We start from the raw sequence: 235,605 nt of genomic DNA on the forward strand, positions 1-235,605 counted from the left end.
CGAAAACGAAAAGATTTTGGCTCACCCCCCTGGTCTGATTTTCAATGAAACCGGCCACTATCATCGAAACCGGTGAGGGAGTATATTCGTGTCAGGAAATTTGACAAAAAGAAGACATATACAGCCGAACGTATTACCTCCTTCTGTTTGGAAGTCGGTCAAAAAAACAATTTCATGAGCGGCTTCCTTAAGTCTTAATTAAGTCTTTAGGAATTCTTCTTTGAAGTAAGCGATTACTAATAGGAAATGACTGGAACTAACGCTAATCATCTTGTTGGTTCAAGCACAAATGAGATCTGCAAACAGCAAAGAGACGTGATCATTGCATTCAAACAATCATAAGCGTTTCGATGAAAAATATGACTTATGTTCTAAATTAATCTGTTTACTGTTTTTTTCTGAGAACGCGGTAACGTATGTTTTATAACAATAATAACAAATCCATGGTCAATATGTGCCATTGGTGGTGTTTATATTTTTTATTAACATGTGACCTGACTAACACGAATGATGCGTGTGCATCCATTTCGGGATTTTTCTGTTAGCACATTCAATTATGCGACATTTGGAACTGGTATAAAACCTTTGCGTCCATAAAGGGATTATTACTGTATCGACGTTTGCCGAAACAACACATCATAAAAAAGTTAAAGTTCGAAATTCAAAAAATGGCGGTTTTCTACGTTCTTCTTTTGGCGTTTGCTGTCGTCAACTCTGCGCCGATCGCATCGGAAGAAAATACAACAGAAACTGTTATTATCGAAGAATTGGTTGTGGATTTGGTCCCAGCTGTTATAGCTTTGGACTTAGAAGGCACGACTACGGCAGAACCCGGTCATAAGATAGAGAAGCGATCGATATTGAGAGAAGATTTCGTCGGTGGCGACATTATTGCTGATTTTGAAGGGAGTAAACTCGAAAATCAACTTACTGGCCTGGATAGAAGAATAAAGACACTACCATCATGGGTTGGTTAAACAAAACCTTACTTATTAATATGTATATCGTACTTAATAATTTTAAGCCAAAGTTAAGAATAAGTTAAGCAACAAATCATGTAGGTTTATGTTTAAATTATTTAGTGTTCGTACACTTAGTTTAATTTATTTTTGTGGCTATTATGGTCTTATATTTTAATTGTGTATACGACCCATTAAAAGTGTTTTGTTTCTGAAATTGCTTGTTAAATGAAATAATTAATACTTATCATAGTAGGTTTGATAGTCACATTAATTGGAATTATTTTTCTCAACAATAAGTATGTATTATATTTTTCAAGTACTTACCTTAAAATTATTATTCCAGAGGTACTACCTCTGGAATAATAATTATATGGTATGGTATGGTATGGTATGGTATGGCATACTATGCTGCTTTTCACTTTCTTTAATGATTATTTGATTATTATTATTTGTCAGTAAGTCATCATTTAGTCTTTTCGCTTTGTTCTTCGTTCAAAAATTATTAATTATTCTATAGTGATTTAAGTACTACGATTAGGTACTGATTATAGATACTACTTCTTTATTAATTATGAAACTTATTTTATTTAGAGTTTAGACGTTTTCAAAACTCAAAACAAAATTTTTGTTAATATAAAATATTATTCAGTAATTTATGAATGTAATGTAAATATAATTTATGTTTTATAAGAATGAATTTTACTAATTTTAGTACCTTATCTTCGCCCATTAAATAATAGTGTATTATGAGATTTAAATTCAGGATAGGAATTTGTATTTAATGAAAGTTATTTCCCTTAAAAATAAAAGAGATATGTTACGGCTTTCGTAAATTGCATTTAATTTTAAAATAACAACTGATATGCATAAAACACTCCATACATACAATAAAAATACAATAAATGAACAATAATATTATATTTCATATTATACTAGCTGCATTTATAGATACAACAACAAGAAAACTGTATTTTTGTAATAAAATCCGTGAAATTAATAATGTCAGACAAATATATCTATCTCCTTGTATAAGTTTTATATTTAACGAAGTTTAGAAATTAAAAATAAAAAGAACCATGGAACATATCGAATGGTTTGTATTTAAAATGCCAATCCAATGGGAACATTTTTTAGCTCAAAACTAAGCCTATAAGACTCTTAGCCCGGGCGCGCACTAGAGCTCCAAAATGTATGAAGTAAGAATGTCTTCTTTGTAAAAATACTTATAGTAGGCAATAGTGAGCATCGATATTTGCTATTAAAATCTAAAAGGCAAGAGAATAATCTTTAAAATTATTCTACTTAAGAAGCTAAGAACAATACAACACAGCCTAGCCTTCGGAACCCTTACTTTACTAACGTACAAAATACTATAGGTTTTTACACCATATTGTCTTCATTGTATGTCTTAATTATTAGAAGAGAGTCACTTTAGTTTGAATTATCCACAAACGCATTTTTAGGAAATGTACGCGAAGTATGTACGCATTTTGCAGAAGTGTACGCAAAGTAGCGTACGCACTTTGCGTACTATACCACAAACTATGCGCAATTGCGTGCATAATAATAACAATAGATTCTCTACCAGTCTCATTAGCTATCTAAATAGCACAAAGTACGAGCGTTACTTAATGATTAATACTCCATTTTTCATATTACATACTTTATAGTCATTACGAAATGTCTTTAGGCCGTTACTCATTCTCTCTCAATATTTATTCTAACGCTATTCAATTAGCTCCTCTGCTCCCTTATTATTTACATTAAAAGCTAGTTTGGACAGTTTCTTCTAGAATGGTCGTGTGAAATTCGTTCTAAAAAACCGATTCCAGTCATAATTTTATGTCGTTTACGACTAATGTAATATGTAAGACTTATAACTTATAAGTTCCAGCAGAAAACTCTATATTATACAATTTTGTCCAGCACATACGCGGTATTCTACCAGCCACCAATATTTACTAGACTTTAACCACATTAAGGGCCTGTTTCACCACTTTCTGATAAAGTGTTAGTGCTAAAATAGGCTATTCACAATTTTTTTGACAGACTTTTTCTCCATACTTGATCTGTCAATTTAATTGGTGGATAGCCTTATCAGGAAGTGGTGAAACAGGCCCTAACTCTTTTAAAACCGAATACCCTGATAGCACTTATGCAACCAAACCCTAAAATTAAACCTATATCATCTATATGTCATGAGGCACACGATAAAGAGCAGCCAGCATAAAAGCCTATGCTATTTCTGCTTCCCAAACTTAAAGCTATTCTGAGACGTCAAAGGGCTAGTGTCAGATACTGCATTCGTCTGTTTATTGTCTGTATACCATCCACACATTCTCTTAGCGGCGTCCTTCCATCGTTCGAATGTGACCTCGTACGCTTTTTTCACTTGCGGCCGCGGATGAAAAACTGCTCCTACCTTTCTAAGCGACTTCAGTTGTTCTTTCGATTTGAAAATACCTGAAAATTAAAATATCAAATTAAATATTAAAATTAGTGACGTAAGTTCTTATCTGTAGAAAAAGGTACAGAAAGATTTAAATAAAATTGGCCAAGCGCGAGTTGGACTCACGCATGAAGGGTTCCGTACCATTATAGAGCAAAAATAGACCAAAAATTGTGTTTTTGTATGGAAGCCCCCCTTAAATATTATATTTGTTGTTATAGCGGCAACAGATATACACAATCTGTGAAAATTTCATAAGTCTAGCTAAAGCGGTTCTTGAGATACAGCCTGGAGACAGACAGACAGACAGACGGACGGACGGACGGACGTACAGACGGACAGACGGACAGACATCGAAGTCTCAGTAATAGGGTCCCGTTTTTACCCTTTGGGTACGGAACCCTAAAAATGACTAAGGGGGGTATTACGCTAAGACTAATAGGAACTAAGAAATAGAGGAAAATGTGGAAAAAAACGTGGGAAATTAAATGAAAGAGCTTATTTGAACGCGCTAATCTCAACAACTACTGGTCCGATTTAAAAATTCTTTCAGTGTTAGATAGCTCATTTGTCGAGAAAGGCTATTAGCTATATTTTATCACGCTACGACTAATAAAAGCGAAGAAATAGATGAAAATGTGGAAAAAAACGGGGGAAATTATATGGAATTGCTTATTATCTTATGAACTACTGGAGCTATTTTTATGTTATTTGGCAAACATGAAGAATAGACCACGTGAAGGGACATAAACTATTTTTTGCTGCAAAATGTACGGTTGCTTGAAATTCCTAAATTACGCAAGCGAAGCCGTGCGGAACATCTATCTATATATAATAAAATCGTAGGAAAGTCAATTCTGTATATTGAATATTTTTGTACAATAAATAATACTTGGGATGTGATCTACTATACTAACGCGTACGAAGTCGCGGGCAACAGCTAGTCCAATATAATTGACTCAATGATCTCGGATCCAATATATATGATAATCTAATATCCCCTTATACATCAAAGCACAGGCCAAACCATTCGCTAAATATCGCTCTAATAATGGCATATATATATTTATTATTTAGGCATCAGCTAAAAATGAAGTTTTCAAAATTCCACCCCTAAAAAAGGAATTAGGTAAAAATAGTATGAAAATTTGTATGTCCACGGGGAGGGCGGGAGAATCCTCATGGATTCCTTATTGGCCGGCCCATAAGGATATGTCCAACTTTACTGTGCTGTTACCCAGTAACCTACGGACTAAACTCCCTCCTGGTTACAACCTGCTGCTGTCAAATTATCCTACTAATATTATAAAGGCAAAAGTTTGGTAGGATGTATAGATGTATGGATGTATGGATGTGTGGATGTATGGATGTTTGTTACTCTTTCACGCAAAAACTACTGAACGGATCTTAATGAAACTTTACAATAATATAGCTTATACATCAGAATAACTCATAGGCTACAATTTTAACCGACTTTCAAAATGGGGGAGGTGTTATGTTCGTTTTCTTATGTTCAACGATTACTCCGCCGTTTGTTAACCGATTTTCAAAATTTTTCGTTTGGTATGTAGGGTATCATCCCAATTTGGTATTATATTCACAAAAGTGGTGATCTGATGAAGGATCCATAAGTAATCGAAGGAACTCCTCAAAATTTATGGGGAAACATGTGGTGACTTCGGTTTCGTGAGAAGTATTCTAAGCATATGCTACAAACAAGTAAGATTTTGTACCGAGGTACACCTGGTATACCGTGGTTCGGAAGGTGCTGAGAGATCTCCTGATTCTTCATAGATACAAGTTTGGGAGTTTCGGCGTTGTTTTAAGAACGGAAAGCATATGCTACTATGCAAATTACATTCATCATCATCATCACTACCATAATATTATACCATGCATCGTGTACGCGGGCGAAGCCGCGCGGGACATCTAGTTATTAAATACATTAAAAATGTGTATGTCAGAGAGGAGTAAAGTTGGCATACTAAAGCTAAAGGTAAGCTATACCTTGTTGAAGTCCCACCACATGCGCGCAGCCTAGCGACGACATCTCGACATGTACAGGCCTCTCCACACGTAGCCCAGTCAGATCGGCGATAAGCTGCGACACAAAGTCGTTGTTGGCGACACCGCCGTCTATACTGTAATTAAATGTATTTTGATCTTTAATAAAATGCTATTATAAGCACATTAGGAGAAAAAAATTGTATCTACGCTCTATAACAGGGGTTCCCAAACTGTGCGCCGCGGCGCCCTGGTGCGCCGTGGAAAGGCAAGAGGGGCACCGCCGCGAGTCGATCTTCCATCATTATCCATAACCACAAATATTATAAAATAAAATTATAAGTACTTAATATTATGAATAATACAAAGCAGGCAGCTGATCATCTAAATATTTGTTTATTATTAATATTATTTACTTGCTTAACCTAACTATAATCACAGGTGTTTATTTATGTATCTTTTTGTAATAGGTAGGTAGAGAAGGGCGCCGTGCACAGTGGCGCCGTGACAAAATATTTACTTGTAAGTGTGCCGCAGGCTGAAAAATATTGGGAACCCCTGCTCTATAACATTCAAAGTTACATTTATCGTTCATGGTTACTGCATGCATGACCAAAATACTTACTTAACTTAGCATACTGGCCTAACCGCCCGACTTAATTTCGATTCGGTACTGTATCTGCTGATTCTCGACGCATAGTATACTTTTTACTCAAATTTAAGTCATAATATTAAAAGATGTCAAAGGATGGATGTTGCTTTCTATGAGAGAGAGAAAGACAGAGAAACTCGCGCACGCTGTGCGACTTACAACTATAGCAAAAAGTGTAGACTTTGACCAAAAGTTTTTTGGTCTTAATTTTTTCCGTCTAGCCCCCTTTCGCAACGCACGATAAGGAACTTCGTTCCAACAATTTTACAATTACTAAAAAGGCAAAATGGCACAGCTTGATTTTTACTGTTTACATTTACTTAGATCAAAAGGAATTAGCCCGTATTTACCGTATACCGTACTACCATACCGTATAATACGGTATACCGTGATACGCCGAATACCGACGAACCCCGACGCCGCCCCGCTGACGTAGTAGTATAGTATATATAGCTGTAGTATTGTAGTACATACCGTATAGTATCAAACTCGTAGTCGGTCTCGGCTCTGGCGCACGCACACAGCTGCGCGGTGCGGAAGGCCAGCGACTCGAACACGGCGCGGACGAGGTGCGCCCGACGTGTGGACGGCCGAATACCGACGAACCCCGACGCCGCCCCGCTGTCGTTGTAAGGGGGCTGGAAATTTATATTTATTTATTTAGATATTAACTTGCTACATAACTATAAGTAAGGATTAAAAAACCACATAATATGGCAGTGTGATTCCACTAGTAAAAATCCTTGTCTGATACATCAAAAAACTGCTCGAAAGACATTAAAAGCTTATTAATTGTTTATCTTTTTTAAGTAAGAGGGGCCATGTGTACTTTGATTTAGTATATCGCCCAGGTTCTACGCTTAAATCGCTTAACAAATTTTGTTGTAATTTGGTGTTACACTTCAAGACTCTGGGAAAGGCCTTAAGATAGTTTATTTCCCAAAAAGGTTCGGTTCTCACGTGATAAGCTAAGTTCGACGCAACGAAAGTAGGTAGGTACCATCTAAAAAATTATTTCATAGGCAGTTGACGGACCTTAGGGAAGATGCAATATTTTTATTTTTGTGTTTATTTTTAAGAACTCCATGTAAAATAGACCACAAGTATATTAAAAAAAATTAAAACACTGGAATTTACTGCAAAAAATGCGTTTGTTTATTTTTATTATTAAATAAGGGGGCAAACGAGCAAACGGGTCACCTGATGGTAAGCAACTACCGTCGCCCATGGACACTCGCAACATCCGAAAAGCTGCAGGTGCGTTGCCGGCCTTTTAAGAGGGAACACGCTCTTTTCTTGAGGTCGTATAGGTCCGGAAATACTGCAGGTGACAGTTCGTTCCAGAGTTTTACAGTGCGCGGCAGAAAGTTGCGCGAAAAACGCACGGTGGAAGACTGCCACTCATCAAGGTGATGAGGATGGTATGTTTTTCGCGTGGGACGAATTCCTCAGAGCACTCCCCGTGACACAACCGATAGAGGATGCAGAGTGAAGATACATCTCGGCGTAATTCCAAGGGGTCCAAGCTGTTTGAAACACTATGGCAGTCAACAATTCGAGCGGCCCTTCGTTGGATACGATCCAGAGGGAGCAGTTGGTATTTTGGCGCCCCTGCCCAGAGGTGAGAACAATATTCCATAAGAGGCCGAACCTCCGCCTTGTAGAGTTGTAAGCGTTGGTCCGGACTGAAGTACTGTCTCGCTCTGTTAAGAACACCAAGCTTCTTCGAGGCTAATTTGGCCTTACCCTCTAGATGATATCGGAACTGGACTTCGCTCGATATGTTGACGCCGAGTATCTCAATGCTAGGGGAGATGGTTAAAGATGTGCCCTCAAAACGAGGATATACGACCATTGGTGACTTTTTAGTGGTGAACGCGCAGACTTGTGTCTTGGCGGGGTTGAATCGGACCAAGTTACGTCTACCCCATTCAGAGACTTTTCCAATGAATTCTCCACCTTATACACAAGTTCGTTTCGACTCTCAGTGACATTTTGCCGAGATGTATTGGGGGAGCCGGTATATACAGAATCCCCTGTACTATCATCCGCATAGCAATTAATGCCGTTGGTCTGTAACATGTCATTGATATGCAGTATGAATAGAGTAGGCGATAGCACACAGCCCTGAGGGACACCAGCATGTTAATGCTGGTGTCCCTCAGGGCTGTGTCCCTCAGGACTGAGTTTCCGAGCATTCGCCGTCAACTACGACCTTTATGCTTCTGTCTGCTAAGAAACTAGTGACCCACTTACATAATTTCTCGGGCAGCCTGTATGATGGAAGCTTTGATAGCAGCGCTTTATGCCAAACCCGATCAAAGGCCTTCGCAATGTCCAAACTAACAGCCAATGCCTCTCCCTTCGACTCAGCTGCCTGAGCCCAACGATGAGTCAGGTACGCCAAGAGATCACCAGCCATCAATAGCCAGCGACCCTTACGGAATCCGTATTGTTTGTCGCTTAGTAATCCCTGGCCGTCCAAGTATCGAAGAAGCTGGCTATTGATAATGGATTACATTATCTTCGAGAAGAGAGAAGTTATAGCGATATAGGTTTAAAATTGTCAATTTAAATTATGGCGCCAAACGGATCTATAGTCTGAATGACGTCACTACTGTTTGAAAATTATCGACAATGGCCCCACCTGATCATATCTCTCGAAAAGTTGTCATGCCCCGCGTTCCATTTAGCGTTAAAAACGCTGATTGGTTTTTTGAAATCCGTTCCGTTTCAAGTTACTTTCAATTCGTAATTTTTGTAAAAAAACAATATTTTATAAAATATTAACTTTGCAGTTGCCCTTCTTTCATATTTTTTTAACGTTTTAATAGCAAATTTTTCATAAACACCTATTATAATATTATGTTAGCTGTTATCTGTCGAGTGCCGGCTGGGTTCGACACAACGCGACCAAATTACGTAGGTCCGCCATCTGTTTAGAAATCAATTTCATCGATGGTACAAAATTTTAAGACATCTTACCCCTAGGCCACTGAAAGCAGGTATGAAGAAGACTCCATCAGAATCGGGCACTGACGTCGCTATGTCTGCCGTATCTTCTGGGCTATCGAACAGTCCTGAAAATTAACGTTATCAGAACTTGAATTAGGTATTAACATTCTTTATTAGAAAACAGTATTAAGGCGCTGTTTCACCACTTACTAACAAGTGCCGGAAGGGCTATCCATAACTTATTTGACAGATAAATATGGCGTATCTGTCAGATAAGTTGTGGATAGCCTATCCGGCACTTTAATTATTTTAAAACCTTGTAATTTTTTTGTTAATTAAGAATTTGTGTTTGTATTGGCTACTATAGTTACTGCACTCACCCAAACTCTGCGCCCACTTAATAATACTGGCCGTATCATTATTCGCTCCCTCCGCCGAATACACCACTTCTTCCCCAATCCGCCAGCCCACGATGGGGTAGAAACCCGACACGCTCGCGTGGGGTTTGACTCCGGTGTTGATGTTGAAGAATGTACCGGTACCCATGGTGAGTTTCACGTCACCCACGTCGAAGCAGCACGAACCCCACATGGACGCGGTTTGGTCCGCTATCTGACGAAAACGCGGTTGTTAACATAGCCCAAACTATCCACGAAATGAAAACATAAATAAATAAATATTTTATCAATTAAGTACACATAATTATTATATACCATCGAAAAAATTTATTCATAGGTAGTTGACGGACCTACGTCAATTGGTCGGGTTATGTCAATTCAATGATAACTGTGTCTGTGTCATCTGTCGGATGGGTAATGGGTTTGACAAAACGCGACCAAATTACACAAGTTCGCAATCTGTCCATGAATTAAATTCTCTAATAGTACATAACTTAAGAATTGAGACAAAGGAATAGGAAGACCTATTAAATGCAAGAAGCCTCAAGAAGATGTCAGGTAGGTACAGCTACTCTTATATATGGATGCTGTTAAGCATTGGTGTGTCATCCCACATCGGACTAGTTTTGAGTAATCGGCGTTTTAAGTTTTTTTTTGATAATCTTTATTGTATGCTTATTTTAAGCAAAAAAATGTTATTGTGCGGTATCATTTTTTTTGTTGAAATGCGTAGATTATGATTATGAAAAAATATATTTATTATACATTCGGTTTTAAGAGAAAAAGTATAAAAATGGTTAACGCTATATTGCTATAGGGCTTTTTACATATAACATTAATGTCCTGTTGTATAAAATTACCTCGTCACGCCCACACCGCTGAACCGATTTTTCCGAAATTTGCTATGGAGATGACAGAAAAATCGGGAAAGGACAGAGAGTTCCCGCTTCTTCTTCCCTTCCCGCACTTCCCGCAGAGTACTCTTGTATATTGCGCACACACATGGGCACTATACAATTACTCCTTCTTAACTGGCCAGTTTTCATTGAAACCAGAGTGCTCTTGTGTATTGCGCACACACTTGAGCACTATAAAATTACTCCTTCTTAACTGGCCTGTTTTCATTTAAACCAGAGTGCTCTTGTGTATTGTGCACACACTTGGGCACTATAAAATTACTCCTGCGTAGCTGGCCTGGTTTCATTGAACCCAGAGTGCTCTTATGTATTGCGCACACACTTGGGCACTATGATATTACTCCTGCGTAACTGGCCTGGTTTATTGAAACCGGCCACCGGCACCGAAACCGGTGTGGGAGTTTTTTTTATTTATTATAATTACCAGCATTGGACATTGGGCATAATTATTGAAATACTCGTTAGTCTAATTAAATTATTAATCTAATTGCAAACTAAAATTAGAATACATTTTATACATATTATTAATTAATCAACTTACGGGTAATTTCAGATGCACAATAATTACTTCATCAATCTAATTATTTTGTAATCTGATTAAAATTACTAATTACTTTTTGCCCAACTCTGCACGTGATAAACTAATTATTTCTTTCAGACAGACAGACAGACAGACAGACAGACAGACAGACAGACAGACAGACAGACAGACAGACAGACAGACAGACAGACAGACAGACAGACAGACAGACAGACAGACAGACAGACAGACAGACAGACAGACAGACAGACAGACAGACAGACAGACAGACAGACAGACAGACAGACAGACAGACAGACAGACAGACAGACAGACAGACAGACAGACAGACAGACAGACAGACAGACAGACAGACAGACAGACAGACAGACAGACAGACAGACAGACAGACAGACAGACAGACAGACAGACAGACAGACAGACAGACAGACAGACAGACAGACAGACAGACAGACAGACAGACAGACAGACAGACAGACAGACAGACAGACAGACAGACAGACAGACAGACAGACAGACAGACAGACAGACAGACAGACAGACAGACAGACAGACAGACAGACAGACAGACAGACAGACAGACAGACAGACAGACAGACAGACAGACAGACAGACAGACAGACAGACAGACAGACAGACAGACAGACAGACAGACAGACAGACAGACAGACAGACAGACAGACAGACAGACAGACAGACAGACAGACAGACAGACAGACAGACAGACAGACAGACAGACAGACAGACAGACAGACAGACAGACAGACAGACAGACAGACAGACAGACAGACAGACAGACAGACAGACAGACAGACAGACAGACAGACAGACAGACAGACAGACAGACAGACAGACAGACAGACAGACAGACAGACAGACAGACAGACAGACAGACAGACAGACAGACAGACAGACAGACAGACAGACAGACAGACAGACAGACAGACAGACAGACAGACAGACAGACAGACAGACAGACAGACAGACAGACAGACAGACAGACAGACAGACAGACAGACAGACAGACAGACAGACAGACAGACAGACAGACAGACAGACAGACAGACAGACAGACAGACAGACAGACAGACAGACAGACAGACAGACAGACAGACAGACAGACAGACAGACAGACAGACAGACAGACAGACAGACAGACAGACAGACAGACAGACAGACAGACAGACAGACAGACAGACAGACAGACAGACAGACAGACAGACAGACAGACAGACAGACAGACAGACAGACAGACAGACAGACAGACAGACAGACAGACAGACAGACAGACAGACAGACAGACAGACAGACAGACAGACAGACAGACAGACAGACAGACAGACAGACAGACAGACAGACAGACAGACAGACAGACAGACAGACAGACAGACAGACAGACAGACAGACAGACAGACAGACAGACAGACAGACAGACAGACAGACAGACAGACAGACAGACAGACAGACAGACAGACAGACAGACAGACAGACAGACAGACAGACAGACAGACAGACAGACAGACAGACAGACAGACAGACAGACAGACAGACAGACAGACAGACAGACAGACAGACAGACAGACAGACAGACAGACAGACAGACAGACAGACAGACAGACAGACAGACAGACAGACAGACAGACAGACAGACAGACAGACAGACAGACAGACAGACAGACAGACAGACAGACAGACAGACAGACAGACAGACAGACAGACAGACAGACAGACAGACAGACAGACAGACAGACAGACAGACAGACAGACAGACAGACAGACAGACAGACAGACAGACAGACAGACAGACAGACAGACAGACAGACAGACAGACAGACAGACAGACAGACAGACAGACAGACAGACAGACAGACAGACAGACTTTCGCATTTATAATATTAGCATTTATGGGATATCCTTCTCCAAAACCTTACGTAATATCTACATGTACTCAATATCGATATTATAAGCCAAATTCATTTTTGTTGACTGCGCGGGAACCGTACATTTTCCGGGACAAAAAGTATCTTATGCCATTTTAATTGATTCAAAGTATCTGCATACAAAATTTTATCAAATCGGTTCAGCGGTTTAAGCGCAAATCATTTTAGAAACATCCATACTAATATTATAAATGCGAAAGTGTGTCTGTCTGTCTGTCTGTCTGTCTGTCTGTCTGTCTGTTACCTCTTCACGCCCAAACCGCTGAACCGATTTCGCTGAAATTTGGTATGGAGATCCTTTGAGTCCTGAGAAAGGACATATGATACTTTTTGTCCCGGAAAAATGTACGATTTCCGCACAATAAACTTTTATGATTTGCGCGTAAACTATTCAATCGATTTTAATGAAATTTGGTATGAAGATACTTTGAGTACGGAGAAAGGACATAGGATACTTTTCATCCCAAAAAAATGTACGGTTTCCGCTCAATAAACTTGTATGATTAGCGCCCAAACCGCTAAACCGATTTTGCTGAAATTTGGTATGGAGATACTTTGAGTACGGTACCGAGAAAGGACGTAGGATACTTTTGTCCCGAAAAAATGTACGGTTTCCGCACAATAAACTTTTATGATTTGCGCGTCAACTATTCAATCGATTTGATGGGTTTGTAGATACTTTGAGTCCCGAGAAAGGACATAAAATACTTTTTGTCCCAAAAAAATGTACGGTTTCCGCACAATAAACTTTTATGATTTTCGCGTAAACTATTCAATCGATTTTGATGAAATTTGGTATGGAGATACTATGGACATGAAAAAGGTCAAGTGATACTTTTTGCCCCGGAAAAATGATACGGTTTTTAGGATCAAGGTCTTAATCAAAACTCAATTTATTCCAACCTTGACTAAACATACAGTTATCGAGTGTCATTTCATTAATATGCGGGGGAATTTGGCCTCAGTCCGTACTTGGGGGGGCGCAGATCCGATTTTATGTGGGATGAAACACTAATGCTTAACAGCATTATATATTGGACATCAAACAAACAAAAAATAAAGAAAATTATCCACATGATTTAATGAAAACATAATCCTACTTTGGGAAATCGGGTGTAGAGGTTAGTGGATTTTGTAAGTTTCCAAAATTGGTAAATATTCAACCAGTATAAAGTATACAGGGTGCAATTAAACCTTCCTGCCAAATTTGTCAACTAGGAGAGTCTATTTAATAAAAAAAAATTGGGTGTTTTTTTTTCAATGACATATTTTGTCCTATTTAAAATCGTTGCAGAACGGTCACTCGCGGCGCGGGGGAATGAGGGGGTAACGCGGGGGGAGGCGCGCGCGGGCGACGCGTCGTGTCCATTAACTGTAGTGTTTTTAGGATAACTTTCGGAAGCTATTTCTCAACATTTTAGTACTGAGTGATTATAAACAAAGATCAATATATGAAAATTTGGCAGGAAGGTTTAGTTGCACCCTGTATTATAAGAAACCCAATGTTAAACATCATTACGAGTTTTAAATACTTGTAAATGTATGCGAATGTATGCAAATGAGTGACTATGAAAATAATTATCGTAATTAGGATTTTTGCAGCAGAGAAATACATTGTAGGTAGCATACACAGTAAACACTTTGATATTTCAAGATTTATTTTCCATCGAGTATTAATATACTTGAGGAAAATCTTTTAATTCTTGTTTGTATTTTTTTACATAGGATTTCATGTCTTCGTATCCGGATTTTGTGTCTTACACAGTACACTATATTCTTACAAACACGTATAAGTTATACGTATGAAATGTTTAACTAAAGAACAGTCTATCTATCCCCGTCCGACTATAACAATTACACAGTTCGGTATAGATATGGTGAGGCCAATCCGTAAGTCCCAACGAGGCCTGAAGAGGTTTATCGTCCATCTCTTTCAGACAATATCTCTTTTACACTAGCGCACGCTCCGTATGGAGTGTCCCCATAGAGTGGGATCTGTGCTGGTGAAATGTTTGCCCGCTGTATCAACCACTTGGGGTAAAACAGCCATGAGAAAACCCATGAGATTTATCATCCATCTCTTTCACACACGATTTCTGTCTCTTTCACACTTACACAGCTCCGTATCGGTTTATCGTGTCCCCACAGACTGGGGTCAGTACTGGTGAAATGTTCCCCCACTGTATCCACCACTCGGGGTAAAACAAACATGAGCAAAACCCAAGATATTCATCAGCTTTCTTTTGCACACGATTTCTCACTCTTTGACAGTTACACAGCTCCGTATCGGTATATCCTGTCCCCACAGACTAAGATCTGTGCTTCCCCCCTCTGTATCAACCACTTGGGGTAAAACAGCCATGAGCAACCCATGAGATTCATTATCCATCTCTTTCACACACGACTTCTCCCTTTTTTACACTTACACAGCTCCTTATCGGTATGGCGTGTCCCCACAGACTGGGATCGGTGCTGGTGAAATGTTCCCCCGCTGTATCCACCACTTGGGGTAAGGCAGCCACTGGTAGACCAAAGAGATTCATAGCCCAGCCTGCCCATTGCATCGTGAACGGGTCGTAAAAGCCCGTAGCCGAAGCCGAAGATACGTCTGTCATGTGGACTTTACCACCTGGAAATAAGGACTAATATTAAATGTACTATCAGAGAAGTTGATTCCTAGGCAGATGGCGGACCTAAGTATAATTTGGTCGCGTAAAGTCAAACCCATACGACCGATCACAGCTAACATTGAATTGACATAAGCCGACCACATGACGTAGGTCCGTCAACTGCCTAGGAATAAATTTCCTCGATGGTATACATGACAATATAGTAATTTGAATCTAATTGACGGTTTTTAGATAAACACGACTTCGCACGGTGTCGTTACTATTATGATAGCTAGGATTCGTCATTCGAATAGCTTTGTCCACACTGGGCCTTTTTCTGTTCGTCAAGGGCATGCGTTACAGTCAACAGCGAACGTGAGGCATGCCCGCGGCGCATGCCCTCTGAACGTATCCAAAACTTACAAAATGTCAATATTTGCGTTGCGTTCCTTGACGCATTCAATTATTGAATGCGCCAATATGAAAGTTGATGACGAAAATTGAAGATGAAAGTGCACAGTGTGGACATAGCTAATAGGGTGTAAAGTGCACAGTGTGGAACTGTGGACATAGCTATTAGGGTGTATCGCTGCAATGTTTTCAATTTTCATATAGCTGTCATAATAATATGTCTGTTTCTTTGCAAGGGTTGAAAATAGCGCTTAATCCTTCCACAGACACATTTCTTTGACGGATGTTCAATACAGCTGATTAATCGCTGTACCTTTATAGTATAGTCTTTGAGCTGTAAGATATACCGAAATTATAATTTTTAACAAAAAATTAAAACCGACTTCCAAGGTAAAAACAATAATAACATCCTTATAATATGAACTAAAAAGTATTAAATAATTTTTCCTATCTAATAGTGCCTTTTTCCGAATTCGGCTAAAACTCTACTATTTCTGTACTCAATCGTCATCATTTTGAAGTCGGTACCAGATAGCTGAATCTTCAGTCTGCCAGAATATTTGAAACTTTTGGAACTTTGGGGGCAAACGAGCAAACGGGTCACCTGATGGAAAGCAACTTCCGTCGCCCATGGACACTCGCAACATCATAAATAATAAAATAAATAAAAAATGTTTTATTTCTGAGTAGATTTTAAGAAAATACTTTCAGAATGTTAATATTAGCTACGGTGCCTACCACCGGTTCGGGAACTATCCCGGCGAGAAGAACCGGCGTAAGAAACTCGCATCAGAAGAGCTGCAAGTGCGTTGCCGGCCTTTTAAGACGGAACAGGGTAATAGGGGAGGGTAAGGATGGGTAGGGAAGGGAATAGGGTAGTTGATTGGGCCTCCGGTAAACTCACTCACTCGGCGAAACACAGCGCAAGCGCTGTTTCACGCCGGTTTTCTGTGAGAACGTGGTATTTCTCCGGTCGAGCCGGCCCATTCATGCCGAAGCATGGCTCTCCCAGGTATATCCCTCGGAGACATGCATGTACTTACTTGTATTATCGAAGCAGCTTACTTCTCAAAGTAATGTCAAATGTGTGCCTTACGCTCTGGAGTTAAGGCGGAATTTGTTATGTTTAATTTTGGTGACATTGGTGACCCTGACGTGGTAATGATGATGATGATGATGAATTTAATTTGCATAGTAGCATATGCTTTCAGTTCTTAAAACAGCGCCTAAACCCGCGAACTTGTATTTATAAGGTATCCGGAGTTCTCTTAGTATCTTCGGAACCATAGTATTCCTCGGTGCAAAATCTTGCGTTTTGGTAGCATATACTTAGGATGCTTCTTATAAAACCAAAATCACCATATGTTTCCATATAAATTTAGAGGAGTTCCCTCGATTACTCATGGATCCCATCATCAGGTCACCACTTTTGTGAACATGGTACCAAATTGGAGGGAAACCTAATACAACAAAACAAAAATTTCGAAAATCGGTTCACAAACGGCGGAGTAATCGTTGAACATACACAAATGAAAAATTTTTTTTTTTTTATAAATCCACAGCCGAACATATAACCTCCTCCTTTTTGGAAGTCGGTTAAACAAAAAGAGATATTATTTACGAATTACGAACCTGTCATCTTATATAGCAGCCAAGTGTCCAATGTCCCGAACATGGCGTCATTGGTGTCCACTGCTGCCTTCAGTTCCGGTATATTCTGCAGCGCCCAGTATAATCTAAGCGTTGTCTGAAAAAAATGTCAGGTTGTCATAATATTGTAATTTGTAACTCGTTGACTTATAAAAATATTTACACATTGGATCATAGACATAATATATACTTATGTCTATGCATTGGATACGCTATACAATTTCTTATCCTTGTCTAAGGCTTCTTGAAGACGAACGGCACTTGCCGACGGCTGCCGTCGACAAGTGCCGTTCGTCTGTAAGAAGCTTTATAAGTTTAAAAAGCTTGAAAGACGGACAAAACATTACATTGCATCATTATGTAACATTTTATTAGTAAGGAAGTTAAAATGTTACATAACTATTTTAGTTATACTCAATTGCAATTTACGATTCTCTTCATTATGATCCGTATGTTAAAATTAATTTGAACAGAGTATTCTATGGAATATCTACGTTCTAGATGCATGTCTGCATTTAACAATAAAAGTGACCTTACATAAAAACTGTAATTTAAACATAAGATTTTTGAGAATGATATTTATGCTACCTTATCATAAGGTTGAAAATCTTCGTCACAGAGTGACGCCTTTAAGCGTGCTATAATGTCTGATTGAAATTGATCCTATAGGTCTTAAAATAGCCTAACAACGCTCGTTATTTCAATTATGCCACTTGGCGAACGTTATTGCTCAGTCAATTTGTATGTAACAGTACAATGTATATCCATGCTAATATTATAAATGCGATCAAATGTTTGTCTGTCATCTGTTCTTTTACGCTTAAAGGTCACAGCACACATATCAACTCGGAAATAGATCTGTCACCGTATCGCCTTTCGCCTCGCCGTCAACCAGGCGTCAACCTAACGTATGCACGTAACCAAAGCGTATCAGTAGCGCCTGCACGTCAACTCGGCTACGGCTAGGCGACGCCTCGCTTACGGCTCGCGAAAGGGGAAACTGGAAAGGGGCAAGGGTGGACGAAGAAACGTAAGCTTGAGTACGGAGAGACGTAAGCACGGGGACGACGAGCCGTAAGCGAGGGGACTGCTAGTTGACCACGCGTCGCATCCCAGGTCGGAGCCCGTTCCGAGGCGAGGCGATTACGTTACGGTTCCGATTAGTGTGCGTTGCAGTAGGGAATTCCGAATTTCATACAAACAATATTAAACGGCTCGAGGCGATACGGTGCCGATCCCTTTCCGAGTTGATATGTGTGCTGTGACCTTAAACCGTTTTGGATTTTTAACCTACTTCCAAAAGGAAAAGGTTATTTGTTCGACTGTATTTTTTTGTTATAGATATTTTGTTTCCCCGGAAAAATAAACGGATATCTGAACGTTGTTAGGAAACAAAGATAACGCGACCTATCCGCTGTCTAGTTTATGTATACAAACTATGGCTTTCCAGGTACAGCATAAAGCCCGTTGCAGACGATGCGCAGTAGCTTGCGCAAGTACTAATACTAAGCATATATTTTCATCGTGTGAACGCATTTTGCTTAGTGAAAGTGCGAGTGCAAGTTGCTTAGTAGCACTCGCTTTGGTCCTCGCGCAAGTGCGACTCATTTGCCCCCGCTCCGTCTACTTCACCCCCGCGCTACTTCACTAGTCATCGTTTGAACATGCGTTGACCAGTACTAGCGCCAGTACTAGCGCCAGTTCAGTCTGTTTGTTCAGTCGATTCTATTCAATAAAAAATTGAAATTTTCTATTGTCAAACGCATAATTTTCTGGTATTCTTTTGCATCCTCCAAAGCTAGTTCTCGCATTAATAAATTTGACCCCCCAAGTAATTTCCTTCTTGCAATCCATTTTCTCACCCACAATCGTTTTCCTTTTTCTAAATTCTGTATTTCCTGCATCAGTTCCTCTGCTATCACTCCATTTAGCTCTTGAATTAGGCACTTAAAAAGTTTATTCAAAACCATACGCTTGTCCATGGTTGCCTACTATGCACTGGCACTATACAAAGCTACTTCGCGTGATCTTTTTACGTTTGAACGCTGGCGCAAGTACCTGCGCAAGTACTCGCGCAAGCTACTGTGCATCGTCTGCAACGGGCATAATACAGCATATTATGTATTCTGTGACAGCATTTTGGTATGATTTCCCTTGAGGAAACCCCCACGGAAGATCTTCCGACCGAGCATGGTGCTATGTTTAAGCCTTAAGGTCATCGCACATTAGCAAGCACAGACGTGCGCGTCGCAATTTAGAATTCGTTGTATGACATGATGTGAAGCCTCGCACATCCGTACGCACCGTACGCGCCGCATTTCGTGTACTATGCGGTGCGTTCGGCGCGTACGGCGCTGACTGATGTGCGATCAGCTTTAAGGCCTTAAAGACCCCTCCCCCCCCCTACCCCCCCAAATCTAAGGGCAACTTGAACAATCTCAAAATCTTGTATAAAATAATAAAAGGCTAGCTATCCCCTAACCACCACTGCGTCCGACCTTAGACAGCTGTCAATCCAGATGCGTCCGAGGGCGCAGATAAAAAAAATAGTGTAGTGACTATTTAGTGACTTAAATTTAAAGGAGCGCTTAAGTAATAAGTCATTAAAATATTATAAACTGTTTTGTTGCTGTTGGCGATTGAAAAACCTTAATTGACGTCAAATAACCAGTTCGACGGCTTTTTGACTTAAATATGAGGAACAAATACTGTCAATTATGTTAATTATACCTATGAACTTTATGCCAACAACATAGGGATCATTCTCGCATATCGGATGTAGATTATTATAAAGGAAGGCCGCACCTGATTGTTTGAGAATTTCAACACACTTCCCGCGCGGAACCTTGAACTTCGAGAAACGACGTATAGAACATACGCGCCGACTTTGATCATCTGAAATATAAAATAGTTATTATATCTAAGGAAATACAATACTTCTCCTTTAAAAAAGTATCCCAAAGCAAAACCTATTTGAGGCGGCGTAGGGCATGGGCGATGTGGGCTACCGCCAGCGTTGCCAGACGTCCCGATTTTGGCGGGACGTCCCGATTTTTTCATCAAAATTAAATGTCTCGCGCGGGACAGGCTCAGTCCCGCTTTTCGGGGAAAGTCCGAACGTACGTGCAGCGTGCTGAGAAAGAAAGTTGCGTAATGAAGATAACAGTGTGGGATGTAGAGGGGTGGATTTTCTTTGGCAACTTTAGCTACCTATTGTCACGTAAACGTTATTTTAACGCAAATAAAAAGAGAAACATTAAAAGACTTTTGATTTTATACCTTTTTTTACTTTGTCCCGCTTTTGACTGAAGAATCTCACTTTTTCACTCAAAATGTTCCAAAGTCCCGACTTGGCACAAAAAAAAACTGGCAACGCTGGCTACCGCCTACGGCCCTTAGAATTTACGAGTTTTGATATTCAAATTTTTATTTAAAAAAATATATACATATATAGGCAAAGGGCCTCCAGGGCTTTTCACCTTTTTTATAAAATCTGTCCATCTTTAAAATTGTCGTTCCTCCTTCCTTTTTGCAATCCCTTGTGTCAAATCTCTTCCCCATTTTTAATTTCCAACTTTCCTGACAAAATTATCAAATGGAAAGTGCTTCAATGAACTTACCTTCCAAATAAACGAATCATTCCAAAGTTTAACCAGCTTATCAGCCCTTAGGTCCTTCCAAGTTATGAACTTGTGAAAGGGTTTCCCGGTGTTTTTGGACCATGTTATGAAGGTGCTTCTCTGTGTCGATATTCCCATTGCGGTGATATGACCGGCAGATAACTTCGCATCTACAAATAAACGGGATGCTGTTAGCTACAAAACTGGTCTTGATACAATTTTAATAAGCTACAAAATGGTATAATTATAAAATAGTGAAACTCCAAAATCTTTCACATGATGTTTTTAGGGTTCCGTACCCAAAGGGTAAAAACGGAACTCTATTACTGAGACTTCAATGTCTGTCAGTCTGTCCATCTGTCTCCAGGCTCTAACTCGAAAACGGTAATAGCTAGAGAGTTGAAATTTTCACAGATGATGTATTTCTGTTGCCACTATAACAACAAATACTAAAAACAAAATAATTTTAATATTTAAGGGGTGCTAAACAAACAAACAAACAAACTCTTCCCAATTATAATATTAGTATAGATGACAACAGGTAGCCACCTGAAAAGTTCACAAATTACTCAGTTTTATTTGTACTTTAATTCACAATAAAATTTTACAATAAAATTAACCATCCTCTCCTTCCAACCATCACTCCCATACAAAAATACTCATATTTTTCTTATTTTTTCTGTATAATGGTACGGAACCGTTCGTGTGCGAGTTCAACTCGCATTTATTTATCTTTCATGAAATTGCTATTCATTTATTTTGTACTTTTGGACTGGATCAACGATTTATTAGTGGATTATGGCAGCAGAATTATGGTACCGGTGTCCTTATGGATATGATGATACAAACCTTGAAGAGATTCCTTCACAACATTTAGAATCGACTCCCATATTTCATCAGGATCAATTTCAACATGTCCAGGAAATGGATAGTGAAGAATTACCTGTAAAACATTAAGGATTAGCTAAATATGCTTAGGTTTAATTAAACGGAAAACTTAAATTAAAACATTTCATGTAAACTTAAGAAATCATTATAGGAAAACTAAGGAAGTAATTTAAAAAGTAATAACAATCTCAATGAAGAAATATTTTATATAAAAATATGTAAGGTTAGTAATTATAAGATTAGTAAATTTCCTTACATACCTTATGTAAGGAAATTTACTAATTGTAAGACAAATTACTAGGTTTTAGTAATAATTTTTGTTTGTAAGACACACTCTTTTTATTGTAATTCAGTATAAGAATTCCCCCATATTACAGGCTGTGCCTAATTTGGGGACTACCACTTTTTAAAAAACATTGTATAAATAATTTATGACAATAAAGATTTTGTATTTGTATTTATAATTTAGTATGTAATAAAACAGTTAAAGCACAATAACTTGTTTCAAAATATTATTTATTACTAGATGGCTACTGGAAATTGGTTCATGTAGAAACTAGTTGGTAAGGTAACTATTAACCTACCAATATACAAAAAATCTGCTGGTTAGGGTTCAGTTTTAGGGGTCTGTAATCAACAAAACTTGGTTGACTATGGTACCCTAAAACAGAACCCTAACCAGCTGATTTTTTGTATATTGGTAGGTTAATAGTAATATAATTTAGGAGTAAAATTGTCATACAAATATAACAATCCATATTTTAGGACCATCAAATCAAAGTATGAAATCCTTTCTATCTCTGTTAGCTACCACTTTCAAGATTTTTCGCAGATAAAAAAGTTGTTTGTCTGACTATGTCTAAACCGAATTCCATAAAAATCTGTTCAGCAATTTAAGTTTGAAAAGGTAAGAGACAGACTGACACACTTTTTATTTAGAACATTAAGTAAGAACGAATATTTACGAAGTGAGTTAAGAAATGAATGCAATAATATCATTTCAAATTGTACACACCTGACCAATTGATTTGCCGACGATATCAGTTTTGGAATTATAAATGTACGACCGAATCGTTGTCGTTCCTATATCCAATGATAAAATGTGTTTTTCCTCCATGATAAACACTTAAAATAGTTGAACTATAACTGAATGTTCATTCCACACTGATTTCAACTTTCATGTAGGTAACCAAGTTATGTATTCAGTGAAAGTAATTGATATAATTGAATTATAGTAGATTAGTTTTGCCGCAATCCGCAACGTCCATTCAAGTTTGAGCTATATATAATAATATGTAACTAGCAACTAGCACTGAATAAATTTACTTTTATTTTCAAAAACAACAAAGATCAGAAAAGTTGACATATCACTTGACACAAAACATCTGACTTTGACATATTATATTATTTTTTTAATGAAACGGAACCACTTTGACATTGGCAACTCACTACGGGGCCATTTTTTAATAAGAAGAAGAAGAAAGTATAGTGAACACTGAACACAGAGTACTTTTTATATACACTGAACTAAAACTAAAACGTCGTAGTGTTATGTCCCTTTCAAATCAATCTAAGAAAAAAGGGATGACACTAGGATGTTGCCACTTTTTATTTTTTCACTTTCTTGAGGGACTATATTTTACATTCTCAAATTACCGTACGGTACTGTGTTCATCAAGCAGGTAGATAATTAAATATATTTTGTTTAATAATAAATACATAGTTACCAGCATAATGTAACTATAATCATCAAAGGTTTTTATATTAAACTATATTAAGTACCTATGTTTTTCTAATAGCAACTACCAACTAGCAAGGTAAAATACCTAGGGCGCGCGCCGTGACAAAATATTGTAACATGCAACTGCGCCGCAGGCTGAAAAAGATTGGAAACCCCTGATCTAGACTCTAGATTCTAGACTCTAGCATTTTGATAATAAAATACCTTTATCCTATAAAAATAACAATGATGATAAAAATGATAAAAATAATATTATTTTATTGGTGCTTCAATCTTCATGCAGCATGCTGCAGACTATGTAGTCTTTGCTTAATAAAAAAAACGTCTGACAGATAGGGCGTCAGAGTTAAAATTCATTGAAACAAAATATCGATACTCGACAAAGTAAGTCGGTATTAAAATCGATTTATTCTGTAATAATATGTTACGCTCAAAGAACGAAAACGCTCAGTGAACTACATACTACTAAATCACTGCATAACGTGTTTATCATTATCCTAATATATATCTATAAACGAGCAATTCTTGTATATTATATTTAATTGGAATCTTGGAATCGGCTCCAACGATTTTCATTAAATTTAGTATATAGGGGGAAACCCCCTATATACTAATTAAATATACTAATATGAAATTTAGTATTATGCAATATAATTAAATATACTAATATGAAATTTAGTTTAGTTTTCCCCCTATTTACTAAATTTCATGAAAATCGGCGATAAATCGATTCGATCTAGCTAGGAATCATTTTTAGAAAATGTCATTTTATTCGTGTTATATCGAATACTGAGCAAAGCTCGGTCAAATGGCTAGTTAATTATAAAATATCCATAGTTCCACAATATCCGTACTAATAATATAACTGTCTGTCTGCGCAACGTAGTTGCGGGCGTCAACTAGTAATATTTTATTTAAATTATATAAATTAAAATTAAACTATGTTTTTGAATGAATGAATGAGTAGGTATGCTTTATTGTGCTCAAAATATTTTACAAAATATAAAATAAAGGGTATTCACAAGAACACGGCATGAGCACAAAGGCGGATTTATCGCTGTGAAGCGATTTCTTCCAAGCAACCTCTGGTGCATGGAGACAAATTACAACACAGTGCAGCATGAGTCGGAATAAAATAGAACTAGAAATTAAATTAGGCTTATCATACATCTTAATTACCTAGGAACAATCTTACACTAAATCCTATACTAAAAATATGTTACGATAAAATACTATTTAAAAATATACTAATACACAAATACTAGATATAAACAAAGTAATATATATTTTAATAAAATAATATGATACACAAAGGTAAATAAATACAATATTATAGTATATTATATTACAGTTTACAGTTCCTTCTCATGAAATCTCTACTAGATACCATAGTAATGATTCTTGAGCATTTTTTTGAAACTTTCTTTGAATAATTTTTTTGAATTTTTTTTTGCAATTTTTAAAAAATTATTTATTAAAAAACTAAAGGTGACCTAACAAAAATTATTGTGGATCTATACAGACCTATCGATGAAGAATGCAAAAATATAAAAATTAATCAGTTTTGGTTTAGATAAGAGTTGAGACGCTAAGATGTATTTTTTTGTTGCAAAATTAAAAAAAAATATTTATTAATTAAAAAACTATAGGCGACCTAACAAAAATTATTGTGGACCTATACAGACCTAGCGTATCTAGACCTATCGATTAAGGTCTTGATTTCAAAAATCCTTCGATGGGGTGCTAAATTTGTGCAGGTGTCACAATGCGTTGTGGCCTTTTTTAGAGCCACAACGCATTGTGAGCTATTTTTTCGCTCATTGAGCGTTTTCGGTCTTTGAGCGTAACAGATACATTTAAAAGTTAAAATAATTATATTAGATTAAATTATTACAATATTTTGTCATAATTTAAAGTTTATTTTAGTTTTCTTAATTGTTTATACTTACGTAATACCGGTAGTGACTAGTGAGTAATGAGTAATAACTTATGTTAGAGAAAGCTGTTTAAAATAATCGATAACAAAAATAAACATTGCTTGGTACTACTAAAATAATATATTCTGTGACATTGCGCAGATTTGTACTCGATGTCAGATATAATGCATGGAAACATCGATTTTTGATATCATCGATATCGATATGTCCCAAGCCTAGACAGGCGCGTTTTGGTTCTATGAGCGCAGAAAATTGTGATGTAAAAAAGAGAAGAATAAATGTTTGTTGATCATCATGGCGAATCCTAGGAAATTTAGTGAAAAAATTGCACTGCATAATCAAAAGCAGGCCGAGGAAACGGCCGCCTTTGAAAAGATTATGCGAGAAGTTTCCGACGCAACCAACAAGGTATGTCGCGACTCGCCTATTTACCCAGCCAAAAGCTTCCTGGCCGTCAAACGTGCTCGCCGACGTAAACAATAATGAATTTGATGTGCCTATTGCGACTAAATTAATATAAATAATACGCAAGTGTCGACAAAACTATGTTTTTGTGTTGCACTCTACACAATAGCCGTCAGCTGGCTATAGTATCTCCAACATTATCAACATAATATCTGCTTGCTATATTATTTCTGTTTATTTGTTCTATTATCAAATAAATGTTTCAATAAATAACAGAAACTATTTATCGTGTTCTACCAAAGTGCTACATACAGTTTTAAGTTGAAAACAATGTTGTTTCTGTCATGTTAGTGCCTCTCAATTTAAAATCTGGTCTAAATAAATATTGATCCTAATAAGAATAGTGTGTGATAGTTTCAAATAACATTTTAAAGTGAGTTTCTGTTATTTTATGAATATGTTTTTGTATTTTATTAATATTTACAACGCACTAAAGTAAACATTATCAACTTAAACATTTCCACTTATAAACATAACCCTCAAATCTAAGTAGTCGTGTTAATGAGAGCGAGCATTTTACCAGACAGCCTTTACAGGTAAATTCAAATACGAGACGTGCTAAAGTAAAAGTATTGCCAGAGTCGGAGGTAGAGAGTATAGTAATTCAGCAGGCTCTCGGCACGTTCCGGAGTGGTTCACTACCAAACGTCGCAGCACCACCGCCTCCTGCCTCCCAACCAGAGATTACGAAGGTTCCTAACTTTGGAATCTGCTTGTATTCTATTATTTGCAACTTACATCTAGCGTAGTCCATCTTCAGTAGTTATCTTGTACTTGTAGGTTTTAATTTATGACTTGCAGGTTTAAATTTTATTTTCAGTTTCCCTGTCTCGCTTAGATTTTTTTTAGAACTTTATGAATGGAATCATCTAAGAGTGGCTCTCTACGAGAGTGACATGGTCAACTCTCTATAAAAAAAATCTAAGAGTGAAAGTCTACCTTCATTTCTTGGTTATAAAAATATTTAATTAGCCAAAAAAACTAAATATTGTTAACATAATATTACTTTGTTAAGTTTTTAAGAATAGACATTCATGGAAAATTATTAAAAAAACCTTTCATTTATTCATTCATTCATTCATTTATTTATTTGCTCTAAAAGTGTAATACAGTAGGTGGTAATGATGTTCTTATAGTCTAACACTTTTAGCTATATTATAAAATAGCATGCAAATATACATAATTATTGTAAAAATTTAAAGTAACTCTTATTTGTCCAAAATTAACATTAATCATTAAATATTATTGGAAGTCAACATTCGTCCAAGTAATAATTAAAATAACAAATTGGTAGTGTGATAAATCGTAGATGACATGTCAGTACAAACATTGTTTAAAATTATTAATTATTACAAATTACAATAGGAAAGAAAAACAGAGAAGACATCAAGTTTATACGAAATAATTAGAATAAATGTATGTCATAGTAATTATTAAATTATAGTAATATGGTCAATTATATACGAAAATTAATTAAATTATGGTCACAATGATTAAAATAAAAGAAGAATTATATTATATAGAATTAAGTCAATATAATTACAAATGTATTTCATTTTTTGAGTTGAGTAATTCATTTATAGAGTAGAAGTTTTTAATTTTTTTAATATTAATTAAAATTAAAAAACTAATTAAAAAACTAATCAATTTAGCACATAAGGAAAGCCTAATATAAAGCTTTAAATAATCATGTAAAATACCAACAAAAACTACCGTAAAAATGATTGGGTGGTATATACCAAGCTCAGAGAACAGTAGGCCTACTATGAACCGTTGAGAATGCAGCGTCCTGCTCTAACAACGTCATTACACCATTGTTAGAGTAGGACGCAACATTCTCGTACGATTGAGTCTCAAAATAGTTTCGTGGTACGGCCCCAGATTTCAATCAACACTTATTCTAGGTCCACCTACTTCCTATGAATCCCAGAATATTCTACTAAATAATGTGACATTTATAAGTTTGCTCTCTTTTAATCATCTTAAACAATTTATCATTAAGATCTTAAAATAATTTAACTTGTTTATAGCAAAAAACAGGTATGGTGACAATCATGAAACTATTTTTGTTTATTTTATTAATTAACTAGTTTGCCTTGTATTTAAGGGCAGGGCTGTGTCAAATGTTGCTTTTTGTCAGCTTGTATACAGTCTTTATAAATGTAGTAGTAAATGTGTAGCTGTTTGAAATGCATTATAATTTGTATGTAGTAGTTCCATGTTAGGGTGCGTTCAGACTGTGACACTATTCCTTATCCCTAATATCTGTTAAGTGACTTTTTAAATAAAGTCATACAAATTATTGTACGTCCAAAAATTCATATTTGTCATATGTGTTACATAGTTTGATCGTACCAAAACAGTATTTAGCAAGTAGCAAGTAGCAGTCTTGTAACATTAGTTATAGCATATAATGTGCCTATAAGTGTAAGTGAGAAAAAAAAAACAAGATTCATTTAATTTCATTTTAACTTATTGACTGACCTGTAGGAAGAGTAAATAATTTTTATACATCTTTATTTTTATATGTCTTTATAAAGATTATGTCAGAAGTATGATAACTTTAAAAGGATTTGAGATACAATTATGACTATTTATTGTGTCCATGTCGCAGCCAACTGGTTTAAATAGCCGTTCAATCAAACATCTAGCCCTTTGACTAAACAACGCCATTCAATCACACATCTAGCTTTTTAATAGAATATTTTAGTCGCCCAAACGTTCAGCACTACAACTGATTCAAAAGCCGCCGTTTGATTGAATTAGTTCAGCGCTCCCTGCCGCGGCGCTAGGTGCGTTTTGTTTACAATATGGCGTCAACTAACCTGTGTTTTGAGGTTGTATTAAGATATTTTTCGTAAATATACGTTACAAGTATTATTAAAGAGTCAGAAATTATGGAGGCACATACAAGTGAATCAAAAATTAAACTAATATTCGTGGAGAAATTACGGGATTATGAAATGCATCACTAAGGTATTTATTGCAATAATTGTGTTCAAAATGAGCTAGAATATAATTAATCTGCTTGTTATCATTACGCTTGTGTAATAATATTAGCACTAAACTAATGGTCGCCATAGTTAATTTACCATTTAATCAGTTGGCTAAGCGTCATCTAGCTGAAGTGTTGAACGTTACAGTCAACAGGTCGGCTAAACGACGTATAGCCATGTGATTGAATGGCGTTGTTCAGTCAAAGGGCTAGCTGTTTGATTTAATGGCTTTTTTAACCAGTCGACTGCGACATCCACATATTGAATGTTGTGGCAAAAGTTACTGTAGATATATCATAAAAAATACATGTAAATATTTTTTTTTCTTAAAATTGTCCGAAAATCGAAATTATAATGTCTCTTCTAATAAAAATGCTAGTCCCCTACTAAAATTGTAATTTGTTTACTAGTTATGGTATGGTATTTCATAATTAATCACAAAATATTCAAATTTTCATAACTAAGTACCTAAAATTAAGGCATGTTAAATATTTATGAACATCTGTAAAATAAGATTTTAACATTAAGATTTAATTCAAAACTTTATATATAGCTAATTAAATCATAGGAAAACAAAAAGATACATCAAAGATTAATGAATTAAAGTGTCATCACTTATTCTATCTGATAGACAGATAGCATTCACACTCATATACTTAGTAGATAAATGATTGGTCTCGCGCGCGCGCTCGACCAATCATTCATCTAAGCTCATATAAGTATTTTATATACTAAATATTTTTAATAAACAAAGATTATCTAAATATAGTATAATCTTTTATTTCATTAATAGATTATTCATCAATATAATTACACAGATGTTTTTGTAATATCATTTCAACAATGGTTAGTAACCCATTGTTTCCTAAATTTTGTCACCTAAGAGAAGACTACAGACTACAGAGATAATTTTTATTCAAAATCTTTTCAAGCTTATCACAGGGCAATAACGTTCCAAAGTGATCAGGTCTGTCTTCAACTGTACACGCACAGCCATGCCAAAAGTGATTTTATAAAAAAATTTAAATGACATTATATATTTTTTTGTTACCAGCCTGAAGATGCGATAGCCACACAGTACCTCGGCGGTCGGAGTGGGGGGACCTCTCCCGCCCCGCGCTCGCCTGTCCAGAGGGGCCGTGCCTCCTCCTCAGTTGGGCCCATGAGAAGGCCCGCAGACAGAAAACATGACACTAGTCCATACGGAAGCTCGGCTTACTTAAGGTACTAATATAATAACGTTAAATAAAAAAAAAAAAAACAACCCCAGATAAAAAAAAATAAGTAGAACAAACTCAATTTTGCACTCCGTTCAGTTCAAACAGAATACTTTTGCTTTGTTTAATGATGTTTAGCCGATGCGCTTTTTTAGAAGTTCGTACTTCCAAAGGCTTAGTATGACCACAATGGAATACTTGATCATATTAGCTTCGAAACAAAAAAAATACCAATATGAGCCCACCCATTTCACAGAAACACACACAGACGGACAGACAGCTGACAGACAGACAAACATCAAGCATCAAATAACACCCCTCTTTTGTCGGAGATTAAAAATGCATCGCCTCGTCACGTAATATGAACTGACATTTATCCTCGTAACACAATTGAAGACATAAGTGGAAGAAGTGGGTAACTAAAAATTGTAGATATGATGAAGAATGAATGAAGAATGAATGAAGTAACAATTTTATACTTGTATTTTTTGCATACATTGAGGCTTGGGGCTCGCCGCAGCCAGCCGCCTAGGTATGCCTATTTGCCTAGCCGCATAATTTACTTAGTGTCCATGATTCGCGGGTGCAGTAAAATTAAAACGAAGAAACTATTGCCGTCACGCTTCACCCTGCGCCGGCACGTGTATTGTGATAGAGACAGATAATCAAGGTAACCTAGTCCTCTGATTCCTGCTTCAAAATAGAGCCAATCTAATTTCTTAATTTTTTAAAATATCTTCAGGAAGAGTGAGCCTCTAGGTTTTTAGTTAATCTTAAAGATCTTTCAAATTTGTTTCATGGTCGGTGGATTGACGGGGTACGGTCTACGGAGCATTTTTTGCGATTTTAAAGGGTCATATTTTTTAATTTATTAGTAAATTAATAAAAAACCGAACGTAGATGCCTAGCTTTAACAGATCCCAATATTGTATTAAAAATCACTTGTCTAGACGCATTGTCCAGGGAGTAACTTGGGGAATACGTTTGTATGGAAAAACAGTGTTAGCGTTCCCTCTTAAGTACCTATTTTTATTACATATTTGTAATGAAAATCGAGTAGGTACCGAGTTATACTCTCCTTAAGTATTGACCATGTCGCACCAGTCAGACTATATAAGCTAGAATGTAGAAGATGCAGTAGTTAAGTTACAAGGTTAAGGGAGAAAATGAGTAATTGCTCCAATGTTGTAAAATATTAGTTACCCACTTCATCCACGTCTATAATTGTGTCGGCACTTAATTTGTCTCTATTGTGTGACAACGTTGGATATCTCATTCATATTAAACATTAACACAATGACTGACCAATTTGAATTGAAATAAGGATCTCCTGTTCAGATCGAATTGGCGTGCAAATTCATTTCATTATTTTAATTCGACTACACGTATTACGTGAGATATGTATGTAAATTAGTGAATAAGTAATTGTTTTTAAACTTCTTGACCCTAAAAATAACGATTATATTATGGTATAGAGTATACGGTATGGTTTATAATATTTTTGACGGTCTTATTTTTTTTTTAAATGTTGTCACCCGCATGCGGACAAAATCCGCGCGCGGGCGATAACACGCATGACAGGGAAAGCGCTCAAACCACTATAATACTTTATCTATGGCTCTAACGCGTCGTTTATATTCTTCCCTGTTGGGCACACAGCGAACTCTATACGGGGTGTAACAAAAATAAGTGATAATACTTTAGGGTGTGTACGTGTTCCTTGTAGAGAGTTCACTGTGAAAGTAGCAGCTCTTAAAGACGATTTTTTTTCACTTGTATGGGCAAGGGTCCGATCGTCACGAGTTTCCCCATACAAAAGTGAAAAAAATGTTGTCTTTCAGAGCTGCTACTTTCACAGTGAACTCTCTACAAGGAACACGTACACACCCTAAAGTATTATCACTTATTTTTGTTACACACTGTATAGGGGACCCATAAACACCCTAAAGTATTATCGCTTAGTTTTGAATACTCCTTGTATTCAGCCACTGCCGCTGCTCCTCGCGCTGCCGGCAATATCGCCCTGAATACTGCGGCAGTAACGACGCGAGTGAGTGTTTACACTCAGCCCTCTACTTGCCGCGTGGGGCAGCGGCAGCCACCTTGTATAATACGACATTTACACTCAGCCCTGTGGGCAGCGTGAATATGTAAACGTTCATTAATACTTGACGCCTCCCTGGTCCAGTGGTTTAGAGCGTGGCTCTTGACTCGGAGGTCGTGGGTTCGTGTCCCGCGTTGGGAACATACGTTATGTATATCCAAGTTTGGTTAGGACAATGCAGGCTGATCACCTGATTGTCTGACAAGTAAGATGATCCATACGTCGGATGTGCATGTAAAAAGTCGGCCCTGCGCCTAACCTCTCGTCAGTCGTGTCGGTATTCCGTCCCACTGGGTAATGAGAGTAAAGGAATAGAGAGTGCTCTTGTGTACTGCGCACACACTTGGGCACTATAAAATTACTCCTGCGTAACTGGCGCGGTTTCAATACTTACAACCTGCCACCGTCACCGAAATCGGTGTGGGAGTATTATAATATAATATTTGACCCTTCGTTCCAGTCCACCTGACAGCAACTGGCGGCGGACGAACTCGGATTCGGCGCTGCATCAGTCGTGCGGGGAGCAGCAGCAGCCGAGCCAGTTGTCGCCGCACCACCCGCTCCACTCCCACGCCCACCCCCACGCGCCGCACCAGAACCACCGCCGCGGTGAGTATCACTACCACCACCGCGGTGAGTACCAACACCATGGTGAGTACTATCACGCGAAAAATATACCACCCTCATCAGCTTGATGAGTAGCAGTCTTCCACCGTGCGTTTTTGCGTAACTTTCTGCCGTATTTCTGGGCCACAAACCTTCAAGAAGAGAGCGTATTCCCTCTTAAAAGGCTGGCAACGTACCTGCAGCTTCAAATGTTTCGAGTGTCCATGGGCGACCGTGCCACTACCACCACCGCCGCGGTGAGCACCAACACCATAGTGAGTACCACCACCACGTGGGTGCCACCATAATCTTCATGAGTACCACCGTGTTTTTAAAGACTACCCACGAGTCGGATGGGTATGTAAAAAGTCGGTCCTGCGCCTGATATCTCGCTAGTCGTGTCGGTCTTCCGTCTCACTGGGTTATGCGAGAAAAGGAATAGAGAGTGCTCTTGTGTACTGCGCACACACTTGAACACTATAAAATTACTCTTGCGTAACTGGCCTGGTTTAAAGACTAGAGTCCCAGGCCCGTTAATGAACCTCTCACCACTAAGATTATGCTCATTCTAGGGATGACGATAACATCGTCTAAACTCAATAATAAAATCATACGTCAAATTTTTGACATTACAACTTTTTAAATTCTGTCCTCGTAAAAATTAAACGCCAGAATGATAAAGTTAATATTCATAAACATAATCTCTGATTTTATATTCATACAAAAAAAGTTATCTCTTCACTAATAAACTTATGAATTATGATTTATGAATTAGTATTACGTGGTTAGGTGTTAACAAAACTATATCAAACTCAAGAAATTTAACCACACGATTAACAATAATATGATAATAGACTCATATAAACTGTATAATGATTGTTTGTTTACACAAGTCAGGCGATCACGGCCGTGGTCGAGGCTGCGTACGAACCTTAAAGTTATTATCATAAGAAACAACATAATTAAGCTATGAACTTTAGGCCCATGCCTCGAACATCGCGATTCGCGGCAACGCGGTACGCGGCAGCGGTGGCGAAATGACTATAAAATAAATTATATTGTGTAAAAGACTACAGTGCGTTGTGTAAAGATTAGGTTTTCTATGAAAGAACAGACAAAATTACGTTTAGATAAATGTATGCAAATTCTTACTTGTTCATACAATCTGCTAATATAGATGTAGACTATTCTTGGAAGATGATAATAATATTTTATACAAAAATAATACTTAAATTTAAGTAAAATTAGTTAAAATTTATTAGTCGTGTGGACAAGACACATTTCTACGGCGGTCATGTAAAGCCAAACTTCCCTCCAGTCTGGAGTACCTACTGCCGCTACCGCAGTCGCGTCGCTTATCGCTTGTAGCGGCGTTCGAGGGGTGAAAGTTATTAACATAAGAAACGACATAAGGTATGAAAACGAAATGCAAATCATTTCTAAAATAGAATCCTTGGTGTAATTTGTAAAATGAGTTTATTTCTCTCATATAATTACGTGTATATTTTTTAATTAAACGACGTAGTTAGGGCAATGACCATCTACGCATCGAAGTCTTTCATAAATATATGGCTTTACAAAATATGTATCGATGGTCTAAACTATGAAACCAGATACAAATCTATTCTTCCTACTTTACGTCACAATTTGTATAGCTATAAAACTTGCCTTGGTTTAGACCATCACTACTTAAAACTAATCTTATATCTTTAAACGAGCAATTTTCCGAGATAAAAAGTATCCTATGTCCTTTCCCAGACTCATATATATCTACGTGCCAAATTTCAGCAAAATCGGTTCAGCGGCTTGGGCGTGAAGAGGTAACAAACAGACAGACAGGCACACTTTCGCATATTTAATAATATTAGTAGGTATTGATGGAATTGTATGTTTTTACCTGCGTGATCGAACCTTCATTTTTAATTGCCCACTAACAATCGTATAAATTGTTTTATTTCTGATTTATGTATAGATGTAAGAAAAGAACTAGGTATTGTTGTTTATTATACGGAAGTTATCGAAAACCAATGATTACAAAAATTATTTTAATCCCGCCTGCTAAGATAATGCCAAACGAGCAAACTGTTCACCTGATGAAAAGCAACTACCGTCGCCCGTGGACACTTGCAACATCGGAAGATGAGGTGCGTTTCCGGCCTTTTGGAATACGCTCTCTTCTTGGAAGTTAAAGTTCAAACTGGATTAATTAATATGTTTTCGTTATTATTCATTAGGAGGTTGTTAACATGTTTCGTCCCTATTACATATTATTATGTTACATGTTTAATCTACTTCATCGCCTGACTAATGTATCTGCTACACACATGCACATTTTTTATTTCAAATCATTTTTTTTGGCCCTAAAGCCTCCATTTATGTAAAAAAATTGGCCAAGTGCGAGTCAGACTCGCGCACGAAGGGTTCCGTACCGTTATAGAGGAAAAATAGGCGAAAAATTGTGTTTTTTATTTGCCCCCCTTAATTTTTTATTTTATTCTAATATTATTCTTAAATATTAAAGTAGGCATATAATTAAGGCCTTTGTGTAAATATCAAGTGCCTACCTGTTGCCATTATTGATATCGAGCAAAAAGGCCAAAAAAATCATGTTTGTTGTATGGGAGCCCCTTTAAATATTGATTTTATTTTTAGTACTTATTTGTTGTTATAGCGGCAACAGATATACACAATCTGTGAAAATTTCAGAACTATATATAACTATAGCGGTTCTTGAGATACAGCCTGGAGACAGACAGACGGACAGACAGACATCGAAGTCTCATGAATAGGGTCCCGTTTTCACCCTTTGGGTAAGGAACCCTAAAAAACGGCATTTTTTACTGTTAGTAACGTCCACTCACGTCTTCAATTCACAATGTGTCCATGTTTAGTGACTTGCGTATATTAAAATAGTCGTAAAGTTGCAAATAAGTTTGCAAGAATAGACTGGAAGTAAAAGCACGCTCTATATGATAAATAAGTTTCTTCCACGCTCAATAAATTACAGACTGTTTTGGTCTACTTACACTGTTGACTGTACACACTTTACTTTGCATTTTTTTTAACGCCTCCGTGGTCTAGTGGTTAAGAGCGTGGCTCTCGACTTGGAGGTCGTGGGTTCGATTCCCGCGTTGTAAACATGTTATTTCCAAGTTTGGTTATGACAATGCAGGCTGATCACCTGATTGTCTGACAAGTAATTAGATGGTACATGCGTCGGATGGGCATGTTAGGCATGTAAAAAGTCGGTCCTGCGCCTGATCTCTCGCCAGTCGTGTCGGTCGTCCGTCCCACTGGGTTATGTTTATGAGAGTGAATTAATAGAAAGTGCTCTTGTGAACTGCGCACACACTTGAGCACTATAAAATTACTCCTGCGTACCTGGCCTGGTTTCAATGAAACTGGCCACCGTCACCGAAATCGGTGTGCGGAGTATTATTAGTATTATTATTACTTTGCATTTTGTTCGCGTTGGGAGTTTTTCATGTTTCCTTTGCTTCGAGCGAAGCGTCATCTGGTGGTTTTGTGTGAGTAGGGATCGTTATGATAATCGGACAAGTGCGAGTCAGACTCGCGCACGAAGGGTTCCGTACCATCATAGTCCATAGAGCAAAATTAGGCCAAAATTGTGTTTTTTGTATGGGAGCCCCCCTAATTTTTTATTCAAATTAAATATTATAGTACACAATATATAATTAAGAACTTTGAGAAAAAATCAAGTAAGTACCTACCTGTTGCCATTATTGATATATAGCAAAAAAGGCCCAAAAAATCAAAGCAACCAAAAAATGGATTAAGAATTCCCGACATGCCACTACGAGCATCTATTCTCATTGCTTTGATCGCGCTGATTTAGCCGATGTTTATGTCAGCTACTCACACAACTACAACTCACTACATTCACAATAAAATCTGAATAGCACACGCACGCTTGAATCTAGTAAGCCTCTAATTGGTTACGAACTCTACTTAGCCGTGTGGTTACATCGTATGCGACCTGAAACTTTTATACACACGCCACCAGATGCCACTATGTAGCGTATCGTGTCAAATCGCTGTCATATAGCTGTCATAGTATGTCTATTTGATACGAAAGACCTTACGGCTACATAGCTCCATCCGGTGGCAAATGAATAACCGAACACCCTTATTGCGTAGGATTTGGTGACGCGTGCCCAGGCGCGGTCCGAAGAAGGGGGGGTCACAGGGGACATGACCCCCCCCCCCAAATCTAAGGTCAAATTGAAAAATCTCAAAATCTTGCCAAATAATAAAAGGAAATTTCTAGTTATCCTACAGCGATAAATTTTTAGTGTAGTGACTAGTGAGTGACCCCCTCCAAAACTTCAGGCTGCAACCGCGCCTGCGCGTGCCACGCCCCCATCCTACTAATATTATATTATAAAGGCGAAAGTTTGTTTGGATGTATGGATGTTTGTTACTCTTTCACGCAAAAACTACTGAACGGATTTTAATGAAACTTTACAATAATATAGCTTATACGGTAAGCATATGCTACTTTGCAAATTACATTCATCATCATCATCATCATCATCACTACCATATTATACCATTTCATAGTCTTTTGATCGAGTCTCGAGTTTTTCAAGCGATAATTTAAAAAATACCTAATATTATAAACCTGAAAAGTATGTTTGCTTGAACGCGTCAATCTCAGGAACTACAGGTCCGATTTAAAAACTTATCTCAGTGTTAGATAGATCATTTATCGAGTAAGACTATATTAATATATTATCACGTTAAGGCTAATGCGACCGAAGAAACTCAGGAAAATGCGGGAAAAGCGCGGGAAATATTAGAAATTACGAACTACTGGAGCAATTTTATGGCAATATTTGGCACAGATATAGAGTAGACCAAGTGAAAGGACTAGGGACATAAGCTATTTTTTATGGGACAATGTACGGTTTCTGTAAAATTCCTAATTTACGCGGGCGAAGCCGCGCGGGACATCTAGTATCTTTTATTTCTAAAACATGTGTAACACTTGAGAGAGAGACGGCATGTGTTCACACGATTGAGACAGGCTGCTCTCGAAGCGACATTCGAATCATGAGAATATGGCCTTCAGGCAGAGCTCTGTATCAATATTAACAATTGTTGTACTTATCCAATTTCTGTCAGATGTCGTGAAAGAGAAAAACCTCATCGTATAACGTCACACAATAATAAAAATAAGCCAAGTGCGAGTCGGACTCGCGCACGTAGGATTCCGTACCATTATAGAGCAAAATAGACCAAAAATTATGTTTTTTGAATCCTTAAATATTTATTTTATTATTAATTAACATCTATGGGCGAATAAAAATAATATTTTGTGAGCAACTAATTGCTTTAACGACACAACGACAGCTAAAGCTATTCCAGCAGATGGCGTTGTTAAGTAACACGAAGTCAATGAGTGTTTGCTATACCGAGCAAAGCTCGGTCATCCAGGTACTTAATTATTAAAGTACACATATAATTTAGGACTTTATGAAAATTTCAAGTGCCTACCTGTTGTCATTACTGATATCGAGCAAAAAATTACAAAAAAATCACGTTTGTTGTATGGGGGCCCCCCTTAAATATCAATTTTATTTTGTTTTTAGTATTTGTTGTTATAGCGGCAACAGAAATACACAATCTGTAAAAATTTCAGATGTCTAGCTATAGCGGTTCATGAGATACAGCCTGGAGACAGACAGACGGACGGACGGACGGACAAACGGATGGACAGACGGACAGACAGAGTCTTAGTAATAGGGTTCCGTTTTTACTCTTTGGGTACACAACCCTAAAAACTGCAAAATGTCGCAGTCATAAAAAGTATTATGTTTTATGAAACAAAAATATGTAGCAGCGTGGTAGCAGCATACGATCGGTTACGCGGCATACAAAAAAGAAAAACAAAATTTTACAGTTCATTTTAGTACATACTTGCGTATGGAATGACGTTATATTAATTAGTTTCCTGTATTATGTTTCGGAGTACTCACATCATTGACAATTTTGAGAAAACTATCGGTACAAAAAAGTGTTAGTCTAAACTCTAAAATGTCTACGCCGTTTTTATAAGTAGTGTCTGAACACACTAGGCCGAAGTTACGCGGCGTAAATTCCGCATGATTACGCCCGCAATATATTTTAAATTACCGACGACACACTATTCCGTCGCGTTCCGTCCGTATTTTGTATGCGAAAATGCGTTTGACATTGCGGACGTAATTATGCGGAATTTACGCCGCGTAACTTCGGCCTAGTGTGTTTAAGAGTTTAGACACTTAGTGTGTTTAGGTAAGATTGAACGGAAAGTGGTTTTTCAATGCAAAATCGGCTGACATCAACACTTAGTGTTAAAAGCCTCAAAAAAGAATGCGAAATCAGATTTCTTGCAAAGGACTCTATAGTCAGGGCGCCCTAGAACATTTTTTTTTATTACTATCAAGCTAATTTTTTGTGAGTAGCTTCATTTTGAGAAGACAAACAACATTTTTTTCTGCGAAAAATCTTGAAAGTGGTAGCTAACAGTGATAGAAAGGAATTCATATTATTTGTTGTTTGTCTTATCAAAATGAAGCTACTCACAAAAATTAGCTTGTTAGTATCAAAAAAAAAATGTTCTGGGACTCCCGACTACTATATTATTTTGATAAAAGAAAAAAAAGTTTCTTCCTTTTTTAGGGTTCCGTAGCCAAATGCCAAAAACGGAACCCTTATAGATTCGTCATGTCTGTCTGTCTGTCCGTTCGTATGTCACAGTCACTTTTCTCCGAAACTATAAGAGCTATAAATTATAGTCTATTCTCTTTTGAAACTTGATTTTGATATAATAAAAACCGGCCAAGTGCGTGTCGGGCCACGCGCAATATAGGGTTCCGTAGTACCTCTAGTTTTTGATAATTTTTGTATGGTTGCAATGAATGTACATTTATAACGTCTTTTACACTACTAACAACATCATCTCAGTTACGTTCAAAGGAATTTGAACGAAAAGTTCCTTTATACTTCGCCGAATACATTTTTTTAGTTGATCGACTATAACTCAAAAACTTTTATAAGTTTTTGAGTTATAGTCGATCAACTTAAAAAATGACAGCTAAGAAAACTTTATAGTTTTCTTAGCTGTGATAGTTTTCCTTTAAAATTCAGCATATTTCCTACCCTCGTGAATTTTTTCACATTTACAGAAGCTGGTCGAAGGGGGGAATACTGGACTCTAACGATTTTTCCACTTTAAAACTTAACATTTCACAAACGGATCCTTAAATCGGAAAATTATCTATGAATACTCATAACATTTTTAAAAAACCTATCCAACGACACCCCACACGATGGGGTGACGCGAAAAAAAAATTCATCCCCGCTTGATGTGTAGGGAAAGTACCATAAAAAATATATTTTTTTTAAGATTTCATGTACCATTTCGTCGGCATCATTAATATGTGCAGCCCGAAACTATAAGGGTTCCTTGTTGACTGGTACCCTAAAAATAGAAAAATTTACCTATGCGTGTAGGGTATCTATAGGATAGGTCTTCAAATATCATATTTAATTTAAGTTTCTAATATCATTTTTTTCTAACTTGAATAGTTTGCGAGAGAGACTCTTCCAAAGTGGTAAAATGTGTGTGTCTCCCCCCCTCTAACTTCTAAAGTAAGTACATGATAATTGATAAGTCTAGAAAATATAGAATGTACATTACTATAAAAACTACCAACGAAAATTGGTTTGAACGAGATCTATCAAGTAGTTTTTTTTTATATGTCATAAATGGTAAACCTTAATTTAACTTTTATTAAATCAACTGAAATATAAAAATAGATCATAAACCTTTTAATTTCATAAAAATAAACCTTATTGCTGCTGCGGAACCCTTTATGGGCGAGTCCAACTCGCGCTTGACCGATTTTTTAAACAACAATTACAAATTCTAAAATACATTCAAACAGTCATCTATAAAAATGTTAACTTTGTTTCGGATAGTAGACGTGAAATAAATTTTTACATTCATAATGGTGCTAAAACAGCTCCTATGACGTCAAACGGCTTAATAATGAACTTATTTGCTATTCAACGCAAAAACTGAACGAAAAAATTGTAAGACCGTTAGTTGAATATTTTATTGTGAATTCTAAACCTTTATGGCCTTAATAATGAACGAAGTACAAGATTAAAACATATTATGACTTTGTCTTATGCATTGGAAAAGCCATTTGACAGACGATGACATGGATAAGTTTGTCCTGTTTGTTCTTCATCTATTCCTTAGGCATTAACGGCCGTACTCAGCGAGATATAATTATTACTTAACTTTAAGTTGTTTACTGCCGCACTCAGAGACGAAAATAAATACTTTGACATTAGCCCCATACACGTTTATACGTGGGAGAGCCATGCTTCGGCACGAATGGGCCGGCTCGACCGGAGAAATACCACGTTCTCACAGAAAACCGGCGTGAAACAGCGCTTGCGCTGTGTTTCGCTGAGTGAGTGAGTTTACCGGAGGCCCAATTCCCTTTCCTATCCTCCCCTATTCCTTTCCCTTTCCATCCCTACCCTCCCCTATTACCCTATTCCCTCTTAAAAGGCCGGCAACGCACCTGCAGCTCTTCTGATGCTGCGAGTGTCCATGGGCGACGGAAGTTGCTTTCCATCAGGTGACCCGTTTGCTCGTTTGCCCCCTTCTTTCATAAAAAAAAATACACTATCTGTCAAACTCTTCATTAAATTGAAATTTAATCATCATTAAACTCGACCTGGATCCCAGAAGGATAAGACATAAGGGAGCGTCCACAAATTACGTGAGGTGTTTTTTTTAAATTTAATGACCCCCCCTCCCCCCGGGTGACATTTCGTGACATTTTATTCAAACCCCCCAATCTCATGTGAAATTTTTCAAAGTGTGGGTTTCTTACGTAAACGTTTGGTTTGACAGTCAGTAGATTTTCCGTTTGAAATCGGTGGTTTGAAGCTTGTGAATCGCTGGTTTTATCGTTAAGCGTTTCGGCAGCGCCGCGCGTTTGAAGCCGCACGTTTGAAGATGTATGGGGGTAGTAGTTGCGTTTTATAGTCGAGCGCGCTGCTCAAGCGCTGAACAGCGCGCTCTACCATGAAACTCTACTACTACCCCCATACATCCTCGAACGCGCGCGCTCCAACGGCGCTGCCGAAACGCTTAACGATAAAACCAGCCAATGATCTTATTCGTATCACGATTACGCTTACGATTAAAACTTAAGCATACGTACAATCTGGATGAAATGGACCAAAATAGTATTATTTTGTTGAGAAAAAAATTACGTGAGATTTGCCGAGCCCCCCCCCCCCCGCCCCTCTCTCCAACGTGAGATTAGATGAGATTTGACTCGACCCCCCCTTCTCCCCCTGCCTCCCCCCCCCCTAAACACCTCGCGTAATTTGTGGACGCTCCCTAACTTACTCTCTGATGGATGAAACCATAGGTTCTTAGTAGTGCCTCGTGTACTTAGAATACGCAGTATTCTAAGTTTGTGGAGCTCTACGTGTGACATCCGAGGGCCTAGACAAGCAGCAAGCGATTATCGTAAACGCTAACGCCACAAAATGTATGGGATTTGACATTAGTATATTTTGCTAGCGAAGTTTAATCTTACCAAGTTAGTTTTGCCTTGAGTTAAGACTTTAACTTGAATCAATTATCTTTTATGTCCTAGATGAACATAGTTAAAACATGATTATATGTTTCTATTTCTTATAGCTTTATTTATAGTTATAAATAACATAAAACTTACGTACAAAATAGCTTAAAACCTGTTTATTGTACGAGTATCTATCTTTAGAATTTGCTGTTATAATGGCAACAGAAAAAATTTGAAATACGTCATCTGTGAAATTAATAACTGTAGCTATCATGTATTATGACAGTCGGACAGACGGATAGCAAATTTCAGTGTAATAGACCGTAAATTTTGGAATTTTTTACCCTTTGGGTACGGTAGATACCTATGGTTTTACTTAACAGTTTACCATAAAAAGTAGAAATGAAAAATTAACCAAAATATCTAAAAGATCTACAGATTGTTGCCATATTATGGCACCCTCTTTTTGTCAACTGTTCTATCTCTGTGGCTATCACGGTTTCTTAACCGTGCAGCTTGGACATAATGGGAGACTCGTAAAAGTCGGATAGACGGACGGATAGTGAAATATACGTACTAGCCTACCTATTTCAGTATGGAACCCAAGAAATCAATCATTGTCACATTTTGTAGTGTAATATCCTACTGTGTAGTTTTTTTTTTAATCTTTTTATCATATTTTTTCAGCTGGAAACATTCACTTAGACGTGCTGGCAACACTGGGCATGAACCCGACGAATCGTCCGCGGTCGTCGTGCGAAATTCCTCGAATACCCAACAACAACAAGTGAGTGTTTATTATCTTATGACGTCACAGGCAGAGCCGGATCTACTGTATGGCTTTAATTGGGCTAGAGCTCAGACCCACGTGATGTCAAGGTACCGTCAGCTAAGTCAAGCCAAAGTAAAAAACCGGCCAAGTGCAAGTTGGACTCGCCCTTGAAGGGTTCCGCAGCAGCAATAAGGTTTATTTTTATGAAATTAAGAGGATAAACCAGGGGCGAGAGAAATTGAAAATAGGTATTTGAAAATGTATTCTCTCACCGCAGAGCGCGATAGAGACAATACGACAAAAGTTCTAATAAAAGAACAGAAAATCTTCGATTCGTTGTCCGCTGATTCCTGCTCCAAACCTTAACTGATTTTAGTACTTTTTTCATTAAGAATTAAAGCAAGGCTTGAGCTGTGTTCCTATGTTTTTTTTTTTTTTTTTGTATATTTTAGCCAGTTTTATTTTATGGGGTTTAAACACAGAGGAAAATCAATTTCGCCATTTTTTTGGGTTTTTGGACGTTCTTATCTTTTTTAATAATAAAATTATGAAAAAAAAGAAAACATAGGGACATGCTAATAGTGGCCATAGATATTCAGGAAAAAAATCATAACTCTACCGGCATTATCCAGGGAGGAAACAGGGGACAGCGTTTGTATGGAAAAACGGCGGTGTGGAATCCTCTTAAGGCAGGGATTAATCTCAATCAAAAACGATAACCTTGCACACAACCAAAGACCAAGCGTATACGCATCGCAATAAGATTCATTTTAGCTTAGCATAAAACTATAGGTTCTCGGGCGAATCTTCTCTATTTTTCATGTTTTTTTTAAATATCTTTGGAAATAAATATTAAGAAACAAGATTGTTCGGTTAAAGAATTTTTAATATAGATTTACTAACAATTTATTCAAATAAAATGTACAATTATCCTAGTTAATACTTATATTTCGATGAAATAGAGTTTTTTCCGAGGTAAGTTTATAAATTAATTACAGCCAAAGTATTACGTTTTATTAAAATGTTTATGGTTTAAGGTATTTTGAATATTGTGCTTTATATCTCATATTTTTTAACACTTCGTTATTATATTGGAACTAGGTAAACCGGGAGTCACGGAATAACAAATTGGGGTTTATCCTCGCCTTAAGAGGTTTTTGATTTATTTCCATATTTCAGTTGATTTAATGAAAGTTAAATTAAGGTTTACCATTTATGACGTATAAAAAAAAACTACTGGCTAGATCTCGTTCGAACAAATTTTCGTTGGTAGTTTTTGTAGTAATGTACATCACATATTTTTTTAGACTTATCATGCCCCTACTTTAGAAGTTAGAGGGGGGGGGGGGGGACACACATTTTACCACTTTGGAAGAGTGTCTCTCGCAAACTATTCAGGTTGAAAAAAATTATATTAGAAACCTCAATATGATTTTTGAAGACCTATCCATAGATACCCCACACGCATAGATTAGATGAAAAAATTTTTTTTTGTTTCAGTTGTATCTATGGGGACCCCTAAAATTTTTTATTATTTTTCCATTTTTGTATCAAAATCTTAAAGCGGTTCACAGACTACATCTACTTACCAAGTTTCAATAGTATAGCTCTTATGGTTTCGGAGAAAAGTGGCTGTGACATACGGACGGACAGACAGACAGACATGACGAATCTATAAGGGTTCCGTTTTTGCCATTTGGCTATGGAACCCTAAAAATTGACGATAGTGCGAAAGAATTAAGGTACAATTCCGTGCATCGCGACAGTCGTAAGCCGCGCGCGACTTACGACTGTCGTCGGCCGCTCGCGACAATAGTCATTGTATGAAAATGTATGGCACCGTTTCTTACTTTGACAGACTTACGACTGTCGCGATGCACGGACCTTTATTTATATGTAATTTTATGAAATTAAACGTATGGTTTGCTGTTTGCAGCCTACATTCAATCAAACCCATTTAATTCAAGTCTACAATTAGGTTTTGGTACTTCTAACTGACAGTTAATTCATCAAGCCCCATACGGTCACCGGTGACCGAGACATGTCTCGTTTTTCCACGACGGACGGGTCAAAGATTATAAACCTTTAGTAGTATTAGCCCAGAACTCAGTAAACTTACAGTCCGGCCCTGGTCACTAGGATCTAGGCCGCATGCTAACTGAATAAGGACCAAATATACAGTCATTCAAAAATATGACTCATTAAATATCAATGACCTAATTTCAGATTGAATGACTAATGAATGGATTATTATTAGCTTTTTCCTATATTATTTAAATAAAGTTATAATAGCGTGTATTAATAATTCTTACTTAGTTTTATTTACTTAATTCTTAATACCTCCAAACTAGTGATTATATTGAGATTCAAGTAAACTATATCTAAGTAAGTATACATATTATTATAAAATAAAATTCTCGTTTCACAATTTTCGTTCCCGTACTCCTCCGAAACGGCTTGACCGATTCTCATGAAATTTTGTGAGCATATTGAATAGGTCTGAGAATCGGCCAACATCTATTTTTCGTACCCCTAAGTAATAAGGGTTGTTCACATTATTAAAATTATTTATATGGCAAAACAACGTTTGCCGGGTCAGCTAGTATTATTATAAAACAAAGTCGCTTTTTTCCCTCATGTCCCTTTAATCATTAAAACTATGCAACGGATTTTGATGCGGTTTTTTTTAATAGATAGAGTGATTCAAGAGGAAGGTTATAGGTATAATAACATTAATTAAATAGTGGGGAAATACTGTTATTGTTGGGGTTTCTAATGTGATGTCGTAAATAATTACATTTTTTCCGCTTACATTGCAAACGCAGGCTGAACCCTACGAGATTTATCAAAATAATGTAACCAAGTATTGTACACATTGAAAAGGTCTACAGAAAACTCCGCGATGGCATATGTCTATCTCTTATGGGATATCCTACAATAACATTTTTTTGTCATTTTCTTTTTACGACAAATAATGGCTAATTTTAATAAAGAAAGCATTAATCCTTATCCAATTAAATAACTTAAATACATTGTTGATTTAATGTAGATCTATATGTCCCTTTACAGCATAATATGATTTAAATGAATATTTTCGAAGATATTACCGACCAATGCGGGCCACGGGTAGTAATAATGAATACAAGTCAAAACTGCTGAATCGATTTTAATCATGTTTTCAGTGGCTATATTATATTTTATACCCGATGCGAAGCCGGGGCGGGTCGCTAGTGTATTATAAATTCGAACGTATGTCTGTTCATATTACCTGTTTACATATTACCTGTCACTTTGATTACCGATTTTGATTAAATATGGCATGGTAAAAGTATAAATGCCCAGTGCGATAATAATTTACTTTAAAATTATTACTGCGTGAACGTAGTTGCGGACAAAACCTAACTTTTTTAGGTCATTAATTAGTTACATACTTACTGTTTTTTTTAATATCTTCTATTTCTCTTCTAATATTTTAATCAATAAAAATTGGTGTTACACTCGTATTGTAACCATATGTTCACCAAATAAAGCGTGATTGAGTGGCTCTTAATGTTATTAAACAAGCTTTATCCTTATTCCAGTGTATACGAGAGCGGGGGGGACGGCGGGGGCGGCGGCGGCACGGGGCTCAGCTGCGACCTGCAGGTGCCCGGTGGCTCCCTGCCCGACCTCACCGCGCTGCACTTCCCCTCGCCCTACATGCGCGCCAGCCCGCCGTACCAGCCCAGATATGTAAGACTTGACACACACACGTAGATGCACGATCGTACGTAAATAGTAGCGTACACGCACGCAAACACGTACGTACTGATTGACATTACTGCGCTGCACTTCCCCTCGCCCTACATGCGCGCCAGCCCGCCGTATCAGCCCCGATATGTAAGACTTAATGTACACATGCACACGCGTACGTAAGTACGTACGTTGTACAGGATACATGCCCGTACACAAACTTACGTGTACGTACGCACTGATCAGTCTAGATAAGGCACACACGTATCGGTTACGCTCGTACGCAAGCGCTGACTATCCCAGATATTTACTCTCAATAAGTAGGTACGCAAACATGTACTTAGGCCCTCGACTTTTAGGCCGGTATAAATAGTCAGTACTCAAGATGCATCTCGGTCTCAAGACACGGTTCAGGCTCTGTGATTGGTTGGCTGTCGAAATTTGGACCAATCACAGAGCCGAACCGCGTCTTGAGACCGGTTCGCATCTTAACTACTGCATCACTACTTACGCGCATTAGTCGCATTTGCAACGCCATACAGCTAGCGACTGCATCGCGACTGTATCGATGCTAATATGCGACAGTATCGCGACTGCATCACTACAAAAAGTCGCAATGGGCGCGCGGCCTAAATAGCGGTTCGCTAAACGCTTGTAGGTCGTACACCGTCACGTGCGTGTACGCAAACTTGCGTAGCTACGCTATGTCGCCAAGTTTGCCAAGTTCTCCTTGCTTGTCCATTTTATAAATGAGGCGTTTTTTTTTTTATTTATAAACAACGAAACCCTCCATCTTCCAGCAAAGTCCGACGTCGCCGGGTGGCGTGTCCCCGGGGGGCGTGTCCCCCGGTGGCGGCAGCGTGTCCCCTGCGACGGGGGGCCTGTCCCCCGGCTCCGGCTCGCCCGTCGGCGCCACCGTCCCACTCGGCCTCCACCACGACCACACACTCTATGACACACAGGTTAGTAAAGTGTTTAGATATGGACATAACATTGAAGGCGTTTTAGATACGGAGAGATTATACAGGCTGTAACAAAAGTGATATTACTTTAGGGTGTGTATGTGTTCCTTGTAAAAAGTTCACTGTGAATGTAGCAGCGCTGAAAGAGCAAATTTTCTTGTGATTTGTTTGGGCAGGCGCCTGAGGGTCAGGATTTCCTATACAAAGATAAAATAATCGGCCAAGTGCGAGTCGGACTCGCGCACGTAGTGTTCCGTACCATTATAGAGCAAAATTAGGCCAAAAATTGTATTTTTGTATGGGATAATTAATATTTATTTTATTTTAATACTTAATTTTAATACGTAATTTAATACTATTATTAAATATTAAAGTTTACATATAATTAGGGACTTTGAAGAAAAATTCATACCTGTTTCCATTGTTGATATAGAGCAAAAAAGGCTAAAAAAATCACGTTTGTTGTATGGGAGCCTTAAATATTGATTTTATTTGTTTTTTAGGAGTTTTTGTTATAGCGGCAACAGATATTCACAATCTGAAAATTTCAGAATTCTAGCTATAGCGGTTCTTGAGTTACAGCCTGGAGACAGACGGAGAGATGGACAGACATCGAAGTCTCAGTAATAGGGTCCCGTTTTACCCTTTGGGTACGGAACCCTAAAAAAGTTACTCTTTCAGTGCTGCTTCTTTTACATTGAACTCATACACATCCTAAACTCTAAAGTATTATTAGTTTTGTTACACCTTGTATAGGTACCACAAAAAGCGCAATAAATGTTATGGGGACAAGAATAATATTACAAAATTTAATTCACTATAATATAATGCCGACATTCGATGATATATTTTGGCATCCGATATAATTAAAATCTGTTATTAGATTTTGATTAAAATCACTTCACGATTTTAAAAAATATATATTATGTCGAAGAAATGACAAATTGAAAATTAAATTGTTAATAATAATAAGTTTAGTTTGTTACTAAAATATGTTTAGTAGTTTAGGTGTGTGAATGTAAAAGACCCGTATAGACATGTATCAAAATTTCCGAACTTATTATCTTATATCTTTAAACGAGCAATTCTAGTATATATGTCGCAGCCGACTGGTTTAAATAGCCGTTCAATCAAACAGCTAGCCCTTTGACTGAACAACGCTATTCAATCACACGTCTAGCTTTTATATTGAATATTTTAGTCGCTCAAAACGTTCAACACTACAGCTGATTCAAAAGCCGCCGCCTAATTGAAGTAGTTCAGCGCGCACCGCTGCGGCGCTAGGTACGTTTTATTTACAATATGGCGTCACTAGCAGGTGTTTGTTGGTGTTTGTGGTTGTTTTTCGGAAAGAAAGTAGTTAATAAAAGTTACAAGTGTTATTAAAGAGACAAAAATTGTGGAGGCACATACGAGTGAATTAAAATTTCAACAAATATTCGAGGAAAAATTACGGGATTATGAAATGGATGTACGCAGCCTCCCCCGAAAGGGGTGTTCGGGAGGCACAGCCCCCCCGTCAAAACAAAAACAAACCAGTTGGCTAAGCGTCGTCTAGCTGTAGTGTTGAACGTTGTAGTCAACAAGTCGGCTAAACGACGTATAGCCGTGTGATTGAATGGCGTTGTTCAGTCAAAGGGCTAGCTGTTTGATTGAATGGCTATTTAAACCAGTCGGTTGCGACATATATATAATTGTAATCTCGGAATCGGCTCCAACGATTTTCATGAAATTTAGTATATATGGTGATTCGCGGGCGATAAATCGATCTAGCTAAGAATCATTTTTAGAAAATGTCATTTTATTCGTGTTTTATCGAATACCGAGCTAAGCTTGGTCAAATAGCTAGTAATATAATATTACGAACTTATTATATTATTATATTTTGATATACTTACACAAATTATTAGAATAAAAAACTTAATATCGTTATACTAAAGTAAACAGAGCTAAGAAGTGCCTCTTTGTGAGAAGGCAGCGTTAGTTGAGGTTTTGAAAAACATTGTAGTATGTTGTGAATTAAAGCTGATCCCACATTTGTTAGCACCATACGCGTCGCACGGACCGCATAGTAGGTACACGAAATGCGGCGCGTACAGTGCGTTCGGATGTGCGGATGTTCACATCATATCATACAACGTATTCTAAAATGCGGCGCGTACGGCACGTCCGTGCTGATAAATGTGCGATAATTTTTAATCAAATCCACATCACTCGCGATATGTTCTTACGGGTCTTTTACTATTCGATTTAGTTCCAATTTCACCAAAGCCTGGCAGCGTTGTGTCATCTCGCTCGTTCTTCGTGTCAATGAAAGAGATGGCATGACATTTAGAACCGGTTGCGTGAAACTTTGGTGAAATGTAAACTTAGCAGCATAAAAGTGAGCTTCAAGTAGTGACGTCAGAATGTGACTAAATGTTTTAACAGTTCAGTTTTTGTTCTAGTTTTGTTGTTGTTTATTTGCTTCCAACACGAATTCATTTTTTTGTTTATTTCAGAATCACTTATCTGTACCAAACACAAATAATTACCCACATCATAAGGTTCGTCTTAACGATTTAATATTTTCAGATTGCTTAAAGCTTTCGATAATGAAAATGTAAATATTTTAACGCTTTATGATCAGAGATTTTTTCGATTTAACTGCATGATTCGGCTTTTGAACCTCTAACATTTTATTGCATATTGCATTGAAAACGATTGGTATTATATTAATTGTTATCAATTTCTTTCTTCACATAAATCTAATTTGTTGGAATCTTCGATGGAAGCTAAGTGACCTTTTTATTATATAATAGGTGCTCAATTTATGTATATTATTAAAATGATCTTACCCTCGTTTTGTAAACAAAAATAATAATTTTCACAAAAGTTATTACAAATCCGCTTGTTATTGCCTAATAAATAATTATTGGTACGACAACTTACTATAAATATTTTCAGCTTTTTATTAAACTATGTTTAAAAATCAGAAAAAATATTTCAGAAGAAAAACGGTTTATAGCTGCATTGAAAGCATTTTTTTACTTTTTTAAATATTTTTAATCACATACTATGTTTCGCATATTATAATGTTTTTATTACTTACTATATTTTCACTGCACATAATAACCAAATGCTTTGATACTAACATATTCGATGCTTTCAAAATCTAACAGCATGAAATGGTTTCAAATCTATTATAATGATTTTCTATATTATGTGTCTTGTTTTAATTTCAAAAGCGTTAGATTGTTTCCTTAGTTCTTAAATATTTGAGAAAAAAAACGCTGGTTATTAAAACGAGACACATCGATTGTGATGTCAGATGTCGATATTTATCTTTATGTCAGATGTCGATATTTATCTATGTAAGTCTGGTCGACGAGTACATAGAAATTCATCCATTGACAAAACTTTTTCTTTCACATACTTATACATGAAAAAGAGATGAACTATAGAGCACACATGCGCGAGTGAAAGAGATAAGTGACGTGTCTTTGTGCGAATTTTTACTTGTTCCGCGACCGTACTTTAAACGAGGATCCATGAAGGACAATTACAAGCAAACAATCACTCGTATACGATAATTGCGTTTGCTGTATATTGCGCAATCGCTTAAGGTAAGGCAATAGGCGACACTACGCTGTGTTGTCACGTCCAATTATTCATTGTATGATATCTTATGAGACACGTGGCATGAAACGTCAATACTATGGAATGTAAAGTGCCGCGTGGCTCCACTGCGCTGTCGCCTAAAGACTGGAAAAGCGCTTTAATGCAGTCTCGCCTTTACCCTGTTTTTCCATCATGGGCCCTGAAGGCCTACTACGAAACTGTTTTGAGACTGAAGCAATCGGACGAGAATGCCGCGTCCTGCTCTAATAACGTCATTTCACGTTTGTTAGAGAAGGACGCAACATTCTCGTACAATTGTTTAGAGTCTCAAAACAGTTTCGTGGTACGGGCCCTGATTCACAATTCGACTCGGATTCGGAAACTTCATCGCGCAACATCCAATAAACGCTCGCCGCACTCGGCAATGACCAATGACCGCTCGGTAAAGTTTCCGAATCCGTGTCGAACGGGAATCGTGAATCGCTCTGTAGGTCTTACTAATGTTTTGTGTTGTCCTTGTCTAGCACTTACAACGAGACAAGGACAAACATAGCAAGTATTAAAACTAGCAATACGAATTTCAGAACATGTCCCCGCTGGACCACACGTGGATGTCGTCGTACCAGCCGTGCAGTCCGCCCTCACAATACTCATCCACGTCCAACATCAACATACCTTCGCCCACGGTAAGTTTACATATATTATTGATTATTATTAGACGGTGAACTTCGTATCCTTTAAAGGTGTAATAAACTTGGAAAGGGATCGGCATATTGGGGGCCCCGATTCACTTTACATCTAAAATTGTATACCACTTCAATATTTAAAAAACTTAGGACTCCTCCCACCTCCTTATCACACCATGTCATACTTCGTCAAACCCATTCCTTTATATTCTTTAAGTGTAACATACTTTATGGATGAACCCTACTTCGTACCCTAGCCGTAAGCGCTGGAACAGCTGTATACGCGTCACAAATGACTCAAAATTATGAAAATCGTGTGACGTATTATAGATGGTCCCTTGGATGGTAACCTAACAAACTGATCGTATTTAAACAGATGGTGCACAGTCCGGGCAGTCCGGTGGAGTCGCCGCAGGACTACAACAACCTGCACCAGGCGCTGCTGCAGCCCTTCGAGCAGATCACCATGGTAACTATACACTTAGCCTGTTAAACGGCCTGTTTGCGCACTATATAGCCTGTCTCACAGGCTGTTTGCACGCCATGCAGGCTGTGTGCACGTCATGCAGGCTGTGTGCACGCCATACAGGCTGTTATACAGGCTGTTTGTGCACCATATAGGCTAACAATACAGGCTGTTTGGTTTGGTGTGCTAATAGCCTGTATAACGTTTTTAGATATACAGGCTGCGTGCACGCCATAAAGGCTGTTTAACAGGCTGTGTACAGTGTGTGCACCAAACCCTTTTACTAATAAAAAAAATTAAGGCAGCTTGTAACTTTTCATGGTTCGCTGTCTAATGATAAGAAGCGAGATGGAATAGTGCGTGAGTTGCATTGCATCTCGGATCTTCGCTGGTGTCGGTGTACTAACAGCCTGTAATATTGAAAGTTGCAAAAAGCGTTATTGATTAAAGTGCCAAAACTTCAAAAAGAGAATCTAAATAGATATAGAACTTTTATAAGGCAATACTTGGTTTGTTTTTTCTTTTGTTCGTTTTTATGTTTGCTACTGGTTTGGATTTTTGTGTGTGCTTTGGTTTGACTAACATTTAGTTTTGTATGTTATCGTGTTTAGGTTTTGGTTTAGTTTTATTATAATATTATGTAATATATTTTTTTTTGTATATTTATTACTTTACGATTGTCATGAAGCCAAGAAGCCGGGAAGCCTGTACCTATTTTGTTGATGTAAAAATAAGTTTTTACCCATTTATTGTTAAACGTGTTAAATTTTTTTTAAATATGATGATGACTTTTACGACGGTCATGAAAGAAAAGTTGTGTCTTGTGACATTTTGTATGTGATTTTACATAATTTTAACTTTTAATGCTTCATGGAATAGCAAGGAGTTGTGAGTAAACCTTAGTTTTGAGTTATGTGGCTTCTCGATATAGAATAGATGAAAAATTGAGCACATGCAAACGAAAAAGCAATAGTTGCACTATGCACATCAATATTTAACGAAAAATATCAGGGAAGGGCCCTGACAATGTGTGATTCGACTCGGATTCGGAAACTTACGACAGCCAATAAACCCACGTCGCGCTAATGTTCGGGCCACACTAACGTCAAACGCCGTTAATTATCGCGTTGTTGGACGTTAGCCGTAGGTGTAGCCACAATTTAACGCGATAATTTTCAACGGCGTTTACAATGCCGTTTGCCGTTTGGCGATAGCTCTAGTGGCGGTACATCAAAGAGAGTAACGCGAGAATTAATGCGATGAAGCGGCCACACTACGTATCGTCACTTTGCGTTGAGAGCCCGACGGGATCACACGTGTTGGCTTCGACTTGTTTGCATTTAAATCGCACGTTTTTTTTAAATTTAAATACGTACTTTGGTAATGGAGTCTTCACTTCACTTTAGTTACTCCTAATTAGAAAGTAATTGCTTTTTTTTGAGATTTTGCAAACCGAACCATGTTTGTGGGATCTGAAACTTAAAAGTTACAAGAATCGTGGAATGCAAAGTGATGCTTGACGACGAATAATAGAATTATTTTTGAAGAAATGAATTAACATTATAAAAAGATAAAAGCGACTTAAAAATTGTACGTAATTTAGAATCAAATCTCCCTACCTCCAAAACTACTGAACCAATTTTGATGCAACTTGCACTATTCCCTAAGTTATATCTAGTATATATCTACTACAACAAAAAAAGATTTACTGAAATCGCAATGGTAGTTCCAGAGATATGCGAACATAAACATAAAAACATACATACATACATACATACATACCTACTTACATACATAAATACCTACACTTTTGAAATATTTTGGCACATTTGTTCAGACGCTGATATACGAAAATTAGGCAGTTCTGGAATGTTACATACATACGCGTCGAATTGATAACCTCCTTTTTTTGAAGTCAGTTAAGTAATATCAACGCCGTTTTCAACGCCGTTGGGCATTAAACGTTGACCGTTCAAGTGTAGCCACCCACTTTAACGCGTTAAAATTATCGCAATAATTGTCGCGTTGTTGGGCATTACACACGTTAAACGTTAGTGTGGCCCGAACATAAGCGTTGACCAATGACCGCGCGTCTTCGTTTCCGAATCCGAGTCGAACGGGAATTGTGAATAACTTTAACAAGTAAATGATTCAAAATTAGATCTTCATAATAAAACTTTCAATATGTTTGTTTTGAAATGAGATTATTTTTAATAATGAAAAGAACAACATTAGGATATAAAAGACTTAAAATATGCCTTTGAACAAGTTACTTTTGCGTAATACAAGATCAAGAAAAAAATGTACGCATGTAACGTTTTGAACAATAATAATCACAGAACATTTGGCACATGTGCAAAGTGTATTGTCTGTGTAGAAATTTTCGATTTTACAAAACGTATGTGGATGTATAAAACCAGCGATCAAAGAATTCAAAGCGAAGAAAGATTCAAGTAGATAATTGTCAACGCTTAGTTATGGTGTAAGGGGCCGTCCACATTACGTCACGCCTTCTTTAGAATCTTTTAACCTTAGATGTATTTTTTTTTTTGTTTTTGTCAACTTTAAGAGTCATGGCCTTAAATTAAAGATTTAAAATACGTGTGGCCCTCAGGGATTGTCGCGGTAAAGCTATTGCATAGCTTTTTTATAAACTTAAGCAACTATAATTTTTCAATACGTCTAGTCGCACGCACACAAATACCGTGCCGTGTCTGGCAACGCCGCACCGACCGGCACAGAGGCGTGGCGTTGCTGCACCGCTGTGCCGGTTGGAGTGAGGGGTGTTAGGTTTTTCCGTTACGGAATTTCTTGATTTGGTCGTCGCGCTCAAAGCTCGCGATAATAGCTATGCCATAGCTTAAAATATCAATCGGTTTCATCGATTTTTGATAAGTAAACGTAAAACTGATCCTCCCCCCCCTCGTGTGACGTAACGCGTGGACGGCCCCTAACGGCAGTGTGGTGTTGTAAGGACTGGGCGCAGCTGGTGCAGGGGCTGGTGGAGTCGGGGTGGACCGCGCACGTCCAGATCGCGGACAACGTACGGCACTATACATATTACGAGGACCGCTCACGATAAACGTTCGGTTTCCCGGACGCACGGAAATTTTGAGAGATATATTTGTCAGGGCGGGCGAAGCGAGCCCTACTATATCCCACAATCTGAGCACTTTTGTGGTACACTTTACGGAGAAACTATCACGCCTATTGATTTGTGCTTTAACATTTTTTTTTTTTTTATAAGTATGTAGATGTGTTATCATCGGTTAGTCAAGATTTGGTTACTATTGAAATATAAAAAGAACTGCCTTAAAGATTATTACTACACAGAAAAACGACGCGAGCCCTCACAAAGCTCGGCTTTTAGCTAGTATTTTTGTTTTTACAAAAAATTTGGAATTCACACAGTGTCGGAGACAAATGTGGCGATCTTGTGTTCGATTTTTATTCGCATTATATTTTATTTTCTACTAGCTTTTGCCCGCGGCTTCGTTCACGTTAAAAAGTATTATTTTATACAATCTTTCATGCCCTATTTTATCCCCTTAGGTGTGGAGTTTATCAAAATCCTTTCTTAGCGGATGCCTACGTCATAACATCTACCTGCATGCCAAAATTTCAGCCCGATCTGTCCAGTGGTTTGGGCTGTGCGTTGATACGTCACTATGTCAGTCAGTCAGTCTTTGAGTTATATATTATATTTAGATTTTCAGCTTTATTTCCCACCAGAGAGATTTTGAAGATATATTGTTTGATGTCATATCTAACAACTTTTTCGCGTTTTTTGTATAATTTACAAAGCATAGTTCTCAACATAACTAGTGAAGTTGAATCATAAAATGTTTGTCGTGGGCGGTCAACACATACAAACAATAGTTAACTTCGCACGTTTGTAGTTACATTCAAATACTTTTTTAATAAATATTTTGATTCGTACTCTGCATACATTTTATAGCAAAAACTATGTTCTTTATGCGATTTTAATATAGTTAAATACGGAATTATACTTATTTGGTCCAGTGAAAAATTCTTAAAAATATTATTTGACATTCATTTTCTATCTGTTAATAAAGTGCTAGAAGAAATTTTTAAAAGTGCTTCTGGATCAAATAAAGTTTTCTATCTTTCTGTTACACAACTTTTATTATTCTTTTAAATTGTTTTGTCATTTAATATAGGAATTTAAAAGATCGATTATTCTGACTATTGTTGTATTGTTGTTATTTTTTACCTCTTTGTGTAGACTTTTCAGAAAAAGTGCCACTGCTCTTAAAATATTGGCTTATTGTTTAAATATTCGCTTTTACAACTAAAAACAAAAAAATGCTATATTATTTAATATCTATTTTTCATAATACTAATGCTTGAAAGCATGGCTTAGATTGGAAGTATATTGTTCGGAATTTCCTCCGACTAGAAATTTAAATGCACTGAATTATTTACGATCGGAAAAATTCCGAATAGTACGTTCCCATCCTTGTAATCGCATGCATAAGAATATTTTAAGTACGATCGGTCGCGTTATATAATTAATTTAAATATTATATTTGTAATCAAATGCATGTAATAAATGTAATAATTTTATTATCCAAGAATGGGGGTATTTAGGAATGAGAAAATCAAAATTAGTTTTTCTTCTCTTGCCGACAACGCACCTGCCGCTCTTCTAATGTTGCGAGTGTCCATGGGCGACGGTAGTTGCTTACCATCATGTGACCCGTTTGCCCCCTTATTTTGTAAAAAGAAAAAGGCGTTTTAATATTTTCTTTTATAGTATATCTTTTATCATAATAATATGTTCTCTCTAAGTTACAATTCAACAAATAAATACTGTGTTACATGTTTTAAATAATATTTTTGCATGCAACTATTTTTGTACTTTGATCTAAATGTGACTTTTTCTCTATTCTTATCTAAAATAAATTCTTCTTATTTCTTAATAATGATGAATTTTATAAAATTAAAATACAAGCATGTCGTAAAAATATTTTACGGTTTCTTACACTCTTTTAATGATTACTTAAGTGGGTTATTTAAATAAATAACTACTTAAGGAATCATTGTACATATATTATTTCTCAAGTACGACCGTTAATGTATTGACTAATATATTTATTATGTAATATTTAATACTGTTTCAGCTGTTATTTTTCATCTCTGTCGTCTATAATATAGACCTACACTGAGACTCGACATGAGTCTGCGTTTTAAAGATATCTATTCTGCCTTTATATTTAAATTTGTTTCAGGCGAGATTAATTTAAAATTTTAAAGTGAATGTACTGTATTTTATATTAAAATTCTTCTAATGAATATTACAAGTTATGTAATAATAAATAAAGTTTATTATTGATACACTATCTTTAAATTGCAGCGTCGCGTTTCAATGTGAGCTGACCCCACTGACCTCCATTATAAAAGTACGCTGGACTTATGATACCCTTTGAAATGACAGCTATTTTATGTGCCTATTTGAACCGGAATCAGCGTGGAGGCGCTTGCGGGGGAAGATAACTAAATCTGATGTGAATAGCAAATGGCCGCTTAATCGTTATTGGTTGTCATCACTAGTATTAGTTCCAAGTACTCTCACTACTGCTACCAGCGCCAATATGTCGACTTTCAAACGTAATTTTTACGTCAAATCTAGTTCTCTTCCCCCGCATTGGGGGCGTTGATTCCGCTTCAAATAGGCACAAAAAGCAGATGGGTATCATAGGTCCTGCAGCGTACTTGTATAATGGAGGTCAGTGGCTGACCCTAATTAGAGATTATTAAATCGAATAACGATTCTTTCTAATTTGCTTGCTGATTCTAGCATGTTGGAAGGCATTACGATCTTAGCAGCACGTTCTTTTGTTTTGTGGGCGTGGCTAGCCTCGCCCTCCGGACGTACCTACTTTATTTCTAAATTAAACTGTTTCGACCACTAATCCCTTTGTAACTATGTAATTACAGAATAAAGTATGACGAAACCGTGCATTTAAATCGCAGTCTGAAGCGAGCATAAGATCGGAATGCCACTTTTTATTTTTATAGGTCGCACACAACTTTAAAATCGTTGGGTACAAATGGAAAGGGAAGGTGCAGCTTACTAGCCCTTTTTTGATGGGATAAGAAATGAGCGGGGCACGTGTGCACGAAGATTCGGTAGATAGATCAGACGGGTTGTTATTGGTAAATCGCATGCAGTAACCCGTTATTGGTTATAACTTATAAGCGTATTGACGCTTATAACCAATAACGTGGGCCGATTTTGCCCAACGATCTTAAATTTCTGCGCGACCTCTTGCCGGATTAATGTGCTTATTTTAGTCTAGTAGATGTGAACTTAACATATAGTATTCTCTTTCTGATGTTGTATTGTGTGTAGCTGGACCAGCCGTCGTCGAACTACAACACCAACTACCACAACCACAGTTCCCCCCACTCGCCGCAAACGAGCTCACCGCACACATATTCACAGGTAATTGTTTTATTATTTTTGCGCCAAAATGCGTTTATCGCGCGGGAATCGTACATTTTTCCGGGATCACTAGTATCTTATTTAAATATTTGTGAGAATAAAATAAGGCAATATTTTGAAATTGCTCGTAAGTATTTGCCGCGTTTACCGTACTAACTTTTGTTTAGATCTTATTTGGACATTCTATTTGCAATAATTTTTCCCCCTTTGTTTCAGCTACATTCACATATTATACAAAGAAAACTGACCTTGAATACGTTGCGAAGATATCTTTATAAGTAAGAGCCAGTCCACACGGCGCGTTGCGTTGCGTTGCGTCGTCGCAACGCAAATATTTTGACGCATAACTGGCCACACGGGCGCTGCGCCATCGCAGCGTTATTACGAGGCAGTGTTAACGTCACTGTCCGCCATGTGTGCGTTGCGACGACGCAGCGCGCCATGTGAACAGTGAACACCTTGGTTATTTGTATGTAAAACAACGCAACGGCAGCGCTGAGTCGACGCAACGCTGACGCAACGTGCCGTGTGGACTGGCTCTAAGAGCTTCATACAATTTATTTACATAAACTAACCTGCATTTTATTCCAGGCGCACGTGTCACACTCGTCGCACGTGTCGCACGTGGCGCACGAGGCGCGGATCTCGCACGCACGCGCGCCGAGCGAGCGGCCGCGCGACCCCGTGCCCGCGTACACGGCGCTCCGCCCGCTGTCGCCGCCCCACCCGCCCACGCCCAACACGCCCGCCTCTATACCGGACATCATCCTCACAGGTATACGTCATAGTTGTCAGCCGCACTATCACACGTGGCTCACAAGGTGCGCATCGTGGTGGCCACGTGACCCCGCGCCCGCTAACACAGCGCTCTGCCCGCTGTCAACGCCAAGTGTTAAATATTTTATCAGAAGATCTTAGCGAATGCTACTAAAACACGATGAAAATAACGTTTCAGATTACTCCGGCGACCTGGACGCGGGCATATTCGGCGGGGAGGAGGCGCAGCTGCGGGCCGGCCTCGACCTCGACGAGCTGACACTGTTAGAGGAGCCGAGCGCCTTGCTGCCGGACTCCGCCGTCGAGCACGAGTTCCGCCTCGACCGCCTCGACGGCTTGTAGCGCGGTAACACGCCCCGCCCACCCCGCCCGAGCGAGCGGGACAGCATGCCCGAAGAAAACACGCGCGAGCGAGACAGCATGCGCAGAGAAAGCACGTGCGAGCGGGACAGCATGCGCGAAGAACGCACGTGCGAGCGAGACGCTCTCCGCTCCGCCGGCATTTGATCCCCGCCCCGCTCGGGCGCGAGGCGACTCCCTATACTTCATGACAATTTCTATCGTTTCAAGTCTGAGTTAGTGATTATAGTGTAGCCGTCGTTTAGTTTGTAAGCAGGCGTGGGGACGACGGCGATACGTCACATTCCCGGCGTGCGCGTTGCGGGCGCGCCCGCTAGCGTTGCGTGCGTAGGTGCGGGTGCGCCCGCTCGGGCGGTGCGTGCGCGACTGCGTACACGCCCGCTCCGGCGTCGCACGATCACGATCTGAGCTGACAGGCTGTAACTTTGACAGTGCAAGTGTTCATTGTGGTTTTAAATGTTTTACTCATATTTTCGATTCGAAGGGATAGGTATGTTTTAGATTTAAATTTTTTTAATGATCGTCGATGGAAATCGCCGATCGATTCGTGTACAGAATTAAGTGATTATTTTTTATTAAGTATTGTGAATATGTACTCGAATATCATCGGAGAATTTGATTTCGGAATTCTCGCCGTTCTCACCTTCGCCCCGCGACGGTGTCTTTGTAAATAATACTTGAAAGTGTTCACTTCGAAAGTTGCATTTAAATCGCTAATCTTGCATGCTAAATTTTAAAGAATTTTTTATCTTTAAATGGAGCGTGGAAATATTTTTCATATTTAATACGAATTTTTCTTAAGATATTCAAATTTCTACTCGCAGTCGGCGATCGCTCGGGCATGGCTAATTTCGTAATAAAACTCTCGTATAATAGAATAAGACTGCGGCTTGAGAGTAGCGGAGCGGATGTCGTCTTCCGCTCCGCTATGCTCAACCCTCCGTCTTTTTATCAAAAAAAATCACATATTTCTACATCGCTTGTACGGTATGAGCAGACACGAGTCCCAAAGGCGGCGGTCGATTTCAAGGCCTTATATTTTAAGTATGTTACATACCAATTCTCTTTTGTATGTTTTTAACTGTATATTATTTAAGATGTAAATAAAAGTTATTATTGAGAAATTTAATAAGCTTTTGTCGCAAACATATCTACGTATGGTCGCGTGATACGAGGCTGGTGTCGTGTTTTCTATCAACTTTGTTATATGTGACTATATATTTTTTAATTCTCTTTGCATATTGAGAACGAATATTTGCATTTTGTATGTAGTTGGACTACATACGTCTAGGTTGAACTTTAAATAGTCTTTAGATCTTCGGCTGACGACTGTAGTAGATGGGATGAGCGGGGCGGATTCTATCTAAAATCTATTATATTTAGAGAAAATGAATTTCAAAGAGTTTATGTATTATATCACAATTAATATAAAATATTTTAATCATTTTATTAATATGTTAAACATGTTACTTCAAGATTTTATTATGAATTTTAACTGTAAATATCGCTCGTCCAAAAATAAATATATATCGCCACGCTGTACGCCCAGCTACTCTCTGTCGCGGCTCAATCTCATTGCGCTCGCAACATATAGCACTGTTATGTTTATCATAAAAGTATATTCTATAAAATCAAATCTATAAGGCTGTCAGGGTAAATTCGGAGACACGGTAAAAAGTCAGAGTCAAATAATACAAATTAAGTAAAATCAATGAGTGTTTTCACTTTCGTTCTAGTGCTATGAAGCTCTGTGGCGGCAAAGCAAAATTGCCTATCGAACCGCATACTATGGTGTCAGACGAACATACTGATTTAAAAAAAAAAGAACGACTTCAAACAGTATTTTCTTAAAATGGAAACACCTTTTAAAATGTCTTCTTTCTAACAGTAACGCCTCTAGTCCACCGACGCTGTGAACTGCGAAACAGCGGCGATCCACAAAAAAGGTTATCGCTCAAATCCTTCCAACTAAAGACCAATCGCTATTACCTCTCTCTTCTCGAAGATAATGGAATCCATTATCAACAGCCAGCTCCTTCGATACTTGGAGGCCAGGGATTACTAAGCGACAAACAGCACGGGTTCCGTAAGGGTCGCTCGGCTGGTGATCTCTTGGCGTACCTCATCGTTGGGCTCAGGCAATTGAGTCGAAGGGAGAGGCATTGGCTGTTAGTTTGGACATTGCGAAGGCCTTTGATTGGGTTTGGCAAAAAGCGCTGCTATCGAAGCTTCCATCATACGGGCTGCCCGAGAAATTATGTAAGTGGGTCACAAGATTCTTAGCAGACAGAAGCATAAAGGTCGTAGTTGACGGCGATTGCTCGGAAACTCTGTTTGTTGATGCTGGTGTCCCTCAGGGCTGTGTGCTATCGCCTACCTTATCCATACTGCATATCAATGACAAACCAACGGCATTCATTGCTATGCCGTATGCGGATGATAGTATAGGTGATGCTGTATAACCGGCTCCCCAATATTTCTTGGCAAAATGTCACTGAGAGTCGAAACGAACTTGTGTCTAAAATAGAGATTCATTCACACCGATTCACTGTCTAACCCGCCACACGACAATGGCTGTTTCACAGATTTTTCGCGTTCGGTTCGCCGCTGTTTCGCAGTTATTCGAAGTTATTCGCAAACAAACAAAAGACATCATTATGTACGCAGTACGGAATTGAGAAACCTCATTCTTTTTTTATGTCGGTTAAAAACATTATTTTTAAAATCGCTTCGCAAAAAAAACAAAGATAAAAACATGTCGCTAATTTAGGGATAGCTTGAATGATCTGAAATTATCCTGTAACCGACTTCACCCTGATTGTCAATCAATATATTTTTTGTTGCGAAGAATTTATTAAATGTGCGGGTGCAATGACCCGTGGGCGTGTATATGTTATGTTAATGCTCATTTTTATGTTTTAAGAGTCTAGTCATCGAGTTATATGTTCAAATGGTCATGTACTGTTGTGATGTCTGACATACATATATTACATAGAAAATAGTTGACGAAATATCTAAAATATGAGTCGTGTTTCCCTTTGTTATCGCGCAAATCTTTGCGCATGTCAAAATCATGTCATGTCATGTCAACAACTTGACGTGCAGAAACTTGTTTGTGGCGTTGACATGACATGATTTTGACGTGCACAATAAAAAATTTGCGCGATAAAAATGAGAACACAACTAATAACTATGGTATATTGCGCACATAATCTGACGTCTTAAATTTTTCTGATGTTTAGCAGTGAGTCCAAACTATGGTTGCTTCATATAGAAAAAGCCTATCATTGACGATTGATTATTCGTAGCTACAGCTCGCGTACATTTTTAAGATCGCTCGGTGAAGCTGGAGGGGCAATCGGTGCATGTACAAGGTGTAACAAAACTAAGTGATAATACTTGAGTATGTGTCCTTTATGTAGAGTTCACTGTGAAAGTTCACAGTTTGAAAGAGTAATTTTTTTTTGTGATTTGTCAAACGACCCCTCGTCATGAATTTTTCCATACAAAGGTGATAATAAAAGTTACTCTTGTTATAACCTGTATATCCACCAATAGCGACCTCTCTGATCACTGATCTCATGTCCCCGCGCGCCCCGCTCACCGTTACCAAAGACCTTACCTAAAAATCAAACACTGCGCATTCCCCTCCCATTTTTACCCAGCGATCTTAAACTTGTGTGCGACCTTTAGCATAAAGAACTGTCAAGAAATTGGTGTAATACCCTATCCAATTTTAATTGATCCTTCATCAGCAACAATTTGTATACAATCCAAGATCAACTTTTACTGTAAATGCCCCGATTCCAATACAGTCGCTGACAAGTGTGTCCGACCTTATCACCTTCCAGTAAGGTTCAATATTGCACACGACTGTACATAGCGTATAATTATGTGATACGGAACAGCACAACAAATCATTGAAGCCTAAAATATGATAAGTTTTTTCTTATATTTCATACATTTTTATATGTGCATCACTTGTATATAGTTTCGCATTTGTATAGCGTGAGTGGTGATTGAGATGACAACTGGCTGAAAGTATATAAAATAAAAAGTTATTTCCCTCATCCTAAAGAAAAGTTGCGTTATCGTAACGTTTACGCGCCGCAGATGTAGCAAGATTTTATTCGTGTTTTATCGAATTCCGAGCAAGGCTCGGTCAAATAGCTAGTCATTCATAAAAATTAAAAAGTAAGAGTCGCGCACGAAGGGTTCCACTACAATTAAAGAGCAAAATTAGGCCAAAACTTGTGTTTTTTTTGTATGGGAGCCCCCCTTAGTTTTTATTTTATTTCAATATTATTATTAAATATTTAAATACACGTATAACTAAGGATTTTGTGAAAAATCCAAGTACCCGCCTGTTACCATTATTGATATAGAGCAAAAAGGCCCAAAAAAATTAAGTTTGTTGAATGGGGCTCCCGCTTAAATATTAATTTTGTTTTGTTTGTAGTATTTACTGTTATAGCGGCAACAGATATACACAATCCATGAAAATTTCAACTCTCTAGCTATTACCGTTCTTAAGTTACAGCCTGGAGACATACAGACGGACGGACAACGAAGTCGTAGTAAGAGGGTTCCGTTTTGACCCTTTGGGTACAGAACCCTAAAAAGTAAGACAAAATTAAAGCTGTTTCCAATTTTTTTCCGAGCCGATCCTTGTTTAATCGAGTGTATCCGGTGCGTTTTTGTTGCATTTATGTTATTTCATTAACTTTTATTATTATTGCTCGTACAGTAAACATTTTTCATTTTCTGGCTAGGCCTGCCCAGGGTTTTTAGTTGGGGAGGGGAAGAGGGGATTTTGGGACTAGCTTGAGCGTGTCAGATTAAGCTTGTATAGGCCACGACACGTGTCTAGTTATCATGGTATAGAAATCAGATTTCTCACGTGGTGGGTTAATTTTTTTAAAAATATAATATAGAAATGTCATCGGATCTGACAGATTAAGATAGGGGATGTTTAGTATACCCCAAAGAAACTTCCATATGAAGCACCGACGATTCAAAGGTTAGGATAAGCCTAATTTTAAAATATAAAAAATAAAGCTTCATATTTTCCTAACTAAGCTTCGCAGATATTTTATTTTACACTAAACTAAATGATTTAGTCCTTGTTGTCTAAAATATTTATAATTTACCTAAATAAGCAATTTTCTGAATTTGTTTTCTTTTTCAAAACTTTATGGCTGCAGTTTCTGAACCCACCGCTAAAATAAAAAACGCTCTTATTATTTTTTTATCAGTTTATCCTAATGTAAAAAACCTACCATGACGCTCGAGTGACTACACAAATAGCACCTTCCCCTCCCCTAGTATTACTGTAATGAAAAGATTTCTGAGGCATGCACTATTTTGGCTGTTTACACATTGACGCCGCGAAAAAGCGATAAGCGACATTTTTTTCGGTGTAACTGCCTAATAGTCGTACTGTACTAAGTACTAGAACATTCCATATACAATAGAAGCCAGTTGTCATCTCAGTGTGGATGAGTCTACCTATGTCTCTGCCCCCATAATATAGGCACTCAACTTTAAGATTACTCGGCAAAAAAGGAGGAGTGACGTACAATAACCAATGACTTGTCATTTCTAACCAATAAAGAGCCGTCAGATCACTGATCTACCAGTAGCGTGTCTCCTCGCCCGACCAAAGAGATTTAAAAATAGAACATAACCTTCCATTTTTGCACATTGATCATAAAGTTGTGCGCTGCCTTTGCCTATTTATACGCGCGAACTCCGAGGAAGCGGGTGGCAGTAGATTTTGTATCTTGCGACAGAAACACAACAGGCGTTTGACAGCAGACGTACAATTTTCTTGTTGCATTGCTGTCGCAAGATACGTTATCCTGCGAGGCTAGCTCGCGTAAAAAAAGTAGCCCATTACAAATAAAAATATTTACACAGTGAATAATACAAGGAACGCTTGTCTTTCACACATTGGTATAGTCACAAGGGCGTCGCCAAGATCTAAAGATCAAATGTAGTAAAGATTTATACATTGATATTGATATTAGAATTCTTCTTATTACAATCGTCATCAAGGCAAAGACTTCGAAAGTGTAACGTTTCATGCTCTCGAGTCTCGACTGTACCAGGCGTCCATATTTTTTATCCTCCATAATATTGCCCCATTACTACTAGGGCCAGGCCACAACAATGCGTTGCGGCGTCACATCGTAAAAATCTGCGACGTCGCAGCGCAGCACGCATCGTGGAAATTTGCGATGCGTCAGCGACATTTCCGATGAAATTTTTGCGTTGCGATGCGACGCCGCAACGCAAAAAGTGGCCTGGCCCTTAGTCATAAGCTGGCGATGCCCTTGGTCACATACAAGGATGTCTGATCTCGATATAGGGGCCGTGCAGGAACTGTAGGTGGCAGAACTTGTCTAGTAAACAATAATTCATTCGATATTTAAGATTTGTGGCTGATAAGGCGTCCCCTACATGAGGCGTCGCGTTCCTCGGGCGTGTGAGTGAGAGAACGCCGCGTGCCGCGAGTGCGACGCTTATTATTTATTAGGCGGGTCCACATCAAGCGAGCCGCCTCGGGTGAGGCCCGTCGCGCGTGGCAAGCGAGCAGCCGCGGGCGAGGCATGCTCGCCGAGGGCGAGGCGGACAAGCGTACACAGCAAGGTTGCCCCGCTCGAACAGCCCGAGCCATTGCTCACAAAGACACGATGGCACCGCACGTACGCACAGCCGTGGCAGCTTATGCTTTTATTTTGCTATGCACAACTATAAAAAATAGAAGAATCTCGTCTGTATGATCCTAACAAAGACTCCATTTTTTTAGATCCTTAACAGGAATATTCATTTTGCGGCTGATTTTTCTCCAAGAATCTTCCCTCATCCCTCTGTTAGTGTAATTAGGATCCCTGGCATCCCAAAGCCATACATTTGCGGCGTATAAACTTATTAGTTGTTGACTCTGATCGTTCATTTTTGACCGCGGCACAAACCGAAACATATTGTGACGTCCACACTGCGCGAGGCAAACGACCGAGACACCTTTGAGCATTTCAAAAAACCGACACCGCTCGGCCGCGCGCGCGCTCGCCCGAGCGTGAGCATGCGCCCGCCTCGGGCGAGCAACGTCCACACCAAGCGAGCGTACGGCGCGGCGCTCGCATCGCTCATACGTCCGAGAAACGCGCACACCTAATGTGGTCAGCCTACCACCAGTTCCCAGCATTATTGTTACGCACGTTCCCTATACGCTGCGTAAATATTCTTATTAGTAAGAAACGTCGGTACCTCTATTTTTCTTTGAAAGAACGTCTCCCGACCAAAGTCCCATGACCTATGTATAATTTAATTCCAAAACAAAAAACATGCGCGACGCGACTAAAATGTCATCAATTCAAAAACTCTTTTTAAATAGGAACACTGTTTCTATACAGATATTGCGAATGTTGTGTTTTGTCCTTGTCTATCAAGTGATTCGTCCTACTTAACAGACAGGAACAAAACAATGCTACAACAATTACAACTCATAGTAAAAATTACAGTGTAAACTTATAAAGAAAAACCTCCTTTATTGGCACTTTGGGAATTCATACTACAGAAATTTCTATTGTTGGTATTCTTAGTATTTTGAAACAAAAATCTAAGGTGTCATTAATAGGATGGGGTAGTTTGCCCTACATTTTAAAACAGATATTATTGTCCATTTCGGAGTTCGTCGTAGGAATTGTACTTAGATACACTTTAAATTTTATAATATGTTATTATCCATAAATGTTAACATGGTTACCTTCTTCAAAATCTTTTGCAATATCTTATAAAGAAATATATTTTTTGTTATTAAAAACGTACACCTTTGTAAATTGTTAACTGCTGCCTACACAAAAAAATATTTTGCCAAATTGTTGTATATTATATTGCAAACGTATAGCCTAAAATTATATCTTTAATGGTTTTTAGGAAACAAACTTATGTTTAAATTAATTATAAATTATAACACAAAAGTATACTAAATGTAGTTTTAATTTCTTTTAAATTAAATAGTGACGAAAATAAATTAAAACTGCATTTTAGATATTTTTAAGTACAAAATTGATTATTTATTAAGATTAGAATATTATACATTTTAATGTTAATTTTATATGATTTTTTATAAAAAAAAATTTTATAAGGAGACCAATCAAATTGTTTATGAAATATGAAATCTATTTTTAGTTGGTGTAGGCAGCATCATGATTCATGTATCATAATAAAAATGTGCAATGTCTTAAGTAAGTTGAGTTTGACAAATCAAACAGGTTTTATTTTGTGTGACGATAAAACGTATTTATTTTGCATTTTTTGTTACAATAATCATGTAGACTTATGTAGAATTTATAGACGTTACACATAATAATGAAATCTTAAATCTGCTGTCACAGAATAAAAGGCGTTTAACGCCATCTATTGATGACAAAAATGTAATAAATACAACACCATCTGTTGGCGAACATCATCCAATTAAAAGTTAAGTCTACTGTATTTTTTAACGACTTTCTTACAGTATAGACTGTGTTACGTCTATGCTTTCATTCTCGGTCATTCTTGGTAGTGTTTCACTTTATTTTTCTGATGCAATAGGAGATACTTTGTTTAACTGCCATATTGGCGCAATGCCTCAATGGAGTACCGCCAACTTAAAATTAAACAAGGTACTTGGGGATTCGGAGACGCAGGTAGCTTTCTCAAAAGACGGTCGAGACACCAAAATGTGTGGATGGTACGCACGACTTTAAGATTCCTCGGCAAAACTGGAGGGGACAATAAGCATTTGTTCAATATTATCCTAATAACGTTTGATAACCAATGACGTGTCACCGTCTGATCGCGATCTACCAATAACGACACGTCTGAACATTTGTCGACCAATATCGTGTCCCCGCACGCCCCGCTAACTCCTCACCCTACCAAAGAGACCCAAAATCAAACTCCAGTTTAACCGAGCAATCTTTAAGTTGCGTGCGAATTATAAATATGTACGATTTTATGACATTAATGTAAGACATGAATGTTTTTTCTCAAATATGCACAAACTTGAAGATTTTTGCAGTTACTGTGTCGATGGTTTGTTTTATTTAAACCAAATGTACATAATAAGTGTGATAGAGATGAAACGGTCTCATTTAAAATAAAAATTGTTGTAAGTACTTGTGTTTTATTATTGCGCTTTGGGTCAAAGTTGTACCTTTGTATATGTCGTAGGATGATTTGATAAATCCGTGTTTTCGCGAAATCCCTAGAATTTTCGCGAAAATTCGATTTATCAAATCATCCTACGATGTCGTAGGATGATTTGATAAATCGAATTTTCGCGAAAATTCTAGGGATTTCGCGAAAACACGGATTTATCAAATCATCCTACGACATATACATCAGGTTCAATTCATATGTCCATTTTACAATGGTGACTTTCAATTAATAAAATAATATTATAATTCGATATCCCTAGAGCGAGGTCTGAATTATTGTTAAATATAGATTACAAAATATAATTTATAATCCCACCTCTATAAATGTTAAGTATGTACTTTGTTGCCAAAATAATAAGCATGTTCTTGAAAGATGAGCATAAAACGTAGTGATTGTATTCTCTTTGGATGAGCACAAGTTCTATCCAAAGAGGATTGATATTTTTGAAATATTTTTATCACCTGACAGAATTGTCAAAAGAAGACTCAAAGGAGAGAAAATACGTTTTTGCGAAATATGCGTTTTCTTACAAAATTGCTTTTATTTGGTTTGTGTGTAGCGCTTTCAACATCCAGACCATCTCAGACTGATGATGATGATGGGTGAGTAGGCAAGCATAATATTATACTAAATTATTTTATATTGTATTTTTAAAATTCATAGGACAGGCTATAGGCCCGGCCTAGTGCTGGCTTCAAAGGAACCCCAAATTTTACATGAAATTTGCACATAATATTAATTATTATATATGTACCTATACTTAATTGATAAATCACGTGTTAAACTGGTTAAGTTATACTTATGTATGATGTTAGATGTATGTATATTTGCTCTATTAAACAGTTTTGATAATTGCTCTATTAAACAGTTCATGTAAGATTAAAAAAGCTTTAATAAATTATTTTCACTTAGGTACATATTAATGCTATACAATGTGTAGCTCTGTATGAGATCGAATTAGACCTACCTATGTATGGGCCGACTACCGTTTCTATTTCTTATGAATATTGTAAATGTTTTCACAGGAAAATGGATGAAACTGAATACGAAGAAGATGACGAACGCGCTGACGAGAATATTCGAGAAGAAACCAAGTCTTTGAAGAGCGACGTAAGTATTTTCTTGCATATATTTCTCCTAGTTCTAGGTCAAAAGTATTTTCCATGTAGGTATCTTCTTTAGCTAATATTGGACACGATGAAATGGACCAAGATACATTTATGTTGATGATGTATGTCAGTAATGTATGTGTAATGTGTATTCTGTAATAATAAAAAGGATAAACTGTTTTTAGAATAAACGAAGTTTTGACGATCAGGCTAAAGAAATTGATGATGATGATGACTATACGGAACCAGATTCTGAAGATCCAGCCGTTAAAAGCAACGATAAACAGGTATGTACAATATAACAAAGTGTACAACCAAAGTCTAAATTGTTTCTTCGATTTTGAGCCATTAACATGATATGAAAATTAATAAAATTACATTTTAGCTTCAAGGTGATCAGAAAATAAGTTGCAAAGATGTTTTGAAAGACTATCAAAATGCAGAAACTGCGAAAGAAGAAAGTACTGCACATAAAATGAAATCAAATGTATACAAAAGAACCTCTAAAGAAGAAAGTGAACCAACGCCAGACATGACATTAAAAGAGAAAATATATAGTTACCGAGATCAAAACAGAAATGAATTTGGTGTAAAAGAAGAGACAATACCAAAGAATAGAGAATCGCATGAGTATGCAGGAAAAGTGTCTGATAAGAAATTGGAAAACAACCGTGACACAGATCTCTCTAGTGGACCAGAAAACGTCGGTAAAATTCATCCTAAAAGAGATACAATTGAACCTTCTGACACTAGTGATTCAGGTGATAAAAAGGAGCACAAAGAGTTTTCTAGAAAAGACCTCGAAAATTTGCTTAGTTCTCTATCTAAGTTCTCTATAGAAAAACTTAACATTCTAAAGACGCTCATTAATGATGAAAACGTTGCTAAAAGAGATATAGAAAAGAAATCTAACGCTGCTAAAGCCAAGGTATCTGACGATGGCATTATTGACGTTAGGGATCACCAAGAGAAGTGTCATTCATCTTTACCGAACGACTCAGAAATGCCGCACAGCATACATTCGTTGAACACGGGCTCAACATCGGGTTGTGAAATAAAAATTCCAAATGATATGTGCAATTTAACAAAACTACAAGCTGAGCTATCCGATACAGATACGAACCAGGACAAGACCCAATCAAAGGAAGTTAAATTCATGGACGACACTCTTACTGACATTATGGATATGAATAATGAGAATAACAAAGAAAAGGGTGTGAGTGACTTAGAAAATATAGCCAATTTGGAATCTTTTTATGACTTTTCAGAACACCGCAATAATTATAAAGACAACGAAAATGAAAACATTAACGATTACGCCGAATCCGAAAAAATTGATAGCAAATTACTTAAACGAGATACATCTATGTCTGATGCTTCAATGAAACAACAACAACTTGAAGATTCATTTCCCAAAGCAAATGAAAATAGCGATTTAGATTTGGAACCACTAGTAAGAGTGAAGCGGACAGAAGGACAAAAATATGTGGAAAAAGATTCAAAACAAACTAGCCCAAATAATCAAAATGCTGAAGTTGAAAATAATATTAGTTCAGACTACGATAAAATTTTAAGGGACAATGATAAACTGGCCCTTATTGATAAAGAAATAAGTTCACAGGATGCTGAAGTAGATAGTTTAGAAAACTTAACTGAACTTAAAGATGTCAACAGATACAAAAGAATTCGTCAGGCAGATGAATAGTAATATGATTGACAAAATTCAACTATTTTACATTTATTAAAAGAAATGATTAGACGAAATGTAATTTCAAGTTTGGTGTAGTATATAATAATTGACATTACTTATTGGTTATTAATTAATTATTATTATTTATTGACTATGTTTTAATTTTATATTAATTGAGTAAATAAAGTATTTCACACAATAAAATTTTTGTTTCTTGTCTAGTATATTTTATATTACTGACGTGAATTTACATTATGTTAATTACTTAGGATCATAGAGAAAAATAAACATAGTACATCGTCTACTTAGGATTCATTAACATAATGTAAATTCATGTTGTTTTAGGCCTAATTGGCTTGTTCTACAAATGTTGTTTTAGCCAATAATAATAAGAAGTAACCTCTGTTTAGAACCTTGAGGGCTTGAACAGACGGTTATAAGTTATAACTTATAACTAACTACTAAGTATTATTATTATTATTGTAAGCAAGGAGAATATAAATTACGTAGGTACCTAAGTACTCGGGGAATCAAGTCTGTAGCTGTCATTGACTCCCTGTCAAAAACTTGAATCGCAATTGACAATGAAGTTTCAGATGTGTCCCGTCCTGCGCCTGCGGCCGCACATGCGTCTATCGTCACCATACGAAGTTTCGTGCTATGAGACGATATCATTGGACGATACACGCAGATCGTCCAATGGTATCATCTCAAGCTCGTAGCACTACGCATGTGCGGCCGCAGCATGATAGGGCGATATCGTATTTTGCATACGGTTTACGCTACCACAGAATAGATAATAGTAAGAACAAGACGGCACTTGATGTGAACTGAATATGAAGCATATAACTTCGAACTCATAAAAAGTTGGAGATTATCATTCTAAGCGTTACCAAGAGATTTTCTGATGTATCTGTAATAATCTGTGTCTTTATAAGAGGTCAATTTTATTCTTAAATATTCTAAATACAGTGCGAGCATTTTTCATTTAGCGCCTAGACTAAAAAGATCAATGACCGCTACCGTCTCGTTTCGCCGAGTACAGTATTAAAATTTTGGATGATTGATGGGAAATAATAAAACACGATTTAAATGATAATATAATAATATACTTATTATGGCAATGTTTGACATTTTAACTGATTAGGTAAATAATATAAAATCTGCCAACGATTACATAAAATTATCATTATTTAATCTTTATAAAATATGATGTTAAATTACATTTTTAGACTAGCAAAGTTAGTTTAATTGTTAAATGTCGCAATAAATTCAAGTAATATATTTTGTAACAGTAGCATTAATTATTGCATAATTGAAAATTCTTAAAAGAGATTAGGATTTAGTTACTTTAGCGGTATAAAATTTGTGTTCACGAGAATCACGAGTGTGTTTGAACGGAGTGCGGGACGATTCTATGAGCGTAGCCGGGCAAGTTCCGTGCACGTGGGTGGTGAACTCGCGCTTGTAGCTGGTGCCACCGTCCCCGAGCACGAAGCTAGACGTACTGCCGTGGCGTGCGACGCGCTCAACCCTCTGCACGCTGCTGCTGATCTCGTTCTTATCAGATCTCGAGGAGTTTCCATACGAGCGTGCTTCGGAACGACCGTAGAGTTCACCGCCGACGTGAAGATTATCCCTGACCAATGCGCGTGGCTGCCTCTCCTCGACCAAGGTGGACTGACCGTCTCTTCTCACTTGACGGCGGACGTCCGTATTATCGGTGTGCTGCGATATGAAAGCTATGTTATCGCGCGTCGAGCGATGCATGGAGCTTATGCTTTTCCTGTCGGCGCTCTGCGTCGAATTACTGATGTAGTCTCCGCGCTCGTTCAGATTGGTAATGCTCTTGCGCTGCGCCGCTGCCGTGGAGCTCGTCGAATGGTGAGCTTCGTTAGTAGATTGCACCCCTTTGCGATGAAGAACGACGTTCGTGTTCGACGAGTCTGTTATCAGATCGGAAGTTCTTTTATGGTGCCCGGTCCGTTTTGAGGCATCGACCGTCGATGTAGAGTTACTGCTGTCTCCGCCGTGCATAGCTTTCTGAAATTCGATACTCGTCTTAGTTACGCTGTCGCTCAAGTGGCTCCTGTTCGAACCCTGTCTGACATTTTCATGTTGGACGAAGGCATTCGTGACGCTGGCTACGTTGCTGGAGACTCGTTGATCGGACGATCGGACGTTGTAAGTCGTATTCAAATTTTGATTTGATGTATGATGCGGCGTAGCATTATCCACGTGTGTGACATGTCTGCGCTGCGTGTGGTCAACGTTACGAACGTTTTGAATATCAGAGGAGTGAGTAGATTGATTTATTACTTGTCCCGATTGGTTAACGCTTCCGTGGCTTCGCGACACTATGTTTTCTTGAATTTGGTGGCCACCTTGCCGAACACCATGAGAAACCGTCTGGTTTGATGTTATCTTATGTGTTATATTGTCAGAGCTATGTTTCGATACTCTGCTATCTGACGAAGAGTGTTGAGTAGATCTTGTCATGTTTTCATTTTCTCTTTCGTTGATTATAAACGTAGAGTCTGATACATTACGACCGACTTTATTGTTTTGATATTTTTGCGAGCCTACGTCACTGGACGTATCAGAAAAGGCTGATGAGGGCTTGCGTGGACGACTATCAATTGGTTGGTTCAATGGGCTCTTAATATTCCCATTAACAGGAGTGTTGGAAACTTCAACCTCAACATTCTTAGTAACATTAACCCATTTACCACCTAGCAACTTTTTCTCGGTGACCTGTTTTATGGTTTTTGTTGTGGAACTGGATAGATTTTGAACGGTTTTTGAATCCACCTTTGAAGATATATTCTTATCGTTCGTGTGACGTGATATAGATTTATCCGACAAGTTAATATTTTTCTGATTAACTCCTTTCACATGTGTTACATGATGTACATTTTGTTGATTTTCAGGGTAGCGAGTTTGTGGGCTATCTATTTGACCTTTAGGCGTTTGTTTTGAATAATCAATTCGGTCATGCATATCTTCTTTGATTTGACCGTGGGTATGTATTTTATTCGTAACCGACTCTGTGACTGTCTTATGCGTTGCCATTTGAGAGGTGCTGGTACTTTGATCATATTGTGTATGTGAAATATTTTTATTTTTCATGTAATTTTGTTGCTGGGTATTTGAAGTCACTTCACTTGAATCTTCAAAGCGATTAACTTGATTACTAGGCAAATGTTGGTGTGGTGTATGGCGTTCAGGCGTGCCTTGTCTTATGGGCATGTCTTGCCTTGAGGGTGTGTCTTGCCTTGAGGGTGTTCCTTGCCTTGAAGGCGTATCTTGTGAAAAAGGCGTGCCTTGTCTTGAAGGTGTACCATGTCTTGACGGTCCTACATTAGTTACGTCACTGGACGTATCAGAAAAGGCTGATGAGGGCTTGCGTGGACGACTATTAATTGGTTGGTTCAATGGGCTCTTTATATTCCCAGTAACAGGAGTGTTGGAAACTTCAACCTCAACATTCTTAGTAACACTAACCCATTTACCCCCTATCAACTTTTTCTCGGTGACTTGTTTTATAGTTTTTGTTGTGGAACTGGATAAGTTTTTAACGGTTTTTGAATCCACCTTTGAAGATATTATATTCTTATCGTTCGTGTGACGTGATATAGATTTATCCGACAAGTTGATATTTTCCTGATTAACTCCTGTCACATGTGTTGCATGATGTACATTTTTTTGATTTTCAGGGTAGCGTGTTTGTGGGCTATCTATTTGATCTTTGGGTGTTTGTTTTGAATAATCAATTCGGTCATGCGTATCTTCTTTGATTTGATCGTGGGTATGTATTTTATTCGTAACCGACTCTGTAACTTCCTTATGCGTTGCTATTTGAGAGGTTCTGGTACTTTGATCATATTGTGTATGTGAAATATTTTTATTGTTGATGTAATTTTGTTGCTGGGTATTTGAAGTCACTTCACTTGAATCTTCAAAGCGATTAACTTGGTTACTAGGCAAATGTTGGTGTGGTGTATGGCGATCAGGCGTGCCTTGTCTTATGGGCATGTCTTGCCTTGAGGGCGTGCCTTGCCTTGAAGGCGTATCTTGTGAAAAAGGCGTGCCTTGTCTTGAAGGTGTACTATGTCTTGACGGTCCTCCATTAGTTGGTTTATCTGTAACAACTCCAGTAACCTTCCTGTGCGTTTCATGTTGCGATGTTTTGGTGCTATGATCATAATGTGTATGGGAAACGTCATGTTTTGTGTGAACAGTACTAGAAGAAACATCCGATAGTACAGTATTTGAACCGTCTCTTACAATATTTGTTATAGTTTGTTCAGAATAGCCACCAGGATATTGTTTTACAGGTGATCCGCGTGAAGGAGTATCGTGCACTGGATGACGTACATCTCTTGGTCCAGGACTTGTGCGGTCTACATTTTCTGGTTTTGGCCTGCTGCCATCGGGATAGTCACCTGTTGGGTGAGAGTCTCTAGGAACAAATATATTTTCATCAGGTTTTCCCCATTTTGGTCTTTGACTTTGAGGTTTTTGCCCTTCAGGACCATGTTTCAAATCTTTTGGTCTTGTTGAATTTTGTACATCTTTTGGACGTGGTGACTCTTCAATTGGTCCCTTTCTTTCAATAGTTTCATACCTTGTGACAAACGTCTTATTATTTACATCACTTTCATCAATATTTTTAATAATAGTGTGCGTTTCACCGTTTTGTGTCCTGTCATGAACATTTTTATAAACTTTATCATCTGTTTGATGAGTTATAGACTTACATTGATCTTTATGAATTTTATAATCATCTCTACGAGTGTGGTCTTCAAAGACACCTTCAATTTTCAAATTATCTTCTCTTCGTATAAGTTTCACTCTTTGACCTTTGACTACACGGTATGTGTCTGAAGAGCGAGTATTTTCCATAGTGCCTTCCATTTTAAGATTATCTTCATGCTTTACTATAGCAGTTCTATCATTAGTAATCGCAGTTCTATTATTAGTGACGACGTCATAATCACTCTTTTGCTTCATGTCTATAAATTCACCTTCAATTTTGAGATTGTCTTCCCTTCGTATAATATCAACCCTGTCTAGTTTCTGTTTATGAATATCGGTGTCTCGACTAATAAGAATATTATCAACATGTTTAAATGGTTTGCGTTTCTCAGCTGGTTGCGACGGAACGACTTCTGGCTTATAGAATTTACCATCTGGCTTAAGGTTGTCTTTTGGCTTAACGACTGGAGCTCTCTCACCTTTTGTAGCACCGTAATCATTGCGTACTTGTAAATCAATAAATTCTCCTTCAGTGCGTAAATTATCTTCATGCTTTCGAATAATGACTTTTTCTGTTTTATCGATACGTTTATAATCGTCTCTTGAACGACGAACATCGATGACTCCCTCCATTTTCAAATGATCTTCATGTTTGACTACGTCCATACGTTCCCCTTTAACTACGTTATAGTCGGTTCTTCGAGTTGTATCCATTGGTCCTTCAGGCTTCAGGTTATCTTCTGGTTTCTTAGGCTTTGGCCTTTCCGCTGGTTGCCATTTCGTAGGTGTCGGCTTTTCAAAGTCTCCTTCGGGTCTAAGATTATCTTGAGGTTTCTTTTGAGTTGGTCGTTCAGCTGGTTGCCATCTTTGTTTTTCTGGAGTTTCAAAATCACCTTCTGGCTTCAGATTGTCCTTCGGTTTTTTCGGCGTCTGTTTTTCAGCTGGCTGCCATCCTTTTTCTTTCGGCCTTTCAAAGTCTCCCTCAGGTCTTAAGTTGTCTTCCGGTTTCTTCTGTTCAGGTCTTTCAGCTGGTTGCCAGCGCGTTTTTTCAGGAGTTTCAAAGTGACCTTCAGGTTTAAGATTATCTTTTGGCTTGTGAGGAGTTTGTTTTTCTGCTGGTCTCCATTGTTCTTCCTTTGGTCTCTCAAATTGACCCTCTGGCTGTAGGTTATCTTTGGGTTTCTTCTGTTTAGGACGTTCAGCAGGCCTCCACTCATCCTCTTTTGGTCTCTCAAACTCACCCTCGGGTTTCAAGTTGTCTTTCGGTTTCTTTTGAGTCGGTCGTTCAGCTGGTTGCCACCGCTCCTTTTCTGGGGTTTCAAAGTCACCCTCGGGTCTGAGATTGTCTTGCGGTTTGTGTGGAGTCTGTTTCTCAGCTGGTCTCCATTTATCTTCTTTAGGTCTTTCGAATTCACCTTCTGGTTGTAAGTTATCTCTTGGTTTCTGTTGCGTACGACGTTCAGCAGGCCTCCACTCATCCTCTTTCGGTCGCTCAAATTCACCCTCAGGTTTCAAATTGTCTTTAGGTTTCTTCTGGGTCGGTCGTTCAGCTGGTTGCCACCTCTCCTTTTCTGGGGTTTCGAAGTCACCCTCAGGTCTGAGATTGTCTTGTGGTTTCCGCGGTGTCTGTTTTTCAGCTGGTCTCCATTCATCTTCTTTAGGTCTTTCGAATTCACCTTCTGGTTGTAAGTTATCTCTAGGTTTCTGTTGTGTACGACGTTCAGCTGGCCTCCACTCATCCTCTTTTGGTCTCTCAAACTCACCCTCAGGTTTCAAGTTGTCTTTAGGCTTTTTCTGAGTTGGCCGTTCAGCTGGCTGCCATCGCTCTTTTTCGGGAGTTTCAAAGTCACCTTCTGGTTTGAGATTATCTTTTGGTTTCCGCGGTGTCTGTTTTTCAGCTGGTCTCCATTCATCTTCTTTAGGTCTTTCGAATTCACCTTCTGGTTGTAAGTTATCTCTAGGTTTCTGTTGTGTACGACGTTCAGCGGGCCTCCACTCATCCTCTTTTGGTCGCTCAAATTCACCCTCAGGTTTCAAATTGTCTTTAGGTTTCTTCTGGGTCGGTCGTTCCGCTGGTTGCCACCTCTCCTTTTCTGGGGTTTCAAAGTCACCCTCGGGTCTGAGATTGTCTTGCGGTTTGTGTGGAGTCTGTTTCTCAGCTGGTCTCCATGTATCTTCTTTAGGTCTTTCGAATTCACCTTCTGGTTGTAAGTTATCTCTTGGTTTCTGTTGTGTACGACGTTCAGCAGGCCTCCACTCATCCTCTTTCGGTCGCTCAAATTCACCTTCAGGTTTCAAATTGTCTTTAGGTTTCTTCTGGGTCGGTCGTTCAGCTGGTTGCCACCTCTCCTTTTCTGGGGTTTCGAAGTCACCCTCAGGTCTGAGATTGTCTTGTGGTTTCCGCGGTGTCTGTTTTTCAGCTGGTCTCCATTCATCTTCTTTAGGTCTTTCGAATTCACCTTCTGGTTGTAAGTTATCTCTAGGTTTCTGTTGTGTACGACGTTCAGCTGGCCTCCACTCATCCTCTTTTGGTCTCTCAAACTCACCCTCAGGTTTCAAGTTGTCTTTAGGCTTTTTCTGAGTTGGCCGTTCAGCTGGCTGCCATCGCTCCTTTTCGGGAGTTTCAAAGTCACCTTCTGGTTTGAGATTATCTTTTGGTTTCCGCGGTGTCTGTTTTTCAGCTGGTCTCCATTGATCTTCTTTAGGTCTTTCGAATTCACCTTCTGGTTGTAAGTTATCTCTTGGTTTCTGTTGTGTACGACGTTCAGCAGGCCTCCACTCATCCTCTTTCGGTCGCTCAAATTCACCCTCAGGTTTCAAATTGTCTTTAGGTTTCTTCTGGGTCGGTCGTTCAGCTGGTTGCCACCTCTCCTTTTCTGGGGTTTCGAAGTCACCCTCAGGTCTGAGATTGTCTTGCGGTTTGTGTGGAGTCTGTTTCTCAGCTGGTCTCCATTTATCTTCTTTAGGTCTTTCGAATTCACCTTCTGGTTGTAAGTTATCTCTTGGTTTCTGTTGTGTACGACGTTCAGCAGGCCTCCACTCATCCTCTTTCGGTCGCTCAAATTCACCCTCAGGTTTCAAATTGTCTTTAGGTTTCTTCTGGGTCGGTCGTTCAGCTGGTTGCCACCTCTCCTTTTCTGGGGTTTCGAAGTCACCCTCAGGTCTGAGATTGTCTTGTGGTTTAAGCGGTGTCTGTTTTTCAGCTGGTCTCCATTCATCTTCTTTAGGTCTTTCGAATTCACCTTCTGGTTGTAAGTTATCTCTAGGTTTCTGTTGTGTACGACGTTCAGCTGGCCTCCACTCATCCTCTTTTGGTCTCTCAAACTCACCCTCAGGTTTTAAGTTGTCTTTAGGCTTTTTCTGAGTTGGCCGTTCAGCTGGCTGCCATCGCTCCTTTTCGGGAGTTTCAAAGTCACCTTCTGGTTTGAGATTATCTTTTGGTTTCCGCGGTGTCTGTTTTTCAGCTGGTCTCCATTCATCTTCTTTAGGTCTTTCGAATTCACCTTCTGGTTGTAAGTTATCTCTAGGTTTCTGTTGTGTACGACGTTCAGCTGGCCTCCACTCATCCTCTTTAGGTCGCTCAAATTCACCCTCAGGTTTCAAATTGTCTTTAGGTTTCTTCTGGGTCGGTCGTTCCGCTGGTTGCCACCGCTCCTTTTCTGGGGTTTCAAAGTCACCTTCTGGTTTGAGATTATCTTTTGGTTTCCGCGGTGTCTGTTTTTCAGCTGGTCTCCATTCATCTTCTTTAGGTCTTTCGAATTCACCTTCTGGTTGTAAGTTATCTCTAGGTTTCTGTTGTGTACGACGTTCAGCGGGCCTCCACTCACCCTCTTTTGGTCGCTCAAATTCACCCTCAGGTTTCAAATTGTCTTTAGGTTTCTTCTGGGTCGGTCGTTCTGCTGGTTGCCACCTCTCCTTTTCTGGGGTTTCAAAGTCACCCTCGGGTCTGAGATTGTCTTGCGGTTTGTGTGGAGTCTGTTTCTCAGCTGGTCTCCATTTATCTTCTTTAGGTCTTTCGAATTCACCTTCTGGTTGTAAGTTATCTCTTGGTTTCTGTTGTGTACGACGTTCAGCAGGCCTCCACTCATCCTCTTTCGGTCGCTCAAATTCACCCTCAGGTTTCAAATTGTCTTTAGGTTTCTTCTGGGTCGGTCGTTCAGCTGGTTGCCACCTCTCCTTTTCTGGGGTTTCGAAGTCACCCTCAGGTCTGAGATTATCTTGTGGTTTGCGTGGAGTCTGTTTCTCAGCTGGTCTCCATTCTTCTTCTTTAGGTCTTTCGAATTCACCTTCTGGTTGTAGGTTATCCTTAGGTTTCTTTTGTTTAGGTCGCTCGGCAGGTCTCCACTCATCCTCTTTTGGTCGCTCAAATTCACCCTCAGGTTTCAAATTGTCTTTCGGTTTCTTCTGAGTCGGTCGTTCAGCTGGTTGCCACCGCTCCTTTTCCGGGGTTTCAAAGTCACCCTCGGGTCTGAGATTGTCTTGTGGTTTGTGTGGAGTCTGTTTCTCAGCTGGTCTCCATTCATCTTCTTTAGGTCTTTCGAATTCACCTTCTGGTTGTAAGTTATCTCTAGGTTTATGTTGTGTACGACGTTCAGCAGGCCTCCACTCATCCTCTTTCGGTCGCTCAAATTCACCCTCAGGTTTTAAATTGTCTTTAGGTTTCTTCTGAGTCGGTCGTTCAGCTGGTTGCCATCGCTCTTTTTCTGGAGTTTCAAAGTCACCTTCAGTCTTAAGATTGTCTTTTGGTTTTATTGGTTTTTGTTTTTCAGCAGGAGACCATTCCTCTTGTTTCGGTTTTTCAAAATCTCCTTCTGGCTTAAGATTATCTTTAGGTTTCTTCATTTCTGGTCGTTTAATTTGCCTATGTTCATACGTTTGATATTCCTCTTGAGTTGTGGTAAGTGTTTCTATTTCTTCTGTCGAGTGAATATTTTCGAAATCTTCCTTTGTCCATGTTCTTCGTCTTTGTGGACGCTCAACCAATGTATTTTTCTGTGTATAGTCATTTTGGTTTGAAGTAACAAACTCGATTTCTCCTTCCTGTATTATGTTATCCATTTTGCGAGTAGCAAGAGTCGTTCTTTCGACTGTATCAGAATAATCGATGAATTCAGAGTGGCTTGTCGTCTCAGTCATCATGTCGCCTTCCACCTTTGTCCATGTATTTCTTCGCACTGGTTTTGGCCTTTCCGTAGGTTTTACAACATACTCTGTACGAGAAGTGGTTGTATCTGTAATGTAAAAACACAGTGTTTATTTTTGGTGCAAGGAAGTAAAAGAGGTAAGAATCTTAAAATACTTTAAACGTTGTAATTCTTTTCTGGTTCGAAATTAAAATATTTGTCATCCTTTAATAATTTAATTTCATTTTAAGTGCATGTAGACTTTGAACTGAACAAAGCACAGTATCACAATAATAATTGTAATACTGTGGTTCTAAGTATAAAAGTAAAAGCATTTGTGCATATATAAGTGGGAGAGCCATGCTTCGGCACGAATGGGCCGGCTCGACCGGAGAAATACCACGTTCTCACAGAAAACCGGCGTGAAACAGTGCTTGCGCTGTATTTCGCCGAGTGAGTGAGTTTACCGGAGGCCCAATTCCCTTCCCTATCCTCCCCTTTTCCCTTCCCTTCCCATCCCTACCCTCCCCTATTATCCTATTCCCTCTTAAAAGGCCGGCAACGCACCTGCAGCTCTTCTGATGCTGCGAGTGTCCATGGGCGACGGAAGTTGCTTTCCATCAGGTGAACCGTTTGCTCGTTTGCCCCCTTATTTCATAAAAAAAAATGCAGTATTTTCACTAAAATATGTTGAAAAATTAATAAAAAAAACAACATTTTAGTACCGCAAATTTTTTCTTTGTATTTTTGTTTGAAAAATTCGAAAAAAGAATGCAGCAATGTACTATCACAAGAGTTTTTCTTTTAGTATATATGGTATCATCCCAATTTGATATTATATTCACAAAAGTGGTGATCTGATGAAGGATCCATAAGTAATCGAGGGAACTCCTCAAAACTTATAGGGAAACATGTGGTGACTTCGGTTTCGTGAGAAGTATTCTAAGCATATGCTACTAACAAGTAAGATTTTGCACCGAGATATACCTGGTATACCGTGGTTCGGAAGGTGCTGAGAGAACTCCTGATTCTTTATAGATACAAGTTTGGGAGTTTCGGCGTTATTTTAAGAACAGAAAGCATATGCTACTATGCAAATTAAATTCATCATCATCATCATCATCATCACTACCATATTATACCATTTCATAGTCTTTTAGATCGAGACTCGAGTTTGTCAAGCGATAATTAAAAAAAATCTATACCTACCTAATATTATAAACCTGAAGAGTATGTTTGCTTGAACGCGTCAATCTCAGGAACTACAGGTCCGATTTAAAAACTTATCTCAGTGTTAGATAGATCATTTATCGAGTAAGACTATAGGCTATATTATATTATCACGCTAAGACTAATACGACCGAAGAAACTCAGGAAAATGTGGGAAAAACGGGGGAAATATTTTTTATGAGAAAATGTACCGTTTCTGTAAAATTCCTAATTCACGCGGGCGAAGCCGCGCGGGATATCTAGTAATATATATTATTATTAATTACCTGTGAAATCTCCCTCCATTATAAGATTATCTTCTCGCCGTATTACTTCAGCCCTTTCACCAATCACAACAGTATAATCTTGTGTGATTGTTCGTTCAGTGGTGAATTCTCCCTCCGGCCTCAGGTTATCTTCAGGACGTTTTACTGGTGCTCTTTCACCTGGACGCCAATCTTCTGGCTTTCTTTTTTCGAATTCGCCTTCAGGTTTCAGATTGTCTTCGGGTTTGGTTTGTTTTGGTCTTTCGGCTGGTTGCCATTTTGGCTTCTCTGGAGTCTCAAACTCTCCTTCAGGGCGGAGATTATCAACCGGGCGACGGGTCGGTGCCCTGTCACCAGGGCGCCATTCCTCTGGTCTTCTCTTTTCGAAATCTCCTTCTGGCTTTAAGTTGTCTTCGGGTCTCTTCTGCTCCCGCTTTTCTGCTGGCCTCCAAGTGGTCTTCTCAGGAGTCTCGAATTCACCTTCGGGACGTAAATTATCTTCGGGACGGCGAGTTGGAGCCCTGTCACCAGGTTGCCATTCTTCGGGTCGGCGCTTTTCAAAGTCACCTTCAGGCTTAAGATTATCTTCCGGCTTACGAACCGGTGCTCTCTCACCTGGACGCCAATCCTCCGGTTGACGTCTCTCAAAATCACCCTCCGGTTTTAGGTTGTCCTCTGGTCTCTTTTGCTTCGGTCGTTCAGCTGGTTTCCACTGCTGCTTTTCGGGTGTCACAAACTCGCCTTCTGGGTATAAATTGTCTTCAGGACGACGAGTCGGTGCCCTATCACCCGGACGCCATTCTTCAGGTCGCCGTTTCTCGAATTCACCTTCCGGTTTCAAATTGTCTTGGGGCTTTCGAACGGGTTCCCTGTCTCCAGGTTTCCATTCTTCTGGTCTCCTCTTTTCAAAATCACCTTCCGGCCGAAGATTGTCTTCAGGTTTACGCACTGGAGCTCTCTCACCGGGGCGCCAATCCTCTGGCTGGCGCTGGTAAAAGTCACCTTCGGGCTTAAGATTATCTTCTGGTCTCTTTTGCTTCGGTCTTTCGGCCGGCTTCCAGGCTTGTTTTTCAGGGGTAACAAATTCGCCTTCAGGATGTAAGTTGTCCTCGGGGCGACGAGTCGGAGCTCTGTCACCCGGACGCCACTCCTCCGGTCTACGCCTCTCGAAATCACCCTCAGGTTTCAAATTGTCTTCGGGTCTCTTTTGTTCGCGTCTTTCAGCTGGCTTCCACGGTTTTTTCTCGGGAGTCTCAAAGTCACCTTCGGGATACAAGTTATCTTGCGGGCGTCGAGTCGGCGCTCTGTCACCGGGACGCCAATCCTCGGGTTGACGTTTCTCGAAGTCTCCCTCGGGTTTGAGGTTGTCCTCCGGTCTCTTCTGTTTCGGTCTCTCGGCCGGTTGCCACTGCTGTTTCTCTGGGGTGGTGAATTCTCCCTCGGGGCGTAGGTTGTCTTCGGGGCGCCGAGTGGGAGCTCTGTCGCCGGGGCGCCACTCCTCGGGGCGTCGTTTTTCGAAGTCGCCCTCCGGTTTCAGATTGTCCTCGGGTTTCGTGGGCTTGGGCCGCTCGGCGGGTTGCCAATGTGGTTTCTCTGGCTGCTGGAAGTCTCCCTCGAGGCGCAGGTGGTCCTCATGGTGGACGGCGGTGGTGCGGCTGACGTGCTTCTCATCGTAGTCCTGTTGGTACGCGGAGACCACGGTCGTGCGCTCCACATCGAACAATGGCTCCGGGACATCGTTGTGTGGGCAGCGGTGACGCCTGTAACATCGAAATGTCAAATCAGTACATTGAACCCACTTTATAATATGATCAGACTGTGTATTATGCCTATTTTTAGAGCTACTAATGGGGACGATTGATCGAAAACTAATTATTGTCGTCAGCCATCACGTCTTTATAACTTTCTAAGTCTGAGTTAAATAAAGATCGCTATATTTATATCACATTTGAACAGATCTAAACAGAGGTTCCAAAATTTATACTGCCTAACTTTATCAACACTTTATGTATATAAAGTATAAACTATAAAATTAAGTACTGTCCACCCAAATTTTACATTTCGTGAAATCTAAAATTCTATGAATATATTCTTTTCTCGCAAATACAGACTATATCGGTAAAGTGAAAAAACCGTCCAAGTGCGAGTCGGACTCGCCCATGAAGGGTTCCGCAGCAGCAATAAGGTTTATTTCTATGAAATTCAAAGGTTTTTGATTTATTTTTATATTTCAGTTGATTTGATTAAAGTTAAATTAAGGTTTACCATTTATGACGTATGAAAAAAACTACTTGCTAGATCTCGTTCAAACTAATTTTCGTTGGTAGTTTTTATAGTAATGTACATCATATATTTTTTTTAGAATTATCATACCCCTACTTTAGAAGTTAGAGGGGGGGGACACACATTTTGCCGCTTTGGAAGAGTCTCTCTCGCAAACTATTCAGGATAGAAAATATGATGCTAGAAACCTCAATATGATTTTTGAAGACCTATCCATAGATACCCCACACGCATAGGTTAGATGAAAAAAAAAATTTGTTTCAGTTGTACCTATGGGGACCCCTAAAATTTTTAATAATTTTTCCATTTTTGTATCAAAATCTTAATGCGGTTCATAGACTACATCTACTTACCAAGTTTCAATCGTATATCCCTTATAGTTTTGGATAAAAATGGCTGTGACATACGGACGGACAGACAGACAGACAGACATGCCGAATCTATAAGGGTTCCGTTTTTTGCCATTTGGCTACGGAACCCTAAAAACTGAAAAGAACCAGAAAAAATATTCAACCTTTTCAAGCGATAAGGGTGAAGGTATAGAGGGAATCTTCTGGGGGCTGGCAGAGGAGGCAGCATCAGAGGTACTGCCATAACACGATATCATCGCGAAATTTTCACCACCTTTGTAACTTTTACACTTTTTCACTCAACACCCCCAAAAAGTTTTCACTCTTTTTTTTGGTTACACGCGTAATTTTAACCAAAACTTCTTTCTTAGACTAAATTACATTAGCAATTGAAGTCCAATTAATTTTTATCAACAGCTCTACAATTTTTTAAATTTTCAACACCCAAGCGACTGCTAAGCCAGCGAAACCAACACTGCCGTAAGTAACGCAGGCGCCCTGTTTCTGTAATCTTATAAGTTATAACCATTTTTAATGGCACATATGACATACTACATGGAAAGATTTTTAACAAGAAAAAAATGTCGAAGGCCAGCTTAACCCCACAAGAGCCTATTCTAAAATGATGTTGAAGGTATACCTTGTCCTTGAGTTATTTACAGAAGCCTAGCGATAGACACCTGACCTACCTGAAGTTGCCATGGCGACGGTAAACAAACCTTGTATGTTCAGAGATAAGTATGAAATCTGATACCTGTAAATTCCTTCACGCTTGTGGATTATGGATCTTTAAGCGATTTTACGGCTGTGTAAGTTAAGTAATCAATAAAACAGATATCTCTGATATCTGTTTTATTGATTACTTAACTTTAATGATGAGTTTGAAAGGACCATATTGGGTTTATGTCAAATTCTTCATTAACTTGATGGTAAATAATAATTAATTAATGTTTCTTATTCAATGTGCCGGTTGGCAGCGGACGACATGAAGCGGCAGCAGACGACCGCGACGTGTCGTCGCGACGCTACTGTTTCTATGTATTTCTATGAAAGTGTCGCTAGCTTCGTGTCGCTAGCCAGTGTGTCGCGACGACACGTCATCTGCTGCCTCTTCGTGTAGCCGGCTTCGAACTTCTAACAAAGAAAATTAATTAAGACTCGACTGTAAGGGCTCATTAAGCGTCCGTTAAAGTGTCTCAGTTTTTTTTTAATAATTTAAACCGAATTCAGAGACATGAAGCTAAGGGATAAACAAACAAAGAGCACGTTGAGCGTAGGCGGTCCCGATATAGCTGTGACTCAAACACTTATCCTTTAACTGAAGCCGTTCAGAAATTGGCCAGCTTGAGATTATGACACGAACGGTGAAGTGCAGACGAGTTTTGTTGGTAAGCAATTGCCTGCAATGTTGCTGGCATCATCAAGTTTATGTGGAGCTTTTGCTCTCAGCTCTATACAGTAACACGTTGGAACCGTACATTTTCCTGCAGTAAAAAGTAGCTAACAGCATCCCCGTGGTCTACTCGACAGGACTACATCCATGGCGTACTCTACATCTGATGGAATATCAACATTGGTAGGTTTGGTAGTAAATAGTGCAACATAAACTTTACATATTTTATATTTAAATATATTTTCATCTAAAACAGCTAGTTTTACCTAGCTAGTAGACGTAGAGTAGAGTAGTATATATTTTTTTTTTGCTTACATAGCAAAAAAAATAAGCTACTACTCTTATACGTTATTTTAGGTACCACTGAAAAATAGACGTTGGTCCATTCTAAGCTCTCCTCGTTAAACACACGAAAATCCATGATTTGACTAAAATATGCGACACGAAAATTTTATATGAGATTAATTAAGAGGGAACGCGGTTACAGTAGAATTTAAACGAAGAAAGTAGAAACTATTGCCATCACGCATCATCCTGCGCCGACACTTATGATTATGACTATAATTATTTTTTTGAAATATCTTCAGGAAGAGTGAGTCTATGCCTCTACGTTTTTATTTTATCTTAAAGGTCTTTCAAATTTGTACCTACCGGGGCAGTCATTTTTGCGATTTTTGAAGGGTCATATTTTTTATTTATTATTAGTAAATTTAGAAAAAATCTAACGTAGAGGCATATGCCTTAACAGATCCCAATATTGTATAAAAAAATCATTTGTCTAGTGCATTGTCCAGGGATAAATTGGGGAATACCGAATACGTTTGTATGGATAAACAGTACTGGCGTTCCCTCTTAATATAACACGTCATTGTATTACATAATAAGATTACGATAATATGGATATGTCGCCTAGTGATATAAACCAAACATGTCCTAATTCCAACAATCGATAGTGGCCTAAATCGTTTTTAAACGGCTCCGTTATCAGGCGTCAGTGTCTGATCAATACTTACTCATGAATGAAGTTGATTGACTTATCAATTGCATGAAAGATCTGATGAATAGGAGGAATCGTCAGTGAATTCTTCATGTTATCTCAGGTGATTGCTAAGTAAAAGTATTCTTATTGTTATCTGTGATAGCTAATTAAGGAATCGTCAGACTATTGTAAATAATATTATGTTAGTTGTGATGGGTAAGTAAGAAGTCTGGCCGAACAAAAAACAATAATCATTAATCACCAATTATTATTTTCAGTTAATATTATTTACCTTGTGTTAGTTCCGTAACTTGTAGGCATATGATAGTATAGATCGTGCTTCCCTATACACGATATTAAGGAATTTCCAAATCCCTGAGAAACTTATTAACTTGATCAAGACAGCTAGGAGTAAGAGTAATACGGTGGTACGGGTAGACAGGTCATATACGAGTTTATTTAACATAGAGACTGGACTAAAACAGGGGGATGCTCTCTCACCAATGTTATTTAACCTAGCGTTAGAATACATCATAAGGAAAGTAACAGACAGAGGCGTCCAGCTTAATGGAAAACATCAAGTAATAGGCTATGCAGATGATCTGGCTCTCATGAGTGAGAAAAAGTCTGACGTCGTGGATATGGTAAGGACCCTTGAGAAGGAAGCCAATAAAGTCGGACTTAAAATCAATCATGGCAAAACTGAATACTTGCACATGCGGAGATACAAAGATAAACGACGACCACCTGAAGATCTTGTAGTAGATAACATCTCATACATAGGAACAGCTAAGTTTAAGTACCTAGGTTGCACTATAACCGACACAAATTCTAGAGTAGATGAGATCGACATCCGAATCCAAAGTGCTCTTCGTTGTAGTGTGGCACTCCATAGAATTTTAGTGTCCAAGGTTCTAAGTAGAGGTACGAAGATACGAATATATAAAACTGTAATTCGACCTTTACTCTTATACGGCAGTGAAACTTGGACTCTAACTCAAAAGGAGGAAACAAAGCTGTTAGTAGCTGAGAGAAAAATACTGCGCAAGATTCTCGGACCGACGAGGGATGAAGATGGCATTTGGGTCGCTGCGCCGCAGTAAGTAAGTAATATTATTTACCACTAAGTTTCCAAAATATTAAAAGAAAACGTCACTTCAGCAACGTTATTACTGTATACAGTTTAATTTTTTTTTATATAAAATAAGGGGGCAAACGACCAAACGGGTCACCTGATGGAAAGCAACTGTCGTTGCCCATGGACACTGCAGCATCAGGAGAGCTGCAGGTGCGTTGCCGACTTTTTAAGAGGGAATAGGGTAATAGGGGAGGGTAGGGATGAGAATAGGGGAAAGTAGGGAAGGGATAGGGGATTGGGCCTCCGGTAAACTCACTCACTCGGCGAAACACAGCGCAAGCGCTGTCTCACGCCGGTTTTCTGTAAGAACGTGGTATTTCTCCGGTCAAGCCGGCCCATTCGTGCCGAAGCATGGCTCTCACACTTATATAAATAATTACTTTTGAACTTCCTCCAATTAGAAACATTTTCTAGGGCTTATAGGCATAGAGTCTTTTACTCTATAATCTATGTTCTACAGAGCTTTATCCTACAGTAAACGTGACCTTTGCCTTTTATCCTACAGCGAGTAGGACCTTTACCTATAGGTATACAGCAAGTAAAGACGCAAGGTCATGACCTACAACTGAGTAAGAAAAGGAATAATATTCTTATTTCTCCGAACGTAGCCCTGACTGCAACCGAGATTAAAATAAAAGTGACTTCATCACTCGATTCATTTAAATGTTTTTGCATTGGTAATTATTCGGAATTATAAATTACGCTTAATATATTTAATGTAACTTTTATTTCAATACTCAGTCTACCTAACTGAAATCTTAAAATCTTGAAATATCGTTTTGGCTTTGCGAACAAACCGCGTAATTTGAGAAAAAGTAGAGGCTAGAAAAGACCTAAAAATAGTAAGATATTTTTAGGTCTTTTCTAGCCTTTATAAATGACAAGTACTTGGTACAAAAATACTAGTCATTAAATAAAAACATTATTAACCTCCTCCTTGGAAGTCGGTTAAATAATCTTCTCAAAAGGACGAAGGCTATTTGCGGTCTCTACAATTGGGCCAAGTTTTATCAAAAACGGTACGGAAGTTTCTAGCTAATGTTTTGTCAAGGAGTTTTCTGAGACTATTTGATGCGAAACAGACAAACATACAGACTGTAACTTATATCACAGGCTGTATTTAGAATGTAGTTTCGCAAGCAGAAGCCACAACATCTGTTGCTGAGTCATCGCATTACAAGTATTGGTGACGATACTCTCTATATTTGTGAGTTACTTACTCTATACACTGCTTACATTGTTTTATGTATTATCTACTAGCAAAGTAACTTGAGACTTTGAATCATAAAAAGTGTTTCATAGTGTAGTGTATTGATGGATAAAGACATGCCCCGCGTACTTGGGCAGGTAGTGGGGAGAGTAGTAGTGGTCGCTCGACTTCGGTCTGACGATCACTTCTTCTATCAGCTACGAGCCTGAGTGGTGGTGTTGAGTGATATAACATTATTCTGTGTTTTACTCTCCCTACAAGAATGTACAAATTGTACACATAGTATAAGTTACCAGTAACTTCTAAGCACAATCGTTTTTTTTTTTTATATATTTTTTTTATATTTTTTTAATTACATCACCTATATAACTTAAATTGTATGGGAGATCGTAGTCCGTATTTTATTGCGGTACAATTTTTGCTTTTTGGTAGAACTAATTCAACTAATAGGTTAAAGATGCAACAAATCATTTCAATAAACCTAGCATATAGCATAAGCCCCATAAGCATCAGTTAAGGACTTAGGTATTATTATCCTATAAATCTAATCATGGTTTAATAATTAGGTACTTACACTATTCTCAATCTCACGGAAACAATAATATCTTCAAAACAATCTCATTTTATAACTATTAAATTTATCTCATTATTTAAATCGTCGGTCGTTGACTTATAACACCGATAATAACAAAAGCTACTTAACAAAATTAAGATGCGAAGAATTCGGTTTATGAATAATCTTTGACATTAAGTCAAAAAGATGGTGCATTGGTAGCTAGAGAGTTGGAATAATGGTAAGCTTCTTTAGTTTAAAGCTGAGGTAGCTATTATGAAACTAAAGCATGAAGATTTTAATCTGCATTTTGTTGACACTTAAATCCAAACGAATTGAAAGGAAGTATGTATTAAAGGAAGTATAAAATATTGTGCTGTTATGATTTGAAAATCGATTGAATGATAAACTAATAAGTGTTAGAAGAACTTCTACCTACTAACCTGCCTCTCCTGAAAGTTCGACCGCTTAATTAGGACTCCAAAATTGTGAGACCATAATAATAGCTGTTATTACCATTAAACTTAAAAATATTTTATTTTTATATAATATTAAAGTTTCGCTGTTTGATTAATGTTATGTGCCATAATTTCTATACCACGGTCTACGGTACACCCTATTTTAGTCGGTGGTTAAAAAGTCACAGGACGTAAACCATTTCGTTATACAGATAAGACTATAAACGCCTACAAAATTACCTAGGATATAGCTAGTGATAATAAGCCACATTGGCCTACGCGAATGTCCAAGGTGACTTATTGTTGTTTCAAGTACGAAATAATCAAGTGTCGGAAATAAATTGAGTGTGGTAATACTAAAAACTGTTTTGTAGACTGCAGCTCTATAAGGCTCTTATAAAACATCTAAATCAGAAATAACGCCGCCATCTTGTAAAATGTAGCTTTAGAAACAGCTGCTGTTTCAAATTCAGAACTGTTTCAAATACTATCTACCTCTGCAAGGCTTAAATGTACAGCCTGGTACAGCTAAATCAGAAATAACGCCGCCATCTTGTAAAATAAAAACAGCTACTTACTCTTTGAAATTTAGAACTGTTTCAAATACTCTCTACATCCCTACAAGCCTCGTATCGTATACGATTAGCTTTTTTGAGTGGCTTTAGCTGTAGCTAAATCAGAAATAAAGCCGCCATCTTATAAAATAACGCTTTAGAAACAGCTGCTGCTTGAAATTTAGAACTGTTTCAAATTACTAAATAGCTAAATCAGAAATAACACCGCCATCTTGTTAAATGGCATATATTTTGTGAGTCTGTTGTAGAGAAGCAGGGACGTAAGCCAAGACTTTTTCGTTATCGCTTCGTTATAGAATCGCCGATCAAAATGTATGGAATTGACATAAGACGAGTCGAACGTCAATGTCATATTGAGGAACGCTTATGTCAATTCCATACATTTTGATCGGCGATTCTATATCTAACGAAGCGATAACGAAAAATTCTTGGCTAATGGCCCAGTGTGTTATACTCACTCCAAATGTCAGCAAGCAATCATCAGCAATGATCCTGAAGCTCAAAGTCCTGCTTTTTGCATGTGTAATATAAACTAAATGACGCCCGCAACTTCGTTGCGACAAAATTCGGTTTACGCGCGGAACCGTACATTTTTCGGAATGTATCCTATGCCCTTTCCCGGAACTCAAAGTATCTACTCACCAAATTACAGCAAATATACAGTTAGCGAGATTAGCTTCTTCGATCGCGGATTCCAGGAAATGCTATTGTATTCTATTGTTGTCGCGATCACCGGTGCTCTTTAATGGGGCTTGAAGAATTAATATACTTAACTGCCTTTATGCTACTAGCTTTATAAATTATAAGGTGTAAGGCTAACTCGGTTTGCGATTATTACAATTTTGCTGCCGTTGGCTAAGTATCATCAAAACATGTCTGACCTTGAGGAATGTAATTTGACTTCGTACAGCTGCTTGAAGCGAGATTCCTAAAATTATAGTCAGAACTCGTTTTGAAGCAAAAACGAGATCTAAGTTTGAGAAAAAGTGTGGGAACAATATTATAACGTTTTAGACAAAGTAGCCATACTATCTACACTTAATATTATACTTACTATGCGAAAGTTGTCTATCTGTCCGTTACTATTTGAGTCCCGGGAAAGGACATAGGATACTTTTTATCCCGGAAACATGTACGGTTCCAAATGACGCTACAGTGTTGCGGGCGTCATATACAACTAATTATATTAGATTTTGTTTATTTCTACGGTTTCATAAGTAGGTATAAATAGGTATAAAGTATAAACTATAAAGTGACTTCTACATAAAATATGCAAACATAAAGATAACATATTCAAATCAACAGCCCACAAACATACTTTGCTCATTAAAAACTGTTTTTAATTTGTCAGTATAATAATTATTAGTCTTGTGTTTTTGTTTGCTTTTTTAATTGGGCCATTAAATTGGATTTTTTTAGGAATTCTTTTGACAAATTTTGTTTCTACATGAAACTCATGAAAGGCTAGACTATTGTACTACTATCTATTATACTAGTCATATTCAGATGGTGCTAGCTTGCTATCACATGTCAGTTTAATAAGCAGACTTACAGACTTTAAAAAGGCGTGGTTGACGAAATCAAGAACAATAATCATAGAAAAAAGATTGAAAGGAATTGCTAACTATACTTAGATAGATTTCTCTAATCACATTTAAACTCATATAATACCAGTCTAGCAGACAGACCATATGGTCGCTGACCTTAATAGACTAGCTAACAGTTCACTCCTACGTCGCTTGAGCGTCAAAAACATGATTGCGCGTGCCGAAGGCTACGTAATCATTTTTTATTGATTTTGTTGCAGTAAGCTTCCTGGTATTTTGGCAATGCAAGCCGGTTTTGCGAGAATTAGAGAGACAATAAGGTGCAGAAAATTAGGCATCTAACTTGTGGTTTCTAAGGTTTTGAACTCTACACGCGTTTTGCGTTCTGTACGTAGGTCATAGGGATGGGATCATGGGACAAAGTTTATCGATTTTTTAAATATCGATACTCATAATTTCTAACGTTTACAAAAAAGTAATTTTAGTTTCTTAATTTTTTTTTTCAATGTACTTAATTTAAATTTTAAGTACAATATTTTCGTTCTTGTATTAACTAAAATGAAAAAACATATAAGGTGGGGTCACACGTGACACGTCATTCAGGTATAAAGGTGTTATCTTATCAGTGGATGCACACAATATGAACGATAACCTTATTAAACAATTGCCGAATTAAGAAGACACTTATCAGCAACAAAACATGTTGTATCAGTTGCATAAATGCTATAATAGATACAGATATTTATGTATTTTTTACTGCCTTTAAATATAAAAAATACGAAAAGCCATTTTTGGCAAACGCCTAAAATACGCCATTACATGCTGCTCATGTTAGTGTCACCTTTTAGAAATGTTTTAATTTGGGAAAAGAAAATAGCCTTTTTTTCTATCTTTACTAATTTAATAATTATTTCCTCAAGATCAAAATAATCGCCCCAAAACCAACCTTCCTTCCTTATAACTTTTTAGGTTTAGGTTACTATTCCTTGTTTCAGCTAAACAAAGTTCAAAATTTATACACCTTAAGAACATTAATTATGGAGGCGTATCTCAGCAAATCCATAAGCTATGTTTTTTTTTTTTTTTGTATCCTTATAAGCCATGCTGTGAACCTGAATACCAGCGGCCACGTTTGGTTATACAACTGCTTTCTGAGACGATGGAATCGCGGTCAGTGCGGGTAGAAGAACAAGATTTCTTTAATGCAGTTGCAATTTGCATTGGTTTAATATCTTCGACATAAAAGATTAAAGATGCCTTAAAATGTTTCTTTGTTGTTATGTTTTTCAATATACCTAGTACCTACTATAGGTACAACTATTACTGCATATTTGTTTTGTATGTTGATACAGTTGTCTTACTTCTTGGAATAACTATGTGTAAGCAAAATATTGACGGTTTCTATCCAATTGTAGCATGAGTAATATCCAATATTAACCTTAACATATGACTAGTTGAATTAGAGGTACTATCAGAGATGTTGATTCCTAGGCAGACCTTAGTAATTTGGTCGCGAGTCAAACTCATCCGACCGATCACAGTTAACAGCTAACGGACGAAATGACGTAGGTCCGTCAACTGCCTAGGAATAAATTTCCTCGATGGTACATTAAGTACTGCTTCTGTCTACTAATCTTTTTAATTTTGTTCTTACTTCTTACCTAATAAGCGTCTTTGAAAATAGTCAAATAAGAAATAAAGTGTACTTTAATTATTTTTTTGGGCTACTTGAATGCTGTAACTAAATTAATTTAAATGTATGTAATGTAATTTATCAATTTTTATTTACACAATATCTAGTTTTTTTTAAACATGCCCAGCAAAATAACTCTCTTTCTTTTCTCTCCTTAAGTAACTATAACTACAACCTACTTTTTAAATATTTTACTTTAATACTTATAAGTATTTACACAGCATGTGTGCATTACCAAAATTAGTATTGCATGTTTGCTTTCTTATCTGAAGAAAGCTTGCGCGAATTCGTGTCTTGTATGGCAGTCGACCTCTCGCTATTCGTGGCGGTGATCTCACCAGCTACGTCCTCGCTCGAACTTGTTTCTTATTTACTTGTATGTAAACCTAATCTTACGTCACTTCAGCGCCTAGATTTTTAAGCGTTTCCTTTTTAAAAGCTAATAAAAGTTTGTTAAAAACGCAATAAACAAAAGAATTGACTGATGACTCTAAAAATACCCGCCTCTACATTTAAAAAATCCTCAAATTCAATTTCTAGTTATAAATAATGAACCATGCTCAAACTTTTCCTGTTTACTGTTTAGTGTAAAAATCAAATTCACACTATGAAACAAAAAGTTTAGTAAGTAGTGCCCTTTGTTTACGCTAAATAATTTATAAAAAAACTTTACAAAATACAACTGACAATCCTAGAGTCAACCCTCATATTCCATGGCAATATTCTAATAAGATTTATGCCTCACTTGATGAACCCAGATGTAGGCGCATTGTGTTCTACCCACAAGCACAGTATACACGTCATCCATGCCTTTATTAGCTGTTATTAAAGTTATGGGTAATTTAGCTGTGAACTAGCTTGTTATAGGTGAGCTATTTTAACGTTATCACGATAGTCTAAAGGCCTGAAAACTAAACAACACCGTATGTTTAAGCCTTATTTTCTTTCTTACGTTGTTTATAATATTATGTATGTGGATCATCGATTGATTCTAATTAAAGGTAATTCTGAATTCTTGATAAACCGGTTAAAAATTAGTTTATCAAAAAGTGTGTTTTAAACAAAGTACAATAAGATACAATGGCACTTTAGTTTCTTCACCTAACACACGCCCCTGACATTAAGAACAATCAGCACCAATTACGACCAACAGAGATTAATAAAGTTTTTCAAAATGGCGAATCGCAACTATAATAAAGGTATTTGTAATTATACACAATGATATGTTTTTAAGGCTAAGTCATTAAAAGATTTTGGTATATTTTGCAAGTTTTAATTTTACAAATCTAATGAATATAGAGATAATATAATATCATATTGTGGGTATTTAAGATTCGCTCTACTTTAAAACTCGCAAAGTCGCGAATTTCTTTTTCTACAGAACAGACTGTATGTTCCATACAAAACTATAACAATTTACATACAATACACGTACACAATGTAAACATGTCACGAAAATGTTGTCACGTAACAAATTATCGATAAAGTAAAAATAAACAGCACAACACTAGTTGCTAAGTCTTTTAAAAAGTTTGTTATTTTAGTCCATCCATTTTTTTTTTTAATAGGTACATATGTTAATATTAGGGCTATGACAATGGTGTATCTTATATCTTTAAACGAGCAATTCTTGTATATATATAATATATAATTGGAATCTTGGAATTGGCTCCAACGATTTTCATGAAATTTAGTATATAGGGGGTTTCGGGGGCGATAAATCGATCTAGCCAGGAATCATTTTTAGAAAATGTAATTTTATTCGTGTTTTATCAAATACCGAGCAAAGCTCGGTTAAATAGCTAGTTGTATTTACCGAGCATATTTTATTGAATCGACATTTTTCATTTCAGAAAAAATATACAATATGATGCGCTGAAATTCGTTTATCGCGCGGGAACCGTACATTTTTCCAAGATAAAAAGTATTCTATGTCCTTTCCCGGGACTCAAAGTCGAAATCTCAGCAAAATCGGTTCAGCGGTTTGGGCGTCAAGAGGTAACACACAGGCTGACACACTTTCGCATTTATAATATTAGGATCTACGAATAGTAAAAACTAAATCGTAACGGAATCGTAACTCCCATACTATTGCCGTTTTAAATTTGGTTCCTTTTGATCTGTCATGTAACGTCAGCCTAGTACCGCTCAAGGTCACCTAATTATCTCAAATGTATTGAAATGTGTACCTAAGGTACACTTTTTTGACAAGTATTGTGGAGCATGTTTTTTGACGGAGTTACTTTTCCTTAGTTTTTATTATTCGTAGATTAGGATGCATACATTTTGTTTGTAGACACTAGACATCGAAACACTTATAATACTAACTGAACCTCATTTTACAAGTCCGTTAATAACATTTCAGTCAGGTGCCACGTGCCAGAGACAATCACGCCTTGTTGCTTAAATTAAGTCTGTCCGTCCTAGCAATTAGCTTTGTTCATGTGTTAATAGCGGATGAACACTTGCATCCATTAAGCTGTTAGCGCGACCAATGGAGCAAGACTGTCGCGAACAATTTCTCTTCTCACTCATAATTTAATTCGCCACGGTTATAAATAGCGGAGATACATTGTTCATGTAATACAAATATTATTATATAGAATGTAACAAAAACAAGTGATAATACTTTAGTTAGGGTGTGTACGTGTTCCTTGTAAAGAGCTCACTGTGAAAGTGCTGAAAGACCAAAATTTTTTATCACTTTTGTATGGGGAAACTCGTGACGCTCGGGTCCTTGCCCATACAAATGTGAAAAAAAAATCATCTTTCAGAGCTGCTACTTTCACAGTGAACACTCTACAAGGAACACGTACACACCCTAAAGTATTATCACTTATTTTTGTTACACACTGTATAATATTCTGGATATTCTGAACAGAAATTTCGCTAAGTTAGCGACTCGTCCCAATTAGGGTCCATGTTCAGTCGTCCTACAAAAATTCGGCCCATCGAATTTTGTGCACTAATTTCGGGGGACGACAAGTAATTTTATTATTTTAATTAACATTAAAATTTTGAGAAACCTATTTTTATCATCCACATTTTAATATAAAGCAATAACTTTAAATAACACAACCGTATGAATGTTATTCTTAATTCATCAAGCCCCATACGGTCACCGGTGACCGAGACACAATAGAAATTCTATTATGTCTCGTTTTTCCACGATCGACGGCAAGGAAAGAAACAAAGTGTGAGTTTACGAGTGTACGTTTGGCTATGATCATAGAATATGACAAATGACAATGATAGAGTTCGTTGTAATGGACTCTGAATGACTCGTCAAGAATGTCGGGCTGGTAATTTGTATGTATCCCGTATTGTGGGCGGGAAAATACTGAACTCTTCATAGAGTTACGTCAGTCATCGATATGGTTAAGTCTGAATGGACTATAGCAGGTAAAATGACTGGATTTATTACCAATTGCAATATTAGAAAAATATAAATAAAGTTTTAGATTATGCATTTTTGAGATTAATTCTCTTTTGAAAGCTCTCGTATTCGGACCGTCACATAAATTTACACACGTCACATAAACCGTCACACGTAAATTTTTCCTCACCTCCATACTATAATAACTAGCTGAAAGCCGAGCTTTGTCGCGTCGTTTTTCTGCATGTTAATTAATCTTTAAGGCAGTTTTTTTCTATATTGTAATAATAACCAAAACTCGACTGACCGAGGATTACACATATAAATAAAAATTACTATGTTAAAGAACAAATCAAAAGGCGTGATAGTTTTTCCGTAAAGTGTACCACAAAAATGCTCAGGTAGCTGGGTATACATTATACATACTAGGACTCGCTTCGCTCGCCCTGATAACACGTTTAAATTAAAATGCATTTATCATAGCTATTTAAATACAGACATAACTAGGTGTAATCACGCGTCGTGTTCATATCACAAACGTGCCCGCCTGTTTTGTATGAACGGTAATTGCTCAAGACCATATCCATCTAACTTATACAATCTTGTACAGGACGTGTGCTGAATGCCTAGATGGGACGAGTTCACGTATGTTGTGTATGATAAATCATTAATTTTTAAATTCGAATATTTCGAATACATGTTATTTGAAAATTCGATAATGATATTAAATTAATATAACGTAGAGAAATATAGAAATAAATTAAAATTCATCCCGTTTTATTTGGTAATTGTAGCGACTAAACTGTTTTACTTGGTAGGGGAAGCCAGCCCAAAGTGGCCATAGGAGGCAAAGTGGCCACCCTTAATATTTCGGTTATTTGTGAAGGCAGTGTGACGTTGCCGCTCTTACGCATTGTGAACATCCCGGCCCGCCCCGCGCAGTGACGCGGGAGCGGTTGGGGAAGGCGCGCGCTTGTTGTGACTAAAACATTAGAATTGCACGTTTTATTAAAAAAATGCAAGGTAAATTCTTCCTGTTTTCATTTTTTTTTTGTATGTTTGATTGCTTCTGTTGTCCCGGTGTCGTTTCTTATCTATTAAGCTTTATGTATATTGTTTTTATTCTTGAGTATGATAAAAAATGTTAGAGAAAATTATGTTTAAAACAGAACTGTTCCCAAAGGGCAAAGTGGACCGGGCAAAGCGGCCACCTGGCCGCTTTGCCCGGTCCACCATTATATATAGTTTTCTATGATAATTTTTATATTTAAATTTTTTTATAATATCTATGGACGTTTCACACCACGTCAGTCTGGCCCCATGCTATGTACTTTAAGGACTTGTGTTTCAGGTACCAGACAACGGAAATAAATTTAATAATTATATGATATATTTTTAAGATTTTATTATAACATACACATATTTAATACAACACATCCATGACCCGGGAACATTGAAAACTTTTTGTTCCATCGATGGGATTCGAACTTGCGACCCCCAGCTTGAGCGCTGGCAACACGCTCAACTACTGAGCCACAAAGATCATCAAATTTAATATTAACTTAAAAATATTTTTTTAGATGGTGAACAAATATAAAACAAAAGGTAATGGTAAATTATAGTTTAAAGAATATTTTATGATAATTTGGAGACTGATATTGATACCACTAATTGTTAATTTGTTTTTAATAAATACCTTTTTTACTACCTACCTTTTTTGTATTCATTTTACCAAAAAATTACATTTAAATATAAGAAAAAAAATCCATTTCTTGTGAACATTTGGGCTGGCCACTTTGCCCTTACCCCTATGGCCGCTTTAGGCAAAGCGGTTTTTTGACAGATTGTCGTAATATGTAAATCATGAGCTAATTTTAAGATTAGGGTCAATATGAATTATACATAACAGAAATATAATAAATACACTATCTGGTAGTACATTTTTTATTTTTAAATATATAATATTTCGTCTTTTTTTTAAATTGGCAGTTAAGGTGGCCACTTTGGGCTGGCTTCCCCTACATCTACATAATTGAATGACATTGAGCATATTATTTCAATATATTTTGATTGAAATCAGAGCAACAGCTCAAAAAATAAAAGCTAATTTAATGTATGCAAATATATTTTAAAGAGATAGCACCATAAGTTTTGCCCACATATACCTGTCTTCAAAACAGCTATTTGCAAACCGGTCTACGTAATGTACTGCTAAAATATGGTATAATGACCTAGCTTGTGAATAATGATTCTATTACATTAGAAACAGATGACTTTCTGAACACTTTTATCAGCTTCATTCGTCTATATTCAGAAACACATCTCTACATTTTCAGAAACAATTTCATTCTCTATTAACGATGATCTCACTTTATTGAAAAAGAGATTAAGTAATTTCTATGATGACGAGCCAAAACACTAGACAGACTTCATGTGAAAGCTGTATGCCCCACCTATGCATACAAATCGGATGTGGTACAAAGACCTCTTTGCATCATACTGTCGCAATACCGTGACAATGGCCGCGATTTCGGTCGTACCCGCGTAATAAGGTAATTTTTTTTTTTTAATTAGCCTATGCTGTCCCACTGCTGGGCAAAGGCCTCCCCCAGGGTCTTATGACTTTAAAAAAAAATCTTTCGAAGGACCATAAATCGAAAAACGGTATATTTTTAGAATTGAAAAAACTGAGCCTGAGCTACAATATTCTAATTAATTTAAAAATGAGCCAAAGAATGTACTTAACTTAGCTACAACATTACTTTAATATGTTTAAATAATAATCAACGAAGCCACTCAAGAGTGTTCCTGAAAAAGTTTCTGATTTTTTCTGAGAAGTTTTTTTGTTTAAGGAAATTTTAATTATTATCGGATAATTGATACTGTTGTTTAAATTTTAAAGGAATCTACAGTAAGTATACAGTTTTACCATAATATATTACGGTATATTGTATCTTAGGCATCTTAGGTATTAGAAAACGATATGTGTTGTAACGTGATTGTGGTCAGGGTTTATCTATGTGTCGCGTCACCAGTTACCACAGACTATAATACAGAATACATAATGCGCTATAGGCTTTAACTATAATACCATTTATAATACACTGTTTGTAACCATACAAGTATTGTTTACATTCAATAAGGAAATCCAGTTTAAATTCATTTCTTCGCTCTAATCGTATGAACATGGGTTGGGAGTTGGAACCCAATTTTGAACAGGGTAGTTGTAATTTCGCCACCTTGATATTCGCCCATTATCAATTTCGACAATGCTGTACAGTGATGTGGTAGTAATGAAAATACATAATATTATAAATTAAATTAATCGAAATTAAAAATGGTAAGTATTTTAATAATTATTGAAATTAAACTTCTTTTTAATAAAGGACTAACTTCTAAATTCTAATATAGATAAAATCATAATATTATTCTCAGTTCTCTCAACTAGTAATAATATAAAGTCATTTATTCGTGCGGAAATCACTGCATTGCTCATGTATTGCAGCATATTTATTTATAGAGTACTACTAACAAGAAACTAAGCTTTGTAAACAATCATAGATTTTCTTCAAAACGACTATTTATAAGTATAAAAGTCACGACTCTACATTTGTCTGGATCGTAATCAGTATCAAAATAAAATATGACAAACCAAAGCGTTTATACACAGCTAAATTAAGGATTTAATCATACTCGTACTCGGAGTAATGATATAGCATAATATATTTAAAAATATATGCTAAGTATATTATCATTACTCCGCAGCTGATATACAAATTATATATAAAATATAAAGGATTACCATAATTCAACATTTGTACTTTTTTATCAATGGTTATTTGATATTTTTAAATATTATCATCGATACAGAGCAAAAATAATTTTGTTTCTAAGAACTTTTCTATCTCCGATTTCACAGTGGTAAAACCTGTTTTGTACTCGATTCGCATAATGATTTAAAACAGCTAGAATTTAGCCCACGTTATATTTTATCCGTACGCCATAATACAAAACTAAATTCTTCCTTCTTTTACACGTCGACACGTCTTCTTTCTTAATCAATGTATCATTCAAGTACTTATGCGAGAAATCAATTTAGTTTAGAATCTAGATTGATTTCTCGCATAAATACTATCTTTCGTTCGTCTAGAGACGAACGAAAATTCTTAACAATATTATTTATTCATAAATATAGAGACTAGAAAATCGTTAATCGCAATTATATTTTCTTCATTCATAAATGAAGTGTCATGTAACAACTTACTGTATTTGTAGAGAACAATTATTGTTCAATAATTTATATTATTATGATTTCATTATGCAGGTAAACGAATAATATGAACACAAACATTCAAACAAAAATACTGCTATCAAATTACTCAAGATTAAAATTACACAGCGTAAAAATATTACGTACCTACGTATGTGAATTGTATATATTATTTTACCCTACTTTATAAATATGAAGTAATGAGCTTGTTCGTAAAAGTATAACATGACGCAATATTCTTATTTAACGGTTTATATATTCAAGGTCAATGTGAGCCACAGGTTTCGTTCAAGAAATTACAAATCACTTTAAATTATATTTAAAGCATTCGAAACCTCAGACCAATGGTCTGAGTTCGCAACATGGTCAATTCTTTTTTTTTAATTTCAATTGTTTGGACTTTAGTGAATTCTTTTTCATTTGGTGTAATGAAAAATATTTAATTACTTACCATATTCAACTCTATTATGTAGTAAATGTCATATGAAATAATATGTCATATGAGATTTACTACAAAGCCTGATATATTATCCGGCCTTTATATTGACTGACTGAATACTATATTAAAAAAATTTATTCCGTGGGACGAGTTTCAGGTGACGAAAGGGTTTAAACAAATTCCGTGGGACGATTTTCAGGTGACGAAAGGGTTTACACAAATTCCATGGGACGAGTTTCAGGTGACGAAAGGGTTTAAACAAATTCCGTGGGACGAGTTTCAGGTGACAAAAGGGTTTAAATATTATTGTAAAATAGAGTACATACACTAAATAGCTTTTTGGCATTTATATTTTAAAGAATTTTTTAATTTGTTTTATTGAAAACAATTACAAAATGTATATTTTCCATGTAAAATATTTACAGTCACACAAAACTCATGAGTGTGTTATTTGTATGAGGGAACAGTTCAAATTGGGCTAGAGTTAATTGGCGTAGTAATTTAACATATTAACTTTACAATTACCGCATCAAATACTACGGTACAAAATATCTCACTTATAAGTAACATTATGTTTAAAATGTAACCAAAGTGACACAATTTATGTCTCGATTTCTGAAAAAGTATAGTCCTAACTTCGTAAGTTTTGTAACATCTTTATTAAGACCAACTGTGTGGTGTATCATAACTCATAATGAAAATAAAAACATTGAATTTATACACATTTATACAGCTATGTGACGGAAGCGGAACGGTCAAGATGCACAATATTTTGACTAAGGTGTAGAGTTTTAGTTTTGGTGGCGTTACGCGTGTAATGTGATTAATATAAATATCCAATTATTTCTCACTGCACTAGCCTTTCAAGTAAATTTCTAATACATGAATGTTAGTTTGCAAAACTAATTCACGATGACGCCATGAGTTCATGATTCAAGCGGTCATCTCGGAAATCTGAAGGTCAAACAATTCGTGCAAATGTTTTGTATCTCTATTATCTACGTCCAGTATCATACTATGATGTAAAGGACAGAAAACGTCTTATCTTATAGAAATTTTAGATAAAACAGAACTATCCGTAGATAGTGTTAGGTTAGTATGTGACATATAAATATTTAGGTCACGCACTAATAGCTGCCATACGTGTGATAAGAGAATTTATAAACTCTACTGTTCGGTTATCATTCGTTTTTTTTCTTCAAAGTATATTTTAGACGATCCTGGCATAACTTTCAAGTTTCAGTCACATTAAATAAATAAAAATTTAAAATGTAGAGTTTGTTTTTTTTTTCGAAAGTCAGATTTGAATTTTCAATTCCTTTTTCGAAAGTCAGACAGACATTTTTTTTTAAATGTCTGTCTGACTTTCGAAAAAGGATACAGTATTTCTCTTGTTTTCAAGAGAAATACTGTATTTTGAAACAGGACAGACTCAACAGTATGTTTAAGTAGGTAGGAGGTTGTCCCAGTTGAAAATTACGTAATCAACCGGCTTCGACTTGACGACTGGTAAGCTAAAATAGGTTTTACATACAAATTCACTACCTACTCAGCACTCCTACAAGTGCAATAATACTTTGAGATCGCGGATAATATCATAAAAGACATACTTAAATAAGTCAGAAATGTAATCTTGTAGGTGACTTTTGCTATGTTATTAGGACTTATGAGAAAAACAACATAGTGTTTTTTTAACAGTAAATAATCTTTATCTTTATAAGTTAAGTTTTATGTTATCGATACGATAATAGTAATCTTTTTATTTATGAAATAGTTGAAAATCTAAATATACTTTCTTAGGACCTGTTACCAGTGGTGGATAGCCTATCCGGCACTATAAGTGCCGGATAGGCTATCCACCACTTAACTTGATAGATAGAGTACGGAGAAACTGGCCCTTAATATTAAAATCTATTGGTTTCTTCGTTACGTGTTTTAATTACATACTTTATATTTCAAAACCTCAATATTCCTATCCCAAGACACTCCTACACTGAAAAATAAAAAATAAAAACAAAAATTACTCACCCACAGGTACAAATTTCGCAGATGCACTGTTCTTTGTGAACAATCTTCTCTGGTTTCTTGGGGCCTGCTTGTCGCGGCCTGGTCTCGTCTATGTAGACAGTCTCTTCTATTACCGTTCTGTCGTCTCGCACAGTCTTTCTATCGTCAATGATAGACTCGTCGTAGACAGTGCGGACCACAGTATCTTCCCTCGTGTCGGTGACAGATCGATCCACCACGTCGTATTCGGTAATTTCGTTCGTTGTGCGGACATCCTTCTAAAAATTTAAGATATCATTAGTTTTCCCTAATTTTCTATATGCAACCTTATAAGATCATTATGTGTCTTTCAAAAAATTATATATAAGATAAAAAATAAGATGCATTTTTTAATTTATGTTAATAATTAAACTTACCAAGTTTCTGACGTCTAGCGAGCTGTTGTCGACGAAAACATCGGTCTTAACCTTTTCGTCTTCCTTCGCATCTTCATAAGTTGTAACTTTCCGTGTTATACCATTTTCTGTTATGTATTTTGTTACTTCAATTTGACTTCTAGTTTTCTCCACCTCAAACGATTTCTTAATGGCATCTCCAGTCGTTCTGTTAATAACTGTAGTTTGTTCTGTATCAATACCTTCGTAAAGATCCTTAACATCCTCGTTTATCTTAGTACCGAATGTCACTTTATCGATCCGTTTGAATGGGTACTTTTTAACCGTCTCAATAATCTCTTTTAGAACTCTGTCATCGATATTTCTTTTGATCACAATATTATTGTTGCTAACTTTAATGTCTTTATTGGTTTGTGATGTTTCGATAATTTTACGTAGATCGCTGATAGACGTAAAATCTTTAATGTCTCGTGAAGACAGAATAATGTTATCTTCTGTATCTTGTCTTTTCAAATGATGTCTAAGCTGTTGATGTTCTGGCGTCTCAAATGGTGATCTTTCTTTAGGACGCCGAGGCCTGTCTTCGTCTTTCTCGTAAACAAATTTTCCATTCCAGGTACCCGTGCTTCTCTCGTATGTAGTACGAGTATCTTTTGTTTCAGTCTTAGACGTAGATTCTTTTGTTAAATTGTTCTTTTCATTTGTTATAAAATCAGTCGTCTTCGTTACGTCTTTGACATCTTTGACAGTTGATGTAGTATCTTTGATGTCTTTTTGAGTTGTTTTATATGTATCCGTAGATGTGTGACGATCTGAAGAAACATTTGTATTCGAAGTCCTAGATATATTCTTACTATCAGTCTCTTCTAAAATAGTGGAATGTTCGGTGATTGCAGGTTTCTTGGTAAAGTCACCTGCATAAGTATTACTCGTTGATGCAATTTCTTTACCGTTCTTATACAAAGCAGATTCCTCCGTGATTTGTGTAGCACTTTTAGGAATGCCATTTTTACCGGTGTCATAGTAAGATTCTTTGTCTAATACATGTCTTGAGTATTCATGTTCGGGCTTTATTCCTGTGCCGCTAATAAAATGACTTTTTTCATGAGTAGCTAGCTCCTTGCTATCACCCCATTCTCTGTGAGAACTATCTACCACACGCTGTACTCCGTCGACAACTTCAAACGCGTAAGACGATGTAGATGCTTGCTGAGCGCTACTTGTGTTACTTTTCATTATTTTCGTTGAGTAGTTCAAATTGTCAACTTCGTTTATATGCAAAATGTCTCCTACTTTTTTAAGTTCATTTTGTATAGTGGCATCATAACCATAGAAATTTGATGAATCAGTTTGATTCATGTTTCTTCTAATATTAGATCTTTGATTAGTTGTTTTACTGTCTTTTATTATTGTGTTTGTTTTCGAAGTGTCTTTATTAGTATAACGAGCATCTGTCTCTGAAACGTTAGACTGGTATTGATCTTTAGATGTAGAATAATCTTGAATAGAAGAATGCTGTTGTTGTGTTAAATTGTCCTTGTGAGAGATGATGCTGTCATGAACTGTTATTTGTTTTCCGTCTTTTATCACTCGCGAATCTTCTATGACTGTCATTTCATTTGTGGGCTTACTTCCATCTTTTCCTGTATCGTACTTGGATTTCATGTCGTAATTTTGTGCACTGTATACGGTTTCAGGCTTTATGTCAGTGCCACTAATGCTGGCATATGCTTCTTTAGATGCTGATTCTTGTGCATCACCCCATTCTCTTTTTGAACTGTCTATTATGCGCTCTTTCCCGTCTATGATTTCAACTACATATGAAGAAGATGAAGATTTCATGACTTTACTGCTTTTAGCATCACTGGTGCTCGTCGTAGACGAATACTGTTTAACGTTTTTGTTTTTGTCAAGACTTCCTTCGCCTCCATAAAAGTTAGACGTATCGGATCTAACCGTTTTGTCTCTCTGTGTTGTACCAGGAACTATTTTGTGGCGTTCATTCTCGCGAATATTTTTAGAATCTACAGAAGTCTTTGTATTTTTCACATTATCTTGTGATGTACGCGACGTACTGGAATGTGTGTCCATTAAATTTTGACGTTCAGACTGAATGAAAGACTGAGTTTCACCGTGAGATTTTGACGTGTTGCTGTTGGAGCTCATCAAATTTTGAGAGGAACTATCAATGAAAGCCGTGTTGAGCGTCTTGTTGTCCACAGAGGAATCCATCGTTCTATCGAAAGTCTGACCGTGTGATGTGTCAGATTGCTGCACAGACGTGGACGAGGAGTGGAATGTTTGGCTCGTGGAGCTCTGCTGGTGGGAGGAGGACTCCTGAGCTACCGAGGAGGACACATATTCACCTGTCGTAGACTGAGCCATATCGCTCACGTTGTGCTCGAGTGACCTCGACTGCGACAGGTCGGGGATCGACGGAGCCTCCGTGATGATGTAATGCGGGTGGCTGTTGTAGAGCTCCGAGACGGTGGAACCACTCAAGGAAGCGTGATCGGATATATCCGTGATCATCAGCGGGTCCTCCTCCTCGACCTTAACCTCTATGTATCGGACTTTCTTACCGGACGAGCTGACCTTCTGGACGGTGTTGCTCTTCTGCACGGACGTCGTCGCGGTAGATTTTTGTACACTGCTCGAGGCCTTCGAGCTCACCTCCTTAGTCTTTTTATTTTTTATAGTCATTTCGTAAACACTTATATAACTTTATAAATAAATTAAAACGTCTTATTATCTACGAGATTCTTAAATGCGAAATAATCTACGTCTAAATATCACATAATATATAATGTCAAACTGCCAAGCGAGAAACAATTCGCGAGAGTCGTTCGTGTCGGTGTGCGCGCGCGCCGCTCGCAACTGACCCGCGGATTCTGTCGACTGTCGTGCGCCGGCGCCCCCCGACGCACCTTGCCGCCCCGCTGTCAACTCGCCCACAGGCCTTCGCGACACGTAAGCGCTCGCATCTCGCGGTTGGACTCGGACCAAAAAAGGCACAACGAATCATAATAAATATGGGCAACGTAATTTTCTTACAACTCGCCAATGTCGAGTGAGCTCACATAAGATTTTTAACTGAAACCTTCCAATAATTGCACTGAGGACAAATCCTACGCACAATTGACTAATTCATATTAAAAAGAACAAATTCATTTTTATCAATTTGCACAATTGTCACATTTTACACTATTTCGCAAAACTGTACATGTGTAATCGTTTACTTGGCTGCAGAACTTGTTAAGGAATAAAGCCTTATAGTGGTAAACCTAGCCTAACCCCATTCTATTTTATGCCATACCACAATGCACTAATCTACTTTTAATGGTAGACCTGTAGCGTAAAGCATAGTTTGGCCTTGTCTCTAATAACTTTCAAGGCCTTGACAAAAAAATTACTGTCACCTTTTGTTTGTATTTTCCACAGAAATAGATGTATTTTCTTTAGGTAATAGGTAAGATCATTTACAATTTCTGATTTATGAGCTTTCTTTAAGTGTAATTTCTTTGAGTGTGAATTTTTAGAAAAAAAAGTAGTGCAAAGAAAACAAATTATACAGCATACGTAGATTATTTTCGGAAGTAGAACTCTACCTTTTTTTTTTGTTTTTCGCCGAGAAAATGCGGGCCGAGAAAAAGCATCTTGCGGGGGATGGGGGTCCTGCCCGCAAGTATGTGGGTCTCTGCTGCGCCCGAAAGATGGTAGTGGACGTAGCCCCTACCCACTAAAAACTCAGCGGCACTCCACTATTTGCCCAAGGCGGGCCGCGGGATCACGTGAGCTTACACCACGGCTACGCCGGCGAGTGCCTGCTGCTGCAGGCTCTTCTCTGTCTGGCCCAAGGGCTTTCCACGGCTGAACAGAGGCCTCATTAGGCTTGCATAAGCCATTGCTTTTAATGTCGCGATACACAGGAGTACATTGTGTATCACAACCAACTCGGGGGCTCGGTGCGATGGATGACGGCGTCCCCACACCGCCACCCCGAAAAGTAGAACTCTACCTGCAGTTGTAGAGTTAGATAATAGATATACTATTTCTCATTTTAAGAGGATACACCAGGGGCGAGAGAAATTGAAAATAGGTATTTGAAAATGTATTGCTGTCTCACCAATCCCAAGTCTCCCACCGCAGAGCGCGATAGAGACAATACGACGAAAGTTCTAATAAAAGAACAGAAAATCTTCGATTCGTTGTCCGCTGATTCCTTCTGCAAAACTTAACCGATTTAAGTACTTTTTTCATTAAAAATTAAAGCAGGTTGTTTGAACACAGGAAAATCTTGCCATTTTTTTGGGTTTTTGGACGTTCTTATCTTTTTTAATAATAAAATTATGGAAAAAAATAAAACATAGGGACATGCTAATAGTGGCCATAGATATTCAGGAAAAAAATCATAACTCTACCGGCATTATCCGGGGAGGAAACAGGGGACAACGTTTGTATGAAAAAAACGGCGGTGTGGATTCCTCTTAATTGGATTTTGTGTTGTACCTAACAGTTGACATAATATAATACAAATTTTAGCAACAAAAATAAAGAAATGAAAATATGTGTTTGCATCATAAAGTTAATATACCTATAATTCCGCTAGGTAGGTATATTAACTTAAATATACCTTTTTTTTTAAAAAAAAAAAGGTAAGTATATTAACTTTATGGTTTGCTCATAGATAACAAGCTAACTGCAGATTGACCGCGAACGATATTATAAACATAACAATCTTTTCTTTCTTCTCATTTATGTCTTGAAATTATCAATTTTATAAAATTGGTAATTTATCAAGATATTTTTATCATTTTCTTAGTCCTTTTTTTAGACTTTGAGGGATGAATGGGCATTCATCCTAAATTTGGGCACCTCAATTCTTCGTCACCTGTAAAAATAAATTAAAAAGAGATTAATCAATTTCAAGTTGTAATAACCGGTAATTTGGAAAGGATATCCTACCAATTAAGACTTCAAAGTCAGGATAATGATAATGTCACCAATTTTATTATGTTTTTTGCCTTTTTGTGTTTTTTAAAATTAAACACTTTTCTTTATTCTTTCGACTTTTCTTAAGAAGCGTCATACTGCTCATACATCTTTAGTTATTGTAACAGGTGAAAAAATACTGAAATACCCCAGATGTCAATAAAGATTTTCCTGCTATAACTTTGAACGGTTACCGATAATCATAAAAACAACTTACTTACAGTATTTTCTACAAGACACATGCCTTGTATGTCATACATTTACATACAACTAAGGCTTACGAATGCTACTTACAATGACCTACTTTAAATCCGATTATTCGTAATCAAAACCTCTGTGGTGAAAAAGTCTTCGTTCATAAATACATAATATATATACCTACTCAGATTTCTTAAAAGTTTAGTCGATTCTTTTTAATATTATTATGTATGAAAATCAACAAATATTATTATGAAAAACAGTGTAGTAATCTTAAAGTGGGGGGTTACTTTAGGGGGTGCAGTTGCCAGTTGGTCCACCGGATCCAGAATGTTTTTTTGCAAATGAACGTTTTTTTTAAGTGACAGCAATGATAGTAATTATATGAAAAACTCAACGAGTGACAAGAAATTAATTTGATTTTGGAATATTCGTCCAACAAGATCTCGTCCTAATGGGACGAGTTACAAAATCTACAAAATCTCAGGAAATACATAATAAGTATATTATATCCACAGACTAGATTATTCCAATCAATGATATATTTTTAAACTATAATAAGTATTTTAATTATGAATCTAAACAAACCATATTTTTAAACACGAAAAATACTTTTTATTAAGTACTTATACTAACTTTTTTGTAATGAAGTAAGAATAAGAATGGATTTATTTTTAGCATCACACAATACAAGTAGTAAGTAGTTAGATATTAGTTTTACATTTTTAAATTATTATTTAATGCATTAAAAAAACCTGCACTGTACTCTAGTCTGGGAAAATAAGAAACAATTATTTTTCGGCCAGTATAGGGGAAGGACGATCATTGTTCAAAGCATGATGTAAGATTTGCCTCTGAATCATGTAGATGCATAATTAGAATCTAAGTGTATATGTTACGGAAATTAATAATACGAGCACATCCGGGGCTATCCACATTTCATGTCGACAGCCCTGGATTTATAAATAGGCCGTTATAGGCCACGGCTAGGGTTGCCAGGTCGCTAAGCCGTAAAGCCGGACAAAGTAGTTAACTTAGACGGAGATATTTTGTATAAAAAAGCCGGAAACCCTACTATTGAGTACTTAAAATCTATACTCTCAGACCTCAGTATAGCAATACGAACGGCAGCGCGTGTACAAATCTTATGTTTTATTAAAACATTTTAACATCTTATTGATAACATTTTATAGGTTATAATATACTTAATTTATGTTGTAGGATTTTCATATAAAATTATAATATATGTTCAAAGCTCTACAAAAGCTGGACTTCCTTTAAATTCAGCCGGACACGCAATCAAAAAGTATGACTGTGTCCGGTTTTATCCGGACGCCTGGCAACCCTAGCCACGGCCGACGGCCTAGGGACAGCAGGGTCCTAAAAGGGGGCGGCAGCGTGACAGCGTCCATAGAGGCCCTACAGATTACGTACCTAAATATTGGGGCGGCGGAAATAAAGTGGCCTACTCGCATAAAAAATATAAATTCGGCACTGCATCTAGATGCAGTGCCTTTTTAGGGTTCCGTAGTCAACAAGGAACCCTTATAGTTCGGTCTGTCCGTCTGTCTGTCTGTCTATCCGCGGCTTTGCTCAGAGACTATAGGACCTATAAAGCTGTAATTCGCCATGAATTCACATATTAATGGTGCCGACAAAATGGTATATAAAATCTTACAAATATATTTTTTTATGGGGATCACATCAAGCGGGGATGAATTTTTTTTTCGCGGCCACCCCATTCGTTGGATAGGTTTTTTAAAAAGTATTATACGAGTATTCATAGATCATTTTCCGATTTAGGGATCCATTTGTGAAATATGAAGTTTTAAAGTGGAAAAAATCGTCGTTATCAAATGACACTCGAAAACTGTGAGACGTGGGAGAGCCATGCTTCGGCACGAATGGGCCAGCACGACCGGAGAAATACCACGTTCTCACAGAAAACCGGCGTGAAACAGCGCTTGCGCTGTGTTTCGCGGAGTGAATGAGTTTACCGGAGGCCCAATCCCCTACCCTATTCCCTTCCCTACCCTCCCCTATTCCTTTCCCTTCCCATCCCTACCCTCCCCTATTACCCTATTCCCTCTTAAAAGGCCGGCAACGCACCTGCAGCTCTTCTGATGTTGCGAGTGTCCATGGGCGACGGAAGTTGCTTTCCATCAGGTGACCCGTTTGCTCGTTTTTCTCCTTATTTCATTGAAAAAAAAAACTGTTAGTATTATAGTTTAGGCTAGAATAAAATATTTACTTTTAATTAGAACTTAGTTTGTTCCTAAAATTGGAGAATTAAAACTCAACACTAATGACGCGACACCATTGTGTTTTCAGCAACATGTCCAGGAGCGGGAGGGTTTTGGCACGAAAAGATAAAAGCTCACAGCAAGGCAATGATTGGAGATAGATGCAAAGTGTAAAAGACAAATTTGTAGTAAATTTTAGGAGCTTTCATTATGTAGCAGACACTTTTTCTCTACAACGTACCGTTTTAGCAATATGAGCAAAAAACTAAAAATATTTAAACTTTCATCCCCTTTTTTATCCACTTAGGGGTGGAATTTATTAAAATCCTTTTTTAAGGGATATCTACGTCATGATAACTTTATGCATGCAAAGTCTCAGTCCGATCGGTTTAAAATTGACAAAGTTTCATACAATCTTTCATCCCCTATTTTAACCCCTTGGGAGTAGAATTGATCAAAAGCCTTTCTTACCACATGCCTACGTCATGTACCTGCATGCCAAATTTCAGCCCGATCCGTCCAGTGGTTTGGGCTGTGCGTTGATAGATCACCACGTCAGTCAGTCACCTTTGAGTTTTAGATTTATCAACAAGCCTAGCAGAAATTCTAAATACGTAGGGAATGTTCAATGTAGTGATAGACAACAGATGATTTCCAAATTATTTTTACTATTGTGAAACACAAAATTCTAGAATATTTTTAAAGTGACGTTACACGACATTCTAAATTCAAAAACAAATCCGTGACGTGGCGAGTGACGTAACGATCTTAAATAAAACGATGAAACAGTTTTTATTCCTTAAATAAAACAGTTTTTTGTAATGACGTGTCCCTGTAGAAGAATGCAGCTGTTAGTTGCTTTTTGAATATGTTATCTATACTATTGATATTATAATTGGGAAGAGTTTGTTTGTTTGTTAGTTTGAACGCGCTAATCTCAGGAACTACTGGTCCGATTTGAAAAATTCTTTCAATGTTAGATAGCCCATTTATCGAGGTAGGCTGTAGGCTATATTTTATCACGCTAAGACTAATAGGAGCGAAGAAATAGAGGAAACTGTGAAAAAAACGGGGGAAATTATATGAGAGGGCTTATTTGAACGCGCTAATCTCAGAAACTACTTATCCGATTTGAAAAATTCTTTCAATGTTAGATAGCCCATTCATCGGGGTAGGCTATAAGCTATATTTTATCACGCTAAAACTAATAGAAACTAAGAAATAGAGAAAAATGTGGAAAAAACGTGGGAAATGATATGAAAGGGCTTATTTGAACGCGCTAATCTTAGGAACTACTGGTCCGATTTAAAAAAAAATTGTCAGTGTTAGGTAACCCATTTATTGAGAAAGGCTATAGGCTATATTTTATCACGCTAAGACTAATACGAGTGAAGAAATAGAGGAAAATGTGGAAAAAACGGGGGAAATTATATGAAAGGACCTATGTGAACGTGCTAATCTCAGGAACTACTTATCTCATTTAAAAAATTCTTTTAATGTTAGATAGTTCATTCATCGAGGTAGGCTGTAGGCTATATTTTATTACGCTAGGATTAATAGGAGCGAAGAAATAGAGGAAAATGTGGAAAAAACGGGGGAAATTATATGGAATTTCTTATTATCTTATGAACTACTGGAACAATTTTTATGTTATTTTTATGTTACTATGCTAACGCGGACGAAGTCGCGGGCAACAGCTAGTTATTTAATATTTAAGTATATATTAGGTCTTCATTGTAAATTATTTAATCGTTTTCATTACTTTCAATGTTCCTAACGGCTGCACTCAGACTTCAGAGAGGTTTTCAATAAAAAGTTTGACAAAATGCATGTAATGGGGCTTAAATATTAGGTTGGGGAAAAAGTTTCTTCGCATTTTATATAAAAATTCAAAAGGTTTTTTTATAAAGTTTATTTACAATTGACTAAAGTATATAAGTAGGTGTCATATTGTTCGATAACTTTTTGCTATCTTGTTGGTAGGGACATGATCCCATTGCTATATAAATTTTGGGACTTCTGATGAAAAAACTGCGACAAGTGGTTTTGGCAGTCCTGTTATGATGTCAACCTGACACTGCCTAAGGAATTCTGCAGCGACCGAAACAGGTGGAAATGTGAAGGTACAAGGTCAGGACCTTTGTATTAGCTCCGTGGTCAGGACTATACGGCGAATACATTAACACCTCCTAGCCAAACTCCCGTAAGTTTTGCTGAGTGGCTAAAGATGTGTGAGGTCTAGCGTTATCATGGTGAAAAACCACACCCGTTCTGTTGATGTCTTCAATCGATGGTCCTGCCTGGCGGTAACAGCTCATAATGAATAATGCCTTTCCAATCCCACCACGCCCACAGCATCAGCTTGTTGCGAGTTAACCTGGGTTTCGCCACAGTCTGTGAAGCCTGACCGGCCTTTGACCACGATCTTTTTCGCACGTTCTTGTCGTACGTGATCCACTTTTCATCACCAGTTACCTATCAGCTTCTTCAAAAATCTTTCGGTTTCATTACGTCGTAATCGTAATAAAGAATCACAAATGAGTACACGGTTCATTAGGTTTCTTTCAGTGAGCTAATGAGGCACCCAAATATCGAGCATTTTTGTGTAGGTTTTTTTGAAAAGGTGTAATAAAAAATGGAATTTTTTTTTAAACTTTTAATGGCGTGATCTTGTTAAGTATGTTTATATCAAGGGCTCCACGAAGTGAAAATTTTTTACGAAAATTATTTAAACATTTTTTTAATGTACAATGAGGACGGAAGTTCGAAAAAATTTCGTTAGTAACATTTGTTTAATTTGTTGAAAAATTAACTTTTAAGTTAAATTTCCAACGGGAGCGAATTCTTTGAAGTTTTCGGAATACTCCATAAGTTTTTTAAATTTTTTAATTAATATTTAATACCTTAAAAAAATAATTAGTGTGACGTGCTCGGTTTTGAAGCCGCGCGCGCTACCTAAAAATGCCGCGCGGAGGCCTACTTTCAGCGTTAAATTAAAATAGGCATGATGACTATTTTTTTTTCTTATCGGTAATTGAAAGACACTTAAAAAATAGAAACATTGTTGAAAGAATGACTCTGATAGCTTAAAAATTCACCAAGATATGACAATTCAAATATCTCATAAAAAAGACCTGCCCGAAACGCTCCATACAAAGTGCTACGAAAGTATGACGTCAGTCTTTCGTAGTTTGTACACATCGCTTTGTTCGACATGTATATTAAATATTGCGTTTATGAAAGTTGTTTCGTAACAAAAGTTACTTTTAATTGCATAAGTTATCAAATTGTATACAAATATTAAGAAATTTAATTGAAAAAAAAATCGACTTGAATATCCAACTTAGAATGCGCATAACAAAAAAAAATTTCCACAGCCGAACATATAACCTCCTCCTTTTTGGAAGTCGGTTAAAAATATAAATGCTATCAAGCTGAAATTTTGGGAACACTTATTTTTTACCGTGGTTTCTTTATTTTATTAACAAAATTCGCTAATCTTTGACCTTGTCATCATCCCTATTATAAATAATAGAGATAGAATTCCGGGAGTCGGGAGTTTTTTATGGAAATTTCCTCCTCTTTAAGAATATTTTAGTTTCGGAGTTTTTAATAAAAATCGTAATACTTACCTTTTTTTTGCAACCTAATTTGCTTATAACTTTTGCAATTTTTGTGTGCTAATACATGCTTCCGATAATTTTTTCTAGACGTCTTCCCAAATCTAATGAGCTATCGCACGTATTTTTAAGACCCTTATCTCTATATTTCGCCATTCTCAACTTATCGCTCAGACTACTAGACTCTAGGGCCTGTAGCGGTAGCACGGCGACCAGCGGAAATGCGAAAGTATGGACAAACTGTGGAAATAAACCTAAGGTGCCGTTCCGATCTTTTTTCGTTCCGAAAAATTCAATTAAAATGCCACTTTATGACACACTATAGTATATGTCATAATGTAGGATATTATTTGAATTTTTAGATCTATAGTCTGTCATAAAGTGGCTTTTTAATTGAATTATTCGGAACTAAAAAAGATCGGAACGGCACCTTAAGTTTGTCTCCACAGTTTGTGACTATAGTCTGTCATAAAGTGGCATTTTAATTGAATTTTTGGGAACGAAAAAAGATCGGAACGGCACCTTAGGTTTATTTCCACAGTTTGTCCATACTTTCGCATTTACGCTGGTCGCCGTGCTAGCACTACTGGACTCTACACTCTACTCTACGCCCTAGAGTTTTCTAGGATCATCAGGGCTATAGCTAGAGTCAGATTTGAGGTAGGGTAGCATTGGTTACAGCCTTACAAGTTACAGGTAGGGCCACGGAGCTCTATATTAGTTCCATGGGTAGGGCCGAAGTAAAAAAATTATCATAATTGATTGATTTTCTAGGGTTTTGATATTTTAAGGTAGGGCCATAAAGTTAATATATTCCGAGCTAGGTATATTAACTTTATGGGTAGGGCATTGTGATTTTGGGCATTACCCCCCAATGTCCCCCTCTAGGCTGTAGCTAGCTACAATCATCGGTGAAAACTGACAATTGACAGCTTTTTCTTTTATTTTTTTCTTTTTTTTTCTCCCAATGTTAGGCACATGGTATAATAATTATTATCTTTAGCCCCAATTTCACCAACGACTGTTAAAGTTAACGCTCGAATGAGTATCACGTTACCTCTTTCGTTTTTCTTATAAAATGAAAGAGAAGACATGACATTTTAACAAGCTGTTAACACTAACAGACTTTGGTGAAAGATCTTATTTTCTTTATTAATTTATTTAGTTTTTTAATTTATTGATTTAGTATGCTCTTAGTTCCTAATTGTATTGTCCACACTATATTATTGTGAGGTCACTCATTGGTCCCAGCAGAAAATCAGTGCAGCAACTTGCTGCTTATGCTGAGCTAGGGTCCATTTTTGTGAGATCACACAATATAATGTAAATTAAGTATTGTACTGTGTCCTGGTTTTCTCGTCCTTTGTAAATATTGTGTTGTGTGATGTGCAAAATAAACTTTTCTTATTCTTATTCTTAAAACCTTTTCACCGATGATTGTGTCATGACTCGCGATTCATGACTCGAGATTATTATATTTTTTTTATGTACCATCGAGGAAGTTGATTCCTATGCAATTGACAGACTAACGTTATTCGGTCGAATATGTCAATTCAATGTTATTTGTGACCTGTCAGCTGGGTTTGACGTAACGCAACCAAACTACTTAGGTCCCCGATTTGCATAGGAATCAACTTCTCTTATAGGACATAATATTCCCCATAATATTATTATAAATGCGAAAGTGTGTCTATCAGTATATCTGTCTCTTACCTCTTCACGCTTGAACCACTAAACCGATTTTGATTAAATTTGGAATGGACATATTTTGAGTTCCGGGAAAGGACATAGAACACTTTTCATCCCGGAAAAATGTACGGTTCCCGCGTGATTAACGAATTTCCGCGTAACGGAACAGGTGTCATCTAGTAAAAATCTATACTAATATTATAAATGCGAAAGTATCTCTGTCTGTCTGTCTGTCTGTCTGTCTGTCTCGCTTTCACGCCAAAACTACCGAACCGATTGTAATGAAATGTTGTATACAGATAGTCTAAAGCCCGAGAATGGACATAGGCTACTTTTTTACTGGAAAAAATGGGTTGTAAGGGGGTGAAATGCGTAATTTTTTTCAAATTAAGTTAGTTCACACTGCACAGCTATTTTGATTTAAGGGGTACCAGGGTTTTTTTATAAAAGCTTTTGACACAAATTTTGTTGACATCGCGCGCTATAAACTGAAGTCCACGCGGACGAAGTCGCGGGCTACAGCTAGTAAATCTATATCTGATGGACGTGGACATGTTATTTATGCCTTAAAATATTGATTTAAGTTTGAACTCGATCATAAAAGTGCTGTTAAGTCGGATATAACCGTGGGTTGCACAAGACCAGCTTTGCCATTTTAAGGCATCTGTGGGCGAAACGCTTTTGACTCACGCGCCCACTTTATGCAACAAAATTAATCATGCCATATGACTTTCATTAGTTCAATTTTAATGTTGAATTAAGAAATTTTAAATAAATCCTCATTCGAAACTTTATCTATCTATATACAATATATCTTCTTATATACAGTATGTAACAAAAATAAGTGATAATACTTTAGGGTGTGCACATGTTTTTTGTAGAGAGTTAACTGTGAAAGTAGCAGCGCTGAAAGACGATTTTTTTTTCACTTTTGTATGGGCAAGGGCCCGAGCGTCACAAGTTTCCCCATACAAAAGTGAAAAAAAATTTTGGTCTTTCAGCGCTGCTACTTTCACAGTGAACTCTCTACAAGGAACACGCACACACCCTAAAGTATTATCATTTGTTTTTGTTACACCCTGTATAAAAATGGATTTTCAAATGTGTTAGTCGCGCTAAAACTCGAAAACGGCTGAACGGATTGGGCTAATTTTTTATTTTAGTCTTAAAATATTCGTAGAAGTCCAGGGAAGGTTTTAAAGTGGCACAAAGTTCTACTAATAGTAATAATACTTTGTCAGGCATTATAATAATGAACACTATCACACACAGACAGGCCAAATTAATAACACCAGTTTTTGGATTTGGTGTGGGGTTAAAAATTGTTTAAACTTTTATGAATTTTATTTTATGGGTTACAATATTTCCTATTTAATGACATACCTATACTTTATTATTTATTTAAATTGCTAGATGACGTCCGCAACTCCGTTGCGCCAAAATTCGTTTATCGTGGGGGAACTACTACTGCATTTTCCGTGTTGAAAAGTGTCCTAGTTCTTTCCCGGATGCTATCTGTAGCGACATCTAGATTAAACTTAATGAAACAACAGTAAATGTCGTGAAAAGCGCCATCTATGGTAATTTTAATCACCTAGGTCGTGTGCATTTCGAACTCGGTATTCAAAGGTCGAAATGTTTTATTATCCAACCAACAGATGTCACTGATACATTGTTAGTCGATAAGTAGTTGATGCGTCAAATCACTGCGCAATCAAGCACGGAAATAACTAACAGCTGTTCTACAATATTCCGTCGGACTCGAGCGACTCAGGAGGTAGTTGCGTACGAATGACCACGCAAACTTTCCTTGGAAGTGCATTGTTTGTATAATAGTAGTTTAACAGTATTCTTATTGTTAGCTATTTTGTGTGCAACAATACAGTCGAAACAGTATTTTCGTTTGCGTGTGTCGAAATCGTGGCGTTATCTGTGATCCATGAGATGTTGTGACTTGTAATGTTTACCAAAATTCATTCGTTGTTGTGACCGAGACGAGTTGAAATGTCTCGAGACGTGGACGGGAGAGATTAGTGTTATGTCGATAGAATCTCTACTTAGATAGAAATTTAGTTAGAGACAATAAACGATTCCTAGAAAAGATGTCGAATACGGTACCGACGAGTTCCGCTCTGAGGGCTTTGGCCTTAGAGTACAAGAGCCTGCAAGAGGAACCTGTTGAGGGGTTCCGAGTGAAGTTACTTGGTGAGGACAATTTGTTTGAGTGGGAAGTCGCAATCTTTGGACCACCAGACACGTTATATCAAGGAGGATATTTCAAGGTTTGTAAATTATACATTGTAATAATATCAAGTAGGTACCTAATGTGTGTGAATTTAGATTTGCGAATAAATTCGCACTAATACACTTTCACAGAAAAGATAAAATCATGTCTAAAACTCTTAGAAAAACCATTTCAAATAATTGTTACTATCATGCCAAAAAATGCTCAGAATCTACTTTCATTTGGAATGTAGCCAAATTATAACAAACTCAGAAATACTTACTAAGCTTGTTTATGAAAAAAAGGGTTTCCAAAATGAGGTTTCTATATTTGAGTAATATTCTACCCCCCACGTTTACAACTTTCATTTTTAATTAACAGCACAGAATTAACAGCAATTATTGACAACCAAACTTAGGGCTGGTTTACACGTATTAAGTTGATAAGTAGTTAACTAAATTTTAAGTTATTTATTGCATGTAAACATAAAATGTAGTAGCAAGTAGCAAGTTAAAATTTAGTTAAGTACTAAACATAATAGAAAATAGTCAAATTTCTAATTTCCTAGAAATTTGACTATTTTCTATTATGTTAGCAGGCGGGGCTTGTCACTTGACACATTTTGGGCAGGCACTTCAAATTAAGTTAAAATTTAGTTACTACCGTTACTACTTATCTACTTAATACATGTAAACCAGCCATGGGCATACTGAGGGGGGGGGGGGCAGCTGCCCCCCCTGGATCATGTTGACGCCCCTACTATGTATATAATCTAGTACTTTTATATAGAAAAAATAAAAATTAAGAACAAATTTTTGCCATTTGTTTGCAAACAATATTTTTACAACTAAAAATTATTAATTTTTTATTCAATATAAACACCTGGCTTATGAAAAATCTGATTTGCCCCCCCCTGGCCCAGAACCTGGGTGATTTGCCCCCCCCCCCTGGCACCAGAACCTGGGTAATTTGCCCCCCCCTGGCCCAGAACCTGGGTACGCCCATGAAACAACCATAACTGCCGCACTCTGGAACATTGATTTCTTAAATGTAATTAAATCCAAAATTTTGACTTAAGCCCCATATCTGTCAAACTCTTCATTAAATGGAAGGTTAATCATAATTATATAAATGTCTCTGACCGCCGTACTCAGAGACATTTAATTACGATTAACCTTCACTTTAATGAAGAATTTGACAGATATAATGTATCAAGGCTTATGTCAAAATTTTGAAATTTCATTTAAGTACATAATTAATGTTCCACTCTAAGTGCGGCAGTTAGTAAGTAAGTATTCTTTTTGTTATATAATTTTTTAGCTTACTAATTTATTAAGTGTACTAATACAGTAAATATACTGTAAATACAAAAGTATTGTAAGTAAACAAACTCTTTTAAACTTACTTTTGGTCTTACTAAACTTCACAGCGTTTCATAAAACAAAATGCATATTTGCTGAAATTATCATCATATGATACCATGTTTATTGTCTTTTATGTAAACAAAATATCATGATAGTCCAGTGCATTGGCATGCAGAAATTACAAAAGTCTCTTATTATTCATTCCGCTCCAAGTGTCAACAAAACTTAAGTTCCCAGTTTAAATATCTGTTCTTCACAAGGCAATAAAACAACACATCAATTTGGTTGAGTTTGATTTTTTAGAATGTTTTAAATACAATAATACAACAATATATTATGATACTAGAGTAATATTTAAACCTGCTTCGCAAATCCTTCTTGGCTCTTACGGTTTAGGTGTAGGGGATTTTCTGTGTTGGACGGATTCAGGATACTTCCTCTTAGAACGGCTGATGGCAATCCGTAGGTGGGTAGGATGGTGCTTCTTGCCAACTAGTGCCACATACCCCCTGGCTTACCTAGGGAACTTCCCTACCATAAACAAGGTGTGAAGCATTTCCTCTGCAAGATCAGAAATAGACTAGTCTACAGATGACATTGTTAAACTTTTCTCTGTATGTAACTTTGTCTGATCTGTAAACAGTCCTGGCCACGGCCTAGAGGCGATGGCATCCTTGAGGGTCAGAAGAATTTGTACAAGGAGCAGTGGAAATAAAGTGACCTACACTCATAAAAAATTTAATCCCTCACTGTCTGTAAAAACATGTTTGCAATTATTTGAAGACTTTACCTGACGTCTCACCGACCCCAGTCCCCATACTCATAAATAATTTTTTTATGTGGAAAATAAAAAAATATTCTTTTGTTACAGGCACATATGAAATTCCCTCCAGACTACCCATATTCTCCGCCCACGATTAGGTTTTTAACAAAAGTATGGCATCCAAATGTTTACGAGGTAAGTAACAATATTTTCATTGTATTTAAAGTAGCCTTGGTTACAAGTTACAACTACAAAATAGATTTGAAATAGGCAAATAATAAATGTGATTAATAAAAAAAAAATGTATGTATTTAACATAATATAATATTATACATGATACACTAAAAAAATACCATCCTTTTATACTGAAAATCATCAATGCCTAAGTAGAATTTTCTTTTCATAGAAAAAAAGTGATTTTCTTAATAATTTTCAATCACACTTCTAGTTTTGCATGCATATCAGCACTTTAAATAAAACCCCCCAATACTAACTATACAATACAATGCTTTGTCCTCGTCTATCAAGTGTCTTTTCCAATTTAACAGACGACAAAACATTTTTATTTTTTGCATAACTGCATTGTTTTAATATATTTTTTTATTACTTAATGTATACCCATTGCCAATGTATTCTAGTAGTTGCTAATCTATACTATACTATATATAATATTATAAATGCGAAAGTATCTCTGTCTGTCTGTCTCGCTTTCACGCCAAAACTACTGAACCGATTGAAATAAAATTTTGTACACAGATAGTCTAAAGCCTGAGAAAGGACATAGGCTACTTTTTAACTGGAAAAAGGGGTTGTAAGGTGGTGCTTATGCGTAAATTTGTTTAAATTTAGTTAGTTCCAAAACTCATAACAGATGGCGCCAAGAGTCGCCTAGATGGCGCTATCGCTTGCTCATATGTGTTTCTATAAGAGGTGGTACCATGTTGGACTAAGATTTTCGATTCTTTCGATTGTTATACACGTTATCAAATAACTCACCTACCAACTTAGATATCAGAAACAACAGCATACCAATAATAAATACTAAATAGTTTATGGGTAAAGCTAAAGTTGTGTAATGCAGCTAAGTTGTGTAAAGCTAAACAAGTTTTAAAATTTGGTTTAAAAAAGTTTAATTATGTAAAAAAAATATATTATGTGCACACTACACGGCTGTTTTGGGTATTTTGATTTAAGGAGTACCAGGGTTTTAAAAAGCCTTTGACACCAATTTTGTTGACACCGCGCGCTATAAACTGAAGTCCACGCGGACGAAGTCGCGGGCAACAGCTAGTGTCACATAAAATATTAAGTATCATGAAATATGCAGTTTAATGCATAAAATATGTGCAGTAAAAAACTTGTGTAAATGATCTCTATTATAATTACAATAGAGTTCAATTTTCCACGTCAGTGTAAGTTTGCAAACATAACCCAGTTTACAAATAGATACAATGCCTGCTTATAACCAAAAAATATATAAATTTCGAACAATAGCGATTGTGTGCTCGTTTGGCTGCAAATTAGGAATGAATATCTCGATTTTAAGTCATGGTCGTTTAGGTCATGGATGGTCTTCGTAAAGTTTAAGTTTAATCATATTATTATATCTGAGTGCGGCTGTAAGAAAAAACTTTTTTTTTTTTTTTTTTTAAACTAATTATTATTTTTTAACAAAAAATTACACCCGAAATCCAAGGTGAAAACATAGAACTTAGCCGGTACCCGTAAGGTACTAATTATGTATTCTGTGCCGGTACCAACTTCAAAAGAATGAAAATAGAGTACAATAAGTTGAGGTTTAGTCGAATTTTGAAAATGGCACTAATGAAGAATAAAAATTATTTCATACTTTTTAGATCATTTTAAGAATATTGTTTTTAACTTGGATTTCAGGTGTAATTTTTTGTTAAAAAATAATAATTTTACTTTTTTTTTAGTTATCTACACGGCCACAAGGCTTTATATGTAGACAAGCACTGCGAAAGTTATAACGCCAATGGGGATTGTCCATTTTTTTTTAAATTTTGCTCATTACAAAAACATTTCGAGGAATAACGTCAGTGATCGTTTTTCTGTATATAAACGAAAAAAATACCCATTAGTTACTTATATTTTTGAACAAATACGTTTAACCTTTGTTTGACCTTCAATGGCGTTAAATTAGCAATAAATTCGACCAACATTACGTTTCGAACTTTTGGTAAGCTTCTCGTATCAGCTTTCACATAATGAGAACTTGCATTTGACGAACCAGCCATTATAAATAAGATTAAAAGGAAATTTAAAACATATGCAGAGGTCAATTGGCGGCCGATGATGACGTCAGAGCAAAACTTTAAAAATTTATTGAGAAAAAACTAGCCAATGAATTTCAAAATTATTTAATTTATATTCTTAAAATACCCTATTTTAACGAAAAAAAATATAAAAAGTAGGTACATGTGATTTTTTTTGACAATGCCCATTTGTCACTAAAATATGCAATTAATCATGAGTTCAATTTTTTTTCTCCAACTTTTGAAAAAAAAAATCTCTGACTTCATACTAATCTGACCTATACTTCATAGGAAAATCGTTATTACTCCTAAACTATCTGACTTAGAGCATTGAATTAAAGAATTTATGTAAGACTAGCCGTCCCGGTGAACTTCGTGTCACTTTAAAACCTTCCCTGGACTTCTAGACTAAAATCAGCCCAATCCGTCCAGCCGTTTTCGAGTTTTAGCGCTACTAACACATTTGAACATCCATTTTTATATATATAGATGAAAAACTCTTCTATCTTTTTAAAACAAAAAGAACCAGTTTAATGCGCTAAATTTTTTACAAAAAGCCATTAATTAAAAAATACACATTTTTTTGTTCTTAAACTTTGGTTTTTCTATATTTAATTCCATGAAATTTATAACATATTGCCTGTGTAAGCGTAGTCCACAAGCTTAGCTATCAAATGAGACCTTTTTTTATCTTCATAGGATTAGTGTGAAAGCCCGAGAAAAACTAAAATGGCTGCCATTTTACAATCGTGAGAGAAATAAAAAATTTGAGAGCCAATTTGTCGATAAAATATACCATAGATTATGACATTAAAGGATCGGACACCGGTGTCGGGACACATTGTATATGTTACGCTCAAAGACCGAAAACGCTCGTGAGCAAAAAAAATAGCTCACAACGCGTTGTGGTCACTGTAATTTTTCTTGATTTGTTCTTGATTAATAAACGTCCATAGGTATGGAAGATATTTGAATTACCACGCGTACAACAAAATATTTTTTCTTTTACTAAATCACTGCCTAACGTGTTTATCATTATTATATTTTATAAAATATCTACAGTTCCATACTATCCGTACTAAAGATATAGGATATATCGTTAAAGATATAAGATATTAGCTGTTAGCTCGTTTAAAGATATAAGATATTTTAATTAAATAGTTGATAATCCTATCATATTCACAGTATTTTTAGTCTTCAGTGATTTAAACACGCCCGTGTATCGCAGCCTTCGCAGGCCGCAGCGTTATAAAGATTAAAGATGCATTAAGAAATCTAGAAAAACTAGGACATCTTTCTTGTGCTAACTGGCCCGTACACGAGTGTCATAACTTTGCTTTCTAGAAGTTTAAAATTCAGAGAGAAAATGCTTAAGAGCGGGCTGTCAAATTTTGCTGTGTTTTCTAATATGTAAGTATTACGATCCCGGAAGACGATTGACTTAAATGAAATTGAGATTTATTTAATCATTGTATATTTATCTGATATTTAGGGAACCGAAAACACGATTTACTTATTTCTACCCGATAGTTTTATTTTTAGAAATTTCATATGAATCTCTTTATCTCTCATTCTGGGCTTTTTAACAAATATCTGTTACACTTATTGAGTTACTATCATTAAATAACTTGCACTACTACAATCAGTAATCACACACTTTATAAAATAATAGCTAAAGGAAATATTGGTATTGTTCTTAATTTTTAAGTAATCATCAAAAACATTTTTAGGACTTACGACCTTTACTTTCGTGCTATAATACGGAAACGGTTATTACGCGATATTGTTCACTATAAGCTGCAGCGTAAAGCCATAGGCACAGAATATATATTAGTAATACCAACAGATTTCCCACTAGTGGAAACCCGTTTAAAAAATAACAACTCATGCTGCGATACTATAAAGTTCAAATTCCGACCGCGCAGTGCTAGGTGCCTACATTTATATTTGCCTACATGTGCGCTCCCTTTCTATCGCGTAAGTGGTACCTTTTCTGACGAAATCAAGATTGTCACCTTTTAGAAAATAAAATAATCTTCTCTTAATTACTAGAGCTACTAATAGCAAACTTTTTTATAGTAATAATCAAATTTTTTATAGTAAAAATACATATTCTGTGACAAAACTCTGAAATGTAATTTTGTCTTAACTCATTTGTTATACGGTCAACCGACACTGGAATAATAAACACTGGAATTTACAAAAAACAACTGAATATTTTTTCTGTCACTCATGTTAGTGCTAAGGAAAATCACAAAACGGTGCTACGTAAATTTTTCATAACGTATCCTCATTTGTAACACGGTCAATTGACAGTCGACACTGGAATAATAAACATTGGAATAAAAAAAAAACTGAATATTTTTCTGCCATGTATAGTCCGTCAAGAAAGTGAAGAAATTAAAAAGTGGCAACATCGTAGTGTCATCTCTTTTTTCTTAGGTTGATTTGAAAGGGATGACACTACGATGTTGCCACTTTTTAATTTCTTACTGAGTGACTACTGACTATAAGGCTGGCCATAGACGGACCGCAAGTTGCTGTCGGGAGTCGGGACTGACTGCTCTATAGAGCGCGGCGGTCGCTTTGAAGTCGTACACCACTGCAACACGACCGCATCATGCAGTCGACCATACATTACCATTGTTGTTCGACCGCACGGCGAAACTCGACCGCATACTGCATAGCGACTGCTCCAACCGTTCAAGAATTACTGCTCGAGCGGTCCGTGACCCGTGTATTGCGGATACGAATTTAATATGGAAATTGCAGATCGCCGTGCGGCAATCGCATCTTACAGTGTGGACCTTCTGGCGTCTATGGCCGGCCTTAATGCTAGCTGCCAAGGAAAAATCACAAAACACTGAAACGTAAATTTTTCTCAGCGTATCCTTATTTGTAATACGGCCACCCGACGCTGGAATAATAAACATTGGAATTTTGAATATTTCATGGCTGTGTATGTAGAGCGTTTTTATATTTTTTATCACCATGATCTGTAACGTGAGTAGAAAAAATTCACTCGGCCCAGCCCTCAAAAATTTATAAGGTAAATGACTAGTAGATTGGACAGTACTAGTCATTGGAAAAAGCTCAAAAACACCATATTTATTAAAGTTGCTTGAAAATTTTCCTGTTTTTAAAGTAAAAGAACGCCTGTTTTTTAAGAAAAACAGTCAGTTTTTAAAGCAACATTAATAAATATGGTGTTTTTGTGCTTTTTCCAATGACTAGTACTGTCCAATCTACTAGTCATTTACCCTATATTATCTCCAAAAAATGCTGCACTGTTGCTGATGGTGATGATGATGATGGATATTAGTGTGGACGCAGCAAAGCATTGTATAAAATAGACAATAATAATTGTATCTTGATTGCGAGTCTGACAGGCCGCGTCTTTGACCTGGCGAGTGGCGTTTTTGGCCTAGATTCGTCTGACCCACTTGAACAATTCTTAAATCCGTCTAATGGATACTGAGACAAACTGTACGATAGATGATTATGAACCATGAGGCGAGTCACATAACCTCAGAATATTTTTTTTGGAAGTGAACTGCTGTGGCCTGTGACATGTCACATGTGGCATGTCCCATAAATATTTAAGGATAAATACAAAAAACACATTTTTTGCCTATTTTGCTCTATATACGCTATACTGAACCCTTGGTGAACCCGCGAGTCTGACTGCCTGACTAGCACTTGGCCAATTTTTTTATGTTTAGTAAAAAGGCATTCGCCATTATAGATAGCAAAGTTAGATGTCAAAAATGTATGAGATTTGAAATAACGCATCACTGGCGTCAATGCGTTTGCGTTGCGTAATGTCAAATCCCAAATATTTTTGACATCTAACTTCGCTATTAACAGAGTAGACAGAATGATAGAGTATGCCGTCTTAGAACTGATGTTGAAAATTTTAAATTTGACGTATTTTGACGAAAATCGTCGCTAGGGTTGTTATCTTGTTACCTACGAATTTAAAAATATGACATATTCGATGGACGTGTTCCTCTTTGGTCGTATTGTTGTTTGTGTTTTGGCACATGCGATTAAAATTGTCAGAATCCAATTTTGAAATCTTTATTTTAAATATTTAAAAATAAATTATATCAGCCAGCGCGAGGCACAATCCGTTCATAGTCCTAGTGAAATCCGACGAATTTGACAGATATTGAAACCTGTCCGTTTCTTTGCAGTCGAGCTACTGGTAGTTATGTCTATTGTGCTATTAACGCTTGCGAATCCATTTTGACTAGGGGGCCTGTAGGTCCTGTAGGTCATTATTTTCATTTTCTAAAGTTTAACCCGTAGATTACCTAACAACAACAGTAGGTTTAGCATGACCACAGTAGAAATGCGAAAGAATAGAGACGCTGACAGTTTTTGCGAACAAACTGACAGGTTTCCTTTGTTAATCCATCACTTTGTCTACTTTGGGTACCGTAAGATCTCCCTAGTCCCTACCAACAAGATGGCAAAAAGTTATCAAACAAAATGGCACCTATATACTTCAGTCACGGACTTTAGTCAATTGGAAATAAACTTTATAAAAAAACCTTTTGAATTTTAAATTTTTATATAAAATGCGAAGAAACTTTTCCCCCAACCTAATAATTAATATTTCTTTGATTGAAATACTAATAGAATACCAGGAATTTATTAATGCGCTGTCGGTATTTTTAAGGATTTGCAAACACGTGACTTCGAAGATTGTTAATTTTCTTCGAAACATCAAACAAGGCTTCATGGTTTCGTCACAACTCACAACTCACAATGCTTCACTTCAAAGTTTGAAACTCGATAAAAAGGTTTTTTCTATCTTGAATCGCGAGCAAAATTTATTTATATAAGTAATTTTTAGGGTTCCGTACCCAAAGGGTAAAAACGTAAAAACCTATTACTGAGACTTCGATGTCTGTCCGTCTGTCTGTCCGCCTGTCTGTCTGTCGCCAGGCTGTACTTATCTCAAGAACCGCTATAACTAGACTTCTGAAATTTTCACAGATTGTGATTTGTGTATATTTTTGCTGTTGCCGCTATAACAACAAATACTAAAAACAAAATAATATTAAATTAATATTTAAGGGGATCCAGCAAAAATATACACAAATCACAATCTGTGAAAATTTCAGAAGTCTAGTTATAGCGGTTCTTGAGATAAGTACAGCCTGGCGACAGACATCATACAACAAACATTATTTTCTTAGCCTTTTTTGCTCGATATCAATAATTGCAACAGCCTACCTGTTGCAATTATTGATATCGAAATTTGAAATTTTCACAAAGACCTTAAATATATAACCTTAAATAATCAATAGTTAATAATATTTAAATAAAATAAAAATTTAAGGGGGCTCCCATAGAAAAACACAATTTTGGCCTATTTTTGCTCTATAACGGTCTTCGTGCGCGGGTCTGACTTTTTACATAATATCAGGTATTTTTTTTTATCAGAAAATATAGTATAAAGATATAGTTCAAGAGAAGTTCCTTGTTAGCAGTACAGCTTTGCAACTGCTACGATTCGCACTTGACACATTTTACTTCCTAGTTTTAAGTTCGTTTCAACGTCTTTTGAAGTGAATGTAAACAAAAAGTAAAACTATTTTTGCAATTTTAAGGTAGGTAATTTTATGAATGCAAATTGCACCAAATACATTTATTGGGAATACCATTTCTTTGTTTAGAAACGGATTGGGTCGTACAAGAAGCTAAATTATTGTTGCATTATGCAATACATATTACAGGGTGCCATTAAACCTTCCTGCCAAATTTTGATATATTGATCCTTGTTTGTTTCCTTGTTTCCTTTTATAATCACTCAGTACTAAAATGTTGAGAAATGCTTCCGTAAGCTATCCTAAAAAACACTACAATAGGCTTGATGACTATTTTTTTTTCTTATTGGTAATTGAACGACCCTTAAAAAATAGAAACATCGCTGAAAGAATGACTCTGATAGCTTAAAAATTCACCAAGATATGACAATTCAAACATTTCATAAAATAGACCTACCTGAAACGCTCCATACAATGTGCTACGAAAGACTGACGTCACTCTTTCGTAGTTTGTACGCATCGGGAGAGAACTTTGTTCGATAGGTATATTAAATATTGCGTTTATGAAAGTGGTTTTATAACAAAAGTTGCTTTTAGTTGCATAAGCTATCGAATGGTATACAAATATTAAGAAATATATTTGAAAAAAAAATCGACTTGATTATCCAACTTTGAAGGCGCATAACAAAAAAAATACATATGCTATCGAGCTGAAATTTTGGGAACACTTATTTTTTACCGTGATTTCTTTATTTTATTAACAAAATTCGCTAATCTTTGACCTTGTCATCATCCCTATTAATGGACACGACGCGTCGCCCGCGCGTGATGTGACCCCGCGCGCGCGCCTCCCCCCCGCGTTACCCCCTCTCATTCCCTCGCGCCGCGAGTAACCGTTCTGCAACGATTTAAAATGGGATAAAATATGTTAATAAAAAAAATATAACACCCAAATTTTTTTCGTTTAATGGACTCTCCTAATGATACCTAAGCCCTGGAAAAAATTTGGCAGGAAGGTTTAATTGCACCCTGTATAATATAATATGTATAGCATATAGAATAGGCCCTATATATTATACTAGCTGTTGCCCGCGACTGCGTCCGCGTTTGTATAGTAGATCACGTCCCAGATATATTTTTTTTTGTACAAAAATATTCAATGTACAGCATTGACTTTCCTACGATTTTATTTTATATAGATATATGTTCCGCGCGGCTTCGCTTGCGTAATTTAGGAATTTCACGCGACCGTACATTTTTCCACAAAAATAGCCTATGTCCCTTAACGTGGTCTATTCTTCATGTTTGCCAAATAACATAAAAATTGCTCCAGCAGTTCTTAAGAATCTTAAGATAATAAGCAATTTCATATAATTTCCCCCGTTTTTTCCACATTTTCCTTTATTTCTTCGCTCTTATTAGTATTAGCGTGATAAAATATAGCCTATAACCTTCCGCAACAAATGGGCTATCTAACACTGAAAGAATTTTTCAAATCGGACCAGTAGTTCCTGAGATTAGCGCGTTCAAACAAACAAACTAACAAACTCTGCAGAATTATAATATTAGTATAGATTATAATATTAGTATAGATAGGGCCTATTCTTACGCCTCGAATTTCGCTTCGAATGCTGTCGAATGTCGTTGAAAAACTGCCTGCAGATCGACATTCGATTCAAAGCATAATGAATGGTCGATTGTCGTCTCTCTATCATTAGAACGAGATAGCACAATAAACATTTTAAGTTTTAACAAAACGGCTAGTAGCAAACACCGTTATGTATGGTGGGGACAGGTCATCAAACCATGACTCATCCACGAATTGTTGCGACAATCATCAAACATCATCATTATAATATTTTGATTGGTAATCTGGGGGCACGGCAGTGCCCCCGCCAAGTCGAGCAAACAAAGCGGCACGGCCGTACCATCCTTTTCTCGAACCAATTTAGGCTCTTTTGACCCCCTATAACTTCATTGTGGATAAACCAACAAGCCTGAATTTTCAGTCGTTAAGCAAGCATTGTATAAACACGATATATTATTTAAAATTTAATTCAATTTGAACCAGTAGTTTAAGAGCTGTAACTTGTTAAAGTTTCTTAATTTTGTCACTGACTGACTGACTGACCGATCACCAAAAGTCACTTCTAGCAGACACAGAACCTTCAAACTTAGAATATAATTAGTGTTTAGTGTATAAATCAAGGAAAAACTCGAATATTTTAAAATTTCTATCCAGTTTTCTAGATAAACTAACTTTGTAAATAACTTTGTAATCCTTTATAAATGTATGGGATTACAAAGTTACATTTGCGGTTTATGAATCATTGGACCCGTACCATCAATATCTCCGGTTTATCGTCGGTAGAGAGATATCTAGCTAGTGTTTAGTGTCTTAATTAAGGGAAAACCTAATAAACATTTCATAATAATCACGGTCCAGTTTTCTTCTTCTTTCTCTAACTTCGTGAATAAATTTGTAATACCATTATACATGTACTTAGGTATAAGATTACAAAGTTACATTGATTGCACTTTATGAATCATTGTACCGGTACCATCGATATTTCCGTACGTATTTTCGAAGGAGTAATAGTTGCAGATAGGTATCTGTAAATATTATGAAGCACTAGTTTTTGCCCACGGCTTCGCTCGCGTGGAATTGATATATCGCGTAAAATACGAATATTCTTGTAAACCTCCTTTGGAAACCTGACGTTTTTCCAAAACCAAAAGTAGCCTATGTTACTGTCCAAGTTGATCTATTCATTTAAAACGTAAAAGATTTTAAATATTGATATGATAATAACTTACGTACTAACTTGAGACAGAAGGTCCCCTAGGTAGGGACTGAATAAATTAACCGACTTGGTATTGCATGGATCTCATAAATTTTTACGGTATAAACAGTTTTATACCGTAAAAATTTATGAGATCCAGAGAGTTGCGAGACTTGGTTTTTTTACAGGTGTTTTTATGGGATTTATACTTACGTCTTTAAATACTGCGTTTGTTGTCATTTTGATGTAAGCGAAGAATAGTTTGTAAATTGTAATGCTACCATTTAATTTATTAGTTGGATTAATTAAAAAAATAACACCTTATTTTGGTCGAATTTGATAGTTTATACCGTTCGTAACATAGAATATCATTGGTTTATACATAACTCATAAAAGTGTATCCTTCATTGCATTAAAAAATAACTACTATCACCAGATAACTTTAGGTATTGATAAATTATTGTTTTCCTCTTTCCCGACCACGTCAATGATCTTATAATAACAGAATGACGTCATAGGTGTTGTTTCTCTCTTTCTATTAGCGATATTCATCACTAGAAAGAGAGCTTGCAAGTATGGCTTTGTTACAAAGGCTAGTATAATCTTTCTGGTATAATGCAGTTCTCTTAAGATATTCAGGAAAAAAATTATAACTCTACTAGCATTATCCAGGGAGGAAACAGGGGACAGCGTTTGTATGGGAAAAATGGCGGTGTGGAATCCTCTTAATGAAAAAAGTACTTAAATCGGTTAAGTTTTGGAGAAGGAATCAGGGGACAACGAATCGTTGATTTTCTGGATTTTCTGCAGTTGTCTCTATCGCGTTCTGCGGTATAGGCTTGAGGTAAGGGAGACAGCTATAGATATTACACGTACTTTTTTTTCATTTCTCTAGCTGCTGTGGTATCCTCTTAAAGATTAAAAAAAGGCTTGAGCTGTGTTCCTATGTTTTGCTTTTTTTTGTATAATCTAGCCAAATCTGTTTTCTGGACGTTTGAACACAGCGGAAAATCTGGCCATTTTTTTAGGTTTTTGAACGTTCATATCTTATTTAATAATTAAATTATGAAAAAAAAAAAGAAAACATAGGGACATTGTATTAGTGGCCGTAGATATTCAGGAAAAAAATTATAACTCTACTAGCATTATCCAGGGAGGAAACAGGGGACAACGTTTGTATGGAAAAAATGGCAGTGTGGAATCCTCTTAATGATTTGGTGGCTTGATCACTTGCAGGCACGCGCGGCACTCTTTTGGCGCTTTACGTGTTTTATTAAAACAAAAACCTTATTTTCTCAACAGTCAATTATTTTATTATTTTCTTGGGGTAGGGGGTGGTTTAATTAATTAGTGAGGGCCAAGGAGAAGAAGTAAAAAACAACTAGATTTGATTATATGACAATTTTGATTCGGACAGAATTTGCCTTACCCCCAGTGGTACAAAGTTGTCTTCTACTTCTTCTCCTTGGCCCTCACTAATTAATTAAACCACCCCCTACCCCAAGAAAATAATAAAATAATTGACTGTTGAGAAAAAGATAAAATATCGTGAGCGTGTGAGATGAAGAAAGAAAGAGTAGATTCTTACTTCGCTAGGGAAAAGCAGTTTGTAGTACAAACTGCTTTTTGTTACGTGACATTGATCTTTATGCCGTTGGAATAAAGGTCACGTCACGTCAAAAGTAACTCTAGCAATTCTCTCTCTTTCTCTCTTCATCTTTTACTCACACAATATTTTATCTTTTGTTACGTGACATTGATCTTTATGCCGCTGGAATAAAGGTCACCTTATGTCAAAGGTAACTAAGTAAACGTGACATTTAGAGAAAATGGCGTCGCACTATGTTTTCGCACGTTTTCGCCTCGGCCTTGGGGTAATTAACCTCAATATGAACTTGCGTCTGAACTTGCACTACATTCACGCGCCGTCCGAAATAGAACGGCGAAACTGACGTGCTTTCTTTGTCGCATTGAAATCTCAATATGAAAATATCGTGTTTTTGCTCAGATCGAATTCTTGGAAATATAATATTATAGTACCTACTTATCTAATTTTAGAAAATGAAACAATTCGGGGCCAATTTTCAAGTATAAAAATGAATTATAACATCGTAAATTTTGGGTTAGTCGCCCCCTTAAAGTAACGTTCTTGGTATTTTTAATATTAGTGACATTGACGTTGATTGAGTTTGTCCTCTTGCTTTGAATTTTTATGAGAAACAGATTATAAAATTCACTTGTGAAGTGTTTCTTACAGTAAGCTGTTTTTTTTTCGGTTCATTGAACTTTTTTGCAGCTTCATTGAAGACTGGCTAGATTAGATGAATCATGAATATGCTAGCAGCTCCCTTTTATTATATAAACGGACGTTAGTCATGGATGGACGGTCTGTCAGAAACAGTATTGCAGCTGCAATTGGCTGTTGCGTTTCAAAAAAAATCACGTTTGTTGTATGGGAGCCCCCCTTAAATATTTATTTTATTTTATTTTCAGTATTTGTTGTTATAGCGGCAATAGATAGACACAATATGTGAAAATTTCAGAAGTCTAAATGTAGCAGTTCTTGAGATACAGCCTGGAGTCAGACAGACGGAAAGACAACGAAGTCTTAGTAATAGAGTCCCGTTTTTACCCTTTGGGTACGGAACCCTAAAAAACCGCCCCAAATCTTCCCGCAGTGATTCATTTGACCACGCATTTTGCCTCGTCATAACATGACGTCTATGTATTAACCACATCTTTATCGTATGTTCACAATATCATCGATCGATTGAAATTTTCGCTAAGGTTATTGTACTCAGGGCCGTCTGTTAATGCACAAAATGTTATACCGTTTCCGCAACAACAGTGCCATATAAACATAATGTTATGGTCGCAGTTCGCACATTGTGACCTCCACGTATAGGAAACGTGGATATACATATACGGAAGGCATGCACGAGTTTCTAGACGGTTCGAGAAGCAACTAATTAGATCTTTCTCGACGTTATTAAAGCTTAACCTAAACGGCGTAAATGCATGCGCTATTCTTGAATTCTTAAGTGCTGTTGTGAAGGCGAGACGAGCTTGAGATTTTGCCTTGGACTTGAATTTTGTTTAAAGAATAATGATGTAGACTTAAAAACCAGTCAAGCGTGAGTCGGCTCATCTACGAACTTTAGATAAAAATTCTTATGTACCAGTGATACAAATTACAATGAGAATACGATGAGGAGGGTGGGATGATAAAATATTGTCATGATAAAAAAGTCGTACTGTATAGCTATAGCTTATTAAATATATGGGGGCTATAATTTTTAGGGTACCGTACCCAAAGGGTAAAAACGGCTCCCATACAAAAACACATTTTTTTCCTATTTTTGTTCTATAATGGTACGGAACCCTTCGTGCGCGAGTCCAACTCGCACCTGGCCGATTTTTTGCTCACTAGTTGGCGCAAGCCACAACTGTCAAAGTCGACTTTAAAATAATCTAGAATCTCATTTATAATTTATTTATTTAATTAAATTTAAATATTATCTCCTTTACTTTTGCGGATTTTATTTCAATATTTTTATACGATTATTATATTATTTTTTTTCTTAATTTTACCCTCAAATCATTTACTCATCGCAAAATAATACTTTTAAGGATAAATTTTACGAAGGAGATCCCTTTTCAACAGGTAAATTGCATAAATTTTTGTTCTATACTATATTGTGCTATACGGTATACTCGATTAATTTTATAATAATTAAGTAGATAATATTTATAGAATTTAATTAACCTGCCAAGTTCAAATTAGAAGTATTATGGATCAGGTTGTTGATGAAGATGATTTTGATCGATGAAGTGCATCTGAACTTGGCATTGGATTGGATTTCAACTCTTTTGTGTTGTGTTGAAAAGTAGAAGCTGTCGTCAGCTGTTGGAAGAACAACAAAGAAATTAAAACAGCCAAAATCAAACTGGCAAACTACTGTTCAGTGTACCAGGCAGAATTGGCAGCGATACTAAGAGCTCTACAATTGCTATCAAAAATGAAAATGAAGAAAGCAAACATAGCCTCTGACCCCAACAGCATCAATCCAGTGGCAGTCGCAATTAAAGACCAAATAAGAGAAAACAACTTGGAAATCGGCTGGTACTGGATCAAAGCACACATTGGCTTGGAGGGAAACGAGAGAGCAGATCACCTTGCAAAAAAGACTACGAAAGCCAAAACAGCTCCGGTATACGACGCAGTCCCAATAAGCGCGGTGAAATACTATATAAGGCAATCCACCATAGACAAATATCAGCAAATACAGGTATTCTTCAAAGACCGAAAAGAATCTCACAAGATACTCTCCAAAATAAACAAAGACAACATCACAGCCCAATTATTTGGCGGTTTTGGAGAGTATCTTGAGAGGTTTAAAATAAAGCAAGACAGTCAAAAATGTCCATGCGACAGTACATCCATACAATCAGCGATGCATTGCTTAGTGGACTGCCCCATATTTCAAGGAATACGCTGGGAGACTGAGCAGAAACTAGACGCAGACATAAAAAGAGAAAACATAAAGGAAATCATGAAAACAGATAGACACAGAGATATATTTTTGGAAGCAGCTCGAAAAATAGTAACACAAGTAAACCACATGAACAAATAAAGTGGACAGAATAAAAGTGGAAAGAAGAGAGAAGACGAACTCGGCATGAAACTGAAGAAAGATAAGCAAATAGAAGAACTGGCACGAAACTAGAAAAAAAAGAAAGGATTCATTCATTTTTCTTTATAACAATTAAATATATAAGGCTGCCGGAACTCGGAATATAAAAACCGACAGTTAAATTTTAAAAAAAGCGGAAGAGTTTGTTTGCACGCGCTAATCTCAGCATTTAGGAAGTACTGGTCCGATTTGAAAAATTATTTCAGTTTTAGATAGCCCATTTATCGAGGAAGGCTATAGGGCATAGGCCATATTTTATCACACTAAGACTAATAGGAGCGAAGAAATAGAGGAAAATGTGGAAAAAGCGGAAGAAATTATTTGAAAGAGCTTATCTTACGATTCTACTACTACGAACTACTGGAGCAATTTTTCTGTTATTTGGCACAGATAAGAAGAAGAACACGTGAAGGATCATAGGCTATTTTTTGTGAACTAAATACTAATTTGTGTGTGAAATAGGTAGGTACCTAAATTACGCGGGCGAAGCCGCGCGGAAGGAACGTCTAGTCAAAAATATTTTTTGTTCAAACGTTTAACTATCGACAGGAAGTCCACAATATAATGTGTGAACAAATTTACTGCAATAAATCAATCTAAGCTCATTTTGGGTAACTTTGAATTGCGGTTTAACTTTGAACAATACATTATTGTCGTAAATTGTATTGTTCAAAGATACCCAAAATGTATGTATTTAATTTGAATTTCCGCATTCTCTCGGTTACTTATGTATTTATTCATACTTCCCTACGTATATTATAAATGCGATAGTGTGTCTGTCTGTTTCTTCTTCACGCCCAAACCGCTGAATCAGTTCTGTTGAAATTCGCTTTGGTGATTGGTGATATACAATATAGAATATACAATATAGGATATATGTATATAGTCCCGGAAAAAGACATATTAGATACTTTTTATCCCGGAAAAATGTACAGTATCGCGCGAAAAACGAGTTATGAGCAACGGGGTTACGGGAGTCATCTACTTTACAAAATATTATGTCTATGCAAATTACAATATTATTAGCTAATGTCAATGGCAAAATCTCTTACTTTTAAAATTTGAAACCTTTATATCAAAGAAATAAAGCAACAATAGGATTGTGTAAGTTTTGTGCGTGATTTGTCAAGTCAACTTGATTCTTGTTATGACTAATATTTTTAGCAGCATCAGTATAATTACACTTGCAAGAGGCACTGTACAGTATAAAAAAAGCTACTTTGACCTCAGAGTGAGGTGTTTGTTTGTTTTGTCGTTCTTCCGTGATTCTGACATTGGCCATTATCTAAGGCCGCCGTACTAAAAAAGAAGAAGAGGAACTAGCATTGTCAAAGGTCGGGTCATTGTAACATAATAGTATCTTTTGTCAGGTCTTGGTCTGGTCTTTGAAATGCTTCTGATCGTTTTCTAGATCTGCTACAACACATTTTTCCTAAAAAATTCGCCATGTGGGACAAGTCACAAGTTATTAAACTTGTGACTTGTCCCACATGGCGAAAATTTATGCCCGTTCACTTATTTCGTTTTGAGTCAGGAGGTACTCCCGGAGAACAACCTGTTGTTTCTTAATTAGTAACTAGTGGGTCCGACTGCGAATTTCATATAATATTTAAAAAAAATAATAGAGAAATCGGTTTAGCCGTTATCGAGATTAGCGAGGGAAGATAATACATAAGTACATTTAGCGATTCATTATTTTAAATAGATAATAATAGAACACAATAGCAATATAAAACACGAGTTCATGATTGACAGTTATATAAAAGTATTGAGTCCACTTATTATGGAGATAACGGTGAGTAAGATTCTTTACATACTACCTCATTAGCACATATTGCGTTAAGTTTTAAATTATTGTTTAAAACTATTTTAAAACAAGATGACCCGTGAATTTTGTGGCACTATATGAACCTTTTCTGGACCTCCATAAATATTTCAAGACATAAATTAGCCAAATGACAAATCGGTTTAGCCGTTCTCGAGTTTTATTATTATAGATTTATACTCCACTCGGGCTAATTTGTCGCTAGCGGTCATTGACTCCCTGTCAAAAACTTGTCATTTTCCATATAAACCACGATAAACAATATCTGACACTTCATTGTCAATCGCGGTTTATATGGAAAATGACAAGTTTTTGACAGGGAGTCAATGACCGCTAGCGACAAGTTAGCCCGAGTGGAGTATAGATATCAACAGTCAACCAATGCAGTCAACACTATATCCCGGTCAACAAACACTTAGAAAATTGGCTATTGGCCTATCGCTTGTCTTTCACTCGCTCTCAAAATATACATAATATGTATTTAGCTATCTCGTTTTCACAACGATAGCGAGGTGTTCGTGTGTGAAAGAGACAAGTAGCTCTAGATACAATAATAAACTTACGGTTCCTAATTCTTTAAGAGTGACCTTTATGCCTCTGACATAAAGGTCTTGACAATGTAAAAACAAATTTGGAACGCAGTAGTCATGCCGTCCACGTCATTTCATGAAGAATCTGACACTTGAAATCTTGGCTGTTGACATTGACACTTGACAACCATTGACCTGTAACTTCACTTAACTTGTAAGACCGCCCACAGATGATTATTATCATCACAAAAACTGTTCGGATTTTGTGATGATAATAATTTAGTCTACTATTTGCATATACATGTCAATATAAGTAAGTGCAATATGAAAATTGGTCATTGACTCAATTCTTTTGTTTTTTTATGTAAATAAAATATATGCTATTCAAACGTGTCATTGCTCTATTGAAACAAAGGTATTACAAGACTGTACTAACTTATTACTAAAGTGACACATTTACAATACAATATACATATTTACTGGTTTTATTAGCATTGTTTATAGTCGACTTTTGAGCCATAAGGTTTTTCATGTACCATTATAATTATAGTCTGTCAAAAAAGTGAAGAAATTAAAAAATGGCAACATCGTAGTGTCATTCCTTTCAAATCAGTCTAAGAAAAAGGGGATGACACTACGATGTTTCCACTTTTTAATTTCTTCACTTTCTTGACGGATTATCATAATCCATCCATCCTAAAAACTGATTCATAGGGAGGTGGCTGACCTAGTTCGTTATGTCGTAGCACTCGTAGAACGTAGGGTAAATTAAATCAATTCAATATTCGTGATCTGTCAGCTTGTCACAACCCAACTGAATAACTCAGTTCCACCATATTTTGCCTCTGAATCAAAATCTCTGACACTACACTATCAAGTTCTTCTGTGATGATTAAGGAAGTTCTTTAAGGCGATTCAGCCATCGGGCATTTCGAGTTCATTCCGAAAACGCTGACCGTATGATGAAGTGGTAACTATAAGTAGCGTTCCTCGATTCGGAAGGTCAGCACGCGTTTCTTTGTGAGGTAGCGAGTATTTTTAGCCGAGGGCGACGCACCGGCCATCTCATGCCGCATCATTACGCCGCATTTTATCTGCAAATATACTCTTCCGTCAGAAAATGGCATAAAGCCTATGCCCTATGTACACAAAATATATCAGGATATCATCCAGATAAAAGTGTTTGGACAAATAACTGTAATGCACGCAATTCTAAATTCGAGCAAGGTCTTAAGTTTTGACTCTTGAGGTTGCCTAGATAAGAAGGAGGAAGATCCACAGTCGAGGATAGACATGAAGTAGTTAGCACTTATTTCTTATTTCGGTTTCATTATGAACGCAAACTTGATGAAAATCTTATTACGATTGGTCTTATAGGAATTATGTAAGTATATAAACGGAATTAACTTATTAAGCCTTAATAGGCTTAATAAGTTAATTCTTAATAGGCAAACACAAAATGAAAATTCTCAACCGCAAATTGTCTGAAATGAAAAATGCACGTGAAATAAAAGCGATAAAAAGAAAGGTAAATCCATTTAGATAAGGCCCCGTTAAAGACTGAGAAGTGTGCCAGTGGGTCAGACATTAGGCTTAAGTAACGTGAAAATAACTGACGACATCCACGGCCAATTACAATATTGTTAGAATGAGGAATTGTTCATTCTAGCTTTTGATGAAGAGAAATGGACGGATCTTCGCGAAACGTTTCAAAATAATGAATTATCATGAAACCTTTTGATTGTAAAATTATTTTATTGTTGAATGTATATAAATTATAAAAATATTGCTCTTGACTCCACGTGTCCTAACCTAAAAATCACTAGATTTTGATTTGAAGAAATCCATTTAATTTTTTTTTTTTTTTTTGGATTTAAGAAATAAGACCTTTGTGGTCTGCTGGTTAGATAACTGAATCGAAGGTCGTGGGTTCGATTGCCGCAACGAAACGGCAATGCAGACCTCTTACAACTTCAGTTATAAATGATCATGAACCATGCTTCATATTAACATGGTCTCCTGCAATGCTATCAGACTAATTACTGAAGATACAGTTCAATCCCAGAATTGGTAAATTTTGCAATAGCCAGTTGTTTTAAAACTCTTAGTTGATGCCAGGTGGTGTGGCCTTATCATTTCTAAAACAAAATCCGGAAGAAAAATCCTTTCTTTTTCAGATCAAGCCTCAAGGGTTATCCAACTAAGCTAAGGAATCATTCACACAAATATGGTGAGAACGCAAATTGGTCTGACCATTTGGGATACCCAAGTATTATTGATCACGAAACTGTACATTTATTTCAGTAAAGCTACAGTTTATTAATAAAAATGTTGACTTTTTTTCTTTAATTTGTAATCGGTTGGGCGTAGCCACAATTTAATCAAGGCTGTGGGCCTCCGAAAACAGACCAATATATTAAATACTTACAGATTACTTTTCCGATGCGATTTCACATAATTTTGGGCTGGTAATCCCCAAAATACCTACAGAGGTGGGATTCTTAATAATTTGTTTACTGGTTTACCTTGCTTCTAGCTACACAATGTTCAGGCTTAACAATAAATTCTAGGATGTTGCTTCCCGCGGTTAGCAGAAGCAGGCGTTGGCAATACCTGTTTCTCCGTTAGTATCTCCTTTGGCAGGACCGTTAGTGCCACTAGTTTGGCCGCTTTCACTTTCTCTTTGTTTCACAGTAAATCTATTTACTGTAATTTTTTCACGCTTACCTTGTTGTAAAATAACTGTTTCGAAGGTTCTGGTCTCCTAGTTATAGACCCGTTGATTCACTTCCAAATTGGTTGTGACTTGTGGCTATTCCCTTGTTAGAATCTGATCAAAACCCGCTTTAATAATAGACCAATTGACTTAATATGTCAGCATCTAAAATAAATGCTGAAAATAACCTGATGTTACCCGTTGGTCGTTTCTGTTCATTAATAAATGTTGTATGTTCGTTTAATTATTTAGAACTTGAGGGGATTGCATTATTCATTATTTCTCCTCACAGTTTTAACCCGATAGGTAGTAGGGGAAGTCCCGAAAAACGCTTACCTAATGATATAATCATATTTGAAAATTCGTGTAGAACGCTCAAGGGACTTTTCGATTTACGTAAGAATATGTACTTCGATATGTTTCGAATTCTTCTCGTTATTGAAATCAATGTTTTCGCCAAATTCGCAAATTACACATGCACTGAATAATAATTGGAATGATGTATTAGAGGTAATATTAAAAGCTTTTATTTAACTTGCTCTGTATGTATGTAAGTATGTATGTTCGGGTGAAATCTTGGAACTCAATTTTGAAGCAGATATATTCAACCGATTGAGCTGAAATTTTGCATACACGTTTAGGTTGGATGACAATACACGGGTATGTGTCATCACTCAGAGTGATACCATACATACCCATACATACCCATTGGATTTAGAGTGATTCACTCTAAATCCAATGGGTATCAAATGAAAGGGCTTATTGAGAACTTGTTGTTGCCCGCGACTTCGTCCGCGTGGACTTCAGTTTATAAAGCGCGATGTCAACAAAATTGGTGTCAAAAGCTTTTATAAAAAAACCCTGGTACCCCTTAAATCAATAAAAAAGTCTTATTGAGAGTAACTCGGAAACGAATGTAATGTCATTCTATATCAAATATGGCAGCTTAGCCAAGATAGGGGAATAGTTATTTTAAAGCACTTCTGTAATATTCTGTCGTGTCGTGTCGTGTCGTGTCGTGTCGTGTCGTGTCGTGTCGTATCGTGTCGTGTCGTGTCGTGTCGTGTCGTGTCGTGTCGTGTCGTGTCGTGTCGTGTCGTGTCGTGTCTTGGCGTGTCGTGCCGTGCCGTGCCGTGCCGTGCCGTGCCGTGCCGTGCCGTGCAGTGCAGTGCCGTGCCGTACCGTGTCGTGTCGTATCGTGACCTGTCGTGTCGTGACGTGTTGTGACTTTACGTGACGTGCCGTGAAATAACGTGACGTGACTTCAAGTCAAATCCAGCCGCGTTTCAGAAAATGTCCGGTTTAAGCCGGTCACTTAAATGAAATTTAACTTTTTAGTAATGCAGAAATAAACGGAATAGAACAACTCGATAAATGTAGATTTTTCACTAGTCAAAGTCGAGTACGATTTCTTAAGGACTTAAATTATCAGATTTTAACAAATTCTTAAAACAAAACAAATTATGTACTATCAAACAGACTAAGAAATCTAGCCAGAGATTACTAAAAAACAAAAAATAAATTATAAACAAAAAACTTATTGAAAAAAGCTTTTATTTAAATACTTAGTCTAAAAAGAATAAAATAAATATCTCCTTAAAATTTTTAACTTTTAAGTTAAAATCCTCAATGTATTAAGTATACAATTTGCATGATAATAAATGGTTGTCGCGCGATTTGTAAATAAACTATATTATGTAGTACCAATTACCAATATAACTGAGTAAATTGATATTATATTTTTATTTTAATAAATTTATCAAGTACTGATAGATTTTTAAGTCTCGCGAGTCGCGACATGCTTTTATTATCATGCAAATTGTATAATACATTGAGGATTTTAACTTAAAAGTTAAAAAAATTAAGGAGAAATTTATTTTATTCTTTTTAGACTAAATATTTAAATAAAAGCTTTTTTTCAAAAAGTTTTTTGTTTATAATTTATTCTGTGTTACGTACCTATGTAACTACGTTAAGTTAGACCATAAAATTTTATATAACGAGTTATGTTGTGCAGCTGAACCGTGGTGGTCCGTAGCGATAAATTGCATGCATTCACCGAGTATGCCGGTACGTTGCGTAAGCTTATGAATTGTTAAAAAATTAAACGGTCGGAAGTATTTTTGTACGATACACGTTAAGCAAAGAATTGAAAGGGGTTCAAATCTTGTTTCGTAAGTTTATTAGACCAAAGTGTACTTTAACTACTTTTCGAGGTATGGGATATAGATTCGACGCAGTTTACATTTATGTGTTGTGTATGCCAATCAATGTTAACCACAAACTCGAATTCGAATTGAAATTGGATCAAAATACATGGTAACTCTTTGGTAACAAACATTTAAGAACTCGATGTTTTGAGAAATAATTGCAGACAATTACACGGTCTTTGAGTTATGAAAAACGTGATTTAAACTCAATATTATACTATACAATATGCTTTCTCTTTAAGCGATTTCTAATGTATGTATTTCATTGAATTTCTTTCCCAGAACTACTTTGTATAGGTCCTGCTATAAACAACTTCTTTCCGTAGTATATTTTGCTATTTATATTGTTGATGGTATGGCTTTTTGAAGGTTACCTCAATGAACAATCTTGACTAATCACGTTTGTTCTTTGGTGCACACTGTACAGTTAGTTGCGAAATTGTCTCCAAGGTTCAATTCGTCAAAGACGCTCACAATTTGTAAACAAAACTATGTCCTAATACCGTACTCTACTTATAAATTCTTTTTTTTTTATTTTCAGAACGGAGACCTCTGTATATCCATTCTCCATCCGCCAGTAGATGATCCCCAGTCCGGGGAATTACCCTGCGAGCGTTGGAACCCGACTCAGTCTGTCCGCACGGTGCTCCTCTCGGTGATATCGCTACTGAACGAACCAAACACCTTCAGTCCAGCGAACGTGGACGCCAGTGTTATGTACCGCCGCTGGAGAGACTCCAAGGGCAAGGATAAGGAGTACGAGAATATTATAAGGTGACAGTTGTTTTTTTATGTTCTATGTCTTGTTTATAATGTTTAAAAATACAAAACTTAAAAAATCCCACTTCTGAATATTTTCAGCAGACTCCCACTTCTGATAACATCAGAAGTGGGATCAAAAATAGGGATGATGACAAGGTCAAAGATTAGCGAATTTTGTTAATAAAATAAAGAAATCACGGTAAAAAATAAGTGTTCCCAAAATTTCAGCTTGATAGCATTTGTATTTTTTTTGTTATGCGCCTTCAAAGTTGGATATTCAAGTCAATTTTTTTTTCAATTAAATTTCTTAATATTTGTATACAATTCGATAACTTATGCAATTAAAAGCAACTTTTGTTATGAAACCACTTTCATAAACGCAATATTTAATATACCTGTCGAACAAAGTTGTCTCCCGATGCATACAAACTACGAAAGACTGACGTCATACTTTCGTAGCACTTTATATTTGAATTGTCATATCTTGGTGAATTTTTAAGTTATCAGAGTCATTATTTCGACGATGTTTCTATTTTTTAAGTGTCTTTCAATTACCGACAGGGCCCGATCTAAGGGGGGGCGAGCCGGGCATTTGCCCAGAGCGGCAAAAATGAGGGGCGGCGAAATTGACTTATTCCTATCTTCCAACCTAGTCATCCATCACTTAAGTTTGAGAATTTTACCAGCTAACCTACCTTAAGTTTGCTAGTGGAAATATTTGAGTATTTTACTTAAATGTTTCTCCCATTTTCCCCCAACAAATATGTTTCCTGTAAGTATATGTAAAGGGCGGCGAAAATGATCTTTGCCTGGAGCGGCTAAATGGCTAGATCGGGTCCTGATTACCGATAAGAAAAAAAATGGTCATCATGCCTATTACTTACTATAAAACACTACAGTAAAAATTACTTCAATAGATATTAGTTATTATTACATAATCAAGTTCCTTGACGTATTAATCTGTTTGTTACGTAGTAACTACGCATATAAAATAGAATATTTGTTATTATATTTCAGGAAGCAAGCACAAGTGGCTCGCATGGACGCGGAAAAGGAGGGAATAGTTGTACCTTTAACGTTAGAAGATTATTGTATTAAGACACAAGTTAAATCATCAACGCAAGAACCTCAGGTATGAATTATACTAAAGTACAATTTTTAAATAAGTAGTGTGATAATATAATGAAATGTTATATTGTGTCGTGTCGTATTGTCGTGTCGTCGTGAGCGATTATGATATAGGTTATAATAATAGGTATATTCAATATTCTCTTGTTTTTCATTCTCTAATTGTTAAAGGCCCAGAATATAATAAAATTGTATTATCTAGTTTATAATGGAGATTTCAAAATATTGCATTTCCTTCCCTTTGATAACTATAATAACAGCTGATAAGCATTGCGTTAACATTAAACAATAAACAATCTTAGGATTCTATTCACAGATAAAACGATTTACTGGCTTACTAGTTTATCCTTATGCATGTAAATTTAAATAAGTGCAAAAGATAAGTGAAGTTTAGTAACTTTATAGCCGTTGAGGAGAAAATAATATTAACAGCATTTTTCAACTTATAATACTTTAATTAAATTTGAATACTTTAATTATATTATTTATTAATATTGACCTTTGACTATTAGGACAATCTATGGAAATGTAGCCATTAAATTGACAATGTCAACAACTGTCAAATGTCTCATATCTTTTCTTTTTTCCAGTTGGATATGACAGACTTCTATGATGATGATTACGATGATCTAGACACGGACTCGGAGGGTGAGATAGAGGGAGGGGAGGACGGGGATGACAGCGGCAACGGCGAGTCGTGAGGCCACGCCCCTCTTACTACCGAGATCTCGCGCAATCGCGTACGGACCACCAGGCGGCTCTAGCGTCGGCATTGACAGTTGACGGTCTTTGACAGGGTGCGTCTTTTTGGCGTTGACAGTTGGCGGTCCTTGACATCATTCAGTTTTATAAATTTATATTATAAGTGAAAATGACAATAGAATGTCATTTTATAATGATGTGGTCTGCGACAGAACAGTCGCATCTAAATATGAAATCATCGGAAAATCACGTTTCTGTCTGTACCCGCATTATAACTACTGAGCAACCCATGCGATAAGAATACTTTCAGTAAATTAATAATACTAGAGATCGCCCAATGGTCGAAATTCTACCTTACTTGCAGCGACATTAGGAGTACTACCTATATTTTGTAAAAATTTTGACTTCATCATAGTGTTTTCAATTCTTGTAACTGGGACTCAGCTGATCTCAGACTGGCCTTTTGAACATTGTCTAATAGTATCTAAAATTAAATAAAAAAAAAAACAATAATCCATTTTCAATTTGTCAACTTGTTGTCAACAGACTTCAACCATAAATAAAAGAGTATAATTCGTATGTATAGGCTTGTCGCTCAAAAATCTGTCATTTTTCCTAGTAGTAGTGTCGTAGTGTGTGTAACGTTTTATTTGTTAAAAATATATATGATAAAAGCATAATTTTAAAATAATATTAGCTCGATGCACTCCTTCACCATATAAACTATAACTGTGCGAAATTTCATGCACCTACGTTTCCCAATTTTTCGTAAAAAGGGTTACAAAGTTTTTCTCTCACGTATTAATATATAGATGTCAATCCAAAAGTTGACATCAATTGACAATTTTGCAAAAAAGACGCAGCCCTGTCAAAACACCAAAATACTAAACAATGCAATGGGATGATCCGTACTGATTGCATTTTATTGTATAGATTTATCTACGTAATTCAAATCAGTTTGTTAGTTTTAAGTAATTTTTATTTCATTACACTTAATAGACATAGATTTGTATTAAGTAGGCTTTTATTTTGTCTGGATGTTAATAATTTGGAAATGTGGTTGTCAATACGAACTTACAAGGGTTTTATATATACTTACGTAAGTCCCGTATTGTTTATTTATTTGTGTTTTCTCATATTGTATTAAAGCATAATAATCGTTGTAACATCACAAGGGCATGCTGCATTTAAACTTCAAAAAATAAACCTGAGAAGTTTGTGCTTAAAGTTGCCTTTATACTATAATATAATTACTTATTATCAAAACATGACATTATTTTACTAAGTAAAAACATGTGCATAAGTTTGAATTTAGTTGAGGCTATGTCTAATATAGGTAAGCACCTTTTATGATAAACCAAAATAGACCATTGCTTTCTTATATACTTACAATAATAAGAGAGAGCATTGGTAAGGTTTAAAATGTGTTACACCATTTTAAACCTTACCAATGCCTATTGGCTTTGCTGTTAGTCAATATTTATATAAAATGTAAAAAAATAATTTTATTTCAAATTCGCACCATAACATTCTACCAATTACTGTTATCCCGATCTTCTCTGAAAAAATCTTGCGACCTTTATCGATTTCGGTTCTTTAAACACAGTGCCTGGCATAATAGCAATAATACTTTAAAATTGATGCAAATATCTGAATATGTGAAGTAAGTATATTATAATAAATCATTATGGAAGCTATAGAAATTAACTTGTTAAATTAATGGTAATTCATTAAAACATTAAAGGAATGTGTAAATAATATACAATGAATATTTAACAATGTACAGAATCAATATTATTCCAACTTTTTAATATAGGCTAAAATACTGTGCAAAAGTAGTGTTGACTGGAATTGACAGCTTTGACAGTTAATTCTAGATTTATAGTTCGACAAGGCTTTAATTGAATGTGTCGATGTTAGTCAATGTGCGCTGCTAGTAAAGGAGAACTGTCAAAAATGACGTTTTTGTATGATAGAAGCGTTAGTTCCTTTTCTCGCCACGTTCATAAACAGCCTTGTCGAACTCTAGCTGAAGTCACAGACAGACAGCAACGAGTCTTTGACAGTTTGAATATTTTTATAGGTCTATCTAGAACCTCATCCTATTGAAACTTGCTGTACTGTGTGTTTGTTTTTTTTTTATTAGTCTCACTGTCTTACTTGTTAAAATAAGACTTAATGTGTAGTGTAGACTAAAATCGTGTACAAACATTTTGCTTTATGTGCTTGTCCGCTGCTGTTTCTGTGTTAATACTTAGCTATAATTTTCATAACAAAAGAGATTTCGTGAATATTTTGTAAGTGTTGCCAGCATGAAGTAATCAGTTTTTAAAGGTACATGTTATGATATTATTTTCACAGCATTAGGACACCACAGGGCTAAAATGGTCACATTTAGCAATTCCTCTCAATCAATTCGGCAAATGAATTGTCAAAACTGTCAAACTGACAAATGTCAAATCAGTACAAAAATACAGAAATGAATTGCAAGCAGAGTTGCATTTTGCGTTTTTAGAAAAATGAATCATATTATGATTCATATCATGATTCTTCAAAGCGACCATTTTAGCCCCACTGTATTTAGGCTTTGGATGTATTTATTTCTGTATATTCGCAGTTGGATTCCACCCTCCGTCATCACCACAATATTCTGTCACTCTCTGAACACCAATATCATATTGAAATTACACTTTTTATTTAATTACAACACTGAATGGATTAAGGAAATAATTTATTTTCCTTGAATTATATGTACGAATCTTTTTCATATTGCCTTAATACCACTAATGGACAGAATACTGGAATCATGGTGTGAATTAACAGAAATGATTTTATTTATTATTAGCTAGTAACTGAGTCCATTTGAGAAGTATTCTAATAATATTGATTTCATGCATATTTAACCAATACCGTAGTATTATAATGTTCATCATCAATCATCATAATATGTACTTACTGCTTTTGTCTGCTCTGTATGTATTAAATTTTTACAAATAAGTATTGATATTAGTTTCCAATCAAGTGTTCTATAACTTCTAAACGAATTATTACTGCAGCGAAAGTAAGCTGAACAATATGTAGTGTGTAGACAAGAAAAAAAAAAAAAAACATTCTACCAAATAATAATAATATGGTGAAATAAAAAACTATTATAATTAGGGTGTTACTATTATAGGTAAGTATGTGGGACAGCGCACAAGAACAAATAACTCAATAAATTTCAATATTCATGATTGTAATATAAAATAAGTAGAAGAATGTATTGTTAATGATTCTAGTGTCGGTTGTAACTCAAGTATATGCAAGCTTACATAATATCTCATCTATGATATTAATGTAGAAAATGCTAATAATATCTTGCATAAACTTGTGTAGTGCCCACAAATAGCTTCTACTTATTCATTGACTTATTCATTTTCAATGGATCTGTCTTTGTTTATATGCCAGACTTAAAACATAGGCTAATTGGCTTACTAATATAATCTGATAGAACCTAAAAACCCTTTAAAAGTTGTAACTCAAATTTTGTGGGAGCTGGCTTCACTCAGGTCCTAAAATTAAACAAGTGTTTTAAATTAGAATGTTCTCAATGCTTTCAAAATATTATAGTCCGAAGTTATCTATTATTTAGAATAAGTTCATATTTGTAAGCGGTTTGGAAAATTACACTAGACGTACAAGATGAGAATGTTATTATCATAATATTAAACAATAATAAAAAATATAAATTTGAAAGAAACTACTTATTTTATTTTAGTCTAATCTTAGAAAAAGTATGCAATCTGCTCGCCGCTAAATGAATTAAATTCATATTTTATTCATCATTCATGCGTTAAAAGTATTTTAATTTTTAAAATAACAATACTCGGAAGTCGGAGTTTTTGAGTCTAGAGCAGTAGTCCTCAACCTTTTTTTTACACGGGCCACATTCCACAAACAAGTTTTAAAATGTCTTGGCGTCGCGTCGCGCGCCACGACTAAAATTTTTGGGGTTAAAATATTAACTTTCTTTAGAATTAGCGATTAAAAAGTTGCAAAGTTTTCACGACTCCCGGTTTAACTACAGGCGCGGCGGGCCACTGAAAAGACCCAACGGGTCGCAGGTTGGGGAACGCTGGTCTAGAGCTTGTGATACACTTAAAAGCTCTCAAAGTACTATCGCCGACTGGGCCGATGCAGTGATGTGTTAGCATTCTATGTAGTTTGTACTTTGTGATGCAGTGTTGGATCCAGTAATCATGTGGGCGGGATCGGTGGCCCACCGCCCAATAACGGAAAGGAAACATGTCACAAGAATCACGATGGGTTTTGGCAAGCCCGCTCGGGTGCTCCTCCTTACCGCAGCACCCTGGGAGGTCCCATGCCTATACCGGCGGGCGGCGCAACGGTCTATTCTTATCAAAGAATAAGGACCCTAATTCTAATATTATAATATTATAGTGCTTGCAATAATTGCATCGCTGGTATTATTTTATAGCCACATATTATGTACTTAAATAAACAAGCTTACATAATATCTCATTTATGATATTAATGTAGAAAATACTAATAATATCTTGCATCAACTTGTGTAGTGCCTACAAATAGCTTCTACTTATTCATTGACTTATTCTTATTCATTTTCAATGGATCTGTCTTTGTTTACATGCCAGACTTAAAACATAGGCTAATTGTATTATTTTATAGCCACATATTATGTACTTAAATAAACTCCATAAACTATGATTAGACTTTGTTTACATCAATGATATTCTATGTTACTAACGGTTTACATGCTTGATACGCATTTCAATGAGTTTCTTAGTAACATAGAATATCATTGACGCATTTCGTATGTAGGAAAGTTAAGTCTGCAAACTGCAAAGTTATAAACTTAAAACGTAAAACGGTTCCGAATCCGTACTTTATTTCAATGCATAAAATATGTTGAATAAAAAAAATAAGTGACATTGACATTTTGACAACATGTGTGTTCTACCGTAGTTTACCAGTATATTGGCCAGAGCCGTTTGACGAGATTTGATTGGGTATCAAAACGTCACATGTCATTTTTATATTTTTAAGAAAGCACTAACAGTTCAATAAGCAATACGGACGTCGGACAGACAGATGACGTTTTTGCGTGTAGCAAAGTTGGAAGTTTTGTAAACATTTTATTTTTACCAAATTTTTACACAAAACTTTGTTTGGAAAGATAGTTGTAAATTTGTTAAAATTTATATAAAATGAGTTCCATTAGCGATTTATCGCAATCTAGTGAATATTTAAGCTTTAGAAGCAGTATTCCTCTACGAAGAATTATTGTGAATTCTGATGGTTCGAAGGTAAACAAATCTTTTCCTTATCGTAAAAGTTGGTGCAATTAATTAATGGACCTATTATTAGCTGACCCTTAAGACTTTCGCGTTGCCTTTATATTCATGCAGAAAAACATGATTTTACGCTGCTCTCATTTCTCAATGAAACCAAACACTTAGGTATAAATGTGTGTTTATTTGTGAAGTGTATTTCCTAATATATTTTGTCCTTGGACTTACAAGTTTAGAAATTTTGTTATGATTAACAAAAATTCTTTTCAAACATTAAATGGTGATTTAAACCAAGACTTTGAAACAAAGACATATTAATACTTCATACTTTAAGTTGAATTGTTATGTATTATGTATCAAATATGTCTCAACCACCATTTGGCAGCATCTAACTGACAAATGTTACTTCATCTAACTAATAAATGTATTTACAGTCTTGGAAAATTTATGACAGCGGGCCAAAGTCGGTATCCTGCCCTCTAGTATGCATACCACCAGTGTCAGGCACGGCAGACATATTCTTCAAGCAGATAATGGGACTGAGCTCCAGAGGAATCAGGGTCATAGCAGCAGAACCACCTTCTTACTGGAATGTCAAGGAATGGTGTGATGGTTTCAGACGGCTTATTGACTGTCTTGAATTGGAGAGGATTCACTTGTTTGGAGCATCGCTAGGTTCGTATATTGTTCTGCCTTAATTTTAGTTTTCCTATTTGCTGACGGTATTTCCATATAAGGTTCATAAGATGTGACTGTGACTAGTAAAATTTATTTTATTGAAAAACTTCAGAATATTAATTATTTTGTATTTCAACGTGTAAATAAAAAATAGGTTTTCTTTACTGGCAAATATTTTAAATATTGTCACACTATAGTCTATACTTAATACCTCAATCATGGGAATCGCAGACACAATAGATTTTTAATTGTTATGCGGCACTCGGATGCCGCTTGGGAGTTAATGGGTTAACTTTGTTCAAGAAGTTGTAATATACCTTAAAAATTATACTATAAAATATTATTATTTCAGGTGGCTTTATGGCTCAGAAATTTGCAGAATTGACTAGGAGTTATCCAAGAGTAGCTTCGTTGGTTCTATGTAATACATTCACTGATACATCTGTGTTTGAATATCGTGACTCTGCTGCTTTGTTTTGGCTCCTTCCGTCTTTAGTGCTAAAAAGAATGTTAATGGGTAACTTCACAAATGAAAAAGTTGACAAAAGAATTGCTGAATCTATTGACTTTATGGTAGAAAGGGTAAGCAAATTGTAATAATTTATTGATTTACAAAATAATTGGGTTGTCTGAAAATCTGCTGTAAACCTTTTATTAAATTAATTTAGTTATTATTTTTGTGTGCACAAGAATTTAATATTGTGTATCTATTTGTCTAAATTCTAAACTGAATATAATTTATTTAAAATGAGGAATTATTTTCAAAATAGTATTTCAATTTTAAGGCTGTGTTCACACCATACCAACTATGAGCGGCCGAATGTGAGCAGGCTCACTGAGAGCCCTAGTGTAAACTTGAAAATATACGGTATCGATGTCCGCGCCTACGCCTAGCGTAATGTCGTATTGTTGGTTAGGTGTGAACGAAAAAGTGAATATGTATGGAAATACAATAAATTGCGTAACGCTCGCTCACATTCGGTGGCTCACAGTCGGTATAGTGTGAACACGGCCTAACTGAAGAATCCGTCAGTACCTTAATATCTATTTTTTTCATCATTTTCAGCTGGAAACCCTGAACCAAACAGAACTGGCATCAAGACTGACATTAAATTGTTCACCGAGCCACGTCCAGCCACAGCTGCTAAGTCATATACCGACAACAATACTGGATGTATGGGACGAGAGCGCCTTAAGCTCCAAAGTGCGTGAGGATCTCTATAAGTCGTACCCTCAAGCGAAACTAGCACATCTCAAGAGTGGTGGCAACTTTCCATATCTCAGCAGAAGTGACGAAGTTAATCTACATTTATTGGTAAGATGAATTTATTGCTGATAAACCACCATATTAATTTATTTATAAATTATTTATTTGCATATAAACATAAAACAACACAAGGTAAGGAATATACCAAATCCAAAAAAAGACAAGATTTTACCATAGTAGCGTCATGGGTAAAACTCTTATTAACCCATCAATCCCCAAGCGGCAGCCGGCTGCCGCATAACAATTGAAAATCTATTGTGTCTGCGATACCCACGATGGAGGTGGAGGTGTTTGTTCCCTTACCATTATCATTTATCTAGTTCTGACTAATACATACTATAGTAGGACTAACAATATAACTGGTAAAATGAAAAACTAAATGTTATATATGTTATATATAATGTTATACAATAATAACTCTCCATACTCAATACTAAAAACAGAAATTTCGAATTCAAGGTTACATAACGATAACATATTATACAGGGTGTCAAAAGACCGCTTCCGATAACTTCGTGGGGTTATTATAGGGCATGAGATATATCCATTGGTGCAAGAAATTTTCATGTAATCGCCAGTTTTTAAAATAGTCAAAATTTTCAACACGCAATGTATAATGCGTGCAGTTAATGCGCGATAATATCGCCCGCCGCCGATGAATGAAACCCCGGGCCGAGCCGGCCCCCCCGCGCCGCCCGCGCCGAATACCGCGCGCGCGGCTCTGCGCTAGTCATGAGTTAAGACAAAACAGCTGATCGTGGTGTGCCCTATACCCTAGCCCGTAGGTAGTGAATAAACCACCAATATTGTAATGATTATTAAATTACAATAGTTTTCACGATTTAACAAAATGTTACAATTTATTAATTACCGTTTCTCAGGTTTTTACTCAAAAATACTCAGTTTTTACTTCCGGCCAAAAAGGAAAAGAAATCATAATTCACATCCGATCATCATCCGATTTACAAATCTGTAAAAATACATACACAGTTACCTACTGCACCTATCAATACCTATCAATGGAAAACATACGTGATAACATGTTCACTGACCTGTGATCAGCTGTCTGCTTTTATGAAATGCAGTTCGAACTGTGCTCCATGATCCATCTAACTCGATGTAGATTGCAGAGTTATTCAACACTTAACAAGAGTAATTACAGGAGACATTCCAATTCTTTAAACACTTTTTATTGCACTGTTTAAACCGCACTATCGTCTATCGACGACGATGTTCACCTGTTCCTTAAAGCATCGCACATTCATCGGACGTATCTTGTCACGGCCCGTTATTAATTACAAACATAAAAAAAATAGTTAACAATACACAAAACAAGCAATATGAAAACATCTAAACGTAAAATTACAAAACTTAAACAAAAACGTCACAGTACCTACACCAGCACGGCGCGTGTTCGACAGCCGACTGAACAAAATTGAAGAAAAAACTTTGTAAAATAATAGGGATGTATCCCTGTGCAATGTGAATATTTTGAGTAATCGATAATTTTTTTATCGATAAATCGTATTAATTGTTTTACATACGAGTACGTATTGATTACTGTCAAACTAAAAGTAAACAAATACCTACTCAATATTAAGAAAAGCGACAATAATTAAAAGTTATTTAATTAATTAGGTAAGTATTATTAAAGTATTTTCATTGGTACGTAGACGCTTATACGCGCATACGTAGACGCGCATAACGCGTACCACGGTATAACAATCACTTTATCACGGTAATGTAGGTATCGAATTTAAAAAATGAGATGAGATCTACTAAATAATAGTTATAATTTTTATTATTTAATGGTAATTTAAATATCGACTAAATATTATTGAATTTATAGGGTACAACACTTAGATTGTCCTTGAAATGGATTAGCGACACGTGCGTCGTGCACCTGCAGAGCGGCACGCTTTGTCGGCGCCGCGATCAAAGCAAGCCGCCGTTCGGTGTCTTTTGACTACTTCCGAAAGTCGATACACGACGAACATTATTTCAAAAATTAAAATAGATTTTTTAATTTAGTAGCCATTTGAGCATTGAGGTAATAGGTTGTTAGAGTTGTTAGGAGATAAGTTTGATTTTTTAACAATTACTTCAAGTATCAAAACGTGGTAGTATTGTGTAAAGTGTTAATAATTGATTATTATTTCAGTTGTAATAAAATACTTTGTGGTGTGATACATTTCGTTAACGAGAAGTGTTTTTGACGTTCTTGGTGGTGACTGGTCTTATTGCTTGGTGTTAAGGACTATTTTCAAAATGCATAAAGAAGTAAGAACACTTGAACTCAACATTTTTCACGTAAGTTAATTGCCAGTTTTATGTATGAGGTTTTTTCGTGTATCATCTGTTATTTCGATTGATAAGTGACGATTGCGGATAAACAGTTCATCCGCATAGGTTTCGTTACTTACGATGAACTTTTTAACTAGTCTAATAATCTTAGAAGTTTGCCATACTGTCGTAAGTTGTTACACATGCACAGACAGTTACTTACAGTTTTCTACATGAGCTACCATTAAACTCTTAACACTGCAAGTAGCTTAGATGAGAGGTCAGAGGTCAGAGTTCTAAGTTCCACTCATGGGTTTGAAATTGAAAAGATACCACATACATTAGGGTTCCTGTGTGTTCTGTCGTAAGTTACGACAGACGATACACTACGAGTTACGACTCGTAACTCGTAGTGTATCGTCATTCGTCGCATACGACCTTTCGACTTAGCGTGCGTAGGCCGGAGCTAACAGCTTATTAACGCGGTCAACGTTCTCGGAACACGAGAACGTTGACCGCGCGCTTGCAAATGCTTATTGGGGTAAAAATAATAAAATTAAAAAAAATATTTTAAAATATTTTTCTATGTGGTTTATTATCATGTTTAAAGGGTTTTAATTATAAAAAAATAAAGAATAAAAAATAAAAATAAATAAAACAAAAATTAAAAAAAAATACATATTCGTAATCAGAAAATGTAGTATAATCATACCCCAAAGTTATCGGAAGTGGTCTTATTACACCCTGTATATTTTTTTTTTATGAAATAAGGGGGCTAACGAGCAAACGGGTCACCTGATGGAAAGCAACTTCCGTCGCCCATGGACACTCGCAGCATCAGAAGAGCTGCAAGTGCGTTGCCGACCTTTTAAGAGGGAATAGGGTAATAGGAGAGGGTAGGGAAGGGAAGGGAAGGGAATAGTTGAGGGTAGGATGAATAAAGTACAGACTGAAGGTTGAGGATAACTATAACCATAGTTATTTATTTATTGGATTTCCCAAAAACCGTTAAGGAAAGTTAATTTACATACCGCCGTACTCATTAAGACATTAAGTTATAATTAAGCTTCGATTAAATGAAGAGTTTGACAGATAATATTGTATGGGGCTTATTCTCAAAAATTTTAATTAAGAGGATACCACAGCGGCTAGAGAAATGAAAAAAAAGTACGTGTAATATCTATAGCTGTCTCCCTTAACCTCAAGCCTGTACCGCAGAACGCGATAGAGACAACTGCAGAAAATCCAGAAAATCAACGATTCGTTGTCCCCTGATTCCTTCTCCAAAACTTAACCGATTTTAGTACTTTTTTCATTAAAGATTAAAAAAAGGCTTGAGCTGTGTTCCTATGTTTTGCTTTTTTTGTATAATCTATCCAAATCTGTTTTCTGGACGTTTGAACACAGTGGAAAATCTGGCCATTTTTTTGGGTTTTAGAACGTTCATATCTTATTTAATAATTAAATTATGAAAAAAAAGAAAACATAGGGACATTGTATTAGTGGCCGTAGATATTCAGGAAAAAAATTATAACTCTACTAGCATTATCCAGGGAGGAAACAGGGGACAACGTTTGTATGGAAAAAATGGCGGTGTGGAATCCTCTTAATGAAAAGTAATAAAGAACTAGTCAATATGTCTGGGACCAACTATGTGCGGGTTTCCTCACGATGTTTACCTTCACCGTACGATTGAAGATTTTTTTTGTGCGAAGTCTGGACTTTAGAACTTTTTGAGTGAAAAAGCGGGATTCTTCAGTCAAAAGCGGGACAAAGTAAAAAAATGTACAAAATCATAAGTTTTTTGAGATTTTTATATTTATATTTGCGTTAAAATGACGTTTACATGACAATAGATAGCTAAAGTAGCCAAAGAAAATCCACCCCTCTACCTCCCACACTCTACGCACCTTTCTTTCTAAGCACGCTGCACTTACGTTCGGATTTTCCCCGAGAAGCGGGGCTGATCCTGTCCCGCGCGGGACATTTTATTTTGATGAAAAAATCGGGACGTCCCTCCAAAGTCGGGACATCTGGCAACGCTGGTCCACCCATTAGGCCACCGACGCTCTAACACAATTAAGGGTCAATTTATACTAGCGCAGAGTCGAAGCGCATCGAAGCGAATTATTAAAACTGAACATAACAAATTGAACCTTAAAGGAGTGAGCCCATTGAGACGGGCCGTGCCGGGGCTCAGCGTGCCGGGGCTCAGCGTGCCGGGGCTCATCGCAAAAATCCGCCTCCATACAATTTGTATGGAAGCGGATGCGCGTATCGCCATAGAATTAGAACGTTAGAAAAGGCATTCCATACAATCGTCAGCGCGAAAATGTGTCAACCTCGAAATGAGTGAGCTCACTCATCTGAGAGCAGTGTGCCTTAGAATGCGGTGTCAGCCGGACGTGTTTAATTAATTGATTACCGCGTTGTTTTTCGTTACATTTCGTTCCATAATGCCGTCGTGTGCCTTCCGACAGTGCAGTAACAACACGAGGAATACAAATAAAGCCAAAGGTGTAATATTTCACACGTAATTACTAAGATTTTATTAATATTTAAATTATTGTCTTCCATTTTAAGAGAAAAATCAAAGCGAAGCGTAAAATGAGCGAAAGAGAAAGTAGTATATGCTATTGCTGTAAGACAAATAAAATTAAATTAAGAAATTAAAAAAAAAACCCCAGCCAAACAACTTTAAAAAGCAATGAAATAATATTTACTGCCTTCAAGTTCAAATAATTCCTAACTTGTGTAAAGTAAGATTTTAGTTCATAATTGTTGTCAAGGTGTGTCGGGGGACCGCTAAGTAAACTACAACCTACAACCGCCAAGTCGCTGATTATCTCGAATCAGTTCGCTGTGAATTGGTACTTAAACTTGTTATGTGAAATCAAACATCTACATTAGCGGTCCCCCGACACACCTTGACAACAATTATGAACTAAAATCTTACTTTACACAAGTTAGGAATTATTGTAACTTGAAGGTAGTAAATATTATTTCATTGCTTTTTAAAGTTGTTTGGCGGGGTTTTTTTCAAATTTCTTAATTTAATTTTATTTCATACTTTTTAAACTTGTGTTGGTTATAGTGCAGAATATTAATTCTTATCAACAGAATCATATTCTCATGATTACCATTTATCAATGTCCTCTTCGATGAGGCCGTTAATATGAGCCCAAACATGAAACCTCCACTTTGGGTTCATACGAAGCTCGGTTCCTATAGAATCCAGGTGATGCTGCAGTAGCAGCATGTAAATATTTAGTATTTATCTACTTCTTACTAGTTGTCAAAATGAGCCCAAACACGAAACCTCTGCTCTAAGTTGGAAATCCTATTGATTACCAGGTGATGCTGCAACACCAGGTCAATTTTCCATTATTATTTATTTATTTATTTATTTATTTATTCGGTATAGTAACAGACAGCAAAGTAAGTAATACAGTTAACAATAATAAACAAAAGAAATAACATTTTACCATGCAGTCCAATAAATACTATACACAACATTAAAAAAAAAATCAATAATAACAATAGCAAATGTCAAGTACATACTCTAATAATTACACTAAAATATTTAAATAAGTAATTTAACAATTATTAGAATTGCGACTGTCACAGACACACATGTTTTTAATACAAAGGTAGGTACTCAATATCATTAACTATAAAACATAAATAATAATAGAAATAAATTCATTGCGACCAAGAAGCATAACATATTGCGACATAGATAAAAATTATGTGTATACGTATATTGTATATTCACAAATGCCACGAACTAGAATGAAATATAAAACCCATCAAACGACTACAAGTTGCTAACGGCCTTTCATGAACCAGATAAACCCTGATTGTCCAGCACTGAGCAGGCTGATGATGATGAATTATAGCTAAGAACACTCTCGATCATATCAGCTTTCAAACAAAAAAAAACTAGATCAAAATCGGTCCTCCCGTTTGAACGCTACGATGACACGGACAGATACACACACAGACAAACAGACAGACAGACAGACAGACACGTCAAACTTATTACACCCCTCTTTTTTGTCGGGGGTTAAAAAGGACGACAATATTTTCTCGATTCGATTAAAGCGTAAAATGAGCGAAAGAGAAAGTAGTATATGCAACTACTGTAAGACAAAAAAGCACGACAATATTTTCTCGATACACATTTTGCATGCAAAAACATTGCTACAAACTGTAGCAATGTTTTTGCATGACGGCATACGTCGTATCTAAGTATTTTGATATCGTTGCGTATCGCACACTGTGTCGGGGCGCAGCGGATTTCCGTCAATGCGACAAGGCCCGGCAAGGCCCGAGAAACCCGCTGCGCCCCGGCAACAGTGTGACCACTTCACATAGATTTCCACTTTTTGGTAGATTTGAGGTCAAATGACTGACGATTTAGTAGTCCAAAATTTTTTGTAAATTTTAATAGAAAATCGAAATTATATAACAAATAATACAAAAATTAAAATGCATAATGAAGACAGTCCATATAAACATTTTAGTTTCAACCACGTAGAATTCATTGATTAATAAAGGTAGATTTTCGGTAGAATCTAAAACATGGTCTAGTAGATTTTAGTAGAATATAGCAACGTTTTTGATATATCGAGTCACGAGTGATTTAAGTGTGGTCACACTGGAGCTATCCAAAGTACTCAAAATCCGTCATGCGATGCGGCCCGGCAATAGCGCATTTTGCACTGCGCTGAGCCCCGATCCGCCCCGGCAAGCCCCGGCACGCGCCGACAAAGAGAGCGCGAACCTTAACTCTAAAGCGAGGCACTTTATTACTTCTGAGAATTTAAAAAGGCGCGCACATCCGCGCGAATTCGTGTGAATGCGCCCGACCAACGCTGATTGGCCTCGCATAAGTAATGTATGCGTTACGCTCTAGAGTTAAAGTTGAATTTACTGTGTTCAGTATTTGGAAATTCGCTTCGCTTCGCTTCGACTCTGCGCTATTATAAATTGACCCTTATGGTGGTTATAAATGCCAAATTGAGTGTCTGTTACTCCTTAACATTTAAGGCACAAGTTGGAACCTTGCGACACGCGACAACTACAGACAACGTGTCGTCCATGGGCGTACCGAGGGGGGGGGGGGGGGCGCAGGGGGGGAGTCAGCTACCCCCCCCTGGATCATGTTGACGTCCGTCCCTACTAAGTATATTATGTAATACTTTTATCTATAAAAATAAAAATTTTATAAAACTAATTTTTGCCTTTTGCTTGAACTACAATATTTTTACAACAAAAAATTATACATTTTTTATTCTTTAAAAATCTGATTTGCCCTCCCCCTGGCCCAGAAACTGGGTATTTTGCCCCCCCCCCTGGCCCAGAACCTGGGTACGCCCATGGTGTCGTCGCGACACTACTGGTTTCTATGAATTCCTATGAATAAGTGTCGCTAGCTGCGGAGGGTATTTCGTAGAAAAACCATAAAGTTAATATACCTAGCGGAATAGAGCACCAATCTCGAGCTGTCAAACGAAACCGAAATTGGTTTCATCTGTGTGTAAAAATATGTGTACGTATACACTTACACCAGCATGATTGAACATGATGAGATTAAATTGTCGTCGTGCGGCACGTGCCGACTGGACGTCAAAAAAAGAGTGCTGCTGTCATGTATCACGTGTCTCTTTTTACCACGCAGTGTTACTGATAGTGACATCTCTCTTGCTCAGGCCTTTGTTTCTCTATTCCGCTAGGTATATTAACTTTATGAGAAATGCATAGAAACCAGTAGTGTCGCGACGACACGTTGTCTGCAGTTGTCGCGTGTCGCTAGGTTCCAACTTGTACCTTAAAACTTTAAAAGTTAAAACACCCTAATCGATATGGATGACTCTGGTCTAAAGATACTTCGAATCCTGGATACTGGTACGATAGGTTTTAATGCGACAAAATGTACAGACATTTTTTTCAGACAAAAAAATTGTGCGTACAAAGTTGCTGGCAACATTGAAATAATTACTATTTATTTTCAGATCCATTTAAGGCAGTTTGATGAGAGCCCCATTTCAGCATCATTTTTAAGTCTGCACAAACTTCAGAGTCAACCAGACGAGGGATCAGTCAGTTATTTTAATCAACAGGATAAGTTTGTCAAAATAACATGAAATATTTGAATTTCCTATTATTAAATTCCTATTCCTATTAAGGGCATCCCCTGAGCAATCGACCTTGATCATACATTTGCCGCGTTGCCAAAATCCTATTTTTTTACTTAGGTACTTATCTTAGTTCAAATTTTACCTAAAAAAATTCAAACATCCAGTACGTAGTTAATGAAATTGTCGATCTATTGGCGTGTGTTTCAAATAACCGTAATTTGTAAATACTAGGGAGATACTGAATGTATGCTTGAATTTAAATAAATTGGTATTACTTTGGAAGCTGATATCATGAGTATAAAAACAAAAATAGGAAATTGATAACTATGAAAGGAAATAGGTATACGTTCATACAATGATAACTGAAGATTGTTGTATTTTTATTATAATTTTGTAGCTTTCAAATTATGAATTAATAAGGCTCTAAAAACGATAAATTACAGCATCTCCGTAGGGGGAGCGTCTTAAGGTGATCGCACATTTATCAGCACGCACACGCCGAACGCGCCGCATTTTAGAATTCGTTGTATGAAATGATGTGAAACCTCGCACAACCACCGTACGCGCCGCATTTTGTGTAGGTATAGTTTGTCAAGAAAGTGAAGAAATTAAAAAGTGGCAACATCGTAGTGTCATCCCTTTCAAATCAATCTAAAGAAAAAAGGGTTTTTTGACAGGCTATCTATGCGGCGCGTTGCTGACAAATGTGTGATCGGCTTTATATTATGTTTGTAAATGTTTAGAGTTTAGGCAGTTTTTGAATTGCTTATATAGTCGTGAATGTAATTTCAATGAAAAAAGAAGGTATATGAATTTATTAGACTATAAGTTATGTTGACTTTAGAGTAAAAACCTTATCACACTATTTATGGCCGAGGCGATTGCGATACATTAACCCTTTATTAATAAAAATAATAATGCTGTGGATACGCAATACGTCAGTGTTTTTCAACCTGTTGGTCGCACCCCCGGGTTGTCTTCAAGTAGCAGAATTTTAAACCCCAGAGGACGCGAAGCTATACTGTGTTTGGGTCGCTAGAATGATTCAAGGTCACGAAAACTTTTTCATATTGGGGGCGTCACATCATAATTAGACGTGGGAGACCATGCTTCGGCACGAATAGGCCTGCTCGACCGGAGAAATACCACGTTCTCACAGAAAACCGGCGTGAAACAGCTTGCGCTGTGTTTCGCCGATTGAGTGAGTTTAGTGAGGTCCAATCCCCTACCCTATTCCATTCCCTACCCTCCCCTATTTCATTCCCTTGCCATCCCTACCCTCCCCTATTACCTTATTCCCTCTTAAAGGCCGGCAACGCACCTGCAGCTCTTCTGATGCTGCGAGTGTCCATGGGCGACGGAAGTTGCTTTCCATCAGGTGACCCGTTTGCTCGTTTGCTCCCTTATTTCATAAAAAAGAGGTTGAAAATCACTGCAATATGTTGTCATTGTCTATCAAGCGCCTTTTCCAATTTGACAGATAGGGACAAAAATTGAATAGCGCATCGTTTAAATATTCTTATTAGTAAAGGTAGCATTCTGATCAAGACGACCGCGACGCGAGACCGCGACCCACTGCTTTATATGAATTAATAGGAAGCACTGACGGATGCAAGCGACCGAGTCGCACGACGTGTGGGCGTGGCCTGCCGGTGACTTGCGTCGCGCGACCCAGTCGCTCACACGGCAGTGCCGTGGCGAGCCGCGAGACCATAAAGGTAATATACCTAGCGGAATAGAGAAGAAAAGAGACGTGTGATACATGACAGCAGCACTCTTTTTTGACGTCCAGTCGGCACGTGCCGCACGTTGACAATTTAATCTCATAGAATTCATGTTCAATCATGCTTGTGTAAGTGTATACGTACACATATTTTTCACACAGATGAAAACCAATTTTGGTTTCGTTTGACAGCTCGAGATTTGCTCTATTCCGCTAGGTATATTAACTTTATGGGCGCGACAGATACAAAATGACCGTGTTTTCTTCTCACGAAGACGAAATATTAATTACTTTCGTATGGGTCGCGCGACTCGGTCGCGTAGATTCGTAGGTAGCTGTCGCACCGCGACGTGCGATCTGTTGCCGGTCGCGGTCGTCTTGATCCGAATGATACCTTAAAAGAGCTGCTAGTAATCGATGTAACTGCTTCGCCCGAAAATTGCTAGTGTGATAAGGCGCTTAGGGGATCTCCTGTGTGGCCAAATATTTTGTGAATTGTTGTGAACCGAATATAATGCACGTCGACCTTGAAAATATATTTGCCTGGTGCGTTTGTACAGCTGTTCCGGTTAATGCCGCTAAGGCTCACTACCCGCCTACACGCCGCGGAATGGAACGGAAGCAACTTTTTGCAACGAAACTGTACATAGCACAATGAACTTTATAACAACACAAATTGAATACAAGCCAAAAAATTGTACGCGCGTCTTCTGCGGAATTCTCGTGCGCATGAGGCGAAATTGACTCTTCCATTCCGTTCCATTCCGCGGCGATGTAAATTGAGCCTTACAAGTTAGAGCGTTTTAAGGTTTGGTCGTGCCAAAAAACGCGTTTAGAAACAAAGGCTCAGCAGAGTGGCATAAGACTAGCATTAAAAAAACTTACACTTTGGGTATACTATACTATACTGGGCCCGTACCACGACACGGTTTTGAGACTCAATCGTACGACAATTTTGCGTCCTACTCTAACAAACGTGAAATGACGTTGTTAGAGCAGGACGCGGCATTCTCGTCCGATTGTTTGAGTCTCAAAACGGTCTCGTAGTAGGCCTACTGGTTCGTCCTTGTCTGACAAGACACTTTTCCTACGTATCAGACGAGGACGAACATTGTATACATCCATATAACATATCAGATATCCGATGTGTAAGTATACTTTTATAATTATGGGTTAGAATAAATTTAAATCGTCATAGTGCATTATTTTTGGCTGAATATTATATTAAAGACTATAATATGTTCATTTAAAAGACTTTTAGTAATTAGATGTTTGTTAAGGATATGATATTTTAAATAAAGACAAGTTACGCGAGAAATAAATCTTTTATTAACATTAAAATGACTACTTATTCTTTTTCTAAAGTTGGTTTCTTTCTATCCATCTGTGACTTTGCCCTTTCTCTCTCTTCATCGTCCGAGTAATATTCTGCTAAATCTTCTTCTAATGGCACGGGTTGGCCCGCTAGAGTTGTGCCTTTTTCTGTCAAGTTCAGTTTGTATAGGGGGTCATCATACATGATTTCTGGAACTATTGGCTCCCCGTGTGCCACTTGTCTGCTGTTACCTGATACCGTTGAATATATTGACATAGCCTGAAATATTAAAGTTTGTTTAAGAAAATGATATAATAATGATTGAGTGCAAGTTTAAAGTTATATGGTTAGAATAATTATTATTTGTAGACAAAATACGTTTAAATGGTAGTTTAACTTATTTGTGGACGTGATATGAGTGCATGTGAGTAGTACTCAGTACACACGACCATAAAGTTAATATACCTAGCGGAATAGAGCAACAATCTCGAGCTGTCAAACGAAACCAAAACTGGTTTTCATCTGTGTGAAAAATATGTGTACGTATACACTTACACAAGCATGATTGAACATGAATTCTATGAGATTAAATTGTCAACGTGCGGCACGTGCCGACTGGGCGTCAAAAAAAGAGTGCTGCTGTCATGTAACACACGTCTCTTAGTACCACGCAGTGTTACTGATAGTAACATCTCTCTTGCTCAGGCCTTTGTTTCTCTATTCCGCTAGGTATATTAACTTTATGCACACGACACAACTGACTGTATGTATATTGTATGATATACTCAAATATAAAAGTATTTATAAGTAAAATATCTTAGATTAGGGAGTTTTTAAAGCGTGCGTGAAAAATATATCACGTTTTATAAGTAGCGCCACATGTTAAACAAAACTCAAAGATAGGGAGGCAAAATACATTGGTAGATATCATTCCCATGCATAATAATAAATCTAATGTGAGGAGGATGCCAATATTTTTGTGCGAGTGTAGAGAGTTCAAGAATTATTCCTCTCTATCTGGATCAGACTTAAGACTTCAGTAGCTAGTATATTAATTTTTCGGTTACGGTGACCGGATTCATTGAAACCAAGGCCAGTTACGCAGGAGTAATTTTATATTGCCCCAGTGTGCGCACTGCGCAGCACTCTAGTCTATTCCTTTACTCTCATAACCCAGTGGGACGGAAGACACGACTGGCGAGAGATCAGGCGCAGGACCGACTTTTATATGCCCATCCAACGCATGGATCATCTTACTTGTCAGACAATCAGGTGATCAGCCTGCATTATCCTAACCAAACTCGGAAATAACATGTTTCCAACGCTGGGGTCGAACCCACGACCTCAAGAGCCACGCTCTAACCCACTGGACCGCGGAGGCGTAGTATAATATACTTGCCTGTGCTACTAAATTAGGAACGTCGCCAGCGTTCGATGGTAGTATGAGGGTGTTGTTAGTTCTAGCGAGCTTGTTGAATGCCGCTATGTACTGCTCCGCGATTGACAAGGACGCCGCATTCTTACTTTCCTGTTGACATAATTAAAATATATAATAACTTATGATATAATAACTTATGATGATATGCAAACTAATAAGAAACAACGGTATGTATGTTATTGATTGTACTGTATGTTCTTGGTGGAAATTCATGTTGAACACTAATAAAACACAATTTTTCGTGCACTTTTTCCACTATATTAAGATATTATTAAAACTTTTAACAAATTACACGACCGGTTTCGAAATAAATCATCATCAGTGGTATGTGTCTATCTGTTATCTTCTGAACTGGTGAACCGATTTGCATGAAAGGTATGTATAATTTAGAGCAGTGGTCCCCAACCTTTTTTTTGTCCCCAACCTTTTTTTCATGCGGGCGGCGGGCCACAAACATGTTTTGGTCTTGGTGTCGAGGGCCGCAACAAAAATTTTTTAGGGTTAAAAAATAACATTCTTCAAAATTTACGATTTAAAAGTGGAAAAAAATTTAACGACTATCACGTTACATTATTTTGCCGGTGGGCGTGAATTTCAAAATTGTTAAAACATCACGCGGGCCACCAAATAAAGTCCCGTCGGGCCACGGGTTGGGGATAGCGGTAAATCCGGAGAAACAATGTACAGACTTTGCGTGATAAACAAATTTCAACACAAGAAGAAAAAATATACATATTATACTCATAATAAATGAGGAAGTTTCTGTCTGTTACCTCTAAACTGCTGATTAGGATGAAAGGCATGCAATATGCATACCTACTTTAGAGAAAAAATGTACAAATTTTGCGTGATAAACCGGCAAAAAAAATGCAGATTAATGTGTTGTCTTTTTTTATACGAAAGTCACCTCAAAAGACACAATATGGAGCTATGTACAGACACAAAGAGTATTACGGCCAAGCCACACGACGTGGTGCGGCACCGCACCGGTGTCCGTCTCACCGGACTACCGGCCACACGGTGAGTGCGGCGCCGCAACGTTTTGCAATAGCTCTACCATTAGTTTAAAGCTATAGTATTTATCGGTACTCGATACCGACTACGTAAATATTTAGTATGGCAAATTTTACAACGCCTCTAGCGGTCACTTGCGGAACTAAAATCGCCATACTAAATATTTACGTAGCCGGTATCGAGTATCGATAAATACTATAGCTTTAAACTCATGGTAGAGCTACAGTACTGTAGCAGCGACGGACTCGAGCTCCACCACTACATACACCCCTCCCCGCCTCGTCTTCATTCCGGTGCGCGTGCGGTGCAGCGCCGTGTGCCATACCATACATTTTTATATGTAGGACACCGGAGCGGCACCGGTCGGGCGCAGTACCGGTGTGGCATGGTGCTTAGAGATATAAGATCATCATAATATGTATTATAAAATTAAGATGATGCCCGCAACTCTGTTGCGTCAAAGTTCGTTTATCGCGCGGGAACCGTACATTTTTTCGGGGTAAAATGTATCGTATGATTCTAGTAGGTAGGTAAACAATCGGATGAGAATGCCGCGCCTGCTCTAACAACGTCGTTTCTCATTTGTTGGAGTAGGACGCGGCGTTCTCGTACGATTATTTGAGTCTCAACACGGTTTCGTGGTACAGCCCCAGGACTCAAATTATCCACATACCATATTTCAGCAAAATCGATTCAGCAGTTTGGGTGTGAAGAGGTAACAGACAGACAGACACACTTTCGCATTTATAATATTAGTATGGATATACTGCTACAAACTGCAAACCTTCAAGAAGAAGGCCGGCAACGCACCTGCAGCTCTTCTAATGTTGCTAGTGTCCATGGGCGACGGTAGTTGCTTTCCATCAAGTGACTGGTTACCCATTTGCTCGTTTGCCCCCTTATTTTGTAGAAAAAAAAAATACAACTTACAGGCAGGGACAGTGCGCTGGCAATCATCTGGAGCCCCTTGGCCCGGGCCTGCGCCACCGCGAGCATCGCCTGCGCCTCACCAGACGCCTTGTTTATCTGCTCCTGCTTCTCAGCCTCTGGAAATTAAAATCGTATAATTCAGATGGTATAAATATATATAGCATGACTGGTGAGACATGTTCAATACTCGAAGACGTGATATTTGGCTATTATATTAGACTAGCTGTTGCCCGCGACTTCGTCCGCGTGGACTTCAGTTTATAGCGCGCGGTGTCAACAAAATTGGTGTCAAAAGCTTATTTAGCGTTACACAACTTAGCTGCATAATGCATTACACAACCTTAGCTTTGCCCAATGCCCATAAACTATTTATTATTGGTAGACTGTTTCTGATATCTATGTTGGTAGGTGAGTTATTTAATAACATGTACAACAATCGAAAGAATCGCAAATATTAACTCAACATGGTACCACCTCTTATAGAAATACATATGAGCAAGCGATAGCGCGATCTAGGCGACTCTTGGCGCCATCTGTTCCAGTTTTTGGAACTAACTTAATTTGAACAAATTTACGCATAAACACCCCCTTACAACCCCTTTTTCCAGTAAGAAGTAGCCTATGTCCTTTCTTTAGACTATCTGTGTACAAAATTTCATTACAATCGGTTCAGTAGTTTTGGCGCTGTTGTTTTTGAATTTGATATCTAAGTTGGTAGGTGAGTTATTAGTTAATAACGTGTACTTATAACAATCGAAAAACGCATTTCAATATGGTACCACCTCTTATAGAAATACGCATGAGCAAGCGATAGCGCGATCTAGGGGACTCTTGGTGCCATCTATTTTGAGTTTTTGGAACTAACTTAATTTGACCAAATTTACGAATTTTCACCCACTTACAACCCCTTTTTCCAGTTAAAAAGTAGCCTATGTCCTTTCTCAGGCTTTAGACTATCTGTGTACAAAATTTCATTACAATCGGTTCAGTAGTTTTGGCGTGAAAGCGAGACAGACAGACAGACAGAGATACTTTCGCATTTATAATATTATAGTATAGATAAACAAAAACATACTAACTAATAAGTATGATTAGTTCTATGTTACAATAAAGTAAAAATTAAAACGCCATCTGCTGAATCGTATTAGAACTAAAATGTTCATTGCATCGATATATTTCTGGATTTTTTATAATATTATACATAAAATATGTTTAAGATTTTTGAAATTTTATTTTAATACACATCCAAGAACCAGGAACATTGAAAACTTTTTGTTCCGCCTGCGGGACTCGAACCCAGGACCCCCGGGATGAGCGCTGGCCACGCACAATGCGAATTCATTTTCATTGCAATCGGTTCAGTAGTTTTGGCGTGAAAGCAAGACAGACAGACAGACAGACAGACAGACAGACAGAGATACTTTCGCATTTATAATATTAGTATGGATAAGCAAGAAGGAATATTTTGGTAGATTTTTCACACAATTATTAACACTTAATACGGTTCCCTTTTTTCTCTCATTAAATATAGCCTATATTCAGCAGAAATAGTGTGGATTAAAAAATATGCATTAATACTTCCATCGTGCATCGGCATCGTGGGTATCGCAGACACAATAGATCTTCAATTGTTATGCTGGCAGCCGGCTGCCGCTATTGGAGATTTATAGTTAAAGAAATTAATTAATTATAATAGCAATCAAAAATAATAGTCATTCAAAACTTATTTTAAAAAGTTCTAAAAATATTACTTTCGTAGTCATAACTTTTAAAGCTTTTTTGAAATTAGGATTATAATAATGAAGCACGATAGTCTATATCAAATCAATAAAGCAGCACCCGGCTGTCGCATAACTATTGAAAATCTATTGTGTCTGCGATTCCCACGATCGAGGTAATATTTACGTGGACTCTCCGGGCGAGTCTGTGGCACTGATAATAAAATATCTCCCCTACCGCACGCACACCCGCGCATCGCGCCTTGACGCCCAATTCGCAACGTGCAGCAGAAATCGTAATATTTTAATTTCGCCATAACATTAAAACCAAACGTCCAATTTTAATCATTCAAAGACCAAATATTATCTACATTAACTGTACTTAGTGATGAAATAATTTATTTTGATAAGGGTCAATAGCATGATTTAAATAAACGCATTTAAATATAGTCCAAAAAAAATTCTAGATTTTTTAATAAAAAAATGGTTATTGTGCCTCACTCAACAAAGATAGGTATAGTGTGTCGCGGACTTTTTTGTAGATATTTAAAAGATCTATAATTACTTGGAACATTTTATGCCTCTATCTTTTATAGTTTAGGCAGCGTACGCAAAATAAGTAACTTTTCTGGTTGATTTTTTAAACCTTGCGTCCGAAAATCCCAAATATCTTACGGAACCTTATATTTTTCCAAAATAAAAATTAGCCTATGTTCAGCAGAAATAATGCAGGATTCCAATGGTAAAAGAATTTTTCAAATCGGTCCAGTAGTTTCGGAGCCTATTCGACTCAAACAAACAAACAAACAAACAAACAAACAAAAAATCAAATCTTTCCTCTTTATAATAGTAGTGTAGATGAAATAAAATAATATAAAAAAAAAACTATATCAATTGATCACTGAGTAAATCCTAAAGTTAAATAATTATTTACCCAACGCATGGACACCGCGCGTGGGAAGGGTAGCGGCGCGGTGCTTCTTTGGGGGCGCACGCCGCCGCGCCGGCCGCATAGTATGCCTACTTGCCTAGCCGCGTAATTTACTTAGTGTCCATGATTTATTTATTTAATAATATATATAATGAGAATAATATAATAATAATTATAATGAGAATCGAGTACCGAGTACTCTCCTTAAGTATTGAACATGTCGACCAGCACTGCAGTCTGCACTGAGCTATCGAAGTTTTTTATGGGCCGTTTACATTCAGCCCTGTCGGGCAGGGAAGTGGGAACAGTCACTGGCGTTGCCACTCGTCATGCCGCTGCCGCTGCCCGTCGCGGCAAGTAGAGGGCTGAGTGTAAACGCTCACTCGCGTCGTTACTGCCGCAGTATTCAGCAGCTCTACCATGAGTTTAAAGCTAAGTATTTATCGATACTCGATACCGGCTACATAAATATTTAGTATGGCGATTTTAGTTCCGCAAGTAACCGCTGGAGGCGTTTTGCCATTTTTTGGCAATTTGCCATACTAAAAAAATACGGTAGTCGGTAACGAGTATCCATAAATACTATAGCTTTAAACTCATGGTAGAGCTACAGGGCGATATTGCCGGCAGCGCGAGGAGCGGCGGGAGTGGCTGAATATAAACATCGTAATAAGTGCATACATACAGGGTGCAATTAAACCAACCGGCCAAATTTTTTTAGGGCCTACGGCTTAGGTATCATTAGAAGAGTCCATACAACCAAAAAAATTGGGTGTTAATTTTTTTACAATAACATATTTTATCCCAATCAAATTCGTTGCTTAATGGTTACTTTGCACGAAATATGGCGCGACCGGCGCCTCTCGCCATTCACGCACGTAGGGAAAGAACGGGGTGATGCGTCATGTGGGGGGTGGTGACTGGTGCCAGGGCGGCGCTGTTATCAAAGAATGCGTAAGCGGGATAACGGCGCATGGCGCGTAGTGTTCATCATTTTGGTGTTTTTTAGGAAAACTTTCCAAAGCTATTTCTCAACATTTTAGTACTTTGTGATTATAAAAGAAAAAACCGGCCAAGTGCGAGTTGGCTCCCCCATGAAGGGTTCCGCAGCAACAATAAGGTTTATTTTTATGAAATTAAAAGGTTTTTGATTTATTTTTATGTTTCAGTTGATTTAATGTAAGTTAATTTAAGGATTACAATTTATGACGTATAAAAGAAACTACCAGCTAGATCTCGTTCAAACCAATTTTCATTGGTAGTTTTAATAGTAATATACATCATATATTTTTTCTAGACTTATCATGCGCCTACTTTAGAAATTAGAGGGGAAGGGGGGACACACATTTTACCACTTTGGAAGAGTCTCTCTCGCAAACTATTCAGGTTAGAAAAAATTGTATTAGAAACTTCAATATGATTTTTGAAGACCTATCCATAGATACCCCACACGCATAGGTTAGATGAAAAAAAATTTTTTTTGTTGGTTTAAGGTTTACCATTTATGACGTATAAAAAAAACTACTTGCTAGATTTCGTTCAAACCAATTTTCGTTGGTAGTTTTAATAGTAATATACATCATATTTTTTTTTTAGACTTATCATGCGCCTACTTTAGAAATTAGAGGGGGGGGGACACACATTTTACCACTTTGGAAGAGTCTCTCTCGCAAACTATTCAGGTTAGAAAAAAAATGTTTTTGAAACTTCAATATGATTTTTGAAGACCTATTCATAAATACCCCATACGCATAGGTTAGATGAAAAAAGTTTTTTTTTTGTTGGTTTAAGGTTTACCATTTATGACGTATAAAAAAAACTACTTGCTAGATTTCGTTCAAACCAATTTTCGTTATTAGTTTTTATAGCAATATAAATCATATATTTTTTTAGACTTATAATGCCCCTACTTTAGAAATTAGAGGGGGGGCGACACACTTTTTACCACTTTGGAAGAGTCTCTCTCGCAAACTATTCAGGTTAGAAAAAAATGATACTAGAAACCTCAATATGATTTTTTAAGACCTATCCATAGATACCCCACACACATAGCTTAAATGAATAATTTTTTTGTTTCAGTTGTACCTATAGGGACCCCTAAAATTTTTAATAATTTTTCCATTTTTGTATGAAAATCTTAATGCGGTTCACAGACTACGTCTACGTACCAAGTTTCAATAGTATAGCTCTTATAGTTTCGGAGAAAAGTGGCTGTGACATACGGACGGACATACAGACAGACAGACATGACGAATCTATAAGGGTTCCGTTTTTTGCCATTTGGCTACGGAACCCTAAAAATACGTGTATTTTTATTTTTAACAAGGATCAATATACACTGTGTTAGTGTAAACACCGTTTCAAGGAGAAACCATCAAACAAGCCAGTCAAAATGAACAACTTTTTCTATGAGAACAATGCTGAGAACTAAAAAAAAATTGCCATCTTCATAGTTCTAGGAATGACACAGACACACACGCGGCCACGCGGCCAAGCCATCCAACTGACCGCCACCGCCACCGCAGGCCGCGTCTGTCTGGGAGACGCTTTATTGCACCTTGTATGTACGACAGCTGAAATATAATGAGCTTCATTTTGACCGAGCATACCACCACACTCGGTCAGAACATCTTCATAGAAGAAAACAGTTAGATGAGTAATAGCGATCATCAACAGCGGTTCCAAGTCACATTTTATTTTACCTGAAGCTAATATTCGAGCCTGTCTCTTTCCCTCTGCAACATTGATATCGGCCGCTCTGACACCCTCGGACTCCAAAATGGCCGCTCGCTTCCGCCTCTCCGCTTCTACCTGCATCTGCATAGCTTCATGCACCCGAGTTGGCAGCTTTATGTCACCTGAAAATTTAAGGCATTGTGATTTAGTAAACGGTGGCTAGAAGGAGGTCTTGTTGCTATTTACTCGAGCAAGAGTATATAATTATTGCTACAGCGTTTGCACATTTACGCGATGCAGCGCGATAATATTCGTGCCGTGTGCGCGAGTGAAAGAGACAAATAGCTTTAAGGCTTAACACTGACCTCTATAATATACTGGACAGGCGATCGCTATCAATAAAATATTTCTATTTGAAAGTCGCCATATTGGCGCCGATTGCTATGTGAAAGCAGTAGTGAGAGTACTTGGAACTACTATTTTGCAAATGGCGGTTGTCATTTTCTATATAAGTTAGTTCACAGTACGCTCACCGCAGCGCTTCAAATTGGCATAAGAAATAGCTGTCATTTTGTACGGCATAGCCTGTCCAGTGTATTATAGAGGCCTTAAGCTAATGTAGGCACTCTAATGCAGGCCTATAATTTTAATTTATTTCAGAAGTAAAAGATTTATGAATAATATTATAATAAAAAAAAAATATATCAACTTATCACTGAGTAAATGTCGCTTAAAGTTAAATAATTATTATTTACCCAACGTATGGACACCGCGCGCGGGAAGGGTAGTGGCGCGGTGTTTCTTTGGTGGCGCACACCAGTATGCCTACTTGCCTAGCCGCGTAATTTACTTACTGCCGTACTCAGAGTGGAACATTAATTACTTAATTGTAATTAATTCAAAATTTTATCTGTCCCCCCATACATTATCTGTCAAAGTCTTCATTAAATTGAAGGTTAATCGTAATTAAATGTCTCTGAGTACGGCGGTTAGTGTCCATGATTCATTTATTTAAAGGGAAATTCGGACAAAAATAAAGAACCTAATTTTATTACATAATTATAATGAGAATTGAGTACAGAGTACTCTCCTTAAGTATTGAACATGTCTCACCAGTCATGTTGTATATAGGATACTAAATGCTTTATTTATAAGGGTTGAAACAATAAGCAATTTCTAGTTAATTAATATGTCTAAGATTAATTAAATAGTCATAATAATAATGGAAATATTATATTGATCCTTCACTAAGAAATTGAAGAACTTACGTATTTCATATCTCAAGCACGCAATACCCCACGCCTCACTGGCTTTGTTGATCACATCCACTATTTGCACATTCAATGACTCTCTCTCACGGAAGACTTTGTCCAACGAAATCTTTCCCAACTCCGATCTCATTGTAGTTTGTGCTAGTTGTGTTATGGCAAACTCTGGATCTTCCACACCATAGGAAGCTGAAATTAAGAAAATAAAATTTATAATAAATTAGTAATTACTAATAAGTTACAATCAGGTGTGATAATATACTAGGTTTTGTCAAAATCTATTACATAGTGTAATCTATACTAATATTATAATTAATGCGAAAGTATCTTGTAATGAAATTTTGTATACAGATAGTCTAAAGCCTGAGAAAGGGCATAGGCTACTTTTTTACTGGAAAAAAGGGTTGTAAGGGGGTGAAAATACGTAAATTTGTTCAAATTAAGTTAGTTCCAAAAGTTCATAATAGATGGCGCCGTGCGTTTCCTACATCGCGGTGACGCTTGCCCAGACTTCTTTCTATAAGAGGTGATATCATCTTATATTTAAGTACCGATTTATTTTTCGATTGTTATTACTTTTTACGTTATTAAATAACTCAGTACCTACTTTATCTATGCAGTGACGTAACCTTAAAAGTCAAACCTATCAATGATATAAATAGTTTATGGCTAAAGTTGTGTAATAGGGATGATGACAAGGTCAGAGATTAGCGAATTTTGTTAATAAAATAAAGAAATCACGGTAAAAAATAAGTGTTCCCAAAATTTCAGCTTGATAGCATTTGTATTTTTTTTGTTATGCGCCTTCAAAGTTCGATATTAAAGTCGAATTTTTTTTCAATTAAATTTCTTAATATTTGTATACAATTCGATAACTTGATGAAACCACTTTCATAAACGCAATATTTAATATACATGTCGAACAAAGTTGTCTTCCGATGCGTACAAACTACGAAAGACTGATGTCATACTTTCGTAGCACTTTGTGTGGAGCGTTTTGGGCAGGTCTTTTTTATGAGATATTTGAATTGTCATATCTTGGTGAATTTTTAAGCTATCAGAGTCATTCTTTCGACGATTTCAACGATTTCAACGAACAATTTCTATTTTTTAAGTGTCTTTCAATTACCGATAAGAAAAAAAAATAGTCATCATGCCTATTATGGGCCTAAATAAGCTTTAAAATTTGGCATAAAATATAGTTTAATTTAAAAAATGAAACATTATGTACACACTGCACAGCTGTTTTGATTTAAGAGGTACCAGGGTTTTTTTTATAAAAGCTTTTGACACCAATTTTGTTGACATCACGCACTATAAACTGAAGTCCACGCGGAGGAAGTCGTGGGCAACAGCTAGTAATAATTAATAAATAATTAATGAATTATATTTTGACAGTTGATTAATCCAAATTGAATTTAAAATTTGGTTTCACAACTATGTCACTGTATTTTACTACAGGTTTAAAATACACAAGCTATTTTAATTTATTTTAACCCATCAATTCCCAAGAGGCAGCCAGCTGCCGCATACCAATTGAAAATCTGTTGTGTCTGTTGTACTCATAACCCACGATGGAGGTGCTACCAAGACCTTTAAAGATCATACATTTTTTTCATCATACAGTGTTGAGGCACTGCATTTCCGGTAAGCCACAATAAACAGAGGCAACCTTTTATATGGTGTCAAGAGACAAGACAGAACAAGCAAAATGAAAAGACTTACCTAAGTAAGGATCCACAATCCTCAGATACAAAACACCATCAATACTGAGTGTCACATTGTCTGATGTGATCGCACTCTGTTTTGGTACATCAATGGCAATTTCTTTGAGACTTTGAACATATTTAATCTTGTCAAATATTGGCCATAATAAATTCAGACCTGGTTCCAGTAGTCTATGGAATTTACCCATCCTCTCAACAATCCATGCCTGAGAAAAGAAGTACTAATTTATACCAAGCATTTTTCATACATTGTTGAAAATTATTTACGATGAAACTTCAATGAATTGCAAGTATAAAATTACATAAATAAATAAATAACAAAACTAACTTTATAAGTAAGGACTTTTCTTTATTTATCTATCTCTTACATAATATAATTTGCAAAGAAGCCATGCAGATGCTTTAAATTAATATTGAATATTGATGATGCAATTTTATAACACAAGTTATGCAAGTATTACATTAATGTTATTCCCTCGATTGTGGATTCATGGAAATATATTGTTTTCGCAGTCAGACTCTTGGGAGTTGAAGCATTAATCTGTTTTACAGGTAATGAAACCATGGCTATGGCGTATTTAATACATTTGAATAATATGTATTAGCTGAAGAATATTTTTTGGGTAGATATAGATTACTGAAGAATACATTAACACATTGTTGAGTATTTCTAAGATTAATAGTGTCATAAGAGTTTGCAATAGCTAAAAATAGCATTTAAAACATGTATAATTATTGCAAAATACTTATTATATTTCTCATGAGTTTATTTGTATGGAATTGTTTTACTAACCTCTTGCTGGGGAACAAACATAATAATTGTATTTATAGGTGTTGTAGATCGATTTCTTGTAGCTCCAGCGGTAATTCCGTAAAGTAAACGACCATCGTTTTGATGTTCAAGTTTAAATGCATTCTGAAACAATAGAAATGAATAAATAACACAAATAATACACATTCTTATTGGACTAGTGTTTACGTACCTTTACTATGGAAGTCTTCGATAAAAATAGCCTTGATCGGGAAAACATTATTTATAACTTATATTTTCTGCTCTAAAAATTATATAGTTAGTTTAATTTTAACGAAAACAAATCATTATTTTTGCAGAGAAAAACCGCACCGACCAAGTTTATGACAAAATTGTCAACGTGACAGTGACTGCTGTGTCACATAAAGTTGACAGCTCATTTTTTAAAGCTACCTTGTAAATGGCATAAACAATAGTTACTGTAGTTACGAAAATGTTGAATCAATAAAATGTTGTTTTATTTATATTCATTAATCCATATAAAACAAAATGGAGGCTACAGAAAATAAAACGAATACTCAATCTGAAAACTCTGTCGATAGTTCAAGCAATGAAAATAATATTCCCGCTCGTCTCAGACGCTTGAAAATCCAGCAGAATATACTTCAGAAAGGAATCAAGCATTTATATTCAAAATTGCTGGAATATGATTCTTCTATCGGAAATAATATTCTATGCGGCGATAATGATCACATATATTTCAAAAAAATCAAGAAAATGTTTACAGAAATTAAAAATTTATATGAGGAGATAAGATTTCTTACTGATGAAACAAATAAAGGCAAATCGTCGGGTAAATATTTTTAAAATAAACTTTATTTTTTTAAATGTTTGAATGATTAATCGAAAACTTAATCTTACCTCAACCATTCAGCCATTAACAAACGAAACCAAGGCAGGGGAGGCTAGAGACACTTGATCCTCCCTTTCTTTGCTTCCTTTCTATTTCCCAATCCTGATGAAAATTAAAACTGATTCTAAATAAAATTTTAAACTGATCTAAGTATTGAATTTCAGATATTGATGAAATACGAAAGAATATTCTCTTATTGGAAACGAAAATCAAGGAGCTCAAAAAATTTATGCAATCTGAATTAGAAACTCTGGGTAAAGAAGAATTATCATTGAATGTAAGAAGTCTGGCTTTATAGAAATGGAAATTCTATTCGTATTATATAATAATTATCAATGACATTCTACTTATACAGATATGTTACGTCCATACTATTTTCCGGCTTAAATCTCTTCCGAACAATTTTCAAATTCAAAATTGTAAACATTGACAAATTTGACAGATAAGTGAAACAAAAGATACGAAAAACCATTTACATAAAAGAGACAGTTCTATTTTTAAACACCGAATCGTATCGCTGTCTCTTTCTTCGCCTGAGCTATGATGAAAATTCGATTTTTTCCAGATTGTGCAAAAAAATAATTGAAAATGTAAATAATCGAGGTATTTACTGCAATCAAGACATGTGGTAAGAGATTCCATGTGTTTTGTTTACTTTCGAGTCATAATTGGTACATTTTCGAAAACGCACGACGTCATTTTCAATTTATTTAGGTAAGACAGGACGCGGCACGTTCGTGACTGCGCTCGATGCAGACTAAATAACAGACGGCTCAATTGGGACGTATTTGAATCTTCACAACGCGCGCGGTAGTAACATATCTGATTTGAGTTTTTCATCATTGTAATTATGGTCTAATTTAGGTAATTATAAAATTATGGGTTATGCTAGTGCCAGGTCTACTGCGTAGTAGTCACAGAAATGGTGGTAGTAGTGTACGCGCCCTTACTATAAACAAAGTATTTTATAATTAGATATTATGCTGTGAAAATATTTTTTTCAGGATCAACAAAAACAAATCAATAATAGAAAAGTGAAGTCAGCAACAATAACAATTCCAAATAAAATTATTGCACCGAGTCCTGTGAAGGTCCTTATCCAATCTCCATTTAAATGTTTGGTAAGATTTTTGTAGAGCATTATAAAATAATTTTAACTGAATGTCATCGTGCAAGGGCCATTTGGCTCTGGCACGATTTTGCTCAATATAAAGCAATGGGATGTAGCCACTCATATTAAGATGAAACACATGCATCCTATCGCCTATATTTTATTTCTTATTATTGGTTTATGAAAAATTTTAATTAATATTACTTGCAGGAAGTCCAACAGTTTCAAGAATTTATGAAACATAATAAAAGATTCGGAGGGTGGAATCAATACGATCATAATCAGTTTATTCAAATTTGGAATGCCTATTACACCAGCGATCTAAACATTTCGCAAGGAATTGATATCAATAATTCTGAAATGTGTGATCATCTTATTCAAGACCTAATGACAAAAATAATAGGTATGGCAATCCTCGTATTGCGTTACAATTTTCAAGAGTGTCATTATGGCGTAATAATGATTCTATAATGGTTACAATTGCGCTGTCTACGTACTTATTTTTTTTATATTATAGGTACTAATCGAGAAGACATAATTTCGCACATTCAGTGGTACACACAGTATTTAAAATTGTATACGTGCCAGAAGAAAGCTGTTCAAAAGTGGAAAGAAAATAGAAATAAGATCAAAAAGTATAACAAAGGAAATGTGCGTATTTTGATTTATTAACTCGCTCTTTTTGGTCAATCTACTTTTATGGTGTGGTGCATAATCTCATTATTTCCTATAATTTTTAATTGCAGAATCGAAACGAAAGGAGAGTAAAATCGAGGTATGATGTGGAAGCTAACCCTCAACGATCTACATCAATAAGCAGTAAGTACCAAGTTTATAATATTGTACTGTGAAGACGCTAAAGTTAAATAACTGCTTATTGTTACCATATTTTTGTACATACATTTATTTAAAAGAGACAAGAGTTCGTTATCAAAGTAAACAATATAAACAAAACTTATTATAATATGAACCTTTTTTATACCTAACAGAAACTAGATTGAAATTAATACAAATAATATAAGATGATAATATCACAATATTATCCATTATATCGTCCAGGATGGCAGCAATTTAAACAATCTTCCAATTCTTGCGGCATTGACAAACATCCTTCCTATTGTTGCTCAGATGCTGTTTAGAATACTTGTGATTCCAAATATTACACCAGATTCCTTAGTTTATACATTTTAAAGCGAAATCAGAGCAAATATTATATAGCATACCTACCCTAACATTCGATGGCTATAAAAAAGTAAAAACTATTTCTTAGGAAAAACAGTATAATATACTCATTATTATTTATTGCACTTACATGCTGTATTTATTACCTTTGTGGTCAGACCAAATAAAAAGTATTTTTATTTGGTCTGAGCCTTTGCATGGCTTTATAATGTATATTTCGGTCTTTGAGCGTAACATATACATAATCAATAATCATCGATAATTATAAACATATAATACTTGTTTTCAGGTGATGATTCTTTATTTTGGGATGTTCCCGCAAGTAGTGAAAAGAGGTAGGTACCTATAAGTTTTCGATCGCGCAACAACGCCTGAGTCTTGAGCTGACAGTAAAATATTATATCGTCTCTTAAAATATGCCATTTAACATGAAATACTTTCTCATTTAATGAGGACGGGGGAGATAAATGAATATTATTAAACAAAATACATTTACTATGTCGCGATCGGAACCGGACCGCATGGAATTTTCGCGTTTCGTAACTTCCTACTAATTTGTTTGATTCTATGTGCATTGGATCGTCTAAAATCTGTCCACATTTTAAGTAAGGGCTGTCTATGAAATTTATAAAAATATGTAAATACAAAATATAACGTGACAATGCATACCGCCCGATTCCGATGCAGTTTGCACACATCTTTACACTCATATTATCTATTTATTTTAACAAACGCCTTCGTGGTCCAGTGGCTTAGACTTTAGAGCGTCGCGTCGCTCTTGACTCGGAGGTCGTGGGTTCGAATCCCGCGTTGGAAACATATTATTTCCAAGTTTGGTTAGGACAATGCAGTCTGATCACCTGATTATCTGACAAGTAAGATGATCCATGCGTCGGATGGGCATATAAAAGTCGGTCCTGCGCCTGATCTGAGATCTCCCGCCAGTCGTGTCGGTCGTCCGTCTCACTGGGGCCCGGGCTATGGGAGTAAAGGAATAGAGAGTGCTCTTGTGTACTGCGCACACACCTGGGCACTATAAAATAACTCCTGCGTAACTTGCTTGGTTTCGATGAAAGCGGCCACCGTCACCGAAACCGGTTTGGCAGTTATTATTATTTATTATAATTGCAGTTCCGAAGACATTGGAGACAAGGATAAAATACAAACGATAGCGCCTTACAAGTCGAGACTAATGGAACCTACAAAGCAATGGCTGTATAGATGTAACAATGAAAATGACGCTAGAGCTGCTTGCAACATTGAAACCGTAAAAAAATTGTAAGTATGTATTCACCATGGAATTAATATGTACTACGTACGTAGTACATATTAATCCCATGGTATTCACAAGTCGTAACTGGCAACACACAACCACAAGAGCTGAATATATATATTTTTAATTTTGCTTTTGACAATTTTTTATCAAAATATAAACATCATCTATGTAGTTTTTTTATACGTGGGAGAGCCATGCTTCGGCACGAATGGGCCGGCTCGACCGGAGAAATACCACGTTCTCACAGAAAACCGGCGTGAAACAGCGCTTGCGCTGTGTTTCGCCGAGTGAGTGAGTTTACCGGAGGCCCAATCCCCTACCCTATTCCCTTCCCTACCCTCCCCTATTCCCTTCCCTTCCCTCCCTATTCCCTCTTAAAAGGCCGGCAACGCACTTGCAGCTCTTCTGATGCTGCGAGTGTCTATGGGCGACGGAAGTTGCTTTCCATCAGGTGACCCGTTTGCTCGTTTGCCCCCTTATTACATTTAAAAAAAAAAGAAAAAAAAGTTCATAAATGTACCAAGGATCAAGTGTCCCTTTTCTCCCCATTGGCATATTTTGTATTAATAATTGATGATAGGTACTTATTTGGGTAATATTTTTAAATTATTGTTACAGGAGTATTCCCGCGTGGCGTATTGGACTGCAAAATTAAACGATTCAGTAATTAAAGTACAAATACTTATATAAAATTTTTGTTGTAATTAACCTATACCTCTGTCTATTTTCTCTTATCGCTTAAACCATTAAACTTATTAAGATGAAATTTGGTATTGAGATTCATGCGTTCCCTGGGAATGGTCATTGTTGTAACCCACGATTAGCACAACATTCCTGCATCGCGCTATCGAAGTTTTCTAACGGCCGTTCCCAATATTTAATCTATCTCTGGTTTTGCCCTACAAGAGATAGGAATAGCTCACATTAGACATTAGAGACATATATTTTATGTCAATTGTGAGCTATTTCTATCTCTAGTAGGGCAAAACCAGAGATAGATCAAATATTGGGAACAGCCGTAAGTGCGTCGGTATCTTATATCTTTAAACAAGCAATTCTTGTTGTATTGGTTTCGGGGGCGATAAATCGATCTAGCTAGGAATCATTTTTAGAAAATGACATTTTATTCGTGTTTTATCGAATACCGAGCAAAGCTCGGTCAAATAGCTAGTATATATATTAAACGACAGCTGAAATGTATCACGTGGGCCAGGCCTGAGTCGACCGAGCTGCTGGCCGATTGCAAGTGAATACAAAAAGTGGCACTTTCCGTTACTCACTCCTCCGTTTCGTTACTAACTCAGTTATTAACTCACAAATGTACGATACAGAATCGGCCAGCAGAACACCTCGATCGGTTGGAAGATCCTCCTTTGTGGCCATTACGCATATCCCCACAGTCATCATTAATCAATAATCATAGGTTAGTATTCGTTGCAAAAAATGTACAGCTGTCCATACCTATTATAATATTATGATTTATGAATATGGTACCATCGAGGAAATTGATTCTTAGGCAGTTGATTGTCAGTCGACAGACCAACGTCATTTGGTCGGATCATGGAAAGTTAATAATTCGTAGTAATAATTAATGTGTTTTTATGAACGAATCATGGATTTAAATACAAGTGATTGGACTCTACTAGTCATTGGACAGAACTCAAAAACACTATATTTTGTTAAGGTTGCTTTAAAAAGTAAAAACGGCCTGTGTTTCTTTAAAATCAGGCGTTTATTACTTTAAAAATAGATACCGTAATAAACATTGTGTTTTTGTGCTTTGTCCAACGACTGGTACTGTCCAGTGTCCAATCACTTGTCGTTTTATATGGTTTTATCCGTAACTAATAATGCATAGACCAACAAAGAGTGCGAGAGAGAAGAAAATCCTTTATGGAATTATAACAAGATGAAAAGAGAGAGGCAGTCTAATGAAAATTGTAACAACTTTTATTTGACAGGTCGTCAAAAGTCGTCAATCGTTTTTATGCCCTTTCGGTATTTGCAATTTATTATTTAAATCGTATGTTATTTTTAACAAATACTATTATATATAACAATAATAACTTGTGCTGTGAGTGATTGCAGTGTAAATCATAGGAATAATCCTGAAAAATATACATTTCACCCGTAATTAATCTGTATATATTCTGTCTTTAGCTCTCTATTTCAAATAAAATATTGTGAATTCTCCCTTTTACTTTCATATTTTGCGTAACTAAAGTTACTATTGTTCTTATATTACACAAATTTTGAATAAAAATTTTTCATTAAAATTTTTTACATATACGCTAGTGCTTGAATCAAATTTATCGATATGCTTATCGATATTTTACAATAACATAAAACTAAAATAAAAATCATTATCCTTTATATTTATCACCTTAAAAAGGACATATTATCTTATTTTAACGATTATTTTTAAGTAATAATTATCTTTTGACATACCTAGTATAAAATCAAGGTTTCACAGATCAGTCACTTGAATCTAATACTCATTGAATGCAGCTTTCAATAATATAATAGACAGTAATTCTTTGACAGAATAGGTATAAGTGCAACTTATATTATACTTAATAGGACTGGTACCGACTTCAAAATTATGAAGATTGAGAACAGAAATACCGAATACAGGATAAGGATTATTTAATAAACACACCGGCAAAATTAGAGGAACATAACAAAATTTTCAATTTTTTTTTAATTGTTCACTGATTTTTATATATTTATTTATTTATTTACTAATTGATTATTAAAAAATAAATTTATTATAAATTTAGGGCATAAAAACGTGAAAAATAGAAAAAAATCAGCAAAAATAAAAAAATTAAGAAAATCTTATAAATTTCAGTAGTAAGTTTTTAAGATAAATTCTTCATTTTTATTAAAGAAATGCCATGTTAAAAGCGTGTAATGCTGGTGTAATGCCTTCTATGGATCTCAAGAGGGCCTGGATACGCCATTCCATGCTTGCATTTTAATTGTCAATCATTTCCTGTGGGATATTCTCCTACTCCTCCAGTAGCGCCAACTCGAGCTCCTGGACACATTTTGGAGCTGGAGTTTTAACTCGTACCGTTCACCCATTGATGTGCCACACGTCTTCAATCGGATCCACATCCGTAGACCACGCTGGCCTCTCCACCTGGGCTACGCCAGCATCGTTTAGGTAATAATGCCCGATTTTCTTACTCTATGGACGCACATAAAATTGAAAATAACTACCTAAAACTGTGTAAAAGGCACACCATGCAGTTCCAGGATGTCGGTGCTATAGCTCTGTACTGTCAAAGTACCATCATCTATAATCATCAGCTCCATGCGGGCTCCAAATCATATGCAACTCCAAACCATTACGAAGCCTGCATCATAGGCCACTGTTTCCGGTAAGTTTGATGGCCTGTAGCTTTCCTTATGATTTATCCACATTCTTTATCGCCTGTCAATACAATGTACACAGAATTTGCTCCCATCACTGTACAGCACAAGATTTCACTCACTTGTCTAATTTTGATGTTCACGCGCAAATCTTAGCCTGGCTCTTCGGTGTCCTGTCTCAAGTTTTGGTGCCCTTGCTGGCACTTTTGAGTTTAATTTAACTTATTTAAATCTTCTTCTTACTGTACAATCACTTACACGTTCATCTTGGACCTGTTCCGACAGGTTTCGTGTCTGCATAGCAGTTTGAGGTCGATTTCTTAAGTTTTGTTTCCTTACAAAATGGTTATTCTGAACCATTGTCACCCGATATCTGCCTTGTTCTCGTCTCCGAACGTAAGATCCAGTCTCTCTGAAGCCTTGAAAGTTACGATGAACCACGGAAGCCGACACACCTAAGGCCTGACTGACCGAACGGTAGGTGTGACCTTTCTCTATCGTGGTTACAGCTCTAGCTGTCGCAGATGCTGGGAAATCACTAATTTTGTATCTAAGCAATGTGTTCTTCCAAAAACCAAACAATCAAATGAGCTGAGCATACCTTGCACCCCGCTAAAACGCCATTCTTATCAGGAACACTTACAACGTCAATAATCGAAAAACACTTATTAGGGTATAATTGCTATAAAAACCTGTCAACTTGCCAGTTTTGTTCAATATTTTATTTCTTGAATGAGCTTAGAAGCTATAAAAAAGGCTTTCAGACAGCCCGGCCCAGTTGAGTTCAAGTTTTGGCCCTTTTTACCAATGTTCCGCTAATTTTGCCAGTGTGTGTACTTTTTAGTTCATTTAAGTATAATATTAAAATTGTCTTTACCTTCAAATCGGTTCACAAACGGCGGAGTAATCGTTGAACATACATAAAAAATATTATATCCACAGCCGAACGTCTAACCTCCTCCTTAAAGTCGGTTAAAAATGATTGTAATAAAAAGTATTAGGGAGTGCCTCCACTGCCGGCGCCGGTTTCCAAAATGGCTGCCGGCGCCGTTTTAACAGAAATACTGAATACAGAATAAGGATTATTTAATACTTTTTAGTTCATTTAAGTATAATATTACTATTGTCTTTACCTTCAAATCGGTTCACAAACGGCGGAGTAATCGTTGAACATACATAAAAAATATTATATCCACAGCCGAACGTCTAACCTCCTCCTTAAAGTCGGTTAAAAATGATTGTAATAAAAAGTATTAGGGAGTGCCTCCGCTGCCGGCGCCGGTTTCCAAAATGGCTGCCGGCGCCGTTTTCCGAACTCAGCAGTTTGCCGAAGTCACGCGATGTTTGCCGAATAGGCTGCCGGCGCCTATTCAGCAAACATCGCTTGTCAAACAGAATAATGATCAAAAACATCAGACTTGAGCTAAATGACTATGAAAAGTACAAATAATAAGGTCATAATAATTGTAAGGAAGCATTATTATTTGAATCCTTTGATCGGGGATTCTCGGAAATGCTATTGTATTCTATTGTTGTCGCGATCACCGGTGCTCGTATGGGGCTTGATGGATCTTGGATGGGTTAATGGTGGTGATGATGAAGATGCTGATAAATGTGATCTGTATAGTAGCATTTAAAGACAATATATTTGCTTCTTTAAACAACGCTGAAACTCTCTAACGTGTATAAGGAATCTGAAGTTCTGTTCGGTACCTTCGGAAGTATACCACGGAGTTTATAACTGTAGCTGTGGTGCAAAATCTTACTTTTTGGTAGCTGAAAAAAGATAGCTAAGGTAAAGCTAAGCTAAGAAAATGCATCACAAAAAACTAAAATATCCACAGCCGAACAAATAGGTACCAAACCTTCACCTTTAAAAGTCGAATATAATATAAATTGAGATTATAATTATAATTTCTTTTTCAAATTTGTGTATCGGCACTGGAACTTAGCGCTTTACGCATTATCACCGGCTCCCATTTTGAGTGCCAGCGCCGGCAGTCGTTGTTTTATATCTCGGCTGCCGGCAGTATACTTACCGTAGTTCCCATTACTGATATTTTTGGGAGCCGGCGCCGGCAGCGGAGGCACTCCCAAAAGTATTATGATATTTTATGATATGTATTTAATTTAAGAATAAAATATAATATACTACGTGTGTTGTTTACTTTCAACGTTTACTTTCAATGCAGCAATGTAAGGGCTGATTTACCAGATAGATTTTACCTGAGTAATAAATAAGTAACTTTATAATGTGTTGTGTATAATATTATTTACCCCTATAAGAACCTCATGTCATAAGTCATAACATATCCGACGAATGACGATTGAAAAATCATTCCAAACGAAAATGTGTATCTACTTTTCAATCGACACCTTTTTTGCCAATCAAAATTTATGATACCTAATTTGAAATACAAAATCTGTCAAAGTTGCATATTATTTATTTCTTATAGAAACTCAGGTAAAATAACTCGAACGGACTAAACTATCGATAGTAAAATATACATCACTAGCACACGCACACATTGGCAGATCAAAAATGGTCACGCATTTTCGGGTCGTCAGGTGGTCTATACGACAGTATATTATAAGTTTATGGTTTTATCCTACTAGATTTAACTTTTAAGTCGTAGACCGTAATCGTATTACTCCCCATAAAAAAAAACATACTTTGTCATTTGTCAAGTCAAACTCAAACGACAAATGTCAAAATATTATAACCTCAAAGTCAAAAACTTAGGATTTATCACGGATTTATAAAGTTTATTGAATCTCTGATTGAATTAAAAGACATCATACGACTTTATTCTATATCTGCAGTGAGATACGAAATGAAATTATTTACAAAGTAGGCTAAAATAAATTTTCATTACTAGTCAAATAGTATTCAAACAGTGATTATCTTCACAGTTTTAGTGTAGGCATTACAATCTCTTACATAATCTACCTCGGAGAATGTTTTCAAGGTACAGATCGGTATTGCGAAGAGTAGTTCACACCGGAGTTCTTTACCGCAACTTTAATGTTGGACAAATACGCAAAGTCCCACACAATATAAGTGTACCAGTCTCTGTAGGGTTTTCATTATTAACATTGATCGGTTTAGAAAAAAAACTGAATGCAGAAGACGAACTAATATTGACAATCAAACATTGTATCCTATTCATTCAGAGAAATGAATTTGACAAGGCCGAACAGCTCTTACATGTAGCTCTAAAGCAAGCACAACAAATGCAGCATAATACAGGCATCACTTATATTTATGATGTCATGGGCAATTTAGCCCTTGAAAGGAAACAATATGATAAGGCCAAACAGCTCTTTGTAGCTGTTACCCAAAGAATAATAGCGGACGGAGTTTCTGAAAATGACCTTAAAGTGATACATTTGAGTGCAAAGCTGGCACGAATAAGTCATATGCAAAAAGATTACACAACAGCCCAGTTGGGTTTTGATTGGTGTTTAGAAAAACTTTATGATAAAGTAAAAATAGATCCATCTGATGTAAATAAACAGCTGTTAGCTATGACGGAGGATTGGTATGGCCGATTATTTTTAGACTGCGGTAAACTCGAATTAGGTATAAACTACATAAAGAAATCATATGAAAATATGAAAGATATACCTGAAGTTGAAAAAGAACATTTGATTATACAACTCAATGACATTGGCACAGCTCTTTATAAAGTCGGTGCTATTGATGAGAGTATAGAGTATCTAACAGAAGCAATAGACCTTGGGAAAACATTGCCTGATATGGTTGAATTAGGTACAGTTTATGTTAATCTTGGCAGAGCATATTTACAAAAACAGTTAATAGAAAAAGCAAGGAAGACATGTGGATATGGATGGAGAATAGCCTTTATGGGTAAGAATGATGAAATTAAAAAAGAAGCAGAAATTTGTTTACAACAAATTAAAAATGCCGCAATTTATTACTTCTTTTATTTTCCCTGTAAAATAAAATTATGATATTGAGTATCTATTTCTTTTACATTTAAAAAAGATGTTACAAATTATTAAAATGATTCTATCTACATTTAAAACTTTTTAGTAATAATTACAATTGTGACATAATCTTGGAGGATTAAAAAAGTAAAATGCCAGAATTGTTAAATGCATTGCACAAAATCACTTGGTTCTTACATATTATTGCTATGATAGAAACTTTTTTTTAACTAGTGTTATTTTGCACTCTCTTTGGAGACACTGAAGGGTTCAGCCACAACTTCGGTCTCAGTGTTGGCAATCACCACATCTTTAACGGGCTTGTCGTTGGCACCTGTCGTCAGTTTCTCTATTTTGCGAACTACACTCTGAAAAAAAAATTTACATAAGAAAATCAGATATTAGCTGTAGTTCTTATAAAAATAGAATATTACTGATAAATAATTACCACTTGACTTATAATATTGTATTATAAAAAGAATATTTGCAATACCAAACAAATTTAAATGAGTAACTTACCATGCCTTCCAAAACTTTTCCAAAAACAACATGTCTGCCGTCTAACCAGGGTGTCTTTGTAGTGGTGATGAAGAACTGAGATCCGTTGGTGTCCTTTCCAGCATTAGCCATGGACAGCCAGCCAGCTCCATAGTGGCGGAGCTTAAAGTTCTCATCTTCAAAACGCTCACCATAGATGCTGCGACCTGATAATTTTACAGTATGCATCAGCAACGAACAAAAATTTCTTGAATAAGTTTTAAAAATACATAATCATGTAGTAGTTTTATTACATTATTTACATTATAATATAATTATTTTTTAATTTTTTACCTCCAGTTCCATCGCCTTTGGTGAAATCACCTCCTTGAATCATGAAGTTGTCAATGACTCGGTGGAATTTGCTGCCCTTATAACCTTCACCTTCGGGCTTTTGAGCTAGTTGGAAGAAGTTGTCTACCGTCTTGGGTACTGTTTTACCGAAGAGACCAATGACAATAGTGCCTGCTGGCTCTCTGCCAATGGTAATGTCAAAATTTACCTGAGAACAAAGACTTTATTGAAGGACAAAGAAAATGTTGTAGTCTATACTAATATTATAAATGCGAAAGTATCTCTGTCTGTCTGTCTGTCTGTCTGTCTGTCTGTCTGTCTGTCTGTCTCGCTTTCACGCCAAAACTACTGAACCGATTGCAATGAAATTTTGTACACAGTTATTCTAGAGTCTGAGAAAGGACATAGGCTACATTTTGATGTGGGAAAATATCTTATTTCCATGAAAATATCGATGAAAATTTATTCGCATTGCGCAGGCCAGCGCTCATCCCGGGAGTCCTGGGTTCGAGTCCCGCAGGCGGAACAAGTTTTCAATGTTCCTGGGTCTTGGATGTGTATTAAAATAATATTTCAAAAATCTTAAATATATTTTATGTATAATATTATAAAAAATCCAGAAATATATCGACGCAATGCAATGAACATTTTAGTTCTAATACGATTCAACAGATGGCGCTTTTTTTTTACTTCGTTGGAACATAAAACTAATCATACTTATTAGTTATTATGTTTTTGTTTATAGTTTTTAATACGTTAGAATATTATGTTTAATAATATTATCACTTGCTATAATAATAATCAATCTATCTTATCTTATAGAACTCCTACTGCATTTCTAAGGAGTTCGAGTGTGTTGTGTTGTGGCCTATATTCCATGCAGAAAATATATCAATGCAATCAACATTTTAATTCTAATATATGAAAACAGATGGCGCTTTATTTTTTACTTCATTATTATAACAGAACTAATCATACGGTACCTACTTTATTATATATTATTGTTTTTATTCATAACTAGCTGTTGCCCGCGACTTCGTCCGCGTGGACTTTAGTTTATAGCGCGCGGTGTCAACAAAATTTGTGTCAAATTTAAAAACTTTTTAAAACCCTGGTAAGTGGTACCCCTCTTAGGGCCGCGCTACACCGGAATGGCAGCGCTGAAAGTGCTTGCCTCGCCGCTGCCATTCCGGTGTAGCGCGGCCCTTAATTAATCAAAATACCCAAAAACAGCTGTGCAGTGTGCACATAATCTGTACTAATATTATGAATGCGAAAGTATCTCTGTCTGTCTGTCTGTCTGTCAGTCTCGCTTTCACGCCAAACGCCAAAACTACCGAACCGATTGTAATGAAATTTTGTATACTGATAGTCTAAAGCCTGAGAAAGGACATAGGCTACTTTTTTACTGGAAAAAAGGGTTGTAAGGGTCGTAAATTTGTTCAAAAAATTCATAATAGATGGCGCCGTGCGTCTTCTACATCGCGCTGACGCTTGCTCAAAAGTCTTTCTATAAGAGGTGGTATCATCCTACACTTAAGTCTCGATTTTTTTCGATTGTTATATCTATTCTACGGTATTAAATAACTCAGTACTTTATCTGTGCAGGCAGTGACGTAACCTTAAGACCAAATTTCACCAACGACTGTTAAAGTTAATGCTCGAATTAGTATCACGTTGTAACGTTGTCGTTACAAAATTAACATATTATTTTTTTTAAAACAAGTAAAAATATAAATATAAATAATAAATAGGCATTAATCTAATATAGTTTAAAAAAAAATTAACAATATATTCAACATTAAAAAATATACGTAAAAAAAAACATAATTTAACATAACGGAAAATGCAAACGTCATTTTAGCGCTCGCGAAACGTCGCGAAGGAAATGAAGTTCTATGACACGGCTCGTCTGTGATTCGGCTTAGGTACTTTAATTTTAGCTGTTTTGTTTTTCATATGAATGAAAGAGAAGACAGGATATTTTAACAAGCTGTTAACACTAACAGACGTTGGTGAAATTGGGGCTAAACCTATCAATGATAAATAGTTTATGGGTAAAGTTGTGTAATTGGGGGGCTAAATAAGCTTTAAAATTTGGCATAATATATAAAGTTTAACATACAAAAATGAAGTACTTATTGTTTGCACACTGCACAGCTGTATTGATTTAAGGGGTACCAGGGTTTTTTTATAAAAGCTTTTGACACCAATTTTGTTGACATCGCGCGCTATAAACTGAAGTCCACGCGGACAAAGTCGCGGGCAACAGCTAGTTTTGTAAATAAAATTAGAATTAAAAATATTTATTAAATTTTAAATAAATAAATACTGATCATATTATTGTAATGAATAATGACAGCTACCTACATACCTAACTGCTTTATAGTTTATACCAATAAAAAAATTATTGATTTTATACATACAAATAATGGATATCACCTGGCGGTAAAAAAAGTAAGGGAACCGTTACAATGTTTTATAGAAACATGATTATGCTGGGGTCTAGGTCAATAACCTTGCTCTTTTGAGGTAAGCCACATTCTTGAATTCCCTCATAAATTTACGTAAACCCTGAATAAAATAGTAATAATATAAATCATATAGGGCTTATTAATCGAGTTTACCTTGTGGGTTACTTTAGGCCCTTTTGGTGCTTCTTCGCTCCAGGCAGAGAAAACACAAAGGAGGATACCAAACGTAGTCAGCAGAAATCCCATGATTATAAGTTTCTTTCTATTTCTCGATATTTTGAAACTTTATCTAACACTGATGAGTAATGATTTGTCGTCGCGATGCCGACCACAGATTACTAGTTATGCCGACAATACCGGTTAGATGTGTTGGTAATTTGTTGAAAATTTGAATTGCAATAGTGTCCACGTCACTTCTCCTGTCTCCATTTAAAACTTTTTTTTTTATTTTGAATATGTTTCATAGTCAAATGTCAATGTCTATTATGCCTTAAAAATTATCTTTGCTAATTTTCTTTTGCTAATATTTAGTATAAATAAAAAAAAAGTTCAATTGTTGCTAGTAATAAAAATAATGTGACGGATAGGTCAATGACATTGACAATCATCAATGATCAATGTCAAATTTACAATTTGTCAATGGTTTATCATTTATGGTCGAAATGCGAGAATAATAAAAATTGGCGAAGTTTGTTCGTAAATCGCAATTCGCAAATCACTTGAATCGAAAAACGTGATGGTTTTGTGTTTTTATTGAAACATTCGTTACAGAACTCAGTGTTTCGCTATAAAACACATTTGATTTACGAAAGTGTAATAATTTAGTTACGATTGTGTGTATAATGTTGAAGCTAAGATGACGTTTCATTGTTAAAATTAATTCGATTAATAAAAATTGCAAGAAGGATCTTGAAATAATTTCGTAACACCAATGGCCAAGTGATATAAAAGTGAAAATGCACAGTATGAATGGATCCGATTTTCCGCCTGTTACCGAGGAGACTTTTTGTAAATACGTTCTTTACTACGAGATAAACAATTCAAGGTAACACATTGAAAACGATACCTATTGCTTTGTTTATTATGATTAGTTTTAACATTGTTTTCTCTTTGCAGGGTGCGAATATGGGATTTGATAATATTGATACCGAACGCGTTGTTTGTACTATTCCTAGTCGTAAGGTTTAACAAAGCCCAGTTGAAGTTGCGAGCTACCAGTAGCCCTATATTCCTCACATTTTACTCGCTGGTATGGTGGAATGTGATAGTGAGTTTGGTGAGATGTGCTGTGTCCATGACAGTGAATGCGGCAACAACGGAGGGCAGTCTCGTAGACAAGATCCTCTGGGTGACAGTCAATTTCTTTTTACTAGCTACCGAAATGAGTGTGGTTATATTTGGTTTGGCCTTTGGTAAGTAAATTTTTGTGTCGTAACTTATGACTTTGAATGTGTCCATATATACCTACTACCCCACACTAAAATAAATAATGCTTATTTAATAGGACATAGCTGTTACTGTTATTATGCTCTATACATAACAAGTAACATAATACTGTCAATTTTCAGGTCATATGGATAGTCGGAGTAGTATAAAATATGTGTTACTGGCTACCTCCCTCATATCCTTTGCATTCTCTGTGACACAAGGCACGTTAGAAGTGTGGACACCAAACGAAATGTTTCACATTGACACAAGAGATTACGATTTGTTTGGACATGGAGGATTGATGTTCTGGTTTGTGTCATCACTCGTATTTGCGATAATATATTTCATAATATTACTTCTGCCGTGGGTGCCATTGAGGGAATATTTAGCCTTACCATGTAAGTAACTTTGTATTTATACCTTTTAACAAACTATCTTTTCCTTAGAGTTAAAAAACCTAGCAAACTTTTTTTATATCAAGACTAGATGTTCCGTGTGGCTTCGCCCGCGTAATTTAGGAATTTCACGGAAAACGTAAATTTTTCCGCAAAAAATAGCCTATGTCCCTTCACATGGTCTATTCTTCATGTGTGCCAAATAACATTAAAAATAGCTCCAGTAGTTCTTAAGATAATAAGCAATTTCTAATAATTTCTCCCGTTTTTTTCCACATTTTCCTCTATCTCTTTGCTCCTATTAGCGTGATAAAATATAGCCTTCTTCGATAAATGTGCTATCTAACACTGAAAGAATTTTTCAAACCGTATCAGTAGTTCCTGAGATTAGTATGTTCAAACAAACAAACTCTTCCGCTTTATAATTATTAGTATAGATGTTGCAGTACATTGGTATAACAAACTATGTTAAATGCATAAGCTGTAAGGTTTCTCTTTGTTGTATAATAGCTCACTCATTCTTGGGTTAAGGTTAAGCATGTCCACTTTGTAACATAATATCTTAACTATGTTCTAAGTTTTATAACCCTTTTTAAAACTAAGTGTTGTAACTCTTATGATCATTATATAAGCAGGATGAAATTACATATTTAGTGTCAAATAAGAAAAAGCCTGCCCTGTTGTATCTGTGTCAAATTTAATCAAAAGTAGTGGAGCGGTTCAAAGCCTCAAGGCATAATTTTGTCCTTATTAAAATCCATGATTTTATAGGACATAGACCTCAAGATACAAATTGATCATAATTATGTAACTCCTGATAATATTGTTTACTTAGGTTTTATGTCATTCTTATAGCCCAGGTCAAGTTTGTTTATTATTTCCTTATTAATTTGCAATGTTAATGTAAAAAAAAATATAATAATGTAAGTAACTGATTAATTAAAAGTACATAAAAATATTATAATCTCCACAATGACATGTGTTTAAGTAATAAAAAACTCATTATATTGTTAGAATGAGACAATTAAATACTAATAACATTACATTTAATATCCTACTTTTGATAAGTGACTTCTAAGCAATTGTTCTCAACTCTCAAGCTAGGCTTCAAACAAGTCTAATAATCTTATTTTACTTAATCTTATTTCACCTACTTTTTTACAGATATTATAAAAATACGTTTTTGTAGGACATATTCAATTTTTATCTCAGTGTGACCGTTTTGTTATCACTTATCAGAGATCATTACCCTGTGAGCTACTTAGATAAAAAATGTGCTATCCATTCTCGTATAATCTTTATTTATTTAAAAAAACAATTAATTGTAATTTAAATGGTTTTCCATTAGAAATGAATGCACAGGAACTTATAATGCAGTTTAATCAACTAGAACATTTAACAACCCTAATTTATTACCATATTAAATACCATTATTATCAATTAATTTGTGTAAATGTATATCTACTACTTTTGACCTTAAGTATCATTAATATCATTAGGATCAGAGTTCAGACACAAAGGACGCTAATATTTAGTACTAGATGACGCCCGCAACTCTGTTGTGCCAAAACTAGCTTATCGCGTGGGAACCGTACATTTTTCCGGGACAAAAAGTATCCTATGTCCTTTCCCGGGACTCAAAGTATCTCCATGCTAAATTTCAGCAAAATCGGTTCAGTGGTTTGGGCGTGAAGAGGTAACAGACAGATAGACAGACTTTTGCATTTATAATATAAGTGTGGATTTTGGTTATACAACTTACAGCTCCCACCCGATTTCAGCCTAGTAACTTTTTGTTAAGTACGGGAGCGGGCAATTAAACAGGTGGTCAATTTCGCACTGTCATTTATTGGGACAAAGTCTCGGCGCGCTGCAACGCGGGGGTGCGCGGGCGCGCGGGGAAGTGCACGCTTCCGGCGTATTACAGATTACAAATAATTTTTAATCTGTGATCAAACATACATAACACTTTTACTTTTTTTCAGCGAAAATATCCTTTTACCTATACATTCTGCTGCTCGCGCTGTTGGACAGCACGCAGGCGGTGGGCGCGGGCCTCGTCGCGTGGGGCCCAGCTGACCCGGGCCTCTGTGTGCTCGATGTGACCACGTGGATATATTTCTCACTGTACACACCGCTGGTATACCATACGTTTTTGAGCGAGTTTTTCAGGTGATTGTGCATCTTTTCTTCTTCTTCTTATTTAAAAATGGCCCCGTAGTGAGTTGCCAATGTCAAAGTCGTTGATTTCACTCTGCTCTAGGATGGGTTGGCTTTATGAACAAACAAGGTATGATTTAAGACGCGTATGGATGTTGAAAAATCTAAAACAAGCACACTTTTACAGATACAGTCTGGAGACAGACAGACGGACAGCAGCGAAGTCTTAGTAATAATTTTTTCTTTGGATGCGGAACACTTTTCTTTTGCCGTTTTTAATATACAGCCTGGAGAGAGGTGGACAGACAGCAAAGTCTTAGTTATAGGGTTTATTCTTTGGATGCGGAAGCCTTAAAAGGTGCTTATTGCTTATGACCTCTGTCTGTCTGTCTGTCTGTCATCAGGCGGTATATCAAAAACGGCGGCAGCTAGACAGTTACAATTTCGAAGATTTAGAAATGACGTATATTTGATGCTGCTGTGCTTACAAATACTTAATTCGATACAGCAGATATTTTAAAGAGCCTGTTTTTGTCTTATAATTCATAATTTTTGCGTTTTTCGCAAAACGTTTCTCCAAACCAATAACAGCTACAGCTATTACAGTTAGTACTTGAAATATTTACAAAGTATCTAGTCTTGTTGTTGGTGTTTATAATATTACTACTATACTATATTCCCCTGTTCTTTCAGTGTGTCCCAGCCCAGTATAATGTTCTCATACAAGGCTCAGATGGATGAGCCCATCGATGACGACCAGGTCTCTCTCCCGCATCAGCAGAGTTTCAGCTCATTGAAGACGGACTCCGATTATATCTATCAAGTAAGCTTATATAATATACATACATTAACATTTTCTACGTTAGAGTTAACTGGTACTATTTACTACGCTATTATGAATGATGCCTATTCTCTTTTCGAAAACTAACGTATCTAAATATTTTTTAGCTAAAGAAAAATTTACAAACACAAAATTACGTGATTAAGTCAGCCATAAAAAGTTAAAAAGTTTAAGTTTGACAATGATAAAATTAAGCTGTTAATGATTTTATTACATGACTAATGACTGTGTTAGAAGTTGAGTTATTGGCTATTGCTATGATATTTCATAATAAATAATGTGTGTTCCATAAGTTTTTAAATAACAATAATTTGCATGGCATGCCTTTTTGTTATCTAAATACTTCTTTAAGAATACACAAAAATACCTAAACACGTTTTGGTTTCGTTTATTTGATACGAAACCTTATAGTAGGTACTCACCCCTCAAAAGCCGTCTTACCTAAGGCTTCTTTGGTAAAATGAGACTCAAATAAGCCAACAGATCGCATAAAGCATGAAATTTCGTAGGTCTGACATCTATGAAAAGTATGTCTGATAGTACAATATCGATATAGTTGTATCTATTATGACGCCTTAACAAAATATTTAAACACAATACCTTGGTCATCCATACACATACCTCTGTATGCACGGACGGACGCAGTAGATTTTGTATTTCTTTTGTCTTTCGGTGGGTAAGCACTAAAGTCGGGGCTTTTTTAAAATATTTCTGTGTTCTTTCAGCAGAGCAACAGCGTATACGATAGTACGTTGTTCGAAGCCGGGGGCACGACACCCATGAACCCAGTGTATAGCGCCTCGCTCCAAAGCCCAGACTCCATAGCTTCAGGCAATTCCATAGACATGGGACACACCTTCACCCAGAACATGATGTCGACATAACATAAACGATCCAAAGAGTCATACTTAAGTTAGGTACGTAGTTATAAAGCTTTTTACTCGGGTAGCGATAACTTGAATCTCCTTATTCCATTTCAAATTGTGATAGTGCAGTGATAATGAAACTATAATTCGCATCATTAAGACTTTGAAGTGTAGAGTTTTTATAAAATATAAGTGCTAATTTTGTGGGAAGAAAGATTTGTATATGGCAACACTGAATTACCTGTCAAGTGTCAAAAACATTATGTTCATTTTTGCCTTATACTATTCTTTACATTGATTGAATTCAAATATTAAATGAAATATGTACTTTATTAGAAACATGAATCGATTTGCAATATGCAAAGGAATTAAAAATCCACCATGAAGTCTCTACACTTCTAATTTAAGACTATTTTAGTATGAATGAGGGTTGCTAGACCTGGTAAGTTTGTGAGTGTTTTATATTTTTTTAAATCACTCTCGAGGTAGGTCCACATTAAAAAAGTTTAAGTTTTTTATGCATGAAAGTAGCTTTGCATACATCGTAGACAGAAATAGAAGATAACATTCCCAACATTTACAAAGATCTGGCAGCCCAAACGTGATACACCCATGATCCATCCACAATTTAGAATTATCTCAGTAATGCGCTCACATAGGGGTAGGTCACATCTGGCTCGTAGGAAAAGATGTACTGTATAAAATTAAACCTTAGGGTTCGTAGGGGTAGATTTGACAGTTTTGTGTAGGCTTATTATGGTCCATCAGAGTTATTTTATAGCGAAGTTTGTAAAGCACATATTATAATGTGTATATTGTATTTAAAACACTATACACCTTATAAATAGAGGTAAAATAACTTTGAATGGGCTCCAGTTGGCAAAAGGTCCTGGCAAACTATACATGACTTCTTTTTGGTGGGTAAACCTTCTTAATGCTACAATGAAGTTTTAAAAAATATTGCCAACTGCTGGTACAGTAGGCCTTTGGACGGATTTTTTATAAGGGCTGTGTTATATTTTTTTTTGTAAATAAAATATCTTACCTATTGATTACTTGTTGAAGAACTATTTGCTTTTATTGAAAAGCTGTGTATTACTTTTTTTCATATATATAGTTTTGTTTACATGCAATAAAAACACACAAAAAGCATAGCTCTTGCCCATACTTGGTAAGAATACTGCAAACTATTGAAGTAGGTACTTTGTTTTTAAACATCCTGTGTATTTCCTTAGATATTGTTTACACACCTTTATTTCGATTTTGATAGTGAACAGTATTGTCATGTTTAGTTTTAAGTTATTGTACTAAATGCTACATTGATAATAATATTGTGCTTTTGTATGCACCACTACATAAAAAGTGAATTTTTTATGTGAAGTAATTTGGTACGGGTTGTAATGAAACATATTTTTACCTTCAGATCATTTCAAAATTTAGATTTAGACGTAATCTAAATTTGAAATTAATCTTTAGGAGAAATAATTTAATTATAAGGTTTGGTCACGGGAATAGAGAAGTTTGAAAAAGACCTAACGCTACTTATTACATTCACTCACACACTAAATTTACGCTTCCTTGTTTCTACAGGTAGGCGTAAAGATAAGTTTAAATGGGACAAATAGTGTTAGGACTTGTTCAAAATTTCTCTTTATTTTGCTGGTTTACACTAACCAACTAATATACTGACTGTAAGATAATTGGTAAGGAAAGCGCTGTAGCATTTAGTATAAAATAGATGTTATATTTTATGTGTAAAGAGTAAAGTGCTATTATAACGATTGACTTATACTGTGTTGCACTGTGATGATAAACCTACCTATTTTACTTTGTTGTTATATTAATTTTTAGGTTTTATTTTGTATAGAATTTATTAGTTAAAACCATTTGTTTTTAAAACAAAAGAGAATTGGCGTACAATATTTTTAAGTGACATACGAAAGCTGGATGTGTGTATGTACTGTAAAACTGTTTACCTGTTACTTTGAGTGGTCAAACACAATTTAAAATACGGAAATATCAAAATAACCTGAAATATTGCTAAAAAAATTTCATGTGGCAACACCTTGATTTCATAATTTTTATTCGGTCGAATGATCTATGCTGCAAAGCAGCTAATTCTTCAAAATTATATTTTTATTTTATGTTGTTTCCATATATTATTCAAATTATTTTGTTATACAGTTGTTTCAAAATTCATCACCTTACAGCGCCAGTCTGATCAACGATATTGAATGTACTTTAAGTTTTTTAGGGTTCCGTAGCCAAATGGCAAAAAACGGAACCCTTATAGATTCGTCATGCCTGTCTGTCTATTTTATGTAAAAGATTTCTCTGTTATCAGTAAACTCATTTTTTGATGATGGTGATAAACACTCATAGGGAACCGTTATGTTCTTGGTAAGGTGTATGTCAAATAAATTTAAAGAAATCTCTAATTTAACTTTGTGACTGCTGACTTTTTGTTTATTAGTGTGATATATGTCTCATGTAGATAGCTATATGGATATAAAATACTTACTTTGGGTGATATTTTGGTTGACGGCGTCTATTTTTTGTTATTTTAGATTTTAAGAAATTAAAGTAACAATTTTATTAATAACGAATCGTTTTATTTCATTTGTCCCATATTCTTTCAACAGACTATTAAAAACTTCTGAGCAATATAGAAAATTCTTATCATGATAAATGCTAAAACGTAGTGATTATATTCTCTTTGATAAATGCTAATTATAATTATTTTGAAGTTGCCAACAAGTCATCAGTAGATATGTCAGATGTCCTACCATGTTTGGTAAAAGAGCCCATTCACGTGAATGGGCCTCTTAAGGGGTTTCACCACCACACACAGAGCAGGTAATGTAAAGATGAATATTATAGCACGATACATCTTTCTATAGGAATCGTCAGGAGACCACACACAACAGCTATAGGTAATTTATATTTTTACACCTATATATCTTAAGATACAGAGCTAAGTATATGAAAATATACATATTTTGATACATCTAAATACATTTCTGTATATTACTATATATCTCTTTTTTTTAAGTCTTTATTTAAATAAAGGGCTTTTGCCATACATGGCATGCCAGCCCCATCGTATCTTATAGGTATGATTAACAATAATTAATTAAATATCCTATACAAACACACAGCCGCATCACTTGCAGGCAGGGCTGTAGCGCCTGTAGCTAGAGTCAAATTTGAGGTAGGGCAGCGTCGGTTACAGGTAGGGTGGAAGCAAAAAAAATCGGTCAAGTGCGAGTCGGATTCGTGCACGAAGGGTTTCGTACCGTAATAGATAAAAAATAGGCCAAAATTGTGTTTTTTGTGATTGAGCCCCCTTTAAATATAAATGTTATTTTAATTGTATTATTAACTACTGTTGCCATTAATATCAATATGCAGCAAAAAAGGCCAAAAAACACGAATCCATAAATATTGATTTTATTTTGTTTTTAGTATTTGTTGTTTTGATTTATCTCTAGGTCAATGATGTATTCAATTCATTCAATAGTTATTCTTAGATACTTAAAAAAATTCTGTGACAAAGCATGAGCACTATATCTAAGAACTACATATTATTAAATCCTCAATTACGAAGAACAAGCGAACAATATGGTTAAACTTCTGGATGTAGCGATCCACGTGTGAGTGAGAGTGAGGAAATAATAATCAATTTTTTTTGTTCTTTTTTTTTCAAAGGCCAGAAATACCATACCAGCCATTCTTTCGTGACCCATTGACAGTCTTTGAGGCCTATTAATTGCAGTTAAAGTTGAAAACGTGGACTCGCACACTGCAGTACTACATCTTTTTTTTCATTAAGATTATAATTAAATGGACGCATCGCTTCATGTAATCGTGATTCAAATGCCATCTATACACAGAACAAATAATTATTATCGACGACTTCTGTGGCCCAATGGTTGGGCGTGTGGCAGCTTAATCCGGGGGTCGCGAGTTCGAATCCTGCCAACGGAACAAAAAGTTTTTAAAGGTATAATAAAAATCTTAACTATATAACGTATAGTAGTTTATATAAGAATAAAGTATATTTCTGTTGTCTAATACCTGTAATGCAAGTCCTTTAGGTCTTCCTTTTTAGGGTTCCATACCCAAAGGGTAAAAACGGGACCCTATTACTGAGACTTCGATGTCTGTCCGTCTGTTTCCAGGCTGTAACTCAAGAACGGTAATAGCTAGAGAAATGAAATTTTCACAGATTATGTATTTCTGTTGCCGCTATAACAACAAATACTAAAAACGTGCTAAAAACAAAATAAATTAAATATTTAAGGCGGGCTCCCATACAACAAACGTGATTTTTCTAACATTTTTTGCTTAACTATCAATGATGACAACAGGTAGGCACTTGAAATTTTCACAAAGGCCTTAATAATATATGTAACTTAATAAATAATAATAAAAGTTAAAAAAAATTAAGGGTTAGGTAGGTAGGTAGGTCCCATACTATTTTTGCTCTATAACGGTACGTGCGCGGTATAACCCTTCGTGCGCGGGTCCGACTCGCACTTGGCCGATTATTGGTATTTTTAAGGTAGGGCATTGTGATTTTAAGGTAGGGCATTGCCCCACTATGCCCCCCCCTAGCTACGGCTTGAGAAATTCGTTCACGCAGCTCGGCTACGCTCTCAATGGGCTTCGAATAAACTTTTTCTTTGAGAACGCCCCAATAAAAAAATTCCAGTGGATTTAAATCTGGGGAACAGGCTGGCCACGAGATAGTGCCTGAACGTCCAATTCACCTTTCCGGATATTCCTGGTTAAGGAAATCTCTTACTTGTACTGCGTAATGGGCAGCCATCACAGATTACTAGGCAGCCATCTTGTTGATACCACATGTGTATGATAGACAGATACACACAGTGTTGCCACCTTAGCACAGCACTTCACAGCAGGCAGTCTATAATTCCTCAGAGCCTACATTTTCAATCAAATATCTTCAATCAATATCGTTCTGTTTTTGGCACATGTAACAGTGCGCGCATTAAAATCACAATCCGAATCATCTTCTGATGAACTATAGTATAGGACTATAGGTCTATCAGAATCTGATGGCAAAAAGTGAGAAAAGAAATTGACTCTAGCACTACCGGGGTAATTGGAATAAAACATTTTGATCCTTTTTTTTCCTTATAGCGGCTGATTCTGTGTGTGAAACAAGCAAATATAAAAATTTATCCAATGTTGAAGCTGTTACACCCTAAGTTATTACGTTAGGGTAACTAGAATGAGTGTTCATAAATAAAATCCTTTTGCTAACTGGATTACGTTTATTACGCAAGCGACCACTCGGGTTGCTGCACCAAGAACACTAATATTTTACATGTTAGTTCACCACATGCATCGAACATCGATATAATATAACGACACATGATCACATCGATATACAATATATTGTGTCCCCACAAAGCCAATTTTTTTGAAAATCTGTCATCTAAATTTGCCATCAGATCCTGGTAGACCTATATAACTCGAAGGAGCCATAGTATTACAACATTAAAAATAAGAACAGCCTGTATACACCTTAGCTGCAGCTGAAAAGTTCGTCAAGCGTATACCATTGAAATGTAAAGGAAAGATACATTACTTTACCTATTGTGTATGTGATAATTTAAAGGTTTACATCCCGGGATGTAATGTATATTAATAATATATACATTACCTGCTCTGTGTGTAACACCCTTAACAGTGTTGCCAGATCAGGGGATTTCCCCCTAGATTTAGGGGGTTTTCAACTAAGTTAGGGGCAAAACAGGGGGAAAAAATATTTAGGGGAAATTCAAAATACACGTCAAATACAGTTTTTTGCCAAATAGCACTAATATTTTTTTACCACCTTTAAATTACTTGAGCGCCACAACTAATCGAGGTCGAGATTCGAGATGTTGAAAAGATGAATACAGTTCGACAAGGCTTTAAATGAATATGTCAATGATGTCAATGGGCGCTACTGGTAAAGGAGAACTGTCAAAAATGACGTTTTTGTATGATAGAAGCGTTAGTTCCTTTTCTCGCCACGTTCATATAAAGCCTTGTCGAGCTGTAATAAAGTTCAGTAATATATTTTTATTGAATATTAAAAGAAAAAGTAATCCTAGATTACTTTTTCTAGGGGGAAATCAAATTAGTTCAGGGGTACGGCGCCGAGATCATCTGGCAACACTGCCCTTAACACAACTAAGGGCCCCTCCACACGACGTATTTTTTACAGACGATGCGCGTTTTTGATGCGCATGCGCTCGTCTACTGTGCGTTTTGGCAGGTATAAAGTTTAAAACGTGTGGCTTCCATGCGTTTGCTGAGCGTTCAACATGCGTTTAAACCAGCGTAATAAAAACGTCGTGTGGAAGCCTGCATAATGCATTGTCCTCCTAGAAATGTGTTCATATCAAGAATCTTATGTTCATATCAAAATAATACGAAAGTATAAGTAACAATATTTTTATTTTGAGCAATCACCTTCCAAACTCTTCTTTTATAAATACATGTTTTAAACAATCTGTTATAGAAAGTCTCTGGTTTGCATCTAGATTCAGCATTTTGTCTAAAATATCTTTCAGTTGAAATATCTTCTTTTCCTCACTCGGTGAAGGGCTTTGGTAACTTTTCAACAAATCCTTAAATAAATCTCTTGAGACAGTAATGTTTGTCATCTCTACTACTTTTTCACGACCTGTGAATTCATCTTTTTTGTGTAGAAGAAAATTATTGTTGTAGTTGAAATGTTGGTCCTTGAATTTACTTTTCTTAAGCAGTCTATTTGGTATTTTGCCTTTTAGGTCCATGAAGCATTTTATCATTTTGTTATTGGAACTGCCAGTGAATAGTATTTTACCAGTCGACATTTCGTATATTGTACATGCGGTTGACCACATATCTATGCTAAATGAATAAGGAATGCCCAATATTATTTCTGGGGCTCTGTAGAACCTTGACACTAAGTATGGAGTTAGATCTCCAGTACTCTCTTTCATAGCAGAACCAAAATCACATAATTTTAATATGGTCTTCTTTTCATTAACTAGTATATTATCTGGTTTAATATCTGCATGCATAATTCCAATTTTCTTCAAATGGCGCAACGCTAGGAATAGCTGTCTGCTATAAGTTATCAGGGCCTTTATGTTTATGCCCTGATTTTTACCATACTTCTTAAGGACACTTCTTAAATCCATATGTAGACACTCGAGGACTAAACACAAGTGTCCCTTGTGCATAAAGTGTGAAAACAATTGAACACAGTGACTTTTATCTTCAGTATCACTCTTATTAATTTCCTTCAATAATGCTATTTCTTTTAGGCCAGTTTTGTACATGAGGTCATTATTTCTAATTATTTTAATAGCTACATCATTCTTTCGAATATTATCTTGTGCTCTCACAACATTGGCAAACACACCTTGACCAAATAAATGTTTTATTGTATATTTATTTATAGTTTCACCAATGTTTATTTTAAAATACCCATCCTCATCATCCCAGTTATCACATTGAACATTTTTGTTATCAATACTTTGTTTTGATTTATCTGTTTTACTTAAAAAATCATCTTCTGAAAACATATCAGTAATTTTGTCAACTACCTTTGTATTCGTTTGCGTTTGAGATATTGAATTTGTTTTATCTTCTTCATTATTTGTGTTTATTTCTTTATTTTTAGAAGGTTCTAAATTGCTAGTTTTTAGTTCTATTTTTATTTGTAACTTCTCAACCAACTGCTTCCTCTGTTTTCTTCTTTGTTCTATTATAAACTCTTCATCTTCTGAATCAATATATGTAACTACATTATGCTCTGGAGATGCATTCTTTTGGGCTGGTCTACTTTTTTCATCGTTTTCTATATTTCCATTATGTCTATTTTCAGACTCTTTGCGTTTTCTTTTATGTGGAGATATATTATCACTTTTTCTATCTTTGGGCTTAGCAATAATTTGGAGTTCTTCTTTGATTGCCTCTCTTTGTCTTAATAATTCTTCAATACTAATATGTGTAGGAAGTGGTGGAGTTTTGGACTCAGAATGGTATCTCTTTTTACTGCTTGTGCCTTTACTGCTTTTACTTCTACTACTTTTTGTCTTATCCTTCGAACTCCTTATCTTAGAATCACCAGTCCGTCTGTCTTTATCTGCCATTTCCTAAAGCAATGTAGTAAAAATTTGATCTGAAATTGTGTCTTTATTGATGATAAATCTGCATCTGTAATAAGTAACATTAATAAAGGATTACATAAAGCATCAGGTGCAAAATTATAAAATTAGTATAAACATTTTTATACAGCCAAGCCAGTTGTCACTTTCTTGATGGGTTTTTTTTAACCGAAACAAAATCATTAGCTTTGGTCTATCAAGAAATGACATATGGCAACTTTGAGTAAGAGGTACTGTTAACTATATCAATGATTACATTTCCACCCTGCTATGTCATCGTTCCAACATTACTCAGTTTCCGAACTTTTCATGTTTCTCTCTTGTCTCCATGTAATGCCATCAGCAAGGCTCTCACTTAACTTTGCCATCCATGGTTATCTATATTAAAAATTGAAGAGTTAATAATTGTTTAAATTCAGTCAGGTTGAAGTTAACTAAATACACAAAGTATGTAAAACATTTTTAAGTTACTAGATAATATATTATGTATAAAGTGAATGTAATTTGCAACATAACATGCATAAAACCTGATAATGTAAATAAAAATTGCAGAAATATACCATCAGCTGCTAATAGAAGGCTAAACCTCGTAGTATTTTAATTCATATTGTCCAATCACTGCCTTTTTTTCTTCAAGTTCATCATTCATCCATATTTTTAGTAAAAGATTGGCTTACCAAGCATAAAAATGTTGCTATGTAAAGCTTTTTAACAACCCAAAATTTTTGGTTAAGGGTTTTATACCAACAATGATAATAGTTAACTGGTACATACAAAAACTTTTTGATACAATTTGAAATCAAAAGCAATGTTACAAAAATCACTTATAATACATATTTTTCATCCACTAGGCAGCTAAGCTACTGGGGCCAGCAGGCTACTCATTAAGAGCAGTAAAGCTGCAGTGGCCCAGCTGTCTAGTGTACTAAATTAGCTAATAATAGCACACATAGCATGAACAAATTATTAGTGAAAGTTTTGTGTGGAACTACTACATCACATTTCACATGTAATTTGACGTTCATGGTATGAGCACTGCATAACTTGAATAGTTATTTCGTAATGCGTAGTAGGTGTATACTTACACTTTGTTTTACTGATTGAAAGTCATACACTTTCAATATTTTTACTTACTCTTGACGCTAAAAGAAAAGTATGAGTATGTTATGTTAATTTATTACATTTTATCATAAATTACGACTTTTTAAGACTTCTTTTATTCAGCAAAATCGATGCATAGAAACCGTCTAATCGATTTTGAATAATTTTGATTACGTGTTATTTAAATAGTAAACAATGACCACTTAAACAAAAGATAACTTACTTCGTTGTAAATAACATGAAACCAAAGCCGATGTATATTTTATAGGAAACAAAACGGTCAATAAATTATTAGAGTAGAAAGAGTTTTTTTGGAAAGTAGGTATGGATTTATGGAATGAGTTTTGACATTGACAGATGACTCATGACAGCGACGACAGTTTTTTTCTTCTTCATATAATGGCACTTCGGCTATAACCATGGCCAGTGTCGAGTATAATATTATGGCGGGAAAACAATATTCTTTGATACAATTTTTTCTATATTATCGTCAGGTCAGTCAGGTCTAAAGTCCAGTCAAAGTCTAAGTATAAAGTCAATACAGTCAAGAAGTCAAGTCGGTCGATTCAGTAAAGTGGTAGGACGCTTTACTGAAACTTTTGATGGAGTTTTGGAGGGAACACAAAAGAGCACGTTTCTGATTATTATATCACTTTCCCATAACGAATATTAAATGGTTAATATCCTACCAATAATACACATTAAAAACCCAGATAACACAATTTTAGGAAAATAATATAAAAACACAACATCACTCTTTCACATTCTCCCAAAAACCCCAGCGACGACAGTTTTTTTTTTCTGTTTTGACAACTGACAGTACAGGACACATGTTGACAGTCATTTTTTTTAATGTTTTTAATGGCGCTGATCTGAAAGGCGGTAAAGCGCTTACTCCACTTGTCCTATTTAGGAAGTCCTAGCTAGGATCAATGATATTCTACTTATACAGGTATGTTACGTCCTGGATACTATTTTCCGGCTAAAATCTCTTCCGAACAATTTTCAAATTCAAAATTGCAAACATTGACAAATTTGACAGATAAGTGAAACAAAAGATACGAAAAACCATTTACATAAAAGAGACAGTTCTATTTTTAGACGTCGAATCGTATCGCTGTCTCTTTCTTCGCCTAAGCTATGACGAAAATTTGATTATTTCCAGATTGTTCGGAAAAATAATTGAAAATGTAAATAATCGAGGTATTTATTGCAATCAAGACATGTGGTAAGAGATGCCATGTGTTTTGTTTACTTTTGAGTCATAATTGGTACATTTTCGAAACACGCACGACGTCATTTTCAATTTATTTAGGTAAGACAAGACGCGGCACGTTCTTAACTGCGCTCGATGCAGACTAAACAACAGACGGCCCAATTGGGCCGTATTTGAATCTTCACATCGCGCGCGGTAGTAACATATCTGCTTTGAGTTTTTCATCATTGGCTAGGATCCTAAAAAATTTAGTCAAGTGGAATAACATTTAGAAAGCTAGGATCCTAGCTAGGATCCTAAATCGGAATGGCTCCTAAATGACTAAATCAGTGTTGCCAGATGGTTTCAACCTTTTATCTGTAGTAGGAACTGGTAAATCTGTATTAAAGTCAATTTATATTATCATGTTATAAGATCTGGAATCCATTCGTAGGTAATTTCTTAAGTCTGCTGGTTCCAAGTAGTTCAGGAAGTTCATAATTCATAATTTTACGTGGAGCAAAAATTCTTTCAACCATCTTTTTCGCCTTTTATTTATTTTTATTTTCATTGACCCAACAGCTAAGCCTATGACAAGACCAATTTTTTGTGGTTTTGATAGAACTGGAGCCATTAAGAAGACGTCTGACCAAAATGACAACTGATTTAGTCACTAAATTAGGGCAAGTGGAATAAGAAGCGAACTAATTAGTCTCCTATGGATCCTAGCTAGGACTTCTAAATAGGACAAGTGGAATAAGCGCTTAGGCACCAAGGCTTCTTCTTCTTCTTCTTCTTTTGGCGTAAGCCTCCCCATTTAGGAGTTGCCAGCGTCAGAGTTGAGGCGAAAAATGTGAACAGTTATAACTTATAACGTAAACTGATTGCCGTGCAGTGGGCACGGGTGATGACTTCATACGACCATGCAAATACAAGATATAATAATGAAACAAAAAAAAACCAGAACAAGCAAATATGTACAGCAAAATATTGTTTCTTAGCCTTTAAAGATACACAGAGTAAATAAACATAAATACAATATAAATATATTAAGTATAAAAGGAAGAGAATTCATATTACAACTAGAGCCTAATGTGATTATGAGCGATGAACGAGCATAAGATGTCTATAAATGGAGAATATACTAACGATAAAATAGATTTAGGATTGGTGGGACGAGGAATATTAGGAGGAAGGTAAATTAATTAATTGTACAATGAAAGGTTGTTTTCGCAAGCAAAAAATATATGGTCTGGAGAGCCTTCATCCAAGCCACATTCACACAATGAGCTATCCCTCACCCTTATTTTAGCTTGAAATACCGGGTTACACGAGTGACCCAGACGTAGCCGACAGATGGCACTTGGCGTCGCCATGTTAAGTGCCAAGTTGCCAACTGCCAACTTGGCGAGCGAGTGTTTATACTTTATGGCCGCCGCACCGCTAGTCGCTACCAGCTTTTTTTTTGCACAATATGACTTATGATATATGAACTTATAAGTTATGACTATTAATAATTAGTAATAAAAAAAATAACATCACATATTACATATCCCCGCGTTCCATTTGATGTCAAAAATGACCAAACGCTCAAAACGCCTCCAATTTCTACTTTGAATATTGATCGTTTTTAACATTAAATTGGAACGCGGTATACTCGACACTGGCCATGGTTAAATAGCCGAAGTGCCATAATAAGAAAAAAAAAGCACGATACACATGACCATCATGACATTGACAAATAACCAGTCAAAATTCAAAAATCTTAACCTCAAAAAAATCAAAACATTTCATAATTTTTTATTCAAGTTTGAAATAATTTATCGAATGAAACACCTACTTTGAATAAATCATCAAGTATGTCGAATTTTTTGAATTCAATATTTAAAGTACCAAGCACATTGAGGTTGATCAGTCCCTTGAGATATCACAATGTTATACAAGGTAAGAAGTTTCATAGTTTTACTAAAGGTTTTACTTGATAAAATACGTATTTTTCTGAATGAAAGCTAATGAAATAATTACTAATTTCCGCAGCTCAAAATCTTTTCACTACTACATCGTTAGGAATCGATGGCTACGTGCAATCTAGGAAAAAGACCAAGGAACAATTTGGTGATTTAGCTGATAAGTTCAGGGTAAAAATGACCGAATTTGTTGACAGTCCTAAAAACATGATTTTTACTGAGGATCTGAAGAATATGACACACATAGCAGAGCCGACAGACATAGAATTAGTATTAAAAATGATTAAAAAGTAAGTACCTACTTGTATATTTCTAAATTTAAGTAGATTGTAGATTTTTTTTTCACCTCAGATGATTATGTTTATTTTTGCTTTTTGTTAATAAGTAAATATTATAACTATTTCTTATTTCAGATTCAATACTCAGAAGACTGAATTCAGATTTGGTTCTTTTGTATTTGGACCAATATTGATGAGAATGTTTCATTTTCTTGATGCACCAAAAGAAGCTTTAACGGTGGGTTTTTAAATACTTATATTATTGCCTACAAAGGGCCGGGACACAAAAACACGATACGACGTTGTCTCGTACCACGACGCGGCGTCGCTTCACGATGCGACGTCATGTAGTGGGAAATTCATTTTTCATTTTTTTTGTTTCTACAACGCGACGTCTTATTACTATCTACTATCTAGTATCTATGTAACTAGGGTTGCCAGGCATCCGGATGAAGCTGAACACAGTCAGGCTTTTTGCTTGTGTGTCCGGCCAAAATCAAAGAGAGTCTGGCTTTTGCAGGGCCTCAAAATACAAATTTCAGATGGAGATGTAAAATTGTTAAAGTTTACCATCTAATAGCTATAGCTATTAGATGGTAAACTGTTTTAATAAAACTTTGTTTCTATATTAAAAGTTTAGATTCTAAGTACTCAATAGCAACTTGTTTTTGTACTAGTGTCCGGCCAAGCTGATTGCTTTGTCTGGCTTTTCCGTTAACCCGTGGATCGTGGAAAAACAAGACATAATAGAATTTCTATTGAGTCTCTGTCACCGGTAACCGTATGGGGCTTGAATTAAGTGACCTGGCAGCCCTATATGTAACATAAGAAACAAATTAATATTTTGCTGATAAATCCATTTTCTTATGTTTCAGTGTTTCCTAGATCCAGACAGCCCTATAAGAAACAAACTAATATTTTGCTGATGAATCCATTTTCTTATGTTTCAGTGTTTCCTAGATCCAGACAATAAAGGTTTCTTTGATCAGTTGATGTCATTTCAAATATTATTAGACCTGTTGTACACACATCAAATGTACGATGAGATGTTTGAGGTTTTCGAGATAATACAAAAGAAACAAGTTAACATGACGAAGTATCCAAAATATGTTGTGGTCCTAATGCTAGCTGCATGTTATAAACTGGTAAGTTAGGGCCTGTTTCACCACTTTCTGATAAAGTGCTGAATGGGCTATTCACAACTTTTTTGACAATTTGGCTCCCATACAAGAAACATGATTTTTTTTTGGCTTTTTTTGCTCGTAATCAATAATGGTAACAGCTAGGCACTTGAAATTTTCACAAAATCCTTAATTATATTTGTACTTTAATAACTAATAATAAAATTTAAAAAAAAAGTAAATATTTAAGGGCTCCCATACAAAACACAAAAAACACTTTTTTTTGTCTACTTTCACTATACCGGTACGGAAACCTTCGTGCGCGAGTCCCACTCGCACTTGGCCGATTTTTTTATGATAGGATTTTCCATTTTTATTTTCAGAATACACCAAAGAGTTTCCAGTATGCGACTCAAATGTGGTCGGAAATGATCTCAACGGGCATACAACCAGTAAGAAGGTCTACTACCTTCATGGCAGGTTGGTTTCTTAATGTCTCTCTCTCTTTTGTGCAATAAAGAAATTAATAAAGAAACTGTTAAAAGAAATGAAAATGAAATAAAAAAATGAAAAAAATGAAATATTATGATACCTTTGATAGTGTAGCTAATATACTTCTAGTACTAATACTAATAGTATATATAAAGTTATATATTTAATATGGTATGGGTATGAAGTTTATTTTTTAGAGTTCCCAGCATTATTCGCATAGAAAAAGTTGTTCACTTTAACGGGCTCAACGCCCTCATAGTGAACAAATGATGCTTTGTTATATTAGTTAGGGTAAAAACTTATATAAACATATTTGTAGGCAGAATAATTTGCAACAAATTATGTTGTTACAATTTTTTGGTCGAAGTATACTTTCCGAGATATCACGAAAATAGTGTTGTCACCCCTTTTTTCAAGATGGCGGCCAAGGGACAAGGGTGGCGACCCCACAAACTTGAGGTTAAGCCCCCCCCCAAGACATGTCCCAATAATAAAATTGCGTCCTCTAATAAATGCAAAGCTAATGTTACATTTCAATGGACTAAGATTAGTTCCTACCATCAGAGAATTTCATATATACCAATTATGGGGGACCTACGTAATTTAGTCGGAGTGTGTCAGGCGCAGCTGAAAGATTGATTCACGACTAGCATTGGCTTGACATAACAGAACCCGACCAAGACGTTACGTAGGTCCGCCATCTATAAATTGTTTATTGTAACATCATTATATTTATGTCTAAGGGCTAGCGCTAAATCAGCACGCTCCCCACATCGCGCTAGAGTCCCTTTCCCAGCAGAAACCTCACTACATCACCATCAGAAATATCAAGGTATGTGTTGTGGACGACCTCTGTGGCTCAGTTGGTGGGCGTGTAACGTGTTGGTACTTGGTAGCTCAAGCTCAAGTTCGAGGGTTCGAATCCCGCCGACGGAACAAAAAGTTTTAAAAAAGTTCCTGGGTCATGGATGTGTATCGTATTATAATAAAAATCTATATATTATATGTATAGTATAAAAGTATTAAATATATTTCCGTTGTCTGGTACCTTCAGGGGCCAGACTGACGTGGTGTGAAGCGTAATTCTTTCAGTGAAATCTTAAAAATGCTGAGTCGTGTTGTGCTGTGTCGCTCGGCATCTTTTCTCACAAAGAAAGTTTAAAAAATCCACCCGGACTTTTAAACTTTCTTTCTGAGAACTGCGATGGCACCCGCCATCGCAGTTCTCATACAAACATAGTACCAAGATAATTTCTTACATACTAAATTGTAATCGTTCATATTATTTGGTACTTATGTAAATATTTTGCAGTGAATCTTGGTACAGGAACCTAGGTAATTACTATCTTAAGCTGAATAATAACTCAAATGTGGTAAATATTCTCGTATGGCAAATTATCTCGGTATTACGTTTGTATGAGAACTGCGATGGCACCTCTTAAGCTTTGAAATCTAAATTATATACAGTGTGTTAGTGTAAACACCGTTATCCTTAAAATCATCAAACGAGCCCGTCAAAATGACCAACTTTTTCTATGAGAACAATGCTGGAACTCAAAAAAAATGCCGTCTTCATACCCATACTTAATGTAATTTGTATGTGTATGAAGACGGATTTTTTTGAGTTCCCACTTCCCATCGTTTCACATTGTTCTCATAGAAAAAGTTGTTCATTTTGAGGGCTCATTTGATGGCTTTAAGGATAACGGTGTTTACACTAACATCTTGTACTTCATAGGCTTGATTTATTATAATAGACCAAATCAATATTATTGATGTCTAAAAATATTTTTCACATATTATTTTTGCAATAATCTTTACAGGCAATGGCGTTAGCAGATATGGACAGAATCGACGATGCGCTGCCGATTCTGAGAGGAGTTTTGGAGGTGGACCGACCTGATCAACAGGGCAAACACACATTCTTCGAAGAGACGGTAATTCATTATTTTGTCACAAAAATGTGGTCTATTTCCATTTAGTGACGTCACAGATGCCTGTTAAAAGTTACCAATGACGCATTCGTATTAATGAAATGGCTAATTTGATTGATAAGTATGGACTAATCTTATCTTATATCTTTAAACGAGCAATTCTTGTATTTATATATATTATATATATAATTGGAATCTCGGAATCGGCTCCAACGATTTTCATGAAATTTAGTATATAGGGGGTTTCGGGGGCGATAAATCGATCTAGCTAGGAATAATTTTCAGAAAATGTCATTTTATTCGTGTTTTATTGAATACCGAGCAAAGCTCGGTCAAACAGCTAGTAATATTTAAATAAGTGTCATTGATGCTGATGATTCATTTTAAACTTCATAATATAGGTATTGGCATGACATGTTTGAGAGGATCTTAAAAATCTAAGAATTTTATTTTTTGGTCGGGTTATGTCAAGTGAATATTACTCGTGAATCGAGATATGATACCTATCGGCTGGACTTAACATAACTCGACCAAATCAATTGCCATTAGTTAACTACTCGGCTTCTCTTATAGTAGAAAATAATTTATTTATTGTTGTTGGATGGCTTTTTAATTAGATTAAAATGAAGTCTAACAGTAATACAAAAAAAAATATATACTTAAAAAAATATCCATGTTTTCAGCTAAAGAGGGTAAAGGATGGCGTGGCGCGAGTGAACGACAAGCATTTGACGAATGAGTTCGAGAAAATAGAGAAAGCGCTCCGGGATAGAAACCTCGTGGACCAACAGGTATGCTTTTTATCTACAAAAAAATCGGTCAAGTGCTAGTCGGAGTCGCACACCAAGGGTTCCGTATTTTCCCTTAGTGATGACTGATGAGTGATGACACACCATGCCGAAATTACGTCACGTTATAGCGTACAGCCGAATTTCGGTCGGGCGTAATTTCGACAGCGATTCGGCGAAAATTATTTTTTTTCGGCGTCAGTTCGGCGGCGCTCGAGACACTGAATACTCACACAAAGATACGCATCTGAATTTCGTCCGCGTGATAGGATTTCGATAATCGATATGATGATCCTAAAATATGTATTGTTCTATTTGTAGGACAATGTGTTACTGTTAAATGATATAAACATGGGCGTACCCAGGTTCTGAGCCAGGAGAGGGGGGGGGGGGGCAAATTACCCATGTTCTGGTGCCAGGGGGGGGGCAAATTACCCAGTTTCTGGGCCAGGGGGGGGCAAGACAACAGTTTTTTTACCTTATTGTTAGGTATGTCTGTGGTGTATAATTGTATATTGCGTATTCCCCTTCCAGTTTCGCCAAACGATCCGAAAGTCGTGGAAAATCAAATTTCAAAATGTTATTTTTGACATAGACTAAGTAATAATTTCTTTTTCAGACCCTAGACCAGCTATTGACGTCCGACATCACTCTAGTAATAAACCAGAACAAACAGGGGATGCCTAGGATGCCTTACAACCGGCGACAGAACAAGCACACCAGCGTCATACCGTAATACGTTGAGAATAAATAGATAATAATTCGTTATGTAGTAATTTTATTATCATACCTCCTGTAACATTTCGCCATCGTTTCGAAAAATATACTATCCTCATCACCTTGATGAGTAGCAGTCTTCCACCGTGCGTTTTTCGTGTAAGGGTGAAGCCAAACGTGCGTAATTTGTGAGTTGTGGGTCGCAGAATTTCAGTAGGCAGAAATTCTGCTGCAATCAGTTTCATACAAAATTCCTACTTCATTCACACGAGCGTTATTTTGTGAGTCATGATTAACCGAAATTCTGCGACGCACGACTCACAACTCACAAGATTACGCTCGTTTGGCTTCACCCTTACTTTCTGCCCCGCATTGTAAAAGTCTGGAACGAACCGCAGTAGTCATGGGCGTACTGCACTGCAGCAGCTGCTCCCCCTGCCCCCCCCCCCCCCCCCCCCCCCCCTCGGTACGCCCATGGTAGTAGTATTTGTAATAGTAGTATTTCCGGAGTCCAGAACAATACGACCTACACAACTTCAAGAAGAGAGCGTATTCCCTCTTAAAAGGCCGACAACGTATATGTAACTCTTTTTTTTTTTATGAAATAAGGGGGCAAACGAGCAAACGGGTCACCTGATTGAAAGCAACTTCCGTCGCCCATGGACACTCGCAGCATCAGAAGAGCTGCAAGTGCGTTGCCGGCCTTTTAAGAGGGAATAGGGTAATAGGGGAGGGTAGGGAAGGGAAGGGAAGGGAATATTTAAGGGTAGGGAAGAGAATAGGGTAGGGGTTAGGGGATTGGGCCTCCGGTAAACTCACTCACTCGGCGAAACACAGCGCAAGCGCTGTTTCACGCCGGTTTTCTGTGAGAACGTGGTATTTATCCGGTCGAGCCGGCCCATTCGTGCCGAAGCATGGCTCTCCCACGTATATAAAATGACGGTAGTTACTTTCCCTCAGGTGACCAGTTCGCTAGTTTGCCCCCTAATTTTATAAAAAAACCGGCCTAGTGCGTGTCGGGCCACGCGCAATATAGGGTTTCGTAATACCGCTAGTTTTTGATAATTTTTGTATGGTCAATTAATATTGAATGTACAATTTATAACGTGTTTAACACTACTAACAACATCATCTCTGTCACGTTTAAAGGAATTTGAACGAAAAGTTCCTTTATACTTCGTCGAATACATTTTTTTTAGTTGATCGATTATAATAATATAGCCGTGATAATTTTCCTTTTAAATTCAGCATATTTCCTACTCCCGTGAATTTTTTCACATTTCCAGAAGCAACTGTTTAGCTGGTACACTGGACTGTAACGATTTTTTCCACTTTAAAACTTCATATTTCACAAACGGATCCCTAAATCGGAAAATTATCTATGAATACTCATAATATTTTTAAAAGCGTCTGCAGTCTCGCCACAAGCTTAACTTTAGCTCCTTTGTGGTGAGAGTGCCGACGAATCTTCTGTCGACTTTCGAGGCGCCAGAGTTCTGGCCGATGGATGTAGTCTATCGGAGGTTTCGGGGGAGACTCCGGAACGAAGCGAGTCACGTCGCCGGCAAAATGTGACAGTATTAGTTTTTAAGTATATATATAAAATATGCATGCTAGTTTTAAGGTATTTATTATATAATCATATGTATGTTAGATTCAAGTTATTTGTTATATGGGCTTCTGATGCCCGAATTAAATGATTTGATTTGATATTTTTTAAAACCTATCCAACGACAGCCCACACGATAGGGTGGATGCGAAACAAAATATTCATCCCCGCTTGATTTGTAGGGAAGGTACCATTTTTTTTTTAAGATTTCATGTACCATTTTGTCGGCATCATTAATATGTGCATTCATGCCAAATTACAGCTTTTTAGGTCCTATAGTCTCTGAGCAAAACCGCTGACAGACAGACTCACGGACAGACAGACAGACAGACGGACAGACGGACGGACGGACAGACCGAAACTATATTAGGGTTCCTTGTTTCGATTATACAGGGTCTTCGGGATACCGGGGTCCCTAACGTGTGTAAAAAAACTTAACAGAAACTTTCCTTCTCTTCTATATCTCACAAAATATGAGAAGATAAAAAGGCAACCTTTCTTTGGGACCCCAAACCAGTTTTTATACGGGTCCCCGTCAAGGCATGCTACGCTTCTACTCATGATTATGTTGTATCATGTACTATAATGTACACAGTTTACCATGGGCGTAGCCAGCCTTGAGCTCAGGGTGGGGCAGCAGTCAACCCCACCCCCGGTAATTTTTTAAGTATAAGAAAAAATATATTTTTTAATAGGCACCTTGCAGGTCAAACCCAGGGTGGGGCAAGCGCCCCAGCTTGCCCCAGTGTGGCTACGCCCATGCAGTTTACTGAGCGTTTTCGGGAAAGATTTAGCTTTTGTGTTATTGTAGAGCAGGGAGCCCGAGCGAAACTAATTGGCGACCCCTGTTCTAGAGAAAAGAACGGAATGTACTTAATATTATAAGCAAAGTAATGTTACATTATAGTTTCAGAGAAATCAAATAACGTTCTTTTAAGTTGTTATTTAATTTACATCGAAATCAAAATTATTTTGATTTACGTTAGTCAATAGTGTCCGACCGACGGTCTAATTTTGGCCGAAGCCGAAGCCGAAGCCGATTAATCGGCAATCGCCACAACCTTCGGCCGAAGCCGAAGCCGAAGGTTTATAATCTTAATCTCGACTCTCAGTAATTAATTTTGTTCAAAATTTTCTATAAGCTACAATGAATATTAAAATTATTTCAAAACTTCAATATTGAAGGTTTACCTCTATATTGACTGTTTCATATAGAAGTTGATTTAGAGATAGTAATAAAAGCTTGCGATTTATTCATCAATTATTTGTAGTCGTTGAGTGCGTGAGCGGGAACCTAAGCGATTTCTACTGGAACTTATTCAGTGTCCTTAGGGACAAAACATACCAAAGGTCCTGACGTCTAGGAGGTGAGCCGGAGGGAAGGGAGGATGACAAAAGTCTCAATTTTTAGTTTTTGGCTAGTACCTTAAAAACGATGCGTTGTGGCAATAAAGTTCTATAACCAAATAAAAGCTTATTCAATTCTCTATAACTATGATTCCATATAGTTTTTCCAAATTCTCAACCGTTTTTTTAACTACACGCGCTGGAAGTTTCGGAATTGCTCTCAGGCATCTACATTAGCCGCTGCTACAATCCCTGGTACAGTGACAAAATAAATTATTGTTTCAGTTAAACCTCAGGCGCTGGTAAGTCGCTTATTGTCCTTGGCGTCAAAAAATTACCTACATTTTCCACCCCCACTCTTGAGGGGTCAGCCCATTCCCGAATGTTTTTTTTATACATTTAACTAAGCAGGCTAACAATTAGTGTATGTTCCAACTGATGGAAGCTGGTTACCGTAATGTCTTACGTCGTCTGCAACACCAGGGGTGCTACTGGTGCGTTGCCGCGTCAAGGGGCGTAATGAGGGGATGGGGGGATGTGCTTACAGGCCTCTCACTTACTGAACGAAGCATAGAAGCGGTAAAGCTACTATTCAAACAGAATTAGAAAGGAATATTTAAAAATAAAACACTTTTTATTTTCACTTTTTCTGAGCGTGTAGTTCGAAAAAGGATGAAAATTCGGAAAATGTGTGTAGAATCAAAATTATAGAGAATTTAATAAGTTTTTTTCATTGTAGAACATTTTTGCTGCAACGCATCGTATTTTAGTTATTAGCCAAAAAAACAAAAATTTAGACTTTTGTCACCCTCCCCTCACTCTTGCTCACCTCCTAGACTTAAGGACTTTTAGTATGTTTTGTTATTAAGCACCCTGAATAAGTTCCAGCAGAAATCTCTGAGGTTCCCGCTCACGCATTCTACAACTACTTTATTGACTGTACTATTGTAAAAAATAATAATTTCTTTATTATTTCACAAATAACAATAATTAGACCAATCAATCAGTCTTTGTTTTACTCGACTAGCCCGAAACTAGACTAAAAAATAAAATAAACAAACACTAGTTAGTGTTTGTTTATTGTATTTGACAGTGACTCCCAGTGGCCTCCGCCGATACGACTGGTCTGTCGCTCTCTCACGACTCACTCAGTCTTTCGTTCAATTTCGACGGTTGCTCGGACCTTCGGCAAAGCTATTATTTATAGCCTACTAGCAAAACGATTCATAGTTATGGCACTCGCCAAAATTAAAACGCAAGTAATTATAACATACTCAGTTATAACAAAAAAACCACCTTCGGCGAAACCTTCGGCTTCGGCCTAAAACCCGGCCGAAGCCGAAGGTTTCGCCGAAGGTGGTTTTTTGGGCCGAAGGCTTCGGCCGCCGAAGCCGAAGCCGAAGCTTCGGTCGGACACTATTAGTCAATTAAGATATAAGAATATTTTAAAAATGTAATTAAGTTATAACTGAGTATGTTATAATTACTTGCGTTTTAATTTTGGCGAGTGCCATAACTATGAATCGTTTTGCTAGTAGGCTATAAATAAATAGGTATTTTAAATTTTAATATAACATAGTAACTTAATTACATTTTATATAATTAACTAGCTGTCCCGGTGAACTTCGTGTCACTTTAAAACCTTCCCTGGACTTCTACGAATATTTTAAGACTAAAATCAGCCCAATCCGCCCAGCCGTTTTTGAGTTTTAGCTCGACTAATACATTTAAAAATTCATTTTTATATATATAGATGTTAATTAACTATTACCTACAAAAAAAAGTTTGATTAAAATTTTCATGTGGCGGTGTTTTTCGAAGAAGTTTGGCAACAAACAGGTTGTCAGACTTTTTTGAAACTACCTACTTGACCGATTTTAATAAAATTTTGTATGCTTATCCCGTAGGTCTGAGAAAAGGCTAACATCTATTTTTAACCGACTTCCAAAAAGGAGGAGGTTATAATAATTATGTTCGTCTGTTTATATAATATTTTTTTTTGTATGTTCAACCATAACTTCGCCGTTTGTGGACCAATTTTCATGATTCTTTAGTTGTTGTCCAGGGTTAAATCTGAATTTGGTACCATGTTCACAAAAGTGGTGATCTGATGAAGGGATCCATGAGGAATCGAGGGGACTCTTTGAAATTTGTATGGAAACATATAGTGATTTCGATTTTTTCTGAAGCATTCGAGGTAAATGCTACCAAAAAGTAAAACTTTGCACCAGGTTGTACCCTGGATCCGAAGGAACCGAACAGAACTTTTGAATCCTTATAGATACAGGTTCGGGGATTTCGGCGTTGTTTAAACAACTGAAAGCATAAGCCAACACATCAATTTATTTGATCATCATCATTAAAATCATAATTATGCCATGGGTCATCACATTACGACCTAATTATTGATGCTTTTCGTGATATTTTGCATCGAAGCAGATGTTTTTGACGATTATTTCGCTGTTTGTGGACCGATTTTCAAAATTCTTGTGTTGTTGTTGTTATATAGGATATAATCTTAATTTTGTATAACAATTACGAAAGCGGTGAGCTGATGATGGGATCTATGAGCAATCGAGGGAAATCCTTGAAATTTATCAAAACACTCATAGTGGTTAAAATGCTGTTTCTAGTAAGTTATACATGTGTTACTAATAAGACGATTAACTTCATACGAAGGTGTCTCTTGGTCCAAAGGCACTGAACAGAATTCCTGAACTCTTAAAGATAAAAGTTTGGAAATTGCAGCATCGCTTAGATAACTGCAAGCATTTACCACAATTTCGCTTACAGTAAGTAAGTACTATAATATGGTTAGTTAATATTCTTAGTGGTTATCTACGCATAATACCTTGTCAGTTACTTAAACTAAAAAGAATATTACTAACATTATTTTTTTGTAACAAAAAATAGAACCCGACTTCCAAGGAAAAAACAATATTCTTAAAATGAACTAAAAAGTATGAAATAATTCTTATTCATCATTAGTGCCTTTTTCAAAATTCCACTAAATCTCATCGAATTCTGTACTAAATTTTCATTCGTTTTAAGTCGGTACTGGCTAATTGTATGTCAAGTACGTACCTATCTCAGTTCTGGCTGGTACCGGCTTCAAACGAATGAAAATTGAATACAGAATTCGTTGAGATTTAGTCTAATTTTGAAAAAGGCAGTAATGAACAATAAGAATTATTTAATACTTTTTAGGTCATTTTAAGAATATTGTTTGTTCTTTGGAAGTCGGGTTCAATTTTTTGTTATAATATGTACCCGAAATAAAATTGTTCCGGACCGAACGAGCGTAGGTACAGTCCTGAATCACACTAAGCGGGCGAGTTTACTGTATGGGCGTGTATGTCACAGGTTCCCAAACTTTCTTATCTTTATTTAAATTAGGGGCTTTTGTCGCAAATTTTATAAATATGAATACAAAATGCTAAATTAGTCGTTTTTAAACCATGTTTTTACCATTACCACCGAATAATTTGCACTCCCGATTTTTTTCCAATCCCGGAATTCCGGGATTTTTATTTAACAGAATATTATGTTCTAAGAAGTCGCCTCCAAAACTTGCTAGCCAAAAATTACAACTAATGTGAGGGAATAGATGCATTTAATTAAAAACCGGCCAAGTGCGTGTCGTGCGGCGTGCCACGCGCAATATAGGGTTCCGTAGTATCGCTAGTTTTTGATAATTTTTGTATAGTCTAAGAATGCACATTTATTACGTGTTTTATTGTTACTACTGACAACATCATCACAGCGTTCAAAGGAATTTGAATGAAAAGTTCCTTTGTACTTCCACGAATACATTTTTTAGTTGATCGATTATTAGTAATTATTACTCAATAACTTGTGAAGTCTTCTTAGCTTTGATAATTTTCCTTTTAAATTCATCATATCTCCCTTGAATTTTTTTCACATTTCCAGAAGCAACCTTTAGCTGGTAGAAGGGACTAAATCGGAAAATGATCTTTGAATACTCGAGTTATTTTAAAAAAAACCTATCCAACGACACCCCACACAGTGCGGTGGACGCGAAAAAAAATCACCCCCGCATTGATGTGTAGGGGAGGTACCGTAAAAAATGATATTTTAAAAGATTTTATACACCATTTTATTGGCGTCCCACACCCTTTAGGCCTTTATCGCCCACAAGGGGGCGTTATCGCCCACTTTGGGAAATGTGCTAGTAGCGCCCTCTGCTCCCGACTTTTGCATGATTTTCCCCATTGTTTCCGAGATCGGTGTGACATAAAAATATCTGAAGTGAACAGCGCTGAGCTCAAGCATACTCTGCCTCTACTGTATATGGCAAAAAAAAGGTTAAATTAAAAAAAAAAAAACCCTTGTAGGGTTCAGAACCGAATAAATTTAACAGTGGCAATAACAAAATGGCGTAATAGAATCCTCAATTGTTCATGGCGTTAAGGGAACTCGTCGAAATTAATAAAATTAAACTGTAGGTAATGGATGTTTCTGAACCAGTGACTTTCCGAGATTAAAAGGGTTGGTCCTTTGATCCGATCATTACGTTGAAAAAGATTTCACTTCACGCTGAAATAGGACATAGACATAAGTATCTATCTTGTATAGGTAGTCTAAACCAGGCAGCAAGTCACAAATCTTTATATCAAAAGTCGGTTTTAATCTTTTTAACAAAAAATTGAAACCGACTTATCCATAAAAATCGACAGGAAAAATATAACACTGTAAAACATAGTAAATTTTCAGATGTATGTACGTAATTACGTATGAGCGGAAGGACGCCATATTTAACTTTAACCAAAGATTTGACATTTTGCACTGTAGGTTATAGTTAAAGTTAGTGGGTGCAACCCAACCTAAGCGATGCTGCAATTTCCAAACTTTTATCTTTAAAGGTTCAGCCCCCGTAGACAAGTGGCAAAACGCTAACGCGAACGCTAACGCTAGCGCTACAAAATGTATGGATTTGACATTAGTATTCGCTAGCGAAGCGATGACTTATGTCAAATCGCATACATTTTGTAGCGCTAGCGTTAGCGTTAGCGCTTTGCCACTTGTCTACAGGCCCTGGAGTTCTGTTCAGTGGCTTCGGATCAAAATACACCTTCGTATGAAATTTCACTTATTTGTTTACAAATGTTACTAGAAACAACATCTTAACCACATCTATGTCTGTTTCAACCACCATTTGTGTTTTAATAAATTTTAAGGATTTACCTCGATTGCTCATAGATCCCATCATCATATTATCACCAATTTCGTAATGTGTATATAAAATTAAGATTCTATCTTATACAACAACACAAAATTTTTGAAAATCTGTCTACAAACAGCCAAATAATCATCAAAATCATCTGCTTCGATGCAAAATATCATAAAAAGTACCAACAAATGTGTCATAATGTGATGATGCACGGCATAATTATAGTTGTTCACGGCAGGACTGCACGGCAGTCCTGCAGTGAATGGGCCTCACTGATAGGTTCACACTCGGCGTCGCCGGCCGGAAACACCGAGTGTGAACCAAACAGTGATGCCCATGCAGTCCTGCCGTGAATGGGCCTTTTAAGAGATTTTGATTGCCATGCCTATACACACGAATTGTACTCTTTTATTTATGGTTGAAGTCTGTTGTCAAATTGAAAATAGATATTTTAGTTTTTTTATTGAATCTTAAATACTGCATTAGACAATTATTACACGACCAGTTTGTCATCATTTGACTATATAAACCTGGGCCGACGAGCTGACTTAATTAGAAATACATAATAAGTTATTATTTCCTAAAAAAACCGGTCAAGTGCGAGTTGGACTCGCCCATGAAGGTTTCCGAAGCAATATTAGGTTTATTTTTATGAAATTAAAAGGTTTTTGATTTATTTTTATATTTCAGTTGATTTAATGAAAGTTAATTTAAGGTTTACAATTTATGACGTATAAAAAAACTACTAGCTAGACCAATTTTCGTTGGTAGTTTTTATAGTAATGTACATCATATATATTTTTTAGACTTATCATGCCCCTAGATTAGAAGTTAGAGGGGGGGGGGGGGGGGGGGGTACACACGTTTTACCAAAATTTAAAATAAAAACCTCTATATGATTTTCCTAACACCTATCCATAAATATCCCACACGCATAGGTTAGATAAATTTTTTTTTTGTTTCAATTGTACTCATTTAACCCCTAAAATTTTTAATAATTTTTCCATTTTTGTATCAAAATCTTAATGCGGTTCACAGACTACATCTACTTACCAAGTTTCAATAGTATATATAGTTTCAGAGAAAAGTGGCTGTGACATACGGACGGACAGACAGACATGACGAATCTATAAGGTTTCCGTTTTTTTCCATTTGGCTACGGAACCCTAAAAATAGGCAGGACGATAAAGAGCTTTCTAGAATTCATTCTAATAATAATTGTAACCTTGTAGCCAACATCGCGTTAAACTTTTCATTGTAATGTTAAATTTTTCATTCAAAGTGACTTTTTCGCAATCATTTTGGATGGAATTTTCATTAAAGTTCTTGTATAATATACACATACGTAATACAGCAAAATGCATAATATTAAATTACATTTCAGAGAATAACTAACGATTAACATACCGCGAGACGAACGTAAATTTTTTGCGTCACTTACAAATATTCAAACATAAATTTCGTTTCGAAATATTTTTATTACGTCAATTGAAATAGCAAAGTTGTTTAAGTTACTTAATTATTGTATAATAATTATATTTTTTGTCCGAAAAAATGTCTAGGTAAAATAACAACGGATTTTCGGACAAAGATTAAAATATTAAGAAATAAAAAAAAAACCCTGCCAAACAACTTTAAAAAGTAATTCAGAATTTATAATATTATATATTAATTTACTGACTTTAAGTTTAAATAATTCCTAAGTGTAAAGCTACGAATTTATAATTTAGCTAATAATTTCATAAGCCCAAAAAATTCGGATTATTTCGAAGTATCCGGATTGCAATTCCTAGCTACGATGCCACAGACAGACAGACAGAAAGACATTGAAGTCTTAGAAAAACCGGTGCCACGTTTTCCGACTAAAGTCAAAACCACTTTTAAATTTTTCTCAGTTTTTAAGAGTTTTGACTGATACAACTAGTCAAAATCGCTTTTGACTGAACCACTTAGTCAATAGTACTTTTAATTATTTTAATCACAAGTATTATTGACTAAAGCATAATACCCAACTCCTCACCAACTTAGAGCAGAGGTTTCGTCATTAGGCTCATTTTAATTGCGACAACTACTAGTAAGACGTAGATAAACAGTAAATATTTGCATGCTGCTGCTGCAGCATCACCTGCATTCTATAGGAACCGAGCTCCATAATATGAGCCCAAAGTGGAGGATACATGTTTGGACTCATATTGACGGCCTCATCCAAGAGGACATTCATAGAAGTATATATTCATTGAGATATGATCCTGTTGATAGGAATTATTCTGCACTATAAGTTTAAAAAGCATGAAATAAATTTAAATTAAGAAATAAAAAAAACCGCGCCAAACAACTTTAAAAAGTAATAAAATAATAATTTACTGACTTTAAGTTTAAATAATTCCTAAGTGTAAAGTGATATTTTAGTCCATAATTATTGTTGTCAAGGTGTGTCGGGGGACCGCTAATGTAGATGTCACATAATATTATGGTTTAAGGGTCAGTTCACAACGAAACGTAAAATAACTTTTACAATAAGATAAACACTAATAAACTATATCTACTTTATTTTATAGTTGGTACACTAGTTTGAATATAATAAATATGAATGGATAACCTTACGATTTAAATAGAATTATTTTTATGATTGATAATTATTATTATCAAACTATTAAGATAATTCGATTAATAACTATTAAGATTATTCGTAAAACTCGATCTAACCTTATCTCGTAACTTTTCTGCAAGACCTAGGCAAGGCTGATGATATCTTCCTATGCCCTAGTTAGCAGCTAGGTTGACCTATACTTAACCCCTGATAATCTATACTAATATTATAAAGAGTTAAACTTTGTTTGTTTGTTTGCTTGTTTGTTTGTTTGTTTAATTGTAACGAATAGGCTCAAAAACTACTGGACCGATTTTAAAAATTCTTTCACCATTCGAAAGCTACATTATTTACGAGTAACATAGACTACTTTTTATTTTGGAAAATATAGGGTTCCGTAAGATATTTCAGTTTTTCGGAAACAACCAGAAAATTTACTTATTTTGCGTACGCTGCCTAAACTATAAAAGATAGAACCATACAATGTTCTAAGTAAATGTAGATCTTATAAATATCTACAAAAATGTCCGCGACACACTATACCTATCTATGTCAAGTGAGGCACAACAACCATATTTTTATTTAAAAATCTTGATTTTTTTGGACTACATTTAAATGCATTTATTTTACTCATAATAATAATCCTTATCAAAATAAATTATTAGATCTCAAAGTACAGTTTATGTGGACAATAATTGGTCTTGGAATGATTAAAATTGGATGTTTGGTTTAGAAGTTATGGCGAAATTAAAATATTGCGATTTACGCCCGTTTCGAAGTGGGCGCTACCAAGGCGGGGATGCGCCCGCGGGAGGGGAGTTTAGATCTATGAGTATTGACTATTGAGTAGTAATGTATCTATCAGTAGTATCGACGGAGAGCTGACGACCAAATCAGTCATGTTACATGTAGCTTCACCTGTGTTAAAACTCCGTTAGCTACTTCCCTGAACAACCCTTTATGATAATCTGCGTACTGGCAGGCCGTGGGCGGTGGGTGTGGGAGTAGTGGGGTGGGGAAAAAAAAGAAAAAATGTAGGTTCAGCTGTATTAAAACTCCGTTAGCTACTTCCCTGAACAACCCTTTCTGATAATCTGCGTGCTGGCAGGCCGTGGGCGGTGGGTGTGGGAGTAGTGGGGTGGGGAAAAAAAGAAAAAAATGTAGGTTCAGCTGTATTAAAACTCCGTTAGCTACTTCCCTGAACAACCCTTTCTGATAATCTGCGTGCTGGCAGGCTGTGGGCGGTGGGTGTGGGAGTAGTCGGGTGGGGAAAAAAAGAAATAATGTAGGTTCAGCTGTATTAAAACTCCGCTAGCCACTTCCCTGAACAACCCTTTCTGATAATCTGCACGCAGCACACAGATTATCAGAAAGGGTTGTTCAGGGAAGCAGCCAACGGAGTTTTAACACAGCTGAAGCTACATGAGTCATGACTCATGAGTCATGACTGATTTGGTCATCAGCTCTTAGTCGGGTAGTAGTAGTAGATCTACGAGTAAACAAACAAACAAAGTTTACCTCTTTATAATATTGGTTTAGATTAAAAACTCATTTATTCAGTGAGTGACATTGGCTATATATTTTTTACCCGTGCGAAGCCGGGGCGGGTCGCTATATATAATAAAATCGTAGGAAAGTCAATGCTGTACATTGAATATTTTTGTACAATAAATAATAGATACTTGGGACGTGATCTACTATACTAACGCGTACGAAGTCGCGGGCAACAGCTAGTAATAAAGAAAATTAAACTTATAGGGTTGCCTGATAGAAAAAGTCAATATAGGAACGACGATATTCTTGGAAATAATCTAGAAATAGATCAAAGGACCTACTTGTTGCTAGATATATCATTAGAAATATGCTTGTAGACCACTTCCGACTTTACTTTATACAATCAACATCTATACATCTATAATACATCTATACACATATAAATAAAATTGGAGTGCCTGTTTGTAATATTGAAAGAACCGTTTTTTACTACATGCATATGAATGTATATGCGCTACATACACCAAAACAACATTTTTTACAATTTTTGTCTGTATGTCTGTCTCTCCGTCTGTCTGTCTGTTTGTTCCAGCTAATCTCCGAAATGGCTGAAGCGGTTTTGACGGGACTTTTTTTGGCAGATACCTGATGTAGTAAGGAATAACTTAGGCTACTTTTTAACCGACTTCCGAAAAGGAGGATGATATATTTTACTTTTTTGTATGCAGTTTACGCGGACGAAGTCGCGGGCAACAGCTAGTATCTATTATATAAGTATATAGGATATTATCTACATGCCTAGGTTTTTAGGTTATAAACGTGCATCCTTTTTAAAACTGGACAAAAATTGAACAGAAGACTCTTTAAACTTTAAATTACATTAAACACCTATTTAAGTTCTGAAGAATATTTATGTTTATTTGTTTGTATATCTGCATACAATCTTCATTAAATTTTGAAGTCGGTACCAGCTCAGAATCGTGAATTCCATGACAAAATATTTTGGGACTGGTACCGACTTCAAAATTATGAAGATTGTATGCAGATATAGTTGAGGTTTCGGCAAATTCTGAAAGAGGCACTACTGAAGAGTAAGAATTATTTAATTATTTTTAGTTTATTAATTAATAACAAGCACGGGCTATATAGCTTAAAAAGGTGGCCAAGTGCGTCTTGGACTCGCCTATGAATGGTTCCGCAGCAGCAAAAAGGTAACGTGTTTAGGAAATAAAAAAAATACATGTACCTCACCGATTAAAATCGGTGCGGTACATAATATACTGTCGATTGGACAAGTAAATTGGATAGTAATGAGGGGGGTTCGGATCCCCAGGACCCCCCTTATATACGCCCATGAAATAACAAGTAATGTTATTGTTTTTACTTGGAAGTCGGTTTTAATTTTTTGTCAAAAATAATAATATTAAATAATATTGTTTTTTTTTCTAATTAATTAGACACATGCAAATAGATCATTTTAGAGTGCTATAAGCTAGAATAAGATTTGCATAATATAAATAAGCTAAAATTACTGGGTCAAGCGATTTAAAAGTTGATTATGATATAGATCAGGGGTTCCCAATATTTTTTAGCCTGCGGCGCAGTTACACGTCGCAATATTTTGTCACGGCGGCGCGGCCTACTCTACCTAGCTATTAGAAAAAGATACATAGGTAAATAAACACCTTTAATGATCATAGTTAGATTAAGCGGGTAATTGAGGTAAGTAATAATAAACAAATATTTAATCATCTGCCTTTACATAATTAATATTATTATAATTTAATTTCGGATAATGATGGAGGATTGAGTCACGGCGCACCAGGGCGCCGCGGCGCACACTTTGGGAACCCCTGATATAGATTATAGAATAAAACATACTAAAAATCATTTTCCATTTCATGCGTTGCTCACAACTTATATTTAATGAAAGTACTAGATTTTCGATAAAAGTGCTAGATAACAAACTTAGTAGGAACGTCAACATGATCAGCAACAGCTAGCCCCCCTTCACCCCGCCCTCGGTACCCCCATGATCTCCGGTAAATATATACGGATCTTTGGAATTTAAAACAGCACGTGACAGGACGTTGTCACGTGGCAAAAGTGTTCTAAGAATGCACCACGCATATTTATAAGACGTACAGTCTTATAAATATACGTGGTTACGACGTTTATATGTATTTTTATGCCGTTTTTGTCATACTGAACTTAAGTTGCTGTAAATGCTTCGTCAATCTTTTAAGACAATCTTTTAAGCCTATTGGTAAATCCGCCACCTGTTGATGTCATTTCGCAGGTATGTGTTACCTGCGAAATGTCATCAACAGGTGGTGGATTTACCAATAGGCTAAGTAGGCTGGAGCCTAGGGCGGCAGATTTAGAGGGGTGGCAAATTTAGCCCCATTTTTTATCTTACAGAAATAAAAAATCCCACCAAAAACATTTCTTGTAAAATATTGCTGAGACGACCACATATTGGTATACGGTTTACCCTGTGAAAAAGATATACTTAATTAAGATCTCATGTAGAGCCAAGCTTCTGAATCTACACGGCCTAGCTCTACTGACCCTAACTTAAACAAAATATTCTACATATGCTACATACCAGTAAAATGTAGTGTCCGACCGAAGCTTCGGCTTCGGCTTCGGCGGCCGAAGCCTTCGGCCAAAAAAACCACCTTCGGCAAAACCTTCGGCTTCGGCCTAAAACCCGGCCGAAGCCGAAGCTTTGCCGAAGGTCCGAGCAACCGTCGAAATGTAGGTAATTTCTTGATTTTATTAATTTTTTTAAAAGGCCGGCAACGGACCTGTAGCTTATCTGATGCTGCGAGTGTCCATGGGCGACGGAAGTTGCTTTCCATCAGGTGACCCGTTTGCTCGTTTGCCCCCTTATCACATTAAAAAAAAAATTAGGTAAATTGGTAAAATGTATGGTATTCTATTAGGATATGGAAATACATTTTTATTTTTAACCGACATCTAAAAAGGGGAGGTTGTATTTCACCGATTAGAAATGACGATTATACGAAACTCAAAGTAAAAAAGTTTAATTTGTCGATGATGAAAAATCTCTTTAGTACAATCCAGCCATCAATTTTAAACAGCAAGCTTACACACGGCCGGTATAAATAGTCAGTACTTAAGACGCGGTTCGGCTCTGTGATTGGTCCAAATTTTGACAGCCAACCAATCATAGAGCCTGAACCGTGTCTTGAGACCGAGATGCATCTTGAGTACTTATTATTTATACCGGCCAATAACGTCTTAAGCATTAACTATGTCCTTCGTGCAATATCTTGCATGCTAATTTATCCTCAATACTACCTTGACTTGTATCCATATTCCATACTAATATTATTAATGCGAAAGTGGGACTGTCTATCCCATCATGTTTTAAGGCCATCCCCTGAGCAAACGACCTTGACCATAAAGCCGCGTTGCCGAGATCGCACCAAAATCCTATTTTTTTTACTTACCATAGTTCAAAATTGACCTAAAAAATCGATCTATTGTCGTGTATTTCAAATAAACGTAATTACTAATTTGTAAATATACTAGGGAGATACTGAATGAATTGGAATTTAAATAAATTGGTATTACTTTGGAAACTGATATCATGAGTATAATAAATAAAAATAGGAAATTATTAATGGAGATAGGAATGTTCATATGCTGAAGATTATTTGCTGTATTTTTATTATAATTTTGTAGCTTTCAAATTATGAGTTAATAAGACTCTAAAAACGGTAATTTACGGCATCGCCGTAGCGGGACCGTCTTAACCGCTGAACTGATTTTGATTAAATTAGGCATAGCGATACTTTGGGTTCTTAGAAACGGCATAGTAAGGTCACAATATATTGAACTACTGTGGTAAGGTTTTCGTAGCGGCAAATTGTAGGGTAACCACGCGATAAACGAAGTTTTGCGCGAACAAAGTTGCAGGCTACATTTAGTGACATAAAGCCAACATCATCATCGTCTGCAAATTCCTTCCCAATGATAAAACGCTATTAATCTTTAATACATAATTTAATCTACCTCGAGGAAGGAAATACATAATAGAGTTGTTTAATTGTTCATATTTGCAATAATAACTACGGTACGAACACAATCCATGAGCAAATATTGAAAGAACGTTACTCTTTCAATAATAACATGAAATTAAAAATTCCTATTGGGGGTAGTTCATAATTGCAATAAGTGAGTACATATAGTAATTAGTAAGGCATGACTAATCCAGAAGCTTTGCCTTTCATTATGATAATAATTATTGATTATATGGCACAATTATTATTTTTAACAAAAAATTAAAACCGTCTTCCAAGGTAAAAACAATAATAATATGAACTAAAAAGTATTAAATAACTCTTACTCTTTAATATTGCCTTTTTTGGACATACTACAGTCTTCATTACTTTGAACTTTGATGTCGGTACCAGTCCCAAAAGTTTCAGATATTCTGAACTGAACTCACGATTAAATTAGCTGGTACCGACTTCAAAATAATGGTAATCCCTCCAATTCCTCAAGGATCCCATAATCAGATCACCACTTTTGTGAACATGGTACCAAATTCGAGTTAAGCCCTATACAACACAAAAAGAATTTTGAAAATCGGACCACAAACGGCTGAGTAATCGTTGAACATACAAAAAAAAAAAAGATTCAAAAAGGAGGAGGTAATACAAAGTATTACCTCCTCCTTTTTGAAAGTCGGCCAAAAAAGATAAATCGATTTTGATCTTACTGCTTTTTTAAAGTTTTTGAATTTTTGTTTTGAAAAAATTCTAACTTACATTTTTCACGC

At 36.4% G+C, this 235,605-nt stretch overlaps 13 protein-coding genes across 31 annotated transcripts; 8 read left to right on the forward strand and 5 right to left on the reverse strand.

The window, feature by feature from the left end:
• Positions 1 to 3,091: 3,091 nt before the first annotated feature.
• Positions 3,092 to 23,308, reverse strand: LOC121737266 (putative glycerol kinase 5). Its single transcript, XM_042128890.1, has 11 exons — positions 23,012 to 23,308; positions 21,958 to 22,051; positions 21,109 to 21,278; positions 20,294 to 20,383; positions 17,471 to 17,585; positions 15,245 to 15,447; positions 9,403 to 9,634; positions 9,053 to 9,147; positions 6,542 to 6,705; positions 5,419 to 5,552; positions 3,092 to 3,425 (listed from the first exon to the last, which is right to left on the reverse strand). The coding sequence occupies exons 1-11, from the start codon at positions 23,111 to 23,113 to the stop codon at positions 3,202 to 3,204; spliced, it is 1,623 nt and encodes a 540-aa protein (XP_041984824.1). The 5' UTR covers positions 23,114 to 23,308; the 3' UTR covers positions 3,092 to 3,201.
• Positions 23,309 to 25,897: 2,589 nt separating this feature from the next.
• LOC121737333 (CREB-regulated transcription coactivator 1) lies at positions 25,898 to 61,458 on the forward strand. 3 transcript variants are annotated; one of them, XM_042128987.1, is made up of 12 exons: positions 25,898 to 26,082; positions 30,190 to 30,359; positions 32,917 to 33,107; positions 43,370 to 43,469; positions 47,036 to 47,186; positions 47,987 to 48,148; positions 50,650 to 50,694; positions 52,333 to 52,434; positions 52,811 to 52,903; positions 59,277 to 59,369; positions 59,961 to 60,144; positions 60,325 to 61,458. In XM_042128987.1, exons 1-12 carry the CDS (start codon positions 25,969 to 25,971, stop codon positions 60,486 to 60,488), a joined length of 1,569 nt encoding a protein of 522 aa, XP_041984921.1. In that variant the 5' UTR covers positions 25,898 to 25,968; the 3' UTR covers positions 60,489 to 61,458. The 3 variants fall into 3 exon arrangements, with proteins under 3 accessions (XP_041984921.1, XP_041984922.1, XP_041984923.1); XM_042128988.1 differs by having other exon boundaries at positions 32,917 to 33,065; XM_042128989.1 differs by lacking the exon at positions 50,650 to 50,694.
• Positions 61,459 to 70,220: 8,762 nt separating this feature from the next.
• On the forward strand, positions 70,221 to 72,595 carry LOC121737331 (uncharacterized protein DDB_G0283697-like). The gene is made up of 4 exons (XM_042128986.1): positions 70,221 to 70,318; positions 70,742 to 70,826; positions 71,011 to 71,112; positions 71,211 to 72,595. The coding sequence occupies exons 1-4, from the start codon at positions 70,233 to 70,235 to the stop codon at positions 72,528 to 72,530; spliced, it is 1,593 nt and encodes a 530-aa protein (XP_041984920.1). The 5' UTR covers positions 70,221 to 70,232; the 3' UTR covers positions 72,531 to 72,595.
• A 1,012-nt stretch (positions 72,596 to 73,607) lies between these two features.
• LOC121737329 (titin) lies at positions 73,608 to 109,436 on the reverse strand. Of its 10 annotated transcripts, none has more exons than XM_042128975.1 (5): positions 106,559 to 109,436; positions 106,164 to 106,420; positions 84,874 to 85,631; positions 83,893 to 84,438; positions 73,608 to 82,504 (listed from the first exon to the last, which is right to left on the reverse strand). In XM_042128975.1, the coding sequence occupies exons 1-5, from the start codon at positions 109,238 to 109,240 to the stop codon at positions 73,851 to 73,853; spliced, it is 12,897 nt and encodes a 4,298-aa protein (XP_041984909.1). In that variant the 5' UTR covers positions 109,241 to 109,436; the 3' UTR covers positions 73,608 to 73,850. The 10 variants fall into 10 exon arrangements, with proteins under 10 accessions (XP_041984909.1, XP_041984906.1, XP_041984905.1 ...); XM_042128972.1 differs by having other exon boundaries at positions 73,608 to 78,079; positions 78,341 to 82,504; positions 83,893 to 85,631; XM_042128971.1 differs by having other exon boundaries at positions 73,608 to 78,166; positions 78,341 to 82,504; positions 83,893 to 85,631.
• Positions 109,437 to 120,986: 11,550 nt separating this feature from the next.
• Positions 120,987 to 149,238, forward strand: LOC121737341 (ubiquitin-conjugating enzyme E2 R2). The gene is made up of 5 exons (XM_042129005.1): positions 120,987 to 121,561; positions 123,739 to 123,825; positions 146,764 to 146,996; positions 148,002 to 148,116; positions 148,703 to 149,238. The coding sequence occupies exons 1-5, from the start codon at positions 121,382 to 121,384 to the stop codon at positions 148,811 to 148,813; spliced, it is 726 nt and encodes a 241-aa protein (XP_041984939.1). The 5' UTR covers positions 120,987 to 121,381; the 3' UTR covers positions 148,814 to 149,238.
• Positions 149,239 to 153,931: 4,693 nt separating this feature from the next.
• LOC121737339 (maspardin-like) lies at positions 153,932 to 165,023 on the forward strand. Of its 2 annotated transcripts, XM_042129003.1 has the most exons (6): positions 153,932 to 154,138; positions 154,558 to 154,798; positions 155,154 to 155,383; positions 155,868 to 156,116; positions 164,369 to 164,517; positions 164,959 to 165,023. In XM_042129003.1, exons 1-5 carry the CDS (start codon positions 154,040 to 154,042, stop codon positions 164,498 to 164,500), a joined length of 951 nt encoding a protein of 316 aa, XP_041984937.1. In that variant the 5' UTR covers positions 153,932 to 154,039; the 3' UTR covers positions 164,501 to 164,517; positions 164,959 to 165,023. The 2 variants fall into 2 exon arrangements, with proteins under 2 accessions (XP_041984937.1, XP_041984936.1); XM_042129002.1 differs by lacking the exon at positions 164,959 to 165,023 and having other exon boundaries at positions 164,369 to 164,615.
• Positions 165,024 to 167,523: 2,500 nt separating this feature from the next.
• On the reverse strand, positions 167,524 to 180,358 carry LOC121737335 (stomatin-like protein 2, mitochondrial). The gene is made up of 8 exons (XM_042128992.1): positions 180,218 to 180,358; positions 180,028 to 180,150; positions 179,233 to 179,440; positions 177,508 to 177,696; positions 176,266 to 176,421; positions 170,915 to 171,030; positions 168,932 to 169,060; positions 167,524 to 167,811 (listed from the first exon to the last, which is right to left on the reverse strand). Exons 1-8 carry the CDS (start codon positions 180,263 to 180,265, stop codon positions 167,566 to 167,568), a joined length of 1,215 nt encoding a protein of 404 aa, XP_041984926.1. The 5' UTR covers positions 180,266 to 180,358; the 3' UTR covers positions 167,524 to 167,565.
• Positions 180,359 to 180,535: 177 nt separating this feature from the next.
• On the forward strand, positions 180,536 to 185,128 carry LOC121737340 (coiled-coil domain-containing protein 112-like). Its single transcript, XM_042129004.1, has 9 exons — positions 180,536 to 180,838; positions 181,063 to 181,175; positions 181,903 to 182,019; positions 182,220 to 182,412; positions 182,527 to 182,660; positions 182,756 to 182,828; positions 183,481 to 183,526; positions 184,323 to 184,469; positions 185,086 to 185,128. Exons 1-9 carry the CDS (start codon positions 180,763 to 180,765, stop codon positions 185,120 to 185,122), a joined length of 936 nt encoding a protein of 311 aa, XP_041984938.1. The 5' UTR covers positions 180,536 to 180,762; the 3' UTR covers positions 185,123 to 185,128.
• Positions 185,129 to 190,583: 5,455 nt separating this feature from the next.
• LOC121737414 (tetratricopeptide repeat protein 19 homolog, mitochondrial) lies at positions 190,584 to 191,820 on the forward strand. Its single transcript, XM_042129088.1, has one exon. The coding sequence runs from the start codon at positions 190,804 to 190,806 to the stop codon at positions 191,818 to 191,820; it is 1,017 nt and encodes a 338-aa protein (XP_041985022.1). The 5' UTR covers positions 190,584 to 190,803.
• A 167-nt stretch (positions 191,821 to 191,987) lies between these two features.
• LOC121737342 (peptidyl-prolyl cis-trans isomerase 6) lies at positions 191,988 to 195,515 on the reverse strand. The gene is made up of 4 exons (XM_042129006.1): positions 195,255 to 195,515; positions 192,628 to 192,835; positions 192,316 to 192,500; positions 191,988 to 192,164 (listed from the first exon to the last, which is right to left on the reverse strand). The coding sequence occupies exons 1-4, from the start codon at positions 195,345 to 195,347 to the stop codon at positions 192,033 to 192,035; spliced, it is 618 nt and encodes a 205-aa protein (XP_041984940.1). The 5' UTR covers positions 195,348 to 195,515; the 3' UTR covers positions 191,988 to 192,032.
• Positions 195,516 to 195,760: 245 nt separating this feature from the next.
• On the forward strand, positions 195,761 to 202,855 carry LOC121737337 (transmembrane protein adipocyte-associated 1 homolog). Of its 2 annotated transcripts, none has more exons than XM_042128994.1 (6): positions 195,761 to 196,146; positions 196,218 to 196,513; positions 196,670 to 196,927; positions 198,910 to 199,096; positions 199,778 to 199,907; positions 200,651 to 202,855. In XM_042128994.1, exons 1-6 carry the CDS (start codon positions 196,058 to 196,060, stop codon positions 200,807 to 200,809), a joined length of 1,119 nt encoding a protein of 372 aa, XP_041984928.1. In that variant the 5' UTR covers positions 195,761 to 196,057; the 3' UTR covers positions 200,810 to 202,855. The 2 variants fall into 2 exon arrangements, with proteins under 2 accessions (XP_041984928.1, XP_041984929.1); XM_042128995.1 differs by having other exon boundaries at positions 200,654 to 202,855.
• A 4,393-nt stretch (positions 202,856 to 207,248) lies between these two features.
• LOC121737330 (serine/threonine-protein kinase PRP4 homolog) lies at positions 207,249 to 210,394 on the reverse strand. 6 transcript variants are annotated; one of them, XM_042128982.1, is made up of 4 exons: positions 210,293 to 210,394; positions 210,103 to 210,110; positions 209,225 to 209,346; positions 207,249 to 209,017 (listed from the first exon to the last, which is right to left on the reverse strand). In XM_042128982.1, the coding sequence occupies exon 4, from the start codon at positions 208,951 to 208,953 to the stop codon at positions 207,277 to 207,279; it is 1,677 nt and encodes a 558-aa protein (XP_041984916.1). In that variant the 5' UTR covers positions 208,954 to 209,017; positions 209,225 to 209,346; positions 210,103 to 210,110; positions 210,293 to 210,394; the 3' UTR covers positions 207,249 to 207,276. The 6 variants fall into 6 exon arrangements, with proteins under 6 accessions (XP_041984916.1, XP_041984915.1, XP_041984919.1 ...); XM_042128981.1 differs by having other exon boundaries at positions 210,054 to 210,110; XM_042128985.1 differs by lacking the exon at positions 209,225 to 209,346.
• Positions 210,395 to 213,036: 2,642 nt separating this feature from the next.
• Positions 213,037 to 218,616, forward strand: LOC121737336 (pentatricopeptide repeat-containing protein 2, mitochondrial-like). Its single transcript, XM_042128993.1, has 9 exons — positions 213,037 to 213,208; positions 213,302 to 213,521; positions 213,645 to 213,747; positions 214,460 to 214,654; positions 215,014 to 215,110; positions 215,866 to 215,954; positions 216,946 to 217,059; positions 217,740 to 217,847; positions 218,464 to 218,616. The coding sequence occupies exons 1-9, from the start codon at positions 213,124 to 213,126 to the stop codon at positions 218,578 to 218,580; spliced, it is 1,128 nt and encodes a 375-aa protein (XP_041984927.1). The 5' UTR covers positions 213,037 to 213,123; the 3' UTR covers positions 218,581 to 218,616.
• Positions 218,617 to 235,605: the final 16,989 nt, after the last annotated feature.

The sequence above is a fragment of the Aricia agestis genome, chromosome 20, assembly GCF_905147365.1.
Source record: "Aricia agestis chromosome 20, ilAriAges1.1, whole genome shotgun sequence".
In the NCBI taxonomy this organism is placed as follows: Eukaryota; Metazoa; Arthropoda; class Insecta; order Lepidoptera; family Lycaenidae; genus Aricia; species Aricia agestis.

What these genes read in the sequence shown, in the direction of transcription:
- LOC121737336 (XM_042128993.1), top strand. Translation starts at nt 213,124, where the DNA reads ATGTCGAATTTTTTGAATTCAATATTTAAAGTACCAAGCACATTGAGG. An exon ending in CACCAAAAGAAGCTTTAACG is followed by an intron (nt 213,748 to 214,459) that starts GTGGGTTTTTAA and finishes CTTATGTTTCAG; the next exon opens with TGTTTCCTAGATCCAGACAA. An exon ending in GTCTACTACCTTCATGGCAG is followed by an intron (nt 215,111 to 215,865) that starts GTTGGTTTCTTA and finishes TTTATGTCTAAG; the next exon opens with GGCTAGCGCTAAATCAGCAC.
- LOC121737342 (XM_042129006.1), bottom strand. Translation starts at nt 195,347, where the DNA reads ATGGGATTTCTGCTGACTACGTTTGGTATCCTCCTTTGTGTTTTCTCT. An exon ending in GGCCTAAAGTAACCCACAAG is followed by an intron (nt 192,836 to 195,254) that starts GTAAACTCGATT and finishes CTTTGTTCTCAG; the next exon opens with GTAAATTTTGACATTACCAT. An exon ending in GAAAAGTTTTGGAAGGCATG is followed by an intron (nt 192,165 to 192,315) that starts GTAAGTTACTCA and finishes TTTTTTTTTCAG; the next exon opens with AGTGTAGTTCGCAAAATAGA.
- LOC121737339 (XM_042129003.1), top strand. Translation starts at nt 154,040, where the DNA reads ATGAGTTCCATTAGCGATTTATCGCAATCTAGTGAATATTTAAGCTTT. An exon ending in CTTGTTTGGAGCATCGCTAG is followed by an intron (nt 154,799 to 155,153) that starts GTTCGTATATTG and finishes TTATTATTTCAG; the next exon opens with GTGGCTTTATGGCTCAGAAA. An exon ending in TTGACTTTATGGTAGAAAGG is followed by an intron (nt 155,384 to 155,867) that starts GTAAGCAAATTG and finishes CATCATTTTCAG; the next exon opens with CTGGAAACCCTGAACCAAAC.
- LOC121737329 (XM_042128969.1), bottom strand. Translation starts at nt 109,240, where the DNA reads ATGACTATAAAAAATAAAAAGACTAAGGAGGTGAGCTCGAAGGCCTCG. An exon ending in TGCGAAATTTGTACCTGTGG is followed by an intron (nt 85,632 to 106,163) that starts GTGAGTAATTTT and finishes TCGATGTTACAG; the next exon opens with GCGTCACCGCTGCCCACACA. An exon ending in AATGGAGGGAGATTTCACAG is followed by an intron (nt 82,505 to 83,892) that starts GTAATTAATAAT and finishes TTTACATTACAG; the next exon opens with ATACAACCACTTCTCGTACA.
- LOC121737331 (XM_042128986.1), top strand. Translation starts at nt 70,233, where the DNA reads ATGCGTTTTCTTACAAAATTGCTTTTATTTGGTTTGTGTGTAGCGCTT. An exon ending in CAGACTGATGATGATGATGG is followed by an intron (nt 70,319 to 70,741) that starts GTGAGTAGGCAA and finishes ATGTTTTCACAG; the next exon opens with GAAAATGGATGAAACTGAAT. An exon ending in TTAAAAGCAACGATAAACAG is followed by an intron (nt 71,113 to 71,210) that starts GTATGTACAATA and finishes ATTACATTTTAG; the next exon opens with CTTCAAGGTGATCAGAAAAT.
- LOC121737341 (XM_042129005.1), top strand. Translation starts at nt 121,382, where the DNA reads ATGTCGAATACGGTACCGACGAGTTCCGCTCTGAGGGCTTTGGCCTTA. An exon ending in ATCAAGGAGGATATTTCAAG is followed by an intron (nt 121,562 to 123,738) that starts GTTTGTAAATTA and finishes CTTTTGTTACAG; the next exon opens with GCACATATGAAATTCCCTCC. An exon ending in GGCATCCAAATGTTTACGAG is followed by an intron (nt 123,826 to 146,763) that starts GTAAGTAACAAT and finishes TTTTATTTTCAG; the next exon opens with AACGGAGACCTCTGTATATC.
- LOC121737333 (XM_042128987.1), top strand. Translation starts at nt 25,969, where the DNA reads ATGGCGAATCCTAGGAAATTTAGTGAAAAAATTGCACTGCATAATCAA. An exon ending in ACACACTCTATGACACACAG is followed by an intron (nt 48,149 to 50,649) that starts GTTAGTAAAGTG and finishes TGTTTATTTCAG; the next exon opens with AATCACTTATCTGTACCAAA. An exon ending in CACCGCACACATATTCACAG is followed by an intron (nt 59,370 to 59,960) that starts GTAATTGTTTTA and finishes ATTTTATTCCAG; the next exon opens with GCGCACGTGTCACACTCGTC.
- LOC121737414 (XM_042129088.1), top strand. Translation starts at nt 190,804, where the DNA reads ATGTTTTCAAGGTACAGATCGGTATTGCGAAGAGTAGTTCACACCGGA.
- LOC121737330 (XM_042128984.1), bottom strand. Translation starts at nt 208,953, where the DNA reads ATGGCAGATAAAGACAGACGGACTGGTGATTCTAAGATAAGGAGTTCG.
- LOC121737335 (XM_042128992.1), bottom strand. Translation starts at nt 180,265, where the DNA reads ATGTTTTCCCGATCAAGGCTATTTTTATCGAAGACTTCCATAGTAAAG. An exon ending in CGAAGACTTCCATAGTAAAG is followed by an intron (nt 180,151 to 180,217) that starts GTACGTAAACAC and finishes CTATTGTTTCAG; the next exon opens with AATGCATTTAAACTTGAACA. An exon ending in TTCCTAATTTAGTAGCACAG is followed by an intron (nt 167,812 to 168,931) that starts GCAAGTATATTA and finishes TTAATATTTCAG; the next exon opens with GCTATGTCAATATATTCAAC.
- LOC121737266 (XM_042128890.1), bottom strand. Translation starts at nt 23,113, where the DNA reads ATGGAGGAAAAACACATTTTATCATTGGATATAGGAACGACAACGATT. An exon ending in CCATACCGATAAGGAGCTGT is followed by an intron (nt 9,635 to 15,244) that starts GTAAGTGTAAAA and finishes CGTTTTCGTCAG; the next exon opens with ATAGCGGACCAAACCGCGTC. An exon ending in TACGAGTTTGATACTATACG is followed by an intron (nt 5,553 to 6,541) that starts GTATGTACTACA and finishes ATTTAATTACAG; the next exon opens with TATAGACGGCGGTGTCGCCA.
- LOC121737337 (XM_042128994.1), top strand. Translation starts at nt 196,058, where the DNA reads ATGCACAGTATGAATGGATCCGATTTTCCGCCTGTTACCGAGGAGACT. An exon ending in GGAATATTTAGCCTTACCAT is followed by an intron (nt 196,928 to 198,909) that starts GTAAGTAACTTT and finishes ACTTTTTTTCAG; the next exon opens with CGAAAATATCCTTTTACCTA. An exon ending in TTTTTGAGCGAGTTTTTCAG is followed by an intron (nt 199,097 to 199,777) that starts GTGATTGTGCAT and finishes CTGTTCTTTCAG; the next exon opens with TGTGTCCCAGCCCAGTATAA.
- LOC121737340 (XM_042129004.1), top strand. Translation starts at nt 180,763, where the DNA reads ATGTTTACAGAAATTAAAAATTTATATGAGGAGATAAGATTTCTTACT. An exon ending in AAATAAAGGCAAATCGTCGG is followed by an intron (nt 180,839 to 181,062) that starts GTAAATATTTTT and finishes ATTGAATTTCAG; the next exon opens with ATATTGATGAAATACGAAAG. An exon ending in AATCTCCATTTAAATGTTTG is followed by an intron (nt 182,020 to 182,219) that starts GTAAGATTTTTG and finishes TATTACTTGCAG; the next exon opens with GAAGTCCAACAGTTTCAAGA.